This window comes from Vanellus vanellus (genome assembly GCF_965231255.1).
Source record: "Vanellus vanellus genome assembly, chromosome: 9".
NCBI lineage: Eukaryota > Metazoa > Chordata > Aves > Charadriiformes > Charadriidae > Vanellus > Vanellus vanellus.
In genome coordinates this window covers 10,736,254-10,948,355 of record NC_138914.1, presented here as the reverse complement: position 1 = coordinate 10,948,355, position 212,102 = coordinate 10,736,254, and the positions used below count along the sequence as shown (strand labels likewise).

The 212,102-nt window shown below is 47.4% G+C and overlaps 4 protein-coding genes across 5 annotated transcripts; 1 reads left to right on the top strand and 3 right to left on the bottom strand.

Moving 5' to 3' along the window:
- Positions 1-9,377: 9,377 nt before the first annotated feature.
- On the bottom strand, positions 9,378-26,049 carry IRAK2 (interleukin 1 receptor associated kinase 2). Its single transcript, XM_082487704.1, has 13 exons — positions 25,660-26,049; positions 23,779-23,958; positions 17,632-17,802; positions 16,825-16,931; positions 15,180-15,374; positions 14,673-14,737; positions 14,133-14,247; positions 13,275-13,384; positions 12,697-12,892; positions 12,047-12,109; positions 10,787-10,987; positions 10,132-10,648; positions 9,378-9,759 (listed from the first exon to the last, which is right to left on the bottom strand). The coding sequence occupies exons 1-13, from the start codon at positions 25,844-25,846 to the stop codon at positions 9,641-9,643; spliced, it is 2,226 nt and encodes a 741-aa protein (XP_082343830.1). The 5' UTR covers positions 25,847-26,049; the 3' UTR covers positions 9,378-9,640.
- A 4,548-nt stretch (positions 26,050-30,597) lies between these two features.
- Positions 30,598-33,125, bottom strand: VHL (von Hippel-Lindau tumor suppressor). The gene is made up of 3 exons (XM_082487665.1): positions 32,932-33,125; positions 32,584-32,694; positions 30,598-32,175 (listed from the first exon to the last, which is right to left on the bottom strand). The coding sequence occupies exons 1-3, from the start codon at positions 33,104-33,106 to the stop codon at positions 31,991-31,993; spliced, it is 471 nt and encodes a 156-aa protein (XP_082343791.1). The 5' UTR covers positions 33,107-33,125; the 3' UTR covers positions 30,598-31,990.
- Positions 33,126-35,869: 2,744 nt separating this feature from the next.
- THUMPD3 (THUMP domain 3 tRNA guanosine methyltransferase) lies at positions 35,870-42,043 on the bottom strand. The gene is made up of 9 exons (XM_082487648.1): positions 41,751-42,043; positions 41,239-41,316; positions 40,204-40,737; positions 39,016-39,146; positions 38,515-38,584; positions 38,007-38,122; positions 37,731-37,841; positions 37,355-37,478; positions 35,870-37,084 (listed from the first exon to the last, which is right to left on the bottom strand). Exons 1-9 carry the CDS (start codon positions 41,973-41,975, stop codon positions 36,953-36,955), a joined length of 1,521 nt encoding a protein of 506 aa, XP_082343774.1. The 5' UTR covers positions 41,976-42,043; the 3' UTR covers positions 35,870-36,952.
- A 41,455-nt stretch (positions 42,044-83,498) lies between these two features.
- Positions 83,499-208,610, top strand: SRGAP3 (SLIT-ROBO Rho GTPase activating protein 3; the record flags this gene model as incomplete). 2 transcript variants are annotated; one of them, XM_082487490.1, is made up of 22 exons in its annotated part: positions 83,499-83,565; positions 142,041-142,233; positions 148,016-148,178; positions 161,713-161,775; positions 168,246-168,431; positions 169,910-170,038; positions 181,935-182,156; positions 182,655-182,756; positions 183,012-183,209; positions 184,602-184,686; positions 187,189-187,216; positions 192,941-192,971; positions 193,638-193,698; positions 194,109-194,186; positions 195,080-195,214; positions 198,717-198,822; positions 199,097-199,324; positions 200,767-200,846; positions 203,797-203,977; positions 204,576-204,725; positions 205,092-205,419; positions 207,847-208,610. In XM_082487490.1, the coding sequence occupies 22 exons, from the start codon at positions 83,499-83,501 to the stop codon at positions 208,261-208,263; spliced, it is 3,231 nt and encodes a 1,076-aa protein (XP_082343616.1). In that variant the 3' UTR covers positions 208,264-208,610. The 2 variants fall into 2 exon arrangements, with proteins under 2 accessions (XP_082343616.1, XP_082343615.1); XM_082487489.1 differs by lacking the exon at positions 192,941-192,971 and adding an exon at positions 190,718-190,820.
- Positions 208,611-212,102: the final 3,492 nt, after the last annotated feature.

Genomic DNA, 212,102 nt, shown 5'->3' with positions numbered 1-212,102 from the left:
GAGCATGTGGACACATACCACTTGAAACCTGCAGAAGTGTTATGAAAGGGAAGAGTCAGAAAAGAGCACTGAAGTTGCATTTATTATGCTGAACTTTAATCATCACTTCCACAACAGATCTACTGCTCGTGTTCGTTTTATATTTAATGTTTTCCAAGAATATTACATGGAAACAGTCAGCCAATAAGCTGCCCAACAGTAAAGGAAAGACACTGTCAGCCAGAAATACTGCATAAATCCTTTCTTAAAAAAGAAGCACTGTAGTTTGGGTCACTGTTTCTAGAATTCTGAGAGAGTTGTGCAGGATACGGTCTACTCACTAAGAAGAAAGCATATAGCTAAGCTAGTCTACAGAATAAAAACCGAGGTACAGGCTATTATACTGTGTTGCTTATCCAGATTACTAAGCAGAACGTTCTAAGGTTGTCTTAAAAAAAGCAACACAAAAAAACCCAACAATGTTTCCTGGTGATCTAGGGAAAAACTCTGGACCTACACACGCGTGCGGTATTTTCTCCTTTGCAAATATGACATCAGCCTCAAGAGGGCAGTATAACCCAGTAGTGCACAGCAATCGAAAGGACCAAACAAGACTCAGGAGCCCTCTAACCTGCCTAGCACAAACTGATGCTCCCTATATTCTTCCAAGCATTCTGCTCAGAGAGATTTTTTGTACAGTCTCTCTTGCTTTGGAGGCAGAAGGATAAGTAAGCTGTGCAGTGAATTTCCCAGAAGTGCTCCAGGAATGGTTCTACAACACTGTAGCTGCCAGTAAAGCAATGCCTGAACAGCAAGGCACTGGACTAGCACGATTACAACTTGACTGCAGCCACAGCTTCTCTGGGCAGGCTGCAGTATCTCACCACCCGCAGCATCAAAAATTTCTTCTTTGTACCTAATTTAAATCTACCCTCTTTTGGTTTAAAACCATTACCCTTTGTCCTACCACCACAGAAGACAGTTAGTACCTGATTCCCCATTTCAAGTTTAAAGTGTCTAATATATTAAAAGATTCTTGCATACCGAGGCAGAAGTGATTCAGTTCAGTATTTCTGGTGGATAAGTACCTGTCCACCTCTAGATTTCCTTTAAAAGTATGTGTACATCATGGAATACATGTCATTTTCAATGCAAAACTTTTTCTTAAGGACCAACTATTGAGGGGACTTTTTTTACAATTAAAACTTTATACCAAACATGAGTTGCTCTAGCATATCTTCCCATTTGATCTGCAAACCAAATGGGAAAAAAAAAAAAGAAAAGAACCAAAATTTCAATAACACGCCTTCAAGAACAGTAAGTTGCATGATTATCAGAATTAGCTGGCACGCAGATACTGGGTTGGCATCAGTGAAATCCATTAGCATAAATCACTGAAAATTTCCTAAAATTCTTTTTGCCTATATCGACATGAGTTTAAAAAAAAAAAAAAAAAGGCAATCTCGGCTTTCACTGTGATTATACTGCTCAGGAAGTGCTCATGTGGTACAATTTGCCCTGGTACAGAAAAATAAAATAACCTATGTTACTCCTACGACATCTGCTGTAGGTTTTTTCCAAAACAACTATTTGAAAAAATAACCTAGATCTCTACCCTCTGACGCAGTACAGATAATTTCAAAACTGGCATTCTCGTTATCTTATTTCTGTGCAATGACATCGAGGTAAAAAACATCTAACAGAAGCTGGGTGATTACCTGGGTATTCACTAGAACTGGTCATTCTAACCCAAAAACTGCATACAATGAATGCCAAGAAGGTGACCTAGCCAAGATGCAAGGAATTATTTAACAACAACAACAAAAAACCCAAACCAAAAGCCAAAGCAAAGGCACGTTTTTTTCTCTGCCAACCCAGATCCAGTTTCTATTCACTTGGGTTGCCAATGAAGACAAGAGCTTCACCAAACTCATCTTTCTCAGATTTCAGCAAGCAAAAGGAATGGATTCTCGCAGGCCTGAAAAGCAAAACAACCCCTAAAACAATATTCCTTTATGTACTCAGTAACAGCATGACAAAAAACTCGTATGTGTCCTAGAGCCATCCACAAAGTTACACAAATATTTGATTATGTCCTTAAATATTATTTGGATGGGAGGGCGGAAGGGGAGGAAGAAAGGGAAGAGTCCACTTCTGTGTTAGTCCCAAGTCACCCACCCAGACTTCCCTAACCAGAAGCTATTTTGGGATCTGTCACCCTTCCAGTATTACTTAAGTACCCCCAATTAAGATTTTTTTCATGCGGCAGCTGAATATTCTTATTTCTTTGTGGTTCATTCTTACTAATAATTTGAGATACAAAATGAAATACATATTAAAAAAAATTCACATTAGGAAAAGGCAAATGCAGCTACCATGGGACTCACCTTCAACTGTAATCAACCTCCTTAAATTGAAGGGGATGCAGTATTACTTTTGTTTTCCAAAACCCTTAAGAAAAGTTGTGTTCTTCCACTAATTTGAGATGATTATTCAATTGTGAAAATGAAATAAGGTGACTAATTAAGCTACAGTCAACCTAGTTCCTATTAAAAAAAAATATAGTAACCACACTAAAGAAATAACAATCCAGAGTCCCTCAAAATAAGCAGCTAGTATTTTATAATGACTTTAAGTGTTAAATTCTTTATAGTTTAGGGAAGTGGAAAATATCTAATCACTTCAATTGCAATAGTTCCCCAATCTAAAGAATGATCTAATGCTTTGTTCTACAGTAACACTGCAACTACAGTAAGCAAAGCAAAAAAAAAAACTGTAGCTCTGCTGCAACAAAGGATTTGTACATCACCTTTATTATTAGAAGTGAAGTGCTTTCTCAATCCATTCCATTCATTCTTGCAGTTGGTTACAAGAACAGGAAGACAAGATTTGAAAGATTTCCATAAAGAAACATTACTTCACAACTAAAACCAGGAGTGACAGGAACAGCACTATAAGTCTTTAAAGTAAGTGAACAAATGATGTTAGATTGCCCTCCAAGTGTTATTAACTGGCAAAAAAAGGAAATGATGACAGAAACCTGAAATCTTCATCAACATGTGCACCTACAGGCTTGTTTTCAATAACAGAACTCAAGACTACAAGATATCACTGATAATAAAAGTTTTGTGGGACCAGATGATGGCAAACAATAACACTATATAATTATATACATATATATAGTTAAAGATTATGACTAAATCTTTGTGCTTTTAGACATAGGTAAGAATTTATTGATAGGGTAACCCTGACAAAACTTTAAAGCGTTAGCATTGTTTGCTGTCGGCATGAGGGTGTCAGGCGAACCAAATCGGACCACGGCTCTCAGCAATGCCTGGGGAGAAGGTCAGCAGTGCCAGTGTGCCTTCTCTGCTCTTACAGAATCTTTATTCATCATAAGGGAATAAAGAAGAATATGAATCACAGAATCACAGAATTTTCAGAGTTGGAAGGGACCTCTAGAGATCATCTAGTCCAACTCTTGAAAATCTCCAGAGAAGGGGACTCCACAACCTCCCTGGGCAGCCTGTGCCAGTGCTCTGTCACCCTCACCGTAAAGAAGTGTTTCCGTGTATTTGAACGGAACTTCCTGTGTTCTAACTTGTGCCCATTACCCCTCGTCCTGTCACTGGGAACCATTGAAAAGAGCCTGGCTCCATCCTTCTTCAACCCACCCTTTAGATACTTGTACGCCATAATAAGGTCTCCCCTCAGCCTTCTCTTCTCCAGGCTAAAGAGTCCCAGCTCTCTCAGCCTTTCCTCATAAGGCAGATGCTCCAATCCCTTAATCATCTTAGTTGCCCTTCACTGGACTCGCTCCAGCAGTTCCCTGTCCCTCTTGAACTGGGGAGCCCAAAACTGGACACAGTATTCCAGTTGTGGCCTCACCAGTGCAAAGTAGAGGGGGAGAATGACCTCCTTCGACCTACTGGCCACACTCTTCCCTATGCAGCCCAGGATTCCATTGGCCTTTTTGGCAACAAGGGCACATTGCTGGGTCATGGATAATTTACTGTCTACCACGACCCCCAGATCCTTCTCCTCTGAGCTACTTCCCAGCAGGTCCGCCCCTAACCTATACTGGTGCCTAGCATTCTTCCTCCCCAGGTGCAGGACCTTGCACTTGCTTTTGTTGAACCTCATTAGGTTCTTCTCTGCCCAGCTCTCCAGCCTGTCCAGGTCACGCTGGATGGCAGCACGTCCCTCTGGGGTGTCAGCCACCCCACCCAGTTTGGTATCATCAGCAAACTTGCTGAGGATACACTCTGTCCCTTCATCCAGGTCATTAATGAATATATTAAACAAGATTGGACCAAGTATTGACCCCTGGGAGACACCACTGGTTACAGGCCTCCAACTAGACTCTGTGCTGCTGATCACAACCCTCTGAGTTCTGTCACACAGCCAACTCTCAATCCACCTCACTGTCACCTCATCTAGCCCATACCTCCTCAGCTTCCTAATGAGGATGTCATGGGAGACAGTATCAAAAGCCTTGCTAAAGTCAAGGTAGATGACATCTACGACTCTCCCCTCATCCAGCCAACCAGTTATAACATCATAGAAAGCTATCAGATTGGTCAAGCATGATTTACCCTTGGTAAATCCATGTTGACCACTTCCAATAACTTCCCGTTCCTCAATGTGTTTGGAGATGACATCCAGAATGAGTCGCTCCATTACCTTCCCAGGGACAGAGGTGAGACTAACCGGTCTGTAGTTCCCTGGGTCCTCCTTCTTGCCTTTTTTGAAGATCGGAGTGATGTCAGCCTTCCTCCAGTCCTCAGGCACCTCTCCTGTTCTCCATGACCGTTCAAAGACAGTGGAGAGTGGTCTAGCAATAACATCCGCCAGCTCTCTCCGCACTCGCGGGTGCATGCCATCAGGGCCCATGGACTTGTGAATGTCCAGCTTGGCCAAGTGGTCTCTGACATGGTCCTCCTCAACTGAGGGAAAATCTTCCTCTCTCCAGACCTTCCCCTTTGCCTTCAGAGTATGGGATTCATGAGGGACAGCTTTAGCAGTGAAGACGGAAGAAAGGAAGGCATTCCAATACTTTGCAACCCATTCCAATACTTTGCAAGTTATTTTTAAAACCAACACTTGCCAGTATATCACAGCAACACACTTAAGATTTCCTTCTGAAACAGGACACCAAGAACTTTCATTTGCTTTCTATGGATGTCCCACTTCCTACCACTCCCTTAAAACACAGCCAATAAACAGCATATCGTTACAGGGCAGACCCTTGTCACTCCATCCCAGCCCAAGCCCGGAAAAAAAGTAATCAGGTATTTTTCCTAGCACGGCTGTAGCAGTGGGACCCCTGTGCTCACTCACCTCCTACACCCTGCCTCTTGCAGCCACCAAGAGCATTTGCCTTTTAAAGCAACTCGCTCTCTCTAAGTTCTCTTCTGGAAGAAGCCCTTCGGCTCAGCTCCCCGTGCCGAGGGACACCCCGCGACCGGCCCCGCTGCCTGCCTGGCCCTCCTGCCCCGCGGGATGGCGGCGGGCGCCGCACCCCCGGCACCTGGCGGGGATTGGGAGGATCCTCTGCAGCCCTCCGCCGCCGGCCCGGCTCCCGGGGGCTGCAGCACCGGGGCATCGCGGCCACTCCCCGCTCGGGGGGCGCCGAGACCAGGATCAGTAGCGACCCCATCCCGCCGCGCCTCAGGGGCGATCGAGGAGGCTGCCCCTGAGGGGAGACAGCACCGCCCCCGAAGGCGGGACCTTGGGGCCAGCCCTGGCGTCGATTGGGCATCCTCCAGCTGCCGCTGGCGCCGATTGGCTGTACCGGGCACCCCGCCCCGCCGCTCGCTCCTGTCAGCCCGGCCGCGGCGGGCCCCGAGTGCGCTGCGCTGCGGCCGCTCCGGTGGAATGGGCCGGCGGTGCCGGAGCGGGCAGGGACATGCTGTGGGAAGGGCTGCTTTATTAATGGGAGGACTTACCGGGAGGAAAAAAAGGTGTTTGTATCCCTTGGGAATGCTGCAAAAGCCCCAGGGGTTGTACTGTATGAATTCCTGCAGCTGCAAGACACGGGTGTGGGCGCTGTGCGGGGCAAAGCCCGCCGTGCGGCGGTGGCGGTGCGCAGGCCGCTGTGCGGGGCCACGCCGGTCGGCCCTGAGAGCTGTTGCGACCCACCGCGCTGTGCAGTGCCGCCTTTTCTCTGCCGTTCCCCCCGGCCCGGCCTGCCGAGCGCTTCCTCCCGCACACACAGAGACGGGCGTTGCAGGGGGTCGACGGCTCCCGGCCCGGTGCCCCTCGCGTGCCACCGCGGCGTGCGATGGAAGGACCCCACCGGTACCTTGGGGCTTTCTGAAATGTCAACAGGTAATGCTGTAGTTGTGTTCTCTGCGTGATAATATTCTCCTGTAGGAATCATATCTTGAACTACCTTATTTGAATTTTCTGCCTTCAAGTTGTAAACGCAAAAAGATTCTACTTAACAATAATGTCCATAGATCCAATGTCCACACGTGGTTGGGTTGTGCTTGTATGCTCACTTCACTGGAATGCTGGGAGGTCCACTCCAGTCTTTCAGTTTAGGGAAATTTACTTTAACAAATGGCAGCAACTGTGTAAGAAACAGCACCAGGAAATATGATTCATCAAATGTTAGGAAATGCATCTATTTCGCTTTTGGAAACTGTATATTTTACAGCATGGATGTTTCATTTTTAGATACAAAAATGTTCTAGTACAAAAGATACATAAGATGCAGTCAATGGTTATGGAACAAATTGCTAGCTTGTTACATAGCAACTAGTAAGCTCCAAAACTGTGTCATGCTGCTTTCTTCACACTCTACATTTTTAAATGCCTTCTTAGTTTTGCTAGCAGACATGATCTTCCATGTCTGTATTTATTCACATTATTAAAATTAAAAATACAAGAAAAAATAGAATACTGTGTCAATGAATTGATAATTCTTACCGTTAATCAAGAATATAGGATGATGTTCAGCCTCTGGGGTTTAACAGCACCTTTGGGAGGTGCTAATCTCCAGATGAGTGTTGCTTGCACAGTTCTATAACAACTACATTTTAAAAAAATGTGTGTAAAAAAAATATGTGCGTGTAAAAAAATATTTGTTTGTAAAAAAAGCAGAGTTGTCCTTCATTTGTGACCAAGAGCTACAATGTCTTGAGGGTAAAGGATACTATAGATTGTGCATCTAAACAACAATAAATGTCAGTTATATCTCAGTAATCCTTGTAATTATTAATTTTAGAGTGAAATTTTTCTGTAGGGACACCTCAAAGGGAAAAATCAGCTATTTAACAGTGAAGACTGTTACTCAGTGAAGAATGAGTAAACATATTTGTACTAATAATTACTAATGATTAAGTGTGTGCAAAAGAGACTGTGAGCTGCTTCCCTATGAACGCAAATTTACCTAAATAGGGTGGACTGGGGCATATTTTTCTGTGCCATAAATCATGAAAAAGCAGGCTATCAAGAAAGGATCTTTTCAGGTTTTTTATTCAGAAAGGTATTAGTAAACAGTAATGTCTAAATTTGCCAAGTTCAGATTAAAACATACGTTATACTGAATAGCCAAGTTATGTAACAGAGTACCACTATTGTAATACTACTCAGAGTCTTATATATGTTACATTCTATACTCATGTAACTCTACAAGACCATGTATATCACCTCAGAATATTTTTAAATTAACATGAAACAAGGCAAAGAATAACAATTTCATTTTGTGACTACAGGAGAACAAAACCTTTAAAGCATTTTTGTGAAACAAAACTGTGTCTACATTATGTTTTGCAATGTATAAAACTTATGTTTTCCATTCAGCTCTGGGGTGTGCCAATGTGCATTTCTTCCTGGAGGAGACCCAAGGTATTTACCATATGAAAAACATACCCATAAAAACCAATGAATATTAAATTTTCAGCACCATAAAGTGGCTCAATTAAATCTTATGTAGAATTAAGCAGTTGTTGACCAATCTGAATACATTCAATGTTTCTTATGTCAGTGCCAACGTTGTCTTGGTTTGATTCTGGTAAAATAAAAAGCCTGACACTGGCAAATATATAGACAGTATCCAAGGCACTTAAAATTAAGGATTTTCACCAGTTTTTAGTGTAGAAATCAATTCGGTAAATGCGTAGATGATTCTAATACTCAGGTCTTTAGTTAGAATACTTTTACTTGCTCGTAATAGCACCTACAATGAAGTAGGTACTGTACAAATACAGAACATAGGAGGCTTTATTCAGAGACCTTTGTGTAAAGCTAGGAAAACTCTATCATTACACAATTCCAATTAAAAGAATTACATATAAATTCATATGTCTTTAAAATATTCCCTGACCTCCATGGTGAATTTTGGCCATTTCTGTACATCAGGCCCTATTCCCTGTGCTAAGGAGGCAGCAGTCACCTGTCTGTAAGCTGAGCTACATGTTCTGGTAGTTCTTTTGTTTATAACAAACCTGTATTTCCTTAGACTGCACAAGAGTGGAATGTAACAATGTTACAAATAATAAATAGTTATAACAATAAAAGTGACACTTTCTTAAGGGGGCTTTCACTTGATAATAAGTATGACAGCATACAAGTTTCTATTTTCTTTTAAGAGTGATCACCGAGGCTGACCCTGAGGCTGTTAATGCTGGGTGAGCCAAGAGACACACAAAATGATTCCTCTCCGAGAACGAGTGGTGAGCGTGGCTCCCTGAGCAGGTCCACTTACTAGCTCATCTTTCACCGATTCTTTAACCCATTGCCAAAATAAATATAACAAATCAAATTTCAAGTGACCTATAACAAAATTAAAGATACTTTAAATTAAAACCTCGTCCCTAATCCAAAATATACAACAGTTTCCATGTGAAACACCATGAGAAACCTTAACAACATGCAAAGGACACTTAGAGAAAATTACTTTCAAAAATACTCTTATGAAGTATTAAACACTGTCTTAGAGCTCCTGACAGTGAAGCTTAAAGGTTAGACTTCAAATTGTGTCATACATATATATGTAGTAGAGCAGCTTGTAGAGTAGACTAACATGGCTTAAATTATTTACTTACAACTATGTTCAGTGCAATTCAAATTGAGATTGAGTCACATAGAACACACCTGAGAACTTGCATAAAAATTCCCCTCTTTGGTAATGCAGTTTTTGAGTATGTGGAGTAAGATTATATGGAATAGGATAGATTCATTTGAAAAGCAAAACTTTTTCCAATCTCTCTGAAGATTTCTGTCTGCTTGTACGCAGTGGGGTAACAACAAAGGGTATTGCTAACTGGTTGCTGATCAGTGCTTGCCCTATAACTTCGAGGACTGTGTTTCTTAATAAGACATACTTTATATGTAGGTGCTTTCTGAAATACACTGCAAAAGAATCATAAATTATTTTGGCAGTCTTGTTTGCCATACATTTTACATTGCAGATGAAAAGGAAGAAGGCACTTCTGTTTACTGAGCAGCATTGTGCTTTAATCTGCCTTAGAACAGGTATTTTCTGTTTCTTCTCAGTGTGAACAATTTCTTTTTTCTTCAGTCAGGGCTAATGTTTCTGATCCAAATCTGCTACTTGACCTTACAGGAAAGGTACATTTTTACCATCTTTCTCATGAAGAGACAATCCTGATGGCTTCTCCTGAGCTGGCCACCGCTAATAAATCCATCCAATTTATGATTCAAAAAGTTCAGAACTGTTCAATTTGTTTTCTTCATACAGCAAAATATTTTCCATGAGCTTCTTTTTTTGATCATTTATCTGTATTTTCCAAGATGTCTCTCTGGCTAATGCTGAAAAACAAAAAAGCCCAAACATTGAGAACATCCATCTGTTGCATAGGAATAGAAAATAATTTTAAAACAAAACAAAACAAAACTGGCTTAGGCAAAAACATCTGGTAGAAAACCAGAAAACATTTTGTAGATCTATTGGTAAAATCATAACCAAGGATAAAAGATTTACTGAAATGTGTTTATAAGTAGGAAGAAGAACCTAAGCAATTCTGGAGAAGAGAGTAATTTGTCCCTACCATTATAATTCTAGAGCACTTTTACAAAGACTTTGGTTATCCTAACAGGAACATGAGCAGTTTGCCAAAACAGCTTGAAGATTCAACACTTTTGAATGTTCTCCATGCACCCTTCAGATTTATCTAGATTTACCTTGTGAAGAACACAAAGAGTCAAGGTCTGCGTTTTTCTGTTGAAAGGTGCTCTGTGCAGTGGATGCTCTTTCCACGGCGGCGGCGCTTTTGGCACATGCTGCATTTCTTTCCTGAAGTCCGTTTGCAGGTAGCTTCTGCTTGATCCTGCAGTCAGCGACTGCCGTATTTCCTGAATCGCCACAGCTGTTGCTGGATAGTTCATCTGCAGATCTTTCTGAAGGATTCCACATAAAGCTGCTTGATTCATCTGATTCACAAGGGACCCTTGACATTTGCCCGCAGAAAGTGTCTGGTGACACAGCTCCTATTAAGTCAGGGGATGGATTGGCACTTTTCAGGATCACTGCCTGTGTGCTGCCCTCCTTATTCCCCCCCACAAAAGGCACATCCATGCTGAGACTCGTTGTCTCATCATCAGTTTCTTCTGGAGTGTTCATGGAGAATCCAGAAGTGATGCTTCCACAGAGGTAATGCTCTCTTAATTTATTTTCAGCCATCTCCATAATTTCAAGCACCTGTTTTTAACAACAAAATCTGTGAATGTAGAATAATTCCTGTACCCCTGCTTACACATACTCTTCTATGTTAACACTCTCAAAAACAGTAAAGCTGTCAAGAAGACTAAAATCTTGGTCATGTATTTAAAATATTACCTCTGCTATGTTAGAATTCTTCTTTCTCAGGCAAAGGCAGACGGCTGAGGCAAAATCAATAGCAACCCCTTCCGGCAAGTCTCCTGCTTTCCTGTCTAGATATTTACAGCATATTTCCTTGGCAGCCAGCTTTTCAAAATTCTTTAGTTTGGAGTGTGAGCTTTCTTTCGCTGTTTGAATTTCATCAGCAATCATATCTTTCTGTTCAAAGGAAGGAGATTTTGGTGAAGGCAAAATTAACACAAACATTTATTTCTATCTGAGTCACTGAGAATAAGAGTCTTGCCATATATTTGTTATTATTGCTCCTTAATGGCTGGTTTACAGACCTGAAAGCTTTAAGAATCTTCATTCATGCAACTGACAGAAATGTTTATTTTCACAGGAGAGAAAAGGCCAAAGGTTTTCTCTGCACGTCTCTAGTGTCAAATTGACTAAAGTAGACCCAGCTCTTCTAGGCTTATGCCCGTTTATAGAAGTGAAAAATAACCAACCCTCTACATAGCAGCATTCTCACACAGGACTTTTCAAACATTTGTTAAGGAAATCAGAAACCTAGGATCCTTTATTTTCTGAACCTTTTGAACATGGCTGAATTGCTTGGGAATAGTAAGAAAATACTATCGTTTTCCCCTCAAAGGCTTCAGCAAGCTGGCAAATCAGGAGGAGCGTGCCCTAGGGAAGGAACACAGGTGGAGTCCGTTATTGTGATGATGGTGTTAAAGGCATTCAGTGAGCCTGGCCAGGTCTGGTTGGTTGTGAAAGTAGTTTGTGTAGTTCTAATCACAGCCTGGGCAAATGGGCCAGGATATAAATTCCAGACACTAGTGCAATACATCAATGCCTGATAAACACGGTGAGGAGCAGCTGCAGTTGCCACCTACCCAGGTTTCCGCAGTCAGTTTGGCTCATAACACCTCTTTTTGGCACATAAAAACCATGCAGCAGCATTTCAGCGCAAAGCCTTGTCTCTTAAATAAACGTGTATTTAAATGCCAATTATTTGGGAGTATCTCCTAACATAATTGGGCCCGCACCCATGAGTGTGGTATGTGAAATGGGAACATATATTCTGCTCCTATCTAAAGGCAGGTAGGCTACTGATGTTAATGGAACCAGGATATGGCTTCTAAACACCCCTCCTTCAGGACGTGTACAGCAGACTGCAAATAACAAACTATTTATATACAATGAAAATTCATTTTATGACAACAACCCTATTCACTCACATTGGTATTTATTATTCCTGCTTTTTCTTACCAGATAGATTGGCTGTCTTCCTTCATCCAGTGCCTCAATCCCTGTCAGTATCTCTGCTAAGACCTAGAAGGTATATTTGAAAGATAAGTATATTTGTTCAGAATTAATTCTATTTTTGAAAATTACTTTTATAAATAAAGAAATACAGAACTGTCAGTGCCTTTTGAATTTATATTTTTACTTCAGATGACTTAACAAAGCCAAATCTGGGCAATCTTGATGACACTTCAGATTTACCTCCAGACCCAAGTCCAAATTTTACAGTTAGGTACCATAAATATTTTTGAAACAAAGGACGAGAAGAAAGTAATTCTAAATCTAGATAAGAAATCACACTGAACAGAGTAACTTCCTATTTAAATGGAAACATCTAGAGGCAGGTGACATCATAGACTATCAATTATTTTAGTTGAAATTCCAAATTAAGAGGTGATGTTTGTAGCAGTGGCAAATCTGCAAGAATTCTGAGAACGTAACTGCAGTCTTTCTCCTACTGTTTTTTTTAAACAATCAGCAGTAATACTTTTCTGGCAACAAGAAACAATTTTGTTTCTGTTGTTCTGTTTCTGTATGAGGCACATGCTCTTATATCCAATTTCCTGTCTAGAAGCATCAAAGAATGCAGCAGAACTGAAAAAAAGGCAACGTACCACACCACAGCCGAATATATCAACTTTTTCTGTTAACTGCCCGTGTCTGATAAAATCTTCTGGCAGATAAGTGAGAGAAGCTTGTAGGACTTTGGTTTTCATCACAGCATATTCTGATTTTTTATCAGCAGAATACAATCGCAGACCTGAATGTCCAAGCTTCGGTGTAAAGTTTTCATCCAACAAGATATTTGAGCTGTGATAAAGAAAAACAAATAAGAATATTGGTCAAGTAATTACTTTAACTTGAGAGAAAGAATTAAAGTTTTACACTTTTAACTTCAAAAGTGATGAAAGTTTCCAGCATTTGGCCTGCTGTGTATGAAAGGACAAAGAATGGCAGAAAGGGAGAGGGGGAAGAACAAGCACTCCAAAAATTACTTCAAAAGAATATACTTCCATCATTTAGAAAAGAGAAGCAGGTTAAACATAAAATGGTAAACACCCTGCAGAACATGGGACAGCAGAAAGATACTGCAAATGGATTTCAAAATTGCATAAGCTTTCAGCCATTATTGTTAAAGAAATTCTGGAATTAACAGGTGACCAAGGAAGTGCTGTGATGCCAAACCCCTCACCTTTTGATATTCCCATGAAGAATTCCAAAATTATGTAAATACTCTACAGCTCGGATGAGTCCTATAGCAATGCTAATTCGCATCTCCCAGGTCAGTGGAGCACAATCAGCCTGCAAGGAAGTGAGGAAAAAAATGATAAAAAAATCTGTAAGACATTAGTAGTTTTGAAAACCAAAGACTTAGTTGTAGTCCCAGTCAAAACTCCTGTTGGCCTAAATCAAAAGTTTGGTCCAAGGCAGAAACTGATGATTTCTAGGCCAAGGCGGGCACCTGATCTTACATATTGTGCTGCATGTTTTGCCTGCCATGGGACACTGAGATAAGGACACAAGCGAGGATCACGTGTGCCCAAAGCACCAAGTACTCGTGGTTACTGAGGCATAGCGCTGGTTTTGGTGGGTTGTGTTTCTAATGTTTCCTCTGCCCTATTATCTCCTCTGGAAATGTTCTTTCAGTGGCTGTGAACACCTCAGACTGTTCCCTCTTAAGCCCTTGCAAAACTTGGTAGCTCATTATGTGAATGAATACAATGATGGATTCTACAGATTCCCAAATGCAATGAAATATTACAATATGAATAGCCACATTTTGCAGATTCCTTATTACTCTAAAAATCTAAAGTCTGCACAGCAGAAACTTCCTGTTGACCTGATCTGCTTTGTAGTAGAAAAACTGGAGAAAAGCTGCAGCTTTTCTAGTACTGCGGTCAAAGTATTAGCACACCTTTTTTTTTGTTTGTTTTGGCACTTTTTTTTTTGGCTGTTTCTCAGAATTCAAAGAGATATAATTGCTTTTCATACAATAACAGGACAGGACGTGTAATCACAGATAGATAACAGACCCAGACTACTTGCTTACTTGCCGCTGCAGCTGGTTTTGTAGTGATCCATTAGGCAGGTATGGATATATCAGACAGTGCAATCCAGTTTCCACTGAGAAACCCAGCAGCTGCAAAATGTTGACATGACAACACCTGCAGGCACAGATCAACAATGATTTGCAAATGAAATAAGAGCAACACTGAAAAATACATTCCTGAGCTGGAATAAATTCCTGAATTCAAGGCCACTGGGCATTGTGTCCTGCAGCTGGAAGCATGGAGTGGCCGAAAGCAGGACAGCAGAAGGCCAGCCCACCTAGCAGCAAGGAGAGACACCCTCACAGCACAGCCCTGCTCTGAGCAGGCGGGAGGGATGCCAAGCTCCAGAAAGCACGGTTTCCTCATCGCTGGGCAGCATGCAGCTTCCCTGGCACTCCTGCAAAGCCCCTGCACAGCCCTGCGGTCCCCAGACCAGCATAGCGCCCAGGGACACACACATATCAGTCCTGAACCAAACACACAGGCAACAGGCCCTGAGCGGCATACGCTTGGGCTGAGTTTGAAAGCCAGCTGCTTACCGAAAGCAAATCTGTACTTCTGTGTGAAAGAATCTTTGGGTGGAATTTGGGCTTGTGCATTCCATCTGACAAATGAAAACATACAGTAGAATGTGTCAATACTAATTCTTAAGATGTTGCATTTATACAGATCTTCTAGTCTCTAGATGACAAACTACTTTAGAAAATACGCAAGTATCACTGATGGCATCTGTGTGTCAAAGGCAGCAATTAATTGAAAATTAGAACAAAAAACAGTGTAAAGACACCTCTGATCCAATCATCAAGGCATGTTGCTACATTGCAGGCTACTCCCATGGACAGAGTTGATAAAACTACTCACATGAGTAACATATCTCTCATATGTGTTTGCTGAATCTAGGTTTGCTTACTTTACATCATTTCCTTTCTACTTCTCTTGTGTAGCTGTTCTGGTTCCTTGCTTATACGATATTAAAGAACCACTAACGTTCAAGCGATACTCATAACATACCCCCTTCAAAGAAAAAGAAAAGATGGAGTACTTGCCTCTTTCAGTCTTTTGATGACATACTCTGTGTTGTTCCTCTGACCTTTGTAGACATCTGCAAAAGTACCTTCACAAATTCTGCTCTTGTCACTGAAACCATTTGTGGCATTATTAACTTCCCTCAGGGTCCACAAAAGACTCCCACTGGGGAGATCAGTCATTGTCTCCTGCTGAGGACTAGAAGAGCTGCAGGGCTACACATTTGTAGAAGAAACAAGTTTATCTCATGAAAATTCATGTGCTTTTTCCTTCTTTCAGGTGTCATATTTTCTTTTCCATGATTTAAGCAATCACTGTGATTGTTGAAAGAAATTGTGAAAGCTGCTCTGCAATCACTCATCGGGGTTTCCCTTTGTAACACTGGTCGTGATCAGCTTTGCTGATGTAAAAATTTTGCATAGTAGAAGAGACTAGAAAACAGTTACCATTTTGTATTTCCACCTTTCCCAGAAAACAGACTTGTTTAAAAGTCCATATATTTCTTTATAGCTTCTATATAGCTTAGTTTTAGCTACAAAAAATATTAATCTTTATGGCTGGGGCATGTATTAAGAAACAGCTGGATCAGAAAGCAGGGTCCCTCTTTATTTATGCTCTGGTAGGAATTTCACATCTACTTCTGAAGCATCTGGCATCAGTTGCACAATAATGCGTTGCTTCCAGTGTGGCAAGTCCTAATGCCAATCGTTATTACAGTTTCGCTGTAGCCTAATCACACAGCTTTCACAACCTTCATGTGCTCCAGAACTGAGAAAACAAAACAACTCCCTTTCAAGAAACTCTGAAACTACTGCATTCTTTGTAGCAGTCTTCTCTTCTAGGTGGTACTCTTGAACCGTGTTCTTTTGGAAGATTTTAAAGTCTTAAAATACAATCTTCTTTAAAAAAACTCAAACAAAATAAACCTACGAGAACAGGCCAAGACAACCATGACAGGAGCAGAGTGTGCACATGGATCTGGGAAACACTCTGACAACCCACAGGATGAATCCAGCCAGAATATCTTAAAGACAAGAGAGCTATAGGGAGGAGCAGGAGGCTGTGCAGAAATCATTAGGAACATGGGAAAAAGTTCCCACAGTGAGAGGGTTAAGTACTGGAACAGGGGCTCAGAGAGGTAGTGGAACCACCATCTTTGGAGATTGCCAACTGCCAGCTACACAAGGCTCTGGGCAACTGACTGAAAATTGGTACTAGCCCAGTTTTGAGCAGAAACCACAATTTAAGTATAAAATTAACCTAAAAGAAGCATGCTGTTCTGACTAGTCAGCGGTATCTATTGTCCTGTCCTGTGATCCCACCAGAAATGTTAAGTCCTGTGTAAAATCCGTACTGGAAATTCCTTCAAAATTAATTGCTATTTGTGGGCAGGTTATCCGTGCTGACCTATGCACTATGCAATAGTGTTAATTTTTCCATTCACTGGTCCTTCACTGGCAAAAAAGTGATGTAAACCGTAAGTAAGCTAACTGTAGCATTACTATTATATTTAGTCCAAATAAACTGTAATCATGCCCCACTTTTTCACCAGATCTATACTTTATGCAAGTAGAGGGATAAACTTTAATTGAAAAAAAAAAAAACAACAGAATGTCATAAAGATGATTTTCATTGCTATAATCAATGAGTACTAAAGGGATTTACCTTCACACTTGATGAGACAGGAGGATTTGACTGTAAGGATTTCAAAAGGTCTCTTGGGGGAGGTGGTGGAGGGGGCAGTGAATACAAGGCTCCTTCAGAAACAGCACCTGAAATTGAAACAACAGCATTGAAAAGACACCTTATTTTTGTAATACCACAGCTGGTGACTAATAAGGAAAGTCTGGGGTATTTTGCTGAATTTCCTAACCAGGGATAATATGTGAGAAGCTGTCGAAGCTGTCAAAGCTGTCAAAATGTGACAGTCTGTGGGAAGATAGGAAGCTATTTTCCTGGTTCCTCTTTCCAAGATGACTGCACAGATGTCTCATCCTGGCTGGGGACAGAGGGCTCCCTGTGTCTGTGGGGTTGCTCAGCCGCTCCCCTCACTGTGTCCTGTGGTACCGTCCCTCCTTTCCCAGGCAGGGGAACTGCTAACGCGTGCACGGCTCTCTTCTGGCCCGGGTTTGTTTGCATGGAGAGGACACAGGGACGGGGTGTATGCACTGATCTGGTATGGAGCCGTGACAGGACCAGGGACCTGGGGAACGTCCTGAGACCCCAAGGACAGATAGAGCTGGCATCTCTCAAGGCTCAGAGAGCTCAAGGAAGGAGGAACAGGAGGCCATGTGCTAAAGTTAGGAATAAACAGCTCGGGAGACAACAGTGCTAGGTAAAGGGGAAATAATACTCAAATGTGACCATTTTGAAGAGCGATATATTCATTACTCCATACTGAAAGCGAATGGGAAGCAGTCTTGTCTATAAGGTCATTCCAATGTTAAAGCTAATTCAGAATCTATTACTTACTACTCGCTGGTGATACTCTCAGATGTGACGAGTCTGGTGATGGCAACAGACTTATCTCATTTTCTCTCTCTTTATTCTTCTTTTCTGTGGGAGTTAAAGATATGTTCTCCTGTTTAGGTGGCTCTACCAGCTCTTCTTTTTCAGAGTTGGTAATATTACAGGCTGATGTCCCTTCAAAAGAGAAGAAAAGAAAGATGAAGATTACCAGGGAAAATAGAGTCTGACTCTAATCAGTTATCAGGAAACAATCCTAGTTAGGAAAACAGACTGTAAATTAGCATGAACATTAAAATCAACATTCAAGCCATTTATTGTTAAATTGCTGGAACACTATTGGTGTTTATATTCAGACCATATTCATGACATTAACTACTACTGAAAATTAATAAGACGTGATAGCTTCAAACAAATATCTGTGATGATTACTCAAAAGATATATAATCTCTTACAATAAAGCATTAGCAATAATTGTGTATTTATTTTGTCATTTTCTATGTAATATCTTTCGGCCAATGATCTCAAATCACAAATATCTCCCAGCCTAAAGAAGGCATCTAGTTCATTGTTAATTGTCATGGGACTGAGAGGAAGTTTGACAAAATTGTATTGGTTTTAGTCTGTTAAATGTTTTAGGACGATTTTCAATTCTGTGGTTTTAGTGCCATGACTATGCCCCTAAACACTTTCCTATATAGAACTATTTGCAATAAAGAATCATACTTTTATTTATGAACAGAAATAAAGAAACTGGAGACAATCTAGGGAAAACATAAAAATGGTCAAAGGTCAAGACTTACTGATGTATAAGGTAAAAGTATTGAATCACTACAGCTCTAAAAGATCCTATATTGTATACAGCTTGGCAAAACCTCAGAATCGGGCCTGCAAAAGCAACTTGAAGTCTGGTTAAAAGAAGTACAAAGATGCTTTCAGTATTCAGAGACTTGAAGAGTATGTACATCTTAGAGGGAATTATTAAAATAGATTAGGCTACAGTTAGCATGAGAAAAAATAAAGTAAAAAAATGCAAGATACTAGGATATACAAGGCAGAAAAAGTCTCCTAAAGAAGCAGCTGAATTATTCTCCATGAATATATTTAAAACTGAGATTGAAAAGGAGCTTGGAAATGCCCAGCGTGCACTGGGTGTAATGTAAGAACTTTCTACTGCCTAGTAACCACATTTTCCTGGTTGTAGTTCTAAACTTTTGTTTCTACCTGGCACCGTTTATCAGCAATACATTTAGCATTTTCTTAAAAATTGAAATTAATGTTTTATTTTTATATAAAAGAAAATAAACTACAAGTATTAATAGAAGGGTTTTTTTTCATGCCATCTTATCACCTTGTATCTTAAGTGTGGTGGTGACCTTGGAATCAAAAGCCACAGGCCTGTGCATTTGCAATCAGATAATAGGTTTGGTCTTTTTTTTTTTTTTGTACAAACAAAGCCTTGGGAGTATCTGAAAGAAGCAGGAAGCGGTAGGTTTCATTTATAGTCTCTGCTCCTTACGATAAACCAAGATTCAGTAGAACTGTCTGAGGGCAGACAAACTGACGGTTCCAGTGCACTAAAAGCATAGGAGCACGTGAAAAGCGATAATGGGCATGAAAAACAGAACTGGGCGCCTCCGTGCCAGGCATGTTTTCTCCTTTGAGCTCTGTTTGGGGTTTGTACCCGCTTTCTTCAATGTCACCTACAAATGCAGGGTTGAATGAAACTAGGTCTTCAAACTGAAACTCAGAAAAATCAGGCATGTGTCTTTATTACTGTGTCAGGCTGCTATGAAATCCCCAATTTTATGGGCTTTTGAAATCAGCTATCGAGGCCTTTAGTCAAAACTGACAGTCCCTGTATTCGGCAGTTCTTGGCTTTTTCCTCCTGTACTTTAACCTAGAAGTCTCTAAAATGAGAATCACTTCTCTCTTTCAACCTGTTTTTCAGGGTTTTTCATGACTTTTGCAACTTCCTGCACATCAGACAAACTGGTCACTACTAAAGCTAAAGAACTTCCATAAAAAATGTCTTTTCATGGACATCCAGCAGTGGGACTAGAGCAGTGCAAGAAATTGTTGGAGGGAGGTAGAACTCTCCTGGAAGTAATCTGCCAGAAAAACATCTACCCGTGTGTTGTGCTTGATTCCTCTAAGTCAGAATGAAAAGAATTCTGGTGATACAGTTTTCTGAATCACCCAATAGAACAAGCAATGTGTTCTCCATATCTGCCCGAGAGGAACCACCTGAGTAAGCATATTCAGATACAGATAAAAAAGCAGAAGAAGAGGGTAAAGACCTGAAAGATTTGTCTAAACCTAAAAAGGTCCTTCTAGAAATCACTTCTGCTTATGACTGAGCACACACTGGAATGCCCGTATTGGGTAAATTCCAGAAAACATTAACTACTTCCACATGGCAGAACAACAAAATAAACCAGACTTGCCACAACTTAAATTAGCATGAAGCTTTGCTATGGACTTCAATATAAAAGACAACTATTAGAAGTTTTTTTAAAAGATCATTTCATGGTAGTTTTGTCCATTTATTGCATTTGAATTGATCTGGGACAAAAATTAATATTGATTATACAGAAACGTAACAAAAAATTGATCGCTCCACAGGATTTGTCTCTTCTGTCCTCTATTAAACCCTCTTTATCTAGCCCTCCTATTGCTTTACAGCATTCAGAGTCAAACCCATGGTCGCTTCCAATTTGTTACGCTGCCCTCTGTGGAACAGTCCCTGGTGTAGTTCACCCACTGCCACCGACGCTGTCAGAAAGGTGTGTTACATCTGTTACATTGGCTCAGGGTCTTAATGAGCTGAATTGAGTATGTCTGTTTCTTGCCGTGATTTCTTTAGATTTACTTTCCCTATTTACTATGTAGAAATCATTATGAAGCCCCCTGCCTACTTGCGTCAGCCGACTACAGTTTTTAGGAACGAAGCTTTTCCTTGGGGATCACAGTGTGCTCCTGCAGCCAGGGGGAAGTTGATTGCGGTTTATTTTTAACAGGGAGAAATCCCTCAGCTTCTGCAGCTTGTGGCAAGTGAAGTCCAAATCTCAGAAACTTTTTTGAGAAAGCTCAATTAAAAAAAAAAAAGGTAAATGAGAGAATCCCAAGAGCAAGCAGGTAATCCCCTCTTAATCCCCTCTGGTACCAGAGGCTAAAGTCAGGTGTACAGCGATATTTTCATACCACGTAAAAGGCAAGCGCTCAGACAAACAGCAGGGCGAGAAACATTTCTGTGCAGTGATGATGATTATGTTTGCCTGGGTTGTACCTTTATTTTTAATGGCGATGTTGCTGGAAGAGCTCTTGGATCAGAAGCCTGATTCTTTGCATTTTACATAACCAGAGAGACAAATCTGGCTTGGTTCTGTGCCACCAGACTGCTGGGGGCTCTCAAGCACTGCCTTGTGGGATGTCCCCGTGGCTGTGTCCTGCCTTTGCACACAGGACCAGCCACAGCGATCAGGCTCTGCGCTTCCTGGCGGTGGTTGCACTGGATGTGGTGTACACCAGAACTTCAACCCAACAATGTGGTGGTTTGTGAGCAATAGCTCTCTGAAATTAAATACGTGAAGTATCTCTGGGAGTGACATACCCCCGCAATGGGCTGAACTACTCTCAGTTTGAAATCTGCTCATGGCCTTGTTTTAAAGGCCTATAAGAGAAGAGAAAACCCTCTACCTTGGGGTAAAAGCAGCAGCACCTCAGTTGTTATAACAAGTAAATTTTCTAAACTCCTTGAACTCAGCTTTTGCAAAAATGGCAAAATTAACCCACATGGGAAAGAAAAGGCACCATACCTGACTGAACAAACCCAGCCTTTTCCATGAGAGACAAAAAGTACGTTGAAAATTGTTGCTGCTATTACGTAGTGGTAAAAACATTCAGTAATTTTTCAATTTACATTTTTATGTTTCTCAGAAGGAGAATGCAGGGGTTTTTTTCTCTTAAATCACAGTGTATAAAGTGGGCTTACAGACATGTCAATGAACTGGGTGCAGGAACACACTGAGCTACAGCAGCTGTGACTACAGGTGGGCCCCAGACCTTGCTGTCAGGGGGAGAAGGCAGGGGCCATGATTAATTAGCGGTTACGGTGTGGTAGGTTATACCCTGTTAGAGAAGAGCCCGCAGAAACTCTCTTAATGGGCTAGGAATCAACTGTGTTACATACTGGACAGCCACAGAGTGGAAGTGTCACCACATCTTGGAAGGCACCCTCTGCTCCAGAGTGTCTGTAAAAACACCACTGCCAGGGAGCTGGGCTTAGTTCATTGGCGATATCGAGGTCACATTTATTCAATTGATAGGTTTAAAAAAAATCATCAAGATATTGTTTTCAATCCTGTCCACTCAGCCTGGACCCTCAAAGTCACAGTCACTGTGACTAAATTAACAGCTGGATTATTGATATACAAATTAAAACAGATTCGAGTTCACTTTCCTGTGGCTTTGCTTTGCTGAGGGATGAAATGTCAGAATTGTTAGTCTCCTCAGCTGAATGCTGTGGCTGAATTCAGTCAGAAAGCGGATCTACTGAATCAGAAGGCTGCATGTGGGTGATGCCAAAATCAGGTGTATTAACTGAGCGACGCGCTTGTTAGGTCTGTGGTTATTGTGTTTGAGGTACTAAGACAGAATTTGCTTGAAGGCTGTTTGTGCTGTAATACTTAATATTCCTTGTTAAAAAAAAAAAAAACAACAAACAGAATTTAGAATACCATTGTGAAAGATTTTTTCTGCCGTACCAAAACAAAGGTGAAGAGTCATGCTAATGCCAGGAAACTCCAGAAAGCCAGCAGTGCTGCACAAAGCAGTGTTGTGGTAAAACCCCGTGAGGCATTACTGGTCTTCCCATGAGAAGAGCCTCGCGGTGCTGTGCAGCGAATGCCAGCTGCACCCTGACAGCTGGCGCAGCCTGCTGTTTCGCAACCGCCCCTCATGGCGTGACTCAAAGGCACTGACGGTTTCCCCGTCGCAGAAGCAGACGGTGCTCCTGCACACTTTCCACCTGTGGAAGCGTACGCCCCCATAAGCTTTGAGCGTTTCCCATACACACCCGGATAGTGCTTCTTTAAGCATTTTTGTCCACGTAACAAAAATCTGTAATTTTTCTTTCTAATAATTCTCTGTGGAGAACTGGCAAGGTTCATAAAAACATCTGATTTCCAGAAAGTAGACTTTGGGTGGGAATATGTGTGAAAAAAGGAATTTGGTCCACTCTCAACTTTTTGGGGCAACCCAGTACAGAAAGACAGGATGTTGTCCATGGTTCAACAGATTTGGTGGTAGAACTGGACTAAGGTACCGTTTGGCTTACAAAAACAGACAGCTGCAATTTAAACATAACTTTGAATGGAGAAAAATTAAAAGGAAAATTATAGTTGTGATTTCTATAAGGCAATGGTTTACCTTAACTTGGCACACTGAGTTCAAACTCTAATCATCCTACCTCAAAAAAGATAAACCTGAAATAGAGCAACATGGAGATAAGTGAGAAAATTACATGCAAAGAGTTAGAAAAGACTACAGCTGATTAATTTATAGAGGGATTGAGGAGAACGTGATAGGAATAGAGAAAATACAAAGTGAGATAAAGAAATAGTAATGTAGGTAGTTGATAAACCATTTCTCCTTTTCATAAGCTTTTTCTTACAGTGCAGGAATGCAGGCTGCAGAGGCAAAACTGATTATATGTTTTTCTACTCTGAGTTTGTTGGCAATTAGAGTATAATGACAAACTTTCACGGAGAAACAAAAATGTATGAAAAATCAAAACACTCATAACTATGCTGTGTTTTGAAACCCTGCCTGATGCATGGCAGTACCACCCCTGGTTCAGAGCAGAGCTGATCTCTCCTTGGCACCTCTTGAAACATCTGAGATGGCCACTACGTAGGTGGGATAATGAACCAGAGGGACCAGTTGATTCCTCCTCTCTGTCACCTCTTCCTTTCCCACCACAAATTTTATTTGAGAGAGTAGAAAATCAGAATCAGTACAGAAATTTTAGACTTTGAGCATGAGACTCCCAGCAAAAAGTTGCTTCAGCTAGCGAGAGAGATGTACAGGCCCGGGTGTGGGTGCTGTGGGAAGCAGTGCAGCTCCCCACAGAGTGAAAGGGCAGCTACTCACAGTCCAGGATGACCTGAGCCGCCCGGTAAAGCTGCAGTCCTTGAAGCAGGTCCAGGAGCTGCTGCACTGTCGCTAGCCTCACGCCCCACCACCACATGAGCTCTCGTGTTATGCTGATCCCCGTCCTCTCCATGCACTTGATTTTCCGTAGCTCTGTTTGATCGGTTATCACGTAGGAGGCTAGTGGGAGACAAGGAATATTTCTGTGTAAAAATCAGAAAAAACAAGCAAGTGCAAGCAGGGAACGCTGAGGTGTGAGACACTTGCCTTTTTCATCTGCACACATTTAAAAGGAAGGACCACAATGAATTAGCTACGAAGACATGAAGAAAATTCAGTTCCTAAAGTAAGATACTCCTTTTATTCCTCCAACTATTCTGGAAAAATCTTTGTTATATCAGCAACCCAAAAAGAAAACCCAGTCACACTTTTCAGCATATTTTCCTCATAATCTTCCTTCACGTCAGTACTTTGTACCAAAATAAAGATTAAATTCCTGGTGTGATTGTCCCAAAATAGGTAACAGGAGTCAGCAGTGAGATTGTGCTCCTGCCCACATTACTAAATACCAATATTATGGTAAGACAAATAGTAACTGAATCATCTGGGTGTTGTTTACAGTCAGATAAACGTATGGGTGCAACACAGCTATTTTTAAAAGCAGCTGACCCTACACAATTTGTCCTGATTCCTGGATGCGCAGTGTGGTGACCCCTCTGCACTCCCTGGCTCGCTCACTGACACGTAACCCCCTCCCCTTGTTCAGATCCCACTAAATCCCATGCACCCAGACATGGCGTAAGCGCCAGGGTTATGGTGACATGGGCTGGAACCAGGACGGTCAAACACCACGGGTAGCTAAGAATGCCCCTGGATTTGGGACGGGGATGTGCCACAGCTTCCCCAGCCCTGCACCAGCTGCGGGGGGGCAGGTGACAGCCCCTTAGGGAAGAGGAGCCAGGATGAACTGGCTGAAGCAGTGGTTTGTGACACAGGGTCATCATGTCACTCCGCTTTGGGATGTTGTGTGAATTCAGCTGTGCTCATCTGTGGTCTGTGGGGCCATTGGAGATCCCCACCGACGGCGCCGGGCTCAGCCCCCCATAGCTGACCCCCTCTATGTCCCTGAAGGAGGGAGGTCTGGGGGGCCGGGGCGCATGTGGATAGAGAGATCCCCCAGGTGACACCTCAGCTGGCGTTAGAGGGATGTTCCACACACAGTTTTATGCATGTGAAGATAGCAGAGGTTAACCCCCCCCACCTCAGTCAGCAAGTTTAAGTGGGGCAAGAGCTTACTCAGCAGACAGTGAAGTCTTGAATGGAATTAAGTCATGTTAAATGAAGGAAGTAAGGCCAACAAAGAAAAGATTTGGATTAGAACTGTTTGGACTGGGATACAGAAAAAAAGAATAAAAAACTCAGGGACTACATTTTCTGTGCTGATGAACTGGACACAGCTAGGACCAAGAAAAACGGGAGCAGTAAGTGTGAGGGAATGTACATGAAGTGAAGGAAGAAAGAAAAAAATAGAACATGTAAGGACATGTGAGGGCTGTTGTGAAAACAGGCAAGCAAACAGCAGAGGATAAAGTGCGAGCGGAGAGAGGAATGTGATGGATCGCGGGGAGCAAGGGGAGCGAGCCTGGCTGCCTGGGAGAAGCCAAGGGAATGCGGAAGTCTGGAATTCCACCTGTTAGAGGTTTTGCTTGATCCTGAAAACAGAGCGGTGCACAGGAATTCCCTGTCCAGGGGCTGCGCTCGTCCAGTGCTGGGGAGTGACTCGGCCCGAGGCCCTGCGCGGGAGCAGCCGCACCGCTCGCCCCAGCCTCGTCCTTCCACCACACCGCCAAACCCCGCTGCCACCCCGCTGCCACCTCTTACCGAACCGCATCCAGTCGTAGTCACTCAGGCAGTCCATCTTCTGGCAGAAATCCTCCAGCACCCAGGCGGGCATGCTGTGAATGTACAGAGCCGGGGGGCAGCCCCCTTTCAGGGCCGGGGGCGGCTGCTGCAGGGTCATGGCTTCGCAGTCCCTCTCCAGAGAGTCCTTTGTCCCCGCTGTGGCCATCACCGGCGGCCACGCATGGTGCGCACCTCAGGCTGCGGTACAGGCAGTGTTGCTCACCAGTCTCCGCCGCCTCAGCCTGCTGCGGAGGGCTGATTTTCTCCAAAAGCTTCCTCTTCTCAGAGGGGCTGTCCTTGGCAGCTTGTCCCCACCCCGGCCCCGCTCTCCCTTTGCCGGGGAAGAGCCAAGAGGCTCCGTCAGGCCGTTCTTGGCAGGCCCCGCCGTGCCGCATCACTTCCTGCTCCGGCTGACGTCAGGCCCCGGCCCAGATGCAAATCAGATTTTCCTTTCCACAGCCACACGTTGCTCCAGCCTGGTTGCCAAATGACGAGTTTCACGTGGCGGAGGTGAAAGATGCTTTCCTGGCGGTTACGCACAGCTGGCACTGCCGCCGGGCCGGGCAGGAGCTGCTCACAGTGAAGGCAGACGTGGTTCCCGGCACAGACGGCTCAGCCCGGACCTTGGCCACGTCTGTGGGGCGGTCACCCAGCAGGTTGTTCACCCTCGTGGGTACAGACATGTGTGTCTGGCTAAACATAGATCCCCCTCAGAGCCACACCAACCGCCCTGCCGCCTGCTGTACGACTGGGGATGCAGTTTCAAAGGAATGTGTACCAACAGAGCGGGCAGCAAAAAGTACCCCAGTAATTTTGAGCCACGACCCCGCTACCAGTCTGACTGTCAACAGCATTATACAACCATTGCAGCGCACAGGTTCTACTGGCTGCACACAGTACAGGCGCAGACGCAGGGAGCGAGAAGTATAAAACATCAGAAGCGGTGATATGGCTGGGTCTTGCTAGTCAAGGATTAGGTTTAAAATCTGTTCTTAAAGTCAACAATTTTTCTAAATTTTTAGATTTTCCCTTTTTGTTGCATTTAACCTGCTTTTGATAAAAATTTGCAATTAATTAACCAGTGTACCTGCTACAAATACTTCTGGCAAAATGATCCACTTGGAGAGCCTTGCAGCTGCACCCTGCCATGGCGGGACAGTTTGTACATCACTATAACCCAGTCCTCCTCCTGTCCTCTTTGCTTACATTCAGCCCTAGGTCTTTTGGATTAACTGCAAAGAGCACTGTAACTTTTGAGAGCTTTTAATTTACTATTTCTTTATAATCTGCATGTATTTCACAGTACAGCTAACTCTTGTTTTCAGTATCACACTTTCAAACTTTGGCAGTTTTCTATATTTCTTGCCCCCAAAATCATGAACCTTTCAAGTACCATTAAAGTAGCAATGAATTTATTACCCCCATTGTGGCAAGGAAAAGCTGAAAAATGTGATATTAATGTAGCTACAAGGTCAAAAGACAGAAAAAAAAAACAACCCCAAAATATCCAAACTGTACTATTATTTAAAATATCACAATTCAAGGATTGCCTTGGGACTTAGCTGTTTTTGCAGTAGTGCCACTATTTCAACAATAATAGTTACATTTATGGGGGTTTCCCTCCCTTTTCCCTGCTTACAGTCCCTCTGACACACACCTAAGTTCTCTGCCATGGGGAGAGGATCAGAGCATCTCTAAAAGTCACATAAGATGAGACTGAAATTTGTGTTGCAAAGAACTGGATAAAAAGAAGATAATCACACTTTTGGGTACTGGGAAAAAACTGTGAAACCTTTTGGACTATCTGCCTCCTGAGAAAACGAGGCGAAAGAATGCATCCAACTGCATGTATGGCCTCAGTTTCACAATAAACATTACATATAATAGAAAGTTTTACAAGGGAACTGAAATTTACTTTTTCAAACAGAGACTAGAATGATCCTGTACATTCCTGGTATTCAGCCTTCGCTTTCAACTGGTGCGGTACTGGGCAGGGCTCTGTACTGCCACGTGCTCTCCTGGAGCCCCTGGACATGGACCACGTGTCAGCACAGCTGATGATTGATTTCTTTGGTGGTTTTCACCCCCAGCTGTGACGGGCCACCCCCCGCAGCAGCGCATTCCCACTGCCCCGCGCGCAGCCCTGGTGTCCAGCAGGGACTGTCAGCCTGGTCCTCCCCTCTCTGGCCCAGCTCACGCCGCTCCAGTGACCAGTGCATGAGACAGCGCTCCGACTCCCACTGAAAACCACCCACATTCTTCATGTAGTTGTCACAAGTAAAGGACAACTTTCACTCATTACTAATCAAGCTGAGTAACTCGTAGGAGGCTCCATTTTCCAATGTCCATGTCTCAGAGGCAGCTGAGCTTTTCTCTGCTCTTTTTTTATTATGACTGAAAGGAGCACTCCAGAACAGAAGAAATACACTTTCTTGCATATATTGAGCATTTATCCAGAAGTTTACCTATCTATAACATCTGGTTTTGTTGTTTATTTGTGACAAACAATATGTAATCCAATTTTTTTTATGCTAGAATGCCTCTAAGTAAAGGGAAAAAAAAAAAAACACAGCTGGCTGGGCTGATGTTATTACCGCACTAGTCCATGGTAGGGTCTTGTGAGCATTTGACAATTTGACTCTTATGCCTAGCTCTGCTAAATGAATATGTTATTTAGTATGCTCACAATCAGTGCCACATTGGTTAAAAAGACAAGACAGAACCATCAGGACATGTAACAGTACTGTCAGACTGTGGCAAGAGGATCAAGTGTAGCATCAGGTGTGACTCAGTGGTCTGTGAAAACAAAACCTTGTCAGCTATTTGTGAGACCTGTTTTTAAGTGCTTGTCATCTTGTAGAGGAAATTGCTAAGTTTTTTAACCTGATGTATGGAAAAAAAAAAAGGTATTTCATGATTTGTCAGCAGGAAAATCAACACTTAGATGGTACGTGAGAGCTAAAATTAGATAAATAGTTACAGAATTCATATCACAAGAGAATGTAACCCCGTTGCAAGAAGAGAGCTGTGGGAGGAACAGGGGAGGCAGCTGTGTGAGCAGGGTCCTGCCTTGGACTTTGCATTTGTGTTCAGTCCCTTCCTCACAGACTTCTTGCAAAACTCTGGAAAACTCAATTTAATCTGCAAAATGGAAGTAGAACTTCCTTTGTTATTTTGTCTATGGAAAGTATAAAATTTCAAGCATGGATTGCCTCTTGCTATACATTAAGCAAGAGGCAATCATTATTTTAGAAATAAAGTGCTTCCTAATCTTAGCAGCTGTGCAAAGAGTAGTCAGCCACTGTTGGCAGAATGAAATGACAGTATAAAGTTCTGAAGCTACATCCAGATAATACACTTCGGTACTGAAAACCAGACGCTACAGTGCCTAACTTAGGGACAGTTGCCTGCTGCAGAATCCAAAAGTCCCTGTCCGGCCTCTGCTCTGCCCATGAGGCATTTGCCACCGCAGGAGAGGACCAAGAGCAGCTGGCCTGCTGTGGAAGGACAGCATCTGTGCTTAAACGAAATGATACAGCTAAAGAGCTGAAGCAGGGTTTGTGAAATTCCAGGTTTGTGAAATTCCTGTCCTGGGAGTCGCATACCTCAAGGATTCAGTGAAATGCTGCCAGCTACTTGGGATTCTGTGGGTAAATGCACACTGTCCTCCAAATAATCAAACCAGTTTCACATTTAAAACACAAATTGGTGAGGGAAAGGTGGTAGAGCAACTGTGTAGATAAGTGACTGCAGATTACAGCACATAGTTGGAAGATGGCGTTAACCCTGGCAATTGTTTCTGAATTTTTAAGCAATTTAAACCGAACAGTCTTTGAGTAACAACTCAACACTCCCGCTTTGGTGTACCCTCATCGGTCAGGCTGTCCATGGACTGATGGATCTTTGGTTCATTTCTACGCAGTAACAAACCACCCTCAATTCAATCTTTGAAAGAGTGGACAGAAAACGTCCCTTAGAAAATGGGCTGAATCACAGCAAATTAACACAAAGCATACACAACTAATTGTTGCCTACCAGGAGCTGCTCTTTAGCTAAGGACTTCAGTTGCCTTAGATGTAACTAAAAGTTAAGCAAAGACAGGATACTGCTATGAGTGATGAGATCATGAAGTGGGAGGTTTTGTACGTTGGTTTTTGGCAAGTCACAGATAAATAATTATGCTTTTCTGTCCTCTAACATTTAGGAATCCAAAGAATCTGATCCATTAGCAGTGATAAACATTGTACTAGAAAAGTATCACCAACTGGCTGCATACTGGAAGAAGTCGCAGGCTGAGGGAATAAATTTAAATTATTCTAATAAGCAACAGAAGAGATCACAGACCCCACATAAATCAGAGAATGTTTGTGATAGGTAGACATCTGTTAAACCTAAGACGTAATACCTACTACATTAAAAGAAAAACTACGGAGTCAAGCAGGCCAGTTTTCTGCAACTGGCTGGCAGTGCTGCCACATCCATCATAATGCATAGCATCACAAGGACATCAGGAGAGAAATTCCTCTCAGGTACCTGTAGGACTGCACCTGCAGGAGCTGAGTGTGGCACTCTCTACCCTAAGGGCTCCCTAGGAGCTGGGTGATGTACTGATGTCTGCTCCCAAGGCCTGCACAGGCTCACTTTTCTCTGAAAGAGATCTGCAAATGGTGGTAAAAGCAGAAATTGTAATGTAGCTACTACGTTCATGCACAGACACTACCTAGAGTTGTGATAACAGTTTAGTGATAGCCACAAAGCAGTCCTGCAGCAACAGGGGGCTGAACAGTTTGTAAACGCAATCCAAAAGTATCTGTTACTGATCAGCTAGAACCACTGTCAGGAGTCTTGCAGGAATACAAGCATATGGTCATGAGCACTGTGAAATTACTTGACAGAATTAGAGTAAAAAAGTTAGAACAGATTTACATTTTTATGACAAAGCTCAATTTATACACTTCAAATATGTAAGAAAAAACAAGTCTACAAAAAGGGGAGACATTTCATGCTTACAGAATACATTGATATTCTCAGTTAGTTTCACAGCTCTTTCTTAGAATGTATAACTGGAAATAAATGTATGCCACAGAAATAACCTGCTATAGTCTCCTCTCAACCTGCTTCTGACATTGAACAGCACTACATCTCTCACTTAGTGGACAATTCATGTATCTGCTGAAAGCAACGCTGCTTTGAATTGCATGGGCACATTCACACAAATGCACGTTCTAATTGAGGTATGGGGGGAACAGAATATAGGTAAAGAAATGTTTTCTCTGCTTATCTAGCCTGTAATAAAGCATGGATCTGTCTCTGAGCTGGATCGAACAATAGGCCTGTGTGAGCTGATACAGCCCTGCGCTCTGTTCCGTAGGAGACACAACGTGAGTGGTCTGTGCTCCCCAACAAGGCCTCCCACTACAACCTGAACTACTGCATTGCGATGGGAAAAGGTAGGATTCGGAGCACTACTTTCTAGGAATGCTATCTGATCTACCTGTACAGGCAACTGGGGAAGCAGCTGCAGAGGAGAAACGTGCCCCAAAACTAGGACCTGGTCTGACTAGGTTGGATCCTCTTGAGATCAACCAGGCGAGAGTCCAATCATGAAGGACAAATAAGGCATTCAGTATGATCTGTGTAAAAATCTGCCAGCCTCAGAGTGGATATGACATGGGTTTATAAACGAAAAGGCAAAAGGCAGAAAAAATCCCAAGCATATACACGTCATCTTTCCACCAACATAACGTTTTGGGTCAGGTCCTCAGAAGGTGGTGGTGGAAAACCCTGCACACACAAACACCCCCACGCCTTGTGATTCACAGCCAAATCTAGGCTAAGTATGAGAGAGTGAAATTCCATCAAACAAAAATTATTCAAGCAAAACTAGTGTTGGTCTGCCACTTATAATCATTACAGTCTGGATTAAATTAATCCTTGGTGTAATTTACTTTCTAATACAAAGAAAGCTGATCTGTACACACATTCTCCAAAGAGATGACCCGATCTATGTCCCTATGCAGTGTCCTGAAATTGTCCAAATAAACTGAGCTTCACCCGCACGAGGCCTCTAGAGTCATCCGTTTGCAATACACTTAAAGTACGGAACTGAACCATCAAGAACCTCATGTGCTTCCACGTGCAGTTTAGTCTTTTGGATCTGACTTACCATCACAGCAAGTTTTCCACAATTTAACTGAGTTTATGTTTCAGAACTTAAAATACAGACAGTTCTTGGCATGTTTCGTGGTGACTATCCCTGCTTAAACTCAGTGGTTTGCTATTTAAATAGAATCTGGAGTGAGTAATGATGTTATTCCAGAATTCCGTTCCTCAACAATTCACTTCTCTCCAGAGAAAGACGCTGAAGATCCTTCCTAATATCAGGATGATTTTCAAGATCGTCATACAATGATCGAACAATGTCCAGTTTCCTGTAGTCCATCGGTTTGACCAGACTGCGAACAACCTGGAGACATCGCTCTTTCAGGGTGAACACTGAGGATAAAAACACACAGAAAACCTTGTCACAAGGGCTCTCATTAGCTGCTGCTTCCAACACAGACAGTACTTCTGTCTGTGAATATAGAACATAACACGCAGCAACGTTATTTACAACATGCTAGACTTTCCAGAAAGAGAGGAAAAGAACTTGTTTCCTGTTGTGAGGCACCTTACGAAACCCATCAGACATCTACAAATGAGAGGTCAGTGAATAGCTCTAACGAATAGACTGCAACAACACAGGTCTGTCTAGAAACCCATATAATCTCTTCCCATTTTTGAGTAAGGAGAATTCATTATTCAAATACTCGATTTCTCACTAGATTCTTTACACTGAAGTCCAAAGAGATCCAGTATAAAGTTCACCGGTTCCCACAACATGCACAGTCCCGTTCCGTTTACCTGGCAGCGTGATGTCTGCCTTATTCACGTTGGGAGCTGCTACGAACAGCTCCTGCTGGTTGACGAGGAGGCCATCGTTTGTCCCTGCATCCCGGAACAGCCAGAGGTGACCTGGGAGAGCACAAGGTGGAAAGGCAGCTGTTTATTTTTACTTTATTCACAGTTTTGAGGGGCAGCCCTCAGCAACTCATCTTCTCTCCCTGTTTATAGGCCACTGCTGCCACCCTGGTCGCCCGGGATGTCCCTGAGGATGGGGGGGGGGGAACGCTGAGGAGGAGGAACGATGAAGAAATGAGCCCTCCAGACAGTACCGGGGAGTAAGGCCTACCTCAGCCCGGCCGTACCCACCCCGGTAGCTGTGCATGATCCGCCCGGTGCGCGGCAGCAGAACCGGGTAATGACACGGCCTGCCTTCGAAATCCACCCAGATGGGGAGGACGGACCGAGGGCTGCGGTTGTTGAAAACCACCTTCGAGAGTTCGCGGGTGTTGACGGAGCGAAGGACCGGCGCCGGTGGCGACATCCCGGCAACCGCTCGCCGCCACGGCGGCGCGACGACGCGCATGCGCGAGGATGGGTGCGACCGCCCCTCCCCCCGCGCATGCGCGTCGCCGAGCCGCCGTGGCAGCGAACGCGCGCAGGGCCCAGTCTCTGTGGGGTGGGGATTGGCATAGCCCGATTGTCTTTAATTGGGAATAAAACAAACAAAAAAAAACCCCAAACCCTGTTATTCCTCAGCGTGTGGCACCTGAAGGGTCATCTTTAAGGGAAATGGCGTTAAATTGTGCAGCTCGGGGCAGAGGTATGCATATCTATCTATCTATCACCAAACCTTTCAGGCCAAAAGGCACGACTGGCATTTTAATTGATTTTTAATTCAATAATAAAAAAAAAAAACCAAAACCTCAGAATGTGCACTGTAAGGTCTTAAAATGTTACTGCACTTGGTTTTCATGTAATTGTCTGGGTTGGGAGGGACCTTTAAGATCATGAAGTCCAGCCATCAACATAACACTGCCCAAACCAGGTCCCTCAGCGCCACGGCTGCCCATCTTTTTAATACCTCCAGGGATGGTGATAGCACTGCCCTGGGCAGCCTGTTCCAACGCCTGACAACCCATTCTGTGAAGAAATCTTTCCTAATATCCATCCTAAACCTCCCCTGGAGCAACTTGAGGCCATTTCCTCTTGTCCTATTGCTTCAAAAAAACCCCGAACAAACCAGTAACAAACCAAGGCACTAATGCGTTTTAAGACTAATATATCCAGGTTAAGTTGTACAGTTCACTGGAACAGGAAAGAGGGAAAATTTGTGGTGATTCTGTTTGGCAAGGTTACTCCTCCCCTTGAAAGTTGTTACGTTATCAGGAGGAAAATGTCACTAGGAAGTTACACAAGGCGTTGCATCCTCAGTCTCTGAGGATATCATGAGGAAATGACTCTGAATAACGGAATTATTTTCTCTAAACCCAAGAACTCCTTACTTTCTTCATTGTAAGAATATAATTTTGCAAACCCAGAACTTTTTTTGGAAACACCCATTACATCGAAACTTCTGACGAAAAAGGTTGTCAGGAGCAAGGCAAAAGGCATGTAAATCGCATTCAAACCTTTATGCCCTCAAGTACTTTTAGGCTCTTACTTATATAGAAAAGTATGAAAGAGGTGTGTAATTTTAGCCATTGTGTCCGAGACTTTCAGATATTCCCAAATAGCTTACATGCATGGATTCTTTTCACGTTCAAATCTGAGCTTTTATGCCAGGTTTCAGAAATGAGTGCCTAAAATCAGACTCCTCTGTAACTCCTGATTTTCAGAACTACTGAGAGTACAGCAGCACTCAATGGTGATAAAGGGAAGTGCAAATCTACATCAGTTTTGAAACTCAAGCTGTGACTATTAGAAACAACATATGGCAATAGGAACCAAATTTGGCTCCTTTAACATCTCTGCCTTTGACAATGACAGACAAGTTTTTAGAGAAACTCAGTACTTGCAACTTTAAATGTCAATGGTTATCTGCTCTTCAAGAGCACCTGTAACCAGTGGTGTCCCCCAGGGGTCAATACTTGGTCCAATCTTGTTTAATATATTCATTAATGACCTGAACGAGGGGACAGAGTGTATCCTCAGCAAGTTCGCTGATGATACCAAACTGGGTGGGGTGCCTGACACCCCAGAGGGACATGCTGCCATCCAGCGTAACCTGGACAGGCTGGAGAGCTGGGCAGAGAAGAACCTAATGAGGTTCAACAAAAGCAAGTGCAAGGTCCTGCACCTGGGGAGGAAGAATGCTAGGCACCAGTATAGGTTAGGGGCGGACCTGCTGGGAAGTAGCTCAGAGGAGAAGGATCTGGGGGTTGTGGTAGACGGTAAATTATCCATGACCCAGCAATCTGCCCTTGTTGCCAAAAAGGCCAATGGAATCCTGGGCTGCATAGGGAAGAGTGTGGCCAGTAGGTCGAGGGAGGTCATTCTCCCCCTCTACTCTGCACTGGTGAGGCCACAACTGGAATACTGTGTCCAGTTTTGGGCTCCCCAGTTCAAGAGGGACAGGGAACTGCTGGAGCGAGTCCAGTGAAGGGCAACTAAGATGATTAAGGGATTGGAGCATCTGCCTTATGAGGAAAGGCTGAGAGAGCTGGGACTCTTTAGCCTGGAGAAGGCTGAGGGGAGACCTTATTATGGCATACAAGTATCTAAAGGGTGGGTTGAAGGAGGATGGAGCCAGGCTCTTTTCAATGGTTCCCAGTGACAGGACGAGGGGTAATGGGCACAATTTAGTACACAGGAAGTTCCGTTCAAATACATGGAAAAACTTCTTTACAGTGAGGGTGACAGAGCACTGCACAGGCTGCCCAGGCAGGTAGTGGAGCCCCCTTCTCTGGAGATTTTCAAGACCTGCCTGGATGCAGTCCTGAGTAATGTACTCTAGGCAATCCTGCTTTAGCAGGGGAGTTGGACTAGATGATCTCTAGAGGTCCCTTCCAATTCTGAAAACTCTGTGATTCCGTGAAGAGTGAAGCTATCAGAACCCAGGAAAAAAAATAGCAGTAAAAGAAAAGGGCAATTCCTTTGTTTGAACAAAGTATTAAGAGTATTTAAATAGCCACCTCATGCAACAACAGTGTGCATCACCTTGACACTGTCATAGAAGCCACACAGCATGGGCAAGAATTAAATGGACGCTGTTGGCACTATTTCATCCAGAACACAACTGTATAGTAAATAATGGGCTGCATTATCCTTTACTGGACATGGACCAGAAAAAGAATACAACTAAAACTTATCTCATATGCAAAACTTCTAAAACTTTAATACCTGTTAATTCAACTCTAAACACTTACACATACTTAGCATGAATACACTTCAATGAGAACGGCAACCTGGTAACTAGTGTTTTTATCCTCCGATGAGCAAAGAGTAAGAGGTTTGAGAAATCACAGTATATTTACAGAAAAAAAAATATTTGCAACTTCAAGTTATTCAACAGGTAATATATTTTTATGAATATTGTAGCAGAACTACAGCAGTTAAATCACACAAGTTTAAAGGTATTGTCACCTTAATCTGTCTACAGTAGACATGGAAATCATGAACTTTTAAATGCAATGGCTAAAAGTATCTCTGTTCTCAAATAGGAACTACAAATAGTTGCTAAGGCTGTGTGCGTTAATCCCCTCACACATGACAGTGGTACATTAAAATATGGATTAGACATTTACTAATAATTAGCGCTAAGTTGAGGTAACAGGTAAGAAAAACAGTAGCATCAGCATACTGTTCACTAATTGGCATTGGCTTATCAGACCATAAACGCAAATACTGGTTTATTATCTTAGTTTACATTTGGGCAACGGTATACAATTAGAAAACTTCAATTAGCAAAAATCCTACATTAAAGAGATACTACCTCTAAACCCTTCAAGATGACAGTCTTGCTAGTCTTGTCAGTCATTTTAAGATACATGTACGATTTCTACAGTTCGGGGAATAAATCCACTGTCACCTCCAAAGCTGCCTCAACATGTTTTCTACTATAAGCAGAGGCAATAAACATTTAACTGAAAACTACACTGGATGTGGCAGAGAAGACTCAGGCAAAGGAAAGCATTACTAATTCCACTACTGAATTTCAGTTTGGGTGCCAGGGAGGAAAGAGGTAACTTAAATAACAAGGTTGCAGAACACACAGTGCAACTGGTAGCTCTCAAGTTGATCCCTGGTTTAATACTTGTGTTACACAATTTCTACACAGGTTGCTTATTTTTTTCTTAGGAATTGACAGACCTATGCTTTTGGGTATCTGCTTTACTAGACCGCTATTCAATAAATTCTGGAGGCGTGTCTTTGTCTTCTTCCACACAGGTTACCAGAATGATCTTTTTTCTTCAGCTCTTTCCCAGGTGCGTTTCAGAAGATACACTGCAGCATGAAGTCCCCCTACGTTCACCCATACGGTCTGACCTTTGCGCCAGATGTGTCCCATTCGTGACAAGGCCTATAATCAAAAAAAAACAGCCAAAGAGTGGTGGGGCTTCAAGGTAAGATAATAAGTGTAAATTTGCTTTAGAAATTATTTTTGATTATTCTAAATCACATCTAATGGCAACGTCAAATGACTCTTCAGGTCCAAAACTGCGTTTAAATGCTACTAATTATTGCTCTAAGAATAGACTATCTTCTGTAATGAAGTCAGCTTACTGTTTTTTTTTTTTTCTCAATGTATTTTCATATGTAAACAGGTTTGATTTTCTCTCACAGTACATACCTTGGCAAAGCATTTCTTGTCCTGCGTAAGCAGCACAGCCCTGCCTGTCCCTGGTGTGCAGATCCGGCCCATCTCTGTAAGGCAGGCCGGATAGAGATCCCAGTTCTTCTTCTTTGACCCTATCCTGCAAAATAAATTAATATCCCTTTTGTGATCACTGAGAAACAGTTAAGTGTAGTTGGTCTTTCAGACATGGATTAGCTTATTCAGGACCACATTTACTATTAATTTCAACCCGCATTTTTAATATAGAGTACATCAATAGTTCTTAATTAGGCCCAGTTAAATAACTAACTGGAGAGAACCCTAACCCTGGACAGGCAAGCACATGCAGTAGTGCCAGTTAAGAGCAATAACTTTACCGGTGGTACCTCACCTCTTTCCAAACGGCATGTCTGTCACAATAATATCCACAGAACCAGTCCGCAAAGGGAGATTGCAAATATCCCACTGAATGATGTCTAAGGGTATGCCCGGGGAAGTACTGCTGCAAGAGCAAAGATGTTTATCTCAGACATGGTTTACTGAGCAGCATTTTTAAATTGAGTTCTATAACATTACCAAGAGGAAAATATGAGCAAGACAGTCAATGCAAATGGATTTCTTTATGTACAATACTACAGAAAAAGAAAATCACTGGTACTCTTCTCACCTTTCCTTATTCTCATTTTTCTTTAGTAAAGAACAGATGTTGTTTGCTGCTCTCTTTACAGCTTGTGGGTTGTTATCACCAGCAATATGGTAGCAGCTCGGCCATTCTGTAGCTCCCTAGGGGAAAATATTGATAATAAGCAACATCAGCATTAACATTGCTTAATTTAAAACAAAAATACCAAACAACCAAGCAGAAGGATTACTCAAATATGACAGAATACAACAAAGCAACTGGAAGTGGACATCAATGATTTTAAACTTCTGTAACAGATATCTGTTATAGCTATGATGCATCTTAAAAACTCAAAATACTTTTGGATTTAGTTTCTTCATGCTGCAGCTTTGGGAAGGAAAATGAGGTCATTTACAAAAAGTGTATCTGTTTAAGAGTTGGCGAGATAATTTTGGACTTGGCTATTCAGTTAATTACCAAGAAAACTTACACGTATTATTCAGTTGCAGATTCTGTCAAGTTTTATTAAGTTAAAAAATAAAGGGAGAATCACCTCTATTGGTATTGCACCTGTACCACACATGGGATCAACTATGATATCCGTTGGCTGTGGATCACAGAGTCTGAGGAATAGAAAATAGAAAAGATATGGTGAGAAAAGTCTTAAAAACGTGAATTTCTGAAAGGAAGGAAAACTGAAGTACTTTAATCACTCTGATTCTACCCTTTTAACCAAAAAAGCTTCTATCTGATTATTTTTTCCATTTGTTAATTAGCATTTTATAAGCACCAATACAGTGAAATACTTTCAAGAATGCAATACAGTATTTTGAAAATTGGCTAATGGATCACAGCAAATGTTTACTAAGCTGCAAAACATCCACTGTTAATTACAAAGTACACTGTTTCAGCAAGTATGCTTTTTTCTTTTCATTTTTTAAGAATTAACAGAAATGGCTTGTGAGGAAGCAGTGGAGGGGGATAAAGGATCTAATTTCTGACACAAAATTACTTGTTAACTGAGAATAATATAATACTGTGCAATCGCACTGACCTAAGCATGCCATAAGCGAGAGTTGAACGAAGAGTTGTGGGTCCAAAATGTGTAATATTTCTTCTGTGAAGGCTCTCTTCAGTTAATGCAATGCCCACAACTACTTCATTATTGTGAATATTCAGAAGAACCTAAAGAAAAAACCTGAACTAAATTTCAGGAGTAACAGAAGTTTCCCATAGCACACCTGGTAAGTATTTATGAGACTCTTAGATAGTAATTTAAAAACCAGGAAATAAGTATTAAAGAGCATTCTTGTAAGAAAAGCAACGCACCATTTTAACAGCAACAACGGACAAAATTCAGGAAAGCCTTCACGTGTTTTCTCCTTCACACAGAACAAGAATGAGCATTTTGTCGTTCACACCGAATCTTTTACACAAGACTTTTAAAAGTGCTATAACCGTTATGCTGACTGTTTAAAAGTTTTGTTTCATAAGTATGGGGGGAGTAGGGTAAATCCTGCAAGTGACAGCAAAGCAGCAATAAAAATCATATTCCTGGTCTGCTGCACCATATTAATTTGGAAGGCGAAAATATTGTTACAGGACAGTGGGCCAGCCCTTGCAAGAAAGTTTTTCTGCCCCTCAAAAACAGTGGTCCTGTAGCACAGATGGAGCACATCTGTTGAACGTCCTTTCATGAATCTCTGCTTTCCCTATGATAGGAAATAAACACTGGGCAGTTAATGTTAACCCATTGTGTCACCTTCATCCATAAAACTATACCTTCTACATGCAATATCTTCTGTTAACTTACACTCATATAAAACAATGGATTAAGCAAAGATTTAATGAGGGTAAAAGTAAAGCAGAAGGCACCTGAATGAGACCAAAGGCTACAGGAGGACGTAACGCTCCGTACCAGAGCTTTTGCTGTAATTGAGGGAGAGGGGAAAGCTTTTGAGCACCTGCTCAGCTGTACTGGGTGTAGTGATATTAACTGGTTAACTTGAGGAGAGAACGGTGTTTGCAGAGCAAAAGAGGGACCTGAGGAAGAGGAGAGGTGGCCAGACTGGGCCACAAAAGAGACTACTATTATGGACAGCCAAAGCACTACTACTTCAGCATTACTAGTTTTTAGTTCCAGAGTCTTCTTTTGAAGGCAGTTTGGAGATCTCTAAGCATCAGAATTAAGAAAGAATTTTTACAATAGAAATGTAGGTATTTCCAAGGCACAGCACTATACCTCTACATCAAAGTTAGTCATGTCAGCTTTCCACTGGAAGTGCTCCTGCACAGCGCCACCGAAGTCTCTTGCAGCCTCGTTTGATGTGAAACTGTGCTTGTCTCCTGCTCTGTTGCACGTAACACGGAATTTCAGCACCTTCGCGTCTCCTTCGCCTGTCTTACCGTCACCAGCCTTGGGCTCACTCCCAGAACCCCCCTGCAATTCATCTTTAGCATCTGATTGTTCATTATCCTCCTCCTCCTCCCCGTTTTGGGATGCTACTCCTTGTGTCTTTTCTGTATCCTGGCCACTACTGGGTTCTACCCCTGCAGCATCTTGGGGACAGTCCTCCTGTTTACTAGTGTCTTTTTGATCGGTTGCTTCCTCTTCTCCATCATCATTCAACTTCTCTTTGCTTGCAGTACTCTGCAGATTATGTTTTTTGCGTTTTGTCTTTTTCTTTTTTAAGCTGTTGTTCAGCTCCCAAACTTTCAACGGATTGGTCCAAGGCAGTTTTTTAACCAAATCTTCCAAATCCTTTAGAGCATCTTCCTTTAAAAGACAAAAAAAAAAGTTGTGCTTTGAAGTCATTCCCTCCCTCTAATATCCTTTTTCTAAGTCTCTTGAATTAGTTTCCTAAACATGTAACCCATGACACATTTAAGCAAAGGTTACTGCTTGTGTGATTTTTGCCATAACTAAACTGAATTGCGCTTGAAGTCACAGGACCCATTCCATCATTTATCTTGTCAAATAAACAGTAATGCTAAATTAAGTGAAGCGACACTTCACTGTCCTGTGTCTAAGTGCGACCTATGAGCACAGTGTCGGCTCTCATTCTAGGTTTTGCCTAGGCAACATATTTAACTGAAGAAACGAGTTAGACAACACAACCATACCTCCATTTTACAAGCCAGCAAAGAAGATGTGGCAGATCACAAATAAAATTAACAGAAAAATTGTTTGTGAAACAGAATACTTTCTGAAACTAGTCTTAAATTAAAAAAAAAAGTCCAAAACCCAGAACTGACTGAAAAATGAGGAGCAGCTCACCTTGTTTTCTTTAAACTGGTACTCTTTGAACTCCTGAACAACAACAAATAAATTATCCACTGACCTTAGACGATGGACCTAGAAGAAAGAAGAAACCAGTGGCACGTCACTAACCACATATGTATGTCCAAGAGACTGTGTTTATTGCAATTAGGATTTTGTTATCTTACAGCCAGAGATAAGAGACCACGCTTTTCTACGGTTTTTTGTGTATATGGGGGTTCTCACTTTATGCGCAAAGGGAGAAGGAAGAGCTCTGCCCTCATTTAACCTCTCCATCTGCACCTTCCCCTGCCCTTGTAGAACCAAAGTAAACCTGCACGCAGCTCTTGAAGCCAAGATGGCCACAGCGGGATTTTGACATTTCTCATACCGATCGCCTTTAAACCGAAAGCATTTCGCTCACGACGGGCCAGGCTCCCGCCCTGTGCACCAGGACCACCGTTGCTCTGGTCACAGCCGCGGCGGCCCCGCCGGCGGAATAGGGACCAGAGCGGGGAGCTCGCACAGACCTGCGGCAGGCCCTGGGCCGGGACCTCGAAGTAGATCTTCCCCCGGTCCTTGCTGATCCTGGAGACCGATCCCAGCTTCTCCTGCACCTCCTCGGCCGCCGTTAGCTCGAACCCGGTGGGCACGGTGGCGCCGATAACGGCCGTAAGCTCCGCGTCCTCCCCGGCCGGGGCTGGACCCTGACCCTCCGCCGTGCCCGGCCACGCGCCACCGGCCGCCTCCGCCATGCCCCGCCGCCGGCCGGGGCCCACCGGGCCGGACTGCGCAGCGCCAGGGCCTCCCGCCGCCCAACCTGCACCACGCGCCGCCACTGCCCGCCCGCCCCTTCCGCTTCCGGGCCGCCCGTAGCCACGGCGCCTGCGCACTGGTGGCGCGCGCGGCAGCGCCCCCTGCTGCTCGGCGTCGTCGTTCCCCGCTGCTCGCTGCGGGCGGCAGGCGGCGCCCGGCCCCGGGCGGCGAAGGGGTGTCTCGGCCCTGCTCGGCCGTGGCCCCTCCGCCGGTGCTTGTTCCTGCCCAGACTAGTTGATGGAGCGGCTGCGGCCTGTGCCTGCCGCCCCGGGGACATTGCTGGCGGGAGAGCGGGTCTGTGTGTGGCACCTGGCTGTGAGGAGAGAGGGGCAGGTCTTTGTCCCGGTGCACGGTACATAGGCGGCTGTAACCAAAACCTCCCGTGGAGGCCGTGGGTCTGTGCCTGTTTCTCCTCTCCATGTCTGCTTTGAGGAGCATGAAACGAGGCCCGTGCGCCTCAGGGAAACTGCAGGGGACCAGCCCCAGCTGCAGGGTCCTGGGCTGTGCAGGTGGCCGGCAGCCCCCCTTGTGCCCCCAAAGCCCCTCAGGGGTGCTGGTGCTGTGCTCAGCGCAGAGGTCTTCCTCTGCCTGAGTCGGGCTGTACAGGTTTTTGGCTGAGCAGTCGCTGTACTCTGCCAGCTGAGCACCAACACAACACGTGAGCCACGACTGCTGTGTGAATTGAGTTGCCTTTGGGTGGCAAACCATGGGTGGCCATTTCCTTTTTTTCCTTGTTATAAAAAGTACTGAATTTCCTTGATCTTCTGGATATTGTCTTTGGCATGTTTCCAGCACTACACTTGATTTTTAAGTACAAAACTAGCTGCTAAATGTTTTTCAGGAGACACAGAAAGAGAGACAGGCCACCCTAAATATCTTCCATGACCATGACTGCGTCAGTATGACAAAGTGTGAACTGCATGAAGCCGCAGAGGCACTACTTTCCCTCCTCCTCTCTTCTTCAACCCCTTAGTCTTTACCTTTTCCCAGTGTTGGATTTATAAATGTAAACATAACTTGTCCCTGCAGCTTCTTCTTCTGCAGTTGCAGCGCGTACTGGCAACAGCACTGTTTGTTTTCATTTTCCTATGTACCTTCTGATTCCGCTGTGACATTTTAATAACAAGCAGGATGCCTGAAGCACTGCTCTTGCCATTAAGCCTTCTGAAGCATCGCTTTGCTTTCAGATGAGAAGTATGTGTGTGAGAGTGTGCCTTAGAGAGGGAAGGTGTGGGTTTTATTCCATCGGTTTATTTTTAACTTGTGATTCAAGTCTGAAAATATAGAATTAAAACCATGGAATTTGGGTCATAAGCATACTGGAGAAAGTTTCTGTGAAATGGCTGCTTTGATGAGAACTTAAATATAAGCTAAAGCAGAGAGAACCACTTTGGGATGTTTATATCTTCTTCTGAACCACAGCTGACACCCTGCAAGATTTTTTCAGTGCGGTGACAGTGCCGCGATATGGGGGGAGGGGGGTAGTGGCTGCACAAACTGCATATCCCCATGTGTTATGTCCCTGGTGACTGCTGAAGTAGCCCGTGACACTACACCTTTACTGTAGTGTTTTGTAAATTGTAGATAATGTTAGTGTGGTTTGCCAGCTAGTGCAACACAGAGCATCCTTCTAACAGGCGTGCCCGCAGAGCATGGCATTCACCCAGCTAGCACAGCTCCCAGCAGCAGCGGGGAACCCCAGCAGGCAGGTCCTGCGCTGTGTGTCTTGCTGCTCACATCCATTTTACAGATTTTGCTTAGCTTAATGCTGCAACAACACCTATAGCAAGGGAGAGCTCTGTGATTGAAGTGGGATAATGGACTTGGCTTGCTGAGCTACTTTAAATAGCAGAATTTTCAGCATATTTTGGTGAAGGTGTTTGCCAGACACTTAAATTAATTCCATACGTCTGACCTATCAGCAGCAGCTCTGACCTTTCCCAGTTGGTCTCAGATTGAAAGGTGAGAACCGGTAATCAGCCTGCTATACTTCAGCTCTTGAAATCTGTCCAAGCACCACTCGCAGAATTATTTCCTCCCAGCGACCAGGTCCTACAGTAGCTGAAGACATCTGTTTGTCTAATACCCATGCAAGACTGTTTCTTAGAATAATACCGTGCTTCTCTTGCAGCTTTCCTCCTAAAAAATCCTGGTGTGCTCTGTAAAAGTAGAGCTGAAGCATCTTTCAGTTTGAATAGGTGGAGATGTTACCTTTATGAACAGAAGCAAAACCATTTAGACCAGCACTGCATGGCATAGCATGTGACAGTGGGTGTCAGGAGGAATTTTCGCCTAAGGATTCAGGACAAACCCTCCTATGTGGGAGGCACACTGGCAGTGTGATACATGTAACTGTGTTAACATTTTTGTTAGGATCTTATCTTGAGAAGGGTCCCATACAGTGAATAGAGGATTCATCCCATGCATTAGAGATTAGTCCTCCCAAGTGAACTGAAAGGTGCAGACTCAGCTGTGGGAGTGTCTGAGTGTCCTCGGCTGCCACTGAAATTGCTGTATTTGTTAAACTTATGAGAATTTTGCAGTTGCTTTCAGTGGGAACATGGTGAAGCACTGCGGTGACAGCATCTGCTCAGCACTTTATGAGACAGAAGAGAGCTGACCCTGGCAAAACTCAGAATGGTTTCCGTAGAATCTAAGTATTTTAGTTCTCATTCTTTGATAACCCTTGGTTATAGAAAGGTCCTGTATATTTCAAAGCTTGAGTGACTATGAAATAAAAACTCCCCTGGTTTTCAACTGTGTATTATCTCATTTCTATCTCTTTCTGTAGAAGCAGACCACAGATATGTTGGTCATTGGTGCTGCATAAAGCTGGGATGTAGAGTCACAAATGTAGGCGGAAGAAGGAACTCTTGCTATGCTGTTCTGTGGGGCTCAGTGCACGTTGTCGGACTGGTAGAAGCATACATATTCTCATTTATCCAAACAGCCAATATATTTTTCTGTATAGAAAATATTGGACTTGTGTTTTGGTAGGAGAGCAAAAAATGACAAACTGTCTTCAAGACACAAGCAGAGTTGTATTTTCATGTCTGTTATGAACTCCCTTTTGCAAAGCCAAGAAATCTAATTGGGTCCCTGAAGAAGAAACATTCAGTTAAAGCAAGAAGGTACCTGTGGGGCAGATCTGTAGACTCATTTACAGACAACAGCAGTTCTGATGAGCTGGCAGCATTGATTTCATGGCTGGTTTAGTACATACCTGCAGAAGAACATTGCTGACCATTTGTCTGGAAGGTTTTGTATGTTGGGTGAATTGTGTCTGTCCATTTGGAAGGCACGCTTCAAATAGCAGGCCGTATCCCAGAGGATACTGTGTTTTTCTTCACTCTCGCTCTTCGGGGTTAATCAACAGAATGATGGAAATAGGTATCGTCCAACTAAAGAAAGTGTCCTAATATTATCCTGGAGTAAATTATTTGTCTCATAACACCGGCACATAACTGAAGAACATTTACAATAAACTTAACTTACTAAACCCAGTAACATAATTAAGACTACAGGATGAATATAAAAAAAAAGAATAATCTAGATTTTGCATTATCATGTACCTCAGAAAAGGCACATGACTGTGCACAGCAGCTATATGGTTAGTTTGCCACTGACTTGCTGTGTCATTTTGGAAGAGTCACTTAAGCATAATTTGCAATTTTGTTTTCAGAAATCATGGTTTGGATCTTTATTTGATCAATTGGGGTTCTCTTTTATTTTTTGTTACTAGTTTTCCACATGGGAAAATTCTGGGTTTCTGGCTTTTTGTGGTGTTTGGATTTTTTTGAAGGTGACCTGTTAGTCAGCTGGATGGATTCTTTCAGTTCATACCTAAATGATACAACTCAGGTGACAAAACTTTCAGAAATGTACGATTTTCCAAAAATGTTGTTTGACTATAGATAGCAAAGCAAGCAAACAAACAAAATACCCAAGAACCTCAAACAACTCAACCAAGTACTTCCCTTTCTCAAAAGTTCAGTTGTCACTGTGGGACTGGTCTTGTACCATCATTCTTCTATTTTGTGGGGGTCAGAATTTTCTCCACAAAGTCTCTGGAGTCCTTTGGTGAACAGTCCTGAATTTCAAAAGTAAAAATCAAGCAAATGATTGGTTGGCTCTAGGATGACATGAGAAGGATGCATCGCCTTGGGAGGAGATGCACTGTAGCAAGCCAAATTTCAGCTGGAGCTGGAGGAGTTTTTTGCATGGACTGTGATGGATTGAAATGCCTGTGTGTTTGCAAACCGCTGTCATGCAGACAGCTTGCCAGAGCAGCTTCCCCCCTGTGCCGGCAGTGAGGGGCTGGCACGGTTCAGTTTACCCTCGCAGCAGCTTGGAACTGCGGTGCCAGCCTTCTAGCGCGCCAGAGCAAGAGCCATCTCTTGAGAACAGAGTACCGGGCAGCACGGCAGAGAGAGCAATGGTCTGGGGCATCGAGACCTCCTGGCTTTTCTCCCTGTCGCACAAGGCTGGTAGAGCAGCGGGCTGGGAGGCAGACCTGGCAAACCGTTCATCAGCTGCGTTCTTCATGGAGTTACTTAATTTTTCTTGACTTTTACTATTTCCATCTGTGGGAGAGAAACATAATATAGTGCTTGGGAATCTCCAGCTGAAGTATAAAGTAATGTTATTTTGAAAGCCAGGTATCAGAAGAGGAGTGAACTGGCAACTTAATGGTTACTGGATGGGGGAGAATTAGTCAGTATTTGTTGTAGCACTGGTGAGCCCTGTGCCTTAGTCAGAAGAGGTGTGAACTGAGGCTGGCAGGTGATAAGCCAAGAGAAGTAGTTAATAATTTAAAGTGAGAAATTGTATCGAAAACCCTTATTACTGGAGTTATTTTGTTAACAAGGGGACGGGCCTTTCCTGTCCCTGGTGGATTTTGCATATGAATAAATAAGCTGCAATTAGCAACTTCTGTATGGGTAGCATGGGTGGTTGCAGACCTGCCTGCTCTGGGATGTCAGATGAGTGGTAAGGTGATACAAGAACAAGAAGCTCGTACTACAAAATGTAAAATATGTGCTCCAAATGTCAGACCAACCAAGCCATTCAGTACTGGGTCACAAACACCTCTGCCCAGAGAAACCGAGGTTTGTCCTCTGTGAGGTTTGTCCTCTGTAAGGTTTGTGGAATGAAAACCCTGCTGATGGAGCCTCATCTATCAAGAAACTTAATACATGTGTAGAAATTTACACTGCTAACAGTTTCATGAAAGCAGTGAAAGGTGTTCAAAGATCTTGCTTAATTTGGAGCAGAGTAACTGAAATTAACTTCTTGGATTTGTTTAATTAATTTGGTAGGGCATAAACAAATTTAGAGATGGCATTGAATTTCCAATAATGAAGCGCAAAGTTATGTCTGCACCTGCCTTGCCTGGAGAAACTGCTTATATTGAGTTCATTTCAGAGCTGTAGAATTAATTTGGTAGGAACCAGTATGGTTTGTCTTGCAGTAACAGGGATGTGTTGTATAAATCCCATCCAGCACTTGGTTTTGCAAGAGTTAAAGTTCTTTGAGCAAGGATATATGTTTTCTTCCAAATCAGCCCCTCAACATACAGCTGCAAAGCCTGTGCCTCCTAAGAGACACCTAAGGAGGAGCCTGGTCTTCATGAGGAGAAAAACACAAGTGGGGCTCCTTGGAGCAGCCCAGTTTTTTAAGAAAGCATTAGGGAGTGCTGGGATCCCTAAATATTCAAAGCCATAATGGAAAAGCTGGAGGATAGGAACATCTAATACCCATGATATATCACCCTAAGAAATCCACATCAAAGAAAACCTTTAAAGTGAGACAGCTGATCTTTTCCAGTGTCTGGATTTTGCTTCAGACCATCTCAACTTTTATTTTGGACTGAAAAACATCATGATTAATCCAAATTAAACCACGATTATTCCAAATCCTTGTCATCAGCCTTCATAGCAAAGTCCCATGTGAGCTGCCACATGTCACTCCAGATGAGTTGGTCGTTCAGCCAAGCGAAAGCCTGTCTACATTAACAACGTGCAGCTGGCGCTTCTCTGATGTCTCTTGTCCGAAGATCTCCTGGGCTTTATGTCATAGCAGCAGCGTGTGTTGGGTCCAGCAGAGTGATCTGGGTGTTGCTCAGTTTTCATGGTCTCTGGGTTCAGCTGTCCCCAAGTCCCATTGTGCTCTTGGAGGCTGTTGGGAAGGATGAAGCAGTCAGGGTTTTCAGGGTCCTGCCTGCGGAGAGCCTGGCGTGCCTGGGGGAAAAAACAACCATCCTTGGTTCCAGACATACTGCACCTAACTTCATTAGTAGAGGAACAATTATCTTCACTCGTTTATTTGAGGTAGTTTGTGGAGACTTTATGAGTTAAACCTTAGGGCCAATGGAGTTGATTACCCGAAATGTCCGTGAATGGAATGATTCTTTGGGAGAATGGCTGAGCAGGAACCACGGTAACAATGCCAATTAGGCAGTGAGGAAGGAAAACATAAACAGATGAGAAGTACTGGCTTCAGGTAGGATCAGGACTCTCAAAGCAGTCAGCCCTTTTGTCTTTCTGGGAATTACTGGATAACTGCAAATGACACTTTTGTATCCTGTAGGAGCAGCACGCTCACCAGCACTGCTAGCACCAGCACCATGCTGCTGCCTTTTCTCAGTGCTACAGCAGAAGCTTTGTAGATTTTACCTGGATTCAGTACAAGCCTATTCTGCGTGGGTTTTTTCCTCCAACTCAGTGCTGCATGAGACCTTTTTGTTTCTGGCAAGCCACAAATACATAACATTTTCCTGCTGTCTCTCTGTCCTTGTACTGGCATGCCACACTGCAGGACAGAGCAGGATTATCTTGTGGTTGTGGCGACAAAACATTTTAGATCCAAATTTGTGAACAGCAAAAACACAGTTCCACACATTTTCTTGTGGATATGAGGAAAAATCACACATTTATGTAAGAATGACTGGCTTTTCATATTCTGCTTATTTAGCCATAGCTTCTTTAAAAATACATATGAAAATAGTAGAGTGAATTAATTTCTGGGATAACCTCATTGACTTCACTAGATATGTTTGAAGGTCATCTCAAGGTAATCCTGGGTTCACTGTGATAATCAAAATCAGAAGAAGCTCAAGAAATAGTAGTCTTGTTGTGTTTACATCTCTTCCTACTTTCATAAAACATTCTCCCCCTGGTGAGCTATCTTAGATCTCCATATCAGAGATCATATCAGCTTACTGCAGACCACCACTGAAGCCCTATATATGGGTCTTGCACATGGACAGGAAATTATTGCACCGTGTGCATGGCTGTTAAGAGAAATGCCAGCAAAATGAATATTCATATAATGCTGAATGTTACTAAAAATGGATTCCCAAGGTATTCCAGACTTGTGGAGATTTTTATAGACCATTGCTCCGTTTGGCAGTTAGAGGGTAAAAAGGAGGGGTGGTTTACAAGCCGTAGTCACAGGTAGCTGATGCCTGAAGCCTTATTTGAGGATGGATGAGCAAGATCCCATTATTGTTAAGTTTTCCTTTGACTTTGAATGAATGTATCTTTCAGAAAAATTCTTTGAAAAGCGCATTTAGGAAAAGAGTTGCCTGTTATTTCAGCTAATACAGATCTGGATTGTATGTTTTGCTTCTGGCAGATGGATCAGGCTGGTCTTTTGTTCAGAGAATGGGGCAGTGGTAGGTCCCACCTCCAGCTACATGGTCTCAAATTCTTAGGCAACCATTTTCCTTCTCTGTGAATGTGTGCAAGTCAGTTGTTAGGCACCCGAATCCAGTTGTCAGGTACCACCAGCAAATTAAAAGTCTTGCCTAATTTTGTAGGTACCTAAAAACAACAGGTACCAAAATTTCTGCCGCCAGACGTGAACATAACTACTGAATTCCTGAAGTAGTTCATCAGTCCGCGCCCAAGGCCTGGGAGGATTCTTAGACAAGACCTTCTCTTTCTCCAACTTGCCCATGGAAGCTGATCCAGAGATATCAATCTCGTGCTTAAATGAGAGTGTATCTCCCCTCCACCCCAAACTCTCCCAAAAGAAAGATACTGAGACCTTTTGTGGTTAGCTTTATGGGCTCTCTTTTGTTTTGTCAAACAAGTGGAGAGAGAGTGTCTGTCAAAGCTCCTCTTCCACATGACCTGGAGAAGAAGTCTTCTCTTTGGGTGCCCCAACTGTTTGTTTCAGCCTGTGAGGTGGTGTTGAATCTCTGCTGTTGCAGTTACCTCTCTAGGCGTCAGTGTTCACTGGGCCATTGACTGTCTGGTCTGGGAGCTAAGGTGCTTTCCCGAGACAAAGCTGACCTGGATTCCAGCCCCACCTCCAGACCTGGCAGGGCAAGGTGGTGTAATCCAGCCAGCGGGGCGTGGGGAAAGCCGTCTTTCTGGAGGAAAAGATAATTTGTCTTACGTTGCCACAAGCCAGGTGGGGATTTTCAAGTGAAAACTCAGAAGTGTCTAACTGCTTTAGGGCTTGAACCATACCTGCCCTCTCTGCGTTTCCTGCTGGCTAGCTTAGGTGCAGATGGCTTTCTAGATCCCTCGTTGAGTGTTTAACCATTCCCCTCCATTGTGGCACCGCAAAGGAATCTCTCTGTGTGCCCATGTCTGAGCTGTGGATCCCCCCGGCAGCAAAGCACTGCGCATTTACACCACACCCCGTAATAAAGCAAGCTACTTAAAGCCCAAATTCCAGTGATTTTCAGAGTGTTGAGCTCCACTGTGATTACACACTGTAAATACAGTCTAGTCTCTTATGCCATTTAGACACATTTGAAAATATTATCCCCTCTGTTGCAGTGCTCCACCTCTGAAATGTCTCAAATAGCGCTCCTCTACCTTAGGAGTTATGAGAAATCCAGTGAAACTATGAGGCATGCAAATACTGTGGTAAATAAATAAATACCCAGTGAGAAAGAGAGCAAAAAGGTGGCACTTTCCTATGCTGGGTGAGCTGTTCATCCACAGCTCCGCTAAGACTCAGCAATTACACTAATGTAACAGCCATCAGATGATAATTGCTCCACTTATTCATCACTAAAGATCTGGTGATTAGCAGGTGAAGAGCCCACTGAGATGAATTCAGCTTTGACAGGAGGAAGGATACTTCCTCCTTCCCTTAGGGAAAATTACACTAGCTGGTAATGGGACTGGATTTAATTGGATCAGGCTTGTTTTGTTGGGAATGGAAAGCAAAACAATACCAGTTAGGGAAGAAATTTCAGAAATGAAATGGGGTTTGATCAGCAGTTTCAAATGTAATTTAGTAGATTTCTTCTCCTAAAAGTTAATGTCACATATTGTATTCTGCTTCCCAGCAGTTTTTCCTCTCTTCCTACTGCAGGCACCCTGCATGCTCTCCTGCCATAAACCTGCGACCGAGGAAGGATCTGAGCTGCTCTGGCTCTTGGTTTAAGGGCTCCATTCTCGACAAGCACAAGAATTTAGAAGAACTTGGAGGAGGTGAGTTAGATTTCCAGCACTACCAAATCCACCTCTGAGGACTTTTAACTGTTGGCCTCAGAGAGATAATTTTCAGAATTGCAGAGTAGATCATCTGTGGCTTCAAATTTGTTCTCTTGAAGCCATACGTGAAGTCTCAAAGGGCTGTCTCCTGGCTGCAGAGGGTGCTTTTTAAAAATATATTTATGTTTTAACAGCTTGAAGCTATTAATTAGGTAGTGTGAGCCGGGCTTTTCATTGTTTCAAAGCAACACCTACACTGGTTCATTACTGACGTCAGAAACTGGCACAGCGTGCTCCTCGTCAAACTGCCTAATTGGGGCTCTTGCTATCTGGCTGGAAAGTAGGTTTTGACTTGGGCTAATGCTGGAAGGGCGATTCACGGCATGGAGATAAGAGAATAAGTTCTTCCAGTTTGTATTCTGACAGAGTAGGGCCCTTAGCCATTTATTTTTATTGGGATCCTTAGTGACACTGAAAATGAGAACTGTATGGGATCTTTTAGACAAAAACAAGTTCCTTCACTACTGAGAAGAGATGTTAATATATTTTACAACTGTGTGGGTTTGGCATACTATGTTAAAAACAACGTAAAATTCTTTAAGCTTCAGTTTAAGTACGGAGCCATTTTTGTGACTTCTGGTCAGGTCCGTTAGATGAAGCTTCACTCATAATTCCTGTATCCAGCCTGTTTGCCTATAGCTTAGTTTTGAAAAAAATGACCTTTACATAAAGCCATCAACCGATAAAGAATCATTCATGTGCAAATTAAACTGCTCCCATGATTAATTATTTTTGCTGCTTTTTTAAAAGGACCCAGTATTTTATAGGTCTGTTAAATGCACTGCACACCTGGTGTTACTTTCCAAAGCTTTGAGGCAGAGTTCTTTCTTGTACCTTGCTGGGCAGAGTCCAAATTGTCTCCTTGAGGAGTGTTTTTATATAAAAAGGAGAATGTTCCAGACAGAAAAGCCACTCCCTGGATTAAGGCTGCAGAATTCCCGATACTGGGTCAGGTTATTGTCCCTGATAAGTCAGATCTTTTATACAGAGGAACATCTGATACAGCAGAATGTTTGTTCTCGTTCCCCATATGAATATATCGCCAGGCCCTGACACGTGGCAGACATTTCTTTCTTCCAGCTCCTGCAGCTGATCAGATTACAAGTTTAAACCTGAGGTAAAATTCGATTATTGCTTCACATCCACAAATGTTTCTAGTACTTGGGGGCACTGCTAGGCCAGTTTTGGAGAAGGACATTCTGGGTGTTACTGGACTCTAGTTCCTTGTATTTCATGTAACCTATGAGTGCTTTCCACCCCTACCTTGGCTGAGGAGAGCCTTGCTGTGCATTCAGTCATTGCTGTCAGTAATTTTCATGTAGGTGCTTATTGGGAACAGAACAGTTTTCTGCAACAACGGCAATAGCAATAGTAATTACTATTGGATAGTAATGGAGAGGAGATGAAAATACAGAAGGGGACGTTCAGCACAGTGAGAAAGTCTGACATAGAAGTAGTAGTAATGAGGGTACGAGAGAGCAGAAGTAACAAATTGGCAGCAGAGGACTACTGGACTTCGTAGACGACAATGGATGGACATTTTCTTTGATTGATATTTTTGACACTGAGGGAATCAAACAAGATAGGTCTTAAGAGTGAGAGCAGTGACTCACAGGCTAGGCATTAACTTCCCTTGTGTTCATAAACGTGAGTGACTCATTAGACCAGAACTTAAGCTTGAGTAATTGATAGTAAAGAATGGCTGGTTTCTAAGATGACCTGGACAATGATAATACCTTCATTACTAAACAGAAGAAGGGAGAGCAGCAAAAAAGCCCACAAACAATGCTCTGCTGGGACCAAGTTGAATTGTCCTGGTCTTCTTTTTGAAATAAGGTCTGGTTTTCTGAACAGGAAGACTGAAAGAAAATCAAAAGCTAAACTTTACTTGTAGCTTCTTGTACAATAAGATAGTAGCTAAATCAAAAGCTGTCTTTATTGCTATATTGACATTAAATTATTGATGTATAAAGCAACCTCTTTCTTACATTCCTTAGTAGCTAAGGTGTCTCCAAAAGAAGCAACCAAAGTCTTTGGAGTGTTGTTGGTCCCTTATTAGAAACTGCCTGGCTGATCTCTGTATGTTGATGGATCAGATTTGCTCCCAGGTATTGGCCAAGGCTTGAGTGTTTCGAGACCTACTGAAGATCATGCAACATATCAACAACAAAGCTGAGAAAAGGACCCTGGAGTTATAGTTTTCCCAGTCTCCTTGCTTGAATCACTTCAAATTGTCATTTGAAGGCAGCATTCATGGTGCTGATGCTCCACCAGGAAAGGCCAGGGGTGTAGATGTGTAGTTGCCTTAGGTGGGGAACTGCTCACCTAGAAAGGAGACCTTGGGACTCGCAGATTAGTTTACTCAGATAGGGTGATTAAATGCCTCTTTGTAAATGACAGCGTGAGGGCTCCCTAAGAATGCCTAGCACCATGATCTTCTGACCTCTGGATCAGTTTTTTTTTGCTCTGATTGTTGCTTCTGCTGTATCCTGAGCGACTGTCTTAGATTAGAGAATTAAATCCTGATTTAAACTTCCTGCCACTTCTTCACTCCCGGCACTTTAATCACAGGTAACGCACACCTCTGGTGGGCCTTCAGTGGTTGCGCTGCTGTGGTGTGTGTGTATTGCCAATGGCCTTTGAAACAAGCTGGCTGAAGAGCGCTGATCTGTGTCACTCTTTTGCTCTGATTCCTTCTGGAGTTGTAGCAAACTTTCTGGGCATCTAGTTTTGTATTTAAATACATGTGTTGAGAAATGAAATATAAAATTGGTCTTCCAATATAAAAATGTTATGAGCAGTATAGAAAGCTTTTCAGTGAGAAATGCACGTGAGGGTGACAGGCTCTTTCCTTCTGTAACCTCTTTAAGAAAGTACTGTTTTTTCAGGGGACTTTGGGCGATAGCTTCACCACTTCCTCTTCAAATGTCACTCTTGCTGCGTGCTTTTTGGTACTGGTTTTACTCCCTCTTCTGCTGGAGTCTTCAGTGCTACAGAGAAAGTTGCTGAGGATTTACTACAGAAGTGAGGGTTAAGTATGGGGATTTGTTCAGATAACCTTTTAACCTACATTATCTTCCTAACTGACAGTCAGGTTTACTTTGAGATAACTTAGTATAAGAGAAGATTCTTACATACATGTGAATAAAAAAGAAGACAAAGATGAGGTAGTTTACAATTCAAAATTTTTCATGGGATTTTAACCTCAAATGGTGCTGGTAACATCTGAATGAAGTGTGGATAGATAGCCCGTGGTGTAAGCTGCAAACCAGTCAGACAGGTCTAATGGGATCCAGTCCTTTGTTCTGTCTCAGTGGCCTATGTGGGGAAGAGGAGAGGTTGCACAGTTCAGGAGTTCTTGTTCTTCCAGTCGGGGACACAACTTCATGGTCTTGAATCCGCTTTGACATCCAGAAAGCAGGGATTTGCCAAAGTGCCTGCTGAGTTAGCATAAGCCGTAAAGATTAGAAAACTAATAATCCCTAAACTTATTTTGAACAGCCTTGGAAGCAAAACCACAATGTGTTTTTAAGATTTTCTGTCTTTGTACCTGGGCTCACTTTCTTCAGGGAAGGGAAAGGGGGAAGGAGTGGTATACACAGACACTTTTGTTTCTTGTGATAGGACACCCTGTGACAGGATCTTTGAATAAACAGGGTCATTCCTACACCATTTTTCAAAACCCAGGGCAGGTTTGTGCAACGTTCAATCCATCTGTTGCTGAAATTGCCTTCACTGGACAACAGCTGTGACAGGCTTCCCTGCCTGCGATGATGCGGAGTGAAAGTTCCTCTGCATAAATTACCGTAACACATACTCAGGCTTCACTGTTGTCAGTAGAGGAGATCATTAAATTATTGCACTGGATCTGCCGTGCCACTGTCAGGACTTGCCTATATTTGTAAAATGTTCTCCATTAATGATAGAAGTTTGTCTCCTTAGGAGTTTTTAGTGGAAACAGCAAAGCATCATCAGGTGGCTGCTAAGAGAAGCAGCTCCTGGTTTCGTTGGGTTGTCACATCAGTTGAAACCTCCCCATTTGACCAGCACAGGTGGTTGGGAAAAAACAGTATTTGAGCTTGGTGTGTTCCTATAAATGGCGTTATACTAACTGCAGCATTGTCCACAGCACTCAGAATTTATTAAACACTCTGTGTAAATTTGCTGATTCTTTCCTCTGGAGACTGTTTAAGTCTCCTACTGGTGCTGGGTTTAGGTACTTGGACTTGCAGCCAGGTCCTGGCTTTCTGCGCATGAGTGCGTGCAGGGCGGCAGCACGTCTCGGTGCAGAGTTGAAGGTGTGGTGCTGGTGCATGGAGCGTGTCCACGAGACCATGGTCGGAGATTCAGCCCAAAGTGCCAGACTCGGTGCCTCAGCCCACGCGGACCGTGGATATTGGCATCTTTCACATTTTTCTGAACGGACAGACATGTTCCTCCCCGGTGTGGTGGGGAACGCGCTCTCGGCACGCCACCTCTGCTCCAACCGAAACACGATTTTGCCATTACCAGCTAGCTGATTTTCATTTTCATGTGTGGGCGTACGTGTGTATAATAAAAAGTTGCCTCCTGCTGAGAGGCCTGAGTCAGAAGGACTTTTCGGTTCCTTCCTGCAGCTGAGGGTTTTTCATGTGTGTTTCGGCTTCAGTCAGCGTTTCAGGCCGAGCAGGCTGCCTTCACGTGTTTTAAATAACGCAGCTCAATCTAGGAGACCACACACAAGAGAAGGGCTGCAGAAAGAGGCCATTACCGCCGACCGATGGATAATTTAAAGGAAGCAAATCTTCTGCTTTCTCCCTGCTACTTTAAGAAAGTTGTTTAATTGAAAGGAAATAGTAGTAACGAGAATCTAAAACAGAGATCTGTTTGTCCCAGTTAACACTGTTCAAATCGCAGCCTCTGGCTATTTTAATTAAGGTGCTATCACAGGATATGTACATTTCTGAAGCTGAAATCTGTTTAATTCTTTTATGAGGTGAAGTTTGAAAGGCAAAATATTATCAGTTGGTCTAATCATAGCTGTAGTGGGGGAGAGGGGAATAATCCCCCTGGAATCTTTTTGTTTTGAGTTTTACTCCCTGCCCCGTCTGCCCTCTAATAAAAGAAATTCTGCTAAAGTTAAATCTTTAGAGCTCCATCTTTCCTCCAACTTTACCCCTAGCTCTTCTGTGGCTTTCCGCAGCTCTGTGAGGATGTGGTGTGTGCTGCCTGTGTGCCGCGGGTCACTGAGGAGCCATCCAGCCCGGGTGACGCCGCAGCCCTCGTGCTCGGCCATCCTGCCTTCGCCACTCTGGGGAAATAGTGGCACTGAAAGTTATTCTGGATGATGAAGGATGTACCTACCTCTCCAAGGCTGTGCTGATGCAGTGAAGGCAGTGGAGCTGGACTGCCGGGCTCTCCCAGAGGAGACTATTGTGTATTTGCAGAAGAGAAATTAACACTTTAGGGTAAAAAAACCCCACCCAAACTGTTCCCTGGACATAACAGCAAAAGGTCTTTTCATGGACAGAAATGGTTTGTGTCCCTGGTGGGTTAGGTATGCCTGTTAGGGGTATTTTTCCCCATCCTAAGTGAAAACCTCACACAAGTGTAAACCGAGCCTGGATGATTTCTCACTGAAACAGTCTGGTCCTACATGAAATTTCTGAATCTCTAAGTCACTGTACACTGCTTCAGTGACCAGAACTGGATGATTCTGTAGCAGGCTAAGAAACCTTGCAGTTGTTACTAATTAGGTTGATCTGAGCCACGAAGCATGAAATTTAGCCTCTTTTTTAGCATCCACTTTTATTTTTGCTTCTGCTTTTTGTATTCCAATGAAGTATTTTGAATTTTGCTGAGTTTGTTCTCCTCTAATGTTCTTTGACAATGCTTTCCTCAGTGTGAGTACGTTTAAGGGGGTACAGAGCACATTTTCTAATAGCTGTTGAAATTGGCCACTATTTTTATTTATGTGTTTATTATTTATTTATTTCTTATTTATTGTTGGTTTTGCTGCTGCTAACACCATGAGCTTCCATTCTGCCCATCTTTGTCTCTGGAATGTTTTTTTTTAGTATATTTTTGTAACATTCCTTCTCCGTTTGCTGCTGAGGATGAACAGTCCCATTTTTGTCTGTTCTTCTAATCTCTCCTTGCCTTTTCCCGAGTCCCCCTGCTCTTACACCACCCCGCAAGGAACGAGCTGCCCAGAGCATGCATGTTGCACTGGGGTTGTGTTCCCAACCTGCGACACAAAGGCACGATCTGAACTCCGGAACGTGTTATTTTGTCCTGAAGTCTGCTCCTGGCTCTGCCATCCCCAGGGTGCTTTGGCAGCTCCGTGATGCCAGCGCAGGCGTCCTGCCTTACGGTGTTGGAAATGTGAATGCTAATTGTATGACAGAGTGGGCTTTGTGTGTTGGGGTGGCTGGTGTATCGTAATCCTGTGATGAGGGCCCTGTCCTCGTCTGTCACGCGGAGGACGTGTAAATTGCGTGGCAGGGGATGGGTTGCACTGTACGGCACCGGCCACAGAGGCGGCGTGACCCAGCGTGGTGCAGGGCAGGGATGCATACGTGGGGTTACGCCATCCATCTGTGTAATAACCCAGCGTGGTCTGCATCATTCTCCAGCCACGGTATGTGGCATCCCACAGTCACACCCTTCTGCCTTGCTAACTCTGGTAGTTTCATTAATGGTTTGGATGATAGGCTAGAGAAAAGGCTGTACTAGGTTTGCAGGTGATGCTGAGCTTGGAGGGACTCCAGGCGCATCGGAGGACAGGATGAGGATTTGAAATAGAATGAAAGGCGGAGTGCTAGTGAGCAGTGAGGAGCACAAGGTGCGCTCGTCCTGAGCAGGGTTGTATAGCTGTGGCAACGCAGGTGGCCGTGGGGAGCAGCACTGCTGGAAGGAACTGGGGACTGCAGCAGAGGGCAAGCTGGGTGTGAGGCAACAGCGTCGTGCTGGGACAAAAGGCAGTCCTCATGTTGGGGCGACGAACAGGAGGGTACGACCTGCAAGCAGGTGATGCAGTCTGCACGCTCTTACCAGGTCTAACAGAGCGTCCACTGTTTCTAGTTCTGAGCATTGCACTTCTGAAAATGGAGAGTATTCAAAAGGTGAAAGGAGCACAGTCTAAAAAGAATGACAAAAGAATTTGACCAAACTGGAACTGTCTTTTCTTAAAAAAACAGGAGAAGGAAATGGGGGAGGTGTGTGCAAGGATAACACAATTTTAAAATACTATAAGGGTAAGAGCAAAGGTACAACCTTTTGCCTTTGTCCGTGGCACAAAGATCAAAACATTATTTCCTTTAAACTGCAGCTATAAATGCTGAGATTAAATGCCGTAAATTCGTTCCCCACTCTCCAGCCCTGCTAATGCTACAGCAGCATGGGGCGGAGGGGACTCTCCTGACAGATGGGTGCCTACACTCCTCTTGCTGACACGGGACCTGTGGGGCAGGAGGTCCCTACTAGTCCCATTCCTTAGTCTTCACTCAGAATTCTTAACGCTTAGTCATAATTCAGAAGGAAAGGAGGGATAATCTTGCTGTGGCCCCACAATCGTCGCGTTGTCTGTTACACCTGACGTGTCTGATTAGTTCCAGAGTCCAAAAGGATACTGATGCTACAAGAATATACAATTTCTGTGAGATACCACAGACGCTGATGAACATCATCATAGTTTGCATTTGTGTTTAACTAATGCGTTTCATGTGAAGCTTTGTTTTCCTAACAGCTAATTTATTACCATGTAAATTGACGCTTGCATATTAAAAGACCTGCCAAATATAATTCAGGGGCCAGAATAGAGTCTAATAGAATTATAAAGTCTCTGTTGGTTTATTTTTTCTAGAAAAGCTATCTTATAAAGTCTTTTTAATTATTCTCTAGGATGGAATCTTACAAGATCTGTAATGTATTGTAATATCAAAAGAGTTCTATTAATTTACCTGCCATTAAACTCTGTGTGACCCTGCTATGGGGATGCAAGGATTCGTGAGACTCCTACCTGTTGTTCTAATATCTGTTGTGTTAAACCATACCTTCAGAAGATGCATTCATTAGATGTTCAGCAATCCTGCTATCTCTGAAATTTTGAGCTGAGAAAAATTGGTTTCAGCCTCTTTTCTCTAGAACCAGGCTGTTGTATTCAAAGTGGTGGCACATATGTGCTTTGACCTCCTCCTTTCTCTGAAGTCATTGTAATAAGCACCTGTCAGTAAAACTGTCCATACTCAAAAGCTGTTGTGTCAGACCTTTGTTCGTGGCTAGTCAATTGTTTCCAACTCATCGTTAATCATTTGTATGGTAGAAAAAGCCAAATTATTTTCGTGCATTTGGAATAGACTACACTGACATTTGAAGTGATATATGTACTGGGAATGAATAAATACTGTGTACTACGTATAGTGGTGTGTGTGGTGCCGTAAAGCTCTGTTGACTTCACTGGGAAATTACACTTTCTTAAATAGCAGAAGCTGGCAAAAATTTGAGTGACCTTTGTGCCAATGACTCTGCTGAGAATTATCTTATCCTACGTATAACCTGTATGGGCATTGCAGCTGAATACGACTGCAAACAGTTTAGCTTAGTTATAATCTGATTTCTTCAAGTATGTCCTACATAGAAGATTTAAATTATGTTGCTAAATGGAAATCCTTCTGTTAAGAATGTTTGAAAGAAGACTGGCACATACTAACATACTTAAAAGACCTTTTGGGGAGCCCGGGGTTTTGGTTTTTATTTTTTAAAATCTATTAAACTGATCTACTCGTAAAAAATCATTTCTGCTTTAAACATAACTTCTTCTAAGTGGGAAGCCTGTATTGTTTTTTAACACGTGAAACAAATAGTTTGATTGCCTGCTTGAATTCTATTTTGCCCAGAAATGTGCCTTTGGAATCATATCCCTGTGCTTTTCATTTCGTAGAGTAGAAGAGCTGCGCAGAAGCGCCTGTGAGAGGGGTTTGCGCTGGCAGGAAGCTGCTCTTACTGTGAGTCACTCTTGAAAGGGGGTTTCCGCGAACGAAATGACGGAATCATACTTACTCTTTGTGAGTCTGTGTAACACTCCTAAAGAAACTAGATACAACACTTGCAGTGCAAGATCTATCCAAATTAATCTCTGCCTTTTAATGGGATATGTCAAGTACTTAATCCGGCCCAATGCACTATGCTCATTTGCTAACAGTTGTTTTTACCTCAGCACATCAGCATGGGCAAATCCGAAATCTCAGGTAGAAAGGTGCATTTCAATAGGAAATATCATTGGGACGGTGAGAGGTCTGAATGCTGCAGATGTATGAAATAGAGAATGTAACCAAGGTGAGAACAGCCTGCGATGAAAAGACATGCATGAGAATCACATCACATCTGCATTAACTTGGCGTTCCTTTGTGCTTTGAGATTGCTGGATGAAAAAATTCATGTCTTTAGAAATAATTTTTCAGGGTATTTGTGCATGAGGAATAGTGAAAGCAATATAATGATTCAGGTGATGCTTCCGTATCTGCTTCACTCTTTCTTAAAAAGAAATTATTGTGTAGAGAGAATACTTGACTCCTGCACATGGAAAGACAATTGGAAGAGAATAAGTGAAAAACAGTCTGTGCTTCCACCTCGCTAGGGAACATGAGGTGGAAGAAGAAAGGCATGTGGTGTTCTGAGGATTCAAGGTGGTGATACTACAAGAAATTTCTGGTTTACATCTAGGCACAATACAAGGAGGAGCTGGTAAGAGATTCAGCTGCCTTTGTGACTGCTGCCAGACTTCTGCGCAGTTCTGAAAACATTCTTAAAAAAAGGTTCAGTACCTTCACCCCCATTTTAAAGGCAGAATGGGGGGAGATGACCATTGTAAAAGTTGTGATATCTTTCTTGCCTTTTTGAAAAAACCTACCACCCGCATGTGTAAATGGTTCTGGAGTCTGCCTGTGCTTGTTCTGAGTTTGAACACATCCGTTACAGTGGGATTCCTGTTCTCGACCATTGCTTCTACAGCAATATGAGGATTTTGCAACTGTGCTCTCTGCTTGAGTTTTATATTAACAGCTTTGAATTACTGCTATGTAAATGCTGGCTTAAACCAATTAAGAAAACCCAAAGAAAGCATTCAGACCTTGGTTGTCTGCTCTTGAGCACTTGACAGTAAAGGGAGCAGACGGCATGTCCGAGAGCAGGGCACCTGGGACAGTTGCTGTTTAACCTCCTTGAGGCAGCTGGGGAGGAGGGGGACGCAGCCCCCGCTGCCGCGTGGGCTCAGGATCTGCCTGCCAGATGGAAGCTGCCTGCAAGGCCCAGCCGGGAAGCTTTTGGAGCAGTTGAGGAAAATCTGTGACTTTTATTCCCCTCCCATTCCCTCTCCGCCGTGTTTATTCTACATGCTGGCAGTCACTGCTGCAAGCTGTGGCTTGACTCGTTGCACGTGCCTTGCCACTGGACTCTGCTCTCCCTCCCTGCCGGCTGGGAGACCTTCTTATCAATCTTGCCTGTGTTTAGTACCAGTATCAGGAAGGTGCCTGCTCGCAGTGCCGTCTCCTTCTCTTTTGGTAGTGTTGTGCAGGGAGCATCATGGCAAGCAATGTGTAAACACTTTGTTTTCTACTATTTGTTCTCTGCCAAACAAAGAAGTTCCTTCGGTCCTTGGCACTTGCACGGTTCACACAGTGACTTGTAGAGAGTTACAGGAGCTTCATATTGCTGTGGGTGGACAGACCTTCCTGTTCTAGGAAAAGAAGTAATCCTGAATAACATGTATGCTTACTACTACACCTTCATCCTAAATAATTTTTAAAAGATGAGGATGTAAGTAAGTAAGATAAAAACTCAGATTTGATAATTACGATTCCAAACCTACAGTCACCATCAGGGTCTCATGACACACCACTGATCTGTATGAATTCTCCATACATTTATGTGCTCTTTTAGGCCAGAGACAAGTCCCTTGCATGAAGTTTTCAGTTTTACTGCGCTGTGATGAATGTTCTTTCTAAGAAGATATCTGACTAATCACTTAACCGATTCTACAGCACTGCATTTTTAGGAGGCTGAGGGGAGATGCCTTCTGAGTTAGATGTTGTTGAACTTAATCTGTGAAATCGACTGTGGGGAATCCAGACTTCACTTAAGCCTCAGCTATTTGGCATTAAAAGATGAAGGTATTTTAAAGTGAAACTGGGAAAGCTGTGCAGCTCCATAGGGAGCAGAGTCTAGAACAAACTCCAGGTTTAAATTTTCTCACTGTTTTTCTGCAATTTAGTGATTTGTTTGTTCTATATCCATGACTACGTAGCTGTTAGAAGCAGACTTTTTTCATCAAATGTGGCTCATATGAAATACTTGCAGTCATCCCAGTAATTCCTAGTTCATTAGTCTCCTGGGCTGTGGATACCAATCCTCTGGCCAGGCTGTTGTGCTTTCTAATGCTGCCCCACCAGCGTGCCTCGCCCTGCGCTTGAGGGAACCTCTTCAGTGCAAGACAGTGATTTGTCTTAGCTACAAAACAATGAAGCCAGAGAATCACGACTTGTTATTTTGGAATTCTGAAACATGACAGATCATCACACTCGTTTCATAGGGCCAGAGGATGACCCTTTTGGAGTAATGAATCCAATTTACTGCTGATACAGGTCATTCACCCAAATTCCTATCTGTAAGATTTGGTTTGGGAGCGTGTAAAAATCCCTCCACAGAGTTTCACCTGTTACCCATGTGTGTTCATTGCCTTTGCAATTTGCCTTAGTAGCAAGCTATACTGGTTATGTATGTTTTATTTGATGTATGTGTGATACAGTTTCCAGGGGACCAACTTTCCTGCATTTTAGTGAAGACTGCAGTGAAAAACGACCTGCAGTGTTATGATACAGTATGTCAGATGTGGCTCCCAAATGGGAATGAAAAATGTTCAAGCAATTGTGCATTATTTTGTGGGGTAAATCAGAATGTGGAAGTGAACTTTAGGAAGGTGCCAGTCTTCCCAGTCTTGTAGCATTCCTTGCCCAGTGATTCCCTACTGCTTTCATGTTGTAGGAGAGCGTGGAGGTGTGAGTCACTATTTCTGCTGACCCAATTCTTCTTTTTTAACCTGGATACTCTGTGAACCGGAGCTGGTTTGGATGAGAAGTGACAGTTGAGGGAACGGGGAGCAACAACTCTGCTCCCGCATTCAAACCTGAACCGCACTTACACAGCAAGCCATTTGTGGATTAGTGGTATTTAATTTTAAGCAGAATATGTTAGAGAAAAAAATCTTGTAGTGTTGATGCAGAGTTTTTGTAGCTTTTTAAAAACATTTGCAGTTGAAGGGCTGCAGTGTTTTGCATGCGGTTCTTTTATGGCCTGGCTCAAGTTTGCTGGTTATGAAACGAGTGACATTGCTGGGTGATTTTCTCAGGAAATAGTGTTCCCTCTGCTCTGGCCGGGGTCTGTGCGCATACAGCATATTCTCTATTAGACTGCAGCAGGCTCTGCTGCTGGTGTCAGCTCGATTTCCTCCTCTTAAGTGCATGCCAAGGGCTGGATGCCAAAAGCTGGCAATGAAACAGCTCTGGGAAGAACCTAGACCAGGAGCGAAAGGGGACGTGGGAAGGATGCCAAGGCTTACAGAAACAAGAGAGAGCAACTGCCAGGACGGTGACTGAGAAAGGACCGCATCTCCCAGCACTGTTTTCCTTAGTCCAGTAGAAGGGAAAGGAGTTGTTAATGCTAGAGACAGCTTTTAGTCTTTTTCTGTAAATATTTCTGGGCTATCTGCATGGGAAAAAACTAACCAAAAACCCAGACAAAACCTCTGTGAATACCCTGACCCATACATACTGTTAGGTGGAAAGAGAATGAGAAGGTGAGCAAATGATAGACGAGAGGGTTGGTGGTACTGTTCAGTGACTGTAGAAGGGCGCTGCTTACCTGGTCGTGAGGATGCTGTGAGGTCCGACATAGCTCTGGTCATGCTGCCCGGGAACAGGAGGCTTGAAACTTGTTTGTAGAGAAAGAAAGGGAGATTGGATAGGTCCTGTGACATGAAAAGAGCTATATATATTGCTCTTTTTGAATTATTTGAGACAGAGAGAGAGAGACTGAGTGAGTGAGTGTGAGAGAGGATGGAAAAAATAATATCCTGAGTGCAGGTAAATCAACATCTTGTGACAAGAATGAAGTGTGGGCTTATATGTACGACTTGGTTGACATTTGATGTGTCATATAGAAAGTCAGACTGCAAGCATTAGAAAATCACGAGTTAGTCCTTGAAAACCATGATGCTTCCTTTAGAATAACGACATTACAATCAAAACAGCAGCAGCTCAGGATATTGCTCGTCTTTGACATTTGAGCCTGTACTATGCTCTTGGATTATATTTTCCAGGATTTTTCTCTGCAGCTTTGAGGAACTTAATTAAAAACTGAAATGCAAGATTAATTTGTTATTACTGATGGCCAACGTCCGCCTCAGCCTTGGTCCTGGGGCCGCCCGGCAGGAGCCCAGCGTGCTGCGTGGTGCGTGCTCTGCGCAGACGGTAGCACCGGACTTTCTGCTGGCAGGTTGCTGTGTCTCGCTGTGTTTCCTGGCGGTGCGAGGTGCGATTTGCTCCCGGCCTGGCCGGTGCACCAAGAGGCTCCGTGTTAGCCACCGGTGAGGCCGCTGTGGAAGGCAGACTGGCCTGGCCATGTAGCTAGATGCAGATAAATTGGTGTACATCCCTCGTTTGATGCTTGCTGCCGTGCAGTGACTCGGTTAGCAAGTGTGCGTCAAGTGCCATTTGCCCTGGACAGCTTGAAGCGGGAGGAGCAGGGCTCTGGGACCAGTTTGGGGCTCTGCTGGCAACCTGCTGGGTGATTTCTAAAGAGTTTTGTGCCTTTCTTTCCTCCCACCTCATCCTGTCTGTTCTGATTTTCATTTTGGCAGGACAGGAATACCAGACTTATCTCTTTCTCAAGAGCTAAATGCCTCTTTGAAGGATTCTAAATTAAAAAAGAGAAAGAGCTCTTTTCACTCCAGCCTTTATTTTAAATTAAAATCTCCCCCAAAATGTTGCCTCATACAAATGATAATACTGGCCTTGAATCCCCGTGAGCAAGCAGGCTGTATTGTCATTTGTGTTACTGTTGAGGTTGCCAGTTAGATCTGGCAGCAACATTTTGCCCCAATTCTGGGCATATGGTCAGCTGGCACAGCACTGGTGAGTTCCTGTTTTACACATGTGTTTTACTCCACTCCTCAAATTTCAGAGCTGTTGCAACCAGTGTACATCCCTGAAATGTCAGTGCTTTGGGACAGGGTTATGTCCTTACCGAGGAGAGATGTGTTTTCACAGCGAGAGCGAACCGGCTATCACACCTCTGCAGTGCTGTGAAATTCCACTGCAACAGGACAGAGCTGGTTCTTAAACCTGATGCAGGTAGTCAAGGTCACTGCCGTAGTTTCTGGTAGTGAAATGAGTAAAAAAGCCCATCTCGCTGTTTGAGAAGTTGAAACCCAAAATATATAGGCTGTGTCTCCGCATTGCCTTTGGATCTAGCTAACTTGAGCTTTCGCTCTTGATTTTCAGAGGTCAGTGCCTTGACTCCTGGGCTGTGTTTTTGGAGAGCCCTCAGTAAATGGAAGTTTTCCTTTTTGGAGTAGTGCAGTCCTGGGAAGTCTTCTCTGCCTTGCGAACACAGCCACTGGCATACTTACCCTGCTACTTTCCATTTCAGAGGTCCTTTAACTTGGGTGAATTGAGAAATCGCAGGACTTGTTTGGTAGGCTCAGAGGAAGAGGATGGAGAGGAGGGGTGGGGAGGCAGCAGGGCAGCGTGGCCCTCTCGTCTCACCGGTGTGTTGCCTAAGCCTGGCGTGAAGCCACGCTGATGGGCTGCTGGCTCTGGGACTCAGCCCCAACAGGGGTTTGCTCAGGTGCAACTCTCGAGAAGTAACAGCACCTCTGTTTTGCCAGGGGAACAATTAGCGATGGTGTTCTGAACCCCCGTGCTCCCATGCCCTTCTGTTTAATTGTGGCAGGTCTGGCTCAGCTTTTCACTCCTCTAGGACTGCCTCTCTGAGCAGTGTTCTGCTTGCTTTGGGAGGGTGGTCTTTTTCCTTAGGACAGAGAAACACAGCTATTGAATGTCCAATGTAATTTAAAAAAAAAATTCTAGTATCATTTAACCAGTAGCTTTTCTCATACCACATACTTTTTATTATCTTGTGACAAAATATCTTTTGTCCTCTTTTCTTCCTCGAGGCATTTGAGTCTAAGTACATTTAAGCATCTATGAATCTGTATACATTTAAATAATAGCTAATGGACATGCCACTGTCACTATAAACCAGATTTTTCTTGCTGCAGTGATTAGGGAGAGGGTAGGAAAAGGAAATATACCATAGTGATTGGCGCATGAGAAACGAGTCCCAAATCAGTGCCAACACAAATTAGCGCAGCTTTTTCTCTGGAAAGCTGTTGTGGCTATAGTTAGAACACGCCGGGACACTCCTGATCTCGTTTGAAGGGAGGGATTCACATGTACCCCATCAAGTGGCATCACAAGAGGATCTGTCCCTGTGTGGGTAGCAGAGGTGTGATGCAGAGCTCTGCTGGGGTGAACCCCCAGTGAGGTTCGGAGGACGACTGGAGCAGACCTCTGGCCACAAACTCTCTGCCCACCTCCATGTTTCACAGAGCTGCAAAAGCAGCACAGTCAGTCACCACATGGTGAGTTTAAAAAAAGGGAAAGGAGAAACCAAACATCAGGGTGTAACTGAACAACAGCAGGGCTGCTATTTTTGTCAGAACTCCTCGAGCCTTCCTGACACAGTCCCACACAGTTGCTGCAGCTCTAGCGAACGCAGGCCTTGGGTCTTTGCGTAGAGCAGCTCTCCAACCAGAAGAACCTGCTCAAATACAATTGGTTTTACTGCTATTGTTGAAAATCCCTGCTCTCCTGGGTCTCCCTGTTGTGAAAGCTTCCCCAGCTTATCAATAGAATATCTATTGTGTGACACTTGTCTGTACTCTGAAGCTCTGCCAGCCACTGCTAAGCAGCGTCTCATCACACAGTAAATCTGCCTTTAACTGCATTGGAACAAAAGCCTAATGTAGTGTGCAAAAGAGAAAGAGGGAGTCAAAAGTGATAAAAATCAAATTAGATTCACTATGCACACAAATTTTCAAACCCAAAGCACAGTGATGCTGGGAATAGAGGGAAGAAAACAGAGCTTTAAAAACAAGGCATAAAAGCAGACTGCTGTCCTTGCTTCACTTCTGGAGGCACTTTGCATTCTGCAGGCACAACCAGGGGAGGCCACAGTCAGGGCTGAGGCAGATGTGCCCGCAGATAATTACTGTGGCGGTTTAAAATACGACTCCCTTTCTTCACCAACTGGCTGTCCCCATTCCCATGGCAGAAGCAGTGTCCCCGTGGTGGTGCGCAGAGTGGGGTCTGCGAGCCCTTGTGCTCTGCCAGTGCACAGCCCCATCGCTTGGCCCGATCTGCAGCATGCCCGAAGGTGCTAGGCGTTACACTGTGGTGCAAGGAGCATCGCTGTCCTCGCAGCTGAGATGGGGGCCAGGGACCCTTCTCAGGGGATGGTAGCACGTGGCCTGGGCATGGTGACACCTTACTGCTGTGGACGTCTGTCCAAGCCCTTCTGCGGACCCAGGAAGGGCACTTGGCCAGTTCCAGGCGTGCTGATAGAGCGCCTATTAGCAAAGTGCTTATGTTGCTTCAGCTGTTCCAGGAGAGTTTGATTTATGCTGCTACAGTAAATAGCTTTTCTTCTCGATGGGGAGGGACGTCTCTATCAGTACGACTCCGTTGGGTTCAGGCTTTCCATCGGCAGGGCTGTGCCTCCAGGACACGGGGCAGTGACAGTGTGGATTAACCCTGATTCTGCTTAAAGCGGGAGGATGAGCTGCTCTAGCCCCGAAGCAGAAGCTCCATTAGGACAACGGAAAACCCCTGTGCTTTCTCAGGCCCCCATGTTCATGGTGCAGCTTTGCTGTAGCACCATGGCAGCGCTGCTTGCCGCAGAGGATGTGACTTGCATTCAGAGGCATGCCAGCAATACCTGCCGTGGGACGTACGCGCTGGAAGGGAGCTTGGCTTTTCTTCAGCCAGATCCGATAGTTCTGGGCTGTAGGAGCATATTTGATTCTCAAAGGCCCTCCTCCAAATGCACCTGAAACTGACCCAAAGTCAACTGAAATCCACGGGAGATGATCTATTGACTTCAGTGTCTTTGATCCTGACTCCAATGGTGCCCTAAAAGTGCTTGTCTTTGTAGTCCTACCTCGCTGCAGTTGCTGTGGAAGCATGGAGTACACAGCCTGGTGCTGGCTGCAGGTCCAGGCTCTCCCCGTGCTGTCTCCACTCCTCCTCTCACCGGCACCCTCCAGTATTTTCCAGTTGGGTTTTTCAGCTGCTGACCTAGCAGCGGGGAGCTGGATGGGAAACAGCCAGGTTCTCCCAGGACTCACACAAGTTTGGTTTTGGGATATCAATCAACAGCTGCTGTTGATCAAGCGGTATAATTAATACTGTTCAACCTTTGCTGGTAATCATGTTTGCTTCACTAGTGCTGGGGGGGAGTTTCACCCTCCTTGCAGCTTGTTTTTGAAAGCAGCTGCCTTATCTGGTCAGAGCAGCAGCTTTAATTTTGTTTTACCATGAAGAAAACCTATGTTCAGGCAACACTGAGGAGTGGAGGGTGGAAGGAACACCACCGAGGGCTGCACCATCCCGTGGGCATTGGGTTATGCCCAGCCGTGGTCCAGGCTTGGCACGGACGCAGTTGCTGCTGCAGAGGCATTTCCTTGTTGGGCAGAAGCTCTCAGTGGCTGTTACCTGTGAATGCTGTTTATTGTGAACGAAGTGGGAGCGCTAAGTAGTTTGCAGCTTGGCAATGTGCTCAGAAAACATTCCTGGTCTTCTCAGTTCCACATTCTCCCCTTGCAGACTGGTCAGACTGGCTGACTGTCGCAGGTCCCGGTTGCACCTTCGGGATGTGAAGGTGCCAATGTGTTAATGTTGGTCTGGTTTTGCTCCAGGGATGGAGTCGCAGCCAAGTGGAAGGATTTGCAAAATGTGTGAAATGGGCCCTGTGTGGGAGTTCGTAGTGAAACGCACGGTGGAGGCTCTGGTGCACCCCCGGTTCACTCCTGCTGCATGAGGGTGTGCTTGCCACAGCGGCTGGTAAACGCCTGCCTGTGCCACGGCTGCACGCTGGCACGGATCAGGGCCGTCCCGTGTTCACCCTGTGAACAGGGCCTGTGCTGACAGGTTTGGAGCAGGTAGCCAGTTACTTTCTGTTTTTACCTCTTCTCTCTTCTCTTCTCTTCTCTTCTCTTCTCTTCTCTTCTCTTCTCTTCTCTTCTCTTCTCTTCTCTTCTCTTCTCTTCTCTTCTCTTCTCTTCTCTTCTCTTCTCTTCTCTTCTCTTCTCTTCTCCTTTCCCTCTTTTTCTTATTCATATTAAACCAATCCATCACAACGGAGCTAATTCTGGGACCTCACTGTATAATAAAAATAATAATTACCAGTGTTCTCCTTTTTTTACTATGTGAAAATACAAAAGCAGATGCAGTTATATGCCTTGTACCTGGGGTTGGCTTTACCTTACAAAGCAAGTCTGGGTGTAATTTGGGCCTTAGCAGAAGGGAATGTCTGAGGAAACAAAACCTGCTAGAAACAGCATGGTGCAGTGGTGCAGACTGAACGGTTTTCTGTCTGTCTGCAACAAAACCCCAGGGAGTCAGCCCTTGAAATGCGCAGGCTGTTTCCCTCTTCATGCTGCCCTTCAGATCACATAGCTGTGATTATCCTAAGCTACTTTGTATTCAACTGAGTTGGTGGAGGAAATCAGAAAATCCCTGTCTGTTAAATTAATACTGAAGCCAAGATCTTGGGAATCAACTTGTAATTGGAAGAGTTAGTGTTTTCCTGTGTGCACCCAGTGGCAGATAATCCATGGGACGAAACAGTCGTGAATAATGCACTGAGCCCATTTCTCTGTGCCTAGCCTGAGTTCCTAAAAAAAGCTTATTCCCCCAGGTGGGCTGCTGCTATGGGAGTGAGACCTAAGATATGATAATCAAACCCTTCTGTCTCTTGGAGCTGCTGCGGTGCATGGCCGGGCTGTCGGGTCTGTGCCACTGCTGCGTGTGCCAGTGAAGGGCGTCAGCTGAAAGGACAAACACTTGTGTTTCGCTGCCTCAGTGTGCAATTGGCAGTGTTTGAAATGGTGGCACTTGGTAAAGATGTTTCCAAGACTGAAAACAGGAGGAGAAGCCGTCGCTCCCTTGGGAAGCGGCCAAAAGAGCCCTTGTGGGACAGGGCAGGGGGGTTAGCCCGCCCTGGCGGGCAGCGGGCGGAGGCTGCTAGAGGGGCTGCAGGATGGGGGATGGGGAATGTGGGATTTGGGATGTGGGATGCGGGATGCAGGATGTAGGATGTGCAATGTGGGATGTGGGATGAAGGATGCAGGATGGGGGAGGTGGCTTGGGGATGTGGGATAGGGGATGTTCAACCGGCCTGACCCAGTTCCCTATTCCCCATTGGGGGCTGCAGTGAGCCTCCGGCCCTACTGCTTGCTGACGCTTGTGCCGGCCCTGGGCTGGGGCACCCAAAGTCCCTGTGCCGGGAGCTGCTGCCTGCCTCCTCCAGGTTGGGATTTGTTGCTGTGCAAAGGTTCCGCATTGCTTTGGCAGCCTCTGTGCTGTTTTAGAGAGTGGTTTGAGGACAATGGTGTTTGGCCTTTGAAGGCGGTGGAGAAGATGCTGTGGAGGCAGGAGCAGACCTGGGAGATGTTGTGCAGGCGGTTCGGGGAGGGCTCAGGTAGAGCAGAGGTGAGAGTGTTGTGTGAACCTTGTGTGACTAGTTGTGCCAATGCAAGTGCGTTTATCCAACCTGTTACAGTGTTTAGGTGGATAATAACACTGAAATTTCTCATTTTGATCTCTTTCTTCTCTTTGCTGCACTTCGCTTTCTCATGTTTTCCTCTTTAGCAATGCTTTTCACTGTCCTAGGCAGCGCTGAAACCGTAACAAGAACATGGTCTCCTCTGTTTTAAAAGATGAAATTATTGTAATAATCATTAAACAGGTGAGCAAGATCCTCTGTGATCATTCTTTCTCAAAAGAAAGAAAAGCACTGACCGCTTTCCTTCCCCTCCCTGTGCAGGTTTGGAGAGCTGCATGGCTGACCCACGAAGGAGAGGAAGGGCTTCCTCCTTAGGCGTGCGTTACTGAGAAGGGGTGCTTAAAAAAAAACCCCAAACTTTCCACTCTGTTTCAGGAAATGACACTGTCGTGCTGGAATTTACAATGAAGTTGTGAATGTGGCTGGAGCCCGGGGCTTCTCCGTGAGAAGGCCCCTTTGGCCAGCTGTATTCAGCTCTAATGAGAGGGCTAAATTCTCCCTGAAAGGCGTGTTTTCCATTTGGCCCCTTTTCCTTCATCAATCGCTGTCACCGTAGACAGAAGGCCCCGCATGCAGCTTCCCTTCGGCTTGTGTGCCGCTCCGGGGCCGCACTCCGCAGAGGACAGGCTGGCCTACTAAAATGCATCTCTCAGCCCCCCGAACAATAGTGCTTTGTGTGAGCAGCACAGAGCAGTCTCAGTTTCCCAGGCTTTTCCTTTTCTCCTCTCCCCTCTCCTGCTGGAAGCCCCCGGCGATGTGGGAGCGGGCAGAGGCTGCCGCCGGCTGCCCAACAAAGCAGCGAGGGGCTGGGGGGGGGTCCCTGCACAGCGGGGGGCTCCCCCCTCCCCAGCGCCTGCCTCCAGCTGCAGCTCCTTGCTGATCATCTGCCTCCAATCCAACAGACCTGAGTAATTCCAGCGAGAAATGCAAACCAGGGTGCAAGCAGGGCTCTAGCCGTTGCTCCAACAGCCTCGCAGGCTGGCGGGGTGCTGTGCCCCTGGGACAGAGGATGTCACAGCCTGGGCTCGCTTCGGCGAGGGCGGCGTGCCATGGCGAGCTTACGGTGCACTTTGGTGAGGTGCAGTGTGCTGGATGCCCTGGCAGCCTGGCCACTTGCTGTGAGAGGCCCCGTGGGTTCTGGTGTCCCCACATTCCTGGTACCGGGACTTGCTACTCCGCAGCACTGCTTGGGACAGAGAAACAGGAGGTTCTCTCGGAGTGAGGAGCAACAGGGTAAAGTTTGAAAACAATAAAAATAGGCTGAATCTCTGCAGCAAGTCGATGATAGCGCTTGTTAATACAGGCAGGACAGCAGCGATACCTAGCCCGCACACAAGATTTGCATCAACAGACCCACTAGAAAAAAGCAGGAATGCAAATTCCATTTACAGACAAGGAAACAGATCAGACCCCAGTTCTGTCCCAGGGGGCCCCATGCCCACCCGCACGCTCCCCTCACTGCTGCCCAACGACAGAGGCTGCTGTTGGAAATGCCTGGCCCCGGCGAGGCATGGGCTGTGCAGGGAGGAGGCTTATCAACCCCTCTTTCTGTGCATTGTTAGCAAATAAAATCAAGCATCACTTAAGGTGGATGTGCTGTGGTGCGCTGTGTCCAGGCTTCGGCCACCCTGCACTGATGAGTTCTGGAGCCCATGGTGCCTAAAAACGTGATTAGTGGGTTTCATATTGCAGATGGAGAAACGGAGATCATGTATGACTCCATTAATGGCGAACAATAAATAGCAGTGACCCCAATGGCCGAAAGCAAGTTATTGCCCAACAGCCACTGACACACTGTAGCGTTTCTTTGGCATTAACTGGACCTGACGCACGCGGCTCTGGCAGGTCTGCCCCATGGAATGAGCCCCAACGCTGCTGTGGTCATTAGCTCTGACAGTGCCGCACTCTGCTGCCCCACGCCCTGTCCTCATGAGCTACTGTGCCGTCTCACCATCTGGGAGGAAAGTGGTATGAAAAGCTGTTTGTTCTTTATAGGATGCGTAGCCACAAGCAGCCCTAAGCTGCAAGGTGCAGAGCCGCTGGTGATGTAAACGGCTCATGGAATAGCTGCATCTTGCATGGGATAAAAATGGGCTCAATCCCACAAAAGAAAATTGCCACCGTATAAACTACAGAGAGGAGCTGAAAGCACAGTTCTTTGTGTGATAGGCTTAATATCTGCAGGATGTGGCCTTGTATCTGTAGTCATTGATACTGCTGGATGTGACTGATTGTTCATAAACAGTAATTCAGGGATGATAAAAAGACGCTGTTAAAAGAGCAGCAAGCTCCTCCTCTAGTGCAAGTTCTTTTTTTGGTCTGTTGCTACAGCAACTCTCTACTAAGAACAAAGATGACAGCAAGATATTAAATTTTGCAGCAACTCAATTGACTCTTGATTTGCCTTCTTTTTTGCCTTCAGTAACTGAATCCTACTCCACTAATTGTGTTAGATTTCAGATAGAAATCATGCCTTCCTGTGACAAGAATTCCTGCGTTGCTGTTTCCTCCTTCCCCTTAGAAACCAATTAAATCAAATTAACTTATTTAAATCCAGTGGGTGATTATAAACACTAGATTTCTTGGCTTTATTTCTTTTGCGTGTGGACATCATGTATTTTAAGCCACAGCTCATATTCTGTACCAAAATCCCCACAGCCTTAATATTCTTTAAAAAGAAACAAACAGTTCTTGGCAAGTTGGGGTTTGGCAAAGTTCAATTTATGCCAATGGCGTAGATCAGAAATGTGTAATCTAAATTACTGTAACAGAGGTCATCTGAATTTATGAATCTTAACATTGTTCTTAAAGCAATAATGCATTTCAGTTCCCTTTCCCCGACCCTGCAGTCATTATTTCTTGTAGGGCAGACCGCGAAGCGGCCACCGAATCTGTGTCTCTGGGCTGACCTCTGCACGTGCAACAAGGTTATGGTAGAGCACAGTTGGACAAACGACCCAGAGTCTTTGGTGGGACTGTCGTCTTCAGAGCCCCAACCCTCAGCTGTTGGGGGTCAAGAACTTCTGCATGGTGAGAGCTATGGCTGAACCTCTGGAGCAGATGTTCTGTCGCTCTGTGCTTGACTGTCACCTGCATGCACCATGCGTGCCCGGCGCTGCTGCGGACAGGGTCAGCTGCCCTCTTCACTGTGGGAAACTGGTGCAGGGGCAAGAACGGCTGGTGAATTTCTCTCAGATGACACAAAACACGGACTGCTACTAGAACTGTGATGGACCCCTGGGAGCAGGTACCCAGGGGAGAACAGCACCGTCCCGCGTGAACAAAGCATAGGTCAAATCACCCCCAAACTACAAATTCAGCTGCGACAAACTGTATAGGTTTGCACGGAAGCCTTGAAGCAGTGGGAAGGAGGCTGGTGGGTGGCAGAGCTGTGCCCCGTGCGGTGGCAGTGCCATTGCCATGCAGGCAGGCGAGGAGACGGCGACAGTGCGGAATGGCAATGTTGGGTGGTGGAGCTGCTTCTCCTGGGGACGAAGGGTGGGGGAATCCTCAACCAGGGAGGGGGGAGGATGGGGAAAAATGGAGACAGAGAGGAACAACGACATATGGGGAAAGGGGGTTGACTGTCGCACATGGAATATTACATATTTAGCTTTACTCTTACTTAGTGGGAGTATACATAACAGTACAGCTCTGGCAGCATCAGATGCAGCACTGTGTGTGCGGGAGGGACCGGCCCAAGCAGAAGTCTGGGCCACCGTGGGTTTAGCACCAGATTAAATCTACGGAAGTAGAGCAGATGAGTGAACCAGAAAGAAGGTTCCTGTCGCTTTTCCCTGAAAGCTGTTGTGCAAAAGCACTTATTTCTGGGCTTAAGTAGTACAGGACAAAGGATTCTGACCTGTCCTGTGGATAGGAATTAAACAGCCCCTCGGATCTCAAATGCACACCGGGGATATTAATATGCAAAGCACAGCGCTGTACAGGTCATGTCCTTCCAAAAGAGCCCGAGACAACAGACCCTCCCACCTTTTGCAGGCACAGCTGTGAATATTCCTCTCCAAGAGGAGGAGGTGGGTCGGTTCGGCAGCTCCCCGGCTGAAGAAGCCACTCCTCGCTGGTCCCCACAGCAGGCACTGGGTGCCCTGGCCCCAAAACAGCAGAGCCTGCAGATCGCAGCAGGGAAACGAAAGCAGAACTCTGACCGCACGGTCTTGGTAATCTCCCCGAGGAAATAAGAGGTAACAGGTCTTTAGCAGGAAAGTGTTAGCAAGAGACCTTTCGCAACTGCTTAAGCAACGTGCGGTGCAACTTTGGCCTCACGTAGTTACGCCAAATTCTGAGCACATGGTGACTCAAGTGCCTTTCACAGGAGAATTGTTGCTACTGAGAAGAACTGCTGTTGTCACGTTGTTTATCATAATACCTCGCGCTTTTAGTCACAAGTAAATATTCCCATTTCTTACAGTCACTTGAATTATTGATCAGTATAATGCTAAATTCTACTGTTACTACAAAGGGTTAAAAATGGCAACAGTGAGAAAGACAGGTATCCAGACAGGGTCATGTTTTTACTGTGCTCCTTTTCTTCTCTGAATATTAATGTCTTCAGAGATACTACACTTGTATTTTTTAAAGATCTCCTTCTACTTACAACTGAGCCATTGGAAGCCCAAATAAAATAAAAATAAAAAGCAAACTTTTGGGATGCTTTACCTGAAAAGGAACACGTTTCCCAAATTACATCTTCCTGCATGAAGTGTTTGGGCGGCAAAGAAACCCTCTCTGCTACGAGTTCCCACTAAAAATGGGCTTGTTACCTGTGGACATCAGTGAAGGTAAACTGCACATACCCTGGAGAATAGATGGTGGAACCTGCTTATAGTAAATCTGCTGCACCAAGTCATGTTTGGTACCGTCCCCAGCAGATTGCTTTTCCAAAAGGTTCCCAAGGCTGCTGTGTTGGCTCAAGGCCATTGTCGTAGGGCACACAAACTCCAGCACAGGCGTGCCCCTGACTCTGCCACCAGCTTCATCACCACGGCTGTGCTGAGCATCGCTTCCAGGGCAGCTAAAGGAGGGAGCCGGGGTCGGCTCCCCTAATCCTTGCAGTTCTGCACTGGAAAACCTGTGCAGTGTAAGAAAGGCCATAGAGGGAAGTGACAGCAGTTGCTTCTGGTTCCCTTTTTTCCCCTTTAAAATTCCCTTTTCTTTGTTCATCCCCCCATGGAGACTGCTGTCCCCTGTGCTGTTTGAAGCATCCTCTGTCTCTCAAGGATTGCAGTGAAGCAGTTACAGGTTTGGGGTATTTTGCTGCTTGCTGCGGGGCTGCTGGGAAGGGCTATTTCCAGCCGCCTGTGGGAAAGGGGAAGATAAGGAATCCACAGGTTATGCCTGGGAGTCAGAGCTTTAGTCAGCAAGGCAGGTCTGGAGCGCTGTAGGCAGGATCCTGCTGCAGTTGCAATATGAAAGATGGGCAGAAAGGGGCTGCTTTTTCCTAGATCTGCTCCCTACCGTGTTCTTCCAGCTATGTATCTGGTGAAGGAACCATACCAGTACCGTCCTAGAGGAACGCGACACTCCTTTCATCTGAGCATCTCAAATAGCTCAAGAATGTCTGAAGCCTTGCAGCTTCCCAGAGTTTTCACATGGAAAACCTAAGGCATACGGAAATCAAGATTCATCTTTGGATGCAGCTATTTTGGGTGCAAAGGCAGGATACATCGATACAGCTTTGTCAGTGCCAAGTTACAATGGCACTTCACTACATGCAGATAAAAAAGGGCACAGAGGGGGAAGTAGTTCTCTTACTTATTAATATGACAAGATAACAGCACTTTGATGGCAGGAAAGAGCATGTAAGGTTCAAAAAACAAAGGTGATGTGGTGCTGCACAAACAGCTTCCATATTACATGTCTCTGACCGGTTTATTCTTACATTGGGAAAGGTGTATATGGCAGGCTTTTGCCAGCAGTTCAGCTATATTAGCGCCCTGCAATATCCGCAGAACAGATGAGCCATCAGGGATGGATTCTGCTTCCCTAGTTCATATTTCATACATTTTATTCCACAAACGATCCCACAGAAGTTGAGTGCTCTCCTGCGTGAGCAATCTCTCCGAGCCTGGCTGCTCTCAGGTTTGCTGCAGGTAACACCAACCCGAGGGAAAGCCCACATCTCCTGGCGACTCCTGAGCCTAAAGTGGAATAGTTTTGCTGTCACCGAGGAGGGGTCTACGGCAGCTTCCCAAATCAGCTGTAAAGGGTCCTGCAACACACAGAAGGTGAAGGTCATCCTCCTTCCCCAATGCCATCAAACCAAGGTATGGCTTAGGGAATTCTGCCTCTTGAAGGTCTCAGGAAGGCAGAAAGAGCAAGGAAGGTTTGGGGTCACGTAGCACGAGCCACCCTGCTCTAGGATGGTAACCGGTGGCAACGCTGCAGCTGTATAGAGCTGAGAAGGGTTTCAACAAATCGCAGGATGTCCGTATGAGCTGAGGCTCAGTGTGGCCAAGGCGTGACAGGTGTGCTGCCTGTCTCCGGCCCACCTTCCCAAAGCCCTGCGTGATAATGGGGGAGTTGGTAGGACCGGAGGGTCTGCCCAACCGTGGGCAATGGTATGAGAGTACCACTCTGAAAACTGCATTTGCTGCTCTGCTAAGGCAGCTGTGTGTGCGTCACGCGTATCATGAAACACTCACACTTTGAGGCTGGAAACAAAGAGTGCAAGACAGCTTCTGCCTAAAGAATTTTCCTTAATTTAGGAATTGCTTTAAGCAATCATTACCTCTGCTTCCTGAGCACACACAAGGCTACTGCCCTGGAAATAATCTGCATTAGCCTTACTGGAGTGACCACGTTGCCATAGTTACTGTTGGTTTCTCTATACCTCAAGCTTGAAGTATTTATTATGATTAAATTCCATCCCATTCTTCATTTTAAAATTCTGTGTTGAAAGTGTCACAAAGTGAACTATAATATAATTCTTCCTTTTAAAAAACTGTTTTGAGTAGAAATTCCACAAATGTTCTTAGACGTTGATATTTATTAAAGATCTTTAATTCATGATTGGATTAGTTTTCTTCAGACATCGCTGCTTCTTTATTCTTAGTGATATCTGAATAGCAAAAAATCCTGATGCCATTATATAATTTAATGATTGTTTGTTTTTTTTTTCTTTCACCACTGTATTGTGGACTATTCTGATAAAAGATGTTTAACATCCTCAGATACTCAACTTTGACCTCAGAGGCAGCCAAACATTTGAACCAATCTGGCAAGAAAATCAAAACCTGTCCTGTGACACAGCTTGTTATTAGAACATTTTGGTACTTGCTCTCCCAATACCTGTGAATGTTACAAGGAGAAGTAATTGCCACTCGGATTAATCTATTATAAAATGGCCTGTGCTTCTCTTTTTCTGTTTGTTTGTTGTTTTTTGGTTGTTTTGTTTTTGTTTTTTTTTTTTGTGGAGAGTGAGCTCCGAACTATAAGGCCTGAACCATACTGGTCTTTGCTGCAAAGGAACACAACACTGTCACCCCTGTGCTTTGCAAGCAGGGAACTGTTATGAAAGTTAGGTTTCCTTGCTTTGGGAGATTATATACCATAGTTGTATACAACAGATCTTTTCAGGTCCCAACAGCACCCTCTCCAGAGACCTGATGTTCCTGGAGGATCATCCTTTGATGCCCCCCACCTTCCCCTGGCGTCCCCTCTCCAGCCCCGCTCCAAGGACAGCCCCGGACAGTCTTTTTTCCCGGAGGCTGACCCCAGCTCAGGCTGGGACTCGCACACAGCATCCCAGCCCCTTCCCGGCTCCCCCCAGCAGGGAACGCAGCCGCCTTTGCTGGTCAGGCAAGGCCGGGTTCCTGCTTGACGGTGGCAGCCCCCGCGGTGGCGCCTGCCCTGCTGTGCCCGTGGGGCGCAGCCGGCAACGAGGGGCTGCCCGCGGCGTCGCTGCCGGACCCACTGAGCCCAACAGCTGCAGGGCTGTCTCTCAGCTTGCAGAACGCTCGTTATTATTCTTCTTTCCTGCTAGAGTAGTTCTGCCAAAACCTGTGTTTTTATGTAGAGCAAGATTTACTACCAAACTCATGCTTTTGGAGCAGCAGATAAACATTTAGTGTGAATGGTGCAGAGGAGCAGCGCATTAATGGAGAGGATTGTGCGCATTCTCTGTAGCGCGCTGAGGTTTATCTCCTGGACCTTTTGTTTGATAGGTGATTTATTATGGCCAATAAAATACCCGAGACACTCCCATTTTCTCCTTTCTTCAATTACAATGCCCTGCTATTTTCTTGTTTTCTTGCCTGCACCCCAACACCCTGGAACCAGCTCCTGGCCCTGCCCAACCTGCTCCTCTCTTAAGGTCTGCTACACATCTGATTTTCTGAGAAGAATCCCTCGCAACGAAAAATCTTGTCATGTTCCCATTCTGTACAAATTGTGTCAGATTTCTATTTTCCTTTATCACAGCTGCCAGGAGCTTAACAGATCCCTGATCTCTCTTCCATTTCCCCATGTCAGCTCTTGTTTTGCCTATCACCAAAGATTCCTCATCCACCCTAAGCAAAATTTGGGAGATTAGTTCGTCTTCCAGCCACCTCACTGCACACAGCATTTTGACTAATTCTTGTCTGCCTTCTGCATCGTCCATTCTACTGAAGGATAAGGTGCTGGACTGCCGGATGGCTCATTTGTCCCATCTCACTGTTCTCAGTGCTGTGACACTGCTCAGACCAAGCTAAATGGTGGTTCACAGATATTTTGACACAAAATGTTAAGGGTATCGGTGATGACGCAAACAAAGCCAGAGCGAGGGCAGGGCCGGCGCTGGACGGGTATGTCTTTGGGCTCAGAGTGGGCACAGGTCCCCACCTTCCCCACTCCAAAACAATGTCTTCCCCCCCTCTCACCCCTTTTCTGTATCTCAGTTCAGCAATTGCTGTTTTTTGTTCCAGACCTCCTAGTTGTCCCTAACTGAGGTGTCAACACTCCTTTGCTGATGTTTCCCTGATCCCGCCCCATGCTCCTCGCAAGACCTGGGAAGCAGGTCCTGCCCTGGTCCCTCCTGCGCCCCGCCAGCTCCCCCTGGGATTGCTCACAGCCTCCCTCCTTCTCTGCCTGTTTCCTCCTGCCTCTCTTGTGCTGGCTGCACCCAACGCTCTCCATCACATCCTTCGTTCTCACCCCTTCTCCCCACTTGTCTCCCTCCATTCAGCTGTGCCTGGCCCATCAGATCGGGGGTTCACAGAGCGCACCACTGCGCTACCAGGGGTGCCCGGGGCTGCCCGGCACCCTGCTTCTCCGGCTCGCCCCTTTACTTCTGCAGCTGCTGATTTGGGGACCCAGGTTGCTCCGTGGGTCTGCACACTGGCACAAAGTGAACCCCACAGAGCAGCTCCACCGGACCACTTGCTTGTGTCCCCATCACCTCACACCTTGATGGCTGCTGTCCCTGCTTGCTCACCTCCCAGAGAGGTTTGCTCCTCCAAACCCTGTTGGCGCAGAGCGTTGCCCTGCAGCCCCCCCGCAGCACACCCAGTCCCAGAGACCCTCCCCAGCTCTCTGCCTGCTCCTGCCCCTGCCACAAGACGTTGACCCAGTGTTCCAGCGCCCTTTCCTACCCCTTGGCCCCTGTGCTCTCCCGCTCCCTGTGCCCAGTGGGTGCCCGGAGCAGCTCGCTGTCCTCCTGCTGCGAGGGGCGCTGAGCCCCTCAGCCCTTGCCGCAGCCTGGGAGCGATGGCTGCTCAGCCTGGTGGCCTGGACCTCCGTGCTCTGCAGACGCTGTGCTTCACCCAGCAGCGATGCCTTTTGTCTGCCTCCTCTCTGGGCCCCTTTATGGCCGCTGGAAATGCAGAATGCTCTTCTGTGTTGCCTGCTAGGGCTAGGTAAATTATTTGTTTAATAGGCTTGGTTTATTTTTTGTAAGCTGGCAGAATAACTGTGAATCATCAAATCTGCCTGAATTCACTCCACACAAGACACAACAAAAGGATTCATTGTGCAGCGCAGTAACGGGAGCGTAGCTGGGGCCGGGCAGCGGAGCAGGCATTGCCGGCGCAGGGACTGCGACGTGCTGCTTCGAAAACTCACTGCTAACAACAGCGTGTGGGTTTGTTTGTGACACTGGGTCCCAACTACTCTCTCTTACTCCAGCAGAAAACCCCTGGAAAAGAGCCTTAAAAAGTGTTGCTACTTCTGCCAGAAGGACATTTTCCTTTTTTTCCCTAATTGTTAACAAAAAATGACAAATCTATTCAAGTGCAGCCCCTCTCTCAAAACAGCTCCTGGATGAAACTGGAGAGCAGAGGGTTTTTCTTGGGCGCCCACCTGCTCCGATGCCCCGTACGCCGCACCCTGTGCTGCATGGGGCTCGCCAGGAGCTGTTGTGCCGCGGTCACCCACAGGGCTCTCAGCCCGCACGAACGGTGCGCACACAGATTTTCCAACTTTTATGCCCTTAATTTAGCTGTCGTGGATGCGAGCGGTCGGCTCCCAGCGCAGAGGGAGGGGAGGCTGCTCCCGCGGGTGCTGGGGACCTCGAACCATCGCCTGTCTGCAGCGTCGTCTCTCTCACGTAGCTGAGGGCAGCGGGGGCCGGGGCTCCTTGGCACCCCCGCAAGCTGCATCGCGTCGTCACTCGGCAATCCGTACCTTCGCGCGGCGTTTGGCTGGACCCCACTTTGGTTTGCAGTTAGTTCTGCACTTCCAAACTCCGGGAGGGGGGGGGGGGGGGGAACTGCAGTGCTGGAAAACAAGGTTTCCGTGGGGATATTAAAGGGAAGCAGAGGCGGTGCAGTGGTGCGTGGGGAGGGGCATTTTCAGAGCCCAGCCTTGTGCTTCATACGTTTTCCAAACACGGTTTTCCTAAAATACACGTGTTCCAGTGATTGACCGAGGAGCCAGGGTCAGGGTCGATGCAATGATGGAGTAACAGAAGGGAGAAGGAACTGCCACCTCCAGGAGCCGGCCCGCAGACGCAGCACTCGGTGATGCTCTGCAAGGATTACCCGAAGCGGGAGTTCCTCTCCTCAAAACAGCCTTTTACGCATGTGCTGGGCCTGCTCCCGGGGCTGGAAAAACAAAAGCAAACCCATGTTTGCTGATCTGAACAAGGGGTTTTGCCGTATTTTGGGACACGGAGCTTTCCCCACGCAGTTTTGAAAGACGGTGCGTGTCAGGAGGTATTTGGGCGTGAGCTGAGCAGCTTTGGGTCAAACGTGTGCCACAGCCTCTCCTGCCACTGCGTTCCTGTTTATTACTGCTTTTACGTTGGCGAATCTCTTGCGGCGGAACGCTTGGCCTGTGGGCCACGCCTCAGGCGTGCGGTGACGGAGGTTGAGGGGACCTGCGTGGAGACAGGGGTGCCACGGAGGGGACATGCTGCAGTCCGAGGGATGGCCCCAGAGCTCCTGTCTTGTCCATCACCCGGGGCCACCGCCGCCAACCGTGCCACGTCTGACACTTGCGCCTGAGAGGAACGGCCGCTGGATGGATGTGCTCCCCCACACCGCGCCTTCAGCGGGCGCGGCGGTGCCGGTGCAGCTCCCGGGGGGCTGCAGAACCGGGCGGCGGTGACAGACCCCGAAGGTGGCGTTTGGGACAGGGGAGGCGCGGCGGCTCCGCCGGGGACGGGCAGGGCTGGGCGCCGCGGGGAGCCCCGCCTGGGGGCGCGCGCCGGTACCGGCGGCGCGCGCCGTAACGGAACGGCCCCAGCGCGCGGCGCAGCGCGGGCAAAGCCGGAGCGGCCCCGGGGGGTGGGGTGCGGCCGTTCCGCCCCGCCCCTCCCGCGGGGGGCGGAGCAATGGCGCCAGGACACCCGCCCCGCCCCGCCCCGCCCCTCGCGGTGGCCCCGCCCCGCCCCGCGCGCAACCTGAGCGCGGGAGCGGCGCCAGGGCCCCGCCTCGGCTGGCGGCGGGCAGCGGCGCGGTGGGGCTCGGCTCGGCTCGGCTCGGCTCCGGAGGCCCGGCCGCGGTGTGCCCGGCGCCGCCAATGAAGGCAGCCGCGGGCGACGGCGGGGCTGCGGGTGGGTGAGGCGGCAGTGCGGAGCGGTGCGGAGCGGTGAGCGGTGTCCCGGCGCAGCCCGCGCGCTGCCGCAAGATGACATCGCAGGGCAAGTTCAAGAAGGACAAAGAGATCATCGCCGACTACGAGGCGCAGGTCAAAGGTGCGGAGCGGGGCCGCGGCGCGGCGGGGCGGGCGGCGGTGCCCGCCTTTGTGTGCGGGGCGGGCGGGGCCGGGCCGCCTCCCGGGCAGCTCCGGGGGGGCGGCGGGTCCTCGGGGACGTGCGGGGCGACCCGCGCCCGCCCGGGCATCGCCCGCGGCTCCAGCAGCCGGGGCTGGGGGGGGTCGGGCGGGAGCTGCGGCCGCAGCGCTGGGGGCACGGCAGGCGACGGGGAAGCGGGCTTTATTTCGGCGGCTGGGGGCAGCCCCGGCGGGGCGGCGCACGGAGCCTGCGGGCCTTATGTAAGGGAGGTGTGTGCGGCGGGGCCCGGGCCGGCCCGCTGCGGGCGGGGTGTCGGTGGTGCAGGATGGAGCCCTTCGAAGCAGACCCGCTTCATTTCGGAACGTTAGGGAAGGATACAGTTAACGGTTACGGCTGTTGAAACCGCTGAGCATCAAAGATCAGGCACCAGATTAATTTTTATTGCAGTTAGACTTATGATGGGAAAGTTGGTACCCTCTGGACATCACAAGCGTCTGCAGCGTTGTGAAGGACCAAATGTGTGTGGTCAGGCACAAAAAAATTACTCGGTGTAGCCATCTCTATTACAAAAATAGGATTTTTACCATCGGCAGCAAACTGGATTAACTGGTATTTTGGATAACTTAAGTTTGTAAATCTACCCGTTATTGCAACAAATCCTAATTCTCTTAGTTGGTGACACTTCCATTTCCCACTTTCAGCTCGAGGATACTTAACTGCTTACTTACTGCCTTTACGGCACGTTGCCCCCTTCGCGTCCCCCTGCTATTATGTAAAATTGGCTCTGATCTCCCTTTGGGTGGTTGTTTTCTGTAGGTAGGCTTTCACCATTTTGTAATGTTTAAATCTCTGGTTAAGACAGAGTTAATGACAAATATAAAATAGCTTTTCTGCAAATTAACCCATGAATGTGCAAACTAAACAGCTTTCCCGTTTTCTGTAGATGTCAGTTAGCGTTGGATCTGGAGCTTGGCTGGGTGATTCCTTATCTGCACGTACAGTGCTGTGACAAAGTGGCTGCTGAAATGCTGCAGTGCAAGGCCAGATGGAAGGATTTTGGGGAGGGGGCTGTCTGTTGATTTCGTGCCATTGTTTACTTTCTTGCATTTCAGTCTTTTGTAGTTGGCTTTGAAGAGTGATGTAACAGTCACAACATGCTCTGCTCAGTGCCAATTACCTTTCTGCTTGTGTGTAATTTGGGCAAATTGATGTTATTGCACCCTGCAGTTAAGCAGATGAAATATTCTTTTAGCCTGTGGTATTGTTCCGTTTTACAGGAGAGGATCTGTGTGTATTCGTAGAGACTGTCCCACGTTTCCATGTTGTTCTCAAAGATGTCCTGGGCCAGGTGGTTCCTGCTTCTGGGCTGCTCGGGCCTGCAGGGGGGCGGCTGGAGGCAGGACTGGGTCAGATCTCTTCTGAAAGCTTCGCTGAGGACATCTCCAGTATTTTGTCTTTTTGTTGTATGTAACTGGCATACTCATTTGCTGTGATTATTCTTGGCCCGACTTCTGTAGCCTCATGGCTTCCATATGTTAGACAGCTAATGCTGGGGTTATGTATAAGGGTGTTTTATTGCATCACAGCGATCACGTTTTGGGCCGGTTTTCTGGACAGCTGTAGCACAAACTGAGTTCGCTGAGGAGATGGTAATAATTTCCTTGATACCATTTTGTGCCTAATTATACCGCCAGCAATGTCCATTTTCTGATTTAGGGTACACGGTCTGAATTTTCATTGGAATAAAGATTAATTCAGACGTGGTCAGGGTTTAACTGCACCTGAGGTGGGAAGAGTCAGACCCCCATGCCTGTGGCACTGCCTGCCTGCTGCTTTTGAGGTGGGGGCAGCTCCGTCCCTGAGATGCACCAGGCCCATCGTGGGGCCAAGGTGATCTCGGGGTGACCTCTGAGAGGTGAAGGGGCTCCAGTGTTCGCAGCTCCATCCTGACAGTTGTCTCCCTTGCCGTCACCTCCCAGGTGGCTCTGGCCTTCCCATTCTGCTACACTGTTGGAGGAGGATGAGCATCAGACTCCAGAGGAGTCGGTGTGAAGGTCTGTTGTAGCCTGTGGTTCATCATTAAGTCGGGGCAGTGGAGCAAAACGTAACTGGGCTGGAAGGTTTAGTGAAACGTCAGTGGTTGGTCCTTGTGTTAGCAGGGCCCGAGGAGGACAGGCTGCCGAGGATCCTCTGGGGACCGAATGGAGCTTTTGCTTTGATTAGTTGTGTACTGCATGTGCAAACACAACAGATCTGTGTGTCGTTGATGTCAGCAAAAGCCAACATGGGGGAGGGTTTGTCATCGTCTAAACTGTCTCCCGAGGCCGTGACAGTGACCATAACTGCCCACCTCTGCTTCTGCTCCCCTTCCACAAGGCCTGATCTCTCTTGCCTCGGCCTGGGGATTTCATGTAGGCCACCTCATTATCCTAGATACCCTGTTCATTTCCTTCAGGATTTAGTCGTGATTCGATTCATGTCTAAACCCCTGCTATCCTGGTAAAGACGGATACCCAAATCTCCAGAGAAAGACTAAAATGGAAAAGAAATGGGGAGAAAGAAAACGGCGAGTGGCGGCAAGGCAGGATAACAAGCAAAATGTTGGCATGGAAGAGCTGCTGATAAAAGATGAAAGTTTGAAGAAGTGATGTCTTGTTATGGAGGATGGGGCTGAAACCTGAACACAGCACAGTGGTGGTCCCCATGGCGTGATCAAGAAAATAGAGAGAATGGTAGAAAACCCTGTGTGTAAACTCCAGGGAATACATTGGTGTGGCTGGAAGTGAAAGTAATTCACAGCAGAGGTGCGTTTAAAATGCATTTAAAAGGTAGATGTCAGAGAGGATTGGAGATGGTCAGGGTGCTGGCCAGCGAGATTGGCCAAGCAGCATGGAAGGTGTCAACCAGTGCCTGGGGCTCCTGCAGGGCAATAACCATCTGGCAGTGCCTGAAGTGCATAAAACCCCTCAGTTGCCCAGGTATTACTAGAGGAGCTGGACTGACAGCTGGGAATAACGCGGGGGGAGAAAACAAAATGTTGCTTAGACTGATTTTTAGGAAAGTTCTGCTGAAAGCCCTCTTGTGTGGGCTGTCAGGAAGCAAAGCGGAGGCCCTGGGTGGGTCGGGGACAGCCTGTCAATAACTGCAGCGGGGAGCTGAGCCCTGCCCCGACCTCCTGTGCTCCGAGGTGCGGCGGCCTCGGTTGAAAAAATCGATGAGCCTGCACTTTGTGTGGGGAGCATGATTGGCGTAAGTAGAGTTTAACTGGTGAATAATCTTTGTGCACAGGGGTGATTTATCAGCCATAACGACTCTGTATATTCTTTCCCTCCCTGGGGAATTGTGTCTGCTTTTCTCATGGTGGGAAGGAGTCATTCTGAAAATGCTTTGAATATATAGAGGGTGTGTGCGAGGTGTGTGCCTGCGTGTGCGCGGGGCTGTGTGAGTGCTGGCTGCTGCATGCACTTGCTGGGTGTTGCAGAGAGGGCTGGGGGGCTGATAGCTGGGGCACAGTACACGGTGTTGATAGCGCTGTAGGATGCCTAATGCTTCGGGTCGGTGCTGCTCTGTTTTTAGGAGTGGAAATACCTAATCGTTGGTGCCCGTGGCTGCTGCAGGCTGGCTGTCCTTGCAGCTCTCCGCAGTGTTTGCCATCTGCCCGTGCATGGGGACCTCTCTCTGTGATCTCTCCTGAGCACAGGCACTGCTGACAGGCATCTTCCCATGGTGCAGTCTCTCCTGGCAGTTATCGTGCTGTGGGTCTGTCCTTTCCGTCTGCTGCTGATCTGCATCCTTCTTCAGCTGTCGGGAGAGGAGAGAGCTGGCCCCAGGACTGGCAGCAGATGCTTGCTTGACGGTACCAGAAAAAAAATATTAAGGTTACTTTTTAGGAGGCAGATTTTCTTATCTGTCTGTCTTAGATTTGCAGACAGGAATGGTTGCATTAAAAATAAATGTGAATAAAGATATGGCTGCATATTTACAAGTGCCCTATTAAAGCTACTTGGGGAATACAGAATACAGTAGATCCTTAGATGCGCTATTTAAAGCGAGTGTTTTCAGATGTACAATTTTAATTGGTCTATCTGGCCAGAAAGATAAATAAACATCTTTTCCTCATTACGGTCAAGTGCATGATTTGTTGATTTAATGCACCAAAACTAACCAGTTTTAATTATGTAAATGTAAGCATCTATGGTACAGCATTGTAAATCTTGCAGCAAATTGGGCATCCTGTTGATTGGCTGTTTAATTTCATATTGCTTCCTGAAGCTTTTCTTTAACCCTGGAAAAATTCAGGTCATTGTATGATCTATTTGATTATTGTTGGCAGGAAGAGTGCTGTGAATCAGTAGCATCTTCTTCTGTCATATGGCTGGCGGGTGAAAAGCATCCCTGGTGATCCTGAAGATGTTAGTCTTTAAATGGTGCATCTGGCTGCATAGTGGTAAAGGGATGATTTCTTGCACTTCTAGGACTCTTAGTTGCTGTGCAAATTGATAAAAGAACTATAGTTTTGATGGATTTAGCACATAAAAATATTAAAAAGGCTTGTAAACCTGGGGCCGAAGAAAACCAATGTGTGTTTTCCCATTTTCATAGGAGAACTGCAGCTTAGGTTAATTCATCATTGCTTGTTAGCTTCATTTTACTTTTCCTATTGCAGTACCTGCATCCCTTCTTTTATGTCTATTCTCATTTCATACCTATTGCTCTCTTTCCACTTTGCTCAGAAAATTTTGGGAAAATTCCCATACCAAATTATTTTCTGGCATTATGGCTTGCTCAGGAGGGAAGTTTGGCTCCCAGTTGGAGGAGGAGTCGAAGCTTGAAGCTTGACGACCCATTTAATAAAATGGTTTTATGCAAAAGAGAAGAAAGGTCCCATCCCTTTGGGTGGGCTGGTAGGAAACTGCTAATTATTAAACACAGGAGCAGATATAAAATTTCCATTGGCTTAATTGTCTTGCTTAACAAAATGTGGGGAAACGTGACCTGAGGGACAGCTGGTGTGCCTTGGTGTAGGTCTGTTGGGTTTGGTGAGTCCTTTGCAGATCCTGATGAATCTGATCTAGTTGCTACTGTGAGACTTCAGAATAACCGCTCAGCGTTGCTCCTTAGTCAGTTGATTCCTGTATAGATTTATTTGGTGTTCCACTTATCCTCTGTGTTTCCTCAGTGGGATCTGATAGTGTGGTCCTGGCAGATGGGTTTTAGTTGAGACCTCTGTGTCTGGCGAATGGGAGCACCATGTGCAGGGAATGGCACAGAACTATATATGTGATTCATAATAAAGATTAATTGGCAGTCTCTACTGGAAACAAATTGAATCTATCAGAGATGTTTCCTACAAAGCTAAAGTCCCGGGTGCTTCGGCAGAGGTTGGGATGGTTCAACTGAGTCAGCAGGCTCCTGCACGCAACTGACCATCAGCGGCTCTGTATAGGTGCTGGTGGGATGGACCTTCCTAAAATGCCTTGGATTTGGGCCTCCTTTCTGGTCACAGAGGAGAAGGAGCCGCTGGGTCGCAGTATCTGGTCAGGCGTGTGTGTACATGTGTGCTTGGGTGCCTTACTCTGGGTCAGATGCAGCTGGTACGTGGTCCAACATTCTTGCTGTCAGCTCTGTGTGCCCACTGGGGCAGGAGTGTGGGCATGGCTGGTTGGCCTCACAGCGCTGGTGCAGGTTGTGGAAGTGGAGTGTGCCAAGGCACTGTGGCTGCTGTTTCTTGTCAAGACATCACTAAACCCAAAGACTTTCCAGGTGCACAGCCTGGTTTAGATGGGGAGTTGGATGGCGGCCTGAAAGCCTGTGTGCTGGCTTTGTGGCAGAATGTGGGGCTGTGTGGAGCGGTCAACATGCTGTAGAGCAGAGAGGTTGTCCAGAGGGACCTGGACAGGCTGGAGAAGTGGGCTTGTGTGAACCTCATGAGGTTTACATGTCCAAGTGCAGGGTCCTGCACCTGTGTCGTGGCAATCCCAAGCACAAATCCAGGCTGGGCAGAGAATAGCTGGAGAGCAGCCCTGAGGTGAAGGGCTTGGGGGTGTTGGTGGATGAGAAGCTCAACACAACCTGGCAATGTGCACTCGCAGCCCAGGAAGCCCTCATCATCCTGGGCTGCATCCCCAGCAGCGTGGCCAGCAGGGTGAGGGAGGGGATTGTGCCCCTCTGCTGCGCTCTGGGGAGACCTCCCTGCAGTGCTGCCTCCAGCTCCAGGGGTCCCAACAGCAGAAGGACACAGACTTGTTGGAGCAGGGCCAGAGGAGGCCCCGGAGATGCTGCGAGGGCTGGAGCCCCTTTGCTGGGAGGACAGGCTGAGAGAGTTGGGGGGGTTCATCCTGGAGAAGAGAAGGCTCCGAGGAGACCTCAGAGCCCCTTCCAGTGCCTAAAGGGGCTCCAGGAGAGCTGGGGAGGGACTCTTGATCAGGGAGGGGAGTGATGGGACGAGGGGGAATGGTTTTACACTGAAAGAGGGGAGACTGAGATCAGATCTGAGGAAGAAATTCTTTGCTGTGAGGGTGGTGAGGCGCTGTCCCAGGTTGCCCAGAGAAGCTGTGGCTGCCCCATCCCTGGAGGTGTTCAAGTCCAGGTTGGACGGGGCTTGGAGCAACCTGGGCTGGTGGGAGGTGTCCCTGCCCAGGGCAGGGAGTGGGACTGGATGAGCTTTAAGGTCCCTCCCAACCCAAACCATTCCATATGATTCTATATGATTAAAAAAGACAGGTGACATCACTGAAGTGTTTTTTCCTCAAAAGACACAGCTCTTTGGCCCCAGCTGAGTCTGTTTAAGCAAACACGGCAGAGTGGAGGTGTCCCTGGCAGGATAAGCAGGAGAGCATTGCTTTTCTTCTTAAGATGGAGAAGCTGGCAAAGAGAGTGGCGAAGGGACAAGCTGTGAACCTTTTACAGGACTTGCTTTTGCCGAGTCCAGGTCCCCGGCTTCTGCCAGGTGGGGATTTGTCTCCTGGGACTTTGTGGTGTACTTACACAGCTAGATTGTAGGTGTGGGAGGCTGTGCTTCCCCTGCCGGGTGGTGAGGAAGGGGGAAGCTGAAGCTCTGGGTTAAAGCTCATTACTGTGGCCTGATGCTCACAATGGGGCAGAAGTCACATTTAGCAGCTGTGCTTCTAAACCCTCATGTTCACATGGGAGCATCCATCCAAAACTGAAGCCAATGGCTGCTCCTGCAGCCGACGTCCTGGAGCAGGGCCTGCGCTTCCCATGGGGAGGCTGCCGGCCGTTGCAGTCAGACTTCAGTTCAGATTTCTTTCATGAAGGTGACTTTCTTCTGATGTGTTAAAAAAATGATATCCAGCTGTGTTTGGAAGTGCATGGTGGTGAAGAAGCCTGCTGTGGGCTTCGCTCCGATTTGGAGGCCTACTTTGTGTCCCCGAACTCCTGCCCTGGGCTCAGGGCCTCATGTAGGGAGCAGGAGGGAGTGTGTGGCGTGTCCCAAGAGCAGGTCCCTGCGTCCTCTGCGGCTCCTCCACCCCTGTGTGTGGTGAGTGGGGCCTCCAGCGGGGATGGCCTGTGTCTCCAGCCTCTCCGTTGTCCGTGTGCCATCTCGTAGCAGCTGTGGTCAGAAGCACTGGACAATGAGTCCAGCCCAGAGGTCGTGGCTTGTCCTTGGGAAGGGGTCTGGTGGTGTGCAGGAGCCGAGGCCTCTGCTGAGAGCTGGTGGCTGTGTTTCAATAGAAAAAGGGAGGTATTTTGGTCCTTGTAAGCCTAGCTATTTTCTCTTCAGATAGCTGGCAGGTACCTGGGTGCAGCAGACATTATTTATCAATCTGCCCTTCTTCCTGATAATGGTAAAAACCTCTTACAACACTTATCCATGGCCTGTAGCTAGTCCTGGTTCCAGGTGAAGAGTTTTAAGGGCCGTAAGAGTGCAGCACCAAATGCGCTTCAGGTGCTTAACAGATATTTATAAGCCTCTGCAAGGTGTAATATTTTAAGTTCTGTGTGCACAGTTTCAGCAGCTGTCAGCAGCAGGATTTACTCTCCCCTTCTGCTGGCCCATTGAAGGTGGGGGAAACCCTCCCCCTTGAGCTCTTAAATTTTCTCTTGCCTGAATTTGGCTTTGTTTCAGTAGCTGTTTGTCAGCCTACCACCCACAGCAGCAACAGCAATCACCTCCTGAAATGCATTTACTGACTTCAGAGGCATTGGTTCTCCTGACAGGCGTCTGGCGACAGCGGTTTGAGCAGGTCATGCCTGGCTTCAGGCTCAGGGCTGGAGAGGGGCGCAGCGGCGTGTGCTGTCGTGTCCCTCCTGCCGCTCTCCAGAAAAAAGTGCCATGAAGTTACCTCCCCTTTCTTACAAACTGGGTGGCTGTTCAATCTGGAATGTTGATTTAATCCCAGGAGGCTTTTGCTGAGCTGCCAGCAAACCTTTCCCTTTAAAAAGGATGAATATTTCTTACTAATAACTATTGTGTTATGTGTGCCCCACCTCTATGTATTTTATTGGTATGTATCATAGCAGCACGGGAGGACATAGATAGGAGTAAACAGCATGATCCCATGCAGTGACTGGTAATAATAGTTTGTACTGTCACTGATGACCTCCTTAGGGCTTCCAGTCCTCACCTGGTGTTCCTGATTTGTGCCTGCGGCTGTTGGATGCACTTTTAAGGTGTTCATATTTTCAAGAGCCTGATTCATGAACTTTTCTCTGAAAAACTGGCCCAAGATGACTTATTTTGGTGTCCCTTTTCTCACCTCTGGAAGACAGCTGCAGTGGTTTGGGAAGAGGCAGCTGCTGAGCAGCGTATTGCAACACAGAATTTTAGGAGAAGAAGTAAAGAGAAGTATTGAAATAAAATTACTGAGGGAGTTTACGTAGTTGTAGGATGATTCCCTGGGCTGGGACTGAGTCGGTGTCATAGGGCTGATGTGTTTCTTGCTGCCACAGTGCTGTGGGATCGTTTAATGACTGTGAGTGGTCAGCAGCTTGGTTTTAGAGTTCAGGTGAAAAATGGCACCATCAACAGCACAGCAGCCCTTGCATGCCAGGCAAGGGAATATACAGCATTGTTATTTACCCCAGAGTTATTTATTACTCATCAATGAGGAGGCAGCTGTTAGGATCCTGTCCATGGCAGGGAGGGAGAGGTTTTAAATCATCCCCTTTGTTATAAATCATCCCCTTTGTTTTAAAAACTAAGATAAGTAAAATGGTGTGGTGTTACAATTCCTGTGTGGAAATTGGTGCTTCCATCCTAGACTCTTCTAGAAGGTGGGTCCCCAGATGTAGCTCTGTGGGCGAAGCCTCATCAGAGGGGAGCGACAGCAGTGCCTCTTGGCTGGTATTCACGTGTTTACGTGTTTGTTTGGCAGTGGCTGCGGAGTGCTGTGTCTGTCTGTCTGTACTGGTGTGAGTTCCTCAGTTTGGGAATCCTTGTTGTGGGAGGGACTGGGGGGACCAGGGAGCTGGAAACGGGGAGAAAGCTATGGCTGCGACCTTCTCTTGCTTACACATCTTGCCCTGTTGAGCTGCCTTAAAACAATGTGTGTCCTGGTTTGAGGTAAAACAGAACCAATTCTGTTCAGTAACTTTGCTTCTTAGCTGGGCCTCTTCTAACTACTGAAATGAACAGCATATCGTGCAGACAGTGTTCGCTCTCTCAGAGTGATAAGACCAATGTCTATAGCTGATGCCCAGGCATGGTATGCAGAGAGGCTCTTGCTTATACTTATTGCTATAACCCCCAAGGCCAACCAACTTTGTTATTTGCCCCGTTGGAGGGTCGGAAGCGGAAAAGCATAGTGGGGTCCCACCTGCAGGGAGGAGCGGACAGGACAGGTGACCCAAAACTGACCAACAGGATATTCCATCCCATCTGCCTCATGCTCAGCATAAAAGCTGAGGGATCAAAGGGTCAGCGCTCTCTTCCTTCAGTGGCTGAAGTCTGAGGAGGACTCTGTTTGTCTGCCTGTGATCCTGATCCTGAATGCAGATCTGGAATCCAGTTCCCGTCTGGGACTGCCCCAGTGCCAGCCGGTGTCATGACTGTCATCTCGGGACCTTGATATGGTTTTGTATATATTACATTATTTCTATTTTATTATTAATATTTCATTAAAGTAGTTTAGTTCCTTCTAAACTCATAAGTCTCTTTTTCCCTCCTCTGCCTCTCTCTTTGAAGAGGGGTAGAGGGGAGCATCTGTTGGTCCCATCTGGGGTGCCCCAGGTCCCCAGTAGTGGATTTGGCCTAAACCACGACAGTGTGCCTCCCCGAATGACAAAACCGTTTCTGTTAGCTTCACTGATGTCCTTTCCTGACGGCTGAAGCCAAGCTGACATTCAGGGGAGGTTCTCCATGAAGACGTTTGGTGCTGCAGGCTTTTAGTCTGGGAGCTCGGGAGTTTGGGAAAACTGCACAGCCTCTCTGTGCCCAACAACTTCAGAAAGGAATTTGCATTAGTGTCTATCACTCTTCTTTCTTTCAGATTTGAAAAAAAGCTTTGAAGAGGGGAAAAAAAAAAAAGTTTTACTTTCCTTTTTCACCTAGGCCTTTAGTAGAACAGTCATGTGTTTGCAAGGGATTGCAGTCACTCTGATGCATCTTGCTTCTCCAAGTAGCACTGTCAAATATGGCTCTGTCTTGTAGCAATGGCAGCTGTGCAGGAAAGCTCAGTAATTTTCTGTTAGAATGACTATAGAGTTAAATTGTCTACAGTTTCTTGCTTGTGTCTGTATCAGACGGATGAGAGAGGAGGATGGTCCTTAGGTGAGCATCCCTGACTTTTTGGTTCTGTCCCTCCTGGCCTCTGAGCCTCAGTGGCCTGTCTATAAAATAAGGAAAGAGGGGATGCAGCTTTTGGGATGGCTGCTACTCCTGCTGCTCTTGGGAACACTCGGGACTACAGCTCTCTAGGGTGAGGATTTTATCCATATGGCTTTTGCTTTGGTTATTGTCCAGATAGAAAAGCTAACTAGTGATTAGGTGAGACTCAGTGTTGTTTTACTATCTTGCTTGTATTGTAAAAGTAAATATTTAAAAAGAAAATAGGATACAATACCATGGAAATGACCAGAGATGAGGAGATAGAGGTCTGGCTTTAATGAATCTCATTAGGGGAAAAGGGAGCCCTGTTTTCCACTGCCTTTCACCATCTGTTGGACCAACATCACCTCTGAGGTCCAACTTTGTGGAACAGTATGATGCATTGGAGGACCACAGCAGAAGTCTCTATCACAGACTTCATGAAGCAGTGGCTTCCACTTTACCACGAAAGAGCCCCAAAGATTAGTGTGTTTTTTTTTTTTAAATTTTATTTATTTATAGATGTTGTAGCATTGACTAGCTTTGTTTGTTTGAAGAGTTATTTGTGGTCTTGAGGCTATTCTGTGGTGTGGTTAGAGTCTGAGGTGATTGTCTGCTACTTGGAACAACTTGTTTATAGACGATGACGTGAAGAACAGATTTCTTAGCTCAAGATTACCAGTTAGATAATTTTGGGTTGCTGGCCTTGTGTGTGTGCAACGTTTTTCTCTCTGTCAGGTGCACTGATTAATCAATAATTGTTTCATGGTAATAAAAAGAACCCCTTGCTATGGGATGAAAATGCTTCCTCTCCCACTGCCAGGTGACTAGAATTCTGCCTTACTGTGTGGTGAAAGCTGACATACCAAGATCAACTAAATGCTTTTCACAAAAGCTTCTGTCTATGTAAGCTTGCAGTCTGCCAGCACCTGAGATCTGAGGGAACTCACAGCAACAAGTTACTTTTTATTGTATTGATGGTGATGTTTAAAGCTTCTGGCTCAGACAAGGTCCTATTGCAGTAGGTAGAACTTGCTGTCCAGTGTTAGTGACTGAATGGCTTTAAATGAACTAGTTTTTGGGAACAAGTCTGCATTTGAATCTCTACCCCCTCTCCTTTATTTTTTTTTTTTTTTTTTACTTCATGGAAATTTAACTCTGACACTATAATTTAATCATTGAGTTTATAGAAGAACTCATAAAAGTGTAAGAACTAGAGATCAAACTGTTGGTGTGGCTTTTGTGTTGGCAAAGGCTCTAGAAAGAATTTAAGATTTTTTCTGTGTGAAAAAAGGTTAATTGATATTTGGGAAGAGCCTAAATGATGTTTGAGTCAAGACAGCTTGTTAATGTTTAAAATTTTAAAGATATACACAATTTTATCTGATCTGGAGAAAAAAAAAAATCCAGCTGTCATTTTACAGTATTGGCAGTGTAGCAGGATTAAAGCTGCAAGAGAACTTGAAGACTGGAGCTGCGTTGCCTGTCAGCGATGATCAGGAGGCAACGCCTCGTGCAGATGGGTCCTGTTGGGGAACGTAGCCCTGGAGTGGGAATGCAGTGTGAAACAGGGGGCCATAACTCAGGACAAGATGGAAACAGTGCTGTTGACCTTTTTGCAAACTGCTTTGTGCCCTTAATGGGAAGTGATACACTAAAGCTGTGTGGTAGTATCGAAAGATGCTGTGTTTAGCTGTTCGGTTAGTGAAGAAATACTGTCTGCAAGATTATCTTGCCAAGAGTATATTTAGCTTTTTCTTAAACTCCCCATATTCTGTTCTTGTTTGCCCTCAAAAGCTGATTAGTTACTCCAGATTTATGCTGGTGTTGCAGCATGTGACCCATGGTCGTTGTGAAGTTGTACCTCTGGACCTTGCAAGCCGGATGGGGGTGTATGTTCAACGGTGCCTCTGGAAGGATGCTATGGACCACTTATCGGTGGTGACCTCCACTGGAAGGAGTTAGGCTGTTAGTTGGAGAAGATATATTTGGCCTTCTAAGAAAATGTTATTGTAGGCAGCTGTTTTTGCCTCTCTATTATTTATGAGGACGTGCTAAGTCCTTTGGAGGGACAGTGTGCCCCAAATGACCATTAATAGGTGGGAAAGTCCTGGCCAAAAGATAGAGAGTTTTGTTTGAAAATATGACTTGGCTGCTGTTGAACAGCGCTGTGGGTTTGAAGCAAGCCCTCTTGAATGGGTGGAATGCCTCCCATCGACTTTGGCGTGTGGTGCTTCATGCCATTGAGATTGTGTACCAGAATCCCTGCCCACGTGAGGGATCACACAAGGGATGTTGCAAGGTTAGAACAGAGTGACACTGAGTCCTTCCCCTTGCTTTTCGTAGTGCAGTGACTGAAGTCCATCTGAATCCACCTCTGCAAAATGGGTAGTGGACAGAGGTCTGGCGAAGGTGTCCTCCTCTGGTATGTTCCTTCCTGTAGGTAAAGGACCTTGTTGGTTGTCACATTGAGTACTTCAGCAGTAATGTAGTGTACAAGAGGGTGCTAATTGCTTACTGGGAGATTATTTGTATGTTTCTGCTCAATAGGGTTACATTCTACCAAGCATAGGCTGGAATATGGTGATATGTTTTTATTTTGCAGTGTTGCCTAATGATTGTTTCTTTTTGGAGATGGGCATATTTTCAAAAGGGTTGAGTACTTTTACAGTCAATATTATGTACAGTTAAGCATGCTGAGGTCAGCACAATCGAATATCATGCTTCAGGGTGGAATGTGATTGCTAGAGAGATCAGAAAACAATTTCTATCCCCGTGTACAGCATTACACAATTGGCTGGATACATTATAGTTTCCCCTGCAGCATCAAAGCTACGCTCAGAGAGGCCACTGGATTAAGTAACACTGGCATTTCTGTAAATACCCGTGTAATAGTTTCAAAATGTTTAAGAGTATTAATGATTTTATTTTTCCAGTGCTTCCGAGGGGCAGGCAGGAGCGTTCTGCCTTTTTGGCTCACGGGGGGATGCAGAGGCAATCTCATGCAAGATGTGGGCAAGAGGGCAGTAGTTAGGAGGAGGAACAGAAATCAGGTCCTTGAATTCTGCATCTTGCACGAGGACCAGAAACTGCCTGTACACCGGCCTTTTGCTTCAGTCAGACATGGCTTCTTGTGCTGCCGCAGCCATTGGGGAGTGTATGTGCTGTGTGATTCTCCTTTCACCATCTGTTTGAAACTTGGTTGTTTCGTGAGGTCTAGAAACCCGTCTGATCGGCTGATCTTGGGTGATAAGTCCCACTGAGGTCCCCGGCCGCCTCTTGTCTGTTTGCTCAACTCAACTGCCACTTCCTGTTTTCTAGTGAGGTTGTCAGCTCCTCGAGGCAGGATGAAGTGTTCCTCTGTTGGTGGCACAGAAATAGGTGGATCCTGATCACCACGGTGCAAGTAAAGCTTAACCTCACATTTTAGAGATGTACTGCAGCTCCAGGAGAGAGCAAGCTGCAATCTGAGATTACATCCATTGTGGGTAGGAAAATGTGAGCTCTTTAGGTGTTGTACAGAAGTACTGATAATTTGGGACAGCTAGCCTTACTCTGGGATGGAAACCAGTTCATTTCGCACCTTAGGGGAACAGAACTGTGTTTTGTGTCTAGGGCTGGGTCTGTACATCAGCCAGAGAGAGATGGAGAAGATGGACTTGTTGTACAGGTCCTTCTGCAGCAGCAGGCTTGTAAGTGCACTGTGAAGGTCTGTTTTGCACCGACCTTCAGTGTTGCACCCAGGGGAAACTGTCAGACAGACATCCCAGTCTCTTTGAAATGACTCGAACAGTCATGTACAGAAACTCTGCAAGATTAACCTTTTATTTTGACAGACCTTCCTTTAACTGTTCTTTAGTTTACTTCCCACTGAATATAGCCAGTGTTTTGCAGGGACTGTCATATTGCCCTATTCTTTTTTACCGCTAAGGTGAATGGGGCTTCTACTGTTGTGATGAATGAAACTGGAAATCAGGATCTCCACTGTAATTGTATTTTTCTGGTAGTTCAGGAGAAAACTGAGGAGGTGTGGCAAAAACTGAACAAAAATAAATAGCAGTGTTGAACTAGTTTTAACTTTGAGTATATCAAGTGAATTGGAAAGCAGGTTCTTCTAAAGCATTTTTTGTTTCTTTTAACATCCTTGCTTGACAGCATTCTGAGTGATTCGTGTTTTTCAAAGCAGTTTTTCCTGCACAGTACTTCTATGTTCTTGACCTACTCTTGCTAAAATCCCTAAAGAAACAATGAGCAAACACACTGTAAGTGAAAATATCGTATTAAAAAACCCTGAAAGTGAAACCACAACAAAAAGAGTACTCATGTAGTTATTGTTCTTGTGGGATGGCAGTTTGAGATACACTGCTGGAACAACAATAATCTGTTTCATGTAAGAGGTCAGCTCAAAACTAAGAGTGAGTGGGAAGAAGAGGAAAAAGAAATGCGCGTTGTTTGCATCTCCTCCTAGTCATACGGCATGTTCTCCTGCATCTCATGGGTTGTGCTGTGATGTAGTTGCCTACTGCTTTACAAATGCTTTTCAAGTGCAGTGAGATGACATCCGTGTCAGATGGGAGAGGAATGTATAGCAGATGGCGTACCTCTCCTGAGGCGCTGGGTGGAAGGAGATAATTTTGCAAGTCACAAAACCAGAGAATAACTTCTTCAGAATTAAACTTTCACTGGGGATTTAAAAAACCCCTGACATATTCAAGAACCTTTCTTGCAAACTACTTCACATAGATAGGAATGTTTGTTTGCTGTTCTCCATTTCCAGATCCAAACGTACTCCCAGTCACATCAGAAGACATAACACTGGGGCTCTGACAGCTCATGGCAAATGTCCTTTTTTACTCTAGAACCAATGTAATGTGTCCAGCTATCTGTGCATCTTACTGCACCCAAACACATCGTACCTCTGGGTGCCGTGGCACTGTGGAAACATGGGGAGCAGTGGATATACTTGGGGGTATCTCCTTGATGTTGGAGGGCACAACAGGGACCCAGGTCTGTGCTCCTGGCTCCTGTGCCAGCCTTGAGAGCGGACTGGCGCTGCGGCTTTGAGTGGTGAGGCTTCTTCACACCAAAGCTGCTTCACCTGGAGAACGGGGTTGTTGATGCTGTCTCTCTTGAGGAGTGGGTGATGCCTGAGAGATTTCATGAGGAGGGGTAGTCTTTTGAGGGTGTCAGGCAGTGTATTAAAGATGAGGCACACCAGCAGAACTGGCTCTTTGGTTTGAATGTTGTGAAATGGGACCCTTGTTTATCAGCTGTAGCATGCTCTCATTGTGGAGGTAATCCAGCTGCTCTGACAGTTAGTTTGCACAAAACTGCAGTGATAAGGTCCATGGCAGAGCGACGGTTGGTCACGGGGATAGTCACAGCTCTCCTCAGAAGTCCTGCAACTGTGTGTGAGAGCTAGGCATGACCCCAGGCTACCCTGTTGGTTCCCAGTGCATGTAGTCTCCTCAGTGTGCCAGGAATTTGTGTGGAGGCTGGTCGTGTTGTCACTGGTGAGTGTTTGCTGCAGTGTCCTTGTCCACGGTGTACCTCACAATGACAATAAAGACATTGATGGCCACCAAATTAACTACTGAGCCTGCAGAAATTGATGGTGGCAGTATGCCTTTGTAAGAAAGAAAAAAATCCTCAGTGACCTCTTCCTTAGCTTTTTGGGGGGTCTTTACCAGACTGCACATGTCCAGGGCTCACTGGAAAGAACTTAACTCCTTGTCCCCAATAGCATCTTTGTGTGAAGACTCTCAAATTTCCCAGTAGCTTATCTATTCCTTGTAAGCCTGCCACCCAGGTAACTTGCCAAGATGGAAGGACAGCTGATCTTTGCAGGTTCTGAATTGCCAAGGTGTTTGCTGTAGTTCCAGCTGCAACTTGAATGGCACTAGACATCTGGGAGGTGGAGGAGGCTCTGCTTTCTTCTGGAACCACCTGACGGTGCTGCTGGTTTTTCCCGTTCTCCTATGTGGCATCATTAGGCCCGTCTCAGGGTGAAACCACTTGTGTATTGTTGGTAGCACTTCCATCACTCTCCTCTGCTTTTGTCCTTCTCACAAAACCCGTTCAGTGTTGCACACTGTGGGAGCTCTGTGCTCTTTAATTGTTTGTCATCATGGGAATTGCTTGTTCTAAAACCAATTACAACCTGACAAAACTGATCTGCCTTATTTACAAATACATCCATCTGGTTGTGGACTGTCTGATATCACCGCCAGAATAATATGAGACCTTTATTGCTGCTGCTGAGTTATTGAAGGGTTCCCATGCCGGCATCGTCTGGAGCTGCACAATGGCTTACTGCACGCGTGTTTGCATGCGTGTTCTTTGTAGGACAGAGGGAATTAATGTTTAAAGTAAGAAATCCTGTGTAAACTGAAGACAGGTTAGGCATTAGAGTGCTGTATCTCGGCATCAGCTGGTGTGGAGCCTTGTGGCGTATTTGGAGTGTGTGGTATGATGGAGGATGCTAATGCAGTGGCTGCAGAGCAGCTCCCCTGGGCGCTGGTGCCCCGTGTGTTCGGTACCACCGCAGGCGGGTGAGTGAGCTCTTGGTCGTGCTCGGGTGGGGACAAAGTGCAGCTGTAGCTGTTGGTGTTAGGGGGAGCATGAATGTGCAAGAGCTGGGATGCTGAGAAACCTGAACTGTTTGGAAGGGGCCGGCGGTAGATACCGCTCTGATGTGTGTATTTTGGGCCTCATGTCTGTTAGAACAGCTGCGGAACCAGGATTGCTGCCACCTGAGGAGATTCCGCATCTTCCAGAAACTCATTTGATAACTGAGGTCAGACTAGGTTCCTCCTTGGAAGCTGCAGTCTCCGGGTAGGTTTCATGTAGAGAATAGGCAAGAGAAGTAGGCAGGCACCTGGGGTGCAAGACTCCTTTTTCTGTGTGTGTTCCTGGAAATCAATTGTGAAAAGGTTCAAAAAAGGAGAAAAATGAATGACCGGTATCGGGACATTGGAACTTAAACTCCATCACAACTGGTAGCCAAAACCGTTTCAGACTCTTTTCATTTTTCTATGAATGTTCAGTTGTAGCTTAAAAAAGATCTGAGACATTATGCATCAGTACTGATTTCACCTTCAGGCCAACAGTTCAAAGCTGAATATAGTGAATTTCAGAAACATTCACTAAAAGCCTCTATTCCTTGTTTACTATGTGTGTTATCCATAAAGGGTAGAAAACAGAGTCATAGGTGTGTAAACAAACCTAGCATGAGAAAACAAGGAAGAGTTGCCCCGTAAATTAAGTAATTAAAATTTGCATGACTAGTTTTTGACATATAATTGGAGGTGAGTAAATTAGTCATTGTGAATTATATATATATGATAAATTCAGGCCTATTTTTGTTTGTGATTTATCTAGGAATGACCTTTAACTTTTATATTTGTAAATAATCACTCATTTTTTGCTTGCTGGCTGGCTGAATAACTGAAAGTTCATAAATCAGTATGAACTGGAAGTACAGAAGCCTGCAATCTGCATATGAAAACCTATGTTTACATGAATCGAAGTTGTTTTTTTTTTTTTTCCAATTCCTTGTCACCATAGTAACTGAACATTTTCTATAATGGTGAACTAGTCTTCCAATGTAAGTGTGAGATATTTCATTTTTTCCTCCAGGGGCTGAGAAGGTGGACCAGATTGTCAGGTCCTGGTACCTGCAGGTCCCTTGCCGTGAGCTGTGAAAATGGGGTGTGTGGAGTCAAAGGGGGTATTTGGTAGCACTGCAGCGAGTTGAACTCAAATCCTCCTCATCAAGGCTTGGTGCTGGGGTCTGTCAGTGCAAGAAAGTAATCTCCAGCTGTTTGGCCAATTAAAAATCTGTTTGAGAAGAGACATTCCTGCCATCATTTTGTGGCAGAAATGCACTGTAGTGTGGCCCAGGCTGGGCAGGGCATATGTGGGATGGATGGCTCGGCAGTTGTAACCCCATAGTGCCACGGACTCCTCTCTGGCACTGTGGTCCTGGCCCGCTCTGCACTCCCTCACTCGCTTTTAACTAGTGCAGAGTCTGTAGCTCCTTAGTGGCTGTATATCCCAAATGGTGGAGAGCTGCCCCAAGCTGTGAACATTGTGGTACTGGCCAGCAGTAGTCTGGCTCGAAGTGGCCGGGTTGGCAGTTTTGGTGACAGGTGTTCCCCAAATGGGTTGAAACTCCCGTGCCCGCAGCAACTGCTGGAGCAGGATGGGAATGGCTTGCCCCGTGCAGGCAGTAACGATGGTCTTTGAACCCTCAGTTTTAGCTCATGTCTTTAGTACCGTATGAACATCAGTGCTTTTTGAAGTTGGCAACTTGTCATCGTGCCGAAACTAGTGTTTGTGTAATAACCCATGGTTTCCCCACCATTCTTGAGCAGTGCCTGTTTCCTGCTGCTGGCTGGGCTGTTAACAGACTTGTAGTAAGAAATTTTCTGAAATTCATTAGAGACAAATGACAACCCTATGATTTCCTCTTCTTTCTCTTTTTTCTCCTGTTTAACAGCGTGTAGTTTATTGCTGAAAAATGCAGATATGATGCTCTATGGGGAAATTTTTTTTTTTTTTTTGACAAAATGATTAATGTAAATACCCATAGTTTACAGTTCTGAGTGATGGCTTCCTGGTGATCTATCGGCAGGGGTGTGTTCTGCAGTCCCCCAGCCTCTCTCTTGGTCCTTACAAATATCAATCCGATAAGGACATACCACTGAGTACGGTGGACAGCTAAGAGCAGGAGGAGGAAATGCAGAGAGAAAGCAGAATAGCAATATGAAAAGAGAACACGAGCTTTCAGTATGCATCAGGGCTCAGCTCTTCTGGCTTCTCATGCTGCATTTTCTGTTCCTTCTCTCTTTCGAGAATCAGTGCCGAGCGTGGCTGTGTCTCGCGGGCAGGGTGGGTGATGCTGTGAGGCGGTTATGAAGATTAGGGCTGACGTCCCATGTCTCGGTAGCTGATCCGCACGGCTGAGTCCGTGCCACCTTGCCAGCGAACGATTCTGCTGGTGCCTCCCCTTGTAAAGCAGTCCAGAAATGTGGATGGGCTCAAGGGAGACTGAGGTTGCACACTGCTGCTGGAATGGGGAATTGGCTTTCTTCACTAGTTTTAAATCCGGATAGAAAATCATGCTTCCATGATGGTGATCTTTTCCTTAAAACATAGCTGTATCTCTGTGTAATACAGCTGTTCTTCATCCAGCAGTTAATAAAATATCCTAGCTGGAGGCAACTTATTGGGTATAATTTATGTGTAAAGGGATCTTGTGACATTTTCTGGTGGGAAAGGGGGAGAGAAAACAACCCATTTAACACTTATAGTAAAATTGATAGGATAAACCCTGTATATTTTTAAAAAGTTCATTTGCTTATAATTATTAATGAAACCTGTGACTAAATGTCTTTCAGTATTTGCACATCACTTTGGATAGTAAAACAGGACTGGAGAACTTCCTTACCTTGTTTTATTCAGTTTCAGTGTTGGTTTGAGTCAAAGGCTCCTACATTAAAAGGAAATTTTTCACGGAATTCAAGAGTTTCAAATTAATACCTAATAAGATATAGTCACATAACATATAGACTGACATTGTTTCAGGGGAATATTAATATGTAACCTTCCAACTTTTCACTGAAGTGACAGTATTTTTATTCATAACTTACATTTAAAAAACTTTGTATAAAAGTGTAAATCTCAATTTTGATCTTAAAATTACCAATGCTGTTTGAAAAATGAGATTATTTGTCTCAGATGTTTTCTTTCATGCACTCTGCCTCCCCTGGCTGATCTGTCCCTAGCCTGCTGCTTTCCTCAGCTTCAGCGTATGCTACTTAATTAGTTCCCTAAAGACCATTATGTGTGATTTTTCCCAAAAAGGAAACGAGCACAAGGCCATCACAATGATAAAGGCCTTGAGAGCTCTGGCTGCTGCTTTGTATGCTCAGATGAATGAGACAACCCCCTCCTCTGTCTGAGAGGCAGAGTGTACAGCTCTTGGGAGAAGTTTCATGTTTATTTCACTGAAATATCATTAGCTGTACCCGTTTTGTACTAGTAGCTGTTATTTTCAGGTGTTTGTAGTGGCAATTTTGCACGGTGCCAGCGTGCCAGGTGAGGGTAGTGTTGGCTGCTGGCAGGCCTGCCAAGATGGTGGCCAGCTGTGCCTCAGTGGGGCAGGCCGGTCCTGGGGCCCTCTGGCCACCCTGCACTGGGGAGGGTGGGGAATGCCTTGACTGGCCCCTGGCTCTGTGGAACAGGCAGCCTAGGCCAAAAGATTCTTTAGCCCTCCACCCTTCAAACTGGTATTTTATCCAATGGCTTATTAAAGTGTGTATTCTTTCCTCCCCAAAAGATCTCTCTCCTCTATCCTTAGGTCTTCCTGGCAGCGTAGATATCTCTGACAGATGCTCATCTAGTGTGTTGATAAAAACCTGCAGCGGTGGGAGATCTGACATCCTCCCCGGTTACTCTGTTAACTGTTTCTGATTAGACTGCTTTTTCCCCAGCATTTAAACTAAATTTTATTGTGTGGAAAGAAGCTGACTTGTTCTTGCGTTTCCCTGGGTGTTTATGGTTGATCAGCCACCCCCACACAACAACCCTGCGCACAGGGGAAGATTGTTAGCATGTCTTCCTCCTGTCGTGCCTTTCCCAGGCTGAGCAAAACTTCCCTGCTGAAAGGGAGCCATGATGCCGGAGCTGCGTTTCCACCATACTGTACTTCTACCAGTTAAGCGCACTGTGGATCGAAGCTAAACCTGGTTTAACTCTCCTGTAAATCAGATTGACATCTGTACTGCCATGTGCTAAACCGAGGAGACATCCTTTGTAAAACCAAATAGTTACATGGGCTAAAGTGTTATTACTTTGTTTAGCAAAGAATTAGAAGGTGGTATAAATCTCCTTTTGTACCTGTTATTGCTTTGTGAATGAGAAAGGGAAATGCAAATTGCTTTTTCTGGACCTGATGGGTAGGTTCCAGTGTGATGGATGATGGGTGACACTTTCACAACTCATCGTTCATGGAGGTGCGCAAATGGAAAAGCAGCGGTGCCATGGCTCGTCAGCATATGCATTTATCATATTGTTTGAGGCAGCCTCATTAGCTGCATCGGCTGTTGTGCTTTGTGTGCTATGGTGACTTCATAATAAGTGATGCGTGGCCTGGCCTCAGCAACTGGAAATTACATTATAAAGAAAAACTATCAGCTCTTAGACTAAGGCTGAGCTTGAGCAGAAGGGGCAGCACAGGGAAGCACCAAGACTCTAAGGAGAACATTGCTTCAGAGAAATCATGAAACTTTTCTTAAAATCCAGTTGTATACTAGGTGAAGAAAGCAATCTTTATGGCAATCCTCCACCTGAGATGTATGACTGACGCTTTCAAGAAGTTGCTGTGTGTTCTGAAGTGAGACCAGTTGATAGACAAGATGGTTGTGCTGCTGTTCGGAGGGACCTCGACAGGCTGGAGACAGGCATCAGGAGTCTCATGAAGTTCAGCAGAGGGAAATGCCAAGTCCTGCATGTGGGGAGGAACAACCCCAGGCACCAGCACAGGCTGGGGTCTGACTGACTGGAAGACAGCTCTACAGAGAGGGACCTGGGGGTCCTGGTGGACAAGAGGTTGAATGTGAACCAGCAATGCACCCTTGTGACACCAGGCCAACAGCATCCTGGCAGTGTTAAAGTTTTGTCCATCAGGTTGAGGGATGTGATTGTGAACCTTCCCCTCTGCTCAGCCCTGGTGAGATACATCTGGAGTGCTGGGTCCAGTGCTGGCCTCCCCAAGACAAGAGGCACATGGACACACCAGAGCAAGTACAGCACGGGGCCGTGAAGATGGCCAAAGGGCTGGAGCTTCTGTTGCATGAGGAGAGGCTGGGTGGGCTGGGACTGTTGAGGCTGGGGAAGGAAAGGCTCAGGGGGATCTTCTACCTGTGTATAAATACCTGATGGGAGGGAGTGAAGGTGGCTGAGCCAGGCTCATCGGTGGTATACAATAAAAGGGTAAGAGGCAGTGGGCAGAAGTTGAAACACAAATTCTGTTTAAACATACAGTAAAATGTGGTGGGGTTTTGTTCAATTTTTTTATTTTATTTTTTTTTAAATTATGATCTAACACTTTCCTCAGAGGGGTTGTGAAGTCTCTGTCCTTGACTGGGCTGGTGGAGGGTCTCCAGAACTCCGGGCCAGCCTCAGCTGTCTGGTTGTTCTGGTGGTCCATGAGGTGCTCCCAGCAAGGACTTGTCAGTCTAAACGGTTGCTTGATTTCCCCTCTGCTTTCCTCCTTCTGAAGATTTGTGGTGGATTTCTCCCTGATCCTGCAGCTCTTTGGTCACCACGCCACATCCCCACTGTTGAGCTATGACTTTGGCTTCCCTATCTCGGTTGTGAGCCACAACCAGCTCTGCCAGGGCTGATAAAAAAGAGCCCTTCTATTTGGATATTCTGCAACTTGCACAGCAGCCGTGCCTCCCTATGGGCAGCCCTCTCTGGCATTTCATTATTGCTTAAAAACACCAGCCCAAGAAGTTTCCTTGGGGAAGGAGCTGCAGTGTCCTGCTGGGTGCTCTGGTGCTCCCCCTAAGCAATGTACTGGCTTGGGTGGATATCAGCATCTCTGGCCTGCTTCACCATTCTAGGTGAGACAGGTCAAAATTATGTAAATAAGTAGCTGTGAAATGCTTTAATGCAGCTTAGAGAAGAACTTATGCTTGGGGGGAAAAAAATCCATCCACCAAGACTGTCTTTTTATGTAATAAAAACAGAAGCATTAAATCTCTAAGTAAACATGCTTTAAGCTACAGAATTGGTTAAATATGTGTGTAGGACTATAGGTTGATCTCCCTGTGTGGCAGAAAGCTGTATTTATGTCTGCCACTGATAATCAGTTTTTCTTTCCTAAAGAAAATAACTACAGATTACAAACGTGAAACATACGGAAATTGATTTCCTGCTTGCAGGTTTAAAGCATGATTGAAATGGTGAGTGCAAATCCGTCTGCTCAGATCCAGGCTCTAACTCGCACACATGCAGTTTTGTACCAGAGGGTGTGTTTTCAGGAGGTGGTTTTTGGAGTTGGAGTCCCATACATGTGTGGAAGCTCCAGGCAGCTTCTGACACCTCAGGCTCAGAGAAGGTAAGTGCTAGATCTTAGGTTTCGGGTGTTGTGGCGTGTTTGGGGACGGAGCAGTGCTTATATATGTTCCTGCATCACAGAGAAAGAAACAGGAAAACAGGGAGCGCCATCTAAGAGTATTTCACCCTCTAATAAATTTAGTAATTGCTGTCTGATTAGAAAAAAAACCCTAATAGATGAGCTTGAATCTTCTTTTTCCATCTTGCTTCTAGCTAATTTGACTACACCATATTTATAGTTCACTTCAACAAGGAGATACGCATAGACAGTGCAAATGTGAAGGTTGTGTGTGTGGCTTTGAATTTTTTTGTCTTTTTTTTTCAAAAGATGGGGAAGTAGCCCTTTTAGATTCATTATACTGTTACATGTTAAAAGTCTTAAAAAGTGCACTAAAAAATAATGGTGGGCTGGACTCCAACTGGATTGAAAATGTTTCGCATAATTCACTAATGTCTTTCCTATCATGATGCCAGAATGTCTGTCGTGACTTTGAGGAGGTAGCAAATGTGATTTGGAGAGAATTCTGAACTGCTATTTATTTTGCGCAGGATCCTACACCTTACTTGTGGTGCTTCCTACCATTGCTAAGAAGGCACTTAAATGTTTCTTCCTGTTCTTGTGTGCCATTTAATCCATTTAGTGTGCTGGAGGTCCCTCTAAGTAGTGCTTTGTGCAGCTATTCAGTTTAATAAAGTTTAATGGGAATTATAAATGTTAAATGCTTGCTTAGGGCAATGTGCAGGACTTGCTGTGCGGTGATGGAACAATGTGCTGTGGAGCACAGCCTGCGGTGTCACATTTGGTGGCAGTGCCTGAGCTGGTTCAAGCAGTTCCTGCTCCTGCAGGGCCCTGGCCCTCGTTGGCACCGAGCTCTGCGTGCTCATGAGCGGAGCAGGACACTGAGAGTTAATGACAAATATCTAGATGAGTACAATCTTCTGTTTTTTTCCCTCTCATTGACAATATCTTCTTCTTCTTGGTAGCAACTTTGCCCCTTCCTCTTCTTGGTAATATCTTCTTCCTCTTTTTGGTAGTATCATGCATCTTTAATAATATAGATTCCTATAGAATTTTGCTAAGAGAAACCCAGCCACTCTTTGGCTGTGTAAGATCATGCTTTAGATAAAAAGCAGGAGCTATGCTTCTGTTCTTTGCTGTACAGAGTAACTCCTTAATCTTGGAGTGAGGATGCAGCTATCCTCCCTGTCCCTGCGTCACTGTTCAGTAGGTGCCCTTTTACCAGAGCGGGCGTCATGAACAAGAGCTGTCAATGCTGGTAAAACTTAGCATTTTGTCCTATTTTGCATGCACTAATTATTCATAGGGATAATTATCCTTTACCAATTCGTGTTAATTTAGGTCGCTTTTGAAAAGCAATCAAGAGGAGCAGGGAATGATAATACATCAAAGGGAATAAGGATACAGCACGAAAGAAATATGGTGCATTTTTATGTAAGAGACTATGTCAAGTCACTGTCAGCTTTTTCCTTCAAATTGCAATTATTTGAACTGAATTTAATAGTTGGTGCTAAAGGCCATCTGTTAAATGTGCTCCCCACCTCGAAAGTCTGTTTGTGCTCTTCATCTCATTTATGTATCCCTTCAACAAGGAAAAATGTCATCTTATGGGCGACAGCATGAAAATGGACAAAAAGACGTGCTAGCTCATTCTACCATTAAAAAGTTGCTTGCCTGTCCCTGAACAGGTAGGTTTAAATTTTCAAGTGCTTTTATTATCGGGGGGCATCTGAAGCTCAGGAATACACTGGATTTCTGCCCGCCCCCGGCCGCAGGGGTGGGGACTGAAGCCGCCTCTCCACACAGACCAGTGTGTCCCTTCTGTAAGGGTGCACGAGGAGGCTTTGACAGTACAGTCAGGTCTGGGTGTTTGTTTAGAGGATCACACGTCTCTGCGGTGCAGCTAGATGTTGCTGTCTCTAGATCACCATGGGTCTTTCCTGACCTTGAACTAGGCAATGAAGATGAAAAACCTAGCGTCACATGAAACACGTGGCCTAAAAATACTTGGTAAATTTTTTTTGCTCTGGATTACAGTGGGTAGATGCTGTTCTGAAAGCCAAATGTTGATGTGATGAAATAAGAGCGCCTTGGTAGGCAAAGATATTGAGTGAGTAATCCTTAGAGAAGGGCAAGAAACGTTGACATTATTTTTAGGTCAGAGGACAGAATGAGCAGTGGAGTGTAGATGGAAGCTTTGATGGTCATATGCGTATTGGAAGAGCAGAATAATGACCTTATATTGGTTTAGTGCTCGCTATGCTTCAGCAGTTAGAACCTTGTTTTCTCAATTCAGTGAGATAAATCTCTTCTGTTTTTCCAATGAGCTTGAAATGGCTCCTGTGCGTGATTGCTACCAGTGTTTGATCAGCTGGCGCTGCTCTGCAGAAGCAACCTCATGGCTTCCAGTGATACTGGTCAATATTGACTGTATGTAGCCTGCGCAAATCATCTTCTATTGTGAGTGTCTGAGAAAAGGAATGGTTCTTGCACAAAAACCAAATACTAATGAGTTGTATCATATGTAGTTCCTGGATTGTTTTGCTGACATTGACAAAATTTTAGTAACTGAGAAGAAATCTCCATTCAGGAGCATTTGTCAGGGTATTGGTTACACACTTCACATGCAGGGGAGGGTGGGTGTCATTGATGAGTCTCAGATAACGTGCTGTGTTGGTAGATACAGAGCTGGGATGCTGCTCAGGCTGGTTTCATGTATTCTGCTGCAAAGCATTAATACGCTGTAGCACATTCCGCATTCATTATTGATGGCTAAATAAGTGAATCCCCTAAGTTTATTTGTTCACTGCTTCATCTTTGTGCTGTTGAATTCAAATAAGGATGCGCTCTGAATCTGTGTGCTGTATCAGGACTTGTGCCACCACAGAGGCTTGTGTTAAAGGAAAAACACAGGTATTGTATGCTCGTAGATTTCTGTTTATTCCTAGCACTGATTGCAGGATGTAATCATAAAATTAGGAATTCATGTGAGGAACAGTCACAGCATGTTGCCACCTTTCTTTGTTTAAAATTTTATATTTAAGAAAGTCTGTATACAGCATAAGGATATGAGGAAAATACAGTTTTCTACCAGAAGTGCTTCAATACTTAATTTGATTTATATGTGATTTAGTAAGCATAGATGTGCAATAGCAAAGAATTAATTGAAACAAAAAGATTGTGAATGTTTTCCTTTACTTTGGGATCCAAACATATGAAATCCGCTGGGGGCCTTGGAAATTTCTCTGACAGTGGTGTGTTTCCCCCTTTCCAGCAGTAGGTGCAATCCAGGGGGGATTTCAGTCCATAAAGTGCTATTGGACGTTGATGGTGAGCTGTTCACACTGGCAGGTTTTGTCTGGCACTGCCAGTGAGAAGCATTAATGTTCTTTAAAATTAATCTTGCATTGGGCAAGGAAGGGCTTGCCACTGTTGCTTGGTGGCTTTGGGTTTGGACCACACTTCTCCTGTGGCAGTTGAAGTAAGCTGGGGCTCCTCAGGCTCCTGTCCTCACATGCCTGTAGGCAGGCAGCGCACTCGCTGCGGGTGGCCTGGGACCCTGCTGGGAGGTGGCCCAGCTCAGGCTGTCTGCCAGTCGGCGCCGACATAGGACCCTCCTCGCTCTCCCAGCCTCTCCTCAGGCTTGCTTTTACACTCTTTTCAATACAGAAATCACAACATTATCTTTAATCTTGTTCAGGAGGCATTGGGTAATAGATGAGATAGGAACAAGACCCAGTCCTCGGAGCTGCCTGCTCTGCTGGTGTTTGATATACCACGAAGGTGAGTTCTGGTAGTAACGGACAGGAGGATGGACGGTGCCTTTAGGAGATGGTGAAGCACAGCTTGTGGATCGGAGTGTGTCACACAGAATCAGGGCTGTGGGAACAGGAGCTCAAAACAGGGAAAAGTAATTTTGCATGCTGTGCTGCTGCTGGTAGGTACGTGTGTTGCATCCCAAGATTACGGTGTCATTTTGCGTGACGTGTGGTGGAGACTGACAGCCCCAGTGCAGCGCGCCCATCTCCGGCTGGCAGTGGTGGCTGGCAGCATTGAGGGGTTGCTCCTGCCTTACCCTCCCTGGTGCTGGGGAGAGGTTGCTGCCTTGCTGAGGATGCTGTGTAGTTCATGTTTCTGGCTCTCTTGCCAATTGTCTTATAGTATACGGCTTATTTGGGAGAAACCTTAGTTAACAGGAACAAGTACAAAGTAATTGGGTTTAAAAGGACGGGTGGCTACTGCTGGTGTGGAGGAAAAACTTCCAGACTTGATAATTTTGACATTCAGTCCTGATCCTGGAGTCTGTGGTGCCTGCTTTTGTAGTAATGATTCAGTGCCTTACAGCCATGGGGCAATTTGAAATAAAGATTTTTCTCTTCAGTATCCTTGAGAACCTGTGACAGTATCCTTGAGAACCCATGACATTTAGGTATAAGAATACGCAGGGCTGAATTTTAAAACCAGTGCCGATTAGGGATTTTTAAATTTTGGTTTTGATTTTGCATTACCGTATTGATGGCTGCTGTCAAACGAGCTGAGGGAAGGTGCTCAGTGGATGGACTGACAGATCTCCCTCCCAAGAGACTTTAAGCTGCCTGCCCTTTCCTGATGCTGGTCTGGCAGGTACCCCGAAGTTCAGAAGTGTACCCTGGCTGTTCCCAGGTGGTGTCTTGTCCATCTTGCATCTCAGCAATACTGAAAATACTTGGGGTCTGTCAGTGGTGACATATGTGGGAAGTGCTCTTCCCGAGGAGGTGGGGGAGTGACACGGGCACTGCTGACCCCCACAAAGCGCTGAAAGCAGAGGGCTGGGGTCAGTGCAGTTTTGTGGTGTGTTTATTGGAAGATGGTGCAAACCACAAGAGGAATAGTGCAGCGGAGAAGGGAGAACACGTTCCCTGTGTTGGGAGCTCCAGGTTTGTGCTGAGACAGAGAAGAGACAGCTTAGGTGCAGGGAGGAAGCCTGTGTCCCCAGCATGTGCAGAAATACACTACTGTGGATGAGGAGTCTGATCTGAATCCCAAACCTGCCGCTGCCGCGTGAGAGGCTGCTCTGGGCACCCACTCCTGTCCCTGTGCACAAGGAGAGGACAGACCCACATCCACCTTCCCACACTGCCTTTGGTCTGCCTACATGCCTGGTTTGGCTGTCTTGCTCGAGAGATGGTCAGCGGAGGCATTTTATACAAGTGTATGTTGAGTTGGGAGATGATGAGATTTAGGCTTTAGTTTAGGTCTAGCTGTTGAATGAAGTGATGGTGCTAAACAAATTTTAGAATCATGTGAGTTTGAGCAAGTTGATGTACGGAAGAAAATGAGAATAATGTATGATGCAAAGCAAGGAAAAGATAGCCTTGCGAGGAGCTGGGAGGTTACCCATTTTTGAAGAGAGTTAATCCAAGCGAGGGGTGATTGGTATCTCAAGGGCAGAGGTTAAAGGTGCTACCAAATGAGCTGATGCGCTTGCCGTGGGAACTGGGGCAATGCTCTTTGTAATGCTGTTCACCAGGATAAATGATGACGAAGTGATGCACAAAGGGCACTCGGCTGCAGGAAAGAGAAGCAATGTAAGGTGGAGCCTGATGGCGGGCAGCTGCTGCTGCTCGGGGAGGAATGCTCACAAAGAAGCAGATTTAAGATGGGTAAAATTGTGGCTGATGCCTTCAAAACATGGAATGGTTAGAGCAGAAAAGATAACACATGTTTGGAATGCTACCAACGTATAACATATTGCACTTGTATTATATAGGCTCAGGGAATTATGTTTAAAATAGCTGAGCCTACAGGCTACTTGGACAAAGTAAATATTAAGAACATTAAGTTGTTGTCTTGCTAAGCTTGACTTCCTCTTGTTATTAAGGTCATTTTATTGTGGGCTTTGATAACCATGAGGTACTTGTCTAACAACTTTGTACTTCAAAACGTTTTTTTTACTTTAGAAGGAAAACATTTTGCCAGATCTCCGTCAAGCTGTCAGTGGGGGTGTCATACATGCAGCAACGATAGATAAACACTTTCCAAAGTCATTTTACTTCTTTTTCACTCTTAGGCTGACAAATCAGGAGAAGAAGCTTTTTCCCGTCAGACAGGTCAGGTAGAGAAGGAGAATGATTTTTCAGAGGGACTGCAGATGTGCTGCTCAGTTAAAGGAGAAGAGAGCCTCTGATCGTTTGCTGCTGGGAGTGGGCAGGAGAGGGTTGTTTCCTTGTGATTTTAGAAGGCTGTTCCAATGTCAAATGCTGTCCTAAAAAATGTGCTAGAAATTGCCTGAGGATATTGACCACCTAAAGATGATCTGGGGGCCAAGGGGAGTTTTGGGTACCTGCTCAGAGAAGCTCAGAGAGCTCAAAAAAAAAAAAAAAATCCTTACAGAATACAGACTCGTACAATAATGCATTAGAAGATGATAATGCATGTAAGGCAGTGCTGCTACCTAAACCCTCTATGTTTTACCTAGCTATTAATACACGTATGTTCTAAGTTCTGAATTCCTAGCAGTTTCTTAGTAGGTGGTAGTCTGTTAGGCAGAGGTCTTCTCCAAGGTTCGGGGACTGTGTTCCAAAAAAGGACGGCGGGTGTTTCAGTCTGAACAAGGCTTGATTGTTAAAGAAACATAATTTCGGAACAGACTCTTTTTTCTTATCATGAATACATGGGAAATATAAATATAGATTAAAAAATGGTATTTGTCAGTCAGTTCTAATTGGCCAACCTGTGGAAAATCCCTCATCTCTCTTTGTACCACATTTCCAGTTCTGATTTTGCTTTCTTTAGTTTCTTTCCAATTAGCCTAAGTTACCATTGGCAATGTTAGCGTAGTGTGACTAAGCATCCAAAGACCAGATGAAAAGATACACAGTGGAGAGGGCTGAAAAGAAGCTGTCCGTTAGCTCAAAATAGACAACAGCAGCTCAGTGGCTTTTTGCATCTCTGTTGGTAAATGCCCCCGGCATCAGACCAGGCACGTTCAGAGCTGGCTGCCCTGTGTGATCTCAGGTCTCTTGCCAAACTGGTGCTATTTCTAACAGATTTAGCCAGGTTCTGCTCTTTTCAACTTCTGAAGTGGGGAGGGGGAAAGAAAGTGCACCAGAAGGAAATACCTGATACCTCCCACTCCTCTGCACAAATAGCGACAAAGGATGTCTCTTCTGAATCAATTTTGGAAGGACGAAGTGTCAGCATTACATGATTGAGTGGTGAATGTGATAGTGTCAAAAGCAAATATGGTTAAAGCAGCATCTAAATAAGCAAGGAACAATAGTGAATCAGCAGAGAGGGGGAATATAAATACCGTAGCTGATGCAGCAGCTGGGATGGAAGTTAGGGAAGAAGTGAGCTGGGAGGTTCTGGGTTGTGCTGAGAGATCTGCAGGATATTTTGAGAAGCTCTCAGATGGAAGAGAACCAGAACCGGTAATTACAAGGTGCTCTCAAGATGCAGAGTGTAGAGTTAAATGGGTGATTTCCTTAGGTCCTCTGTTGGATTAATGAAGAAACTGAAATGGTGACTCAGACTTGTACTTCAGTTCTGCAGGTGGTGGAAGGGAGCTCACGCAGATTCCCTCTGGACTTCACATGCACTACTGCAATGATGCTGTTGCTTTTACATCTGTATTTCCACCCCTCTGGAGGGAGAGTTCACAGTGGAAAATAAGCCCTTAATTTATCAGAGTTTTAAACAGAAAATCTACAGTAACTAGCTATGTGTGCTGTTTTGAGAAATGCAAAATTTTGGGTCTGAGTACCTTCGGGATGCACTCAGCTGCACCCACAGGCACCCAGACCTGGACGACTAATGCCTAACGAGCAAGGCAGCAGAGGTCCAGGTAGCTGTGGAGCTGGAGAGGTGCCTACAGGGCTGTTTCCTACTGGAAGTCTCACCTGAGTAAATAACATGAGATATGAAATCTTTTAATTATTTCTGACAAACGTCTGAGGGTAAATGGGATAGGTGTCAGAGAAGACTGTGCTGGGTTCCAGCAGATGATGTTGGCTCAGCAGGGACTCATGCCACAGCAGCAGTCTTACAGCAGAAGAGCTGGACATTGGGAAATCGAGGAGAATGCAGGAGGGAATGCCAAATGGGGACAGAGAGGAAAAAGAGCAGAGACAAGGCTGAACTCCTTTCCCAGTTAGCTGAAATAGGAGGAACGGATGGGTTAAAGGCTTCACTCCTCGACGTTGCTGTGCACAGAGAGCAGTGACAAGGCTGCCCACGTGAATAAAGGTGGCAGGATGGAGAAATAGAGTTATCTGTGTCACTGCTGCAAGGTTCCTACAGAGAGCTGTGTTTCGGGGCTCACCCGTGGCCCCTGGCATGTCACCCATGCGGTGTGCTGTAGCTGGGGCAGCAGTGATGGGAGATGTTTGCGTGGAAAGCAAGCAGAAGCCTTAAAAAATAGGAATACTTAAGTAGGGGAGAGGATTTGGAGGTCTGTGAAGGCAATCTTCCCAGTAAAACACAGCAAAATGAGGAAATGTATGGAACATGAGATAAATGGGAATATTTTTGGCTAATCCTTAAGGCTTGGAATTTGTGTTTGCAGCAAGGAGGAGTGGGGGAGAAAGGAAGGGAGCTGTCTGGTCTCCAGGAAAAACGAATTGGGGGAAGCTGGAGGCTGGGGATGAGGCATGGCACGGCCAGTATGCGTTCTGCAGCTGTCCTGGAGTGCTGCCCGTGGGGACAGCTCACATTGCTGCTGCGGCAGGCTGGGGAGGCGTACGAACGCTGAAATGTGTTGGGGTTTTTTGTTTGTTTGTCTTTTGGAGGCGTTGCGTGGTCTTAAAACCAGTAATGCACAGGGTCCAAACAGCAGTAGGCTTCCTTGTACTTGCCAGAATTAGGGCAGTAGTGGAGTTAGCTGTTCTTCCAGGGAGACCTGTGCTAGGGGAACTTGGTGTGAAGAGTTAGGCAGGTTACCTCTACCTAACGCAGAGGAAGATAGCATTTTTCTCCTTTGTGTACTGAAAGGTTTAATTTCTAAAAACTTGTCTGGAGGAGACGCTTGCTTTTCTGTTAATTGTGCTTTGCTGTAGGGCTTTTCTTTATGGGGAAAGCATCTGTGTTGTTTATTCTTTTGTTGTTGTTTTTTCACCAACTTAATTATTTGAGTTGAACGTAAAGATACCTTGTCATTGTGTATGGGCAGGCAGAGGGATAATTCACACAGGCGGTGACATAGGGCAGGGTGAGCATCGCTGGCCTTGTGGGTAAGGCATGGCAGTCCTGCCCTGCTGTGGCATTGCCCCTTTGCTGTACAGATGGTCCGAGTTCAGCATGAAGATTTTTCAGTTTTTCCATACCTGTGGGGTGGTTTGTATGTCCACCTGTGTGCCAGCTTATGTATGCACCATATGTCTTTGCCATGACTGTGCAGTGATGAGGATATTTAAGTGTGGGACTTGATTTACATGTACCGTTGCTCTGTACTCACTGGAGGCTTGCTGCATAGATACAACTGTGCATGCTTTTTGTGTGGAAGGTAATTTGGAAATAAAGGGCTTCCAGGCTTCATGCGTGAGTTTCCCCTGCCTTGCCGTGGCAGCAAGTCTCCAGTCTATGGGAGCATCAGAGAGTTCAGTGAGTGAGAAACATTTTGATCCTCCCGCAGAGCGGTAAATGGAGGAATCCGTGGTGATCTTGTGTTTGCAAGTGGAGTCAAAGCAGCGATGGCTGGTGGGGTTTTGGAGCAGTGTGCCTCAGTGCTAAATGGTGGGGGTGCATTGAAGTTGTCACAGTCACAGCTGACAATTCAGAAAGATTAAAGGGAGAATAATGTTTTGATGTGCTTTTGCTATTGAAGATTATCTGCTGATAAAGTCATGAAATGTGTGTCATATAAGACGTTTATTTGCAGGGAGATTTGTTTACATAATTAATTCCTTTTGCTCCTTGGAGTGGACATCTGCAGCCATTTTTTTTCAATGAATGGCAGAAACCAGGGACTGACAAATTTAATTCACCCCTACTACTGCAGGGTTGTGCTTCCCTGTGCTTTCCCCCACTCTTGCTTGAGTGATGCAGCCATGTGGTTTCTCACACTTCCTTTTACTCTTCATTTCCAGTACTTAGTTTAGATAAAAATCCATTGCTGTTTTTGGAACAGTCCCCGTGTGTCCCCCGCTCACCTCCTGGCCAAGCACCCCGGCGCAGTGCTGCTGCGGGTGGGCGCTGGGCACCCTGTCACAGAGAATGGCTCTGCCACTGCTGCTCCTGCCAGCCAGGCTGGAGGAGAACCACAGGCAGCTGCCTGGGTACTCCGAGAGCCTCTAGGCACACGCAGGCTCTGACACAGACAGGGCGTTCTGCTGACATGCCAAAATCCGTGAATTTTGATCTCCGTATGGAGTTGTTCCCTTTGCTCTGTGTTGTCTGGTTGGGTCCTTGAGGTTTCTCTGAATCTCTAAATTGGGAGCGTATCTTCAGACTGAGGGTTGTCTGCGTGCGGTGGCAGTGGCACAGCAAGGGTTGCTGGTGGCTGATTTCATGCCTTCCTTCTCCTGTGTGTTTTGCTGAAGTTTGAATTCCAGGTGGGTGGGCAGTTCATTAGTCTTTCTGTGATATCTATGCAGATTGCAGTCTAATCTTATTTTAGAAGAGCAAAAATCAGGAGCAATTAGCAATCTGCTTCAGGAGGAATCTATTAAAAAAGCAGACACCAGCTTTGTCGCATGCAAAGGACTGGGCTCTTCACTAGCTTCCAAGCGGTGTATCTCCACGGTAGCCTATAGGGCTGTGTGGACGTACATCTGTATGACATTTACGCGCAAGCATCTCTGTTGACATCCAGCAGTTGAAATAAAGCAATTGCAAATAACTAATATGGGATTTCCTGGGCTTGGTTTTTTTTCTGATGTATTTTAGACAGAAGGTGCAGTCTCAGTCTCAGATAAAAGAAGGGAAACATGACAGCAGTGCTGTATGGGAGAGGCAGAGGTTCAAACAAGGCTACAAAACCCCAGGAAGGGCACAGGCTGCCCGAGGATGTCCCACGGTGCCTCATTCCCCGGTGCCAGGGGACAGTGAAGGTGGGGATACTGGCTCACAGGGTGGGTCAGGCAGTGGCACGTTCCTGTTGACACTGTGTAGGAGCTTTGAACAAAGGTTAGATCTGATTCTAGATAGGAATCAGTTCAAACAAATAAAAATCTTGATTTGCCTCACCCTGCTAGGATGACATGTTACTTCATTTTGTAAGCAAATGTTATATGATTGGTACCTCAGGCAACGTGAAAGCCCCATGTTTTTGCCCTGTGTGAAGTGATATGAAGTCAAAGAAATGGACAATTCTGCAAATCTAAATGTGAGCAGAAAAGAAGGAAGGTGTTTCCTCTTTTAAACAGTGCCTTAACAGAAGGAATGCTTACATCCAGACCTTGTCTTCCCTGCACGTGTGCTAAAAGACAAGCATGGCAGGAGAGTCCTCCAGAGAGAGCACTGCAGAAATTTTGGCTATGTGCATACCAAGGGAATAAAGTAAAATATTTGAGGGATTATTTTCTAGAAGTGATGGACGCCTGCAGAGACAGCTGATTTTAGCCAGAGCTGTAGCTGTTGAGAAGCACTTTCTGTTCAGGTGGTGCTTCAGGAAAAAGCCACATACATCGGTGCACATCAATTGCATTTGCCTGCTGACTCTCTTCCTCCGCTGAGCTGCCCAAGTACCTCTGTAGCACTAATGCCCTTTCTTATTTTCTGGGTGGGAATTTAACACTCTTGTACTACAACAGGCTATTTCTGTGTTTTCATTTGTATTGTTTATCTATAACCATCTGGTTCTGTGCCCACTAATAAATAAAGCCTGGGATGCTGGGGGAGATGGTGAGAGGAGACAATATGCTTTACGCTGCTTTTCCTTCCTTTCGAAGGGAGTAATGTGATCACTTCATACCAGAGGATGTGATGACTCTCACAGAAATGAAGCAACCGAGGGCAATTATCTCTACTTTATGGGTGGCAGCTGCACAATCCAGTGATCCCAACATGATGCATATTATTAGCCTCAAGTTGAGCTGTCTGCAGAGTGAAACATGTTCCAGGTCTGTAGTAGATTATGAATTCATGATGAGGTTGTGAAGTATTTGGTTGGATCCTGTCTGGTATGGGGACCCCTTTGGATATCCTCTCCCCACAGCTGTTGGTTTCTCCATTGCACGTTCTTTACCTTCTGAATATCCACATGATCCCTCTGCAGTGCAATAGTAAGATACAGCAGGTCTTTCTTCACCCTAAACCAGAATTCAATTAAAAATAGACCAGTGTATGAGAATGAGCACCCAAACCTGGCCCAATTTTGAGAGCAAAACCTTCTCACCAAATACTAAACTACTCCAGAGCGCAGTGCTGCAGTCTGTGCTGACCACTACTGCTGAAGGAATTTTTTCCCTTTGTTTAAAGGGTCTGCTGGCTTGGATCAAGAAGAACCATCAGTCATCCATTAACTGTATCTCTGTGATAAAGATTGTGATCGGCAGGCCTGCAGGCTATCTTTGGTGTACAAGATGGCCTTTGGCTGCCCCTGATGTGAACGGCTGCCCAGAGCTGCAGTCAGGGATACAAGGGGTCTCTGCAGGGCAGCCAAGAGGGTCCCCCAGCTGGGAGCAGGCACTGCTGTCCTCCGTGCATGTGGACGTGTGATGTCCGTACCCCTGGGATGAGGATTTGAGGAGACCCCATGTCGTTTGGTTTTAGAGCCCAAAGCAGGTCTCCCCTGCGCCAGGGCTGCCTGTGCTTGTGCAGTCTGAGCGCGGGTCTGCAGATGTCGGAGAGGGTTGTGCTGGTTCTCGCCTCTCAGAGGCACTGAAAGGTGAAATTCCTCCTTAGCTTCCTCTATCCTCCTTAGCTTCCTCTCTGCAGTTTCCAAGCTGGCTGGATCCAGGGACAGACAATGCACTTTCATTGGTCACGGCACAGTTTTCCCTTGCTATTCCAATATCATGCTTTTTCCAGGAAAGGAGGAGGAGTGGAGTGTCAGCCTTGGGCTGACATTTGGCTGATTTCTTCTGAGGCAGAGGCCTTGGAGGAAGCGGCACCGTTGGTTCCCTGCGGCAGCAGAAGCTCTGTGTGGCTGAAGGCAGCAGGCAGAGCACGCTGTGCTTGCCCTCAACCCGGCTCTGCCGTGCTGGAGTTGCAAATACAGTGGGGATAATTAACCAAGACGACATGGAAGAGCAGTGTTTCTAGGTGATTAGGACATGCTCCAAGTGAAGCACAATCAGCCCCTGGAAACACAGAGGACGTTTTTGTCTGGAGGCATAATTTTCTTAAACGTGTCACTCAGTATCATCCCCTCTCTGGCTTTCCCCCTGCCTGGGTCTGTGCTCAGCAGTTACGCTTCCAGGTGATTTGGTTTAATCCTTTTCCTGAAAGGTACACCCATTACCTTCATTTCTAATGAGTCTGTGTTACAAAGCCACCGATTCAGGCGTTTCAGTGGGAGGTTTCACATTTTAATTGTGATTCCTGTGTAGCAGAGGCTGAGTGAGATAACCACAGCCACCTCCTTCCGCTGAAGGAGGAGATTGTTGCTTTGTAGTCAGTTACTGCTCGTACCACTACTTTTTCTCCAGCCTTACGGCACAGGGTTGTGGCTGGAGAGCCTGGGGTGACCTGGGGAGCTGCTGAAGACAGGCTGGCCCCGTCCTTGGCATTGCTTCTGCTGGTCTCCCCTCTCAGGTGCATGCAGGTGGGGTCCCTGCGCCCCGGTGGGCTCAGGGCATGAACTGAGCTGATCCCACACGTTTCCTTTGGCCCTTCGCTGGTCATGGAATGTCGAAACTTTAAATGGGGAAACGCTTTAATGCCCTAAGGAAAAGTTGTAATAGTCCTTGGGATGTGGATGAGCTGTGAGCTCATGCACAAGGCATCCACGCTTGCCACAGACTTGAAAACAATTGGTCTGTTGTGCAATTTGGTTCGTATTTATAGAGCGTGTGTGTGCAGGGTGTTCGTATGTACTCTCACTCATTCATTCTTTCCCTTACAATGGGAAGTGTCGGGCAGCCTTAAGTATATGTGGTGCTCCACCCACTGAGACTGAGGGATTGTATGGAGAGGCAAGTATATGGGATATATAAGTCATCTTCCCAAGAATTTCTGGTAGCAGGAATCTGGAGTGCTCTGGTGGTCTGTTACACAGTCTGACAGTTAACCTTCTCCTGGGCAGCCCTTCGTAGGCTTCTCTACACTTCAGGGTTGCTTGAACCTTCCCTCTGACATGGTTTGCACGTGGACTTTCCCTGCGTTTTATCTCCCTCTTTTGTAGTGCGCCATACTTGGCTCAGCCTCTGCAAGGGGGTCATCACATCCCTGCAGAGCTGCAGGACCGAGCACGGCTTTCTGCCTGCGATGCGGCAGTGCTTTCCTCCTCCTGCACAGCTTTGAGGCTACTGTCTGTGACTGTCCTTTAAAACTAATAAGCCTGTGCCTTAGAGAGTAAAAGCAGCTGATGCCCTGCCAAACTGACTGGTCCCTGAACAAAGGGTGTGCAGGCTGCTCGGTAGCCTGGGGATGCCCAGAGGGGCTGGTGTGTGCTCCGGGTGGCCTTGCCTGGTACTTCTCCTATGCCTGCAGCAGCTGACTCCGCTGACCCTCCCGGGCGTGAATTTACCCCGTGGTTGGAGGAGCTGTGCTGGTTTGTGAGCTGAGGATCCCACAGCAGAGACCAGCCCACTGGCTGCAGTGGGTATTAGCTGTGACACTCTCACCGTGGCCATGTCCACCCTTGGGATGGACCTCTTCCTGACTGATGTTGTCTGGGACCAGCCGATTTTGCTTTGGTGGGGGCAGCAGAGGAGGTAAGGTGGGCAGTTGTCTGAGGTTGGTTGGGGTGGATGTCTCCCTCCACGGCCGTAGGAAGGGATGTGACACCCAGCTTCCTGGCATGGAGCTGGCAGCACTGGTGCCGCTGCCTGTTGGTGCTGCCTGGGAGTGCTGGGCACGTCCCTGCCGGGTGCAGTCTTTAGGGAGCCTGTTGCCCATGATATTTTTAGGAACATTAAGTCAAGCAAATACAAGAAATTGGGCAACTGCTGTTGTCAGACTTGATGATTTCTACACGCTCCTAAATTTGAGTCTACTGTTTTGCAATTCGTTTTTACTTGCCATTTTTTGTGTTCTTCACAGATGGTAAGCAGTTTTGCCTTAAAGTGAAGGTCAAGCTCATTTCCATTACAAAATGGCACATGGAGGTGGAGGACAGAATAGTGGCAGAGAAGTCTGAGGAAAGACTCTTTTTATAACCTATCTGTAAAATTAGTGTGGTAATCTTTCCCTCTTTCTGAGAGATTTTGAAGTTTATATGATTACAGGATGATTTATATGATTATAGAATGCTTTGAGATTTTAGATGAAAAGTTCTTCGAGGAACTATTATATATTTTTAATGTTTGTAGAGGTGTGAAGCATTAGCCTGAAAGAGAATTGTTTCAGTGGATTCATGAACGCACAGACTTTTCAGGCCAGAAGGCACTGCTGGATAATCTGATCTGACTTCTGCGTATAGTATTTTATCCTGTTACTGCTGTGTAAGAGGTTGGGAAGCTGCTATCTATGGGGATAGCCAAGGGTAACTCTAGGAACTGATTGTAAAGCTCGGCTCTCTTAATGATCTGTGAAATCTTTCCATGTCTGGATTAAGGAATGTGAGGTGCTGGAGTGAACTGTTTAATGATCTTCTCCTTTATTCCATTTCAGTGACTCGGGGCGTGATTCACATTCTTGCACAGCACTCTCTCTTTCTCTGAGCTTGAATGCATTCTCTTTTGCATCTTAATAGCCCCAAAACACGGAGGTCTGGTTAGTCATGGAGGGGTGGTTAGTGTGTCCAAGCCTTTCAACCTGCGCTGGGTGCCCTGGCTGGGGGCAGCCCGGGGAGCTGGGGCAGGAGGGCAGCCAGAGGGTCTGTGTCCCCTGCGGGAAACCATCACCTGGGTCTGCCAAGCTTCCTTTTGTTCTTCTTGCATCTTCAACAAACATGACAGGTCTGTTTGGCTCTTTCTTTTTAATGCTTTAACTAGTTCTTAGGGATTTCTTGCATCTTCCTTGTATTCCTAACAAGAAAAACAGAGGAGGAGCCAACCCAGGGAAGGCAGCTGTTTGCTTTCCCTCCACTTGGGAAGCAGTTGGGGACAGTGGTTGGGGACAGCGCTGGCTGGGGCAGGGTTCCTGGCTGTGGTGTGCAGGGTGCTAGTGGAGGTGCGGATCTCCCAAAAGACACAGGCAGCAGAGGATTTGGGGACAAACTTTTTAGCAGGGCCTGTTGCGATAGGACAAGGGGTAATGGCTTTAAATTGAAAGAGGGGAGATTTAGACTAGATCTAAGGAAGAAATTCTCTCCTGTGAGGGTGATGAGACCTAGCCCAGGTTGCCCAGAGAAGCTGTGGCTGCCTCATCCCTGGAGGTGTTCAAGGCCAGGTTGGACGGGGCTTGGAGCAACCTGGGCTGGTGGGAGGTGTCCCTGCCCAGAGCAGAGGGGTGGGACTGGATGATCTTTAAGGGTCCTTTCCAACCCAAACTATTCTGTTAAGTGTGATTGCCAGGAGTGTTCGGATGCTGGAGACTTGGAACGGACCTTTTCCACCAGAGCTGGAGTCATTGGCCTGGCAGAAGTTCAGCTTGCTTAAAAACAACACAAACCAAAAAAACCTCAAAACACCTCAAAGTCTTGTGTTGTTAAGTGTTTCCTTGGGCTCATTCCACCTTCAGTCCTATGAATTATCCCTCCCAGTGTATCAGTGTGATCAATACAGGGCTGTGTAGCCCAGACAAAATGAGATTTAATTCCTCGATGTTGCTCACAGTCAGACAAAAGTGAGACAGATGTGGCCAGTTCAGCCTGTGTGTAACTGGGCTGTGATTCACAGCAGATACGGGCTGTAGATACGCAAATGCCCACTGTCCATATGCAGGTTTTAATACAGAATATCCCTTGGTGCCAGTGAATGCTTGTTCTCCTTAACATCTAATCTTTGGAACTGGATGGTCTTTAAGGTCCCTTCCAACCTAAACTATTCTGTGATTCCATGGTGCTTTTGACTTATCTTTGGCTCTGACATCTAACACAGAACAATTCTTTTTGCTATGGTCTATGTGGATTTCTCCTTAAGTCTGTGTGCCCAACCCTCACAAAATCTAGGAAGAGGAGGACTAAAAGAAAGAAAATATGGAGAAACTGAGTGATTACAGGGCTGGGTTAATTAAATAGAGGAAAGATGTATAGAAGTCAGGCAGAGGTGTCAAGAAAGGGTGTGATTGGAATGGGTCGTTAACGATGACAGTAGTAGGGGTTTGCTTACCATTCTCGCTGTGTTAAAAATGTAATTAATTTGCTGTGGTAGTCCATATTCTTGTCAGCTGGACTTGGTCTTTATTTGTCTGTGCTTACAAGTTACCTTGTGGTGCAGCTCTGCTGACTGTGAGGGGCATGCAAGGGAGCATGTACCTGTGTGAGGCCACGCGGTTCACGGGCAGATCAGTGGGGACCTCTCTCTGTGTCACTGCGATGCTTCCCAAAGCGGACTCACGGGACAGATAGCGTAACGAGGCACAGACACCCATCCATGAAGGATGTTTGCAAAGACTTCAGAGTGGTCTTGGATCAGAATCTCCTGCTGTGTTGGGGTGAGTGGCTGCTCGTCATGGTGAAGGAAGTCCTGCGGTGTGTGGGCAGCTGACTTTTCTTCCTCTTGGGCGACTCTCCCTGAACAATTTCTTCTGTGCAATTGCACCATTTTAACCTTCCTTTTTGCAGTAACTGTCAGTTGCAGAACGGGTGGTATCAGGGTTTTGTGAAGAGTGTGACCCCTCTGGGCTGCCAGAGACTGCTGCTTCTCCAAAAGGTTTCCTTATTTTGTGTTCAGATATGAATCTGGGGTTGAAAATGGAAAAAGTAGGGCAAGGGATTTTTATTTCTGGGCAATACCATTTGGAGTATCTCTGGGTTTGGGCGTTGTGGCCAGTGGTGCTGTTGGAGGGGGTGAGTCCCCTCAGCAGTTGCATGTCAAGGTGTGGTAGCAGGACTGTGCCAGCAATGGATGAGAAGAAGTCGGGGACAGCCTAGGAACCAAAACATTTCATGGCTCAAATCACTGGTGATGTGCCATGATTGTTATCAACAGTGACAGTACGTGCTGTTTCTATGTAAATTTGGTCTTCCTCTTCCCTCAGAAGACTCTCTAAAAGAAAGAAATCGTCTGCTGTGAGGCTGTATGTTCATGGAGAAATGACGTTCATCCTAAGCATACACGCTTGCCTAATTTTTTCTGCTTTGCAAGAGCAGACCTGTTTCTTTAATACTTTTATCTCTACATTCAGGGGAGATTGTATGGATGTTCTTGCTCCTACTCTCTTTAGAAGAAAAAAATAAACCCAAACAAAAAAATATCTGAAAGTTTTGTTCTGAGCTCCCTCTGGCCTTGCTTAGATTTGGTGTTGGGGGTCAGGGTCCTTGTGTTCATTTTTACATTTTGCAATGAGTTTTGTGCAAACTGTGGCCATGTTTTTTGATGAAAAAAGCCTGAGTTTTCATTTAATTGCTTTTTGACTTCCCTGCAGACACCTCTGTTTGAGATGTGGCAAACTAAGCTTTTGAGGTTTAATCACAGTGATATTATACTGAGTTTTATGTGGCCCTTTTAAAGTTGTTAATGTGGAATGGTGACTCTTGAAAAATCAAAGAAATAGAAGAACAGAAAGGTGAGATGAAAACTATATTTTTATCTTTATAAAAAGGTATAAAAATGTAGCACTGAGTGGAGTGAAGAGTCAAACTTGGCAGTCTGACAAACATTTCATGTCCTGTTTATTGCTCCCAAGGGCTGCAGCCTGTCTGGGTGTGCAGCCCAGTCTGGACTTCCCCAGCATGGTCCCAGCCTGGCTGGGGACCCGGAGGTGCCGCTCTGGGGGCCTTGCCTTAGGGAGAGTTTTCCTGTTGTTTTACCCCAGTCTTCAGGGTAAAACAGAGCAGGACACAGTGAAAGCTTCCACTTTACTACTCCTCTGGCAGGCCTGGCCCTGCTGCTTCTCCCATTTACCTACTGTTTTTTTCATTGTATATGTTCTTAAAATATCCTATGAAAGGCTCTGTAATGAGGAAATGTATTCTTTTTAATTGTAATGGGAAAACTTAAACTAGTTAACTACAGCTATAAATAACTTCAAGAAAAAGAATGATGCTAGAATTGAAGATTAATTATGCCAACTTTTCTTTCGGCTTCAGTCAGGGATGTTTACATGCTGTTAGTATAGAAGAAATGGCAATGAAGGTTTTGATGTTTGACAGCAGCTTTTCATACAGACAAGAGTGGCCAAAGGGCTAGTCAGCAGCAAACACGATGTGGGTTACATTTTCTGTGCCTGTTCCCTCATTACAGTGCTTCTCGTGATGCTGATGTTTTTCCTTTGATCCATTGTCCACAGGCCCGGCTCCCAAGGGCTCCGGAATCGCTTCTTTAGCTTGCTCACTCATTTATTGCAGCTTTTCATGGCTGTTGTGTTCAGCCATGCATCCATGCTGCCTGGCTGCCGGCAGTGCTCTTGTGGGGAGGATGGGAAGGGCATCCATGGTATTCCTGTGAGGCACCTCAAGCGTGGCCGTGTCTCTGGGGATTATTATCCATCTCCTCTTTTGTATAGAGCTCCGAGGCAGAGGAGACCTCTACATTGGCAGGCATGGGGATTCACGTTGTGCGGCTCTAACTCGACTGACAGCCTGCTCTTCTTCTCTGGGCACTTTAGGGTGGTATCAGTAAAGCCTGATTTTTGTCTGTCTGTCCTGAGTGCAGTGTCTGTGTAATGTATCTGCTGACACGGCAAAAACCATGTGTGACCAAGTAGCTTTTGCAGTTTTCTCTTTCTGGACTCTTGCAATACTTCAATTCTCTATGGGAGAAGGGCAGAAAAAGGCTGGAAGTCTATTGGCACAGCCCATATTTTTTGGGGTGCCTTTCAGAGAAGCGGGGATACGTCAGTGCATGGTTTGTGGTTTTGGGGGATTTCCCCCCCCCCGCCTTCTTCCATTGTGCTGATTTGTGCTGATTTCCCGATGAGCATCCTCTGTTAAGGGACCCATGCAGCCAGGGCCTCCTCAAGGCATAGTTTATTCCCTTACCTCCTCACAGGGAAAGTCAGGGACACCCGCCCTCTGGCTGCGGATGGCGTCTCAGCAGAGCTCTCCCACCAGTGTCCCGTCCTGAGCTGCTAGCAGCATTCGTGTCCCACTCTTCCCGAATGGGGCTGCGTGGGCACAGCTATGAATTACAGCTGTTCACGGGCAAACAAGAAGGTGCCAAGGGCTTCCAACGTGGGGAAGAAGAGCAGGAGGATGCCTGCATGGCTGGTCATTTTTCTTTATCACACAGCCGCTCTTGCTGGGGTCGGTGTTGGTGTCCCCATGTGTTACGTGGGCTTCACCAGGAGGAAAGGCTGGAGGCTGCCAGAGCCCATTCAGCCAGCAGGCAGAGGTGGGACTGGCGAGGACCTTAGTCCTTCAGCTACAGCGGGCAGTGGTTAAATGAAGCAGTCAGGGTGCTGGAGTGGACATTGAGCTGCCAGTGCTCCCAGGGGCTGGACCACGGATGAGAAGACCTAATGTGCCCATGCTTGCCGTGCTTTCTGTTGCCCTGTGCTTCTCAGGCAGGTGCCTTCACTGTGGCCTGGGGAGAGGTCTGTGCCAGGTCTTGCCAGTGAGGTCCCACATGTGGAGCAGTGTCTGGCTACAACCTGCTGCACTGCTGCTCTCTGAGGAACACTCCGCCTGCTTCTGGCTGTTCTCCTTACAAAACAGGAGAAAACATGAAAATATGCATTTCTGCTGCCTAAATTTAGCCCCCCAAAGCTTGTTTGGTCCCATCAACAACTTGTGGTAAACCACGGCTTGGAAGTCAGGGTCAGCCACATCTCCAACATCTCTCTTACAAGGACGTGGGTAAATACCTACTGCAGGGACTCAGGCTGCGCACATACTTCTCTTCCTGGAGAGAGGAAGGGAAAAGAGCCAGTTTGGGTTAATTTGCTTAGTTTCTGTGGTACAGAGTGAAATAAACCAGACCCTGTGCTGAGTGCCAGGCAGTGCCGGCAGTAACCCCAGGCTGGCTCTGAGAAATGGAGCTCAGATACAGCTGCTGAGCAGCCTAAGAAGTGTGATGGTCTGCTGAAAAACCGCCCTGTGGAAACAGGTTCTCCTCTCTTGCTGCAGATACTTTTTTTGGTCAGAGCAGGCTCTCCGATCCCCTCAGACTGCGGACCGGGGCTGGCTGGGCGCCTCCTGGCCACGCAGCCGCCTGAGCTGGCCAGGGCGTCCTTTCCAGCCGAGCTGCCATCCGCACAGGGCTCGTGGGTTTGCTCCAGCTTTTGCATGCCAGGGCTTATTTTACTTCTTGTTTGGTTCCTCCTTGCCTGTGTCCATTTCCATTTAACCAGTTGCATCTTTGCTAACCGATGTTCCATACTGCACAGAGGCGGCTATAAAAAGTAGGTGTATTTTAAGAGACTGGTAAAATCTGTTCTTACTGCATTTCCTTTGGGCTGGATTCTACCTTCTGTGGTACTTGAGTAATCCTGGAGTAACACCTGGTGTATTAGTTTTAGGTGGACTGTATTGCATTTTTTAGGACTCTAAATGTTAAAGCCTAGCTAGCTGAAGTGGTGAGTAAGGGACTCAGGGCACTAAGTTCCTTATATTGTGATTTTTACCTTAATTACTGGTTTTGATGCTTTCTGCTCGAACCAGTACTGATGGTGACTGTCAAGTTCATTATCTGGGTCCTGCGTTTTCCTTGCTTCAACTGTGTATCTCTGGATTCTTCATCCACCATTGTCGCTGCTGTCCCTTGCTCTGCTGTGAGTCTCATATCTGTGAAACCAAAGGACAGCCTGACAGCAGTCTGTCTGCCTCTGGACATGCCATGTGCCCACAGCATGCTCCTGGTGGGCTGTCAGGTATGGCTGTTCTGCAGCGGTGCAAGTGCTTTCCTTTCTTGTTATGGAGGACACCCGATCTGCCAGTTTGCTGCCTGAGCTGGGGCTGTAAATCTGGTGTGTGTGCTCTGCTGGGGTTGGATGTTCTGCCTCATGATTCCCACTGCTGGAAGAAGGGACACACACACACGTGTGTATGGTCACATGTGCACATGCACCGACTCTCTCTCTCTCCCCTACCTGCTGCATTACAGTCTGGTTTTGAGGCAGGCTTTCTGTGCCAGAATTTTGTTGCAAAATCCTGAGTCATTTCTGGCTAACTGACATGGCAATTTTTGTTAAGAAAGAAGGAAAATTATTCTTCAAAAAGAATTATTTACTCTGAAAAGGGGAAAAATTGTTCTACTTGGATAATTCAGTCTCCTGGCCTGTTTTTCAAGATACCACGTGGTTGGTTTTTCTGTACTGTTCACAAAATCTTTGGCCAAAGCTTGTTAGAGACATGGTGAAAGTAAACTCATTTTGCTATACAGATATCAACTGTTCTGTTGTTGAAAATTGTTCTTTGAAGACCAAATCTGCAGCTGGGCCAGGAAGCAGAAGTTCTGTCCATCAGCGCTGGTCTGTAGACAAGACTAAGCGTGATGGGACCTATGTCTAGAGCTGGGCTCTGTGCTGAAGTCCACATCTGTCCCCACTTTCCGTTCTGTGGCTCTGACAGAGATCTGTTTGGAGGAGGCGTTGCTTATTCTTCTCTGCTGCTGGGTAGCGCCCCTGCGTGAGCCAGGCTGGCCGTTTCCAGATCCGCATCCAGAGTCCGTTTGTAAGGGAAATACACTGTCAGTAACTTCTGCAGGTTTGGATTGCAAAAGTTTGACAAATGCTGCCGCCTCACCAGCTGAAGCGGCTGCTGTCATGTGCGTGGGTCTGAAGGAGAGGAGACGGGAGCACGTGAAGAGCAATGTGTGAGATCTGCCGCAGTGGTGCTCGGCAGGAGAGCTTTGGCTCTTTTGGCCAGGGCTGATGGGCCTGGGATGTGGGGCCAGCAGAAAATAGCTGAACTGAGTTATTTACCTGTTCATTTTTGTGTGTGAATTGGGTATTCAGGGGCAGCTTGTTAGAAACAAAATGTGTAGGTAACAGGAGAGAGCAGGAGGGAGAAAACTGGTCTGTGCGCGGTCGGCAGCGTGTTCCAGGTGTGTTGCTGTCAGAATAAGCAGAATCCATAACCTCCTGCCTGGCTGCTGTGTTGCTAGAGGAGAAGTGGCAAGGGTTTTGCCTTCCCCTCTCTGCGTGGCGATGGCACAGCCATGCAAGAAGCTGTGGGGGCGATAGGCATTCAGGTATTATAACATGGCCCCGATGGGGCGCACCACTTTGGGCACCTGCCCTGGATGCTTGTGCCCTGCTCTTAGGGGTACCTGCCAGCCAGGGCATTTCTGTCACGTCGTTCCCGTTGGAGTGCATTTGAAGGGAAGGATGGCTTGTTTAAAACTGTTTATGCAAACATCCCTGTAGAAATTGAGCTTTTCTTCATGGTTGGCTGCTTTTTTTCCTGCAAGCATGGTAGGGAGCCTGTCACTGGCCGGGATGCTTGGTCCGGGTGTACAGGAAACCCCAGGACCTGGCTGTGCCCCCCCATGCAGGAGTGAGGGGCGAGCGCTCAGGGGCTTGGGCAGGGGCCAGAAACCAGCTTGGCTAGCAGAAAAATGAAGGTGGCATTTTCCTGAACCCAACTGCCCTGAGTTGCCAGTCAGGGCTTCCAAACTCTATGTCTCCTCCCCAGGGACACTGCCCCCAGGGTCCCCTGCACCCTGCCCCAGGTCCCTCAGGGCAGGGGTTTCCAGGAGGGAAGAAGTCACTCAGTTCAAGACCTAATTTTTTCCACTTACACTTCCTTTTTTAGCAGTCACAGATTAAGAGGTTACCTTGCAGCCCAGCAAGTAGCAAAGCGAGGGCTTAGTGTGGGTACGAAGGCGAAACCGGGGTTGTTGCATCTGGTTTGGCGCTGTGTCTGGGAGCGGGCTGGCTCCTTGTGCGCTCCCTTGGGCTGGGGATTAAAGGCACGCATGAAAAATGCCAATGGTAGATGAGTTGTTTTCAGGCCTGAGGGAAGTGGTGTTTTTTTTCTCTCTCTTTTTTTTTTTTTTTTTTTTTCTTTCCTTAAATCCAAGACTTCTAGTTTTGGATAAAAGGCTTGTCTTGTTCTTTGATTTACTAAGAGCCAAATCTCTTCTATTTTTCTATACAGGGTTGTTAATAATGACATGTAAGGGAAGCAGGGAGGCTTGTTTGCTTGCTTTGGGCTGTTTGCTCACTTTCTTCCCCGAAGCTTTCGCATGCATTCACCACCCCAAGGGCACCCTCATGCTGGCACCCGGGAGGTTTGTGTGGCAGAAAGGAGGAAGCGTGTCTGGCAGCTCCGTGTTCGAGATGCCCTGAGGAGAAGGACTTGGGGGTGCTGGGGGGTGACAAGCTGGCCATGAGCCAGTAATGTGTGCTGGCACCCCAGAAAGCCCCCGGCATCCCGGGCTGCATCCCCAGCAGCGTGGTCAGCAGGGTGAGGGACAGGATTGTGCTCCTCTGCTGCACTCTGGGGAGACCCCCCAGCAGTGCTGCCTTCATCTTGGGGGGGTCCCAACAGCAGAAGGACACGGAGCTGTTGGAGCGGGGTCAGAGGAGGCCGCGGAGATGCTGCAAGGGCAGGAGCCCCTCTGCTGGGAGGACAGGCTGAGAGAGTTGGGGGGGGTCATCCTGGAGAAGAGAAGGCTCTGAGGAGACCTCAGAGCCCCTTCCAGTGCCTAAAGGGGCTCCAGGAGAGCTGGGGAGGGACTCTTGATCAGGGAGGGGAGTGATGGGACAAGGGGGAATGGTTTGAGAGTGAAAGAGGGGAGATTGAGATGAGATCTGGGGAAGAAATTCTTTGCTGTGAGGGTGGTGAGGCGCTGTCCCAGGTTGCCCAGAGAAGCTGTGGCTGCCCCATCCCTGGAGGTGTTCAAGGCCAGGTTGGACGGGGCTTGGAGCAATGTGGGCTGGTGGGAGGCATCCCTGCCCAGGGCAGGGGATTTTGGATTTGATGGCTTTTAAGGGTCCCTTACAACCCAAACTATTCTATGATTCTATGCTCCAGCCTGTGGTCTTTGTAGCTCCTTGGCTGTTTAAGCTGAATAGTGTCACTGTTGGGACCCGCTGAAGCCTTGGCCCGGATTCAGCCATGGCAAGATGGATTCCCCTCTGGCAGCATGTCCCTCAGTTACCTCTGCTGCTGAACCATGTTGGCAGCGGGAGCTGGCTGTGGCGCAGTGCGCGATGGGCGGATGAAAAGCACCATCCCAGGGAGCAGGGACGTTCTGTGGGCACGTCCTGCCGGGTGGGCTGGCAGGGCTCTGCCCTGCCTCTCTTCACACCCATCTCCCTGTTCATGAAGGCTGAGTCCCGCTCCCCCAGCATCGCCCCTATGGGGGTTCTGGCCACTGCCGGGGCTACGTTGGCGGCTGCCCGGCCTTGGGGAGGGGGGTTTGCTTGGTGTCACAGCCCGCTTGGTGCCTGGCATTTGAATAATGAATCCAGGGTAGCGGAGCATTAGAAGTGTGTGTGTGTGTGTGTGCTGTTGAAAAACAAAGCACTAGAAAATACAGAAGAGGTAATTCAGTGGTAAAGAGGGCTGGGCTTGTAGTGAAGACAGCACATGAATAGTCTGAAGGGGGAAATAAAAGCAATTGGGAGTCAAATGGCCTTCTTTGTGTGTTCCATATTTGATGAAGAAATGGATTATCCTGCGAGTCCAACTTGCCATGCTATATTTGCAATAAACTATTGGTTCTAATCCCAGTTGTGAGGAAAATAAGGGCTTTCGTTGCCAAGCGTATTTTCTCACTTGTCACCAATCAATGGGGTGACACATATGTTAGAGGAACGGCTGTCCAAGGCTGCCCGCATGGAAGCTCAGCTGATGACACTGTTCTCCCAGGCAGATAATTCAGCATCGCCAGAGCAGCCGCCCTCGGCCCGGCCAGGGGCTGCACCAAGCCCGGCCAGGGGCTGTGGGGCTCAGTCCTGCTCTCCCGGTTGTGCCGGTTGTGGGAGCGCGCGGTACCGCCGGCTGAGGAGGAGGAGGAGGTCTCCGAAAGCTTTCATCCCAGCCCGTTGCTAGAGAAACCCCCGCTTTTGTCTGGCCCTGTCTGGGCAGCCTGAGCCTGGCCCTGGCCTGGCAGACCCTTTGGTGGCGGGCTGGGGAGGGGGCGGTGTGCCGAAACTGCCATCTCCCTGAGGAGGAGGATGCTCGCTTGCGGGGGGCCTGGCCGCTGGCTGTGGCTGGTGGGTCTGGGCAGGCTCCCTGCCAGACGGCTCTGCTGGCTGGAGCATCGGCTGCATCCCCGCAGCTTTGGGCCCTTCTGCGCACCGGCGCATGCTTGGCTCTTGTCACCTCTCACGTTTCAATTCAGGCCGCGCACCTTCATGAGTCGTAACTATCCAGGGCTTTCCACCACCTGTTTTTCACCCATTCTTGCCCATGTAGAACTGAGCTTACTTAATAAGCCCATCCTAAACTTGTCATGTGTTGCCCATGGGTGAACTTTGCAACAGGCACAGGGGCTCGTCCTGCCTCCCACATGCCGTCTCGCCTCTCCTGGCAATGGGCTCTGCCAGGACCAGCTGCGTTCCTGTTACTGCGGTGAGTTTGCGGGTTGTTGTACAGCTGTGATGTCAGGCTGCGGGCGTTGCGTTGAAGGTACAGCAGCAAAAAGTGATGCTGTTCATCTCGTGTGGCACTTTGACCTACGATGGGACAAGCAAAAGTAAACATAGCTGTGAGCCATCATACCTGCTGTTGCTAAGCTGGCGGTTGGTTTGCTCAAACTTATTTTGATTTTTTTAAGATGTTTTACTGTTTATGAAGAAAGTAATTTCTAGAGTAGCAGTACACCCCTAACCAGCACTGTACTTCTGCTGGTGTTGGTTTCCACTGTGGTTGATGCCAGTTAAGGAGCTTGGCCCTTACCAGCATTTGAGGGAAGAAGTATTGGAGCCAGGGGTTACTGGAAGAGGGGGAGACTTGCAAAATAACTGCCGGAGAACAAGATTGTCTCACTTACTCCATATACTGCCAAAGGATGAAATCCTAGATCCACTGAGGCTGGTGGGAGCTTTGCCATAGTCTCAGCTGGGGCCGGGATTTCGACATGGTGCTTGTAAATGCCTGAAATTCAGAGATTCTCCCGCCCAGGAGAATATGTGAGCTGTATGAGGACACAAGGAATAAGTGAATAATAATAATAATAATAAGGAATACCACTGGTAAAAGTTGCGTTGATCTAGTGGCATTCATCTAGAGTTTAGTTGTTACATTTAAAAAATGAGACCATATGGAAAATATCCTTCGGTAAGCTGAGGGTGGGACCGGTTGAAGTAGCGGTGTGTTAATAATGAGCTGGAGCTGAGCGTGCTGTCTTCGTCTTGACCTCTCCACATAAGCATGTTGCTTCTAATATGAGTGCTCAAATTGGCCACAGTTTGTCCTAAATAATTTTGTTCTTTGTAAAGCACTGTATCATCCGTGTTGTCAGAGGTATGCTATTTGGATGCGTGTAATCGTTCTTGGGCTCTGTGCACAGCTGCCAGCATTGTCCTCACTGGAGAATGCATGAGGTGAACAGCCTAGGAGAGGAAAAAATGAGATTTACTTTGATCTGCTGGCCAAGATGTCAACATCAACCCAAACGACAGTGTTCTGAAGTCTTGAAAAAGTTTGGGGAAGTGCCCTCACTTTACTCTGTCACTGGCACACCAGTCAGTTTCCAACCCAAACGCAGAGCTCCCTCAGGCAGTTGGTCCTGCCATGGTGGTGATCACACAAGCTCCAGCATTTCTGAATGTCCGTCTTTCCAGAAGCTCAACAGAAGTGCCCCTGAGACTCGTCTCGTCTGGGGACTCTGCTTGAGCCGCTGTTGGTGACATGGTGTGTGCCGCAAGCTGGGGTGCTCGTCGCTCTGCTGCAGCCCCTTGCGCGGTGGGGGACGGGGCTCAGCCGCAGCCGGTGGGGCAGTGGGCACACAGGACTGGGCACAGCGTTGCTGCCTCCCGCTGGCGCAGAGAGCTGCGGGTGTCCAGGGCTGGCGATGATCGGACCATTTTGGAGATTAAGAAAACAATAAAAACATACCTTTCCCTGGAGATCTTTCTGATGCTTTGTACAACAGACTTCTCTGCTGATATTGAGCACTGCCTTCAGCGCTGACACCATGGAGGCTGATGTCCAATAGAAAAAGCCCCCGGAGTGGCTGTAAATCATATCAGGGGAGGAACAGTGCCTGACGTTACAAAACCCATATGGAAAGGATTGCTTCCTCCATGTAGCTTGTGACAGTTTGCTGCAGAAGAATATGCTTTGCGGCAGAAGCACACACAGATTTTGAGCCAGGCTCAGCTTTGTAGTTAGATTGTAGTGACTATAATGTCAAAACATGCTGCCCCTGGGCCCCCTGCCCAGCCATGGGCTCGTAGGGCTGTTGGGACCAGCTGCCCAGTCATCCCACCCAGCCATTGGCCATAAGCAGCACCATGTCAAGTTTTTTTTTTTTTTTTTCTTTTATTTAATGTTGCCGTTCATTTACAAACTTACCCAAGGTTGAATGTAAAACATTTTTCTCATCTCTGTGCTGTCTCTAACACTCACGTACCACTTGGCTGTTGGCAGTGGGAGGCTGTTTGCAGCGGGTTTATCCCTGCTCAAGCACGTTGGCTTGTGCACAGTGCTCTGTGCCGGGGCTGGCCATGGTGGTCACGCTTACTTTCCTTCTGCGTCCCCTCTGTCTCACTCGGAAGCCTTTCTCCAGCTTGTGGAGGGATGCGAGCATTCTTGGGGGTCTTTGACTGATGAGGGGCTTCTGCTGTGTTTGGGATCTCAGTAGCCTGGGTTAGTGGTGGGGCCCGTTGCTGGAGCTCTGCAGGGCCACGCTCCCCCATGTTGGGCCACGTTAAACCTGGTGCAGGGGGCTGCAGTGGTTGTCATCCCACCGGCGGCCCCGGGGAGGCTGCTGGCCCTGGGGCTGCAGCACATCTCCTCGGGAAATCTGATTGCTGCTGACATCTCACGTGGTTATGTGCATGGCCTAAGAATAACGAGCAGTCATCGGCTGTGATATGGGCTAATTGATTTGAAAATATTTACAAAAGCCAAATCCCCAGATCTTCTGATTACAGATGTTCCCTCTCCCAGATGGATTAGCAGTCCTGCAGCCCATCTTCAGCATTGTTGCTCTCTTTGGTTTGCCAAGGAATTTTGTTTTCTCCAACATCCCTGCTGCTGTGTTTCAGAAGAGCTGAGGAAATCATACTTCTTGCATTTTCTACCTCTGATTCTGCATTTTAAATAACAGGACTGCTCACACTGGAAACTCCTTTCTTACGAACAGAACCAAACAAACTGGGAGGATAAAAGCAGCCAATCTTGAAAGCCAGCTGTCCAGCAGAGTCCAAGGGGACTCAAGGAGCTTTTTAGCACCCTTGTTTGCAGAAAGGCTCACTCTGTTGCTCTCCTTTGGCACTGTTTGTGATTTCATATATTGTGAATTAAATCATGGGAGCATTTTGGACAAACTACTGTGGAAATGTGACCAAGTACAGAATTTTATTTAATGTTTTGCTTTCTGCTTTTTGGCAAATGCTTTCAGCTCTTCCTAAAGCAGTTTAGTAGGCTTTTGTTTATTGATTTCTACTAAAAGTTCCTATAAATTCCAAGTTCAGAAACACAAATTGTGAGGTGGCCGTTTTTCTCGTGCAGACCTGTGGCATTTGTGTTCACATCCTGATGGTGCTGGGCAGAAGCTGGAGTTGGAGAGTTTTCCTAGTAAGGTTTGCTCATCATGGCAACGAGCTTATTTTTAATCTACCAAGGAAGGCTCTGACCATGGGATATTACAAAAACATATGTACTAGTTGAACCAAAAAGGGTCTCGGCCCAGTTTGGGTCATTTCTTTGAGAAACCTTTAGCTTTCACAGAATAACTTGTCAGTGATGCTCTCAGAGGCATCCCATTTCCTTTTAGTTTGCTGAATTATTTTTATTCAGTGTATGTAAATAAGGACCTTCCAAACTTATGTGAATTCCAGGAGTTACCAGCCTGCCACCATACATGTTTCTCCTGTACATGCTTCTCCAGCTGTAAGCAGAAGCAGTTCTATTGCTGCAAGTTCTTAGTAACCGTTACAAGGAAGCATGACAGTGGAGAGGTCAGGTTGACCACAGATAGCATTTCATTAGGTCGTAACGGCTCATTCCAAAGCTTTGGGGAAGAGGAGTGCAAGTCCAAACCTGGGCCTGGGTTGTCCTTTCCAGCTGCCCCCTACTTCTCTCTAATGGCTGGAGTAACCTGCTCTTTGCTAAGTGCCCTTTGGAGATGCTGCACTGTTCCACCAGCCTCTAATGGCTGACTCGCACATCAGCCTAGGTAACATGCTCAGCTGGGGCTTTCTCCTTCCCAGTTATTTGAGGAACAGAGTGGCTCTTTGGCCAGGTCACAGCGGTGCAGAGGTGGGGGCTGTGCCCAGCTCCCCTGGGACAGTGGGCAGACATGGGATCGCCTCCAGCCCTGGCGGTGCTTGCTCCTGCCGTAGGGCCCGTTGGGTCCCCCGGGTGGTGGATGCTCCGTGTCCATCTGCGGTGGGCAGCGGCTGTGGCCGGCGCCAGGCTGACTGTCCCTCAAGCGCCCGGCCGGCTGGGCGCACTGGTGGTGCAGGCAGTCCTGTCCGAAACCTTTGTCTGACAGCGCATTCGCTGCTGGAGAGCAGGAGTGGAGGGGATAATCCTGGAGCGATGGCAGGTGCCCATCGTTTTTTTAGCAATCTAGCTCTTTCTTTGTAGACTTTACTGCAGCCCAAGAAAATGTAAGCTTTTCTGTTCCCAATTGCCTGTGCTTTGGGCTTGTCTTGCTTCAGTTGTTTCTAAAAGCCAGCTCTCCACGAGGCCCATCAGTCGAGTGCCTGGAGATGACTCCCCTCCCTCCAATTACAGAAGCACAATTAGTGATCTCTTCCTGTGAGTGTCCTCCTCTTTCTAGCTCTGTCTTCTAGAGTTTAAGGTTTTGGGCTCAGGCGCTGAAGGGATATTTGTCTAACGTGGAAAACATAATTGGCACTTGGTTGAAGGTTATAATTAAAGGCTTGTTAATCCCTCCATGATGGACAGGACTGATGCAGCTCGTGCTGATGCTGCTGGCCAGAAAATTGCTTGCAAACAGTGCTGGTAAGGACAGTGTGGGTTTCGGTCTGGATTGTTGGCTGTGCCCACTGAGGCGTCACCCTGCACATTACTGGAGCCTGATTGGGTTTGGGTTCACCGGGCACCCGCTCTCTCTGTCTGTAGTGTGTGAGCAGGCTGGGTTTGAGGAAGAGGACAGAGGGTGTTGGGATCAAACAGCAAATGGTGGCTGCTCTGGCCCTGGGGCTGGTCTCCAGGAGAAAATGGATGTCCTCAGAGTGCTCCTGCCCGTTCCCTAGGCAGCAGGCACGAAAGGCGGAAAAAGGCTTTTCTGCCAGCCGTATTATTTCATGATCATCTGAAAAGGCTCCTTAAACCGAGTTCATTTTAATTGAAAGGAGGGTGCCTCTTAAATGCAGTAACGATGGAAGCAGGGAGTGACAATGCAGGCGCTGTCGGGGGCTGTGTTTGTGAGCGGCTGACTCACGGAGACCTCCTGAGCACTGAAGAATGTCATTTTCTCTGTTATTGCTTCTGTCTTTGCGTTAATGATGCCAGCAGCCCTTAATTTTGTTTTTTTGCCACAAACCTTTTCCATTTAATGTGCAGCGACAGCTCCTGGGGTCAGTGGCCACCTCCATTTTTTTGTGCGCCTGCTTGTAGCTGAGTGGCTCCAAGGCCATGGCTGGCGGGTTTCCATGTCCGGAGTGACTGCCCTTTGCCTCCGTGCACTCAGATGGTACTGGCCTGGCTGAACTTCTGCAAGGAAACTTGAAAGCATCAAAGCAACGTGTTACAGGAGCGGGGAAAACAAAGAAATTCTGTCAATGAAGGTCAAAAGGTGCCTTGCTGGTTCCTGGATGCCTAAGAGCATCCTCACCCACCAGTAGGACTGACGTGCCATTATTGAGTCCTCCTTGGTACCAGGGTGCTGGGGTGAGCCAGCGCATGCGGGATGATGGGGAAGAGGGAGCTGGGCTGGTGCTGGGCCGGCGAGCGGTGAGTGTGGAGGAGGCGGTGACCCTCACTGGGCTGGCATTGCGTCCCATGGGCACAACCTGCAAATGCCCCTTACTCCGAGCAGGGGGTGATGAAAGCCACGGGAGCCTCGGCAAGTCTCTTTGTATGTTGGTGGTATCTGAACTGCCTCGAATGGCCCCTGTAAGAGTCAAGGAGAAATCTTTGTGCCAGACACAAAGATCAGATGAGCAGCAGTAGCTCAGATCTGGGAGAAAAAAAAAGAAGAGGTGGGAAATTGAAAAGACTGAAGAAGCTTTATTGATATTCCTTGTATTTCTGTGCATTGTCAGGGTTGTTAAAAGCTGTTCTGGAGATCACCTCGGGTTGTAATCCACTATGAAAAGAGAACTAGAGATCAAATCTGTGGTGGTGTGTTGGTTTTGGTTGGTGTGGTTTTTTTTTTTTTTTTATATGGAAATCTAGATTAAACTTGCTCAGGAAATCAGAGGGCTGTAAAGCAGGTCCTGTGTTGGCACCAGCAGGAGTGGGAACGTAAAATCCATATGGGATGTAATGAAATTTCCACTGACCTTGTGTGGGAAGGAAACTTGTTGGCAGGGGAATGTGAAGCTTTTAAAAATGTTTTGTTACGAAATTGGTACCTTTGTATCCTGCAGAAATGTAGCAGTGGTTTTTTAGGAGGCTTAATTCAAAGGCGGTCACTCTTTGCCACCCTCAGCCCCGGTGAATGCCGTCGTTACCACAGAAGTTGTGTAACGGGGAAAGCACTTGCCTTCAAAAGGGGGTGCACTGTATCGTAGCGGGCATGCCATGCCCCGGGAAGCCCTTCTGGTGAGCTTGGTGGGTGACAGCCCCCGCCTGCCGTGTCGCCTCCTGGCTGTGCTCCGGTGGAGCGTGAGGGAGCTATGGGAAGCCATGACTGCATAGGTGGTCATCCCCTGTCAATGCCGTGAGGCATCGCAGCTCTTGCACAGTGCAGAGCCCCTGAAGAGCACAGTCTTCCCGATGGAGTCGGATCCGCAGTGCTGCGCGTGCGTCATCTTTCTGTAAAGCCTGGGCTGTTCTTCAGGAAATGCTGGAGTGCTGCTGCTGAGGACTGGGGTGGCTTTCAGCTGTCATGGCCGAGTGCTGCTTTCTGGGAGCCCACTCAGCTTCTCCAGGAATCCTCGTGAATCTCTGTAGCAAAACCAGGGTAAATGTTGCTGGGTGGCATTAAAGCATCCTTTCCTCCCACCCCCTGCAGAAAGTGCCATTGCAACAGGAGCAAATCTATTTTTTGTGTTTGGGTTCAAATGTGAAGAAGAGGGGGTGGAGAAGCAGTGTTGTGCGTGAAGGGTGCGGCTGTGTTCTGGCGTGGTGCTGGGTACCATAGGAATAGGATGCTTCTGCCTGAACAGGAAGCACTGAGTTGAAACCACAGAAGATTTACAGACAATTTCAAGCTCTTTAAATTTGTGAGGATCCCACATAAAGGAGGTTAAAATTGCTATTATAAGAATCTGATATTTTTGAACATTTCTTTGTAGAACAATTATCATGCGAAGCTGAGCCCCTCGCAGTCTGACAGGTGAACTTGGAGAGCTGCAGGAACAAGGATACCTGCAGCAATCTCATTACTGGGAATTTAAGGATGGCAGTAATGGGACTGGAGGCTGCAGGCTGCGTGAAGGTCAACTAAAAATCAAAAGATCCATGGAAATAACGAATGCTGAAAACTCCAAAGTTAATCAGTCACCTTATGTGGGATCATAGAATCATATCATAGAATCACAGAATGGTTTAGGTTGGAAGGGACCTTAAAGCTCATCCAGTCCCACTCCCTGCCCTGGGCAAGGACACTTTCCACCAGCCCAGGTTGCTCCAAGCCCTGTCCAACCTGGCCTTGAACACCTCCAGGGATGGGGCAGCCTTTGAGCCAAAGACGAGGTTGATGTCGTGGGTACCCTGGCAGCGCTGGGGGACGTGAGTGAGAGGAGTGTGCATCTACAGTGCCAGCTCCCTTCAGGATGTTGTCAGCTGTTCTCTCGGCATTCAAATGATCATTTGTCAAGAAATAGTATGTTAGTTTATATGCAAAGAATACAGGATTTCAGGTAGTACTAGAAAAATTGAAGTAGCATTTTCTAGTTTCAAAAAGGCAGTTGAGAAGCTCTGAGGGTTCGTCTCTATGTGCTCAGGCAGTTGTTTATTTTGACAAAGAACAAGCTTTTAATGTGAGACCAGTGAATGAAATTCTTCAGCTCCCACTTGGAAAAAAAAGCTGTTTGCTTTAGTGAGTCTTGAGTTAAACCTGAGGCTCGCGAGGGAGCCTGCCTGCTCTAGCAGGGCCTGTGCAATTTGCTCTGAGATGAGGAAAGACAGCCCTCCTGGCCCATGTTTGTTGCTGATGTTGCATTTTCTTCTTCTCCTCTCTTGTGTGCATGCAGAAATCCGAACTCAGCTGGTCGAGCAGTTCAAATGTCTGGAGCAGCAGTCAGAGTCGCGCCTGCAGCTGCTTCAGGACCTGCAGGAGTTCTTCCGCAGGAAGGCTGAGATCGAGCTGGAGTACTCCCGGAGCCTGGAGAAACTGGCCGAACGCTTCTCCTCCAAGATACGCAGCTCCAGAGAGCACCAGTTCAAGTAAGCAAGCATTTCCAGGGGTAAAATGGCGCAAAACGATAGGCCAGAAACTGCTTTGAACACTAGATGTTTGTTTGTTTGTTTGTTTGTAGCTGCACAGTCCAAAAGTGGTGTAAACTAAATAGCATCAGGGGTGACATTGTGCAGAGTTCACAAAAAGAACCAGAAATGTCTTTTTTCCAAGACTTTCCACCACAACTTTACTGACCTGTGCTGCCCAAATTAGACTTGCTATGCACTTCTTTGAGCATTACTATAAAAAATATGAATCAAACTAGGAAGGAGTTGAGCCCCTTGATTTTCACTGAGGCTGAATTCAGCCACTGATTTGATTGTGCAAATAACAGTAGGCCCATTTTATTAACCTGCTCTCTGTACATAGCCCAGTCCTTAGATGTCAGAGTGCTTCACATTGCACACGAACCTGCTTACAAGCTGAGGCTTGGAAGCAGTTTCTGGAAATCTAATTTATTGCAGTTTTATAAAATGAAGTATGTGTGTTTTCTGTGTAGACACCCGCACAGTGTTGAAGCTAGGGAAATCCATAGTGGAAATATTTTGAAACAAAGCTTTGAAATAGGAAGTATGAACTGGATGCTGGAATTGTGTGAAACTTAAACTGATGATGAAAACTGTAAAATCCGTGAATGTGTGAATATGCGCAAGTTTTCAAAAGCAGCAGCTTTTCAGTTTAACCACGCTTTCCAGCTTGGCTAAAACAAAAAAGATCTGGGAAAAAAAAAGAAACAAACTCGAGGCAGAATTGAAGTCTGGAGGTGACTGTGTTTTGTGGTGAGGATACGTGGCTCGTGCTGTTGTGCTAGCTGGTTGGTGGCCATGGTTTCAAGGCTCCACCATCCCGTTGCTGTTGGAGGAGCTGGTCCCACTCTGCAGGTGCATGGGAGTGTGCTGGGGTGGAGCTGTCAGCCAGGGCTCTGTGGGGCGATGCTTGGTGTCTCTACCTGGGTGTCGGTAGCTGCCAGGCTTTTCCTCCGTGCTGCTTGTTGCTTTCCTGGCCACAACCGGCTCTTCCTGGCAGTTTCTCAGGGCACAGAGTCTCGCTGGGCAGTGCAAGCGGTGCCACCGAGCTGTGACTGGCAGGGTCTGTGCCTCGGGGGCCACCAGCAGCACCTGCAGCACAGAGGCAGATGCTTGTCCTGGCTGCTTCCCATGCAGCATGCCAGCTGAAGTTCCCTACCTTTGCCTCCCGTGGCCATAGCATTTGTCTCTGTCTCTTCTTCTGACAGCAGTGTCTGTGAAATAGTCTCTCAGCTATTGATAGGGTGAGGGGGAATGGCTTCAAAGTGGAAGAATGTAGATTTAGATGAGGTATTAGGAAGAAATTCTTAACTGTGAGGGTGGTCAGCCCCTGGCCCAGGTTGCCCAGAGAAGCTGTGGCTGCACCATCCCTGGAAATGTTCAAGGCCAGGTTGGACGGGGCTTAGAGCAACCTGGGCTGGTGGGAGGTGTCCCTGCCCAGGGCAGGGGGTGGAACTGGATGAGCTTTAAGGTCCCTTCCAACCCAAATCGTTCTATGATTCTATGAACTGCCCTTCACTCAAGTTGAAACTAGTGTCATTCAGTTCAATGGCCAAAGACTATAGCCACTGTTTAGCTCCTTTCCCAGAAAACCAAGGGGTTTGCCTGTCTGATGTACTTAGCCTTGCAAGTCCCTGGCTCTTTACAGTCTCTTTCTTTCCCTAACCCCTTGTGATTTTTTTTTTTTTTTTTCGTTTTTCATCTGGAAGAGCAGTGGTTTCTGCTTTTACATTACTAAATCCTATTTATTCCATATTGCTAAATCCCATTTAATCTGTGTACTTGGTCTCTCTAGTGAACAAGGCTTTACTGTTGTCTTAGCAAAAGTCTGCTGAAAATGAATTACTGTTCAAATGTTCTTTTTGCATCTGGCTGGTGCTTGTCAGTTGTGCGGTGCTGGGCTGGTGCTGCTGTATCATGCACTGGGGATAACTGTCCTGGAGAAGGATTTGGCCAGCATGGGCTCGGGAGGTTCAGGGATGCTGGAGCCCACGAAGGCTCGCTGTGTGCGTGTGCTGCTCCCATCAGCTGAGAGCAGTATTGTGGCTCTCCCATTGCTTAGTGTGCTTACAATATTGGAAGGATACTCTGTGTTATGTGGTATCTACAGGTGATGATGATTCTCCACCTCTATAAAATGCCCAGGCACAAGCGCCCAGTGGTTTGTGATGGTATTGATAGTGCTAATAGGGTCAGCTTGATTTCAGTGCTCACTTCTGCTGTGTCCTCACTGTCTTACTGTGTTGAGAGACACTTAATATATTTTTCTTCCAGACTGCCCTTTAGTAGGTTAATCTGCACTGTTTCCCCAGATTGCTCATGAATGTCATTATTCTGATGAGGCTTTTGACACTCTTAAGAGATATGGTATCTTCAGCTCTTCCTTTGTCCCTGTGTCGCCAAGTGCAGCAGGCTGTGCCCAGTGGTGCTGCTGCTGGGCTGGTGTTGTGGTTTAGGCCAAATCCACTACTGAGGACCTGGGGCACCCCAGAAGGGACCGACAGATGCTCCCCTCTACCCCTCTTCAAAGAGAGAGGCAGAGGAGGGAAAAAGAGACTTATGACTTTAGAAGGAACTAAACTGCTTTAACGAAATATTAATAATAAAATAAAAAGAAATAATGAAATCTCTACAAAACCGTATCAAGCTCCCGAGATGACAGTCACGTCACCGGCTGGCACTGCGGCAGTCCCAGGCTGGACTCAGTGACAGACAGGAACTGGATTCCGGATCTGCATTCAGAATCGGGATCACAGGCAGCCGAACAGAGTCCTCCTCAGACTTCAGCTACTGAAGGAAGAGAGCGCTGACCCTTTGATCCCTCAGCTTTTATACTGAGCATGAGGCAGATGGGATGGAATACCCTGTTGGTCAGTTTTGGGTCACCTGTCCTGTCCGCTCCTCCCTGCAGGTGGGACCCCACTATGCTTTTCCACTTCCGACCCTCCAACGGGGCAAATAACAAAGTTGGTTGGCCTTGGGGGTTATAGCAATAAGTATAAGCAAGAGCCTCTCTGCATACCATGCCTGGGCATCAGCTATAAACATTGGTCTTATCACTCTGAGAGAGTGAATGTTGTCTGCACAATATGCTGTTCATTTCAGTAGTTAGAAGAGGCCTAGCTAAGAAGTGAAGTTACTGAACAGAATTGGTCCTGTTTTCCCTCAAACCAAATCAGCTGGTCACAGTGATTCCAGGTTGACAGACTCATTCATGCTTTTATATAGGGTTCTTCTGTCTGGGTGTGCATGCAGAGGTTTTCTGGAGTCACCATGCCTTCCTCTCCATGGGTTCAGTGGTGAGGTGGGCTGTGCCAGCCCCAGTGCTGTGGATGAGAACATCTTGGAGGAGGAGGACTAGGTGTGTGAAGGCTTCAGCTGCACAGCGTGGCTGTAGCAAGCCTGGGCTAGCTTTCTGGTTTCAGGACTTCTTGGGAAGGTCAGACTTGTTGGAGCACAGGGGTCTGAAGTCCATCTCCATCTCGGCCACGTTGGCAGCACTGTCGGTGTGTGCAGGCTGCCAAACCCAGGTGTGCAGCAGACCTAGATGCCATGTGGGCAAAGCAGCGGGTGCTCCCCAAGACAGCTTGCGGGTGTCTTTAGGTGCTGGGGAGAGAGAAGCCGCTGGGGCTTGAATGTGTCCATTGGGCATGGCTGTTGACACACGGAGAGACCAGGATGATGGCAGGGGAAGTCTCTGCCAAAAGGGGATGATTCTCTGGAGCCAACACATCTTGTAGGAAAGGGTTTGTTTGACTAGAGAAAACGGTGTTGGTGAAACATTTGGAACAAATCACTTGGCTGCCTCATTTAGAGGATCTACCTCAAAGTGTCTCAGTTGGACAATGTGAAATGTTTTGTTTCAGTTGTATTGTTTCTGGAAACTTTTCACTTTTGAATAATTTGCTTTAGTACTAAAAGCAGTACGTGGAGAGCAGTGCAGGTTTCTCTCAGTGTTGAGATGGAGCATGTCAAAATTAGTTAAGCTTTAATCAAGTGTAAAATATTCCCTGAAATTTCCCTCAAAAGAGAGTTTTTCTGACCAGACCCTGGCTTCCAGACGAGTTAGGGTCTTGGGGTGCCCCTGGGGAGGGTCTCGCCAGCAGGGCCGGGTGGGGACGAGCTGGCTCTGAGGATGCTGCCTGGCTCCTGGGGACTCTTCACGTCAGCCGCCCTGATACCTGCTGCCACTCATGGCAATGTCTTTGTTGTCTGCAGCACAAATTGGGTTAAGACCATCGTAAATATTCAGCATACCCGAATGTATTCATGTTGCATGCAGACACTTCGTGTTAACATTGGATGCAAAACATTTTCTCCAGCACTGTTTAGTGGACTAAATGTGGTACAACAGATTGTGTGGCAAATGGGCTCTTTCTGAAATGAAAGTGACAGCCGTATTCATAGCACAAAGTGGGAAAAAGAAGCAAAACTCTCCCTTGCAAAGCATTGAAGGGATTGCCAAGAATGTCTCTTCTCCTGTACCACCTTCCAGAGCACCTGGCTTGGTAAGGGTCTGATTTGGTACATGTGCTTATGTCCCAATGGACATCCCTGCAGGGAAGCACTCGAATGGCTGAAAGAAACTCCAAAAGAGGTTCCTGGAAACTGGAGCAGGGCCATAGATGGTTCCCAGCCTGGCTGGGACCAGCTCTTGTGTTGTCTCCATCCCACTCACACTCTTTCAGGTCCTTCAGAGCTGTTGCCCGCAGTATCTGTGCTGTATTACTGTCATATTGCTAATTAACCTTTTGAAGACCACACCTTTATAAAGTGTAAGTACAGGGCAGTGGTCCAGAAAGCACAGTGGGTGCCCTGAGAAGTCGGGGTAGGGCAAAAAAATTAGACTGTGTATGACAGATTACATGCAAAGATCTGTATACATATATGTGTGTGTGTGTGTGATATATATGTTTCTGTGTTGTGAAGCACAGAGCTGTGCCCAGAGTCGGCATCAGAGCATCCATCTCCCCTGCACGGAAAGCCTCTGTCCTGGCACCAGCAGCCGTGGGAGGCTGGTAAATAAGGACAAAGCTGCAGGAGAGAGCAGCTTGGGGCAAAGAATGTGAATTCCTTGGCTTGATTGAAACCCTCGTGTATAATGTTTAGACTGGGAGCTTCTGTGTTGGCAGAGATATTTAAATGCCTTTCCTGCACTGAAGAGGAGGTGCCAGTGTGGGCAGCCGGCTGTGTGTCTGGGCGAGGTGTCTGCCGGGTCGCACCACCATCCCGGTTGGGCCAGCACCAAATTGGCATCGATGACCCCATGGTGTCTGCTGAAAGGACGTGGCTCTGAACTGGTGGAGGGTCCGTGGTGCACTGGTTGCCTCCGTGGCAGAGCTGTGCCGCTGCCCCAGGCAACTGCGGCCCCAGGGAGGGGGAGGTGAGGGGTGGCAGCAGCAGGAGACGCTGCGGCCGGGTGTCCTCCTGGCAGGTCGGTGGGGATGGCACTGTCGGAGCGGTCTGGGCGGAGGAGGCTGTGGTGCTGGTGGCCATGTGCTGGAGAGGCGGGCTGGGTCTCCCGGACCTGTGCTGAGGGGCTGTGGGGTGTGTGGCTGGGTGCTTCTGGGGAGGGGAGGCAGCCAAGAGGAGCTCACACACTTTTCTCTGGGGGCGCGACATTGTAGTGATGTATGTGTTGGAGGAAGGCAGCGTTAATATGCTGTCAGCATTCATTTGAAAATTACATGCCTTTTTGACTTGTTCACTTGACCTTTTTGATTTTTTTTTCCCAATTCCCTAGGAAAGATCAGCACCTGCTTTCCCCTGTGAACTGCTGGTACCTGGTTCTGACGCAGACCCGGCGAGAGAGCAGAGATCACGCCACCCTGAATGACATCTTCATGAACAATGTCATTGTCCGGCTGTCGCAGATCAGTGAGGATGTCATCAGGCTCTTTAAAAAGGTAACCAAAGCAGTGATGGAGGGTTCTGCTCAGTAAGGATCCATCCTTGCATTTTAGTCTGGAAAAGGAGCTTTTTCTGGACTTCTACACAACTGTGCCCTCCAAAAGTCTAAAGAGGTATAAAAAAGCCGACATTGTTAAAAAGCAGAGAGGTAACAAGACTTTCTAAGAAATACATGTCACATCTTAATGAGAAATCGGGAGAGGAGTTTGAATTCTGGACAGTGAAAATGAAAAACCATAGTGGCAGGCCAAATAAATTCCTCAGAGACAACTTGCTAAAGACAAAGCTAACAAAACCTCCAAAACCACGAGGAAGAAACCTGCTGCAGGGTGTGGAGGGGGACAGATGGGTGAGGTGCAAAAATGCTGCAAGGTAACAGCCAAAGGCCAACGGGCTTCTTCAGCTTGGTACTCGTTCTGGAAAAGCTCAGACGAGAGATTTGCTGGGGGGTGGTGGTGTTACTACCCTGAGGAACCGTACCCAGCTGAATCTCATTAGATGTTGCAGAGCAAATCTATACAAGAGACTATCACTTGTAATTCTTTCCAGATAATATTTATCCAAGAATTTTAAAGAAACTGAGATATAAAACTGTCAAGTGACTAGCAGTGAGGCGTGACCTAATGCTTAAACTGGCGTCAGTGCCAGAGAAATGAAAGGTGGAAAACATGATCGCTTTTTTTAAAGGCTCCTGGACTGCTTCAGAACAAATCAGCAATCTGAGTTTAAAAACATACTTGTTGGGTGAAGCTTTAGTAAAGAGCAGAATATCTGTAGGCAGATAGGAGACCCACACCGACTCCTCTCTTGTAAGACAAGAGTCATGTCTCAGAATTCTAGTGGAGGTATTTCCAGGAGCCAGTGATCATATGAATAACTTGGTACGGTACCTTCAGTGTCTTACAGGCTTTGGAAAAGCTCTCTCGCTGAAGTTCTTAAAGAAAAGAAGCTGTTGAAGAACAAGAAGTGGTTGTTTTCTGGGTTAATGACTGGTTGAAAGACGAGGAACAAAGGGAAGGAGAATTTCAGTGGAGTTCCTTATAAATTATTTGGAGAAAAGGATGAATAGTAAAATGACAAAGTCTGCTGATGATACAGAATTATTAATGATAACCAAATTAAAAAAGAGCATCAAAGACTTGCAAGAATCCCGCAATCAGGTGGACCAGGACTCTTCAGTTGACGATGAGGGGGGAGTGTGTGATGTGGTAAGAGCATGAAGAGTCACGGGACCTCATTGTGCCTGCTAGTGTAATCATGGGCGGTCAGCAGGCACCAGGCAGAAAGAGCCCAAAAGAGCTTTGGGATGGGGAATCGTGGTTCTGCAGCTCGAACATTGTGAACGTGCTCGGTGGCATCACTGACCCTCTTCCTCTACTTCTCTTCTGGGCATTTGCTAACGGCTGCCCTTGGGGATCCCGTGTTGGGCTACATGGACCTTCAGCCTGACTGTATGGCTCTTACCTTTTTCCTAATTTTTGTGGCTTGTTTTCAACAGGGGCAGCTGGAGAAGTGCAGTTAGCGAGCAGCGTGACCCTGCTGGGACGCTGCCTCTCCAAACAGGAGAAGGGCTCTCAAATCAGTGGTTATCTTAGCCCAGCTCGAGAGTCAATTTAATGTGATATTTTTATGTCCAGTTTCCTCTCGTTTATAGATCAGACTAGAAATTAAACCACAAGGTCAAGTTTGGGTTTGCTCATCTGTTACAGGACATCATCCTTTTTCCTATTCTTCTGGCCTCCAGAAATTGGACAGATTTGGGACATTTTGGTTAGTTCAGTTCTAAGTCAGTCTCAAAATCTCCCTCCCATTTGCATTTTACTCTGAACTCAGTTTTGAGATGTATAATATGACTATCCTAGGTCTGTGAACAGTATATCTCATTTTGAACCCTAGGGCAAATCCTGTCAACATTGAAACAGGGGCCTAAATACAGTGTTTGAGGTGTTTTTCTTGTAGTAGGTCAGTCCTCAGCCAGGACAAGGTGATCATAGAATCGTAGAATCATAGAATTGCTGAAGTTGGAAGGGACCTTTAAGATCATCAAGTGAAACCATTAACCTACTCTGACAAAAACCACTTCTAAACCATGTGCCTAAGTACCACATCTACCCTTTTTTTAAACACCTCCAGGGATGGTGAATCCACCACCTCCCTGGGCAGCCTATTCCAATGTTTAATAACCCTTTCAGTGAAAAAGCGTTTCCTAATATTCAATCTAAACCTCCCCTGACATAACTTAAACCCATTTTCTCTCATCCTGTCACTTGTCACCAGGGAGGTCAGCCCCCATCTCTCTACAACCTCCTTTCAGGTAGTTGTAGAGGGTGATAAGGTCTCCCCTCAGCCTCCTCTTCTCCAGGCTAAACAACCCCAGTTCCCTCAGTTGTTCCTCATAAGATTTGTCCTCCAGACCCCTCACCAGCTCTGTAGCCCTTCTCTGGACATGCTTCAACACCTCAATGTTCTTCTTGTAGTGAGGGGCCCAAAACTGAATGCAGTACTCGAGGTGGGGCCTCACCAGTGCCGAGTACAGGGGGATGATCACTTCCCTAGTCCTGCTCACCACACTATTCCTGATACAGGCCAGGATGCTGTTGGCCTTCTTGGCCACCTGGGCACACTGCTGGCTCATATTCAGCCGGCTGTCCACCAACACCCCCAGGTCCTTTTCTGCCAGGCAGCTTTCAAGCCACTCCGCCCCAGTCCTGTAGTGCTGCATGGGGTTGTTGTGATCCAAGTGCAGGACCCGGCACTTGGCCTTGTTGAACCTCATACCATGATAAAGTATTTCATCTATTCAGCAGAATTATTTCTTTGTGTTTTGCTTTTCTTCCGTCTCTCCCTCCCTCCTCTTTTTTGAATTTAAATTTCAACTTTGAAGGCACAGCACTCGTATTCTACAGAATTTGCTGGTCCTTGTTTCTCCCTCCCCCATCTGCTGTTTGAGAGGTGCAGCAGCGCTGACTCCGTCTGCAGCCTGCCAAAGCCAGCACCTGCTTTTAATCCTGAGAGGCTTTACAATAGAGTTGTGGGGATCTGGGATTTCACTCCCATTTGTCCCTTGAGGTTTAAATCGTAGCAGGACTCGCGTGTCCCTGGAAACAATGCTCAGCTAAATCATGGAAAAGGCTTATTTCGTGTCATCATTTGCCCTTCGTGTGGGCAGGGAGGCTGATGCTTTTGGGGATATTCAGTTTATTTATTTTTCTTGAACTATTGCGAACTGTGCCCAAAAGGGGATGCGAGGCTGCGCTTCCCATGTGCAGCAGTGTTTGGTGAGAAGCCTTCGGCACATGTGGGAATAAGAGCATCCTGGTAAAAGGCTTTTTGAGACATCCAGTGCAGCCTTGCAGCTGGTACTAGATTGCTCAGAGGAGGCATCTTCCACTATTTTATCTGGTCTGGTTCCGAGTATGATGAGTTAAGTGCTTGCAGGACTCCTCCTGGGGAGACAATACTGTAGAGGACTGCTGGGCAAATAAACCGGCTCCAGAAGGGTTAAAGGCGTCAGTGGTTGTGGTTCAGCTGTTCGGTTTTGTTGTAGATTGCTCTTTGATGGTAAATTATGGTAACATTTTTTTCCAGAGATGTCACTTTTAATTCTTCCCATCTAGAATTTATTAATGGGTTGTGACATGCTGCGGGTACACGGAGGAACTGGAAGGTTTTTTGTTTTGTGCTTTCATTATGTAAATGTAAACAATCTCAGCAAAGAAGCAGAGACATAATATCTGGGGTACGAGGATGTGCATAACTGAGGAGCAGTTGACCCGAGCGGTGGTAATCTGCCGAGAAGGATGCTGGGCGCTGAGCTGCTGCTCCCCTCAGCTGTCCCGGCCGCGCTTGGCGGCAGCAGCAGGGGCTGTTCATCAGTAAACTGGGGTGCTGCGTGTTGTTCGTCTCCACTGAAGTGTCCTGCCCTCCCGCTGACCGGCAGCGTACGGTGCCTGGCATCGGGCCCTGCATCGCGCTGGCACGCCTCTCACGGTGGCTGGCCAGAGCGCCTTTTGGCTTACCCGCACCCGGGAGAGGTGGAAAGCGGCACTGGTGGGGACAGAGTTTGTAGAGTTTGGGCTGGAGACATTTAACTGAGCCAACAGCAGGTCTGAGCTGGCCGCAGCTGAGGTCGGTGGCAGCTTGCACTGGCCTCAGCAGCAGGGCTTACGGGAGTTGATTGTCGGAGCCGGGGAGAAGCTAGGTTGCATTTCTTGAATCGTTGGCACATCTGGTTTTGTGGGCTGTGGTCCACGCCGGGTCCCGGCTGTGGCTGCGTTTGGGGACAGGACAGCTTCAGGGTGTTGGTGAGCTGCGGTTGCTCCTCCGCACTGCAGCGGTGCCTCAGCCGGCGGTGCCGCTGCCGGGGAAGCTGTGCTCCCCGCAGGGCTGAGGTGCTCCTGTCTCCTGCGGGATAGTGGCTTGGCTGAGGCTGGCGGCGCTTGGGGCGGTGAGCTTGCCATCTTCTGCTTGTGGATCACTTAATTTTTGGCTTAATTAGTGGCAACTTTCTTAGCTTTGCGAGTGAAGAGGAGGCCCTGTCGGGAGAGATGCAATCCCTCCTCTTGTTGTCCGTTTCTTTTTAATATGGCCGAGCGTTGTGAAAAGGGGAGGACGCAGGCTGCGGCTCTCAGGGAACTGAGTTGCACTGCGTGGCGCTGACGTCTGCGGGGCACTCGGCGAGGGCTGGCTCCTCGGGACCATGATGACCGCCATGGGGGGGGTTTGATGGGGTTTGGTGGGGTGGCAATCAGAGGGGTTCTGCAGGCAGGATTTTAAACTCCTCCCTGGAGATTTTAACACAGAATCAAAGAGAATTTATAAAGGCAGATGTTATGTTGGTAAGTCAATGTACATCACTGAAATCCATGGACCCACTTTGGTTGTCCGTAGGCACTGCAGGCAACACGTATCCAGTGTCCAAGACGATTGTTTGGCTCAGCATACTCAAAAAGAAGAAACTCTATGTATTTAGGTAAATAGCATGTTGCCTATGAAACATTACTTACCAAAAGTCTATATGGTTGGGGAGGCTGGAGAGGAAGGAGGAGAAGTTGTTAGTAAAATGGTCCTGATATGCAAAAATCCCAGGAGAACAGAAAACTACAATAAATTGAAAAAAAAAACACTATTGAAAATAAAAAAAATGAGACTGTAGGCCCTAAATCATAGTTAGAAAAAAACCTGTCAAAACCAAAAAAGGAAATGGTAAAGCTTATAATGAAAATACAAAGAAGAGATGGGGGCTGAATCCCTGAAATTGGCAGATAGCAGAATTAAATACAGAAGCAACAAGTTTTAAGTAAGTATGTGTTTGTATAAAGTACATGCAACAGTGTCCTTAAAACACACATACATATATGTATGTGCATATTGAGTGTATTTGTGTGCCTGTGTGTGCTACTGAGTAATTTAGTAATGAAGTGGTACATAAAATCATGCATAGGCAAATGTTAGGTGATGCACATAAGGAAAATCGACTTTCCAACTTAGATGCATGAGGCTAGGCTCTGCATTAGATTTGGGATGAGAGTTAACGCGTCGGGCTCTGAGCATGCCAGCCCAGCACTTCCTGACAGTCAAAAAGGAAATAAAAAATTAGGAATTGCTGGGAGCAGAGCAGAAAACACTAATGCCCTGCAAATCCATGGATCCGTGGCGTGCCCGTGTCTCAAATCCTGTTGTTTTTCTTTTTGCTCCTTCCCTCCCAGCACTACCACTGTGCATGGTGGCATCAAGTGACAGAGTGTCTCTGTGTTGCGACACTTAATTCTTAACAAGCATGCTGGGCTGTGCTGGGGTCAGGCGGCAGCAGTGGTTTGTGGTGCAGGGGCACAGGCCTGCGAGCCCGGCATGATGGGTAACGTGAGGGATCTGGCTGTTGGAGCTGGACCCTGGGTGGGCACAGAAGGCATACTCGAGGGACGGGAGCTGACAAGGGTTGCTTTGCTCTGCCACAGTGCCATGTCCCCTGGGATTGTCGTGGGTGGCGTGGATTTGGGAACAGAGATTGGAAGAACTCTGAGGAGAAGACCCTGCCTGTCTGCAGGAGACTCTATGGATGGTGTTGGCATCGCCAGCATTCAGGCACAGTGACAGATGTCAGTTAGGCAATGCGCAGGCCTTTTGTTGGCCTTTCATGCATTTTTGAGTCGCGTTCAAAGGAATCCCACTTATATGTGTGGAAACTTGCCTCCTTCTTGAATACCTGCAGAAAAAATACACTGAACTGTGGGGTTCATCCAAAGGTGGTCCTGAGGCAGAGCGGAGAGATGCCTGTAATTGCACAGGATGGCATCCGCCTGGATGCTATCCTGTGCAACTTGCTGTAGGTGACCCTGCTTGGGAAGGGGGGTTGGACTAGATGATCTCCTGAGATCCCTTCCAACCCTGACCATTCTGGGATATTTGTAAAGGCAGGAACTGTTTACAAAATGTGAGTCGAATCTGGACTTGGACTGTGATATAGTTCTTTTGTTACAAAATGGGCAGTTGTTCCCATCCAGTGATTTGTTTTCTTTCTTCCCCTTCCTTTTCTGCCCTTCCTAGACGTGGAATATAGGAATTCCTGGCTTTGGTGATCTGGTTCTGTGCAGGTATGCTTTGGCTCACCCTCTGAACTCGTGGTCTTCAGCTGAACCCCTGCGCACTGAAGCTGTGTAATTTTACACGGCTATAATACAACACCCCCCACCCCCTGCCCCTTGTATTTTATCCCAGCAGTTAAACCAACTGTGCATCTTTCCTCTCCTGGTGGTGCTTCAGAATTCAGTATTTAACATATTGCTACAATTGAGGGCTCCAACTGCATCCCATCAGTGTGGATGATGTGAGGGCAGGAACAGTGGCGTAGATCGGGTGTTTTCCTGACACCTGGCCTTGCTTCGGTGACCCGCTAATCTGAAGCCACAATCTATAGATGGCAATTTTCATAGCGGGCGTTTGCTGGAGCCTGGAGATCCGAGACCAGCGTCTTTCATTAGTGACACCGAGGCTGGGGGCTGTACTGCTGATGGCTGTTACTGCGATGGAGCTGCCCACGGGGATATTAAATGTGTCTCAGCGTCTTTATAAAAAGATCCAGTAACGATATCATTTACTTGTTGCACTGGCTGGTTATAGTTACGGTGACAAAGGGCAATTGTCCTCTAGTGGGTATGGCTTTTTGCTGCACAGAAACTACCTTTCTCAAAAGCAGGGTAATAAATTTCTGCGGAGGGATTTTTGAGTTGGGCACAATGTTATCTGGAGACCAGGAGATGTGTATCCAGGGTGAAACGCAGATGTTTGCCACAGAAGTGCCATAGTGTTGGTGGTTAGATAGTTGTGGCTGCCTTTGGGGTGCATGGTCAGCATGGTTAAAAATGGGCCAAAAAATTCTCATGTCTCCTACTTTGAATCCCTCAGTACAAGATATGAAAGATGGGGTGCATCTTCTTCACCTTCAGACTTCTGCCATGTATTTGAGTTGGTTCTCTGGACTCATGTGGAGAGTTGGGCGCATCTGAAACACCCTCTGGTCTGTGCCAATGCCCACGCTGGGATGGGGTGGGTTCCAGCTGTCCTGGGTCTGTAGCATGCATGGGTAGCTCAGCTGCAGGTATGATACTGCAGACACCAGACTGGGGCCAGTGAAGGCCATGAAAACCTTCACTGTTTCTCTCTTTTTGTTTACCTTGGCATGCCGGGTCTCACAGTTGTTTTCCATCAGAAGAGCATCTGCCAGCGCTGGGAGCAGCAGACCAGAGGAGGCTTTCTGAGCTGAGGCTGCTTTGCAGAGCCCGGGGGCTGAATGCAGTTCAGAGTGGCTCTGGGTGGCTTCGTTTGGTGGTGGCCCAGCTCCTCCTGGCAGTGTGCCCTGGTGTCACACATGGCTTGAGAGGCGAGTGGTTTGGGTGGGGGGTACAGAGCTGCAGGAGATCGGGAGTGGAAATTGGGTTTGATTCTCCAGCTTGTCCTGGTTCTTCAGCACAGGCGCCACTGGGACGGCACTCTGGCGGCAGGCTAGGGTTTGCGGGATTTCCCTGCGCTGCCAGCCCTCCCCACAGACATGGAGGTACATGTGGTAAGGGGAGCTTGGGTTGCAGGTGCAAAATGCAGGGAGCGCGTGGTCTCTGGTATTGTCTTCTCTTTCCCAGCAGAAGCTTTCCTGGGAAATGTAGGACCTGGAGACAAGAGTGCTGGTCGCTCTCCTTGAGGAACAGTGTCCCCTCAGCGAGCCCCTGTGGAGCTGTGCAGATATCTGAGCGTATCACAGAGCTCCTGCAAAGGGGTGCTGCGGCGGGGACCTGCAGGCAGGTCGGGGAGCTCTGCAGGCAGTGCCGGAGGACCAGCATCCCTGGTCCGAGCATCCCTGGCCTGCAGCTTAGCCCACGTGACTGACATGGACAGCAGCCTCCCTGCCTGCTCCGGCAAGACAGGCAAGCCCTGCTAATGCAGAAAGCGGAGGAAGAAAACTCAACTGGGCAAATTTCCCCAGAGCTTCCAGTGTGAGTCACGTTCCTGGTGCAGGAGATTAACAAGGCAAGTGTGTTAATGTTGCTAATGGGCAGGCAATAAATGGGGGTGCTCAGATATGTCACTGTGGAGATCTGACTCGATCTGTTGTTGGAGTGAGTCTCCATCACCATGAAATCTCCCAGCCTGTCCTCCTGGCAGAGGCGAACCCAGGGTGAGGGATGCGCCACGGGCCCCTCGGCCAGGCAGGTGTTGGCTTGTCTTTTTACCTCCTGCTGTGGCAGAAGGAAAGACGTTTGCTGCTTCTTCTAAGTGTGGAATACAGGAAATTATACATTTGAGACCGAGCATTGCTATGTCCGAAATAACTGTGCCGTGTTATTCCCCAGTGTGAGATTTAATTACGTTCCATGACAGTGAATTTAATTATGCCCCATACCGCAGTGCCCTGGATGGAGATTTAATGAAGAAGTGGTGTCTGTCTGGAAGGGAGTTCTTTTCTTTGTCTTTAAAATAAGCATTCTTCATTGCCAATAGTCCATGTTGCTTCTTCCCCTTACTTTGTCTGCAGCGGCAGGAATTTTAATAAACCTGCTAAATTGAAGCCATTGCTATCCCAGCAAGCAGCTGTGTTTTTTAGTAGGAATGGAAGGCGTAAAGCAAGCGGCTAAACTGGAGTTTGGTTTTTGCGGATGGTACCAGGGAATTGGAATGACATTTTGGCGTTGTCTGCTGTAAACACAGCAATGTAATTTCTCTGCTATAAAACGGGGAGGGCAGCAAACTTGGAGGAGAGGCGAGTCCTCCAGTCCCCGCCTGCCTGCCTTTGGAAGAGCATCACAGGGTTCGACGCTGCCCTCCTGGATGCTGGGAGGCTTTTGACGATGCCAGAGACTACTCTGGTGGATCCAACAGGATCCAGGGCGTTTGGTGTATAGTGTCTATAAGCAAATGGGTCTTTAAATGTAGTACCCACCTGTGCCAGTGGGACTCGTGGGAACGACACACTGCTGACAGCTGAGCCATTTTTTGTTGCTCTATTTTGGAGTCTAAAATTAGGTTGGAAAATTACAGCTTTGTGGAGTTCCCCTCTGCTGCACAGGAAATCTGGGGCAGAGGCAGGAGCTGCCGCTGACTTTGGGCCATTGCTCCTACCGCCAGCCTGTCCTCCTCCCTTTGCCTTGGCAGAGGCGCGGGTCGGGGCCGGGCTGTGACTTGGGACAGCAGGGTGGTCAGCTGGAGGGGAACGCGTGGCTCAGCTCCTGCGGGCTCCTCTGGGTCCGAGACCCCCATTTGCAAGCCCTGACTTAAATAACTCCTGTTCTGGATGCATCTGGGAGGGATGCGTGTGTTTAATAGCTCTGCTGCTGATTAGCAAGCCACGGTGAGGTTTCTGAGAGCAGCCAGGGATTGCCGGTGTCGGCAGGGAGGGGAGAGGGACCGGGGTTTCCAGCAGACAAGGCTTCCAGATGGCTGGGGGTACTTAGCGCCTTCTAGTAATTGGCATCTTCTTGGCACCTCATGCACGTAAGAATGGGAGCAGTGTGCATCAGTCGTGCTTCTGAAGATGGGATTCTTCCAAATACCCTAACGCTAATTCACAGATACACTAATTACTGGATATTCACTGCAGGCTGAGTGCTTTTTTACTCCTTAGGTTCCTTGCTTTGCTTTGCGCGTTCAATTCTAACTTTTATTAATCTAAGGTTAAACTTTCCAATATGTAGGTTGTCCAGTTTGCTTTAATTAGAAGACCTCTGTGTCGTGGGCTTCTTTAGCCACCCAGCCAAGAAGCTGATGGGATGTTGTTTTCCGAGACTGTGTGCGCAAAATGCATGGAGTTATTTGAGGGAATCTGAAAGAAACTGCTTGTTTCTTGGTTTGCTTGGTTTGTTTGTTTTTTTGGGTTTTTTTTTTTTTTTTTTGAAGGAGAGGGAGGTGTCTATACTTAGTTTAAACACTTCTTCAAGCTATAATGAATGTTTCCTAGCCAAGAAAATTCTACAGAGGGCTGTGGGGTGTGATTACAAGGCAGGCAGGAAAGCAGTGCATGCACATCTGCGGGAGCATCCAACCGCTGGATTTCTGAGTAGGAGCTGACTTGATTTACAGCCAAGCTGAAACGTTCAGCAGCTCCCCGAGTTGTGGCCTCTCCCGTGAAATGCCATGTTCGTGCTGTAGGAGGTAGGCGAGTGGGTCTGCTTCATCCTGCTTGGCAAGAAAAAGGAAAATACAAACTAATAATAGGATTTCAGCAGACATGGGGGGTGGAGGGAGGAAGATGCCATGAGTTTTTACGCTCGCAGTGAGCTTTCTTCTAAGCCTGCTGAACTTTGGCTGTTGTGGTTGTGAAATTGGAAACTTTATTATATAAGTGTGGTGTAGATATTTCGTAATAAAATGTCCCTTTTGAGAGAGACTCAGGTTCACCCAGGTCAGAATAGTGAAAATGAGCTACTGAAGGCAAAATAGGGAGGGCGGATCGTGGTGAAGGTGAACCTAAAACCTGAAATACTTGGGCTGACAATCTGCATTCTGAAGTACCAAAGCTGACTGGAAATTGTGGCAGGCGTCTTTAATAAATCTATCAAATCCAGACAGACTGACAGGTGATACTGCCCATGACTGGAGCACGCAACTCTAAGCAATTCATGTACCCACAAATGTTTATTGTATAATTTTACAGGGGAATTAGTTTAGCACCATCACGCAGCCAACTCAGTACGGAGAACGCATCAGCCACTTACCCGCATCCAGTAATGCGGGTCTTGTTGGAAAATAGGTGAAGTCAAACTGTGAAACACGTCTGGCTGTGGAGCAGCCCAGCTTTTGTGCGCTCGGCCAGGCTTCATGGGAAAAAAGCGCCCAAAACAGGGGAGAGCGTTATGTGTAGGATCCACACATCAAGTTGACTGTGGGCTGGAGATAAATACTGCCAGTGGAAGGGCAAATCGATATTGTCTATAATTCTAGATTCATCCCTGTGTGTTTGCAGGATAGATGAATTAAATTGTGTACTGTTCCTCATTGTGGTCTCTAAAACCCAGGCTGGGTGATCCATGGACAAACATCAACCTCAAAGGAAAAAGCAGCAATTATGAAACAGGATGAGGATTTGCTGTACTGTATGTGTTCATGTTTATGATCATGCATTTGATTTTTTTTAAGGATTTGTAGAAAATTAAAGGAAATCAAAATGCTAGTTTACTTTTAAACTTCACTGTCACAGGCAGGTTGGAAGAGGAGGCCATCTGTATTTTGGGTTTAATGTTTAGAAATGGGAAAAACAGAACGCGGATAGAACTCAGAGGGTTGTGATCAGTGGCACAGAGTCTAGGTGGAGGCCTGTAACCAGTGGGCTCCCCCAGGGGTCAATACTTGGTCCAATCTTGTTTAATATATTTATTAATGACCTGGATGAGGGGACAGAGTGTATCCTCAGCAAGTTCGCTGATGATACCAAACTGGGTGGGGTGGCTGACACCCCAGAGGGCCGTGCTGCCATCCAGCGTGACCTGGACAGGCTGGAGAGCTGGGCAGAGAAGAACCTAATGAGGTTCAACAAAAGCAAGTGCAAGGTCCTGCACCTGGGGAGGAAGAATGCTAGGCACCAGTACAGGTTAGGGGCGGACCTGCTGGGAAGTAGCTTGGAGGAGAAAGATCTGGGTGTTGTGGTAGACAGTAAATTATCCATGGCCCAACAATGTGCCCTTGTTGCCAAAAAGGCCAATGGAATCCTGGGCTGCATAGGGAAGAGTGTGGCCAGTAGGTCGAAGGAGGTCATTCTGCCCCTCTACTCTGCACTGGTGAGGCCACAACTGGAATACTGTGTCCAGTTTTGGGCTCCCCAGTTCAAGAGGGACAGGGAACTGCTGGAGCAAGTCCAGCGAAGGGCAACTGAGATGATTAAGGGATTGGAGCATCTGCCTTATGAGGAAAGGCTGAGAGAGCTGGGACTCTTTAGCCTGGGGAAGAGAAGGCTGAAGGGAGACCTTATTATGGCGTACAAGTATCTAAAGGGTGGGTTGAAGGAGGATGGAGCCAGGCTCTTTTCAATGGTTCCCAGTAACAGGACGAGGGGTAATGGGCACAAGTTAGGACACAGGAAGTTCCGTTCAAATACATGGAAACACTTCTTTACGGTGAGGGTGACAGAGCACTGGCACAGGCTGCCCAGGGAGGTAGTGGAGTCCCCTTCTCTGGAGATTTTCAAGACCCGCCTGGATGCAGTCCTGAGTAATGTGCTCTGGGTAATCCTGCTTTGGCAGGGGAGTTGGACTAGATGATCTCTAGAGGTCCCTTCCAACTCTGAAAATTCTGTGATTCTGTGTGATTCTGTGATTCTGTGAAAAACGGAGCCCAAATGTGGATTGGCAGCACTGTTGATGGTGTCTCTTCAGCTCCCAGAGCAGGAAGGATATGAGACAGGATTTCTGAAGTGGGGTAAATAGGGGCCCTGGGGCATTTCTTATGCTGCAGGGCTGTTTCATTTTTTAAAATAATATGTAGACTTAAAATGTACAGGGGTTTGTTAACTCTACTGCAGAGCAAAGAATGGCAAGTGTGGAATTTGGCAGGGCAGCCAGGAGAGGGCAGATCTCTGAGGGGGCAGACGGTGTTTAAGACGGGCATTACCAGGAGCCCATTGTGCTGCCAAGGTCCACCATCGCCATTGTCAGCTGAGAGGAGGAAAGAAAAACCCTACAGGCATGAGAGTGATGTGAAAAATGCAGCTAGATAGTGGCAGCATCACTAGGTTGCTGTGGCTTTGTTCTCTGTGGGATGGATATAAAAGCCTTTGCAGGGGATCATCACAATCCACTTGGGCACAAGGGTGGAAGGTTTGGGAACAGGTACTTCTGGATACCCGTCGGGATCGGGTTGGTCATTTGGTTTAAGAAGAGAGGAGAAGAACAACTCACTGCTTCCTTTCCTGGGAGAAATGATTAAGATGCATATGTGTGGAGTACTTGGAAGTCATGCAGTTTTACTCTTCCCTCCAAAATGTACTTTTCTTTTAGAAATGCAAGTTGTGAGCGTAACAGAGTCTCAACTCTTCTTCTTTTTATCTTCCAGAGCAAGGAGATTGGCTTACAGATGCATGAAGAACTCCTGAAAGTCACCAACGAGCTTTACACGGTGAGTAATGAGCTGATCCTACCCATGTCTAGCCCATGCAGTGAGGGGAGCGTTGGCAATGTCATTTGTAAGAACAAAATGTCTGTTCAACGTTTTGGTGACTTGAGGAGACTCTCTCTCCCTCCTGCCATCCTGCGGTGCAACCTGTTCGTTCCTCTTGCATTTGTTAGGAACATTTCACTCTTCACTGGTTTTGACAGCAGCAGAGGAGGATTTCCCAGCGGCCTTACTGTGAAGGGCTTCTGCGGCCGCATCAGGCAGCGGATCATGCTGTCTAATGGTTTCACTTAAGCATAAATGGAGATGTTTTGGGCATGATCCAGTGCAATCCCTGGTGTCTGTAATGCTCTCATCTGCTGGGCCTTCTACACTCTGTTGCCTTTAGGCCCCTTTCAGTTTTCGCTGGGTTGGTGATTTCTGCTGAGCGCTAACTGCTCAGGAGTTGTGCTCTGAGTTGGCCATGCTGATCTGTGGCCGAAAGCTGACCTGCTTCTGTGAGTCTGGTGGCCTCTGGATGATGGCTGAACACAACCTTCTGCTGAGAAGTACGTAAAACTTTTAGCTCGTGTGTGCTCAGCTTCATCTTCCCGCTCCATGGAGCACTTTGGTTGCGGAGCTGTCTCTGTGCCTCCAGGTGACATCGTACGCTGTAATTCAGAACATCACGCTTCAGGCAGGTTTTCATAGTAGGGCAGTGAAAGCCTTTGTGTTTTTTTGCTTTGCTTTGCTTCTGTCTCTTGCCCTGTAGCAATTTTTTTTTATTTTATTTTATTTGTGGTTTAGGATCAACAAAGCAATATAAAGTCTGTCTTGTGTTGGAAAATTGAGGCGATATATTTGCTTTCTTTGGTTGTATCTGTTACTGCTACATTCAAAACACTGCAGTAGGTTTATTCCTAAACAATCATTTTATTCCATCTTTTTGAAAAATAGGCCTAAACAATAGAGCACAAATTATATTATTTGAAATTTCTCCCATAAATCTTCTCTTAACAGGTTTGTTTCTGCATTAGTTGTTGAAGGATTCAATTTTTTTGAGACCTGCAGTGTGGGTGGATAGCCAGGTTGGATGAAAATGCCTGCGTGAGATTTGGGAGTGTGTTGTTGATGGTTGAATGTCACAAGCTGTGTTAGTGGTGGTGACTAATTAAGAATAATTACAACAGCAGCATGACAGATGCAAAACAAGGAGAGACTAGCAAGGGCTGGGCTGACCTTAATACCTGTGGACCAGTGTACTCGGAACCCGGACATGGGATAGGGGCATCACCTGAGGGACTCAGTCCGGTCAGCTTGAGGATCAGAAGCAGGCTGAGGTCCAAAGTGTGTGCAGTTGTCCAAGGGAGAGCATGGAGAGTAATTTTGCTCCCACTGAGCCTGTGGCAAAACTCATCTTCACTGGAGCTGAGATTTCCCCCTGCTCACTATTTCGCTCCCACACGCTGAGTGGAATGTGTTTGAATGGTGAAACAGACTGGAACGGCTGGAAGAGCTTAGTGTTTCCTGTGAACTGACCTTGCTGCTAAGATAACAAACCGATTGTGTCATGCGGCTGGGAAGGAGCAGGGGGAGACGCTCATTTCAGAAACGACGATGAAACATGAAAGAAAAGCAGGTCCTGTCAGGTGAACAAGATCATCTTAAATCTGGTCAGTGCAAAGCCGCTCCCCTCCAGTCGGTAATTTTCTGTCCTTGAGGCATCAGGTAGGACAGGCTGGGTTGTGTATGTGGCTTGCAGGCTGATCCAGCATGCAGGTGGCATTCTGGGACATCTTCAGGACTGACCTGGAGTTGGCATGTTCATTGCAGCATGTTGGGTACCCAGGAGCAGCACATCCAGTAACCGTGGCTGTTGACAGAATCAGACACAGAATAAGGACCCCCAGCTCAAGGGACACCAAGCTGCTGCTTGTAAAATGTCAGTTGTCTGCTGTCAGTGCAAGGAAGTTGTTTATCTTGCCTATGGCCAAGCCTTGTATCCGTAGTACATCTGTGCCCTGCCCCGGCTGCTTTTTAAAGCTTTCAAAGGGGAATTCTGTGCAATATGTGGAAACTTGAGTAATTTTTTACAGGCTTCTCAGGCATTCACTGTCTCAAACTTAAGCTGAAATAACTAAATTGGTTTTAATTCAGCCTTGCTGCTGTTCTGATGCAAGCAAGTCACCCTGTGGACTTTGAGTGCAAAGAACTAAACCCAATACCACGCTGATTTTAATTAAAAAGGAAGTAGATGACTTTCGTTCTGAAGTAAGAGCTGCTTGTGAACAGTTTTGCACAGAAATAATTTAGCTGTGAATTAAAGCCGGCTTCATTCTTTTGATTCCTGCCTGCAGCCTCCAGCAGACAGATAGCAAGTTGGAATCTGTAGAGGGTGGAGGTTCTCTGCTCCTCTCCTGACAGGTCCCTTTCTCTATTGTATGCGTTCCTATCTGAAGAAGTCAGACCAAAATTGGAGTAAGGAGAACAGTAACCCCAGAGCATGGTTCTGGGAGTGTTTTCTGTAAGCTCCAGCAATGGTGTGCCATTAGGTGCACGGCACTAACGATGGGCTGTCTGAGGTATGGCTTCGTTTGCCATAACACAGGGACACGGCCTCTGCTGAAGGCAGCACCTCGAGGTCCATAAAAGTAGTGTAATGTGAACTCATGTGATTCTTTGTCACAAGGTGGCATGGATGAGGATTAATAACTGTGAAACAAGTAGTATTAATTAGCATAATATCTACAGATACATTGCCCAGGTTAAAAATAACACTAATAGTCATCATTCCCTGTGTGGCAGGACATGAACTGGCTGGAGGAAGTTCTCCCTTTCCATGGGGAGCATGTGATCAGGGAGGCCATACCTCCACGGTTCGCGGGTGTTTTCTCCGAGCGTCATGCTGTAGAAAGTGTTGACTGTATTGCACAGTAGAAACACACTGATATGTTGCTCTATATCACACCGTAGAAATCCTCTGAGAAGGACACATTTGCTTTCACGCTGTCTTAAAGACCAGGGAGATGGAGGTCAGCATCCATCGGTCTGATGAATTTGTCCCTTTCTCAGACCCTATGCCGTGGGTGTCTCTGAGGTTGTGCCAGAGGGTCTGTCCAAAGAGGAGGGGGCTGGTATCTTTGGCAGGCTTTCACCTACGGCCACACTCATCTCTGCTCCACCCTGTGTGCTGGGCTTGTGGTTTGGTCTCCTCAACTTTGGGAGGGCCTGAGCCTGCACTTAACACGGGTCACCCGGTTTCTGATCTGGCTCCTCTGCTGGGTCAGAACCTCAATGATGAGCTGTTCAGGAATATAAAGCGCTTCTAGCTGAGGACAGCAAACAGTGCCATTTATGGCTGGTATTTTGGCAATGGCCTTTATCCAGAACGTGTTATTAATATTGGAAAACACAACTTGTGTTGTTAAATAACTAATGAACATTGGAACATATTTTTCTCCCTCCACTGCAGCTAATTAACTTATTTGCAGAAGAGATCCCGGGGACGCAGCTGTGGCAGTTTTTCTTTATGACACAATAGCGTAAGACAGGCACAGCGTGACTCGATTGCAAGTGCCGAGAAGGCACGAGGGAATTGCGGATCAAAGGGCTGATTGCTGCAGTGCAGGTAGTCCCCATTCAAAATGAAGACAGATATTAAACCAAACAGAAATATCTCCAAATTTCTAAGTGCGAGCTGTGCGGCATGGCAGCTGGTGAGGAACACAGTCGGCACAGTGAGCTGTTTCAGCAGCATGGATGCAGAAGTCTGGGGAGAATATTTTAACATGATCATGTTGGGTCCTTTGCACTTTGATAGAGAGGCTTTCAGAGGAGTTTTAAAGCTGGTTCCCATGTCGCCCTTTTAGGTTCAAGCAGGGATAAATAATGGAGGAGAAAGGGCGTTCATAGAATCATAGAATTGTCTAGGTTGGAAGAGACCCTTGGGATCATCAAGTCCAACCATCTACCCTACTCTACAAAGTTCTCCCCTACACCATATCCCCCAACACCACATCTAAACGTCTCTTAAACACATCCAGGGGTGGTGACTCAGCCACCTCCCTGGGCAGTCTATTCCAATGCCTGACCACTCTTTCTGTGAAAAATTCTTTCCTAATGTTCAATCTAAATCTACCCTGTTGGAGCTTGAAGCCATTCCCTCTTGTTCTGTCATTAATTACCTGTGAGAAGAGACCAGCACCAACCTCTCTACAGCGTCCTTTCAAATAGTTGTAGAGAGTGATGAGGTCTCCCCTCAGCCTCCTCCTCCTCAAACTAAATAGTCCCAGCTCCTTCAACCGCTCTTCATATGATTTGTTTGCTAGGCCCTTCACCAGCTTTGTTGCCCTCCTCTGCACTCGCTCCTGCACCTCGATATCTCTCTTGTATTGAGGTGCCCAAAACTGGACGCAATACTTGAGGTGTGGCCTCACCAGTGCTGAGTACAGGGGCACAATCACCTCCCTACTTCTGCTGGCCACGCTATTTCTAATACAAGCCAGGATGCCGTTGGCTTTCTTGGCCACCTGGGCACACTGCCGGCTCATATTCAGCCGCTTGTCAATTAGAACCCCCAGGTCTCTTTCTGCCAGGCAGCTTTCCAGCCAAGTTCGTTAGGGAAAGTTCCCCTGGTCATTAGCAAATAAGTCAGCTGGAGCCTGTGCAAAGGTACCGGGCGGTGGTGGGGCTGGGACCCCCGTTGTGGTACTCTGCGTGGTGGGTCCTGCCTCTCCCTGTGGCTGCCGACAGTCCCCCTGCGGCTGTGGGAGCCACTGGAGTCGATGGACCATGGCAGCGCGTCCCCAGGCCTGTGGCAGAGCAGCGATGCTTTGGGCGAATGGAGACCACCAAAGAATCGTGCTGATGTTTTTCTGGTTGGGTAACCTTCTCACAACCTTTAGGTTTCACAAAAATCATGCAAGTGGGACCACTGTTTAATTGTTGGGGTTTTCTGTTGTGGGGCGTTAGGGCCTCTCTGGGGGCTGCTGAGACCTCTCCCAGTACTGCCTGATGGCACTGACGTGCAGGACTTGTCTTTTTCACATTCCTCTGAGTTTTTCACAAAACGATGGAGACAGTGAAGATGAGGGCTCAGCAAAGCACTCTAGTCTACCTCCTTAGGAAAAATGCAGAAATTGCCTGGTTTGTGTGTGTCCTGTGATGTTCACTGCAGAAAATGCAGTTTGAAATATGTGGCTCAAATCTGTGTTAGAATTTGCAGGATTTTGAAATAAAGCAGCTCAGAAACAAGGCAGAAGCCTTTACTTACTACTCCTTGCAGTTCCCTAAAATTGTAACTGCCAGCGATGGCACATTTGTGCAGACTTCGGTGCAGCATTTGGAGCTTGTTTGCTGCTGACGTTTGTGCTTGGCAAGAGGGAGAGATCATATGTTTCAGCCTAACCTTGTCCAAGTTAAACACTCCTGGTTCCTGCTGACAACCGCAGCTGAGAAAAACTCTGTATTTTCTTCATTAAGGCTTGTGCAAAGTTACTCTGCTTTTGTGGGTTCCTGCTCCTTTTCAGCTTATGGGCCTCGAGGCGACCCTGTCCCAGTGCCGCTGCCGGTGGTGCCCGGGCACTGCGTGGCAGACTGATTTGCAGTGAGAAGTCAGCCGTCTCCAGCCGTGTCAGGGCAATGTGAAACAAAACATCCAAATCTTGAAGGGAGATGATAAAAGGGGACAACGTGACTAAAGGCATAAGAGAGAAGAGCAGATGTGTTCCTCTTGCCAGCTCCATTGAAATGCTCACAATGTGCCCTTTGGGCTTTTGTATCTGAAAGGAAAGGCTGTGGTAGAAGTTTCGCCTGCAGGAGTTTTCCTGGCAGTAGATCAGCATCGCCTATCCAGAATCACTGATGGCGATCTTGAATTTAAAGGACTAGGTGTTGCTGCAGTCCACCCTGGCACTGACCGTGCCCAGCAGCAGCAAGAGGAGAATTAAGTGGTGGTAGGAGACAAACTCCATTTCTGCTTGGAAATTGCAGCTCCTCCACCTTCAAGGTGGGATCTTCTGTGAGGATGGTAGAGATGGGGTTATGGTGATGGGTTGGCTTAGCAAGTTCAAGTGTAGGAACGGGGGGGTTGGGTCAAAAGTGACTTCAGGTTGACTTTGGCCTCCTCGCAGTCTCTTGCCATGGAGACCCTTATCCCAGCTGCAAAGCACTGGAAGTTATTTCTCATTTCCCTGTAGGAAGATACACAGTGCTCTTTCAACGCAGGTGTGTGCTGGAGGCACATCTCAGCCTGTCCCCGCAGTGGGGACAATGGTTCTTCCACCAGCTCTGTGCCATTTCCAAACAGGGCTAGTGCTGGGGTTCATTTTATGGGCTTTTCCTTCCCACCTTGTTGCTCCTTAATGCCATAGTGGCCTCAAACAGCCCTGGCACGGCTGAGACTGTTCCACACTGCCCATGGCTGTCATCTCCTTGTGCACTGATGCTTTGTGTGCCTGTGGGGCAGGCGATTCACAACACTTCTGTTTCCTCAGGTGATGAAGACCTACCACATGTATCATGCCGAAAGCATCAGCGCTGAGAGCAAGCTGAAGGAGGCGGAGAAGCAGGAGGAAAAGCAGTTCAACAAGTCAGGGGACATCAGCGTGAACCTGCTGCGGCACGAGGACAGGCCTCAGCGGCGGAGCTCCGTCAAGAAGATCGAGAAGATGAAGGAGAAGGTGGGTGGGAGGGAAGGATGGGGGAGGCGAGCTGGGGTGGGGGTCCCTGTGGGCAGGAGGGTCCAGCTCCAGCCCTGCCCGTTTCCGCGCAGCCGTTCCTGTGTCCCTGGGGCGGGTTAGGGAGGATGTTGGCTCATCTCTGTTTTGCTGAAGGGCAGCCTGAGGTGGGCCATGATGGGTCTCTTCACTGCTTCCTGGCTGCGGAGAAGTGCCAAAACCACCCACTAGTGAGGATTTGACCCAAAGTTGGCACTGCTCAGCAAGAAATGGGGATGGGGGACATTAGGCAGTGCATGTTTGGAGGGGGTGTTGGACCCTCACGGGAGCCACGTGGCCACCCGTGACATCTTCCAGGTTGGCTTGCTGGAGGGAGGGCTGAGAAGGGCGGCTGGAGAGGCCGCGGAGGCTGACGGCTCCAAGGACACAAGGCAGAGGCAGGCGGTGCGGTGCCCGTTCACTGGCTGCTCACGTCAGGCCCCGGGGCTCTGCGGGGACCCGAGGGGCTGCGCTGGCACCGGGGAGGGCAGCGCACCAGTGTGGCCAGCTTGGCACAGCGATGCCTTCTGACCCAGACACGGGACCCTGCTGCTGGGGGTTGTGGTTTGTTCAGGACTTATTTTTTAAAAAATAAAGCGCTTTTAACAATGGGCAATTGGTGTCGCAGATTTCCTTCAGTCAGAGACACGTGGCAGGCAAAAAAAAAGGGTCAGATATATAAAATAACAGTGTTTCTTCCTTCACAGACTGTCTGGGAGTTGAAGTGCAGCATTTAGTTGGCTTTGCTAGTCAAAACACTTAACTCCATTCTGGCTTCAGCAAATCCCCCCAGATCTCATGGTCTCCAAAACTGTAATTTTTCTGTTAAGTTCGAGGAAAAAGCAATAGCTTCCCCAGCGGGGACATGTTTGCTCACATGTTGATCCAGCACTGGGACATTGTCTAGCAGCATGCTTCTTTGAAGGGTTAATCCTTTGTGCTAAACCTTTAGACTAGTGATCTGCCTGAGCAAATGCCCCAGATCTGAGCACATCTGCTTTCCTACAGAGTTTTGAATTCTGGGTCCTGTTCTAAATTTTGTAGTGTGGGCCTCTGGGCCAGATTCCACTTTGATACAGCTGCATAAATCTGGAACGAGTCCAAAAGTATGTCAGCATATCTGGGAGGAAAAATTTGGCCCTCTAATTTTGATTGATGCCAAAACCTCCGCGAATGCACAGATAAAGGAAGAGCAGCTGTGCTCAGGATGCACTGGGTACATCTGAGCAGAACGCTCTCGTTGTGCCTTGGCTGATGGTACCAGGGGTGTTCAGCTGTGATCTCCTCCATCCTGGCAAGGGTGCCTGTTTTCATAGCCCATACCAAATTTTATTAATTAGCACGTCACACCCAGGCTGCAGGGTGCTGTGGGGCCCTGCAGCAAGAGAAGCTGTGAAAGTAGTATCCTATTTGTGCTCTGACACTCCCTTTTGCTTCTTCAGAGACAAGCCAAATATTCTGAAAACAAGCTGAAGTGTACTAAAGCCAGGAACGACTACCTGCTGAACCTGGCAGCCACCAACGCAGCTGTCAGTAAATACTACATCCACGACGTCTCTGACCTCATTGATGTAAGTGCATCCTGCCTGTTTTCTATGGATAAGCGCACAGCTAAGTCTTAAGCGTGATTTGGTCTGTAAATGCACTCTCATGTGGTGGTAATGAAGGGGTACTTGGTGGGGCTTTAAAATATGCTTAACTGGGGCCTGAAAATGTGCTGTAAATTTGGATTTTTTTTTTTTTTTTTGTTCTCTGTAGCGGTGTTTTTCCTCCCAGCTGCACGCAGACATTTGTCTTTCCTTACAGTTGATGTAGGCATATATGAGCAGAGCTAAAGCTGCCATTGTATGGGAGTCATAGAATCATAGAATGGTTTAGGTTGGAAGGGACCTTTAAAGACCATCTAGTCCAACCCTCTGCCCTGGGCAGGGACACCTCCCACCAGCCCAGGTTGCTCCAAGCCCCGTCCAACCTGGCCTTGAACACCTCCAGGGATGGGGCAGCCACAGCTTCTCTGGGCAACAGCTAGGGTCAGCCTCCTCTGAACTTTATGGTGGCCACGTGATCACACAACAAAGTAATGGATTCATGTTTATGCTACATATAAGCTTCTTTCATCAGTGTTTGGAAAAAAATACGGAGTTTTTCATTATAACTGCAGCGTATGAACCAGCCTGAACCAAACACTTTCCTGAGCTTATAAGCAGGGAAGTGCAGGTTGAACTGCGTGGTTGAGGCACATCTAATACACAGTTACAAACTAGAAATCGCTTGAATGTTTTCTGCACCTTTCACTGTATCCCGAGCATGCTAAGGTCTGGTTGTCCCTGGTGTATGTTGGCTCTGCCCTCAGAACCACAGACACGGTGCTTTCCTTCACGTTAGAGTGATGGCTTCATCTGCTGGGGCTCCCACAGGGCAGGATGTCCTCCAGATGGAGCTTCTCAGAGTCCAGAGCCTTTGGGGGAGAGTTTGCCTTGGGGCAAGCCAGGTGAGCCTGAGGTCTCCTCCTGGCCCATCGATTAGTCTGCATTTGAAACAGATAAACTCTTATGAAGATCAGATACATCCTTGGTTTTGTTTCTGAAACAGAAAATTTTCCTTTCTAATCCATGTACCTGCAGTTTCTATCGGTATGAGCAGGCACCGGGCTCTCCTCAGCTTTGGTGGCAGTTAGGCACATGGGGCAGCACTTTCCTGCCAGGGTGGGCGCTTGCGGAGTTGCATGCTCATGGCCTGAAGTGGCCTCAGGGCAGGAACTGCTGGAAGCAGTTTTCGTAGCGATGGTAGGAATTGGAATTTGTGTGTGTATCGGGGACTCTTATGAACTGCTTTTAAATGATTCAAGAGAAGGGATATCCATTTCTGCCTTTAATAGGTGTCTTCACAGTGGTACACATTGTGCTATGCAGTTTCTTTCTGCTGGAGTTCCTTCAATGAGCACATAAACAACTGATCTATAAGTACCGGGTTAGTCCTCTGGCTTCATCATTACCTAAATGGGTAATCTGAAAATGTGCTGGAGTGTTTATCTCCTTTACTAACCCACTAACGTATATTTATTCTTCTAAGCAGTAATTAAAGTAAATCTGATGCAAACCCCCTGATGATTTCAAGATTTTGAGATACTATAAAATATTCTCAGTATGCCCTTTTTGTTCTCTTTATTATATAAGATGTATTTAGCCATATTAAATATACAAACTAATAACTTGATCATGGAGACAGTTGAACAGCGAAGTAGGATAGCAGCTTGATTTGTCTGTGGGGTTTCTGTTTTTTGTTCTGTATATTCTCTCTCTCACATTTATTTTTTAATGAAGAGTGACTTATTTTCATGGAGTTTTGGGGACTTTGATTTCCTGGAGAGTTGCCAAATTCCATTTTAGTTCTGGCTGTTTGTATTATTCCTCCCAACTTTATTTCCTTGCCGATGCTTCCACTGGAGTCAGCAGATGGCTTTTCTTCCGCACTCCAGGAATCTCTTCAGGGGACTTTTAACTAAAACGTCTGCAACTCTGTGCAGCTAAATTCCCCTAATTGTATATTCTATTCATCGAAGAAAACAAAATATAGGATGTGTGAGCTGCACACGGGTGTCCTGATTTTAAATCCCCAAAGGAAGAGCAGTTTATTTGAACAGACTTCTTACAAATTCAGTATATTTTGCAAGAGCATGGCAAGAAGGGTTTCAGCATGCTCCAGGAGATGGGGGTCCCATTCACTGTGTCCCACTCGTATGGGAAGTGGTTGAAAGAAAAGACAGCCATCGGGTCCAACAGCGTTGCGCTTTCTGGTGGTGTGTAATCCACGTAAAGGAAAACGAATCACAGAATCACAGAATTTTCAGAGTTGGAAGGGACCTCTAGAGATCATCTAGTCCAACTCTCCTGCTAAAGCAGGATTGCCTAGAGCACATTACTCAGGACTGCATCCAGGCGGGTCTTGAAAATCTCCAGGGAAGGGGACTCCACAACCTGCCTGGGCAGCCTGTTCCAGTGCTCTGTCACCCTCACCGTAAAGAACTGTTTCCGTGTATTTGAACGGAACTTCCTGTGTTCTAACTTGTGCCCATTACCCCTCGTCCTGTCACTGGGAACCATTGAAAAGAGCCTGGCTCCATCCTCCTTCAACCCACCCTTTAGATACTTGTACGCCATAATAAGGTCTCCCCTCAGCCTTCTCTTCTCCAGGCTAAAGAGTCCCAGCTCTCTCAGCCTTTCCTCATAAGGCAGATGCTCCAATCCCTTAATCATCTCAGTTGCCCTTCGCTGGACTTGCTCCAGCAGTTCCCTGTCCCTCTTGAACTGGGGAGCCCAAAACTGGACGCAGCATGGGAAATAAACAGGAGGAGCTGGTGGCCATTGTACAGCAAGGAAACTAAAACGAAGAAAACAGATATTTTTAGATGTAGTTATTAAGTTAGTGTTTTAATCTCGGTACATTTAACAACGATCAGAAGATGGTGCCTCTCACTCTTGGGAATGGCAGTCCTGTGCCAAACAGCGGGTCTGTACTGTGGCAGTACGCAGGACGGGGGTCCTGTGTCCCGTGGGGCAGCTCTGCCCTTGTGTGGGCAGCAGCAGTGCAGCTCAGAGCGGGGAAGGTGAGTGTTGCCCGTGAGCGAGAGCCGGCAGAGCCCTCGGCTGTAGCAGCATGAGCAGCGCAGGGTGATGGAGGGCACCAGCGCCTGCCTGACAGGAGGAGCGGGACTGCAGGGAGAGATGAGCGCTGAGGGGCTTCATGGTCGGAACAGAGTTCTGGATTAGCTCAAAACCTGGCTGGCCATGCTTCACTAGGGTCCTGGCAGTGTCCGTATTGCACTTAAGCAAATTCTCCTGGCTCCTCCACCCTGCATCGCCGAGGGGGATGATTAACGACATATCAGCCTGTCTTTGCGGAACCTCAGAGGGGTGATGGGGGATCTCTCGCACACCCTTCCTATCAAGCACAAATTGCCATGTGCAGTCTTTTGATTTGTACGCAAATCTGAACCGTCAGGACACTGAAGTAGTTAATTTAGCAGCGTTTCCCCCAAATCCCAGATGGCCCTGTGTCATCTCTTAGGCACAGCCTTGACATTTCTTGTGCCCTCCGTGTCACTGCAGAGTAGTGACTTTTATAACAAAGCCGTTCTGCTAATCTCCCGCTCCGGAGAGAAAGAAGGTCCCAGCTGCTCTGGGAGAGGGCGGAGGGCTCTCCCAGGGCTTCGGTTTTAATGAGAAATGTAAAAATCCATCAGAAGAGCCGTGAAGTGGCACAGAGCATGTCTGTCCCTCCCTCTGTCTCCAGTGGCCTTTTTGTTTTGTCCTTTAGCAAGGAAGAGAAGAATATAAAGACAGATCAAATTGGACTTGGACTTAAAGTACACCATTGTGCCCCTTCCCTCGAAAGAAGCACGTGTTTATAGTAAAACGCCTGGGTTTTCTCTCCTTTCTGTCATTAACTATGTGACCAAGTTAATCTCTTTGGCCCCATATGTGAAGTGGAGATAAAGCTGCTTATCCATCCCTCTGGAGTTCTGTGTGAAATGGCTGCAAAATATTTTGAAGTGGTCACATGAAAGATATCACTAGATTTAGCAGAGTAAAATGTAACAGTCGGTGTCTATATGTACTGATCCACCGAAACTTGTTCAGCCTCCTGTAAATCCTTTTGAAACAGCAGCTTGCTCCTCTGTGGATTAGTGTGTTCACCATATCTGAGACAAACAAACAAGTAAAGGAGGGGAGACCTGAGGATTTAATACTACACTTTAGTGCTGAATTGCTCAGTCCCTGGAAAACTTAGCTGATGGCATTGTCATTTTACACATGGTCAAATGATGCTTAGTCAAGTTAGGAAACAGAAATGGGGGGCAAAATTGTTATGCCAGAAATCTTTGGTTGGCTTTACTTTCCTGACAGTAAAGCTGTAGCTGTTGTGGCAATCTCAAGAGAGTAGAGGCCAGAAAATATATGTGTAAATGCATAATATATCTTTAAAGAAAGAGTGAAGAAAAAATGAGGGGAAAAAAGGGACCAGAGCAGAGCAAGTAAGGGAACTGTTTGTTTCCAGCTTGTGCTGCGTACTGCGGAGTCCTGGGAATGAGGCTGCTGTACCTGGCAAGGGAAGCGATGGGTGGCAGACTCGCGGGGACTCTCAGGTTTTAGTCTGGGATTTGCCACTTGCCGGGGTGAGACAGGTGGTCCTGCGCCACCAACAGCCTTGTGTGCAGGGTTCAGCCTCCCGAATAAGAAGGATACTTGGAGGGCCTGAAGCCACAGACCCTAAAAGTTGATTAGGATCAACTTTTAGGCGTTTCCTGCAGCTCATGTCGTTGTCGTTTCTATCAGTGGCTAATTGCCTGGGCATGTCTGTGCCGGCAGAGCCAGCACTGGCAGCAGCTTCTCTTTGTGCGGTGCTTTCCGCATGTGATTGCACAGGGACATTCCCTGGCCTGGGTAGCTCTGCATGACGCCACCGGCTTCAATGAAGATACACTGATTTATACAAGCAGAGGGGCGCTTCTGGGGGTTTGCTCTGTTGTTTGAAGCAATTTTTCAAGCATAAAGAGCCTTTTAGTTCCACAAAGGCACTGAGGTTTCTCCCATGCTGTCCTTTGAGTGGACTTTCTGCTGGATACCACATTCCTGCCAGAACCAGGTATGTTTTTTCATGGAAACTCCATGTAAAGCATCACTGTCACTGCACCGTCATGCGGAGCAGTGTCTGTAACTTAAAACTCGTGCTCACCCAGGGAGCAGTGCCTGTACAGCAGCTTACCGTGCTGTGTGTCTGCAGCTAGGAGATCTGGCTTCAGGGTATTTCAAATAAAGTCAACAGTGCAGCAATAAAAAGAATAAACAGCTTCCATCGGGAGGAATTAGGCTGTCTCAAGAGGCTCAGTGCTCTTTGCTGCACGGCTGCTGTGTCCCTGTTACGGTTTCCCGCAAAGGTGGCAGTTTGGGGGTGCCACGGGCAGCCCATAGCACCCGAGCCCATCAGCTCTCCCTGCCACCGGGGAGGGAGCTTCTGGGAAACAGAAAATACGTGGTTTTAGGAGGTGCTGTTACTAACTTTGCAGAGGGCTGTGAGCTGAGGAACTTGGGGTGTCACACAGCCACCTGTGTGCAAGTGCTTTGCGGTGGGAGGCTGCAGGGGATGCTGGTGGCATCCATGATGTCCACTGGCACCCCTGTACATGCACAGGTGATCATAGAATCATAGCATCGTTATGGCTGGAAAAGACCTTTAAGATCATCAAGTCCAGCCATTATCTAACTCTTCCGGGCCCACTTCTAAACCATGTCCCTGAGCACCATATCTAGATGGCTTTTAAATACATCCAAAGATGGTGATTCCACCGCTTCCCTGGGCAGCCTGTGCCAGTCTTTGATAACCCTTTCAGTGTAGAAGTTTTTCCTAATGTCTAACCTAAACCTCCCCTGGCACAACTTGAGGCCGTTTCCTCTTGTCCTATAGGTTGTAACTTATGAGAAGAGACCAACCCCCCCCTCACTACACCATCCTTTCAGGGAGCTGTAGAGAGCGATAAGGTCTCCCCTCAGCCTCCTTTTCTCCAGGCTCGGTAATACCAGGAGAGACTATCAGCCACTGTTCAAGGGTGGCAATTCCCAAAGTGTGACAAGACTGAGCTATTGCAAAGGAAAATTGCTGAATGCCACAGAATCCAAGGAGTCAGTACTCAGGGTAATGCCAGATGCTTTTGAGAAAAAATTCCATGTGAAATCTTCCCTTCCCTTTGAATGCTGAACTTGTGTTGAAGCTGGCGGTTTTTTGCAATGCCCAGAAACCGGTTGCTACCGAAAACCAGGGCAGGCACTTTCCTAACATGCAGCAGCCCTTGAAGTCTCTGATGATTACACTGTGCCGGCTGCTTCACACACTGGTGCCTAGAGAAGAAGAGACAGAGCCGGGACTTCCACGAAATTCTCAGAGAAACACACAAAGGGGAGGGGAGAAGAAAAAGAAAGAAAAGACTTCAAACTCCTGCTCCCAGCTCCAGAACAAATGGCATTTTCTCACCCCCCTCATCCCTTTGATGGAAAATAAATTAGAACCACAAATAGTAATCCTTAGCCCTTCTGCAGTGCCTTTCATCTGGAGAGCTCAAAGCTCTTCGTATATTAATTCATTAAGTCTGGCAACACCCCTGCAAAGGGTGGAAATATTACAGTGTTCAACTTGAGAAATAAACCCACACCCCGGAGGTGAAGCAAGCTGGTTTTGGCCAAAACACTGAGGAAGCAGCCAAATCTGTGTGTCTCCCACCACCCACCGCAGAGCAGCACCGCAGGAGGGGCCGGGGGCTGCAGAGGACCACCACTGGCACTAACCCCACTGCCAGTAACCCCATTTTAGACACAGGAGTGGAAACAGAGAGATACTAAAAGGTTCGCCCGAAGCCAGGAGGAAAGCCAGCAGGTCTCCAGCCCTGTGTGAGCATCTCAACGTCTTCCCTCGGGCAGTCGCTGCCGGGCAGCTAAGGGAGAGCCAGCTCTTCCCCAGGACCTAGTCACGCTGCCGAGCCGAGGGTGACCTCTGGTGAAAATCAGGCCTGGGATGGTGTAAACCGACGGGGTGGTAAGTGAGCCGTGCCACTGATCACAACCGGGGCACCAAACTGCATTTTAAGAACTAAGCAACATCCAGCGGGTGGAAAATACGAGAATCCGAACCACTCCGCACTCCAGCAGTGACCTTCAGTCGCTGCTCAGCAGCGGGCAGAGAGCTGCCCCATCCCCATGGGACAGGTAGACATCCCCACAGAGCTCCGCTGCTTCATTTGCCCTCCTCGCATATTCGGCCGGTTGACAGCAGTTCCCCCCGACGCACTGGGCCAACTGCTCCAAGCCGTCTTCGCAAGAGAGGTGCTGGCAGCGAGGACGGTGATGGGCGGCTCTGGGGGAACCTGACAGCATTTAATAGGAATGATGGAGCTCTGAAATCCCTCAGACACACTGAGGGATTGTACATAGCTGAGGCTGCAACAGTGCTGGGCTCCAGAGAGAACAAAACTACTTACCAAAGTACCGATGCATCAAACTACTGATGCGTCTGTCTCATTTCCTCACTGCTTAAATAGTTAAAACATATTTGTTGTGTCTGTCACAGAGTGTGAGGTAAGGTTTTACCAGGTCATGACAAGGCTGGGTGCTGTGTGAGAGCCGAACTCATACCTGAAAGTATCTTCAGATCTTAGGAGGAATGTTCAAAGAGAATACAAAATGTTTCTGTTCTCATTTGTTTTTATGGAAAACATTTATTTGCTAAGTATTAAATATGCAGAAAGCAAAACGTTCATGCCTTTGCACCCTGCAGTCCCCTCAAAGCAAAACACCGTCGAAACAAACCCTGTTGCGAAAGGTATTCTAGCCCAGGTACGATAAATGCTCGTAAAAAAGCAACGCTCCACCACAACAAACAGGCTCTGCGCGGGAAGATGGATCCAGGCGGCAAAGGAAATTAAACCACACCAGGAGCAGGCAGAAAGGGCTGAGACCCATCAGCAGCCGCAAATAATTGCTGAGAAAAGACGGGAAGAAGCAAATAAATGTGAGAGCTGGCTTCCTTTGAGGAGTATTCCCTGATACTCCCCACCAGTTCGGTGCTGGGCAGGAGCGGGCGCTCGGGGACGCTGAGAGGAAGCGGTGCAGTGATGGAGGCACTCACTGCACTGCGCCGGGGCTCCCAGGGTTGCTGAGCTCTTCAGCACTGGAAAGTGGGAGCAGCCCTCAAAAGTGCACTATATTTTGAACATAAACACAATATCCCCCAGACTGACCCCATCTTTTAAGCTTTAGCAATCTGAGGCCAACCCAAACCTAACGAGCAACTCCTCTGCCTGACGAAGAGGGTGCTGAGGGAACCTGAAGCCAAGCAGAAGTGGGTCCCCTGGCTGCGCAGAGGTGTGCCACAGCCCAGCACCACCCGGCCAGATCCCTCCTCTGCCCACAGAGTGCCAGCACTGGCGTACCCCCTGGGGACACCGTCCACGCCAAGGCGGACTCGGCTGCAGCTCACAGGTGCGACCGCACATCTGACAGCGCAGGACCCAACTGCCCTGGGTTCCCTCCACGTGTTCCCGTATTTCTGACCCACAGCAAAACCGTGCTTGTTGTCACAACGGAGTATGTAAGCTGTCACAGCCTGTTAAACGGGGGATCATCAGGTTTTTGGGGTCTGAGGCCAGGCATCGGGAAGCCCGTGCTATAACGCCAAGGGGATGTGATGGACGCTGCCAGGGTGGCTTCCTCCTATAGCCATTGCCAAGCACAGCTGGGAGAAGAGATGGCTCCAGGGGGACCTTTGAACCCCTTCCAGCCCCTAAAGGGGTTCCAGGAGAGCTGGGGAGGGACTCTTGATCAGGGAGGGGAGCCATGGGACAAGGGGGAATGGTTTTACACTGAAAGAGGGGAGACTGAGATGAGATCTGAGGAAGAAATTCTTGGCTGTGAGGGTGGTGAGCCCCTGGCGCAGGTTGCCCCAAGAAGCTGTGGCTGCCCCATCCCTGGAGGTGTTCAAGGCCAGGTTGGACGGGGCTTGGAGCAACCTGGGCTGGTGGGAGGTGTCCCTGCCCAGGGTAGGGGGGTGGCGCTGGATGAGCTTTAAAGGTCCCTTCCAACCTAAACCATCCTGCGATTCTATGTGCACAATTCTGTTTTCAGGGCGCAGAACTGCTGTTGGCTGGTCTTGGTGGGAGAGCAGGTCCTTATCCGGCATCGCCATGGGGGTCTTGGCCCCACTCCACCTGCGTGGCAGCCCCCTGGATGATGGCTTGCCAGCTGCCCGAGCTGGGCGGGTTGGTGGGAGGGCTCCCTGCTGATGGTCTGAGTGCGGAGCTCGCCTCTTGTCCCCTGCAGCTGCCGGGGATGCCGTGCACTGCTGCTCCCACGGCTGTCCCTGCCCGTCCCCGGCTGCGGGGTGCTCGGAGTGTGCCCAGACATGGCTGGGAAGAGCAGGGCAGCTGTGGAGGTGCATCCTCTCGACTCAATGGTTTCTGCATGCAACCCTGGAGCGGTCATACAGGACTTCATGCTAAAATTGCCTTGTGGGAGAGACTCACAGCACTATAACAAGGTTTTACCCCAAGTAGTGAATAGAAATTCACCCCAGTTCCTCGTTTTTTGTGTTGCTTGCTGATTTATCAAGGCAGAGCTATACCAGTCCTTAACTGCCTATGTTTTCAACTATAATAAGATTAGAAGCTAAATCAAAGCAGGATAAATGGTGGATTATGACCACTTGATAGTTCCTGAAAAAATCCTCATTATTGCATGTGTGGGTTCACTGCTTTAAAAGACTACATTGGGGTAGGCAGGCTGTGCTCCCGAATCTGCGAGCAGGAATAGGCCCGTTGTGGTTTTACTGCTGCTTTTAGCCCAGACTAAACTGAATACAGCTCTGCGTGTGACTTGATCTGAGATGAGGGTTGTCTCTTCAGATTGGCAGAAAGCACGAGATGGCTTTTTTGGTTGGAGCTGTTTATGGCACCAGCTGAGTTTTCATATTTCACTTTGAGTTTATCAGTAATGATGTTCTGATGCAGAATTACTTTTTGTGCCTTTCTGCATCAGTTCAGTAATGCCTGTGTATGCCGTAGAGCTAGAGAAGGTGCCTCTGAAATGCCAGCTCCCAACAAAGAGTTCTGCTGCTGGGGAAACACTGGTCTCGTTTGGGGTCACTGGGATTAAATGAGCAATCTGTCATCTCTTTTCAGTAGCTTTTTTGCTGTGCTGGTTCTCCTGGTTGTTGTTTTGGTGGGGCTGCACTGGGGTTGAAGCCGGCTCACCGCATGCTTGCCCGTGCCGTGCTGGGGTGGTTTGGTTACAGCTCAGACAGGGAGGATTTCCTACTCCTTCTTTAATCTGTGTGGCAGCAAAGCATCTTCACTTTTGGGATATCAGTTGTCCTGTGGTAGTTTCCATTTAGTAAGAGTAATTCGCTGGCAGTGGCTAGATTGGTGCTACGTGCCATGGGAGGTGTTTCTCACGAGGTCCCTCTGTTTTTCCCACGGAGGTGTCCCTGTGACCCACAGCCCTCCTGCGCCTGGGCATATCTCTGTAGGTCACAGTGCTTGTGAACTTCAGCCTGAATGTACCCACTGCTAACTGCCTGTGCTGTGCCATGCCCCACAGCCGTGCCGTGCCGTGCCGTGCCCCACAGCCATGCCTGTTCTCTGCCAGGAGACAGGAATGAGTGCAGTGGGGACATATGACTGTGAAACTCCTCGCAGAGGAGAAAGCCATAATTATCTAACTTTACCTCCTCTGTCAGGAACTCCAGCCCTCTCTTACATCCCAGAAATAGATGTGCCTCCGTTTTGGACTGTGGCCCTTCTGTTTCACTGCCCTCCCCTTAACAGCCCCGCGTGTGTGGCTCAGGCTCATGCTTTGCACTGCTCCTGCTTCCAGCAGACTCTCCCTCTTGCCTTTCCCCACAGAACAACATCTATTGACCTCCAAATTTTGTGTGCTTCTTCGGTGCTCATCCTTGCCCCCCCTCCCAGGGCCGCAGGCTCGCAGCAGAGCCGTGCGGGTCAGAGCGGAGCCCTGCAGGGGTTTGTGCTGTGCTGGAGCTCCCCTCGGGCACTGGGAGGAGAGTTGGGAAGAGTTGCTTTTGCTCAGCTGTGATTAAGTGTTCACAGCAGCAAATCCCTGTGCTGTTGCTATACTTAACATGCCAAACTCAATTATATTGAGAAGAGAGTTTAAAAACAGGCTTTTGTCTAATGTACAGTATTTTGGCAGCAATTAGCTCCGAATTTCATCATTTTCCCCAAGGTGAACATGAGAACGATCAGTTATGCATGAGAAGCTGCTCTGTCGTGAGAGAGGAAGGCATCTTCCCAGCGAGGATGAAAGGGTTTGCACGTACTGTGGGGAACGCGTTGCAGTGCCACCTTGCTTGAACGTCCCTCTGTGTTTGATAGCTTTGGGAAATGGTTTGTTTGTGTAAGAAGCGCTTGCAGGGCAGGTCACACGGCGAGAAGGAAAGCGCTGGGGATGAGCACTGGCACAGGCCGTTTCTTTCCTGGGGGCCTCTGCGGGCGCAGGTTTTGCCATCGGTGGGGCCCCCATGGTCATGCTGGCCCCGGGGCTGAGCAGGTAGCCAGAGAGAACCCTGCTTTTGGATGATGTTTTTTTCCTCTATCCTGTCTGAGAAGATCCCATGCCCTTCCCAGGAAAATGAAGGGTATTAAACCCCAGTGCGGTGGCGGGGGTCCAGCGCAGGGTCACTGTACTGTTCTGCTGTTTGTTCCTGATACCTCTTCTCCTTCAGTCCTCTTTCCTTCCTGCCTTTTCATACAGTATTGCAGAGTGTTGTTAAATATACCCTGGTACAACAGGGCTGGTGTTTCTCTGGGATGTGCAGTGCTTTTTTGGGTGTTTAATGACCTCCATGACCCTCCAGAACAAGGGTGGGGGTGTTTGTGTGACCAGACCCTTCCTCGGTGTTTCTCAGTGCTGTGATCTGGGATTCCACGCCAGCCTTGCTCGGACCTTCAGGACATACCTGTCTGCCGAGTACAACCTGGAAACCTCCCGCCACGAGGGCCTGGACATCATCGAGAATGCTGTGGACAACCTGGATGCACGGAGCGACAAGCACACCATCATGGACATGTGCAACCAGGTCTTCTGCCCTCCACTGAAGTTCGAGTTCCAGCCTCACATGGGGGACGAGGTAGCGTACTCGCCTGAGGGGCTGCAGAGGTGCCTTGCAGCCTGGCCTGGGCTGGATTCCTCTTCTTCTTAACCATCACTGTTAAATTATTTCTGACTCCTTATCCCTCTATTCTGTCTTCACATGCTGTGATTCGTGTTCCCTTTCTTAATGAGACACTTGGCTCATTAGGGCTCCTTCTTTCAGTCTGCCTCTTGCTCCGTATCTCTACCGATTAGGAAGCCTGTGGTTTGATTCTCAGCTGAACTGCCCAACAGATTTGTAAAGTGGAGCTTTGATTTACCTGCTGTAATTGGAAGACTTCAGAGTGCAACTTTCAAATGCTGGGTAGAAAATGCTTTGTGCTGGCCTGGGTCCAGGGCACTGCTGATGAGAAACTGGGCGACACAGCCTCCCTGGAGGCTGCAAGGGGCTTGTGGGTGCTGGAGGGAATCATTTCAGTGTTTAAATGTGTATGTCTGGTCCGTGGCTGCCCCACTGAACACTCTCCTGTCTCAGGTGTGTCAGGTCAGCGCCCAGCAGCCTGTGCAGACCGAGTTGCTGATGCGGTACCACCAGCTGCAGTCGCGACTAGCCACCCTCAAGATAGAGAATGAAGAGGTAAGAAGTCACTCTGGGTCTCGTGTTTGGCCTCGTAGGCAGCATGGCTCAGCCTTCTGCCCGTTCCGCGGGGGGGGTTCTGGTGTGCTCAGGTGTGGAGTCCTTCCAGCAGCAGCGCTGAGAGCTCCCATTGCCCGCAGGTAGCGCGAGAGCAAGCCCAGTACTTTGAAGCTGCCTGTCGGCCAGTTGTTTTGGCTCAAGATGTGTCGTTTTCCCAGTCTGCTCCAAAACTGTGTTGTCTTCTATTTCTGATAGGTACGAAAAACTCTGGATGCCACAATGCAGACTTTGCAGGACATGCTGACAGTGGAAGATTTCGATGTTTCAGATGCCTTCCAGCATAGTCGCTCCACTGAGTCGGTCAAATCGGCTGCATCAGAGACCTACATGAGCAAAATAAACATCGCCAAGAGGAGAGCCAACCAGCAGGAAACCGAAATGTTCTATTTTACAGTGAGTGTCATCTCATGCGATACAGGACACAAAGCTTTAATTGCTAGGGCTGAGTCCCGTTTTAAGTGCTCGTTAGTGAAGAGCAAGAACCAATTCAGTCTCTTTAAGTATTTGTCTTCTGTGTGATTTAGGGTTGGAATGCCTTTCTCAGCAGCAGGGCAGCTCACAGGAACTGACAGTCCAGTGTCTGCCTTGTTCTTCCTTTTGAAGGAACAACTGGAGCAACCAGTTGTGACCAAAACCTTGCAGAAATCAGTAGGAGCGGCTCAGAGCGGGGCAGCAGACTCTGGCCAGCCTCGCAGTGTGTCGCCATTCAGTGCCTGTTCCCGGAGGCCTTTAGGATTTTGAGCTGTCACCGAAGCTTGCCTTTTCTGGCCTGCACGACTAAAATCTGCCCTTGGCCCATGGCTAAGCTAAACGCTTGTTGGCACGTGGTGCTGGGTGCCGGGGGAAGCGGCGGCCTGGCGTTGCAGTGCCAGGCTGTTGTGTACGTGCTGGGTAAGGCAGCTGGGCTGTGTCTCCCCTCAGCCTTGGTCCTGTAATTCACTTCCAGGCAGCTCTGAGGTACTCTGTTGTAGTACATGAAATGTAACAAATAAGCTATCAGTTCAGCAGAAGTAGCCCTCATTTAAGCATGGTTAGTAGGCTAAAGTTAATAGCGTCTTGTGATATATTACATATGCATAGAAAAGCTTCTACTTTCTCGCAACAGTATTCTTATTCCAATTCGGGGGGGGGGGGGGGGGGAATTGCAGTTCTTGTTATGAGTTGTGCTTGGGGTTTTTTTAATGTTTTTTGCAAGAATTTGATCTCTCCTGTTGTCTGTCTTTCATTTTCCACCTCTGCCTCCCTCACTCCTCTTATCTGTAAAATTACTTGCTCTTGAATGTTACCGGGTGTCAGACAGTCTCACAATGAAACGAGAAGTTGTGCTGTGCAGTTAGTGTTGCCCAGCGCATAAAGCGTCTGATGGTCCCTGCTCTGGGAAGGTCTCAGGCACTGGGCGTTCTCGCTCTGTCTGTATCACTTGTTTGCACAAAGGCAAAGCGCCTGTTGGGGGAGGAAAAGCCTCTTTCATTTTCCGGGCCATTCCCAGAAGCCTGACAAAAGAAAGCTTGCTTTGAACTCTTTTCTTTGGAGCTCCTCGCATTCCCAGGCAGGAGGTGCAGCACCAAGGAGACCGGGCTAATAAGATCATCAGGATGGTGGCTGCAGCAGTGAGAAGTGATTAGACCATGCTCAGCCCTGTGGTGCATCTGACGTGTGGTTTGTCAGAGCTGTCAGCCTCGCCAAACCCCCCTCCAGCAGCCCCCAGGCAAAAGTGTACATCACTTATGGACTATTTTTGCCCCGAGTCTGAACCTACCTTGTTTGGTTTATTTTTAATTCCAGAAATTTAAGGAGTATTTGAATGGCAGTAACCTTATCACGAAGCTCCAGGCTAAGCATGACCTGCTGAAGCAGACTCTTGGAGAAGGTGAGTCACAGGGTTAGGTCCAGGCAGGAACCACCCATCACATGAGATGACTTCAAACCAGGCATCATCCTTCAACCTTACCTGCTGTCTGTGTTTTCCTGAGTGACTGATGACTCCTGTGGTTGGCTGCCACTAAGTTTAACCAGTGACATGCAAAATCATTATTTCCCTGGAATATTACTCTTTTCCCACCTTTCTTCGAGAGTGCACATAGAGAAATTTTATGCTGTGTGCTAAAGTGTTGTGTTACTTCTCCAGCAGCAGAGATTCCCCCCCAATCCAAACCTCTGCCTTTTTCCTTTCTCTCCCCATTCTTCCCCTCTTAGTGTGGCCCTGAGCACGGGTATTTTCTTGTCCTTGATGCTATGCTGCTGTGTCACAGATTGCCAGCTGCCTGGTTGATTGAATAGGCCCCTTGCTCCCCTGGCCATAGGTTTTTTGACTTGCTCTAAACCAGAACTGCAAAATCATCCTTGTTTTTAAAACTGACTTTTCCGTAGCAGGCTTTTATCACTCCAGATGATAATTTCACACATTTGATTTAGAGCACATACACACAAACAGGCTTCATGCAGCAGAGGGGGCAGTAACTTGGGAGGGAAGCAGGAGTGTGCAGCTCCAGGTGGGACCCACCTCTGCTGGGGCAGTGATGCACATCCATGTCCCTGCAAGAAGAGTTTAGCTCTTTTAAAAAGTTTTTTAAAATTGCATTATTTCCAGTGGAAAGAAGATGGGGGTGACTAAGTATCCCAATTTTCCAACAGGAGATAATATATTTAAATTAGAATGCACAATGGTCCATAGTCATGTCTTAACAATACAAAAATTGGACTCCTCATCTCAGAGGAGAGAGAAAAAAAATAAAATAGCTTTTTGTTGGCTATTTTGCCAAACATCTTTTCTCTGCCAAATTTATTTAGCCTTAAAATCTGCCTTCTAGTTAGATCCTGTGGTATGTTCAACTCAGTGAACACTGAGCCAAGTCAAGGCACAAAATCTAAGTGCCAAGGAAGGCTGCAAGGGTAGATACATGGGGCTCCAGGAACATATTCCTTTTCCCAGGAGTTTCAGTACTCCCTGTGGCTGCCTTAGCCCCCCATCACCCTGCGGAGTAGGTCAGTGGCAGCCCTTCTGCGCCCTGACCGAGGCCATCCTGCTCCAGAGCCGCCTGGCAGGGGTTGTGCGAAGCTTGCAGGGCGCCTGCTGCTGAGTCTCAGTTCAGGCTTCGGCATAGGCAAGGGGGACGGGGCGTGCAGTTCACCAAAATTGGACCCATCTCAGCCCTTCCTGGAGAGCACAGGTCTTAATGCAGAAGAGAGCTCTGTTTATTGGCTACAGCGCTAAGACTCCTATGGTTCGGTGCAAGAAGTGATGAATCTGTTGAAGGTTAATTTGATCACCATTCTGGTCTTACACTAATGCCCTACTTAGGAGGAAGAGTGCAGGGTGAGGCGTTTTTCTAGAGTTGTGCAAAAGCAGCCATGGAAGATTTTCACATGAAAACTTTCTGAATTTCTCCCAGGCCATGGGATCATCCTGCTATGTAGGCGTTCAGCAAATATTTAGCCCAGAAATGCCAAATGCTGTGTTTCAGCATGAGCTGATTCTCATTAGGAAGAAGTCTGGGTTTGCAAAACACTCATGTGGAATTCTTTTCTTTTTCAGTGAGGAATTGGCTGCAAGCTTGCTTTCCGCAGGTGCCAAGGGAGAGCAGGAAGGAGGCATGTGCAGCCAAATGCTTCCTTTTATGTATCTTAGAAAAAGGAAGACTAAATCGGCTTTCCTGGCCTTGGGAGAGAGGCACAAACAGCATGTGAAATTAGTTTAGTTTTTTTCAGTGGATTGACAGATACTCTAAAAAATGAACAGATCTTATCAGTGGTGATATGCTGCCGTTTATATGAAATCCAAGCACTAAAAGTACATGGAGGGAATGAGAATATTGACAGCCAGAATAGCGTCTGCCCGATCGTGATTAGATGGGCTGTTATCTCAGAGGAGAAGCTGGGGAACTGAACACTGGGCTGTCTTCAGGTGCTATTAGTGGTCCTCCACGAGGCAGTCAGATAATCTCAGCTGCCTCCCCAGGGGCCTCAGCCCTTATCGGGCTGTCCCTTCCCTCCTCGGGTTTGCCCAGTCCCCAGTGAGTGTAAATGAGCACTTCCTGCAGAGGACCTGCAGAACATCTGTTTATTTACAAGATGGGATTCGTATTGCAAATAAACCTTTAATATGAGTGGGAACTGGAGATGTTTTCCCTCTCTTGTGCCTGAGTCTTGGATTTCTAGTATGTCTTTTAGTGGTGGGGGCTTGTATAGCAACAAGCTGGGCATCTCCCCAGCCTGCGGGGCTCTCGGGCACATTTAGCTTCTTTTTGCCCAAAGCCCTTAACTGGGGGCTTGCAGACCCAGGGGTGTGTGAGTGCCCTGTGCAAGTGTGTCTTAACAGTCCTTTGGTGGTGACTAACGTGGAGAGATGATGGAAGCTTGTGTTTCTTCATAGGTGAAAGAGCCGAATGTGGAACAACCAGGTGAGCAGTTTCTTCCACTTCATCTGCTTTCGGGAGGGGCTCACTCCGGCTGGAGGAGGGTGGCGGTGGGACAGGTGGTTTGGCTTTGCTGCTGGTACAGCTTGGCAGGGTTCAGGTTTAACCACCCTCCAGCTGCAGAAGGCAGGCCACCCCAGGCCCCCCACATCACCGCCCTGCTTCTTAGGGTGATGACAAACAGGCCCTGGTTTCTGCTGCAGTGTCATTTCTAGCTGACTGGCTCTGAAGTGCCAGGAAGTGCTGTGTCAGCACGGTGCCGTGCGGTGCCTTGTTGCGTAGCTGAGGTTGGGTTGTGTTCCGACAGTGCCACACAAGGGTGTCCACCTGCTCCCTACCATCCCTCTGCATCTGAGGACTTTGATGTGTCCCCAGAAGCCTGTCCCAGTGCTGGTGGCTTTTCCCAGGAGTGCAGAGCATGGCTGTGTTCACTGACTTTCATCCCTCTGTAGCCGGAGATAGTGCTGGGGGTGGGTGTAACAGCGACGGGTCTTTGATCGGTGTCCAGTCCATGAAGCATCTCCACAGAGCTCTGGCGGCTTGCTATGAGTGTGCTGGTTTTCTAACAGCGAGACGTGAGCCCGGAAAGCCTCCAAACATCTCCCCAGAACATGTACAACCTCTCTCTGTGACATCTTTTTACAACCCTGTTGCAGTTAATAATAAAATTTGCAATACTGCCCATTCCATGTTAGAAATGCCAAAGCAGATGGTGGAGCCTGGGCTGCCACGGCTGAGGGCAGTGGGGCGGCAGGGTGCCTCGCTCTCTCGCCTTCTGGCCAGCAGGGGATCGTGCTGCCGGCGCTGGGCCGTGTGGCCTCAGGGCTGGGCAGCCAGGTGCCATCAGGACACAGAGGCAGGCCGGGCAGTGGGGCCGCACGCTGTGTCGCTGCGCTGACATGCTCCACGGGGCTGCTCTCCATGGCGCTCCCAGGTGCCTGTTGGGTCGCCGTGGCGGCCCCGCTGCATCGCTGCCTCCCCCTGTGCGTCACAGGAGAGCTGCCCCACAGCACCCTGATGCCCTCGCAGCTGGCGGGGGCCATGGACACCGCCTTGAAGTGGGCTCCTCTCCTTTGGCTGTACCAGGCCGGGCTCTCCTGAGCTGGAGGGGGGAAGCACACCCAGACCACCACATAAAACCGGAGGGAGAATTTGCGCTTGAGTGCTTTGTGTGTCAGGAGTGGGTGCCCGTGGAGTGACGGTGTTGCAGGCCAGAGCAATCAAGGGAATGAATAACAGCCTCCTACACGAGGGATGGTGGCACAGCTCCCTGCTGCTTCTGTTGCTTTTGTTTCAGCAGTTGCTTTTATTTCACAAAGGAAAACAAACAAGAGACAATTTCCTTCTTGTGTGAGGCGAGGCAGAAAGCATAGGCAGAACGACCTTCCCACCAGCTGCGGCCGGAGGCCAGGCTGCGCCGGGAGAGGAGGTGGCAGGACAGCCAGTGGCACTGGGGCGGTGGGCTGCGGACAGCGCTGCTCAGCCGAGAGCCGGGCGGGCACTTGGAGGGACCACAGGCAGTTCTGCTCCTCAGTGACCAGACGAAGGAGTGGTTAGAAGCTGTAGGAGTGTAGAGTCAAGTGGCTTAATTAAAGACATCTGATTAAGGAACCAGCGGACCACAACTGTCACCTGTGCACCACAGCTCTGTGTACATTGTGCATGTCTGTTTGACTCTGCTCTGTGAGAATTTTCGCATGAATGCTCCTAGCACTCATTTTTCCTTGCAGTCATGATCTCTCCTCTTCCGACATCAGTATAGCCTGGGGGTAGAGGACAGATCAGAAATCGCTTAGAGATCTTAAGCTATTTTTCTCCCTTTTTTAGATCTAGGCACTTTGGTCTTAATGTCCTTCATTATCAGAAGAAGAGATCAAAACGGGAATAGCGTTAATGAAAGCAGCCCTCCAAAGTCCTGATCACTGTGCTAAAATGTCACGCGTTTCGGTGGCCTCATTTCCTGAAGCAGTAGGTGTCTGGTACCCTTGCTGAAGGCAACAGGGTCTTCAGGGTCTGCTCCCGTGAGGGGTGAGGACCCTCTGTCCCGAGCTAATAGGTGTAGGGTCACGCCACTTCCTAACGCGCGTGCCTACCTTTTCTGGTCTTAGAGAGTTGCTGGTGGGTTTGCTTGTGTGTGTTGACCAGGCTCATCTTCTTGTTTGGTGGTTTGAATCTTGGGAATGCCTGCCAGAAAGATGAAAGACCACAGACCTCCCTGTGACTGTCTCTCAAAGAGAAGTTAGCTACAGGGAGGTGGAGGTGTTCCCACTTTCCTCTTTCTGTCCATCTATAAGCAGAATAAGGTCCATTTAAGAATAAACAGGAATACTTTCCAGGGGTACCTGTGGTTTATTTTGGATATATCCAGGAATTTGTTGAGCTCTTCAGCTGCTCGTGGTGCTTTTTCAGGCTGGCAGAGTGCCAGACTGGTGGAGGTAGGAGACAGCTGTTAAAAATCCTACTGAGCACCAATGCCTTTCTTTTACTTCTAAAATGTCATCCCTGGTACGAGCACAAACTCTGAGCAGCAGTTTTAATATTTGGCACCTCAGAGAGCGAGAATTGTATCTGCAGATTGTGGGTACCAAAGACAGCTGTGACCAGCTATGTTTAGCAGCTTCATTACTCTCTGGCTTGAACAAAGCAAGTTCTGCATGAAGAACATTCCTAATCATCGTTGTTCATTCACACTGCGGTTGTTGGTATAGTTGCTGCGCTGTCACTGTCTGAGTTCTGGAGGCGACTGGTTTTTACGGTAGGAACTGGGACTCTTCCGGAGGTGCATAGAACAGTCAGTTGGGTTGCTGTGTGGGACTGCAGCTGAGGGTAGAGTCTGTCTCACAGGGAAACACTGGCAGATTATGGGGATGGAAAGCGATGGGTAGGTTGGCTTATTGTTGTTAAATGTTTCTATTATCAAGATTAATTTGAATTTATTACTTAAATAGAGGCTGCAGTCTTGACCTTGACTTGAAATTGTGTGCAGCGTACAGTGAGCAGCTCTGCTGCTGCTCTGGGCTGCTTAGAGGTCAGTTCTGCTGCCCACTCGTGTGGATGCCTGCCACCTACACCCGGACTCCACCTGGCCTCGGGGACCCGCAGAGGCCATCGTGGCACCGGCTCCAAAAGGAGTTAGCCAATTTACTGCTAGGGTAGCCCACCTCAGGCTGCTGGGAGGCGCTGTGGGGTGAGCAGAGGGCACATCCCCCAGAGCTGCAGGCACTGTGTATGATGTGGAGGTATGGGGACGAACTCTCTGCAGGTCCCCCAGCTCCTGGTGGAGCTGTGTCCATGGGGGAATGCGGCAGGGGGGGATGCTGAAGCGCGAGCGGCTGCAGAGTGTGCGGAGCTGAGTGTTGAGTCCTCACAGAGGGATTTTTCTGTTTGATTTATTTTTTATTCTTGGTCATAACCTTTTGAGATCTCATCCTGTCATTGCATTTACGTTGGTGTTTTGTTGATTTCTTTTGTTCCATTTTCTCCCAGGCCCCCATGTCTTCCCCCTAAGCCACAGAAAATGAGGAGACCTAGGCCTCTCTCAGTCTATAATCATAAACTCTTTAACGGCAATATGGAAACGTTCATTAAGGTACTCACTGGCTGACAGTAAGAGTTTATGAACGCTGTGAATGTAATGGTGGCTTTCCTGTCCTAACCGCTGGCTGCTTTCCTTCCTTGGTGGGATCTCTCTGGTCCACCCTGCACCCAGTTGATGTGGCCAGTGCACGCTTTGCCTCGGTGACGATTTCTCTCCATAGCTGTCCTTGCCCCTCATGTGTTCCTTGCATTACCCATTGCGTGCCCTGGGGTGAGGGTAGCAGTGAGGACCCTCGTGGCTGGTGACCATCAGCTGTGGTGGCCAGCTGTAGGGCATGAGGCGCTCTTGGCTGAGCATCCCCATCATCCAGTGCTGCTTCCACCCATCCTGGGAGGGAACATCAGACAGCAAGGACAACCCAGCCCAGCACCCTCAAAGCATCAACACATCCCCCCACCTTCCCTTTTTCTACCCTTTTTTGGTGGTCGTCTTCCTCACATCTGAGGGGGAAGGTGAAATGACTCATAAGCTCCCAGAAAGTGTCTCCTAGTTGTAGGGACTGGCAGCCTTGACTTGCAATACTGTGTGTATGGGTGGCTGCGTGGGAGCGTAGACGTGTTATCCTTAAACAAAATACATTAATAACAACCGGCCCAGCTGGCTCATCTCAGTGCCAACTGCTGATGGCGGCTGATGCCCTCTCGTAGAGCTCAGCACTTACTGGGACTCCACAGGCCCTTCCTGCAGCCAAAGTGGAGGGTTAACCCGCAGAGAGAACAGGAGAGAGCTGTGTCCCTGCGGAGCCCTGAGCCTCTCCCAAGGGAGGCCGTCACCTCTGGATGCGCCAGGAGAGGCGGCACTACAGCTTGTGTGCTGACTGCGACCCACAGTGGCGCCCGGCCGCACTCGGGCAGCGCCAGGGCCATGGGCTTGGCTTCCAGCGTCGGAGCAAAGTGATTCTTAAACGGCTGCCGAGCGGTGTCCTCCAAACCGCCGCTGGTAACATGCAGCATGTGGCCTTCACAAATGTGGGCCAGAGTATTTTCTTCGTGTAAGCTGGGGTGAGCTCAGATGAACTCGGTTAATACCGGCACAGTCCCAATGCAAGGGACTCCTGCTCATCCCAGGAAATTTCCCAGAAGGAGAGATTTGAGGAGACAAATGGAGATGTGGATGTGGGATTTGTCCCCAGTTTGTCCTCCAGCTATCTAGCTGCTGATCCTCCGAAATCCAGCATTTTGCCATTGCCTGGCTGCTGGAAGGACTTGCAAAGGACACAATGCCGTTCCAGTTGCTCAGTGTTTAATCCTGTGCTGAAGAAAGCTTTAGTGAAAATACTGGAGGAAGCAGTAATGACAAACTGTTGGATTAGGTAAACTAATAGGCATTGTCTGGCTCTGATTTATTCTCTTAGGCTCTTTTAGTGCAACCATAAGCTTAAGGGCAGTGTTTACAAACAGGGCACTGTCACAAGTAATACACAGGCCCAGCTGACAAAGCCGGTAATCTCTTTAATACTTATAATTATTCCTTACTTAAACTGATTTTTAAAAAAGCAATGCTCGTTAAAGTCCAGCCTGTTCAGCACTGTGGAGGAGGAATTAGCTGCAGTGGAGATCTGTCTGAGCAGACGGGTGTCATCATGGAACCATAGAATGCTTTATGTTGGAAGGGACCTTAAAGCTCATCCAGTTCCAACCCCCTGCCCTAGACAGGGACGCCTCCCACCGGAGGTGGGCTCCTTCGGGGACAGTGCTGTGCTGCCGGGGTTGTCCTCAAGGCCAGAGGCTGCACACTGCCGTGGGAAACGTGTGGGGCTGAGGGCAGCTGCCTGGTGCCTCCACACCGGGATGGCTCTCACTGAGCCAAGCCTGTGCCCGGGCAGGGGCTGGCATTGGTCCTGCGCTCCTGCGGGTGCCGCCGGTTCAGGGAGGGAAGAAATCCGAGAAATCCGAGAGGCTCTTTCTGCCGGTCGCCAAGGCTCGGGTGCAGCGTGCTGGACAGGGTTTGGGAGGGAGGGTGGACAGCCTGGAGGCCTGGGTTGGACCTTGCTAAGCTGCCATTGCATTTGAGCGTTCATGGCCTCCGAAAGAGATGCTTACCTCTAACTGAACTTATCCTTGCTTAATCTTTTCTTTTTTTCCCGCTCTGCTGCTTTTTTGTGTTCTCAGAGGAAGGAGGAATGCGCGAACAAGAAACCAGGTATTTACTGGAGGCCCGTCTACGAGACGGAGTAAATTAACCAGAGAGATGCAACTGTACTCTACTGGAAAAAGCAACCAAACAAAGCCCCTAAGGAAAATAAATGCCCACTTAAGCAGTCAGACACAGCTCACATTCCCCCTTGAGCTCCTCACACGAGGGGCCTGGAGAGAAGCAGCTTTGAAACAAAGACCAAAACTCATCGCAGGTTCAAATATAGGCAGTTCCTTTCATACACTGGTGTTCTGGGGCTTTTTTAGCATCTGCTCACAATGGTTCTTTCTTTAGGTGGAAATATTGTTGTAAGCTCTGTTATTGGAAACTTATTTCATCAGACAGGTAGAGCACAAGTTTTATTTTGGCTCAGCATTACACCTTTGAAATGGAATAGCCGTGATCCCGTTGCATCAGTCCCCTGTCTCAGCCAGATAGTGAGCAGCAGTCTTTCACACGCTTTAGTGAAAGCTTTTTTTTTGCATAATTGACTGCACATAGTATACTCAGCACTTTTTGATGGCTTGATGTGTGTAACGCCTCCTTTTCTTGCCTGTCCTCTTACTAAACTCAATGGCACTGATTTTCAAATCTGTTTTTGCAACCTTTAATGAATTTCCCATGCTTTGTTATCAATAAACCAGTAATTTTTTACTTTTTTCTTTCACGAAGGATTCGGGACAGGCTATTCCGCTTGTAGTAGAAAGCTGCATTCGCTACATCAATTTGTATGGTAAGTTGATTCAGTAATAACAACAGAAACTTTCTGCAAAGGAGATTAAGTACTTGCATTGAGCAGTGAAATGTAGCAGAGATGCACGCAGCCCTTGCTACGGGGGCTCAGGCTGTAATTACAGTGGCACTGACTGTGATGTAGCACCGGATGACTGGCAAATACGTAGGTCTTGTTAACACATATTCAGGTGAAATTGCTTTTTCAGGCCCTGGGCCAAAGGGAGCTGTTTCAGTTCTTTGATCTGGGGGGGCCTTGTTTGGAGAACATGAGCAGAAATGAATCATAGCAGGCTGTCCCCTTTCTCTGAGCCTCTCCCCGTGCCTCGACTCCTAGTTTCTGCTCTTCTTTACTAGAAAGCACTGTGTAACAGTTATAGAAATCTTTTCTGAAGCGTTGTTCTTTTCCAGGCCTTCAGCAGCAGGGCATTTTCAGAGTCCCTGGCTCCCAGGTGGAAGTCAACGACATCAAGAACTCGTTTGAGAGAGGTATGTTGCCGGGGAGTGCAGCTGCAGCTGTGATGCCATGTCCGAGCAGGGACCCTTGGTGGGAGTTTGTGTGCGCTGGGGGGCATTAGGCATTGCGCAAAGCCTGTGCTCAAGGCCTTTCTGCTACGAGACGCCAGGAGGTTTTCTCCCCTTCTGGGTATGTCAGTATTGTATCTCCAGCAATAGCGAAGAGTCACATAGGGAAAGAGTAGGAGAAGTAGGGGTAGGTGCAGAGATCTCTTCCACTTTCATTAATTAAGAGCATGAAAGGCTCAGATGGGGGTAATGGCCTCCATAACGTTAATCTTTGAGCAGCATCAGAAGGATCAGGGTGAAGGTGGCCAGGCCAAGGAATAAGGCAGCGGTGGGATTGTCAAAGGCAAGAGGATTTGCACATTTTTGCTTAAGAGGAATCGGTATCTAAATCCCTTAGGTTTTTGAAAGCCTTTTATAGATTTAAGTCAGTACAGTGTTATCCAGAACCATTCTAGAGGCATAATTGCATCCTCCAGCCAAGCCTGTTGTCCCAGGCTTTCACCCAGCGTCATTCAGAACTGCTCAGCTCTCTGAGCTGTTGCCGTAAACGCAAAAATGCGCTAGGCTGGAGGCTGAAGGAGTACTGGTTAATAATGTCTTCAGGAAAGGTTGAAATCTCCACAATGAACAGAGGTTTTGTGGGTAGGACTATAGCGTGTCTCAGCATGATGCTGTGTAACAGAGTACCTTATTAAACTCTTCTCTTGCTGGCAAAATGCATAGTGTTGCCATTGTGCACACAGGAGGGTTTTCTGAGCTGTAGGAAATTTTGGGTTTCCACTGAGTTAGGAAAAAACATTTGCTATATTAGTCCAACTTGACAGTAATGCTGGAAATAAAACCTTTTCTCTGGGCAGGTGAAGATCCCCTTGCTGATGATCAAAATGAACGTGACATTAATTCAGTGGCTGGAGTCTTGAAGCTGTACTTCCGAGGACTGGAAAACCCCCTCTTTCCTAAGGAAAGGTTTCAAGATTTGATATCTACTATAAGTAAGTACACGTGACAGCTCTTCTGGGAGAATAGGGTGGGACAAGAGGAGCAATAAACGGTGGGCAAGTACACCTGAGTTTTGCAAACAGCAGCTTGTGCTGCAAGATGGGCTATAGGTCTGCAACAGAAGTTGTTAGGAGAAGACATTAAGAGTGTGCATTGGCAGCACTGGAGGCGAGGGAGAGGTAAAACGTCTTGCTGTGGTTCTTTTAAATTCTCCCTAGCATCACGAGGATCCTCAGAGTTGTCTCCAAGCTTAGGCCGGCGGGCAGCACACCCAGCAAGCCTATACACACCTTTGTGTGTTGCATGAGGGGTCGTTAGTCAGTTGAACAGGGCTGGCTGCTGTCCTGCCTGCACGGATCTCTGTGGGTAATGGCAGTTCCTGTGCCTGCCCGTCATGTGCCACGCAGCCATGGCTCTGGGGACACTAAGGGGTTTTGCTGCTTTAGGTCAGTGTCTTCTACTAAATGTGAAGTGGAGGTCAGTAGCTCTTGGCTACTCTGAAAGCTTCTCCGACCCTCGAGTCTGCAGACTTGGTTTCAGCCTCACTCGCTCGGCTGTTCTACAAGTGTTTGCTGTGTGCATATCCTGTCCCAGAGAAAACCAGAAAGCGCTTTGGGATGTGAGCAGAGGGAGAAGCTGAGAGGGTTTTTAATGGCGAAGGGTCTGGGACTGATGTCGGGGAGAACCTGGTTGCTTCTTGTTCTGTCCTGAACTCTCCTCCTGGCTCCACTTGTTCCGCTGCAACTGAAGAAACAGATATCCCAGCTGGGGTTTATTTCTCTCAGTACCTTGTAGTGATGACATTTATTTATTGGCAAGTTGTGGAAATTACTCCCCTGGGGGAAAGGAAGAAGACAGAATGAATTTAATGTTTCAGAGATGATGGAGGAGCGTGTTGTGCACTTTGGCTACAGGATGACTTCATTTTACAGGAGAGGTGTCGGGGTTGTTTGGGGGTTCGAGTGTCTCGGTGCGTGGGTAGCTTCAGGGGGACTGAGGGGTGAACACGTGCTGAGGTCCTTCGTTTGGCTTTTGCTGCTCATGGCTCCTTCCCCCCTCTTTAATGTTAATGTGCATAACTGCTGGAGATTTAGTGATGTCAAGAAAGACAGATGATATCTAGAGGGGAATGACGCAGGGATGGGCTTGTTCCAGAAAGAGAAGAATGTGCTCTTATTTTTCAAGAACAGTTGTTTTATATAGTAGCTTTAGGAAATTCGCTGTTGCCTTTCAGTTTTGATATGTAAAACAGTGCAGCACACCTGTAACGCAGCGAACAAAGGAAGCTGTTTCTGCACCAGTCTCCTGCCCTGGTCAGGAGCTTCAGCCTGGCTTGAGCGCGGTCCGCTGCCCTCCTCAGGGGCAGAGGATGGAGCCTGAGAGGGGACAGCCCGCAGGGAAGGGGACAGGCCCCTGTCGGTGCCAGGAAGTGTGCCCAGTGCTTGGTGATGTCACTGTGCTTGCAGATAGGCTTGTGCTTTGGAACCATCCCTAGTTAATGCCAATTTGCACAATTTATTAAGCTTTTGGGAGCTCTTTGTTGCAAACATAATTGGTTAATTTTCTGGATGGTTTTCTCTTCTTTCTTTATTTTTTTTTAATTTAGTAAGAATCTTCCTTTTCCTCATCTTTGCTTTCTTTTCCTGCTGCTGTTGGTACCTTTTGATTAAGGAAAGATAGATTGATTCTATATAGATTTTAAATGAATTAAAATGCCTTGTTCCCATTAAAAATCTGACCTTAAATGCATGTGACCTTCTGCCACATAAGTAGAGGCTGTGTAATAGGTGTCCCAACCTAAACAGATTGAAGGAACCTGCTGCCTTGGAGAGCCACTGCTCAGTAAAATGCCACCCTTGCTGGAGGATGTTCCGTCTCATTTTGTAATTACAGTGGAAAGGTTAAATGCAGCTGAGCGGTTTGGGCTCTCCACTGCAGTGCATCATCGTAAAGCCACCTTGGTCTGCCATGGTTCCCCGTAAGGTAATTCTGAGCGAGCTCTTTGCAGCAGGTGCTGCTGCGCATGTCGCAGGGCCTCCGGTGCCCGCAAAGCTGCAGAGCTGCATCATTCCTGGCTGATGCGATGGGAAGCCAGGCTTGCTGGTGACAGGTGAAAGGCTGGATTTCCTTTTGCCTTACGGGGACTGAGAGTTTACATGGAAGCGTTTCCCGAATCCACATGAGAAGTAGATGGATAGAAAAGGCACTTTGTTTGCAAAGGTTCATTCAGGGATGTGCCTGTATAGTCAAGTGATTGATGATTACTCCATTAATTCTGCTGAATTACAGCCAGTTGAAACATTTCTGCAAAGTGAAAAAAGGCAAGTGCTTCAAGACAATGTGTTCCTCTGGGTTTCAGAACAGATAACTATTGTTGTAGGGTTTTATCCAGTTTTTTTTTTTTTTTTAAATGTCCTCTTGAGTAAAACCAAACTGAAGCAGCAGAGAACCCAGTAAGTAATAACAAGGGATAAATGCATTCCTCAAAAATTTCCAAAATGAAATACTATAAAGCTTTCCATCTTTGGGCTGAAGCCAAATTTTGCTCAGAATTTTTGAACAAGTGGCAGCCCAGCTACACGTTGCCAGTGAATTTTATTATGATTAGCAAATGCCAAAGTTTGATCCAGCGTAATAAAGTAAGCACCACTCCACTGATGGGGCTTATTCCGTGCATCTGAGGCTGACTGCTCTCAGGAAGGCTTTGGTACTCTTTGTCTGCTTTCTGTAAAACAAAAGCCCCGGGATTAACTATCTACATAATGTATTGCACAGATTCTAGCTTTAAAAAAAGAGCAGCCATGGGGGCCTGGAGCGTGCTGCTGGCTGCTGCAGGACGGCGCTGAGCCCCCTCGGTGGGTTGGTGCTGGGGCCGCCGCGGGGCACGAGTGGTGCGGGGATCCCCGGTGGGTGGGCTGGCACCCAAAGCAGATGGCCCTAAGCCCCCTCCTTCCTACAGAAGGGAGATGGTTTCTGGCAGTGGCTATGGGCTTTGAGTGCTGCTGTGGAGAGAAGTGAATCTTACAATGCAGACTCAGAACTGGCTCAGGTTAAATTCCCATTAAGACCAGTGGGAGACTGGAGCAGAAGGGCTCAGAGGGCCCTGAGTAACGTGAATAAAAACCTCATTTTAAAATCTGCACTAGAAAACCACGCAGTGCTCCATTTTCCAGTACCGTATTGACCTAAAGCTTTTGAGAAGTAGAGTAGTTGTTGAGGAATGAACTAAATAATGCATAAACAGCTATTTTAAAAATAAAATGTCTTTATTTGGTGTTTGTACTGAATCTAAACGTAAGTATGAATTCCCCAGTGGAAGAGCACTGTGCCTGATTCTCTGCTTGCACCTTAGTGCTAAAGCAGTGGATCAAACCTGCAAACAGGCTATTGTTTTCCTTGCATAGTGGGCTACTAGACCTGGAACAAGTCCCTCTGATGCCATGTTGTCTGGTCCTGAGAAGGTGTAAAGATGTGCTTTCTGTCCATGTGTTCCAGAAATCGAGAACTCCACCGAGAGAGTGCACCAGATACAGCAAATCATCGTCACTCTCCCTCGGGCTGTCATCGTCGTCATGAGATATCTTTTTGCTTTCCTTAATCAGTAAGTCTTTTTTTTTCCTCTTTCACTGAGTTTCTCCTTGCCCTCCTTTTTTCAGGGCTTCCCTTTCTTTGTTGCATGAGTCCTTTTTGGTATTGCCATGGAGAGTTGTATTTTGCTTCCTCCTTGGCCTTGCCTGGCCGTGGCTGGGTGTGTAGGGAAGATGCACAGCTCAGTGACGATTGCTTTCTTGGGTGGTGGGGGCTCGTTAGTGAGAGGCTTTTCTGAGCAAACGGGGAAAGTCGGCACCACGGCTCCCTAACGCTTGTGCTTGCAGCTTGTCGCAGTACAGCGATGAGAACATGATGGATCCCTACAACCTGGCCATCTGCTTCGGGCCCACGCTGATGCACATTCCAGATGGGCAGGATCCGGTGTCCTGCCAAGCCCACGTCAATGAGGTCATCAAGACTATCATCATTAACCACGAGGGCATCTTCCCCAGCCACAGAGAGCTGGAAGGACCTGTCTACGAGAAGTGCATGACTGGAGGGGAGGAGTACTGGTAAGCAGCAGGGCAGGACTTCATTGGCTGCAGAACCTACAGCCGGCTCCCTGTGCTAGGGTCGTCTTCTGGCGCTGTACGTTTGGAGTGACCCTGGGAGAAAGTGCAGAGCTGTGGCTTGATGCCTGGTGGACAGAGAACTGACCTCAGCTCACACGAGTGTAGGAGAAGGGATCTCGGGAGTGGATCCCCGAGAGGATGGGGAGTGAGGAGGCCTTTGGGGGAAGCTCAGACTTAATATTCAGGGCAGCGGAGCACAGCACTGGGGTGAATTTGCCCCTCTGCAGAAGGGGCCTTTTTGCATTTATTCCTGTTAAATGTTATGAATTAGGTGTGTGAGTGATATATATTTGATATGCTTGTGCTGTTTTACCCTGGTTAAGAATCTTACTTCATATCAGGCTGTCTGCATGGTTCTTAGTTTTAAATACCTTCATAAAACTAAGAGGATTCTGCACATCTAACCAATTAGTCTCGACATCAGTTTTGCTTTTCATTTTAGCCTGTCTGGTGAAAACAGAGACAGTTTCACTGAGTTTTTCTTTCCATATTTCTCATGCTGACTCAGCATTATAAACCTCAGTAAAATCTCAGAAAATTGTTTCCAATATGAATATTACTATTTATAAAAAAATCTTTTAGCTGCAGATTCACATAAGTATGTTCAGAGCAAACCAGAAATTTAGGTCAACTTTAACCAAATTCCTCCTAGGCTGGAACTTTTGAGTGAAGTCCCATAGTTCCATCGTAGTTTGCTGGTTGGATAAAATTCCATAGCCCAAAGTTAATCTGAACCTTCCAGTTCCTTTTGTTTTGTCATGTTAGAAGACAGATGAGTTTGCATTAGCCGAGGACGGGATCAGCCACGTGTGATTGCATTGCATCTTTCTGGTGCACAATTCTCCCTTCTTGGTATATACCCAGAGCAGGAAAATTCCATAAACAAACTCCCACATTAGAAGTGTATTTCTCTGGAGGATGCTGGAATTCTAAATGGACATTCAGATCCAAGTTTTAAGAAACTATTTTTGTGCAAGTTTTACACATTTCTGAGACCTAATCTTCCCGTACACTGGTGACCTACCACCATCCTTACTGATGCAAGCAGAGGATAAAATGCTAAAACTCATTGTGAATGAGTGTGTGGAACATTTTAAAATGATATCACTTTCTATTTGTTTTGCCAAATACGATTAAGGTGCATGAGCAACAGAACGTGATATTCTGAGCCTGAAGATGGTGGTGTGAGTGTCTGCTGTTCTCAAAGCAAGTTCAGAGATCTGCTGTGATTTAAAATGACCATCTCAGTCCTACGAAAACTAAACCCATAACTCTTTCAAGTGTCGCTGGGGCCACAATTTCCCTGAACAGCTTACTTTTGCGAAGTGCCTTGGGAACAGAATCTCATTCTTTCTTTGAAAGCACGCTGTATTTTATTTCAGTGACAGCCCGCACAGCGAGCCAGGCACCATCGATGAAGTTGACCATGACAACGGCACGGAGCCACACACCAGTGATGAAGGTGAGCGGACACGAGCAGCAGAAAATCAGGCCTGTGTCAGAAGAGCCGTGCCTGCAGGAAAGCAGTGGGCACTGCACTCCTCATCAGATTAGCGGCTGGACTAGTGTCTGGCACTTTAGTCGGGGATGGCGTTTTTGTGTGCTTAGTAATGAGCATGCATATTAATAAATGTTGCGTATAGATTTTCCCCATAGGATGTGCGTGGACCTTCGCAGTGGTCTGACTCTATGGCAGGATACAGGGATTGTTATTTTGGAGCTGTTCTATGAGTTACCATTAATCCCATATATGACATTTTTTTCCTTCTCCTTGTCATCTGTGCTTACACGCAGCCATGTGACAGTGAGGACGTGCTGTGTGAAATGGCTCACAAAAGCAGGAGGGGAGACGTGGGTGACGTCTGGGACGTGGGTGACAGGGGAGGGACCGGCTCTGTTCACTTGGGGCCCTTGGATGCATTGCAGGGAAAGCAGTAAATGTCATTGCCCTGTTGGGGGCCCCCTGAAGCGTGGGGGTCTTTCAGCTGGTTTCATTATGCTGTGGATCATCCCCTGTTGAGCAGCCGTCTCCTTGGCAGAAACGAAATGCTGCTGTATTTGAGCGAGCTGCAGCCTGGTTTTCCCTGTGGCCGGTTGTTTCCTTCAGTGACGATGTACCCACCTGCTCATTCCTGCTGCTGTCGGGCCCGTGGGGCCAGCCGGCTCTGGAGGGCGAAGCAGGAGGTGCTGCCGGGTGTTAATCCCTCGCAACTGGGTGCGTCATCGGTGTTTCCTAACGCGCTGGAGGAGGCTCGGGTCCAGATTCCTGCAAGCTCGCGTCTGCCTGCACTTCCGTGTAAACCAGCTTGCAGTGTCACGTATAGGCTCTCAGTAAAAGCTGTGAAGCACAGGGCGGTCACAAAGGCGAGCATGGAAACGGGGGCGCTGGCAGCCCTGGGCAAGAAGCGTGTTCGCTCCAGGACGCGGTACCAACGCAGGAGGGAGCGCTGGGCGTCCCGCGTCCCGGAGGCACCGGCAGCACGGCCGTGGGGAGAGACCCTGCTGGCACTGCGGAGGGGTGGCAGATGCACAGCCCCACAACACCGTTTAATGGTGGTGTGTTGGAAGGGCACTGGGCAGCTGAATGCCTCTTCTGCTTTCCCAATGGCTCCTGTTCCCTTGGATGCGTCCGGCCCCAGCAAACGCTGATGCCTTCGAGGCTGGCGGTGGCGGGAGGGCTGGCTGGCACCGCAGGGAGGAGGGGAGGGGCGCAGCTGGGCCGGACGGCTCAGGACCTGCGTTCAGCTACAAACAGGAGCCGACAGGACTAGAAGATGAAGGAGCACAAGCTGCCATTTAGCCAATTTTATGCTTGGATGGTCACATTAATAGCTCTGATTGGAGTTTCCGGGTGATTAACTGTGGTGCAAGTATGGAGAAGAGCAGCTTTATTTTGTGAAATTACATGTTCCTTCCTCCCCTCTCCCTCGCCCCGCACACCCTCCCTGCTGTGAAACTCAGCGATTTATCAGGGCTGAGAGAGCCCTCCTGGTCGCCTCCCCTGCTATGTTTCCTCCAGCGCGTTCCCTGTTGATCCTGCTGCAGTGTTCCCAAACACCCTGCTGCTCGTATTGGTGTCGATGTGTATTTTAAGCTGGGGAAAATCGGTCAGTTGAAGTGACCTGTCCTGTCCCATGTGAGGCAGGGAATGGAGCAGGGGTCTGTCGCAGCATCTCCCACATCCTCCTCTGGTATCTCTTCCTCTGTGTGGTTTTTGTTGCTAAGCAGAGCAGTGGTCGCATCCTGACTGCTGTTGATGCCAAGCCTGTGGTTAGTGATGAGGCAGACGGAGGAGAGCAGGTTTCCATGTTTTAATGAGAACGTGACAGATCTGGAGGAACTGGGCAGATTTGCCCTGTTCAGCATTGTCATCGCCCATCTGCCAGTCTGCAGGTGGGGTTTAAAATGATCGGGTGTCTCAAATAATCAAGGTACATTAACTGCTTGCTTGCTGGCTCCAATAGTGGCTTGAGGTGGTTGGGTGGTGGCAGCCTGCTTTTTCACCCCTATCTTGGAGCGAAGTGAGGTGGAGTGCAGGTCCTGCCAGTGTGGAGAGAAACGCTGGTGCTGCTTTGGAATCACTGCAGTGGTTTCTCTGGGATTCAGTGCTCCCAGCGGGAAACAGATTTGCAGAAGAGCTGGGCTCCTCCATGGGCTCCCCGGTGCCAACCAGGCTCCTCTTTGGGTCAACAACCCGCTGTGATGCCCTTGGCCAGGAGGTCAAAGGTTCCTGGTGTGCTCACCACCTCCCAAAGTGAAGTCCTGCCACAGCCCTCTTGAATTTCAAGCCCTGAGCTCCCAATTCGTGAATCCCTGGTATTTGGTAGAGCTTAAGTTAGAAAAAGTGGAGAAGCGGTGAGGTGGAGTGCTGGAAGGTCTGCAGATGGGCGGTGTGATGCAGAGCAGCTGCCTGGCCAGAGCCAGTGTCAGCGTTTCTGTGGGGATTCCCAAACGGGGATTCGTACCTCATCAATAATTCAGACAAAACTGTCTCCAGGATAAGGAAAGGAAGAGAAGGTAAGCGGGGCTTTGATCACAGTATCTGACACAGCTTGACAAGATCCCAGTCTGGAGGATAATGGGGTTCTGTAACTCACTTTATAGGTAGAAAATGGGAGTGTGGGTGACGATGTGATATGCACACAGGGAGATTTCAACTACTCCCCATCTGGTTTGTAGCTTTTTGTAATTTTTGGTAGTTTGTGAGTCTGTGAGAAGTTCCAGGAAGGCTGGAAGAACAAAAAGAATTGATCAGTCTAAAAATAAGATGGTTTGTACTCAGTGTAAGATACTCTCGGGAAGCTGGGGCAGCAGCATTAGCGCTGTTCTGATGAGATGCCTCTTTCTAGGATTTATTGTGCCCTTGTGATTGGGCTGAGCTTTTTCTCTGTCTGTGCTTCTCTCCTCTGCAGAAGTGGAGCAGATAGAAGCCATAGCAAAGTTTGACTACGTTGGACGGTCTCCACGAGAGCTCTCCTTTAAGAAAGGGGCCTCGCTTCTGCTGTACCATCGGGCCTCAGAAGACTGGTGGGAAGGCAGACATAACGGTGTGGATGGCCTCATACCCCACCAGTATATTGTGGTGCAAGACATGTGAGTAAAGTGGTGTGTGTTGATCTGGGTTGTTAAAATCACCTGCTGACACGAGGTCCGTCTTTGGCCACCTAAAACAGGTGGCCGGATTTTCCCTGGTTTAATGACCTTGGTGAGAAATCTGGATCTGTTCACATATGACTGTCCGTGTATTGGCTCAGATTGTTTCTCGTTCAAGCTGATAAAGCCAAGCACTAAACTGTACTTCAGTGTGCCCGAACCCCGTCTGTCATTGACTGCTCCAAGTGGCATGACCCAGACTTAATGTTGGCCTTGCCCACTGTGGGTGTTGACCTGGCGTTGTTCAGTGCCCACCCGGCCTGTGGGCACATCCCAGGGTCCTTCGCAGGCACCACTTCTGTTACAAGTACTGTACCTGCATTCACTAAATGGCAGCTACAGCCCAGGGGGATATGGAGACCCGACGTTTGCTTTTTCCGAGCTCTGGGTACTGTCTGAAGTGGTGGCCTTGGTCTAGCCCTTTGTTAACAAAGCCTGGGGCTGCTGGAGCGGTGAAGTTCAGGTCCACGCTGTGGCTGGGCCCTAGCCTCTCTGCTGGGGCAGAGCCCGCTTACTGATGGGGGTCTCCTTTCCCCAGGGATGATGCCTTCTCTGACAGCCTGAGCCAGAAGGCAGACAGCGAGGCAAGCAGCGGACCTCTGCTGGACGATAAAGCCTCCTCCAAGAACGACATCCAGTCTCCGACGGATCATATTGTGGACTATGGCTTTGGGGGAGTAATGGGCCGGTAGGGAAACTCTCACTTTCCTATGAACACAGAGGTGGTCGCTGTCACATGCGGGGAGAGTCAGTGTATGGTGTAGGGCAAGACAGAAGGGGAGGCTCCAGTAAGCACGGCAGAATAATACGAGCATGGAGGGGGTTTCCGTGTGCATTGCTAACGTAGAGCTTAACAGTAAAGAAGGTACAATGCTGTCTCTTTCTTGGCACTGGCTAAAATGTCTGTCTTCCCTCTTGCCTTAGTCTCTGGAGCTGAAAGGCTGGAGTTTGGTTTGATCTGAACTCTCAGAGCTGAGCAATTGTCTTACAGCATGCAACCAGATGCTTTCAATCTGACGGACGGTGACCTAGTCTTGTGATGGATTCTTTGCAGAGTGAGATTGAGGTCTGACGGTGCAGCTATCCCTCGCCGTCGAAGCGGGGGGGACACCCACAGCCCGCCCCGAGGGATGGGTCCTGGCATAGACACTCCTCCTCGAGCAGCGGCCTGCCCTAGCAGCCCCCACAAAATACCTCTTAACAGAGGCAGGATTGAGAGTCCTGAAAAGCGCAGAATGGCGACATTCGGCAGTGCAGGCAGCATCAATTTCCCAGACAGGAAGGCCTTGTCTGATGGCCACCCGCTGAGATCGACTTGTGGATCTACTAGACACAGTAGTCTCGGAGATCAGAAATCTCTAGAAGCAGAAGCGCTTGCCGAGGTAAGAGGGTTGTGAAGTGGCTCTCGGTTCCCAGGGATCGAGAAGCTAAAAGTAAAGTCATGGGGGGAGTGCCGCAGAGCCCCTTCCATCTCAACACACTTCAGAATTACAGTGCTGTTGTAGCTGCGGTGGTTTAAAAATAAAAATGAGCAGCCAACAGCTTGCCTGCTTTTCCAACTGTATTGGTTGGTCTAATAAAAGATACCGCCTCCTTCCACAAACCTTGTTTCTTTGAAACAATAGGCAGAAACGTTCGATCCACCACCGAAATGCGCTGGCAGCTCTTAGCTCCCGCAGGGAGGGAAGTGCATTATCTTCATCTGATGCTCCATAAGGAGCTTAAGAGGAGAAAACTGGATTTGCCAAATCAGAACTTGATTGATGCTCAGTGTTTGGAGAAGAGTGCTTCACGTTTGTTACTGGCTCTTTGTAGCTAGGACCTCTAAAGGTTAGCTTAATCCCGATACGATGCCTCCAGCCATGCAACATCAGCATCACACTAGGCCATCAGTTCCATGGTGCTCGTTAAATTCATGTTAACTCCATCGTAGCCTCCAGGTCTCCTCTCCCTGCTGCTGGCAGGAGGCCCCCGGCCAGGTGTCAGTCAGGCTGTACCAAACCTGTTCACACCTCAGAGAATGGTCCCTCTGCAGAGCAGGCTACAGAGATCTCCAGCCTCTCGGGGACCACCTAGTTCAGGCACGGTCCCCGCAGATCTGTCTGAGCGGCCGCAGGTTGGGCTGGGAGCGCTGTGAACAGGCTGTTCCGCATCCCCTATTGCAGCAGTTCCCCTGGTTTGCTTCGTGTCCCCCTCCGTCGGGAGCAGCAGCTGTGGAACCATCGGGGATGCCCAGGTGAAAGGGTGCCGCCGCTGGGGAGGCCACTGCCCACTGCCTGGCAGTAGCTTGTGTGCCACTGGGTTTGGCAGGCTGTCACGTCGAATCAGCCACTTTCAGTGGGATAATTAATGACGATTGCAGAAAGGAAGAACTCTTACTGTCCTGTTTGCTTTTCCACCAGCCACGCTCCTCGTTCTCTTGCTCTGCAGCACGCTACCCAGCTTCTCTGTCCATCAAGAGCTTGCGTTTGGTGTGGTCAATTTACAAACTTGTGGTCGTAGCACAGTGCGTGCCCTGAGTGATGGCTCGACAGGGTGACAGCGTGCACGAGGTCCCCACGCTGGGCTGGTGGGCAGTAGTGTGGCACCCCAGGGCCAAGGTCCCCAGGTGTGGTGTGGGGCTGTGGGGTCAGGGAGCCTCCAGAGGGATGGGTGAATGGTGAGGATGGAGCACAATATGCACAATTTTCTTGGCTTTTGAGGTTTTGGGTTGTTTTTTTAAACCTTGGAAAAGATTCTCCCTCAGCTGGTGTAAACAAATACTTACCTTGAAGTCTGTAGGACTGCCGGACTTGGTAGTCCTGAGGCTTAGCTCTGGGAGAATATTTTCACTCATTATCTAAACAGCGTAATAGAATTAATTGGAGCTAACTTGATAATTATTTCCCTTCTGCTGATCCTCTGAGCATTATCCGAGGCTCACCAAGCATTTTGTATGCAGTAGAAAATGAAGGACTCAACTACACAAGGACAGCGAGTTAACTAGAGCTACTTTTTAAACAATTAACTCAGTTGCCTTAAATCACTTTTCAGATGGTCTCTTTCAGAGTTAGTGGCCTTAATTCAGTTAAGGTGGATTTAAGTGAAGCCACTCGAGGGCCTCTCTGTTTCTGAATGAGATGATCAGCACTGCAGTTGTAGGCAATTTAGCTAATTTCCTTTAAATGGGCACTTTGAGTTGAACTGGGTTCACTTTCGGAGGATCCCCTTGGACAGACCGTGGAGGCCATGCCTAGGGCACGCGACCTGAGGCGGGCGGGTGGGTGGTGAGGGTTGGGTTCCCATCTCACCTCGGCTGTGTCCCCATGGGCAAGGAGAGGCCATGTCGCTGCCTCTCTTTTATTTACGGTGAGCTGTCATTGTGGTGCTCACTCCAAATACATCCCTGTGTGTTTCTGTCCCCACACATACCATTGCCCTGTAGGCAGAGGGACAGCAGAGGTCCCATTCACCTGATGGAGGCTGCAGGGCAGCTGCTTTGGGGGCAAACCCTGGGGGAGGGGTGGAGATGCCCTGTCCTGTTGGAGCTGGGGACAGGCTGGTGTTCACCCCATCACTCATGGTCACCCCATCACTTGTGGTTTGCTCCCTTTGGAGCTGGCGACCAAACTCCTGTTGACTTGGGAGATACGGGGCGCCTTTGTGTGACCAGAGTTTGGGCTTTACATCTTCTCCCAAAGCTCCTGCTTTGCCTGGAGGCTCTGCCTGAGGTCAGAGACTCCCTCACACACAGACACACATGCCAGGGCAGGAGGGTGGGGCGATGCTGTGGCATGGTGCTGACATCCCTTTGTTGGTGGTGTTCACAGGACATCGAGAAGACCATGAGCACGGCGCTGAACGAGCTGCGGGAGCTGGAGAGGCAGAACACGGCCAAGCAGGCCCCCGATGTGGTCCTGGACACACTGGAGCCCATGAAGAACCCCCCAATGGGCGCCGCCAACTCGGAGCCCGCCAGCCCCCTCCACACCATCCTGATCCGGGACCCCGACGCTGCCATGCGGCGCAGCAGCAGCTCCACCACAGAGATGATGACGACCTTCAAGCCTGCCTTGTCAGCCCGGCTGGCCGGGGCTCAGCTGCGGCCCCCGCCGATGCGGCCGGTACGGCCGGTGGTGCAGCACCGCTCCAGCAGCAGCAGCAGCTCAGGGGTGGGCAGCCCTGCCGTCACCCCCACCGAGAAGCTCTTCCCCAGCAGCTCGGCGGATAAATCGGGCACCATGTAGGCTGGGGCGCTGGGATGGTGGGAGTGGGGCCGGCAGCTCAGCACAGCCTCGCTCGGCCAAGCAGGAAGTCAAAACTGTGCTCAAGAGGAAACTCTCCAAAAGGGGAAGAAGTGGGTAGCCCAGGCCTGATGGTTGATTGTACATACGTGTGTGTGTGTGTGTGTGTGTGTGTACATATGTGCGCACACACACCCCCATCCATGCAGAAACACCTCCCAAGCTTGCAGTCCTATGGCAGGAGGAGACGGCAGGTCTACGTGTTGGCACTGGAGAATACACGCTATATGTAGAAGTATATATTAAAAAAAAAAGTGTACAGAATTCGGTGACTTTTTTTAAAAAGTAGATTTACCTCAGAAACTGGCTCTGAAATGTCCTCTCTAGAGATGTTGGGTTGATTTGGGTTTTTTTCCAGGCTATCTGTGTGCGTGTGTGTGCGTGGAGGTACGTAGCAGCTGTGCGTCGAGCAATACAAGGCCAATCCTGGAATTTATTTTCTGCATCTCTTGGCATTTAAAAAAAAAGGGGGAGGGGGGAAAGACACAGTGGGGTTTGTTCACTTCTGGCCCGCAGAGGAGAGCTGGAAATTCCTAACTGCCCGCGTGTGTCAGGCCGGCCGGAGTGTCCTTGCACTGAACCCCGAGACGCTTTCACGTGCGCCGTGACGCCCCGGCCAGCGGCACCCGGCGGGAACTGGGACAGAAAACGAGGCAGCTCTGCTGGCTGCTGGGGAGGACGTTGCTGCTGCACTGGAGCGCAGCCCTGCCTGCACCACGGCACCCACAGAACTCAGATTTTCTGGAAGGTTTCAGAATGAACAAGAACTAGTGACAAACCTGTGGTAAAGCATAAATAGAGTAACACACAGTTTCAAGATGCTTCATTTCCCTTTCCCCACATACTTATTTTCCTTTCTTTTTTTTAAAAAAAACACAAAACAACTAGTGGTATCTTGACCAATGGGACTAAACAGTCAAGGAGGCTTTGGTACAACAACGTTTCTTTATTTGAAGCTGCACAGCAGTACACGAGGGTCTTGATTCAGATTGTGTCTTCTTGCATGAAAAGCATGAGCCATATTTGACCATATCAGATGCGGAACCGATCTGATGGGGTGATATTTTGCACTTTCTGTACTGTACTATATAATACAACAGTTTGAGTTTATGCAAAAGAATCTACATTTTGTTTTTCCTCTGAACATTTAACCCAGAGAAAAAATATGCAGAAAGAGCTGGGGATTGCATGGTACTTTGTCTGATAATCAAGTCTCTTCTGTAAGTGCTGAATTCAAGACGCTCTGTGCTTCTCCTGCAGGTTTTTTCTTCTTGTACAGATTTCCTTGCAATGACCCGTGGTTTAATTTGGTCAGTTCCACATGATCACGTCCAACCCCAGCGTGAAACAGGCCGTCCTCAGTCTCTCAGCTGCTTAGAAGAGCCGCACTAATGGCTCCTAAATGTTCATCCTTCCTTCCCGCCGTCTCTGGTTTCTGCTGGCGTCTGTCCCTCCCTGGGCGAAGCAGCTAGCAAGCCCTCCTGCCCCATCCACCGGCACCTGCCCCTGCCCAGTGTTTTTTTTTTTGTCCCCCTTCATCTCCCTCTTCCCTCCGGAAGCCCAGTTCGCGCGTGGCCGGAGGAGCAGCCTGACTTCCAGGAGGCAGCAGAGGCGCCGGCCAGGGCGGCTGAGCCCTCCGGTGCTGCCGCCACCAGCGTCTGGGCTGGAGCCCTCTCCCGTGAGGTGCCCACACGTGTCAGCTGGCGCCAGGCAGCGCGTACCTCCATGGGCCGGGCACGGACCTGGCGTCGCACACTGGCGGGACCGGCCCGCTGTTTGTCCCCATGCCCAGTGCATGTGTCCCCTCCATGCCCCGCTCCGGCCTCGGCCAGGCTGTGTATATATAGTGCTGTTCTTGCTTAAATGCTGGAAAGTAACTGTTAAAATGTAAACTGTACAAAAAATAGGCTAAGAGTAGATGAAAGCCAATGCCACTCACCAAATCTTTGCACTTAGTAGGTAGCTCAATGTAAAAATAAACCCCAATAATAATAATAATAATAAAAATAAAAAAAATAATAAAAAAAAGCCAAGCCGCAAAGCTAACCTTTCCATGTACAGTGGGGGAGAAGTACTGTATGTAGTGATTCTGTCATTGTTCCTCCGTATAATGCTGTAAGGGGAAATGGTGTTTATGTACTTGTCTATTAACATTGTTGACATTTGTAATTACCACAATTAGTTCATATTGATGTTTATTTTTCTTCATAATTTTTCCCCCCTTTCCTAACTTAGGCTAACCCTGAGGTCAATGCCTCCGTCATTACGGGCAGCAGATGTTCAAACAGTCTGTCAGTCTGGTCAGTAATGAACCAGCAAATGTGCTTTTAGGGGGAGGGAAGAAACCCATTTGGCACGAGAGCTGTGTATTCGTTGCCAGTAATTAGTATTTTTTTTTTCCATTTAGTTCCTGGAGAACATTCACTTTGCCAGTCTTCTGGTTTTTTTATATACTTTCAAAAGATGACTTGATAGCGAAACCATCTTTATTAGGGTTTTTTTTTCCTCCCCTCTTACTTTTGGAGATACGGTACAAGTTCCAGCGTCTTTCTATTAAATTATTGCCTTTCGTTTTCCTTTGTTTTGTTTTGTTGTGAGTTTTTAATACAATTGTTTTCTTATCTTTAAGTGCCTTTTTGAGCACCAGAACAAATGCTTGGAGTTAATGTCCTAGGAGCTGTACGCATCATGATTTCCTTTGTACAGTTGCGTTGTGCTGGGGGTGATTGCTTTTAAAGTCCTTTTTAATTTTTTTTTTTTAAAGAAAAGAAAACCAAGACATTTTGTTGAAGAATAAACTACCCCCTTTTTAATACGGTATTCAAATTGTAGTTTTAACTACTGTAAATTTAAGGGAAGAAATGTATTTTTCTGTAAGCTAACTCGGCACATAATCGAAGCACGTACATTGTAGGAGTACCATAACTGGAACCTGCTCATGTTTTATGAGTAACTTCACCCTGATCCTCGATACCTCTCTACAGGCGCGAAGACTGTAGGCTCCGAAGGGTTCACTGTGAGGACTCGGGGCCGTGCGGGTGCCGCGAGCGGGCGGTGGGTGCGGCGGGACGGGCGCAGCCCCTCCTGGGGCCGCGGCAGCCAAGAGGGTGTCTTCACGGAGCGGTTGTTTCTCTGCCGTGCAGAGCAAGGGCCGACCCTCGGCCCGGCTCCTGCAGACCCCCCGGCTCCCCGCCGACCTGCCCCGTCCCATCCCGTCCTGTCCCGTCCAGCAGTGCCGCGGCCACCTCGGGGAGGGACAGTTTGGCGCCTGCCCACCCTCCCCAGCGCTCGGCATCACCACCGATGGTGCTGACTCGAAAGCGATGGCGCCCACGCCGCCCTCTCCTCTCTACAGACTCTTCAGTGACGCGCCCGAGCGTGTCGGTCCCCGGGGTGGTGATGACAGTGCACTTTCTTCCTTAGGCTGAAGTCCCCCTGGTAGGTGATTTTTGTAAACCCTGGGCTGTGTTATTTAACTAGCAGTGTTGTGGTTTTCACGGTGCGGCAGTAGGTGTCCCGAGTCTGATCTGCGTCCGAGTGGCTGCGTAGTCTGGTGGGGATGGGTTTGGTTATGCCGGGAAGCCGTAGGGAACTGCCGGCTGGCTGCCCTTTGTAACGGTCGTCCTCCTCCTCTGGTGTTGTCTCTGTAACGTATGGTGAGATGCCGTTCAGCTAGAGTGTCTGAGTGGGTCCTCTGTCATGTATGCTGGTGATGCCATGTAGATGAAGCCACTGGTTGGGTGTGGACTCATCCCATTGAATAAAACTGCTTAACTTTTCTC

Excerpts from the sequence above, each read along its gene's own strand:
- IRAK2 (XM_082487704.1), bottom strand. The coding sequence starts at position 25,846 with ATGGCCACAGCGGGGACAAAGGACTCTCTGGAGAGGGACTGCGAAGCC. Across the intron at positions 23,959-25,659 it reads CTACGACTGGATGCGGTTCG|CCTCCTACGTGATAACCGAT; the intron begins GTAAGAGGTGGC and ends GTCTCCCACTAG. Across the intron at positions 10,649-10,786 it reads AGAATTCTAACATAGCAGAG|GTGCTTGAAATTATGGAGAT; the intron begins GTAATATTTTAA and ends TGTTAAAAACAG.
- THUMPD3 (XM_082487648.1), bottom strand. The coding sequence starts at position 41,975 with ATGGCGGAGGCGGCCGGTGGCGCGTGGCCGGGCACGGCGGAGGGTCAG. Across the intron at positions 41,317-41,750 it reads CGGCCCAGGGCCTGCCGCAG|GTCCATCGTCTAAGGTCAGT; the intron begins GTCTGTGCGAGC and ends TCTTTCTTCTAG. Across the intron at positions 37,479-37,730 it reads GACATGCCGTTTGGAAAGAG|GATAGGGTCAAAGAAGAAGA; the intron begins GTGAGGTACCAC and ends TTTATTTTGCAG.
- VHL (XM_082487665.1), bottom strand. The coding sequence starts at position 33,106 with ATGTCGCCACCGGCGCCGGTCCTTCGCTCCGTCAACACCCGCGAACTC. Across the intron at positions 32,695-32,931 it reads GATCATGCACAGCTACCGGG|GTCACCTCTGGCTGTTCCGG; the intron begins GTGGGTACGGCC and ends GTGCTCTCCCAG. Across the intron at positions 32,176-32,583 it reads GGCAGACATCACGCTGCCAG|TGTTCACCCTGAAAGAGCGA; the intron begins GTAAACGGAACG and ends TTTTATCCTCAG.